The sequence below is a fragment of the Sinohyriopsis cumingii genome, chromosome 12 (genome assembly GCF_028554795.1).
Source record: "Sinohyriopsis cumingii isolate HCF-2022 chromosome 12, ASM2855479v2, whole genome shotgun sequence".
NCBI lineage: Eukaryota > Metazoa > Mollusca > Bivalvia > Unionida > Unionidae > Sinohyriopsis > Sinohyriopsis cumingii.
This window is the reverse complement of record NC_142972.1, coordinates 124,744,189-125,032,546: the sequence shown is the minus strand read 5'-3', so window position 1 is coordinate 125,032,546 and position 288,358 is coordinate 124,744,189. Positions and strand designations below refer to the sequence as shown.

The following is a 288,358-nucleotide window of genomic DNA, read 5'->3' as shown; positions in this document are numbered from 1 at the left end:
ACCATCGACGCGGTCGTGTACTCGGTGTCGGGTATAGTAGCCGGTACCGGTGTTATTTTATCCACGGTGACCACGATAGCCCCGATCGCTGTTCCAATCGCTGTCTCCGCGATGACAACAGTTGCTGGAGTCGCCAACGCAATCACTAAAAAGATATCATCGTGCTTTCAGAAAAAACTCGACGAGTATACAGTAAAACATCAAATAGTATCCGACGCGTACTCGAAATTATCCGGGTTGATCTCGTTGTCGATTGATAATTTGTTCATATCCGATATTGAATTCTCCACGATGGTCCAGTTGTACAGCTCCGCGATGTCAAAAATCGAGGATTTTCAACTGGAAGCCGGAACCACCTGGTTGTTGAAATTAGACACTAAAAACAACGAATAATAATAATGTCGCTGAACCCCGAAGGGTCTCAATTACTTCAGCGGATCGCGGAGAACACCACTCCGGTACAAACAAATATGATATCGATAACGTCAACGAAACCCGAATTCAGTGTGAACTTCCCATCGCCGGTTCCAGTGAAGGAAATAGCGCTGGCAAAATTGCGAATATATCACAGTTGGCCTAATATCCGAGCGGAAGCATTTAACGGACAACAACCTAATAACTCGCTGGTTTTTGCGTGGACAAATAAACCCGATGGGACCCCAGACTGGAATGAGGTTACAATACCAACTGGGTCATACCAAATAGAACAAATCAATGGAGAATTTCAGCGCAGGATAAAATCGATCACAGGAAAGGAATCAAAAATCGCTATTACGGTTCATGAACCGACGTTATCGTCGACGATTGAAATAAGCACACCGGGGTATATGGTTGATATTTATAACAGTTCAGTAAGAACCATACTAGGTTGGCCCGGGAATCCACCTCGTGAAACCCCCGAGGACTTGCACACGAATGCGAAATCGTATCATGAAATTACCCCCCGGTATCTAGATAAATTATCTATTATAAAAAGCACGTTATCACCCAGTTGGTATTTATTTCAAGACAGGAATATCATGCAGTGGTATTTTCAGCATAAGGAAACTCCTGAATCGGTCGCCATATCAACAGTTATTTTAAGTGATATCACTGATACTTTTGTCGAGATTAATCATTATTACCAATTGCAACTAGAACAACTACGGAAAACAAAAGCACGAAAACACGTTGAGGTGTTAAATCAACTTATATCAGACATGGAATATGTCAATGAACGAATCGTTAAAATGATATCCGATAACAGCGATGGTAGTAAACAAAAATTCCTAACCGAGTATAATATCACAGAAGCCGATTTACCCGATTTCAAGTTTCCAGGATACAACGCGACAGAACTAAGAAAGTCTCTTAATGATTTTCTCGGTCCATCAACTTATATCCTCAGACACGATAACGGAGATGGTGGTAGGCATATTGCTCCATACAACGTAAATATCGCATCGGTGATAGCGATTAATCTAGTGTGCGATGTTATCGAAGGGAGTTACCAGGTAGATACCAAGAAATCAAATCAGGCTCAACAGGGGTATATCCTTTATTCATTCTCACCAACAGCCCCTCCGGGATTTTTAATCGTTGAGAGTCCGATTAATCCGGTCTATATGCGATGCCATAATCGGTTTTTAACGAGAATTAATTTTAGAATTACCGATCAGTCAAATAACCTAATTGATCTGCAAGAGGGGGAGTTAGTGATCACTCTGTTTGTAAGATCATAAAGACTTTTATTGTAGATAACCACTTAGCAGCAGGGGGGGGCGATGACATCGACGCGGTCGTCGATGTGCTTACCGGACGCTGACGACGCTGGGATCGGCGCGCAGAAGGTGTTAATTAAACCAAATGACGATTGGACGATCCCCCGACGACGACGTCGTCTTTTTTTTTACCGGGCGCTGACGACACCGGATCCGCTGAGTGCAGAAAGTATTAATTAAGCCAAATGACGTTTGGACAAAATGTCGGATTCGCCCCCCCCCCCCCCCCCGCTGCTAATACAACGATATTTCGCCCGAAGAGTACAAGGTTTCCCTCAAAGATCGCCTATTGGATCTACGACATCGTGCTTGGGGATGATATCAATGGAAGCTCGCATAGATGAGCAAAAACTCGTATTCCTTGGTCGCATGTGTAGAACATCAGCAAATTTAACGGCTAAAAAGGTTTTCCTCTGGGCTGTTGGAAATTTTATTTTTGACCCCCAACATAGCCACGACTCTTTTATATATGATGTAAATACTGTACTAAAAACGTATGATTTAGAAGACTATCTCAACGACTTTATGTTCACTGGAAAATTTCCAGACAAAATAACATGGAAAAAATTAATTGGTACAAGAATACAGATATTAGAGGAGAGAAAACATGAAATGAGTATCATAAATCCATCAGAGGGATTTGGTAGATTTTTAAAAATTAATCCAGGATTAAAAATGCATCACCTATGGAAAATAGCTTACACTGAGTCAAGCAGAAAAATGGAATATGGGACATTAATTCGTATTGGAGGAATGCAAGCAAGACCTGGACTGTGTCCCCTATGTGGCAAAATGAGCCATGACCGTATTTTGCACATTTCGATGAATTGTACCTTAACCTCAGACGACAGAAACCACTTGATGGAGAGTCTATTTTCGTATATGCCTCCAGTGATTTACCGTGATTTCTGTGATCAGATCGATGATGTTATACTGATTATACTACTTGGTGGTTTAAATGATATATCAGAACGTTTAGAATTTGAGGCATGGATAAATATGATCAGACTATCTACCAAGCATTTCATTAAGATAAAGGATATTATATATTCGATTCAATAGAGAACTCACTCAAAATATAAGGAAAGAAATACTTGTACTGGATTGCAAAGCGAGTAGGAAACTATTTTTGTTGTGAGAATACATTTTCAAATGTTCTATCGTATATATATCTCTATCTAGATTAGTAATGATTTTAATTTATTTATTCGTTTGCTATTGGAAATAATTCAATAAGTGACGAATCTACTATTTTTGTGATTCTATGTATTTAAATGCATTTCTTTTTTGTCTTAAAATCTTCAGAAAATGGAGGAATAAAAGAATATCATCATCATCTCTCTCTCTCAGTAGTGAATGGGGCCACTCTAGCCTCAATGGGAATTAGCATTATAGACCCCCCTGGGCCACTCTAGCCTCAAGGGAAATTTAACATGGAGAAAAACCCTGGGCCACTCTAGCCTCAAGGGGAATTGAACATGGGAAATAGTCATGGGCCACTCTAGCCTCAAGGGGAATTGAACATGGGAAATAGTCATGGGCCACTCTAGCCTCAAGGGGAATTGAACATGGGAAATAGTCATGGGCCACTCTAGCCTCAAGGGGAATTGAACATGGGAAATAGTCATGGGCCACTCTAGCCTCAAGGTGAATTGAACATGGGAAATAGTCATGGGCCACTCTAGCCTCAAGGGGAATTGAACATGGGAAATAGTCATGGGCCACTCTAGCCTCAAGGGGAATTGAACATGGAGAAAAAGTCTTGGGCCACTCTAGCCTCAAGGGGAATTGAATATGGGGGAATAGAGTTTGGGCTTGTCTAGGGACAAGGGGAATTGAACACGGGAATAGAGTGTGGGTCTGTCTAGGGACTAGGGAAATTTAACATATGGAAATTGAACATGGTGGGTCTGTATAGCGTCAAGGGGAATTGAACATGGTGGAATTGTCTAGGGATAATGATGGTAGAGGGTCAAACACAACAGAGACAGAGACATACATACACTAGTACAAGCGTGAGATTTATATATAAAGCATTACCAAGACCTGAAATCTTGCTGGGGTGTTCAAAAATTTGCATAATTGTGATGATACTATAAATAGCTATAATCAAGGAAATGCTCAACGACAAAATGGATGTGACTAAAAGTAACGGTAAAATGACGAAATTGTCCCAGAATTTAAAGGAAAATAAACATATCCCCGAAAATTAAGTTACAATGGTTTAGAATAAAATGGATAAAATTAGTAACTACTTACAATATCAACTTGTGTGACGATCAAGGATAAGCACCCATGTATCTATTTATAGCTATAATCAGCTAAAATTCCTATGAAATTCCACTATCTATTTATAGCTCCAACTTGTGGGTTATTCCTTTGGAAAATCCCATTATCTTTTTATAGCCTCAGCTTGAGTGACGTTCCTGTTTATGAACTCTAGTATATATGTATAGCTACAACCTGTGGAAATCCCCAAGTCCATATTTATAGTCTCGAAATTTCCAGCGTCAGTGACGTCACTGCACTGAACACTAGGGGATAAATGTCAACAGTGTTGCAAGTGGCTGACCTGAATACACGCTACTGTAGGTAGATAGGTAGAATGTATTTGATAGGGATACAGGGAGTTTTATACGGACAAACAGAGACCAATAGACACACACAAACACACAAACACACACACACACACAACGTACGCGCGCAGACATACTCAAACACACACAAACACACAACGTACGCGCGCAGACATACTCACACACACACACACACACACACACACACACTATAAAATAGATAAAATTAGTAATTACTTACAAAATCAACTTGAGTGACGATGGTCGATAAACACCCATGTATCTATTTATAGCTATACTCAGCTAAAATTCCTATGAAATCTCACTATCTATTTATACTACAACTTGTGCGTTATTCCTTTGGAAAATCCCACTATCTTTTTATAGCCTCAGCTTGAGTGACGTTCCTGTTTATGAACTCTAGTATATATGTATAGCTACAACCTGTGGAAATCCCCAAGTCCATATTTATATTCTCGAAATTTCCAGCGTCAGTGACGTCACTGTACTGAACACTAGGGGATAAATGTCAACAGTGTTGCAAGTGGCTGACCTGAATACACGCTACTGTAGGTAGGTAGGTAGAATGTATTTGATAGGGATAAAGGGAGTTTTATACGGACAAACAGAGACCAATAGAAACACACACAAACACACAAACACACACACACAGACAACGTACGCGCGCAGACATACTCACACACACACACACACACAGACACACAACGTACGCGCGCAGACATACTCTCTCACACATACACACACATACACACACACAACGTACGAGCGCAGACATACTCACACACACACACAAACACACACACACACTATAAAATAGATAAAATTAGTAACTACTTACAAAATCAACTTGTGTGACGATGGTCGATAAACACCCATGTATCTATTTATAGCTATAATCAGCTAAAATTCCTATGAAATCTCACTATTTATTTATACTACAACTTGTGGGTTATTCCTTTGGAAAATCCCACTATCTTTTTATAGCCTTAGCTTGAGTGACGTTCCTGTTTATGAACTCTAGTATATATGTATAGCTACAACCTGTGGAAATCCCCTAGTCCATATTTATAGTCTCGACATTTCCAGCGTCAGTGACGTCACTGTACTGAACACTAGGGGATAAATGTCAACAGTGTTGCGAGTGGCTGACCTGAATACACGCTAATTCAGGTAGGTAGGTAGAGTGTATCTGATAGGGATAAAGTGAGTTTTATAGGGACAAACAGAGACCAATGCACACACACACACACCCACACACACAACGTACGGGCGCAGACATACGCACGCACACACACACACACACATACACACACACACAGAGGGAAGAGGAAAAAACAAACCCCAAATATACTATCAACACAGAAGGGAGATAATACAAACCCCAAATAAACTATCCACACAAACGTACGCGAACGCATACAAACCCCAAATATACTATCAACACAGAAGGGAGATGATACAAACCCCAAATAAACTATCCACACTCGGGAGGAAGAAGAAAAAAAAACAACCAAATATACGATCTACACAACGTACGCGAACACACACATAAACACACACACACACACACACAGAGGGAAGAGGAAAAAACAAACCCCAAATATACTATCAACACAGAAGGGAGATAATACAAACCCCAAATAAACTATCCCCAAAAACGTACGCGAACGCATACAAACCCCAAATATACTATCAACACAGAAGGGAGATGATACAAACCCCAAATAAACTATCCACACAAACGTACGCGAACGCATATAAACCCCAAATATACTATCCACACAACGTCGCTAACGCATACAAACCCCAAATATGCTATCCACACTCGGGAGGAAGAAGAAAAAAACAACCAAATATACGATCTACACAACGTACGCGAACACACACACACACACACACAGAGGGAAGAGGAAAAAACAAACCCCAAATAAACTATCCACACAAACGTACGCGAACGCATACAAACCCCAAATATACTATCAACACAGAGTGAAGAAGAAAACGTTTTTTGAAAGCACCTAAGCCCTCACCTGCAATGACCAACTCTGCCAAACACCTATACCCCACCTCACCCCACCCCCACTCCCCACTACAAAACCCGCTTAACCCGCTATTTTATGGCATCAGTGTGTGATTTAGGAAACATCAAGACACAAAATGATGGATGAATAGACTGACTATTGTTTACCGACTTGCATGCCTAAAGAGCGTGCGTGAAGGAAAACATCCTTCCATTTCAATTCTAACTAAAACATGATTCAGAGGGATAGAGAGAGGTGAAAGAGCACAATTTCATAAAGTGTGAGCAAAAACAAAACACGCCATCCTTATTATACAATGCCAAGACCAAGAGACACTTACGTTTTCTTTCTGGTATATTCTCTTTTAGAAGGTAGTATGAAATTTCACATCAGGGCCAACGTATCGGCTCACATTGTCAATTTTTCCATTTCCATGTCTTTACTGGCACAAGTTCTTCATCATCTTCAATTTCTTCTTCTTCTGAATCCCTCTTCTCTGTTTCGTCTTGTTTTTGGTTATTCTCTTTTCTCGTAGGGCACTCTGAATTCCAGTGTCCTTTCTCCTGACAACGATATTAGGTATCTTGACTTTTGTCTCTCTTTCTTAGACGAAGCAGGTATTCTGGAGACAAATACCCATTTACCTTTGCAGATAAAGCAAACTTCATTAGCACTTACACACTTTCGTATGACTCTCATCAAATCAACGACCAAAAGAGTAAGTTTTGTTGCCACTTTCGCATGTGAATTATGTTTTCGTATGACTTTTAGCAAATATTTGACCAGCAGGTCGATCTGTGCTGACTCTTCCATCTTCTTGATCGTTTGAGAGCGGAATGAATACTCTGACGCTAAGACACTCTCCTTATATACAGGGACCTGCTGCATATGAAACCTAGTCAAAGGTAATTTTGCAATAAGATGAAACGATTTCATTGAGGAGGTAAAAGGCAATGATGTACCGTATCGCCTCACACAAAACCTGAAGTGTTAGTTCAAATCCGTGTCAGCGATTTCGAATACGCCATAACTGGGTTTTAATCAATGCTCTCCAATTATGCCACAAAACCACGAGTCCTGATTCACGCCAAAAGAAATTTCGTTCGGTCCATAAAAAATAGTATCACATCTGAGAAACGCAAAAACGAACTTCCAGAAAACTGAGAACGACGGCTTACACCTACAACGTAAATGTATGAGTTCAAGTAGTGCGTAAAACGTAGTCAAATTAACTTTTTATAGTCAAGACGAAACGATCTCTTTTCGAAGAAGAAAGCAGACACCAAGCGACAATGGTGATCCGTGTCACACAACACTTTTCAAAATGTGTATTATCAGAGGTTTGTTCTAGTGATCTGCACGGTTAAATTAAATGTTGATGTATTTTGCAATAAGACGGACACAATTTCAATGGGATAGCCCATGGTACGAATGTTCGTGCATTAGTTTAATTTTTTAAAATATTTTTTTATATAAATCGCCTATAGGATAGACCCAGTAAAGCATGGCCATTCTCGTCACTGTCTGAATAGCTACTCAAGTCAATTCGAAGCGAACGCGGTAAGAAAATAAGTATAGCCAATGAAATGGCTTACAACGGGTGATGCATTGTTTTGTTCTAGGACTGTGTGGCATAATAATCCCTATGTTCTTGCGTTGTTACCATTACAGTGCAGACACTGAAATGTGAACTTACAAGCCCTCTTTGTGTGTGTATTGTACCATTTCCTCTTACCACATCAAAATACTGAGCGTCACAGTATTGGTTCGCGTTTTCAAGCTGACCATTTTTTTTATATCTCACTTAAACATTTCGACATAAACACTCACACTCACATCGGTAGAGTCAGAACAGACGTGTTACAGTATTGAGGGGCATACAATCTTTTTTTCAAACTAATAAATTTGGGGTTTGTATGAAGTAAAGAACCGAAAGTACAGTGAAACTCAAGGATGATGACCCAATCTGTCTGTCGATTGATGCGTGTATTTACTTAAGAAGAAATATGACCTCTAAAACACAAAGAGATACGGCAAGCATGATTAGATTAAACACAACGATGTTTTTCCTTCACGCCCGTGTAATTTAGAGTTTCAATCGTCTTTGAAGACAAACTTGGTCTCCTTTTGTAGGGCTTGAAATATTAAAAAAAGCTGAAAAATCTTAAGCACTTTGCTATAGATAATTTCATCAACAGACTAAACAACATAAATACCGTTACAACAATAGATTGCCTTAAATCTTCTATCAAAAAGAAATGCATGAAAAAAATTAAAGATTAACGATAACTAACCAATGAAACCGAATTTAACAAAGACAATGACATGTGAAGAAATGCCTCTTACTTTGGAAAGGTAGGCGAATGTACTCTGTCATGCACCATCAACTTGAAAAAAATTATAAACAGAGAGAAACCTGAATTCAAAATTCAGTTTTTTTTTTTTTTTTAAAAATTATTTCGTTTCTTTTTTCTTTTTTTTTGGAACAAATCTAAGGACTAATATAGAGTGGAAAAGGGAAAATGCACATACAAGCTTTGATATTTCTGAAAAAATGAAGGGATATTCCTAACGTTCATAACCACCTATATATGCTTGGACTTGTATGTGACTTATCCACAAAACAAGATGTACATATTTCTGGTCAAGCTGCAAGTGTGTGCGTGTTTTTGAAAATGGTAAAACTTGGATATACAATTTTCTCGTGACACTTATAAAGTGAAGAGTCTGTGCAAGTGTCAAAAGCCAAAGTCATATAAGTTTTGTATTTTGTACGGCTTGTAAAGAAGTGGAAAATAGGGGCTTGCAAGAAAGAAAATAACCCAGACAGTTGGTGTCATCAAGAGTGCTAGAGACGGTACCCGAACTTGCTTGCTTGCTTACTTGAATTAAAGTGATTTTCGCTCTAATGGAGCATGTATCACTGGTTTAATAACGCACCGCGTGATTTTTAATTACTCCTGGGGAAGGAAAGAGAGCCTCATCCCCCAGGCTTTTATGTACTCACAGACTATTTTTAAATTTAGCCACTCAGGTGTAGGACTAACTAGTACGTAACAACCTGTCTGAAAGGCTTTAAACATGAGTGGGAATTGTCTCACCACACACTCATTTTTCTGTCCGAGCGTGGTAAAGGAGGAAAAAGGTGCTCAGCAAGACAGCCATGGATGTTAAGTACTCACCAAAACGCTAGCCCGTACTTATTTCAAATCAAGTCCCGTTTTTTGCTAATCGACAATAATAAGTACCAATAATGTGTTAACAACCTGTGCACTTAGTTCAAATCTAACGAGTCTGTTAAATTTCCTAACATATCTGTCTAATATTAGTACTTAGTGTACATAAAAATAGCCATACTGATCTTATTTAAATTATTATGTCTAAGAGACATATACCAGTTTGGTCACTGTTAGGTTTAAAAAGTTAAGTTTGTTGCAGTGTTCCAATGGGTCAAGTTTGTTTCGAGAATAGTTTAGTCAAGGAGGGATACCAAGCCAAATATGGTTCCTATTTAATAAAAAGCAATCTTTTGGAGCCCTAAAAAAAGTCTGTTTTTCTGTTAGAAGGTAACACGTCTCTCTTTTGCAATCACGTTCTTTCCCGCACTCCTAGTCTCATGATTCTTGATATCAGGAAATGCGTAGCCATGATGGGCGGTAATGTAAGCAGAGGCTTCTACCAGTTGACTGAGGGGGTATCCAGTGTAGGTTTGTCTGTAGAATTGGGGAAGAACTCTGACCCCTAATCCCCATTGAGAAGGTCTTGGTTTAAAGGTGTCTAGAGATCTGTAGGCAACGTATTGTATGGCTCTAATAAACTGTCGTGCTATGTTGACGTCATACAATGCTTGATCTAGCCCCATTTCGGTGTACTTTTCAACGAGGGTCAGCGTCCCCCTCCTCCTCCTCAACCGCCTCAATTTCCTCTTCTGGTTCTGATACTAATTCTTCAGTTGAGGTACATAGTTTCAAATTCGCTGCTATGGTGTCTGTCACTGTTATTGTTGTTGTGGTTGTTATTTCAGCTGAGATTGCCTGTAGTATCGGAGTGAGAAAAGAACGTAGTGCCTCCGATAATTACATTTGAGTTTGCCATACCGTTTGTCTAACATAATTGGACCTTTGTTTTGCCACCATTTTTTCCGGGACGGGTTGTTTGTTAGGTATAGTCGGCTGTTGACTAGATGTTATTTGTGTTCTCGAGGTGGGTGGAGTGCTAACTGGCAGAAACCGTAAAGTGGGCAAACGACGTGTCAAAGAAGTCAAAGTACGTTGGAAAGGATATCCGACCAGTTATCATTCTTGGATCGACGCTTCGCACGTCATCGACTATAAAAAGAAGTGACCATCATTCCCTTTCACACAGATTCAGCTACTGCGATCACTCCTTCACCCAATTCTTCTCTGAGAACGTGTGCCTAAAAGGCAAATCGTCTTTTTTCTGCCAAATCTTCGTGGTGTATTGTGTCATCGGGGCAGCCATTGCCAATTTGAGTTTGCAACAAGGAGACAAACAATTGTGGACCATTGTATTGAGCAGATGCATCGGTTACCTGCTTCCTAATCCCTCCCTGAAATTCTCCTCGAACGGGAACCACGGGAACCTTGTGTCCAGTGTCAGTGCCAGCCACCACTCCAACAACAACTCCATTTTGGGCGGAGACACTCCTCTGACTTCCAATAACCCCTCGGAGAGCCACAGAACTCTGGAATTATGAGCAATAACAACCACTTTTACTTAACCTTACCCAGTGACAGTTCCATGGAGGTGTTTCCCAACAACACGTTGTGCTGTTACACGGTCAAATTACCTCAGACCATCCAGTTAGATCACGAAGCCCATTGGGATTGGTTTTAGTGGAAATCATTCACCCAACACAAATCAAAAACATCACCGAAAAGCAAAACACTTTCGAGGTGGAAATCCTGAATGCCCAATTGGAGGAAGAAATCAATAAAATCGGGTTTTTAGGGGACACAAGACCAGCCAGCAATCCAGCCTTCATTATCTACACCTTGAAAATTCCTTCAGGTTATTATTTTAGTGGTGAACATTTGGTGGACACTATTTCGGACAGGTTCAACTTAGCCTTTGGCAAAGCACTGAACAGAGCCAAAAAAAGTGTGAAGATTGAGTACCATAAAGTGGCTCATCGTCTCAGGATCAAATTTCAAGATACGGACACATTGTCCCTCAGGTTCAATGGTTGTTTGTTTGAAATTTTGGGTGGACATGCAGAAATGGTCGCAAACAATTCGAGCCCCAAGATCAAAAGTAATATGGATTTTTACAGAGCTTTTGGAAACCCGGTAGAACTGAACCAAGGACTTAATTTGATCTTTGTGTATTCCGATGTGGTGGAGTACAACGTGGTGGGACACACCTCTGTGCCGTTACTGCGTGTCATCCTTTAAAAGTGGATAGTACCACAAACAATGACCAGGAAGGTGCAAACACCTATCACGTACACCGTGAATTTGTACATCCTCACTATTTACCCGTTAGTAAGTCGTATTTAGACACTGTCAACATTGCTATAAAAGGAGATCTGGGACAAAATATTCCATTCTCCAAAGGGAAAGTTACAGTGAAACTCCATTTTCGAAAACGGTTCTCTAACGAATTGTAAGTCAAGACAGCGACGAGTGACATTTTCACCCTATAAAATCCGGCCAGATGCGTGTGGAATTTCAGTTTGCAGAAAATCTACGCGCAGATAATACGGTGAACGTCTTCCTGTATGCTGAATTTGACAATACGATAGAAACCAACAGTTTGAGAGAAGTCATTCTACACTATTAGAAGTCATGGAAGACTTTTATCACTGTTTATATAGTAGGGATTCTTTGGACATGGAATGTGAAGATCCCGAGGAAGGAGAACCCCAAGACAAAGACGAAGAAGTCATCATGATGAAGTCTAGATGGCCAGAACAAGAATCACATATAGTTTCCTGTAATGCTATAGTCTTGACAGAAAAAAATTAAGGAATTGATCAAGAAAGATTGCTATGGATGTCATAACGATCATCCCAGTCAAATTCAACACGATAAATGCCTAATGCTGAGTCAAGAAGAAAAATTGGACGAATATCTGGACGAAGCTTGGAGTCTCATCTCGGAAGAAGACGTGTTACAACAGTGGTATAAAGGCTTGCGTGAACATTATTGTCCTCCATTAACAACTCAAGAGATCCATCGCATCGAAGCTCTGTTGGATCAGAGTTGGGAGACAAGGCGAAGAAACGGTTACTTGTCAGACATTTTCAAGCAGAAAGTCAGGATCAAATTGATGACTTATCATTACTTGTGAAGAAGAAAAAACAAAAAATGGATACCTGAGAACTTTATTACCTTTTGAACCACAGTTCGTACACTGCTTCTTGGAATCCTCTCGTCTGTGCTAAAGATGAACTCCCTCATCGCAAACCTCAAAACCATCAAGCTTATGTCATTAACACGGACGACAGTCATCTCCCAGGAACCCACTGGGTAGCCGTTTACTTTCCTCAAGAAGGATGTGTGAAATATTTTGATTCGTACGGATTGCCCCTTTTGGAAGTCGATGTCATCGACTTTATGAGAAGAAATGCTCAGACCACCCGATTCAATAATGTGAAATTACAAGGCACAGATTCCTTGGTGTGCGGACAGTACTGTGTGTATTTTCTGCATCATCGCCGCCTGGGCTGTTCCTTAGAACATTTAGTGACTCATTTTGATCCTCGTTCTTCTTCTAGAAGCGATGTGAAAGTAGATCGATGGTTTTGTGACCATTATGCTTATCTTTTGTCTCAAGCTAGGAAACGTAGTGTCCATCAATGGCCTAATGACTTCCAACAGTGGAAATCACATTTTCATTCACAACGTTGCCAACCCTGTCCAAAATAATGTGTAAATTGAAAAAATGTTTGGTATTTGAAAAAAATGTTTGATGTTATATGGTTGGATTATTGTTAACAATGTTAGAGTTGTTGGTTAGTGTTAAGTGATTTTGAATAAAAAATGTTGTGTTTTGAAGAAATAAATGCCTTTGTGGTTTGTTTGGCTATAGGAATCCTGATTCATGCTCTTTGACTTCTCTCTATCCCTCCCATAACACTATTTGAACGGTTCGACTCGAAAACCGTGTAGTAATGTTTTCCTTCACGTCCGCGCTTTGACAATAAAAACGGGGCAGTCTCCAGTCTGCCCATCCATTGTTAACTTATCTTCCTACGAAGATGTGCTCAAGATTAGCCAAGTTGAACGAAGCCTATGTGAATTTGCATAGGGTCATGACAAGTCTGATACCGAGACCTGAAGAGATAGACAATATCATAATGTTGAAAGTCACTGAAGACCTGAAAGAAGAGCTCTTCAAGGAGGAATTCAAGAAGGAGAAAGAAGAATAGATGGAGAAGTACAGACTTCATAAACAGCAGAGAGATCAGCAAGAGCAGCAGCATGAACCTGACAGAGGCTTTGTCAACAGTTGTATCGACACCAAAGAGTTCTTCTTCTCTTTTCCGAAGAAGCAGACCTTATCCTGTGAGAAAGCCTGTCGTCAGAGGAGGCCGTCATCTTATAACCTAAGCGATCGCCATAGCTTCAAGTTCCCAAAAAAAATTTCAGGGCAACCCCATACTCTCGAAAAGAAATAACATTCCATTGCCTATGATATGTTAGTCAGTTAGAAGAAAAAATACAGAAGTGAGTCTATCAGCACATGATTTCTTTATCTTGGTTAGAAAGTGTCACTCTAAGTTGTTCGTTTCCGTCGCTTATCAAAATTTTAAAAATAGTAATGTTCTGTAAAAAGTGAGTGAGTGTTTCTTTTAGGTCTGTGCGTTTTTGTTTTTTTGTTGGTGATAATATGGCTAATGTAAGTTCGGGTACAACGAAATTTAAAGAATTAGGCCCAGAACTCGGTGTGGAGGGAACAAATAGACGCAACAGCAGCGGGAGCAAGAAATGCAGACCTAGCCAGTTAGCATTGAAGCATTCTGCGTTTGACAATGCCTTTGATGTCGTACACGTCGTCTTTTTTGGTGACACGACTTGATTTGAAATAAGTACGGGCTAGCGTTTTGGTGAGTACTTAACATCCATGGCTGTCTTGCTGAGCACCTTTTTCCTCCTTTACCACGCTCGGACAGAAAAATGAGTGTGTGGTGAGACAATTCCCACTCATGTTTAAAGCCTTTCAGTCAGGTTGTTAAGGACTAGTTAGTCCTACACCTGAGTGGCTAAATTTAAAAATAGTCTGTGAGTACATAAAAGCCTGGGGGATGAGGCTCTCTTTCCTTCCCCAGGAGTAATTAAAAATCACGCGGTGCGTTATTAAACCAGTGATACATGCTCCATTAGAGCGAAAATCACTTTAATTCAAGTAAGCAAGCAAGCAAGTTCGGATACCGTCTCTAGCACTCTTGATGACACCAACTGTCTGGGTTATTTTCTTTCTTGCAAGCCCCTATGTTCCACTTCTGTTTGTGATAATAACTTGTGATACTTCACATTTCCTAAAGTGGAAATCTTTACAAGCCGTACAAAATACAAAACTTATATGACTTTGGCTTTTGACACTTGCACAGACTCTTCACTTTATAAGTGTCACGAGAAAATTGTATATCCAAGTTTTACCATTTTCAAAAACACGCACACACTTGCAGCTTGACCAGAAATATGTACATCTTGTTTTGTGGATAAGTCACATACAAGTCCAAGCATATATAGGTGGTTATGAACGTTAGGAATATCCCCTCATTTTTTCAGAATATCAAAGCTTGTATGTGCATTTTCCCTTTTCCACTCTATATTAGTGCCTAGCTTTGTTCCAAAAAAAAGAAAAAAGAAACGAAATAATTTTGAAGAAAAAAAAACTGAATTTTGAATTCAGGTTTCTCTCTGTTTATAATTTTTTTCAAGTTGATGGTGCATGACAGAATACATTCGCCTACCATTCCAAAGTGAGAGGCATTTCTTCACGTGTCATTGCCTTTGTTAAATTCGGTTTCATAAGTTAGTTATCGTTAATCTTTAATTTTTTCATGCACTTCTTTTTGATAGAAGATTTAAGGCTTTCTAGTGTTGTAACGGTATTTATGTTGTTTAGTCTGTTGATGAAATTATCTATAGCAAAGTGCTTAAGATTTTTCAGCTTTTTTTTTATTATTTCAAGCCCTACAAAAGGAGACCAAGTTTGTCTTCAAAGACGATTGAAACTCTAAATTACACGGGCGTGAAGGAAAAACATCGTTGTGTTTAATCTAATCATGCTTGCCGTATCTCTTTGTGTTTTAGAGGTCATATTTCTTCTTAAGTAAATACACGCATCAATCGACAGACAGATTGGGTCATCATCCTTGAGTTTCACTGTACTTTCGGTTCTTTACTTCATACAAACCCCAAATTTATTAGTTTGAAAAAAAGATAACATGCCCCTCAATACTGTAACACGTCTGTTCTGACTCTACCGATGTGAGTGTGAGTGTTTATGTCGAAATGCTTAAGTGAGATATAAAAAAATGGTCAGCTTGAAAACGCGAACCAATAATGTGACGCTCAGTATTTGGATGTGGTAAGAGGAAATGGTACAACACACATACAAAGAGGGCTTGTAAGTTCACATTTCAGTGTCTGCACTGTAATGGTAACAACGCAAGAACATAGGGATTATTATGCCACACAGTCCTAGAACAAAACAATGCATCACCCATTGTAAGCCATTTCATTGGCTATACTTATTTTCTTACCGCGTTCGCTTCGAATTGACTTGAGTAGCTATTCAGACAGTGACGAGAATGACCATGCTTTACTGGGTCTATCCTATAGGCGATTTATATAAAAAAATATTTTAAAAAATTAAACTAATGCACGAACAATCGTACCATGGGCGATCCCATGGAAATTGTGTCCGTCTTATTGCAAAATACAGCAACATTTAATTTAACCGTGCAGATCGCTAGAACAAACCTCTGATAATACACATTTTGAAAAGTGTTGTGTGACACGGATCACCATTGTCGCTTGGTGTCTGCTTTCTTCTTCGAAAAGAGATCGTTTCGTCTTGATTATAAAAATTTAATTTGACTAAGTTTTACGCACTACTTGAACTCATACATTTACGTTGTAGGTGAAAGCCGTCGTTCTCAGTTTTCTGGAAGTTCGTTTTTGCGTTTCTCAGATGTGATGCTATTTTTTATGGACCGAACGAAATTTCTTTTGGCGTGAATCAGGACTCGTGGTTTTGTGGCATAATTGGAGAGCATTGATTAAAACCCAGTTATGGCGTATTCGAAATCGCTGACACGGATTTGAACTAACACTTCAGGTTTTGTGTGAGGCGATACGGTACATCATTGCCTTTTACCTCCTCAATGAAATCGTTTCATCTTATTGCAAAATTACATTTGACTAGGTTTCATACGCAGCAGGTCCCTGTATATAAGGAGAGTGTCTTAGCGTCAGAGTATTCATTCCGCTCTCAAACGATCAAGAAGATGGAAGAGTCAGCACAGATCGACCTGCTGGTCAAATATTTGCTAAAAGTCATACGAAAACATAATTTTATCTATTTTATAGTGTGTGTTTGTTTGTGTGTGTGTGTGTGAGTATGTCTGCGCGCGTACGTTGTATGTGTGTGTGTCTGCGCGCGTACGTTGTGTGTCTTTGTGTGTGTGTGTGTGGGTACGTCTCCGCGCGTTCGTTGTGTGTTTGTGTGTGTGTGTGTGAGTATGTCTGCGAGCGTACGTTGTGTGTGTGTCTGTCTGCGCGCGTACGTTGTGTGTTTGTGTATATGTGTGTGTGAGTATGTCTGCGCGCGTTCGTTGTGTGTTTGTGTGTGTGTGTGTGAGTATGTCTGCGCGCGTGCGTTGTGTGTGTGTGTGTGTGTTTGTGTGTGTGTGAGTATGTCTGCGCGCGTACGTTGTGTGTGTGTGTTTGTGTGTTTGTGTGTGTGCGTCTATTGGTCTGTTTGTCCGTATAAAACTCCCTTTATCCCTATCAAATACATTCTACCTACCTACCTACAGTAGCGTGTATTCAGGTCAGCCACTCGCAACACTGTTGACATTTATCCCCTAGTGTTCAGTACAGTGACGTCACTGACGCTGGAAATGTCGAGAATATAAATATGGACTTGGGGATTTCCACAGGTTGTAGCTATACATATATACTAGAGTTCATAAACAGGAACGTCACTCAAGCTGAGGCTGTAAAAAGATAGTGGGATTTTCCAAAGGAATAACGCACAAGTTGTAGTATAAATAGATAGTGAGATTTCATAGGAATTTTAGCTGAGTATAGCTATAAATAGATACATGGGTGTTTATCGACCATCGTCACTCAAGTTGATTTTGTAAGTAATTACTAATTTTATCTATTTTATAGTGTGTGTGTGTGTGTGTGTGAGTATGTCTGCGCGCGTACGTTGTGTGTTTGTGTGTGTGTGAGTATGTCTGCGCGCGTACGTTGTGTGTGTGTGTGTGTGTGTGTGTGTGTGAGTATGTCTGCGCGCGTACGTTGTTTGTGTGTGTGTGTGTTTGTGTGTTTGTGTGTGTCTATTGGTCTCTGTTTGTCCGTATAAAACTCCCTGTATCTCTATCAAACACATTCTACCTATCTACCTACAGTAGCGTGTATTCAGGTCAGCCACTTGCAACACTGTTGACATTTATCCCCTAGTGTTCAGTACAGTGACGTCACTGACGCTGGAAATTTCGAGACTATAAATATGGACTTGGGGATTTCCACAGGTTGTAGCTATACATATATACTAGAGTTCATAAACAGGAACATCACTCAAGCTGAGGCTATAAAAAGATAATGGGATTTTCCAAAGGAATAACCCACAAGTTGGAGCTATAAATAGATAGTGGAATTTCATAGGAATTTTAGCTGATTATAGCTATAAATAGATACATGAGTGTTTAACCTTGATCGTCACACAAGTTGATATTGTAAGTAGTTACTAATTTTATCCATTTTATTCTAAACCATTGTAACTTAATTTTCGGGGATATGTTTATTTTCCTTTAAATTCTGGGACAATTTCGTCATTTTACCGTTACTTTTAGTCACATCCATTTTGTCGCTGAGCATTTCCTTGATTATAGCTATTTATAGCATCATCACAATTATGCAAATTTTTGAACACCCCAGCAAGATTTCAGGTCTTGGTAATGCTTTATATATAAATCTCACGCTTGTACTAGTGTATATATGTCTCTGTCTCTGTTGTGTTTGACCCTCTACCATCATTGTCCCTAGACAATCCCACCATGTTCAATTCCCCTTGACGCTATACAGACCCACCATGTTCAATTTCCATATGTTAAATTTCCCTAGTCCCTAGACAGACCCACACTCTATTCCCATGTTCAATTCCCCTTGTTCCTAGACAAGCCCAAACTCTATTCCCCCATATTCAATTCCCCTTGAGGCTAGAGTGGCCCAAGACTTTTTCTCCATGTTCAATTCCCCTTGAGGCTAGAGTGGCCCATGACTATTTCCCATGTTCAATTCCCCTTGAGGCTAGAGTGGCCCATGACTATTTCCCATGTTCAATTCCCCTTGAGGCTAGAGTGGCCCATGACTATTTCCCATGTTCAATTCCCCTTGAGGCTAGAGTGGCCCATGACTATTTCCCATGTTCAATTCCCCTTGAGGCTAGAGTGGCCCAGGGTTTTTCTCCATGTTAAATTTCTCTTGAGGCTAGAGTGGCCTGGGGGGGAGGGGATCTGTAATGCTAATTCCCATTGAGGCTAGGGTGGCCCCATTCACTACTTCTCTCTCTCTCTCTCTCTCTCTCTCTCTCTCTCGTGCGCGCCCCCCTGCACATGCACACACACACATACACTCAAACAGTCATATTTCAACAAAACCAGTGGCGTTCTAAGGGTCAATTGCGCCCAGGTCGAAGATGAAGGCCCAAAGTGGTTTGGGGGACATAGACCTCTGGCGTCCGTTGTTTTTGGTGGAAAAAGACTCCCCTCCCGTTAGTACGCTACTGAGCAAAACTTACCAAAATACAATTGTGATAAGAAAACTAACCTTAGTATATCATCGAACTAGTAACAATAATTCGAATGCAGATAGTACTATTTACTTTAAATATAGTACAATTATTTGTAGAAGAATGATTGGGAGTCTACTTCGAAAATGTTTTAGTAGATGTTTATCAGCCTTTCATAATCATATATATTCTGTTCTTGCATGTTATCTACATACATATGCTGTCATTTCGTTTCCTTAGTTCATATCACACTCATCAATGCCTATATTTAGAATTGTCATCCACGTCCTACTTTACTCTAAACATCCTGCATAATTTAAATTGAGCTGAGTTTCCTTATATTATATCAGAACATGTTTTACATATTCTTGTACCACATTTGCTACGAGGGCTTCTCTTTCAGTGAAGTCAAATTTAGACCGTTAAGAAAAAATTTGTTTTAAAATTTTGTGTTTTCCTACTATCAATAATGTCTTTCCATCATGAAAGCTGTCATCTTATCACTAAGACGAAGAAAATATTCGTATCATCAGGAAGGTATTAGTGTTCAGTTGGACATAAGTGGTAATCGATGGAATTCCGTTTCATGATGGTTTTCATGTTTCAGTGTCATTTTCCTAGATCAATCGAATCCTTTTTGCTCTCGGTATTTTATTATTGATAATTAGCTCATGGAAGTTTTAACTGTAAAGATATTGTTTTCAATTTGCAAGTATCTATTCTTATTTGTGTTTCTCCTGTGTAACTAATATGACTCTTGATGTAAGGTTATGATGTAACATTCACTCTATATGTATTGACAAGAGTTTAATTTAGGACTGTTACGTACATTAGAAAGTTTTCTTTAAACATCGATATAAATATATGTTTCAGATAAGATGTGTTTGTCTTGCAAAGGTGTATTTATTTCACTCAGGGTTTTGTGAACTGTATTCCTGCATGTAATATACGACGTTCCTAGAAGATTTATTATTTAGGTCACACGAAAAACGAAATAGTGAAGAAGAATGCCAGTACCTATACAACATAGAAAATAGAAGCTCAGATTATTTTTAAAAAAATAATAAACAGCTACAGAACTGTTCAGCAGGAGGCTTCAAAGTCCTTGCTTTACATCAATTATATACTGAGAGTTAATATTGAAGGGAAGAAAAGGTCATTTAATGTACATGCACCCTACAACCAGACTTTAATAGTTCTAGCTGTTTATTCCAGATACATGAAAACGGGATATTATGGAAAGCCATCACTACCAAAAATATTAAAATTAAACCAAATAACTTTCAAATAAAAACCAAGAAAAACTGAAATAAAGCAATCACGCTTGTAAAATACAAATAATACAGTTTAGATAATAGGATCAATATTCGAATAAACCAAACGAGGCTAAAAAACGAAACAGACAAATGTCAAAACAAAGAAAATACATGCGAAACATGCAAAGGCCAAATGAAATAAACAGTATGTAAAACATTAAGATCAATGCTGAAATAAAACAAACTAGGCACAAACTAAGCAGACAATTACCAAAAGAAATAAATATAAGTACAAACGAAACAAGGAAACGACAAACGGTTTAAAACAATACAATCAAGCCTTAAATAAAACAAGCGAGCACAAACATAACATACAAATGTGTCGCGACCCATTGGTCTTAAAAAAAAGTAAGAGAAGAAGTGAAACCATTAGGTTTTTAAATTAAAGAAATATTTTAATTCTTAAATGAAACTTAAGAACAACTGATATTATTGTGAATTAAATCCCAAACAAAGGTTCTATCACAAGTCAAAATAAATTCTAAGTCCTGAAAGTGCTGATGGACCAACGATCGTGAATGTGCCTGCGTACCAATAATCTTGATGTATCAAAATGATATAATCCAGAATTTCTTTGAATCAATTGACAATAATCTCAAAACAGTGTTTTAGTCTAAACTTCAATGAGCACATGGTAATTCTAATGAAAAAAGTAAATAAATCCTCTCAAATTATAAATGAATATAACTTAATTTGATTTCACAAAGAATGGTGATAAGAAAGAAATGAATAATTTTTATAGAAAAAACATAGACACAATAAGATAACCAAGATGTGGGTCATTTTCCCATCAAATTCTTCAATAAATTAGATTTCTTGAACGTCAGATATTTTGTAAATAAGGCTAAAAAATACAATTCGCAAGGGAAAAACCAAAGTTCTGCTTTCAAATCAGAACAAACATGGTTACAAATAAATACTATCTTGGGGTATAATAAACAATCATGAACAAAAGTTAGCTATGTAATATGGTGTTTACAAATGACTCTTACAATTTACAATTATGGACAAAAGTTAGCTATGTAATATGGTGTTTACAAATGACGCTTACAATTTACAATTATGGACAAAAGTCACCAGATGACTCCGTTCACACAAGATCAGCGAAAAACAAAGGTTACGGCATGCCCAGCAACATATAGCCAAAGAGAAGCGTTTCAAAAATGTGAGCGAGCAAGGGTCAAAAGTTTAATGCTCTTTACCATGTTCTGGTATTGGTTGTCAACCAATATGTTCTTGCCCCCCCCCCCGAAAAAAAAACACCTAGCAAAAAAAGATTAATGGGAGAGGGTGGTTTCAGTAGGAGGGTATTTGCAAATAATAATAGACCCACCCCTTACCTCAAGATATGAATCCCGCTTAATCATCTAAATGTGTGTACATGCATTTATATATATATATATATATATATATATATATATATATATATATATATATATATGTGTGTGTGTGTGTGTGTGTGTGTGTGTGTGTGTGTGTGTGTGATTTTTTTCTTTGTTATCTCCCAAAATTATTGTTTGACTAAACACACGAAACGTTTCATGTGGATGCCCATTCTTGTTTATTGTCTATTACTATTTTCGATGACAATAATAATGACACAATAGTAGTTGTCTTCTCGTGCAAAACTGTTGTGAATTGCTGAGGTCTGTATTGTCTTTAGTTGTAAAGTCTAAATAGTGTTGATGCACTCGGGTAAATTACCTTCCTAGTGTTGAGGCACTGGTGTAAATTACCTTCCTTGCCTAGATATACACCATTGCGTCAGTGGATGCTGGTCTGGGTCGGATTTAAAATACTGTTTAATGTTGTCAATGTATAGATATTAACTTATAATGCTGCTCTACTTAAACAGATCTTCTTGTTAGGGATTGGTTGAGATTTTTAAGGACCCAGAATATAATATGCTAGTGACAACCCAAGAGTCACCAATCAAACAGTCAACAATGGATGATATGGCATATCCTGTTATACATTTTAATGTCATAGAGACATTTCCGTGCATTTCCAGTGTGCGCATGGTTCGTATAGCTACTACAGCCTCATACATAATATCATCATACCAGTCAATATATAAAGATATGCAATTATTTATTGCGGGAAAAAAAACAGTGTCGTGGAAATATGTCAAAATGTGTGATCAACCCGGGTTGTAAAAGTAATTAAAGAGGTTTGATGCATTTGGCAACTAATGTTCAGGCATTCATAAGACTAAATGTGTGACTACTATATCTTTTGCAAATTCATGCACTAGAATTTGCCAAAGATATTTTTCAAGTTACTCTTTTGTTACAGGGACTAGACGCACCATCATGCAGTATTGTTGCTCAATGCCAGACTGACAGGATGCTTAAGAGATTAAAGAGATTTCAAGCATTAGTGAGATGAAAACAAACTGATGTAGGTAATTATAATACATGTATAACTATTTCCACGAATGAATTCACACTCCATCGCCAGATATTTAAACTCATCAAGTTTACTAATATCTTTCATTGATGCATTGTATGTACACTGTTGTACTGCACTGATGTAAAGTGACTAATATTATCTCACCATTAAAATTAACAAGGAAACGTAATATGCAACAGTTTATTAACTAAGCTTAGTATGATCACGTAAGCATTTGACTCGGTAGACCCGTATACACGTCTGAAATTGCATTTATTTCACATGTTGACAGGTAAATGCCCAGCACGTAAAGAGAAGGAGCAAAGGCATTCAGTGTTCTTTAGACATGCCTACTGATAGAGAAATGTAGTACAACATAGACAACTTTGTTGAACTGGACACTGACCCTAATATTGATCTTTATTATATTTATGATGAATGTTCATGAAAAGGGAGTCGGACAATTCAAGCTACAAACCAAATGAGAGTAATCCTATGGATTCCAGCTTCGACTCAAATACCTCTAGAAAAAGGTACCGAAAATAGCACTTTAGCATGTATTAAATTATTACTGATTTAATGATGCTGTCAAATTCTTAATAGTACTATTAATGGCCTATATAATTCCTCAATTTTATCCAAATACATGTTTAACGGTTGTCGGCATGATACAAAAAATTATTACTAAATACTAAATTTCTTGCATGCTTCAAAAATGCTTTATTGCTAGAGTTCTTCAACTTGCCCCCATCGCATTTTCATATTCTTTTTCGTTCAGAGCAACCACCCACCACCTATATATCTGAGAGAACGTTTATTGTGTCCGAGGAACAGCTGATGTAATTATTCTAGACTTGTCGCTACTGTCATGGACCAGCGAAAGGGACAGTGACCCGCACATGTGATTCTTTAGTTATCGTTATACATGAGTGCCACCTGTGTGGTAAGTCGTACACTTGGAATAGCCAGCCCTACCTTAGGGACATGCCAGCCGGTACCATTACCTTGTCATCAGCCATCCTATTTGCAGGTGCAACTCCAGCAAAAGTTCTTCTGGTTATGCACCACATGTGCATCCCAGTAATACACCTTTCCCCATTTATGACCCACTAGCGAGCGCTGCTAACAACTGCCATCCAGAAAGTATGGAAGGCGCAGCAGGATGGAGTCTTTGGAGAGTCACTATGTGTTCGACAGCCGATTGCTATTTTAACTATGGAAAATGTGACAGTCCAGGCTACAGAGCAAAGTTTAGCCTATAGTTTGCTAGAGGTTGATCTGAGTCAAGTCCTGGATATTGAGCTGGTCCATGTAATTTGTGTGCTTATTTACCAGACAGGATTTCAAATATATATATATATATATATATATATATATATATATATATATATATATATATATTGCACCTTTCAGACGAAAGAAGACCCCTTTATTAGCAGATTTCTTTATTTCGGGAAACTATTCTTACTTTCTTTTTCTCAGGTGAAAAGGTTTGTGTGAAGAAGTTGTACTGAGTAAGAAGGTGCCGAAAGACATCCAAAAGTTGACACCATTCTACCAGGCTACTTCAATTTTAGAAGCATTCAACAGTGTTGTTGGTTTTTCTCCTGTTATCGAATGAGAAACGGGTAAATTGTGTACAAGGAATGAAAATTCATTAAAGTTGATCCTTTCATCTTAACAATGATTATTTTCATAGTTGGCAATTATTTTTTAAAACAAAATAAAAAGCAAGAGTTTAATAAAAAAAATTAATGTCGTCTTCGTTTACTTTAAACTGTTTAAACATAGACCTTGTCTTCTATGTCTTATATAAAGTACCACATATTTAGAAGGAAAAAAATAGTGAAAATTTTGTTATGTTAAGACCTGTTTTCTTTTTAACACAGACTCCAGTCAGCGGCACTCCATTTCAATCCAAATGCTAATTGACCACAGGCAAAGATTAGTATTGGAGCCAGCTGATGCCAGGTGTCATTCCCAATGAACAAAAGGAGAGTCCGTTGTAAAAGAAGACAAGAAAAGATTCACATACATTATATACTAATGTATATATTAATCAATGCAAAGCCAATGCAGATTCATGTTTGAAGCACATATTTTAAATCATATATCCAGAAAAAGTATTATTCATTCAACAATGATTTATATGCATGTAAAAATGAATACTATTTCAATCTAGTTTAAAGTTTCATTCATTGCGTTTGGTAACTTGTCAGTGTGAATATAGGTAGTGGAGGAAATTCTTCTGAGTTTCTTAAATTACTGGTGGAACATTTCTTCTTTCAGACTATGTTGAAGAGTTGATCGCATGAAGTGGTCAGGAAGCCATATCAGTTTATAGACAGCTACCGCCACCTGTAGCCAATTCCAGAGGCCAGACAAGGCGAGGGCTGTCGAAGTTCACACAACTCGATTTTTAAGGTAACTACAAGTGCTTGTAACATGTATAGTTACCACCTTCACTTGGGAACTTCCGCTTGTTTGCATACACTGCACAGGATGGCAAAGCTACTCGGATTTTATGGATTCAATTAAGTCAATGCAGATTCATATCCAAAGGTATGATCAAAATAACTATTCATTCAACTACGATATGTTAAAATGAACATTATTTAAATCGTGTTTCCAATTCCGTCAATTTTTTTTTTTTTTTTTTTTTTGGGGGGGGGGGATCGTTATTGCAATATAGGCAGTGGATGAAATTCTTCTGAGTTTCTTAGATTATGGAGCTACCTTTCTTCTCTTAGATTATGTTGAAGAGTTGATGCCAGCCACTGGAGAAAATTGTCAATAAGCGAGAGTCAGTTGATAGACAGTTACCGCCACGTCTGGGCAGCCCTTCCAGAGGTCAGTCAGGTCTAGGGCTGTCCAGGCTCACACATCCCGATTTGCAAGACAACTAAAAGTGCGTGAAATCTATATATTTACCACTTCGCTTGGGAGCTTGCACCTGATTACATACACTGCACGGGATGGCAAAGCGAAGCAATTCAGATTTCACGGCCAATATATCCCAGCACCATCTTCGCAGCTGCTTATATTCAGTGTATCTATTACGACTGAAATCGATTATACAACATATTTTTATACGTGTATAAAGTTATGTTACGTCACCTGTTCTGGTTTTCTGCTACTTTTTAAACGATTTTAGGAGTAGAGACCTTCAACATAAAATTAGATTTTACTACGACCAATGATGTGATGTGATTTTGATTTTTAACGTAGCTTTAACAATTTTTCAGTCATATCGCTAGGACGCTCTAACAACTAGGCAAACGGAGCAGTTACGACCAATGATAGGAAGCTAAATGAATCTAAAGTGAACAGGCGCAGACGAAATATATTTTTAATGTCATAGTGCAGTGTCTATTAAAGAAATGAAATTGTAGGTGGATTAAAGTTAAAGATTTTTTATAAACATTTCCAATATAATGAACAACTGATGCTAACAGAGTCTATTCCCATAATGAAAGGTTTGGGTGAAAATTCTACAGACAATAAAATGGTCTCAATAAAGGAGGGATTTTATGAATATTATGAATGAATTGCTTTTACATTCATGGCAATAACTTGTCTCAAAACAGACCCTGATAGTGGCACCGTAACAATTGAAAGAATATTTACCGACAAGTCTTTACATACTCTGACATAATTTCCTCGCAATCTCCATATTGCTGTCCACCTGGCATTGATGATTTTTCCAGAATGTATTAATCCATGCAGTCTGTAATCCAGGATGATCAATGATACAACCTTCTTTGAACTCTTCAGTCGTATCCAATATCTTTTATATCTCTTTACAGCATTTACACTCATCGACTGCAATATCCATATGTACACTTGAACAAATCAATATTCATGGTAAATGCACTATATCATTCACTGTGTGGTAAGATAGCAAACTTGTAGGTAAAGTGTACCTACTTTTGGAGGTTAGCAAACTTTTACACCCATTAGCAGAGCTGAAAAGTACATTCATGGTCTGCATATAATCGTTGTTTGATCGTGGTTGAAAAGAAGAAACTGGAGTACTTAAAGCATTTATTTAAATACCTCTCACAGTCTTAGTTTTAAGTGCCTAAATTGTAACACCTTAAGTTACTAATTAACCAACTCAAAATGAACATCTGCTCTGAAGACATCGAATCTTTTGCACAAATTCATGCCCTTCTCTTTTCATTATGAAATTGAAATAACATGAATGGAATAATAATAATAATTATAATAATGAGAATAGTCATTACAAGAATGTAGGGCTCATGAGCTGTTCAGCCTCATTATGGGCTATGTTCACTTGAGGGTGTTATGTATAGTTGATTTAATTATATCTGATTTAATATATATTTGTTCCCATTGAATTGTTTGTCAGTTTTTTAAAAAAAAATATTTTTATTACATGATATTTTAATGTAAATTTCTTCTCTAGAGATGATACTTTTTTTCAGAAAATAGTTTGACCTTGGCTGTTAGTTTATAAACACCAAATGTTGATCTAAATCCTGACCTTGTTTCAGAATTTGTAGCAACCTTCGTAAACAGCTACAAAATCGGCCTTCGAATTGACTAGGCACCATTATCGAACACAGTTATTTCGAAGAGTTCCCAGTGTAAGTAGGCTTAAATCGTTCTGAAAAGTGTATTGTCCATTTTCAAGAAATTACGTTTAATTTATCAGAACCTCATTCAACAACCAAAGAGTGTGTAGAGGGAATTTAAGGTATTTTAGGTGTCATTTCATTGAACCTAAACCACTTTTGAGAAAGATAGAGATGGGCTATCCCTGGATTCTGGTTTTGTCCCAAATACTAGCCGTAAGGATGACATTTTGACAACAAATTAAAATTTATTTATAGTAGCGAACATGTACCCTCTGAAACGGTGAAGATGTTATAGTAAGTCTTCCATCTGAAGAAATGTTATGTTTGGCTTGTATATATTCTACATTTTCTCTTTAGCTATAAGAAAATCTCAAGTGATGATAACTTTCCTCGAATTGTCAAATATGTTACACGGTTCTGAGAATCTGAACCTTTTAATTCATTTAGTTTGTAACCAGATTCCTCCAGCATCAGAGAGGATGAACAGACCAAAAATAAGCCTTCCTACGGACGATCAAAAAATAAAAAGCGTCGACATATTTTAAAAAAGCGTCGACACTTTACTGAGAAAATCTCTCCGGAATTTGTCCAATTAATATTACTCCATTGTCGTTGGTGATCTTTTCTGTTTTATTATGCACGCGTTTTACGCAAATTACGTCCTCACCGAGGTCCACCCACCCTCTCTGCTGCTATTCATCCAAATATTTTATCAAGACCTACACGATATCTTGTTCTAGGATCGTGCAAATTTATTGTTATAAATCCATGCGGAGTAGCTTGCGCCCGTGAAAAGAAATTTTTAAATTTAATTATATCCATGTCACCGTTGCACCAAGTTTGATGAATATTTCTCATCGTGTGTGTATCAATTCCATTAAACACAACTAAAATATTACAGTTATCTGTGATCACTTTTGGCATTTGTGTGTATCGTTGAGTAACATAAATGACATCAGTGTTTTTATGTCTACCTCGAGAAAATATTCTAGCTGGGTTTGTTTGTTTATCCAGCATTACATCGTCGTATACAACCAAATTATTAATAAATCCATCTATGGAATCTACTGATGGTGCTTCATCAATATCAGTAATAAACTTGATAACATCGTCATCCAGTAATCGCGCGTTTTCATTAAAATCCTTGAGCACATCATAACATCGTTGATCATCAACTGACGGTGCTACCAAATACAATTTATCCCACTTTAACCGTCTCATTATAAGATTAAGTAACAACTGTGTCTTTCCACTTCCAGATGGTCATATTATTATCATTCTGATGAATTCGGTAGCGCAGGATGATGCTTGACAGGTTCTCGTTTTCTTGTCGCTGAGAAATCAATTATATCCATGCTGTATAAAATATCTATGGATTTATATTGTGTGAAGTGCAGGAAGCGTACCCCGACGGATGCACTAACAACTATTACCACAAAAAATAATAGATCAGCAGTTACGGGTAAGTGTACGCGTTGTGGTACAAAGAAATTCAAATTTATCTCTACTGACAAGTCAGTGCAGTCAGGTGAAAAACCAAAATCAAAATCAAGTATAAAAAAAAGCAACGCGGAGGTGATATTGCAGCAAAATTAACAAAGTTACCGGGAACTCCATGGGCTAAATACCCAGGAGAAAAACATCTACCAGAATATAATTATTGCGGTCCTGGTACTCGACTCGATATCAGGCTTGATAATCAGGATCAACCAAAACCAAGCGAGGAACCAATAAACGCTATTGATAAAGCATGTCATGCTCATCATGTTGTGTATAAAAGCAATGATCTACAACATAGGTATATTGCAGATGTGAAATTAATTCATGCGCTAGATTCTATGAAAAAACAAATATCAAAGAAAAATTAGCTAATTGGTTAGTAAGATCCGCGATGAAAGGTAAATTAGCGCTTGGGGCTGGTAATATATAAAAATGGAATCGATTTATTATTCACCAACTGGATACTGGAAAGGTAAAGCAGCAATTAGTAAACTTGCTGATGCAGCAGCGGTTAAACATTCTACTGCTAAAGCGTCGTTATCCAAATAGGCAATATGGCAAATTTACCTACCACCACCTAAGCAAATTCGATTTGCACATTTCGATGTTAGTGTTCCTAATGAAGTTCATCAAGCTGATATTCTGTTTTTACCACATGATACTGTACGTAGAAAAACGCACAAATACGCGCTAACCGTTGTTGATGTTGCAAGTAGATATAAAGATGCAGAACCACTATCTACGAAGACAGCATCTGAAGTAGCCGATGCTTTTAAACAAATTTATCAACGAGGACCATTACGATGGCCACAGCTGCTACAGGTTGATCCTGGCAAGGAATTTCTTGGTCCAGTATCATGGTTGATGAAACAACGTAATACCAAAATACGACGAGGACATACTGAAATTCATCGTGATCAGGAAATTGTTGAACGATTTAATCGAACGCTCGCTGAGCGGTTATTTGGATATCAATACGCAAAGGAATTTATTCAGGATACGAGATCTCGTGAATGGGTTGCAAGATTACCAAGTGTGATAACTGCATTAAATAATGAGATCACTCGAACAACCAACATGAAACCCATTGATGCAATTACCAAAAAGATATACCTACACAACGACGTGGTCTTTCAGCACAGCCAGTATTAGGTAATATCACTGTCAGGTATTTATTCTAGCCCGGTGAACTCGAAGGTGATAAAAAAAAGAGCGCCTGATCCTATTTGGAGTGTTACCACACATGAGATATCCACCGTGACAAGATCCCCAGGTAGACCCGCAATCTACAGACTAGATTCAACTGCTCCTCAACGTGGATTTGTACGTGAACAATTACAAGTAATTCCCGAGGATACACAATTACCACCACGATCACTTAACTAGCACCTCTACGTCGATTACATTCAAGACAGGTCAACAAGATATTTTCTCGTGTATGACCGCGACTGTTATCTTTTCTGTCTACGGTAAATTGTCTTGGATCATTTTTTAGATACCGCCATAACATTATACAATTACAACTTGCACAATGATTATTCTGTTGTTGTTTCAACGTGCTAATAAATTCGACGTCGAGATCAAATTCTCGATTATTTTTTTTTATCAGATTATTTATAACCAGCTAATTTTTTCTTATTGCATCACTTTGACATTCGTCAATGTCATCACTAATCACTGACAAGTCCATGACGATTCCTCTCAATTGAGATATTTTTCTAACTCGAGACACTGCAAGATAAACTAAGTTTGACCATTCGATGTGATCATCGACGATCCAAACAACTGTATCAGTAATAGTTAATCCCTGAGATGAATGAATCGTCATTGCGTATCCAAGCGTCCACGGGGATTTATCAGCACGTAGAGCATCTTAAACAACATCAACATCAACTGTGACAATATAATTCAGTACAAGATTCTGTTTCCTTGACTCTCCTGGTATATCAACGTCAGTATTCTGCCGCCGTGTATCTGCTGGTCGATAACATAACGGAACTGGCAATGTTGGATATTTTTCTTTATGCAACTGAAACAACTCTCGTTGAAGTGTATCACGAACTATCTTTCTTCTTGCAACTATCAGATCATTTAGTCGCCACGTTTGTAGAAAGTCATTCATGGGTGTTTCTGAAATTATTCCACGCATTACTTCACACTGAATTTTATTCGGTTGTAGTCTGATTAATTTTTTAAACTGTTTCAACGTTGTATCAAGTGCTCTATGATCATCATTCATTTCTTCGTAATAATCGACAAAGTTCTTTAGCCATCCATGTGAAGATGGTCCTACAAACGGTGGTGGGTGACCGTGATCGCCACATATTATTACAGCAATATTTCTTGTTAACAACCAATCAAGAAATGTTTTTAATGTTTCTAACGGCACCGTGTATATTTCATCCCAAATGATGATCCTTGGAATGTATTTCTCACCCATCCTTAAAGATGTCCATCTATCACCCTTCCATCGGAAGAAGCTATGATAAGTACATGATTGTACTCCTAGTTGTTTCATTTCTCGCGCGAGTCTATGTGTTGGTGTCAGCATGATCATATCTGATTTCTGAAATAGTTCGATCGCTCGAGTGGTTTTACCAGAACCACCCGTTCCGTTTATGTATATCGTTTTATATCTAGCTATTGGATCACATACCGATGGTAACAACGAAGTTGTCGATGATATATTTGATCGTTGATTTTTATGATAATCATCTTTGATCGTAACATCTGCTGATTCTGAATAATCAAGTATATTTTCTTTCTTTATTCTCCATGAACCCCACGGTATATTATCATCCGTAAAATCATCCAACAACATTGCATATTTCTTATCGATATAGAACGAACCTGTTGCAACCCTAACTGCGGTATCAGAAAAATTATTTATGATAGATAGCAAGTTTATGCTGACGTAGGCCAACATCGATGATGTTAAATGTGTATACTGAGGCAATTCTCCATCCATATAGCTTACAATTGTACCTAATCGTGTTTCATTTGATAAATAAACATCCTCGCGGTTAATAAATATATTTCTCGCTGCTGCATCAGCAACTATAAAATCGTATTCGGTATCATCCAGTATTAATCGTGCATGACGTTGTTTATGATCATATGCACCACCTTGAGTAAACTTTCCTATTATTTTTCTTCCAAGATCCTTTGCTGTTTTATCGCTATTATTGAATTTAATCTCGAAGATTCTAGGAGCTTCTTTGATGATATCATCGGGGGAAGCGTCAGGACATTTTTCTTTAAATTCCTTAATGACCTCATCGAGACTGATATTTTCCCTCGGTGGTAACCAAACCTCGGTTGTTTCTTATATGATATAATTGCCTCACTAACCACCAACGATACCAATATCGCACAATCGAGCATATATCGTAATAAAACTATGCGTTTTTCTGAGAAATGTCTACCAAACCAAGCATAACATATCGTATGAAGATCCATAGCAAACTCGAATCATTCAACACAAGCAAATCCAGTTAGGTCAAAATCCGGCAATGGTCCATTTATCGATACTCGCGTCATTTCATGTGTTGGATGACCGAATCTTGCAAAATACTTAGAACAATCTCCGTATCCGAGAAAACTTCCTGGATAACACGCAACCATATCAACAGATATCATATCGTTGTAATTATATTTGGTATTCCACAATCCGCCGTGGCCATACTCGACACAACTTGATTGTATATCCGAAAGAAATTCATTTCGGGTTGGTTTCCACGAGTTTTTCTCTCTAGCAACATGAGATGCAACAGATGGAACAGTAAAACAGTTGCTGAGCAACTCATCAATGTTTTCTCAATATTTTTGAGCAAGATTTTTCATTTCTTCATGGAGGGATTCTTTACGATATATTTCACCGTTAGGTCGCACAAATTGATCATATTTTTCATCATCTGAGCTCTTAAATAACCACACTGACACAGGATCGTTTTTACTTATTTTGTTAATAAAATCAAACATGTTATCATCATAAAATTTAACAGTTCGATCTCGTGGAAATATTGTTACTGCGCTAGTCCATGCATGCGCGTTATGATGAATAATTTCGATCGAAGCTCCTTTTGATTTATATTTTGATTCATACAAAATCTCTCCTGTTATCGTCGCTACGGTTATTGGAAATTTTAATCTTTTTTCTAACTCAGTGACATCTTTGATAGACGCTCCGGTATCTTTAACTGTTTCGCCCCACTCGTCTATTATTTTACGTCTTTTATCTGTTAAACCGTTTCCACGGGCCGCGTTTGTAAAATGTTCTATTACTCGCTCGGCTACGCAGTTTATTTTTGAAAATTTCATTGGCGCCAGTTTATCAACGCTAGGTTTTTCATTTATCACGTAGATTCCATAAATAACTGCTGTTACAGGATACGCTCGCTCATAATACGGTTTGTCAATACCGGTCAATAGATCTGGTTTGGAATTTCTACTTAGTATGACAGTTTTTTCACCCTTGTGTACAGGATCATATTTGTCACGGATAATCCAGTTATCTGTTTCTGTAAATATGACAAATTTTATTCTGAAAAGATAACTTCTATCATCGAGCTGTTTAATAATAGCTGCTGCTCTTTTGTCATTCATCGTAGCATCGACATCTTTGGCCTTGACGTTGTCATTGCGGATAATCTTGAACGTTGACCAGACATGAGATGCACCATCTGCGTGAAATTCTTTCTTGGCGTCGTGAATTTTATTGATCAAACCTTTCTTTTTTTTGATCAACCAGATCTCGTATTGGCACGTCAGGAGATATCCTGTCGAGGTTGAATTTACTTGTTTTCCAAGGCTTTATTTGGGATAATCTTTTAAACTCATCCATATTATATTTCAGACAAGTATTTAAATAAAAATATTATATATACAATGTCTCAATGCAAATGGTTAATGATCGGATCATTAACTCGTTGTAATAAACCCTGCAGGAAGGAATTCTGCAGACAACACATGCAAAACGTTCACCGTGGAAGCTTAGGACCAAGACCATGTCTGCGATGTGGTGCTGGAGTACGAGGAAAAACACAGCTGTGTGCGTCTTGTGGTGGTAAACGATACAGAGAGCTTAAAAGATATTATGACAAAAAATAACGTCAATGTCAACGCTATAAAATCCGTGGAGGATTATCTAAGTTTTCAGACAAATTATGATTTAAACAAATTAAATTATTGTATAATGAAGCAAAATAAATTTGTCCCACATCCTACAAAAACAAACTACAAATCAAATATTGATGGTGTGATCAGAAATTGTCGATTAAAAAAACCAGTTGGTTATATTAATAATCATGGTTATATATTGTATGCTGTTGTCATCGATTTGTGTATGAATGTCACAAGGGGTTGATGAAAGATGGCTTGTGATCGATCATATTGACGGGAATCCTCAAAATAATAATTTATCCAATCTTCAAACTGTTACACAGAGCGAGAATAATACACGTGGTAATACTGGAAGATGTAGAACAACCGGAAAGAGGGCGGTAAAATCTATAAACACAGAAACTGGCGAAGAGATTATATTTCAATCAATGAATTCAGCTGGCAAATATTTTGATATTGCCGGCGTTCGGTACAATTTGTCGTGGAAAATATATATATATATATCCACTTTTTCCAGTAAATATAAACAAAGAATCATCTTCCAATATTGCTAATGAGATAAACTATCATCACTACCTCGAATTATATTTATTAACTAATTTTTTAACCATTATTATTTTGGGTCGCAGTATTTCCCCCATATGCTACTTATTTTTTGACTCATGCGAAAGGGAGATTACTTCTGTATGTATATATTTATCCGTAGATTTCTGATTTTCATGGTCGTAATTGGTCAATTAATTATCTACGTCGTAATTAATATCAATAATTATACTCGTAGAAGGATATTTATGTTTTTCAGCTTACAAAATAAATATATAAACGTATTTCCCATCATACAATGTAGCGAGTTATTTTTAGATCTGCTATGAGAAACCGAGGCAGAACGCGTAGTTTATATATTTACTTTCTATTTAGAAACCGCTGTTATAATGCATAAATATTTGATCCGATCTGCATAACAAACGATTGATAATGCAGTGGTAGCATATATATATATATATATATATATATATATATATATATATATATATATATATATATATATATATATATATATATAAAATCAGGGCAGAATACGCTGTTTATATATTCACAATCTGTTACGAAAAATCTTGGCAGAACACGCTGTTTATATATTTACAGTCTATTCAGAAACAACTGTTTTAATGCAGATATATTCAAAAACCGCTGTTTTAATGTAGAAATATTTACAATCTATTCAGAAACCGCTGTTTTAATGTAGAAATATGCATAACTTACAATCTATTCAGAAACCGTAGCTATATAATAATTTCTGGAACTTATATTGTCAGATGTTCGATAGCTCAGTTGATAACGTATCGGACCGTAATACTTGTGGTCCTGCGATCGAATCCCCATGGCTGACAACTGTCGGTGGTACGCATATTAGCGATTTTTATAATTAATTGGGGCACCGCCAGCCCCCCTCCGCTCAACAGAACCCCTCCAACCACGTCACTGGTGGTTGATACATGTTTTGTATAACCCACGGGCTGATAATTGGGGGGTTGTGTTCTGTTGAGCGTAGAAAATGGCCTCATATAAGTTTGTGCCGTCATTCATTCATTGTATATACTCATTCATTGTATGTTTGTGCCGTCATTCATTCATTGTATATACTCATTCATTGCATATATTATAAATACTACGTGTTGTGCTGTCCTTAATTAAGATTATATGTTCCTTGTATCCTCTAAACTTAGTAGAATTCGGTGGCAAGCTACAAGTTGTGGAGATGTAAATGTGTAAATACTACGTGTTGTGTTCCGTGTATCCTCTAAACTTAGTAGAATGCGGTGGCAAGGTATGAGTTTAATGGGATTACATGTTGTGCTGCCTTGACCAAACGCACCCTCTTGGGCCTCTAGACCATTGTTTGACGGGTTAGGGGCTCTCATAGGGGGTAGTGTTTCGTGTGCCCGTTGAACTTTGATAGAATGCGGTGGCAAGCTACGAGTTCTGGGATTTAAATATGTAAATACTATATGTTGTGCTGTGCCCCTTCCTGAACTGGCTGGAACACTCGACTAGGGGTTCATAGGGGATATTTTTTTTCTTTCATATATATATATACTAAATAATGAACTATAAAAATATCAATGATGTAACTGTTGCTATTAAAAGATTAGAAAATGACAGTATTAATATATCTGATGAACTGAATCCTGAAAAGATTATTTCTGATTTTGAAATCTTACAAGAACGTAAAAATTATGGTGGTTTTACACTGTCGTCTGAATACAAGTTCATTAAACGAATTCAGGCAGCGATGATCCGGTCACTAGCTGCAGTAAAAGATAACCAGGTCACCAGGTCAAGGACTTCGTTCCTCTCTCTGCCGCAGTAGAAAAAATTAGATCCGAGTTATCCCACGAAAATGAGGCAAATAAAACGATTAGTACTCGTATAAGACAATTAAAGAAGATCATGTTAGATCGTGAAATGACCTAACAAGTGTAACATTTTTATTTATTTTGAAATATTTTTATTTATTCTGAAATATTTTTATTTATTCTGATAGATTTTTATTTATTCTGAAATATTTTATTTTTTTATAAAATCTGATCGATTTTGTTAATTTTGAGTACCCATATACTATTCAAAAATAACAAACTGATGATTTGCATGATTTTGATTACCCATTTACTAGTGAAAATTAACAAACTGATTGATTTGCATGATTCTGAGTACTAAACTACCATACCAATTTAAGATATTTCTGATAAAACAAAATATTTCTGATAAAATAAAAAATATTTCAGAATAAATAAAAATATTTCAGAATGAATAAAAATATTTTTTTTGTAGTATTTTTTGCAAAACTGATTGATTTGCACGATTTTGAGTACCCATTTACTAGTCAAAATTAACAAACTGACTGATTTGCATGATTTTGAGCACCAATCACCATATCAATTTCTGATAACAAAATATTTCACAATAATAGGATATTTTTTGTAGTATTTTTTGCAAAACTGATCGATTTGCATGATTTTGAGTACTAAATACCCATCAGAATTAACAAACTGATCAATTTGCACGATTTTGAGTATCAACCACCTTATCAATTTCAGAATAAATACAATATTTTTGATAAAATAAAATATTTCTGATAAAATATTTCTGATAAAATAAAATATTTCAGAATAAATACAATATTTCTGATAAATCTACGATAAAAGTCTTACGACAGAAATTTTAAGATTTCACATGCTGATTGACAATCAATTCCTCCCCACGCAGGTCAATTGATCGTCCTATGTGGTAAGTTTGAAATTTATTCGTGACAAATACTGATTATGTGTACGTAGATAAACAGGATTGGTTGGTACTTGCACGCTCAAATCCGCAGGGGGAACTTGTGGTCTGAACGTGTATAAAATGTATCCTTCTTGAGCCTGATTTGATTTTCCGAGATCTATTTGATAGCTACCATCGATTACGTCACAAACTAGATTAACCGCGACCGTTGAAGTTATGTTAACGATTCCAGGAGAGTCGTGTCTACCGCCGCCGTGTGGATCATTATTATGTCTGAGAAAAAACGGAGGTAGGACTATTTTTCTCCATGTATCGAGTATTTTAGAAAAGTTCTCATCAATGACATCATTAAGGGATTTTCTTAATTTATCTGGATTATAATCAGGGAACTTAAACGTTGCAATATCAGCTTCGGGTATTTTGTATTTGGCTGCGAAGGATTTTTTATAATCGCTTGAAGACTTAAGAACCATATCTCTAATTCTATTATAGATAATTTCAGAAGAATCAACTATAAAATTTAAAACTTCAATGTACCTAATGATATTATCGCGCGCAGATGTCAAATCAAATAAATATTCCCGAAAACTATCACGTAAACTATTTAACTGTATTTTATGGTCTGAGTTTATTGAAGAAAATATAGAATCAATATTCAAAGCAATAACACGTCTATTAAGATTATAAAAAATAGATGCAGAATCATATAAAGTTCTCCCCTTATCACCTCTGGTTTTAGTTCTATGCAATCTAACCAATCTGAATTCATTTTAATATCGTGACGAAAACTATTCTTCGACGTAAAATCACCCCTCGTTGGTTGTGGTGGTCCTTCATGCACTAGTACGGATCTTATCGTGGACTGATAAATATCAACGACGTAATCAGGTGAACGTATTTCAACCGCAGAAGATAGCGTCAGCTCATGAACGTTAATCGATATTTTTGATTCTTTTCCTGTTATTGATTTTATTCTACGAGCAAATTCCTCATTGATTTGTTCGATCTCGTAACTGCCAGTTGGTATTCCAACAACAATCCAGTCAGGTGTTACATCGGGTTTATTCTTATTAGCAAATACAAGCGAATTATTTGCTGGTGTACCATTAAATGATTTAGATCTGATATTTGGCCAACTATGGTATACTCGTAATTGCGCTAGTGCAATTTCATTTGCGCGAATCGCAGTCGGAAAATTGATACTAAATTCAGGATTAATCGAGCTTACCGAAATCATCGTGGTCTTGTGCGGGGTTGTGTTTGTCACGATTTGCTGGAGTAATTCCGTCATTATTAATACTCGTACCTTTAACAGCACTGTTATATATTTTGATCATTTCTGAAAACTCAAAATCAGATATAATTCCATCACTGAGACTCGCTGATCACAACGACGATAACTTCGAGTATGCGACCGTCGCTGTATGTAATCTTATCATGTAATCGGATAATTTTTCATTCGTGCAAGTACATATTTTTTTGCAATGATATTGAGCACACCTGCAATCGTTGTTGTAGCTGAAATACAAATAGTTACAGCTACTGGTGTCATCATTGCCATTGTTGATAATATCACACCGGTTCCAGCAACAACAGCGGATGCTGAATAAACGATTACGTCGACGATAACTAGTCGTTGTCGATATTTTTTTACTTTTACCGTGTATTCTTCAACTCGATCTTTTAATGCTGCCTGCCATTCACGCGCTTGATTGTACCTGTATTGAGATGCATCGTCGAATGAGGTACTCATTATATTTTATGCAGTAAATAATTGAGGTGTTTCAGCTACAAATTCCAAACACCACCAGTCAGTTGAATGACACCATGGATCCGTTGTAAATATTTCAAATTTTGCAGCACTGAACACAGACAGCCTGTACACGCCAGTGACTGTTGCGGTATATTTGATAGTTTTATTTTTCTGCGACCAGGTTGCGAATCCCGATGATACTGTGCATACGATGTTTGTAATATGCCCGGGAGTTATTCCGGCTGGAATTTTAATCAAATTGATTTTTTAACAATCTCACGATGTCTTGCTGTATTTGTTTGATCGTGTCGATGTTCGTCTTCATATCAGAAAGTTTTATGTCAACGGCGTGCGGAGTGTCGAAGAAATTATCTATGGATTCATCGGTTTTTTGAGAATTTCTTCGAAATCTTCCAAAAGCGGGTACGTGCACATCATACTCGGCCCGCAACATGGATAATTTACCATTTACGGTGTTGTAGTTGACGTCAACGTACTTTTTTGTTGCTGCGTCTTCGTCGGATGTTGGATCTCTTAAAACTACTATCTTATTTCCGTTCATGCTGAGTTCATCCGTCATTGTGTCGCCGGTGGTTTTCACGCGATTAGCAACACTTTATGCAATTTCATCTCTGATGGTTGTAAACGATATACTTGAATCCCTGATTTTTCCGCTGTCACTAAACACAGGGATATTATCCGTAACTGCACCGAGTACTCGTCGAATTATATCATTCCATTTAATATTGCTGGTTTTTAGTTTACCATATCGATCCTGAAAAATAACAACCTCATCTGGGTCAACTCCAGCAAGATTCATGATATCAGCGAGTTCATCTTTAGTCGCGTACTTTGACAGATCAACGTCGCCGGACTTTTTCTTAACGCGTGAAGAAGATATTCTTCCGTAAATATCAACCATTATATTTTAAGATCTAAGATCTGTTTAAAACGAATCGGTTGCTTGTATAATCATGTACTACTTTATGTGGCGGTTTGGATGATTTTGATATAGCATTAAGTACATTAATTGCCTCACGGCCACATATTGGCGGATCTGTCATTGTTTGTGTGGGTAGCGTTGAATACCAAACTTGCGCGTGAAGTGGTGCAACATATTTCATAAATTCAACGGGTGGAGCTAACCCGTATGAATCAAAATAAACGATTCCACGTGGATCAACCGCGTATGATACCCAATGAGTAACGGGTCCTGAATTCGAGTCGAGATTAATAATACCTGTTTCAACACTGTTTGGTTGTTTTGGTAATTGATCTCGCATAAAAACACCTTTGAAGTTTTTTATTTTTAATCGTTTAGCACCATCAAGTAAATCAAAATTTGATGCTGGAGCATCTAACGAAGTGATCCTGGAAGCCTCAGACCTCTACCCCAACGAGATCTACTTGTGTCATGAACATGTAGTTCAATTCTTCCTCCACGTTGATCTAGTGTTCGTGCGTCATAAGAATAAAACTGATAATCACGTACCGATTCATCTTTAAGGACAGGTGCCTCCATATCAAATGCTTCGTCGGATACGCGCTTGAACATTTTATTATAATTATTTCCGTTTAACACGTTGATTACCGCGTTCGGGAAGTTCCACTTCGGGAAGTTCCACTTCCTGGTATCAAACTTGAAATATTATTCCTTGGTTTACCGAGTCCTTGATCTGCTACCGCTGCCAGTTTTTGATTTGCAGCTTGATTTATTATTTTACTTACGTCTGCGGGCATAATTTCAGTACTTGGTAATTTTACTGGTTGTGATCTTCGTCGCATTAATCGTGCTAGTCTATCTTCGATCGCCGAGAACGCCTTACCAGCAACATTGACAATTGCACCAGGAGTTTTTTCACGAACAATATCAATAGCTTTCATCGATAATTGTTTTGCAACAGGTGCTACTTTTGGAGCTATCCTTGTGAATAATCCCCGTACAATATCACCTAGTCCATCTCCGTAAATAGCTCTGTAGATTGGTAATCGTGAGTTTACCGCTCTGACCTGTACGGATTTACGATGATTATTGTGTACTATCATCTTATTTTCTTTACCATTTATCTAACAACTAGCCACTGTAATCATCAACAAGTTCATCGATAAGTTCTCGGTAAACGCCGATTTCCATGATACCACCTTGAAATAATCTCCGACAGATATCAGCTGCTTCATTGGTTATTTCTGGTGAATTATTCCCGGCACGTTTTCCTTCTATGAGGACTTCTAACCGTGACACATCATTGAGGATATTATCGGGACAAACAAAATTATTTCCCAGACCACTCCGTTGCTCTTTCGTTTGTTGTTTTCTTAAATAGTCTTAAGGGTGATCTTTCTTCTTTTGATTTTTTAAGTAGCTTTTCAGACCTTTTAAGTTCCGACTTCAACCTTTGCTGCGGTAAAGAAGATTGTTGTTGTTCTATTTTTTGCAGAGGTGGAGGAAGTTGATATGAAGGTTCCTGCTGGGAGAGTTGTTCTTGTTCTAGTTGTTCCTGTCTCTCTCTCTAAAGTCTTTTTACTTCTTCATCAAGATTTCTATATTCTAAATCATCATCTCTAGCTTGTCTTTTGTTTCTATATACGCGATATATCCATTTAATAAGATTATCATCACTTACTTTTTCATGACGGGGTTTTAAAATATAAGATTTATTAAATATACCAAATAATATTGTTTCGGGTAATTTTTCTCTTTTAGTATTTCTAATATCTTCGACAAACCCTTTCTTAAATCTTGCAATCAATTCTACGTTTTCTTTTATTGGTTGGGTTTAGGTGCAAGTTCTTTTCTTACGTCGGCGACTTCAGTATGAAGTTTTCCAATACCTTCAAGTATTTCTTCACCAACGGGTGGAGGTTGAGCCGCAGCTATATCAGTTGGAAGATCTCGTAAAATCTTCTTTGTCTGTTTAGTTCTTCTTGCTATTTTTTCAGTCTACGCTGCAGTTTGTTCTAATACTGGAAAAATACCCTTTTTCCTCTTCTCATCTTCCTCCGCAATATCTCCCCATATAGTTTTTTCAACAACCGCTGCAGCTTTCTTAGTAGCTGCAGTAACGGGTTTAAACAGTTTTGTAGTGTCCTCTTCGTACTCAACTTGTGATTGTTGCTGCGCTTGCAAGTTTTCTCTAATGAGTCTCTGACAGGAAGAAAATTTTTGATTGCTTCTAATCGTCCTCGAGCTATCCTTGCAGTATGAAATTCCGGATGTACCATTATTTTAATATAACATAATGATTTAATTATAGCAGCAGAGAGGGTGGGTGGACCTCGGCGAGGACGTAATTTGAGAAAAACGCGAGCATAATAAAATAGAAATGATCACCAACGACAATGGAATAATATTAATTGGACAAATTCCGGAGAAATTTTCTCAGTAAAGTGTCGACGCTTTTTTAAAATATGTCGACGCTTTTTATTTTTCGATTACCGTAGGAAGGCTTATTTTTGGGGGGAACCAGACAGATCCCCCATTGCCAAAAAAAAAGAAAAGGTTTCCTGTGATTATGAACCCCATAAAGTCTGAGGTGTTGCGCTATATATTTTATTATCATTTCGAAAATAAAAATTTATTTAGATACGTTTTTGATCCGAGGAAGTTCCTAATGTTGAGGTACCCAGGCTGGTTCCTCCTAATTTTGTGCTCTTTGCCAGGGATCTCCTGTTCTGTGTATGCTATATGTGCAAACTATATTGTATGCTATGTTGTATGCTATATGTGCAAACTATATTGTATGCTATATTGTATGCTATATGTACAAACTATATTGTATGCTATGTTGTATGCTATATGTGCAAACTATATTGTATGCTATGTTGTATGCTATATGTGCAAACTATATTGTATGCTATATTGTATGCTATATGTGCAAACTGTATTGTATGCTATGTTGTATGCTATATGTGCAAACTATATTGTGTGTTTGCTATAGATATAGATGTTAGGACTATGGTTTAAAATAAAATTCTCCCAACTTGTCTATAAAATAGTAATTTTTTGTAAAATATCTTTTGATAAATTTATTAATTTTAAATTTTTGAACTGAATTTCTTTCTATGGATTTTTTTTAATGCGAAACGAAAGGACGCTAAAAATTTAATTGAAATAGTTTTGTTTTATGTGTGTACATATGTCTGTAAACTTTTTCGCCTTAAGCATTATGTGGTAGCATCTTCACTAACCCTTGGCCTGATAATTTAGATGTCCAATCTCGTGGTTTTTCAGGAGCAACATCGTATTCTGCGGAATATCTTTCGTTGAGAGGGTTTGCCCGATGCCGTCTTCCTCCAGGTAGGTGAAAACGATCTTAGTACATATTCTCCCAGTGATGTTATTTGTTTATATGCAAATTAATATAAAACTCGAAAATAAAATTCCGGTGGTAAGAATTAGCTTTTTTTCCGGCCATATTTAGTTTCGATGCTTTCTATTCTCTCCAAAATTTGGTCTAAAGAGGCTCCAAAATCAAACAAAGAGTAAAAAATGTCTTGTATTATTGTTTGTCTGTCCCCATACTTCTTCAGACACGCAGGTTCCCTGTGCCTGTCTGTCATCTTTTTTGTACCTACATGGTGCGTCGAGTAAAAAAAAAACTAAACTCAAAAGAAATGAAAAAGGGGGAAAAAAAAGAAAGAAAAAAACAAAAAGCATTAGTTTCTTAGTTTAGCATTGAGGATTTCCCCTTCAAGTATGTGCCGTTAGTATGTGGTTATTTTTTAACTTGTAACGGGAAGGTATCAAATTTTTAAGCATAATATAATAACGTAGGATCTTAGAATGTGGTTGACAAATCGCACATCTGTCAGAGGCGGGGATAGTGGGAGGATCTCCAGCCCACGCATTGGCTCGTACCGCCCCTAAGTAGGTGATCAACCAGAGACACTCCTCATTGTGATCCACAGACGGACAGTCACCACATTCCAATAATTTTGTATTTGAGATAAAACACAACAGATTATTGGCATAGCTTATTTATAAATTTACAAATCATACATCTGTGGGAGGTGGCAAATGCGGGAAGAGCTCTAGCCCGAGCACCAGCTGGTACCGCATCCGTGTAGGCGATCACCCAGAGCCCATCCCCACTGCGGCCTCCCCTCCCTGGTGTGATATCTTGTGATGACACATTACATTTATGATAATCTGCCCACATGCTATCATAGTCTTTGATATGTAGTCTGTGATTTTCAACACAAAATTATTATCAAAATCTCCAAGTTTAGGACATTGTTTCTTTATTACCTCCCTCGTTTACATATTTCCATTATTAACTTTATTTTTTCATTTTTAGTTGCAGCACATTGCGTAATTACATGGTATTTCCTGAAAGTGGTATATATATATATATATATATATATATATATATATATATATATATATATATATATATATATAGACACACACACACACACACATCGGCTTTGCTTTATAAGGTGAAACCGAACCAATATAAATAAAGTGCTTCCCATGCCACACTGGATTCCGATTGTATTATTTTCATTCTATTAAGTATATTTATATATTTAAGTAGTAAGGGGCTTGGTAAACCTAGTTCAAACCTGTATTTGCCCTATATAGGGTTTCTTTTATTACATAATGAGTTTTATAATTCCATATAAAATCAATTTTTTCTGTATTCAACATATTTAGTTTATTTATTATCCATATCAGTACTAGTTAATATTAGAGTATAAATGTTTTGGCCACTTGGTCCCGCTCCATAATGCAAATTGGCGTTAGAGCCCAGGTCTTAGCGTTTTCCTTAATCTTTTTGATTAAATGCTTGTTGTTTTCTGCCTCATTGTCCTTTCCAAAGAAACCTCCAAGAGCTTTTACCTTCTCTTTAATTTAGTGTGCTGGAAACCCAGGGTGATTCCTTCTCTAGTTTCCTATTTTAAGATCTCGGTTTTGTCATTGTTAGTTTTTTATTTAGAGCCTTTTCTAAAATTTTCAAATTCTTTCTCTAGATAATTAGAAGAACTTGCATCTTTTATAACGTTTGTGAAATCATCTGCATGTAGGAGAATTTTAAAATCATATCTTCTATTACGAATTTGAATACCTTTTATTTCCCAGTTATTTTTTATCTTATGACTGAGAATTTCGATTGCTATTACTTATAATAGCATGGACAGTGGGCCTCCCTGCCTCACTGGCCGCTGTATATCTAATTCTTTTGTTATTGCCCCATTTACATGCAATCTCGAAGTTATTCCAGAGTCAGGACTGCTGTATGGACAAAAGTAATAAATATATGGAAGTATAAACTTTCGGGTGAGGATGGTGTATAAACAACGAGATGATTTCATTTTCTTCTTTCACAGAAAACGTAGATATTGACAATACAGATGTTGAATTAGCAACTCCGTACCCCGTATGGAAAGTTTGACTAGGCATTACTTATATTGATTGATTCGTCAAACAGTTATCTATATCTGCCGTCACAAAAGTAGGATCAGGTCTACAGAGTTTAATTTCTTGCTTGCTTGCGACAAATGTTGACATGCGATATCAAAGTTGCACACTGCCGTCCGCTGATCTGGTTGATCGGTTATAAAAAGCGTTTAGCCACCTGATATTTAAGGAACTAAGGAAATAAAAATGTGTGTGTGTGTGTGTGTGTGTATGTGTGTGATTTGGATTTATAACGTATATCTAACAATTTTTCAGTCATATCGCTAAGATGTCTGCAGTGTGGTAGTTTATAGTGATGTCTAGCACTGGGGCATCATGCCACAGCCATGTAGAATGTTGTCCGACCCAGTCACATTACTCTGACACTAGGCCAACCAATCCTAACATTAACCTCTTAATGCTGAGCGCCTAGCGAGGCAGTTGTAAATACCATTTTCATAAGTCTTCGGCCGAGGATCGAACCCGCGACCTCCCACATCGGAGGCGGACGCTCTAACTACTAGGACACCGGATCGGTCACGATAAAAAGGTAATAAGTTTCATAAAATATGATATTTTTCATAACTTCCTCAGCGAGGTTTAGTAGAAAAATGTAAAATGCTTTTTGGCACAATAGTTCACCAATAAGATTTGCTGCGAGTAAAGCTTATATTCGAGATTATTTGAAATTTCACTCTTTAGTAGTTAACCAGTATCAATCAAAATACGTGTTTGCTTAAAACAAGGAAATAAAACACATAGTTTGGTAACCAAGATGTGAGAAAAAGATCATTTCCTTGGCACAATTAGATCTACATTTTCATGCAACCGGTACAGTGGGGTTCTTTCAGACTAGTTAAACAAGTAAATGGCTAAGGGGGCGGAGATGCCATTATCAACTTTTAAACTTTCAGATCTGCTGATATGCAGCTAGCAAATTCCTCATTCGTAATAAATATTCAATACAAAAAACAGACACAACTCTATTCAGAGATTTTATCTTAAGTTTACAGGTCTGACAAAAACAGTAATACGCATGTTTTTACTTAGGCAAAATCCGAATAATAATAATAATAATAATATAAAATAGGCACATCCTAATTAGCCTACGCAGGTGGACTCGCTTTTCATGACTTCACAGTGTTATATTGTATGCAGAATGACTACATTTCTCTCTCTCTCTCTCTCTCTCTCTATACAGACAGAGTTTCATTTTGACGCCTGTGCATTTTCTTACCCTGTGCAAATATACCGAAACTATGTTGAGTAGAATATCTATTGGCCTTTCATAAGTCATGCCCATTTTTTGTGCGCGAAGATATTATTCATTAATTCTGCAGTGTTTGACTGGTTTACACAATTTCCGGCAATATTGCTTTGCTGGAGGGACAGCTGCTGGTATCAGTCTAATGCATTCGATTCCATACCTTTGTAGAAAACAGACTTAACGCGATCTATAGTCCGATTTCTCAACAATGTTCTCTTTTACGACATTTCTTTACAAGGCACGCTATACAAAAAGAACTATTATCTTGGCACAGGTTATGATGACAGCGTGTTTCAAGCACAATTAAAAACATATTTGTGAAAAATGACATAAGAGACGTTGAGGGAAACTAGATGAACGACTGTTTATTGTCACGCATGTGGGAGCGGACTCCTCTGCCTAACTACGCTTCTCTATAGTTTTGTCTATTTCTCTTTAGTCAATGTTTGAAAAAATTTAAATTGTCTAAAGTGTATGTTAAATCGTAAATATCAAGAATTGTATACAGAAGCATATATTTAAATGATACATCGTCACTCGTACGTTAACATTTTGTCCTAATGAGTAGAACTGGGCAAATAAATGTCCTTTAATTCAATCGAAGATGACCGTTGACTCATATAACGATACCACGAGGCTTACTTTGTACAAACGTTTGTCGCAATAGGAGAGAGGGTTTTAAGTTCGAAAACCCAGTATGCATACAGAAAACCGTAAAGGATTGTTATTCTTATTTTGGTGACTTGACAATGCAACTAAATTGAAATATCTACAAAATTTATATTTTAATAAGGGCAAAAATAAGGATATTTGAGTACCGCTGATGTTTACTAATGTTTGAGTGCTATTGACGTTGTGAAATTTTACAAATTCTTGATAAGATAAAAATCAGACTCAGTACTGGCTGTGCTACATTGATCCCTCAGTGAATAATTTCCAGATATACTCGTTAAAAAAATATACAGTTCTCTCCTAGCAATGACTCCTTCTTAGCTCATTATTTACATTAAGAGACATCGAAAATAGTTCTTTGTATATCAATCTGCTTTGAGAAAAGATTTTCATACTCTTTTTTAGGGTGAAATCTGTTGGGAATGTCAACATATTTATATCGTGAAATTAATCAATCTTAAAAATCCGTGTGACGAAAAAACGTTTTCCTGAAACAAGGGTATCTATCATGATATAACCCAAACTGTCATTTCAGTAGAAAGAAATTGCCATATAAATCAGTCTCTGAAAACAAACGATATCATTATAAGGTTTTATATACTGACTGAAATGGTGAAATAGAGCTAGTCTTACAAAACGGTAAATTTCATAAATGCATTGCAGAATATTTGTGTCTTGATAAGGACATATTGATGATACGTGCTATGACCTTTGCAAAATTATCTAAACATTTTACTTTGTGTTACTAATAATAACACACAGAAAGGGCATACTTAATAATAAGTACACTTATAAATTTCAATATATTTTTTCTACAATGAAAATAGCTTCAACTTTTTAAATAAACGCAAAATGTTTTCTAGACTCTTTGAAAGTCAATTCTAGTAGGTATATCAGTGGTTTGGTATGTTTCTTATATTTAGTTTTTGGAACCACATTTACGTGTAAAGAAATGCGACTATTTGATGATGAAGACACCACAAGTTAACGTCTGCCACCCAGACATCTGAAAGCAGTGTTAATAAGACAACCTATCTGCCACTTGGCTGCGTTGTGGTGATTCTTCAGCTTCATTGACTTGGAAAGAACTTTGTAGGCTTGCACTAGTAACCCCTCCTTCTTCAAACAGTAGGCCAGCAGGTTGAGGGCGGTGTCCTTGTACTTCAGCGTCTCGTATCGTATGACCCAGATCATGTTGTCCAAAGCAGCCATCTTCTGGGGGATTTTGTCCTGCTGGTGATAACACTGATGCTCTAGAAAATGAAGATAGAATTTAGGATCCACCACTGCCCACAACTGCCAGAAGCCACTTTCAGGATCTAGAGAACCTTGGTATGATCCTGTCGAGCGGAACATTTCTGGGATAAGTGCTCTGGGTGTGCAATGAATTTCTGAGGGTAGGTAAGGCACTGGAAAGGCAGAATAATGTCTTACTAACTCTGTGATTGAAAGAGTATCATTCTCAATTCCAAGCAAGATGACATCCTTGGTTTCTTCATTTTCTACATTGGAAACAAGAAATGTGTAGTTCTTTTCAATATTTTGAAGTACATTTTGAAGTATATTTTCTGCCAGTATGACTTTGTCCTGCATGAGGTAGAAAGCTGTAAGCTTTAGTTTACCGGAGGCAACATCCGAGGATGACCCCAACAGGAGAAACTTGTGAGCCAAGTCTAGACCCTCTTGGTCGATGACTTCCCCTTTGCAGCATTTAGAGGCCAGATAGGAACCAATACTGGAGCGACAAAATGAGACAAGAATGGTGCTAGTCTCTTGTCGTACCACATCGGATGAAAATGTCGATTTTAATATCCAGGAACATGGATCACCATAAGCCAAAAGACTAAACCAAGATATTAGAAGGCTCTTCAGTAGACAATTAACTGTAAAAAAAGTGAAATTAAAATGTTCTTGTTCATGGTAAATCTCTGTAACAGGAAACTGACAGACTCTGATCAGCTTTTGTCCGATTTTGTCACAGGGTATGCCAGTGAGATACTTTCCCTTTTGTCTAATTAGATAGCGTAAAACATTAACCAGGTAAATTTGAATGTGACCATACACTTTACCCAGAAACATATTTTCCTCCGGTATGAAATAATTCGGACAGTTGCCTTCCTCCACCCATGCACTCAACTTTCTCAAACAAAGCTCGAGGCAAGTCAGCACATTCTGAGGCTGCCACAAAGTTGCAGGTGTGCTCTCGATCAAATAGAACATACAAGTCTTACAGTGGTAACTAGTCAACACATTGTCTCCAACCTTCGCTTTGATGAAGTATTTGTTGATCATTTTTAGTAAGACGTAACATTTGTACTGAGACGAACTGAACTGCCAAACTAGTATTTTCTCCCCATACGATAAGGATATTCTAAATTCAAGATGTCTCTCAGGGCTTATTGTTTGCCCTACTGGCACAAGTAGTGCTCCAGACTTTTGAATGATGGCAACAGTTTCTTGTGATGGCCAGTTGCGATTTCTGTGTCGTATTATCCAATCCAAGGCCATATAAGGCATTGATACTACTCGATAAGCGAATACAATGTCGCTGGAAAAGCCTGCATCGAAATTGGTTCTATTGGCAGGTCCATGATGTGTGAGATCCCCTTCAAGTTTAAAATCTTTGCTCGCATTGTATAGTACTGATCGACCATCCGCATCTAACTTTAGTTTGTCTGTCTGTTGATTCCAAACAGTAATTGGTACAGTATCGTATAAACGTTGTAACTTCACATATCCTGGCGGCGTTGTTCTATCTGCAATCATAAGGTATATTTCAGAACCAGGTTTCCAGGACTCCAGATCCTTCAGCACTTTAATGGAGTAGTTTAAAGCAATAATATCAATATCTGAATCTAACCCAACAGTAGTCGCCTCCGCTTGGCTTCCGAAATAATGAATCCTAGAGTCAAAAGGTAAAGCAAAGACATTTTCAAGTTTCTCAATCTGTCTCCACATTTCAATTCTCTTCCACCGAGCTTTCTCTCTGTATCCTGATGTGTCCAGTACTTTCATTAGCCTTACAGACACCTCCTCATAATAATCCGGAACTTCCATGTTGATCGACAGCCTGAAATATGTTGAAAGCTACATTAACTTCAAACGTTGTATATACTTGCTAAAATATCCACATTTTTTAATCAGATTCACAAAAATGACTCACACGTTGTTCCTTTTCAGATTTTGGGCACCAGTATCTCATTGCAAACAAATAACTACCTAATACTAATTGATAATAATACCAAGAAGGAAGAGGACAGCGATAACTATAATTATGATGAAGATGGCTTACAAAGATTATATGTTATTGGGACATAATGATGTGTTACAAGAAAGTATCACTAAGTTTTAAATACGACGGAGTACTAAATTAAGCACAAACTAACTAACATATAAATGTATGCACAAAACGACTCCTATATAAAACTGTAAAGTCATTATCCTTAAAAGAAATTGTTCAAAAGATTACAAATGACTATTATGTCAGTTTTTCGTATTCGACTATGTCCGATGTTTAGGAAAATACATTACTAGGTGTTCTATGCGTATGCATATTGTCTGGGCATACAACTACATCTTGTTATGACTTCTCAAACACAAATTTTAATGAAGTAACTAAATGTTTTTGGGGGTTCGTAATTCGTTCAGCTATATAATTGTCTTCCTTTTTCATTTCTTTAGTCCTTTGTTTCTTTATCTCTTTTTATTCTTCTATCTTCTTCCGCAGTTTTTCTTTCTTTATTCATTTCATCACTTTCTTAATTGCAGCTATTGATCTTAATCACTAATTGGAGATCGCTTGATGAACAGCAGTGATCAACTTATTAGCCTTAAGTTATATCTGGTACTGACTACACCAACATAGATCTAGCTACTGACACAAAATATGTCAGCCATAGGAATTATCCATGATCATCATGCTCAAGAGCTCTCTTTTATTTTGATAGCTTTAGTAACTGCACAAGCAGGACATCAGTCAGAGATTTCAATCTCAATACCATCAACTTTGTGGTCCAAACAAGGCTTGTTAGTTACATGTTGATTAACCATACACTTATCTCCAGCTAGTTCATTGCCTAATAATAAACGAATACACTCAGTGGGTAAGGAAATCAATGCTCCGGCTTCTCAGGCAAAGACAAAGTACCGGATAATAAAGGACTGAGATACTGTTGTGTCCCTTAAAATTTTAACAGCGATTATTAAGGGGTAGGCCTGGCAGAATCACATAAAAATGATATAGGACATTTTAACAAGAATTGTTCATAATTATCGATAATAAAATCAGACTGTGGCTCCTTTGAGCAACCAACGTAGTGTTTCAAAACAACACGGTGACATTGACCTGTTAGAAATAAAAGATTTTAGAACAGATCCAAAATGACCATGCAGGGGATTTTCTAGTGCCTAAATTAGATGATAATTTCCGTGTGTTAAGTGACTGTAGGAATGTCTACAGTGTCGCCAAAATGGATTCATGTCCAATGACATAAGTTGATGAATATATTGAAAAAATTGGAAATGCAAAATAGGTTACCTAGTTTGACCGTCCGAAAGGATTTTGGCAAATTCCACTCATGAAAACAGGAAGAGAAATTTCGTCATTTCCAATCCTAGATGGACTTTATCAATATAAAGTTTGGTCGTCTGGTATGAAAAATATCCGTCAAAAGGCCATCCCTCGATAAATATAATAACAATTTGTCTAAATAAACTTGACACTTCAATCGATCACGTCATCATCTTCAACGACACTTAGAAAGATCACTTAGAAGCTGTGCGGTTACCGTTGGAAGTCACAGTAGCCCTTTAGATTTGTCTCCCTTTTTAAATCTTCTTCATAAATATCAGTTTCCTATTTTCGTTTGCAATATGTCCAGGCAGGAATGTGAACGTGACTTCACAGCTCTTTTCATTGAATCTGAGGCCCACCAGAGTGTGATTAAATTTGTGAATTATCGTTAATGACTCGTATATTTAATTTCCGACATGGGTGTTTACTGAAAATGACAATCAGTTCCGACATAGGGATGGATAACAATACGCAATGCCACGTGGCTTGCGGGTGCATATGATACCCTTTATATGTGTCAGATGTATCATAAACATTCCTTTTGTGTCATCATCTAAACCCTCTTAGTAACAATCTTCGTTAAGCCACGGTAGAGATGTCAACGGAAACGTACCTTATAGTGAATTTCAAAGTATGCAAGCACATAATGGACATTATTTCATTAGTGAATTTAAAAGGATGAAAAGACATAATAACCTTTCACTTTCGATATATGAGGATTGTTTCAGTACTACAGATACGTTTCTTTAATTTAATGTTGATATAGTAATTTCATATTTTGTAATGTTTGTATTTCCATTTATTACAGCTTTTACCCTAATTTGAAGAGAGTTCTCGCCTACGAATTAAAACAGTATTTAAGCACATTGTGATGTCTTGTGTCTTGGATACTAGGGAACTCAAAGGGTATGCTAACTCTAATTCCTCCAGTGGAAAGGCAGTATAGTAAAAAGACTGTGACCAGTAACTTCATGAAAAATTCTTTGCAGGGATAAAGCTACAGCTGCCTGGTTCATCAAGACCGCTGGATAGCTACGCCTTCCATTCTCACACATTTGGAGAATTACTACAGGCACAGGACAATCGCCAACAGTCACATGACACTGACATTTGGTCGCCGCCTATACAGTATATTCGTACGTGTTGAGAAAGCTAAGGGGGCGCTCACCAATTAATATGTACTTTAGAGAGAGTGGCGTATGTAGGGTGAAGTAGTTAGCATTTAAAACATGCACAATGGAGAGAATGTTGGCATACCTATATGCTACAGTAATGTAATGTGGATGATATTTCTTTGGATATTGTACTTTTGGAAATTTTACATGATTTAAGCACACTGCTAACTAAAATGACTGCTCCCTTGTGTTAAAAAATCAGCCTGAATTAGTCTAAAGTACACTATACATAGCAGCTATTAAAATAGGGAAAATAAATTTTGCCAGACTAGACAATACCAGCTTCTGAAAGTGCAATGAATGAATTACCAAATCTGTAAAATGTAAAAAAAGTTATCGGCACCATTTTATACAATTTACCTCTGAAGTTCAGGAAGTGAAAATGACCAAACAGAGCTAATACTTTTTTGAAAGGTTCACATTTGAAGTAAGGCCAAGCTGTATGCTCTATAACCCATAGCACACCCATCAATCATACATTAAAATAAAGGAAATTAAAGGTTCTTTTATACCTAAGATAGACAAGGTCTTTTTTAAGTAGCCAGTATAACCAGTGAGGAAAGGAAGGGAAATTCTTTTTCTTTAAAATCTTAACCCTATGGAAAATGCGAAACTGTATAGCGCCACCTTAAAGCAAATATAAAAATGTATGCAATTATTCTTTTTATTTTCATATAATTATGTATGATGTTCTGAATAACATGGTACATTCATATTGATGTTAAGCATGAAAATAAGCTAATTATCATCATTTTGCTCTTGCTTACATAATTTGCCATGAGGCATGTTTGTGTGAGTAGTGACCTTAATTATGGGGAAATTAGAAGTCTTAGAATATAGGAATGGAGTCAACTTAAATTTAAAACTGTTGCAATAAGTGACAGAAATGTATGGTGAAAATGTTTCTTTTCATTTATTTGGAATGAAAAGAAAAAATAAATGATGAGAAAGTAAATTCGCTTCTTCCATATTAAACAATAGGCAAATATTTTACACTTTGACCTTTGACCTTTATGAACCTGATGAGTTACCTCTCTTTTCAAATTGTAAAATTCATTGTCGATATCTCAGAAATAATTCTGGCTAGTTTCATGTTCCTGTCATTCAGCATAACATTGGTTGCTATGTTTACAAAATGTAATGTGCATTCTTAAAATAGCCCACTTTTTATCATGGGGGGGGGGGGGGCTGCACTTGTTAGAGACTCTGACATTCATAAATACTGTTCTGTGGGGGGAAAGGCAGGAGAAATATTCAAAAGGATTGTTTTGATGCTTGCGACTTAAATGTGTCAGCCATATAAACATAATTAAATCTTACAATAATAATATATATATTGTCCTTATGGGGGCGCTCACCAATTAATATGTACTTTAGAGAGAGTGACGTATGTAAGGTGGAGTAGTTAGCATTTAAAACATGCACAATGGAGAGAGATAGTTGGCATACCTATATGCTACAGTAATGAAATGTGGATGATATTTCTTTGGATATTGTATTTTTGGTAATTTTTCATGATTTATGAACACTGCTAACTAAAATGACTGTTCCCTTGTGTTAAAAAATCAACCTGAATTAGTCTAAAGTACATTATACATAGCAGCTATTATAATAGGGAATATAAATTTTGCCAGACTAGACAATACCAGGTTCTGAAAGTCAATGAATGAATTACCAAATATGTAATATGTAAAAAAAGTTATCGGCATGTTTTTATACAATTTATCTCTGAAGTTCAGGAAGCGAACATGACCAAGTAGAGCTAGCACTTTTTTGAAAGGTTCACATTTGAAGTAAGGCCAAGCTGAATACTCTATAACCCATAGTACACCCATCAATCATACATTAAAATAAAGGGAGTTAAAGGTTCTTTTAATTATACCTAAGATATACAAGGTCTTTTTTAAACAGCCAGTATAACCAGTGAGGAAATCCGGGGAAATTCTTTTTCTTTAAAATCTTAACCCTATGGAAAATGCGAAACTGTATAGCGCCACCTTAAAGAAATATAAAAATGTTTGCAATTATTTTTTTTTTATTTTCATATAATTATGTATGATGTTCTGAATAAAATGGTACACTCATATTGATGTTAAGCATGAAAATAAGCTAATTGTGATAATTTTGCTCTTGCTTACATAATTTGTCATGAGGCATGTTTGTGTGAGTAGTGACCTTAATTATGGGGAAATTAGAAGTCTTAGAATATAGGAATGGAGTCAACTTAAATTTAAAACTGTTGCAATAAGTGACAGAAACGTATGGTGAAAATGTTTCTTTTCATTTATTTGGAATGAAAAGAAAAAATAAATGATGAGAAAGTGAATTCGCTTCTTCCATATTAAACAATAGGCAAATATTTTACACTTTGACCTTTGACCTTTATGAACCTGATGAGTTACCTCTCTTTTCAAATTGTAAAATTCATTGTTGACATCTCAGAAATAATTCTGGCTAGTTTCATGTTCCTGTCATTCAGTATAACATTGGTTGCTATGTTTACAAAATGTAATGTGCATCCTTAAAATAGCTCACTTTTTATCATGGGGGGGGGGCTGCACTTGTTAGAGACTCTGACACTCATAAATACTGCTCTGTGGGGGGAAAGGCAGGAGAAATATTCAAAAGGATTTATGCACACTAACTAAAATGACTGTTTAATTAATATGTACTTTAGAGAGAGTGACGTATTTAAAGTGAAGTAGTTTGCATTTAAAACATGCACAATGGAGAGAATGTTGGCATACTTATATGCTACAGTAATGTAATGTGAATGATATTTCTTTGGATATTGTACTTTTGGAAATTTTACATGATTGAAACACACTGCTAACTAAAATAACTGCTCCCTTGTGTTAAAAAATCAGCCTGAATTAGTCTAAAGTACACTATACATAACAGCTATTAAAATAGGGATACAATTTACATCTGAAGTTCAGGAAATGAAAATGACCAAGTAGAGCTAGCATTTTTTTGAAAGGTTCACGTTTGAAAAATGTGAAACTGTATAGCGCCACCTAAATGAGCACACCTTCCTTTTACTCAAAGGGTAAAAATTCACTTACACTACTGAGCTAGGATCTAACGAGTACAACCATTTACCTATGGCCACCACGAATTTGAATTATGAGATGAACTAATTCAATTTTGCTAGTGTTTTAGTCTATTTAATGTGATTCAAAGCTACATAACACATTTACAACATATTCTACAGGACTCAGCCCGTTTGGAAACAACTGTCATTTGCTTCACTAACTTCTTGTCACATAGCTTTCTGACATCATACAGATTCCATTTTTCCCATTTAGTAAAGTTCTGTCATCTGTATAGATGGATCTAATTGATTCAAAATATGTGGTTCTTTAAGCAGTTTCATCACAGCATATTGAAAGGCGAATCAGAACATTAATTGTCAAAGGCATAGAAATGTACGAGACGACCCGAGGCGAGTATAATGTCAAATTAAAGAAAGCTTGGAAGAACATTGAAGATGTTTTGTCAATATTTGCTGATCGTCCCAGTGATATAAATTTTTTTACGCAAAAAAGAAAATGATCTAGTCAAACGCTACGACAAATATTGTACTCTGCCTGCAGAATACCTTGATTTTCTATATAAAAAAACAAGCACACAGGACAGCCTCAAAGAGTCGGAAACTCATGTTACGTCAGTGCAAACAAATAAAATGAGAGTCGAAAATACCTTAAGACGATTTCACACCTTCAAACAACATACGTTGGAATCTGGCCCACCTCATTCTAACTCATCTATTTACACAGCAAAATCTAAATCTAGTGGTTCGACTATATCCAACATCAGTTCCGTGCTTGCTAGAAAAACTGCTAAAGCTGACGTCGCACGTGCACGAGCGGAATTCGCCGAGAAAGAAGCGGGGATACGTAAACAGCAAACACTTCTTGATGAACAAGAAAAGTTGTCTAAAGCGATATTTGTACGTAAAAAAGCAGAACTGGAGGCTGACCTGGAGCTTCTAGCACATCAAAAGGAAGCTGCTGCAGCTGAAGCTGAAGTAGAGGCTTTGCAGTCCGTTGATGAAGACCGTGGTGAATCCAATCTAAGCATATTTGATGTCTGTCGTCCTCTGGAGCCCATGGAACGAGTTAGACACTATGTTAATCAACAAACAGAACTGCCAGAAAATACCAATATCAAGCCTGATTTCGATAAGAACAATATGAACATAAAGTGTGGTGTTAAACAAGGCGTATACCAGTGTCGGTTACACACCTACACTACTTATTTTCCCAAATTTCATACCAGCACCACAGCCTGTGATACAGACCTGTCGCCGTGTCAACCACTATGATCAAGGATGTGTATCTAGTGTAAGCTTAGACTTTGGACCAAGTACACGAATCAGGGATGCATAAGAACTCTTCTTTACCTGCACATCGATCCACTATATTGAATGATGATGCACCCACCTACCACCCCAAATAATGAACGAGTCGATTATGCTCCAGCAGTACTTCATCCACAGGAATGTAGTAGTCAGTCTATCAGTACGGAACTGACACGTTTTCTTCTAAAGAAAGATTTGCTCCTTTCAAGTCTTTCTAACTACTATGATCGACCAGAATTTTATGCCGTTGGGAAAGCTTGATTTTTCAGTGTTATGAGAGAGTTACAGGTTACCACTAATGAAGAAATAGACTTATTAGTAAAATGTTTAAGCCCTGAATCCTCAAAAAATGCACTTAGCATCAGAGCATCAAACGTGAACAACCCTTCTAGAGGACTACAAAGAATCTGGGAGCTTCTGGATGAGAGGTATGGTTGCCCAGAAATGTCTGAGGCGGCCTTAAAAACTAAATTAGCCAACTTTCCTAAGTTGACTAATAAGGACAATAACAAACTTTATGAGCTGTCAGATATTCTTTCTGAAATAGAGTCTGCCAAGGAAGATTAAAAAAATACCAGTCACTTTTGGGCTATTATGGCTCGTCTTTTGGTGTACTTCCCATTGTGAACAAACTTCCTTATGGTATACAAGAAAAGTGAACTACACAAACAGTGAATTACAAGACTCACCATGAGGTTTCTTTTCCCACCGTTTTCAATCTTTGCTGAATTTCTTCGTGATATTAGCAAAGTGACGAATGACTCCGGATTCGCATTTGAGGCCAGCACCAACACACAAACTAAAAAGGAGAAACCCCCTCTTAGGAACGCCAGTAATAGACCTATTATCTCGACGAAGAAAACACAGGTATTACAACATTCAGATGTGAGTGATGTTGAACCAGACAAGCGATGTCCATTACACAAAACGAACCACTCTCTTAGCAAGTGCATATGTTTTAAAGTCAAACCTTTAGAGAGAACTTAAGAATCTTCTAAAAGAGTACGGCATATGTTTTAGTTGTTGTGAATCAACAAGGCATATGTTTCGTGCATGCAAAGAAGTAATACATTACGCAGATTGTGGCAATGATCGTCATCCTACAGCAGTGCAAGTCAACGCTGCTGTAGCAGAGAAGCTTATAGCTTAATCTCCCGCAATAGGTCATGGCGGGGATGAAAAGGATATTTCAGATTCCTGATCCCTACGAGTAAGATCTAAGTGTACACAAATTTGTGGCGAAGGATTTATTGGTAAGTCTTGCGCTAAAACGATCCTTGTGAGAGTATATCCAGATGGTGACCCAACAAAAGTCACAAAGATGTATGCTATCCTTGATGACCAAATCAACAGGTCATTAGCCAAGTCAGACTTTTTAAAATCTTAATGACATACAAGATGAACAGGTGGAATACACGCTTTCTTCGTGCACCGGTTGTGTAGTGACTTACGGTAGAAGAGCAAATGGATATATTGTAAAGGCACTAGATGGAAGTTCAAGGTTAGAACTTCCGACGTTAATTGAATGTGACCAGATACCAGACATTAGAGAAGAAATTCCCACTCCAGAAATAGCGGAACACCACCCTCATTTCAAAGATATTGCGAGACATATCCAACCATTAGATGGTGACTCGTGAAGTTGGGATGTTAGTAGAGGACAAAGAATTTCTCAAGATAATGGACGATGAGTTCTACAAAGACCTACATGGAAACTGGGTTGCACACCTTCCTTTCCGTAAACCAAGACAAAGACTACCGAACAATATACCGCAAGCCATTAAACGTGCTAAGACATTAGACACCAATCTTCGTAAGGATCCGGTCAAACAACAACATTTTTTTACCTTCATGCAAAGAATCTTTGATAGTGGACATGTGGAGTTAGCCCCACATTTAAAAGAAAACGAGGAGTGCTGGTAGTTACCTATCTTCGGTGTCTACCATCCGAAGAAACCGGATCGGATAAGAGGCGTGTTTGACTCGACTGTCAAATACAACGGTGTTTCGTTGAACAATGTTTTACTGTCAGGGCCAGATATGACTAACAACCTCTTGGATATTCTTCTTCGTTTTCGGAAGGAACCGATTGCTATCACAGCTGATATTCAAAAGATGTTTCATTGTTTCTTAGTCAGAGAGGATCATAGAAATTTTCTAAGATTCTTTTGGTATCGTAACTTTAATCTGGACGAAGATCTGCTTGAGCATAGAATGTGTGTACACGTCTTTGGTAATAGTCCATCTCCTGCTGTTGCGACTTATGGACTAAGGAGAACGGCGCAGAACAGTGAAACAGTCATTGGTGTTGACGTTAAAGTGTTTGTTCAATGGAATTTCTATGTGGATGATGGACTTACATCACTCAATACAGGCGCATAAGCTATTGACCTAATCAAAAGAACCCAGCCAGCCCTTAATGCTGAAGGTAACCTACGTTTGCACAAGATTGCTTCAAACAGTAATGAAGTGATGAATGTCTTTCCTTCCGATGATCTGGCTAAGTATCTGAAGGATCTCGACTTAAGTGAAGAAACACTACCATTACAGCGCAGTCTAGGCCTGACCTGGGATCTTAAATCAGATTAATTCACATTTCAAGTGTCATCTGAGGAGAAACCTTATACACGGCGAGGAATTCTCTCTACAGTCAGCAGCCTGTTTGATCCTATGGGTTTTGTTGCCCCTCTTACAATTCAAGGGAAGGTTTTCCTTAGAAATCTGATATCAGGAACTACGGATTTGGATAAAGCTCTTCCTGTTAAACTTCGAGCAGAATAGGAGGATTGGAGAGATTCGTTACAACTCCTTGAACATGTAAAAATTCCACAAACATATATGTCTATGTCACTCAGTACTGCTGTCAGAAACGAGTTGCACACATTTTCTGATGCCTCGGAAAAAGCTATAGCCAGAGTAACTTACGTTAAGTCTACAGCCCCTAATGGTAGTCAACACGTTGGTTACGTTCTAGGCAAAGCTAAAGTTGCTCCTATGCATGGACACACTATTCCTCATCTTGCATTTCTGAGACTATATTGGATCAATTAGACGTTATAATAGACCCAGTCCGGTTTTACATCGATAGCAAAGTTGTTCTAGGATACATACACAACCAAACGAGAAGTGTCTACGTATATGTCAGCAACGGAGTGGAACGCATCAGAAAATCTACTAGACCAGAACAACTTTCCTACATTTCAACTGACTTACACCAGGCTGACTGTGCTATCAGGTCAATTCCAGCTGCACGTATACAGGATAGTCCTTGGGTGTTAGGCCCATCACATCTACTCCGTAAAGATAGAGAACCGTTTGATGATACATTTCCTTTCCTGAATGCTGACGAGGATAAAGAGTTGAGACCAAAGGTTTACGTACTCAAAACGATTGTGTCAGAGAAAAGCTCACTGGGGTCACATAGTCTTGAAAGATTTTCATCTTGGAAGAACTTAGTTAAAACTTTCGCCCGTCTGAGACACATTGTTCTAGCCTATTACAGCAATGGGGGCTGCAAAGGATGGCATATGTGCTCGGAATTTATGACTGAAAACCTATCGCAAAACTGAGCATTTTATAATCAGAGTGGTGCAGCATGAGAGATAGCAGAGAATTGGCCTGTCTCGAGAAAAAAAGCCATTACAAAGAGACAGTCCAATACTATCTCTCAGCCCAGTCATTGATACAGATGGCATACTTAGAGTGGAGGTCGCCTTAATAAGGCGGATCTTAGCATTAACGAAAAGAATCCACTTATCATCCCCGGACAACATCATATCGCGACGTTACTTGAACGTTATCACCATGACGGCACTTCACAGAAGGACGGCACTTCACAGAAGGGGCAATTAGGGCTGCCGGACTTTGGATTATAGGAGGCAAGTGGTTGATATCATCGCTGATCCACAAGTGTGAGATGTCGTAAATTGCGTGGAAAACAAGAGTACCAGAAGATGTCCGACCTACCTCCTGATCGCCTTGGACCAGTACCTTCTTTCACATTTGGTCCATGGTCAGTTATAGCACGACGGACTGGAAGAGGATTAGCTAGCAGTATGCGTTGGGCCATACTCTTTACATGTCTTACGATTAGAGTCATCCACATTGAGGTGATTGAAGATCTCATTACATCTTCATTCATCAATGCCCTTCGGAGGTTCCTTTCCATCAGAGGTAACGTGAGGAAGTTACGATCAGACCGTGGAACCAATTTTATGGGTTCGACTGATGACCTGAAGATTGATGCCATTAATGTGAAGGATGGTACCGTTAAGACATTTTTGTACAAGAAAGGAATTATATGGATATTTAATCTACTTCACTCTTTACATATGGGATGAGTGTGGGAACGCATGATTGAAATTACGCATCGAATTCTAGACTCTATGACATCTGAGGTGGAATCCAGAAACCTTACAAATGAAGTGCTCATCACCTTTATGACTGACGTTTGTGTTATTGTTAACGCCCGACCTATCGCGCTTGTTTCATCCGACCCAGTCTCAAGTGTTACTAAGTCCTTCGTTGCTACTTATTCAGAAAATAGACATCATTACAGAGCCCTTTGGACCGTTCGAAATGAAGGATTTATACAAGGCGCAAAGGAAACGTGTACAAACTTTGGCTGATATATTCTAGAACCGTTGTAGGCGTGAATATCTCCAAACATTGCAAAAAAGGCGCAAGTGGCAGATCGATTGGACTAGCATTAAACAAGGAGATACTGTACTCTTAAAGGACAAAAGACCGTTTGTATGAATGAATGGCCTGTGAATCGTGAATTTGATTCCAGGTGGATATGACAGAGATCGTAAAGCTGATGTTCGTGTTATAAGGGAAAGCAAACCGATAATCTACACGAGACCGATTACCGAGATGATTATGTTATTAACGGATGAGTATACTGTAAAATTCTCTACGCCTTCCTGTTTTATGCGATATGAAATGACCTTAAGCCATCACATGGATTTTGCTTCATCTAACAATGATGTTGAGACTAAAGAGGAACTTTACACGTATAGTGCACATTTGTCTATTTCTTTGTAGTGATATCTGGTAAATATCAGGCGGGGAGTGTGCTGTTACCGTTGGAACAGTCACAGTAGCCCTTTAGATTTGTCTCCCTTTTTAAATCTTCTTCATAAATATCAGTTTCCTATTTTCGTTTGTAATACGTCCAGGCAGGAATGTGAACGTGACTTCACAGCTCTTTTCGTTGAATGTGAAGCCCACCACAGTATGAGTAAATTTGTGAATTATCGTTAATGACTCGTATATTTAATTTCCGACATGGGTGTTTACTGAAAATGACAATCAGTTCCGACATAGGAATGGATAACAATACGCAACGCCACGTGGCTTGCGAGTGCATATGATACCCTTTATATGTGTCAGATTTATCATAAACATTCCTTTTGTGTCATTATCTAAATCCTCTTAGTAACAATCTTCGTTAAGCCACGGTAGAGATGTTAACAGAAACGTACCTTATAGTGAATTTCAAAGCATGCAAGCACATAATGGACATTATTTCATTAGTGAATTTAAAAGGATGGAAAAATATAAGGAACCTTTTACTTTCGATATATGTGGGTTGTTTCAGTACTACAGATGCGTTTCTTTAATTTAATGTTGATGTAGTAATTTCATATTTTATAATATTTGTATCTTTCTATTTCCATTTATTACAGCTTATTACCCTGATTTGAAGAGAGTTCTCGCCTACGAATTAAAATATTATTCAAACACATTGTGATGTCTTGTGTCTTGGATACTAGAGAACCCAAGGGTTATGTAACTGTAATTCCTCCAGTGGAAAGGCAGTATAGAAGCCATTTCGAAATTCTTTCATCGATTCAGTGATGCGAATTTGAGAATTGATTTACGTAAAACTGGGTTTGGCCGTTTTTTGTTATATTTTTTAGAACATGTTGTAAGACACGGTCACGTGAAACCTGTTGAACTTAAAGTCAAGGGTATCTCTGAATATCCAGTGCATACCAGTAAGATGATGCAATGTTTGGATATGGTCAGATATAATCGGGAAGTTAGTTCAAACTGTTTTATAATTGCCAAACCTCAGAAGCATTTGTTTGGCAAGAAACGCATGTTTTAATGGTCTCATAAATGTTAAGAGGTTTTTGATAACGTAAAGGTCATATAGTGCAGGAATTCTTTCAGCTCCAAATTTCAATCAATCACTTAAAGTGTATGTTGATGCAAGTCATGCTGAGGTATTGATTCAAAATGACAAAATGGTGTGGATCATTGCGCCATTTTTCTAAAAATATAAAATAAGCATCAGATAAAATATTCCACGGTCCAGAAGGAATGTTTTACTTTTATAGTGATCTGTCGCAAAGTGAAACACAGTCAGTGATTGTTCAGACGGAGTGTGTAGGAATACGCTGTTGAATTTGAGAAGCTTGTACTGTCTGGCCAAATAACTTTTCAATAATGTAATAATTGCTAAAGATAGTGTACTTACAATAATTAAGGGGATTTGAGCACAAGGAAGCAGTCGTTTTACTTACCGGTATCCTTAGATCGTGTAAAATTACCATAGGTGCAATATCCAAAGTAATGCCATCCACAGTACATGAAATTTATATAAAGGTTTAACAATATTCTCTCATGTTGCAAATATAAGCAGCTACACGTTACTCTCTCTCTCTCTCTCTCTCTCTCTCTCTCTCTCTCTCTCTCTCTCTCTCTCCATATATATATATATATATATATATATATATATATATATATATATATATATAATACAACAGCGCATTACACGTTGATTTTGTACGATACCATTTAAAGCACTTTATGGAAGCGTTTGCATTGTCTGCTTGACCTTTATCTGTAATTGATTTTTGTAATGCTGATTGCTAAAAGTTAGGTTACATGCCTAACAGTGTTTACAACGTAGAATGTTCTGGAGTTAAACATGGACTAATAAAACTATTTTGGAATTATTTGAATTCATTTTCAGGAGTTCGTGGATTATATCATTGTGATACATCAAGACTGTTTGATAATCATCCTATTCAAGGTTATTGGTAAGTCATCACATCGAATATTTAAATTACTTTGGAACACTCGATAGTTTTGGACTTGTGAAAGAACTTTTAGTCAAACAGCAGCAAATGAACAACATCATCCCAATCATTTTTTGTATCAAAGCAATAAGACAGAATCATATTCTTCAACGTCTGATGAAATCTTTCTAAATACCCTTGACTTTCAGGGTTATTAGCTGATGATTTAAACCTATTCATGTATAACTTGCTGGAAATTTCTACTCTTCATCAGACTGGACAGATTTGGAAAGGCTGAAGAGTTTTTAAAAAATGATTAAAAAAATTACCAAATCTTTCATTATGGTTTTACCTTTAACATTTGTCATAAAAATTGATTTAAAAAACGTGCTGACTTGAACACAAAAGCAAACGGTTAAGAAAAGTTTATGTGGTAATGTAACCATAATTAAATGAGAGCCTCGATAGCTCAGTTGGTAGAGTGTCTATTTCGTAATTCAGTGTTCCCGGGTTCGATATGAAACAGGAGCACCCGAGACAGCTGCATTAATGTGTCCTTCGACAGGCACTTAGCTCCCATTTTCTCGGCATGAGATAGCTAAAACTGTGTTCAAAATGAGGTTTCCCTCCGCTCACCACCACCCCCACTCCGCAAAAAACAAAATAAAATAAAATAAACAGAATAATTCAACCGCAAACTTCATTAATAACTCTATAGTCATGGATTTTGTACCAGATTGTAAAATATCTCACACCTATAAAATGGATATATGTGTAGATAAAAACATGTATTATGTTTAACACATCCTATTGAAACGACGAAATGAAAAAGCTTCCCCACGTATATGAGTGATGTGAAAACCTTTTTTGTTTGTTTCCAAACACATATATGTACATCTAATGTCCACTGAACATCACTGACGAGCTTGTCGTAAAGATTTACATCTCAGCCGTGGCACTAAAACTAACTTTTCTTTAAACTGCAGTGCACGTGCATCATTAACAATGAATTGAAAACATTTGTAATGAACTTACCTTAATAAATAATTCTCACTTACTTTTATACGAAAATCATCTTGTGAAACGTTTACGAACATTATAGAAACTGGATGGGACATAGTGATACCTATCTGCGGCATGATGCCCCGGTGCCGGACATTATTTTTAAACCACCACACTGCAGACATTGTAGCGATATGACTAAAACTGTTAAAGGTACATTGAAAATTCAAAACACACGTTAATAGTATTAGTAGTAGTAGTAGTGGCAGTGCTGGTAGTAGTAATAGTAGTATTTATAAACTTTTTTTAATATATGTGTGTGTTATTTGGATTTTTAAAGTAGCTTTAACAATTTTTCGCTTTTCGTGGGTCGGTGGTTCTTTCTGGGGTTTTTCCGGGTTCTTCCTCCACCATTAATACTGGCCGCCATGTATAGCCTATCGTGTGCTGAAAAATGGCGTTAAACCCTACAACAACAACAACAACAATTTCTCAGTCATATCGCTACAATGTCTGCAAAATATGATTTTGCGAAATGTAGCATTAACAGATCCGTTTGAATTTAAGGTACCGCCTTTAAAAAAGCTTAATTTTTTTACACATTGCAAGTCTCTTTAAGCCGTTGAGAAACATATTTGGATGATCTACAAGGGCAGTTATCTTTTCAATTTACTTATCTTCATATTTTCTCTAATTTCCTTATTTGAACTTATTTGATGAGAAAGCTCTGAAGAGGAAGTTCGCTTAACCTCTAGTCATATAAATTGTCAGGGTAGTAATAGGATCAAAAAGAAAAATAGTTGTTTAATTCAACTCATGCAATGTGCACATGTACTACAATAGTAATGAAAGATATTCTTATCAAGTAAGAAATGTTACATTGCTGCTGAACAAATTCAGGGTACCCGTCAATCCTCTCTTGAATTGTAAAAGATTTACTAGAGTATACGACTCAATAGTACATCTATACTACATATATGCATGGCAATGAAACAGTCTCTAGAAACAGCAGTTTTTATCATTCAGTAACAACAGTATTTTTTAAACAATAAATGCTTTTGAACAAATATAATTAAATTGTGCTCACATGAGATCCATCACAGTTATATAATCCAATTTTGAAAGCAAGTCCGTGTTTCGTTTTTAGCAAATAGGTTAGTATTATGTGTTTCACATAGCAGCAGAGAGGGCAAACAGCCTCTAATTGACTCACCCTTCAATCGTAAAGATAAGCCTTCCTGAAAATCGCAAAAAAAAATCGAAAAAAGAGTCGCGGTGACTTTGCGCCGAATATGAAACTTCACCCTCTCTGCTGCTATTAATTAAAATTTTTATCAAGACCAATTCGATATCGTGGCCGTGGATCATACAAGTTTATTGTCATAAATCCATGCGGGGTTGACACTATTGAACACAGCAATAATATTACAGTTATCCCTGATCACTTTAGGTATTTATGTACACCGTTGAGTAACATAAATCAAATCTGTGTTTTGTATGTCTTCCCCGCGATAATAACCGAGCTGGATTTGATCTTTTGTCTAGCATCACATCATCGTACACGACTAAATTGTTAATAGACCCATCAAGGTCATCCACGGACGGTGCTTCATCAATATCAGTAATAAAATCAATAATATCCTCGCCGTTTATCATCCTCGCGCTTTCGTTAAAGTTTTTAAGTACATTGTAACATCGTTGATCATCAACGGACGGAGCTATCAAATACAACTTATCTCATTTCATCCACTTTATTATCAAATTAAGTAGCAGTTGTGTCTTACCAGACCCGGACGGCCCAATTATATTCATTCGGCAAGAATTTGGTAACGCTGGATGATGCTTGACCGGTTCGTGCTTTTTGTTGCCGAGAAATCAGTGACCTCCATGTTATAGAAATTTAATAAATGAAATGGATTTATATTGTATGAAATGCAGAACACGTACTCCCACAGATGTACTAACAACTATTACAACAAAGAACAAATGACAAGCAGTTATAGATAAGTGTGAACAATGTGGTACTAAAAAATATATATTTATTCCTGGTCCAAACAGTATTTTTGAAAAAGGTAGTTGATATTGCCGCGCAGTTAACAAAATTACTTGGAACACAATGGGCGAAATATCCAGGAGAAAAACATCTTTCAGGATATAACTAATGCGGTCCTGGTATTCGACTTGATATCAGGTTTGATAACCATGATCAACCATAACCCGGTATCCAATAAATACTATTGATAAAGCATGTAACGCTCATGATGTAGCTTATAAAAGTAAAAACCTTCAAGGTAGACATATTGCAGATGTAAAATTAATTCATGCGCGAAATTCTATAAAAAAGAAATATTTCAAAGAATCATTAGCTAATTGGTAAATGAGATCGGCGATGAAGGGTAAGCTTGTATTGGGAAACGGAGTTTCCTGAGCCTGTAATTAAACAACCGATTGTTATTATAATGGAATCGATTTATTATAGCCCAAGAGGATATTGGTGGGGTAGAGCAGCGATTAGCAAGCTCGCTGAAGCAGCAAATATTACACGTGTTGCTGCTGAAGAATGGTTAGCACGACAGGCAATATGAAAAATTTAGCAACCACCGCCTAGACAAATCGAGTACGTACATTTTTATGTCAGCGTTCCTAATAGTTCATCAAGCATATATTTTGTTTTTACCACATGATACTATCAAAATTGGAAGATGTCGATCAACATACAAACATGTGTTAACTGTCGTTAATGTTTCAAGTAGATGTAAAGACAGTAACTGAAGTAGCTTCTGTGTTTGAACGAATTTATCGACGTGGTGGTCTACGATGGCCATAGATGCTACAAGTTGATCTTGGCAAAGAATTTCAGGGCGCAGTATCATCGTTGACGAAGCTACATAACGTCAAAATACGACAAGGACATACTGCAATTCATCGTGATCAGGCAATTGTTAAACGATTTGATTGAACACTTGCTGAGCGGTTATTTGGATATCAATACGGGAAGGAAATGATTCAAATCAAAAGATCTCGCGAATAGGTTGCAAGATTACCAAGTGTAATACCTGCATTAAATAATAAAATTTCTGAATCAACCAACATGAAACCTATTAGCGCGATGACAAAAGCGTATTTTCCCGTACAAAGAACTGATTTTTCAGCGCAGCCAGTGCTGGGTTATGTGAATGTCAGGTATTGATATGAACTTGGTGAAACTGAAGGTGGTTAAAAGAGAGCAAATGATCCTATCTGGAGTATTACGACACATAAAATTTCCAGCGCGGTAAGATCCGCGGATAGACCCGCATTCTACAAATTAGATTCAACTGCTCCTCAACGTAGCTTTACACGCGAACAATTACAAGTAATTCCTGAAGACACACAGTCACCACAGCGATCACTAAACTAGCGTCGTTTCGTCGAGTACGTTGAAGACAGATCACATTTTCGTGTGTATGACCAAGACTACTATCTTTTATATGTACTGTAAATTGTCTTGGATAGTTATTAGAATATCGCCACAACATTGTACAATTACAAGTTGCACAATATTTTTTTTTTGTTGCTGTTTCAGCGCTATGACAAATTCAACATCTATATCAAAGTCGCGTTTTTTTTTTCACTTTGTTTATAACCAGCTAATTTTTTTCTTACAATATCGCCGTCAATAACATCATTGGTGGTTTCTGTAGTGTCTATGACAATTCTCCGCAGCTGAGATATTTTTCTGACTCGAGACACTGCGAGATAAACTATGTTTGACCATTCGACACGATCGTCAACAATACAAGCTCGAGTATCGGAGATGGTTAACCCTTGAGATGAGTTAATTGTCATTGCGTATCCTAACGTTCATGGAGATTTTTCAATAGATAACGCGTTCTCAACAACACTGACAGGAACCAAAACAACAACATTTAATACGAGATTCTTTTTCTCAGTCTTTCCTGGTATATCAGCGTCGATATTATGTCGTCGTGTATCAGCTGGTCTATAACACAATGGTACACGTAGATCTGAAACTTTTCCTTATGCAAGTGAAACAACCGCTGTTGAAGTGTGTCACGAACTATCTTTCTACTTGTCACTATTAAATCCTTTGGTCTCTACACTTGGAGAAAATCGGTCATAAACGTTTATGAAATTATTATACGCATTATTTCACATTGAATTTGTGTCGGTTGTAGTCTGATTAATTTCTTAAATTCCCTTAATTCATCATCAAGAGATATATCATCATCAGTTATCTCCTTGCAATAATCCACAAAATTCTTTAGCCATTCGTGCGGAGATAACCCAGCAAACGGCGGTATTTTACCATGACTGCCGCACATTATCACATCTGTATTTCTAAATAACATCCAGTCGAAAAACATTTTTAATGTACCTTTAGATACTGTGCACACTTCACCCCAAATAATATTTTTCGGAATATATTTCTCGCCTATCCGGTCTGGAATCCATGTGTATCCCGTGCATCTAAGAAAGCTATGATAAGTACATGATCGCACTCCTCGTTGTTTCGTTTCTCTTGCGAGTCTGTGTGTAGGTGCTAAAACAACCATATCATCCGAACTTTGCCGAAATAATTCGATAACTCGCATTGTTTTACAAGAACTCTCGGTCAGTTTAGATAGACCGTCTTATGTCTGGATAGAGGTTTATAGACATATGCCGCAGACATAAATTATGATAGCTCATTATTGTTGTAATAAATATCTTTGATTTTAACATCTGCTGATTCAGAATAATTATATAACGTGTCTTACTGTATTCTCCATTTACCCCACGATACATCATGAGCGGTAAATTGATTCAGTAATTTTGAATATTTTTTTCGATATAGGATTAATTCGTTGAAACTCTGACCGCGGTGGAAGGAAATCTATTTATCATCGATAATAAATTTATAGACACATAAGCGAGCATTGGTGATCTTAAATGACTAAACTCGGTTTTCTAAATCAATTACTTCATTGTCTGTCTTTACCATTATTTCAAATTTAGAATCTGATATCGTCGTATCGTCAATGCTTGATGATATCAGCGACGACAATTTAGAGTACGCGTTCGATACCGTGTGTATCCGCATAGCATAACCGTGCAATTTTGTGTTTGTTCACATGGATATTTTTTTCGTTATAATATCAGAAACCACAGCAATGTTGCTATGATGAAACACATATCGTTGCTACTGCTACCGTTAATGGTGTTAGCGCTGATAACACTACGCCGGTGGACGCAACGAGTGTAGATACCGAGTATATATGACATCAATGGCAACTACACGTCTTCGGTATTTTTTTCACTTTTGCTGAATACTTGTCAACGACGGGTTTTATCGCTGTTTGACATTCACGTACTTGATCATATCTGAATTTTTGAACGTCCATTATACTTCACACAGTAACCAATTGAGGCGTTTCAGCAACACATTCCAGACACCACCAGTAAGATGTTGCGGTTAATTTCTTATCAGCCTCTAACAGTATGAATGTTTCGTCGTCGTTGCTATTTAACACAACAGACACAACGCCTGAAAACTTATCGGTTGAATTACGTCAGGGCTATGTAGTGTATATACTAACTTTTGCGGCGCTGAACACAGACAAGCTGTACACACTAGTGACTTCCGCGGTATGTTTGATAGTATTATTTTGCTGTGACCATGTTGAGAATCCGATGATACCTGAAAACAACCACCTCATCTCGGTCAACCCCAGAGAGGTTCGTGATATCAGCGAGTTCGTCTTTAGTCGCGTAATTTGACAAATCTATTTCGTTGAACTTTTTTTTACTCTTAGTAGTATCACTGCGGGATCTTCCGTAAATATCTACTATTATTCACAAACGACGCACTTGTATAATTTGGTACAACTTTGTGAGGTAGTTACGATTGTGTCCTTGAAATTGCGTCAAGCAAAGCAATTGCTTCTTCCCCGCATATCGGTGGATCGGTTAGTGTTTGTGTTGATAGCGTTGAATACCAAGCAAGGTTTTTGTACGGCATGACAAAGCTGAAGATTCCTGTAGTGGAGCTAGCCCATACGAGTCAAAATAAATAATTCCACGGGAATCAATCGCGTATGCTACCCAATGAGTCCTAGGACCGGTACTATTATCGAGATTAATAATACCCTTCTCAGTGTTGTTTGGTGGCTGCGACAACTTATCGCGCATTAAAACACGTCTGAATCTTTATTTAGTTGCTTAGCATCATCAAATAGGTCAAAATTTGACATCGGCTAAATTAACGCAGTGTCCCTGTAAGTCTCATATCCTTTCCTCGATGAGTTCCTGGAGGTCTTAAGCCCTTTCCCGTTGATATTTTTAATGCCATTCCAGCGACGGTTCCAACAGCACCTAACGCAGCTGCTTTCGCAACGGCTGCGGCTGCAAAGCCTATCAGCGCTGGTATTGCCGCGATAAGTGGAAATATACCTCTGGTTTTAGCGGCGTCGCTGTTTAAGTCGTATTCGAGTTTTGGATTGTTTGTCTTTTTTAAGATGTTTAAGCTGACGTTCCGTCAACAACAGTTTATTTTCACCGCCTGTGATTTGATTGTTTTTGACACTATTGTGGTTCCTGTCTTTTTTATTGGTGCGGATTGTAGTTTTTTAGTCTGAGCAGGTGCCATACTGACACTAACATGATGATATGATGACATTTATGATAAGACTCATGTTTTTAAATCGTTACATATGTTCGACTGTTGAATCAACGACTTTCATGCTACCATTAACACCTTCGAGTAACATTGTTTTGTCGATGAGTATGACCGCGATTGCTCCAGCATCAGCAGGATTAACGGTGGACCAGCTGCTCCTGGTGGTACACGAGCTATGCGAGCTCGAAAGTGTATATCAACGACAGATTGCCTGAATAAATCCAAGTGTTCCAACGAGATGTAATAGATTGGACATAGTGTTGTAAAATCGCGCTGAGATATCTATAAACCAGTATCGATGTTTTGTATATGCCCCATGTATGATACTAATCGATGATATGCACGTGCAACATGATTATGCTCAAAATCCAGCAGTATTTCTTCAGATGAATCTTGATGTCCGTTTATACTTAGAAGCTTAGAAACTCCAAATGAGTCAAATACCATTGGATTTCCTTCTTGTCTGTTTACTCTGTGGTTTGCCTGAAGCGCAACAGATATATGTCGTGTTGCTGACACTTCCTGTTGTGATACTATTTGCCACCTAAACAAACCAGCGGCGTTAGCGGGAACACTATCTGTGGATATTGTAAGCCATGATAGCATCGATTTACCACCTATGTTCATAAAAGAAAGTATCGCTGTTCTTCAGCAAGCGATGAAGTCATTACTGACATCCAAAGTGACAATTTTGTTAGTGTTAATTTACCATCATCAACTGCAGCAGAATGTCATATTGCATCATTTTCACTGTGTTTTCTAACAAGTACTAAGGTGTGTTTAGGGCCGAATATAACCTTTCTAACATCTTTGCAAAATTCAAAAATGTGAGACAGTGGAATTGTGCATGAAAACTCTTCATTGTCGTTTAACATTCCTCGGCGTGTAGCGAAACCCAGGTTATAATCTTGGTGCACCTTCGGTTCCAGCTGCGTTCATTCTTACGTTTCGGTTTTCAGGGTGATCAGATGTGTCTTTTGCAAACATCACTGTTTGTCCATCCGATCTTGTATATTCGTCTGAGTATCTTGCAAGACCATGTAGCGTCGTGGCAACTTCGACATTTTCAAGGCACGATTCAATATCCTTTCCATCAATCGTGTATGTGGCTCTGTTAAATAACGCCATTGTGCAATAATTAACAAAATCAACTCAATTTCTAATTCCATATGCATCATTATTTGCTTTTGTACGTCTACCTTCAACTTCGATAAATGCTTCAGAAGGTAGGAAATATCTGCTTGTATCTGAACTTGTAATTCAATTCTTCTACGTGCGTCTGGTGTTCATGCATCATAAGAATATTACTGATAATCACGCACAGACTCATCTTTGGGAACTGGTGAATCTATGTCAAATGCTGTGTCGGATAAGCGCTTGAACATTTTTATTATAGTTGTTATCGTCTAACCACTTCCTGCTATCAGACTTGCGGTTATATTTTTTTCTATTTCTTTGGCGGAAGGTACACCAGCCAACCCTACTAGCTTTTGATTTGCAGCCAGATTTATTATTTTACTGACATTCGCGGGCATAACCTCAGTGCTCGGTCATTTTTCTGATTGTTGCTGAACTACCTTTCGTCTGCGTATTAATCGCGCAATTCTGTCTTTGATTGCCGTGAACGCTTTACCAGCAACGTCGTTGATTGCACCAGGAACTTTTTCAGAACTAACGTCAATGGCTTTCGTTGATAATTGTTTTGCGAGTGGTGCTGCTTTTAGAGCTATCCTTGTAAATATTCCCTGAACAACATCGCCAAGCCCATCCCCGTAATACGCGCTGTAAACGGGTAATCGTGAGTTTACTACCCTGACCATCTTGGGTCTGCGGTGACAGTCATGAATGATTATCTAATTTGTTAGTTATTCGTTTAATCGCTGTAGTAGCCGTCCGCAATTTCATCAATAAGACCACAGTAAACCATAATATCCATGATATAACCTTGAAATAATCGCCGACAAATATCAGCTGCTTCGTTAATTATTTCCGGAGAATTATTACCGGCTCGTTTTCCTCCTATGAGAACTTCTAGTCGTTGTACGTCATTGATGATGTTGTTAGGACAAGTAAAGGCTGTACCAAGTGCATCGTAAAATATGTCTGGAGATTGTGGGCGAGAATGTTGTTGTTTTACATCTTTTCTTTTGTTTTCTACTTGACGTTTAAATTCAAGGTATCCTAGATCTTGTAGATTAATTGGAAAATCTTTAGCAGCAAAATATGCCACAGGAATCAATTTACCAGGTGCTATGGTACGATTACTTTTTCAATAATTTTGACGTGTTTTGTATCCACTTGCACCAACATTGATTTAATTATTCGGATTTTTAAATTCATCAAAAGCGTTGTCAGTAAATATACATCTAGGTCGGCTACCTTCTATGCTTGCTGTGGGTTTTTGTTTTGGTCGTTCTATCTGTTGCTGCTGTGGAGGAAGTTGATAGGAAGGCTCTCGTTCAGGAGGTTGTGACGGTGGTGAATGAGGAGGTGGTGGCTCTTGAGGTTGCGATTTATATTGTTTTGCTTCTTTATCATAAATTCTTCGTATTTCTTCAACAAATCCTATAAAGTTTGGATCAGTATTTCTGGCTTTTTTGGGGGGTTGAAATATACACGATATATCAACCTGATGAAAGTATCATCGGTTACGGTAGCATACTTTGGTTTTAAAATTTTGAAGGAGGTTGAGCTGCAACTATATCATTTGGAAATTCTCATAAAATCTGTTTTGTTTTTCTAGTTTTATCTGCTATTTTTGTAGTTTGCTCAGCAGTTTATTTTGATACTGGAAGAAGATCCTCCCTAATGACCGTTGTGACTTTTTCAGTAACTTTTGTAACAGGTCTAAACAATTGTTCTGCATTTGCAGCGAATTAAATTGAGATTCTTGACATTCTTTTGGTTTATGTCTAACAGAATCACAAAGAAGAAGAAATTTCTTAATTGCCTCTATTCGTTCTCGAGTTAATCTAGCTGTATCAGACTCCAACCCTGATGCCATTATTTGATATAATTTTATTAAATTATAGCAGCAGATCCTTTTTTGCGATTTTTTTTTTTGTGATTTTCAGGAAGGCTTATTTTTATGATTCAAGGGTGAGTCAGTTAGAGACTGTTCGCCCTCTCTGCTGCTCACATAAATGAAAAAAATCGCCATAAACACATCCATCCTCTTAAAAAAAGTTATTTTTGAAAGGACCCAGTTTTATGTTTCTAGTTTAACGAACTGCTACGTTCGCATCATGAAGGAAGTGGAAGAGGCGAAAACAGTTCATGTTTTTGACGAGGAGAGAAATCAAACGAATCGCCAAATGGAACATAGTAAGCCACACATTTTGTGTTTGTTTTGCATACACTAATTTACTAAGTTCTTAATGAAGAGAGAGTGAGGAAATATTGTTTCTCATCCAGGCTCCAGAGAAATCTACCTTTTTTGCTAACGTTACCTTTCTTATCTCAGTCTGGTTATCTTAGATCTGTCGTCTCAGTCATGGTGTCCACGCTGTAGGAAATACTTTTAAAAAGAAACTCTTGATATCTTCTTGGAAGTTTCATACAATTTAACAACAAAAAAGGACATATTATAAAAAGAAATTTACTCATAAAGCAACTTAAGGTATCTCCAATTTTGATAACATCATACAAAATATTTTGACCCACACACACAAGTCGTATTGGTTTGATAGAGCTCTAGACACACGGGCAATACGCATCACCGGCTACACAAAACCAAACTCTCTCAAGTACAACTGTACAGCCGGCAAAATCCATGTGTTATGTCAAACTGATTTTTTCCAAGTTTATCAAACAGCCACAATCCGCTCCAGTTTGATCAAATATAATAATGTAATTGCAAATGAAAAGTCTTTCGCTTACCAACTATTGGTTCAATCATCCGTCCACCTGTTATGCCATAAATTTATTTATATGTTACGTATCACTGCATTAGTGATACCAACACTTGCCATGTTTCCAAGACAGAATATATAAATTTCCAAGAAAGTCATAAATTAATTTACTGATGTCACTACACACTTCGTTAGAACTGTACACAGTATGCATATTGTACTGAACACTATAGTACTGTTGACTACCATATAACTGAACACTATAGTACTGTTGACTACCATATAACGTTTTCCAAGTTAGAACTGATGAAACGTAACCGTATAAAAGATATTAATTATTTATTGTCAATTTCATATGTCGTCAATCGATTAAATGTGATAATACTGTAATAATATCAAATGCTTTTATATTTCTATTTTCCCATGCGTGGAATGTATGTATTTAGGGTAAACAGGTCACTCAATTACCCTCATTAACATATTCGTCTTATTTCGCAGTATAAACAAAAGCACGTGGCTGGATGCGCTCTTTGTACAATAGTTCCAACGCATAGAAATTGTAAAAAAAAAAAAAAAAATTATTTTGTTTTTTCTTTTCTAAGAGTGGCAAATATAGCTAAATTCTACTTAGATAATCCTTCAGATTTTCCTGATAGAGTACAAAAACCTGACCTATATAAGACAGAGAAGCAATAATAGTACCTGATGAATACTGCGTTTTGAACCTGCATACTAAATTGCGAGGGTGAAAGTTTTTTTTTTAAATTAGTTGGAAAAAATAGGGTGAGAAATATACTCTGTCAGTGTTTTTACCAAGAAAAGGAAATCCCAGTCGCAGAGTTACATTATTTGTCTGCCAACACGGAATAGCTTCATGGGGAGATGAATAATATCACCCTTTATCTCGGTCCAAACCCCTACATAGATTCTATTAATCTTGATCGATGTATAGACTGCATTTTATTTCAAAAAGATGCTATAATACTGAAATAATACATAAATTATTGACATGAAACAGTATGCAGCTAAGAATTTTGCATAAGTGGTTTTCTTGCTCGACTATTTGATCACACGTTTTCTTCAAATGAATCTTGCCAAGTTACATATAATGGAATTGAGTTATGAACACTGCAAGTGAAATACAGGTAAGTTGTTTAACATTCACATCGATATTTTTATTGTTACTTCTGTCAGTGAACGCCATTTTAATCAAGTACAAAAACATTTTAAATATTACAATTAACACATGTTACGTTCAACATGAAGCATAACTTATCTGATGATTTGTTTTAGTTACATATACAGTAAGCGAGAAAAAAGCAGTGGGATTGCCAGATCTGTTATTTCTACAAATGACAAATAAATGACTGTACAGCAACGCCAAGTTATCAGCTTATGTTCATATAATTGTTCAAATGTCATTAAGTACGATATTTAGAGCAGACCATAAAACAGTTACACCCGTCATTTAAATTCAGCCATCTACCTATGTAGCAGTTTATTCAGTTTAAGCTATTAAAGATTTGATTACATTAGATCTTCTACCTGGCCGACACCTTATGGTCAGCGTTTGCAGAATAACAGAACAGTGTTTCATTACTAACAAAAATATATATAATATCCTTTGCTGTACGGTAAAAATACCTTTACTAATGTTTACGTCATATTCATTTATTGTTGTTAAAAGTGAGGACATCAAAGTAACGACGGTACAGTGCCACCAAAGCAAGCCAGTGCAGTAGGGGCGCCAAGAATTAACTCTACCGCCAAAGCAAACTACAAGACTGAATCACACCAAAGCCTTAATGGATGCAAAACCAAATCGTAATGGATATATAACTTTGTGAATACTTTACATAAAGGAAAGGCAAACATTATTTCCAAAATATCACAAGAACTTGAATCATCAAAACGTCTGTGCTTAAAACCACTTCAAATATAACTAATGTACATCCTATAGTAAGTCTGTATCATAGAATCACTGCCGACCAGTCGTAGTGGGAGTCACATACTGCTTGGTTTGACACCTGGGGCATTTCAATCCAACTAAGAAACACGAGTGTGTGGTGTGACTATTCCCAAACATGTTTATTAGCCTTTCAGTCAGGTTGTTAAGGACTAGTTAGTCCTACACCTGAGTGGCTAAATTAAAAAGTACTCTTTGAGTACATAAAAGCCTGGGGGATGAGGCTCCTATCCTTCCCCCAGGAGTAATTAAAAATCACGCAGTGCGTGAATAAACAAGTGTTCAAAAGAACGAAAACCACTATAATCCAACTAACTAATTGTTATAAAAAAATGCATCTTAACTTCTCATCCATGTGCTCCAACAGGTCACAGCGACTTAATTTCCTATAGATAGATTGTACCATAACATCAGCATCCCATATTTATGTTTCATACAACAAAATCTATTTAGACCAATACAAAATTATCTAATCCTTCTTCGTATTCAAAATTTAAAAATCATCAACATAACTCATAATTTAAAAAGCATAAATGCACGCACCAAATAAAGATACCAACACATACACACCATATTTCTTTATTTCCTTATTTATTTATTTTAATCCAGAAAAACTTTCAAAATTGCCGAAAATTTCTTCACAATTGTCAAAGTTTTCTGTTTGGTGTAAAATTTACAAATTTCTAATATACTTTCATAAAGATCATCATCCCGACCTTTTGGATTTAATTTAAGCATATACAAAATGAATATCTAAAACATATGTAGATAGCAGCTATATATCTGATCTAGCCAGTCCCGGTCCTCATACCAAAGAGGGGCGCACAATCAACATGTGCAAACACAAACTCACTACATGAGAACAAACAAACTGTCTGTCGAAAATCACTGCTCTAAACATAGTACTAACTTGGGACATGGGCAAGAAAACAGCTCACTGGATTCTTACTCAAAGAGAGGGGAGTACAATCCCAAGCAAGCAAGCAAGAGTCAAGGTAAGGAAACCGACTCATTCACTGGCCGCTGTGAGAAGGGAATACTAGCCCAGGCCCAAGCAAGCAATGGATAAAGAAACTATTTTAATATGACCGTGCAGAGTAAATAACAAGCCAATACACTAACAAAACTTATTATACATTATTAATTTTTATACACAGGAAAACATGAAAAAAGGGAGGACAGGGAAAAACGCAAAACCCAACTATTATGATAATGATTTTACCTTTTCTAGGGAGAAAACAAAACTCTCCAATGCAGGAACTCTTTTTGCTGGAGGTTTGAAAGATATAGTTGTAGATCTTTTGAAATCATCTAGAAAAGAAAAAAAACTATGATTCTGATGATACCAAACAACGTTTATTGCAAGAAAGATAAGTAACAAGTCTAAGAAAGGAAAAAAAATGGCACAGGATTATGGTTGAGGTTACGTCATCGGTATAATTTCAAACTGATTGTCGCTAATAAAATTTAAATCCAGAGTTTATCCTCTAAACCAGTAGATCTGCTCAGTTTAGCAAAGTTCTAAATTTAAAGTCATTCAAATTAGAATTTTTTTCTTCAGATTATTTGGACTCCAAAAGATTAATTTGTTTCTCTGGAAATATTATTGTATTCATACAGAATTCTTGAACAAGAACATTTCTTGAAACTTTTATTTGGATTTTCAAGACCGGATGATTAATTGTGTTACTACAAGAAACTGTAGACTTCATCATACGTCATCTCCTTCCATCTTGGATTCTTCGTCGGGACTCGAACTTGAAATCATTAGAACATTTCAATATTAGGACTTCGAAAACTTTATTCGTGGAATATTTTTGGATTATTTTTGGATTTGATTCTGGAATCAGTAAGTTCATATACTTTAATTTTTTTCCAGGGAAATAAATTATTTGTTCTATTTTTCAAAGCTTGTTGTTTTCACTCTTTCTTGTGTTACTGTTCATTCGAATCTAAATACGTAATATAAGAGTATTTATGAAGTTACTCTTCTCAAATCTTAAACTACAAACAGTACGGAGACAGTCAGTTTAAAATTCGTATGGAAGAAAGTCTCTAGTTGGTAATTGTTATTGATATTGGAATGTATTTGACAGGACTCGGGTCACAATTATTACTTCCGGCTCAGTACCCACGAACGAAGTCTCTGCCTATTGTTAGCGCATTTATTCGTTTCTAATTTTGGTGCTGATACAATAGTTAGATTTAGACATTCTTGGTATAGATTTAAAGGTAATTATTTGTTATTTGGAACTGGAGCATTTTGATGTGGTGGTCTATGTAAATTTCGTTGAATAATAAAGCATTGATGATGATCCGGAAGGGAAATATGTGACCCATTGCACGTTGCTTTGTATACGGTCCAGTCTCTCAAAATACTGCCGGGTAACCTATGACCTAAGGACTTCACGCTGAATTCGCCTTTGAGGCTGTTTTATAATAAGATAAGATTTATCATGATTTGGACACAGTGGAAAGTACAGTACTGTGAAACAAATGTAGAGACTAGACTATATAGGAAAAATAATTGTGATCTGAGTCGATTAAGAACTGCTGAGTAGATTATGATATGCATTAGATAACGCCAGATGCAATATAAATACTTTTGGACACAACTTGGTAAAACCAAGTTACTACCACGGCACTTTTAAATATCTTCCTAATTAATTTATAACTGATCTTGGTAGCAACTTTTTTATTATTTACGTTTGTATTTAAACATTGTAAAAATTAAATAAACAAATGGCGGCACCCTTACACCAATTCATTGTTCTAACTTCCTGTCTAATTTCGACAACCAAGGATACCTAAGAATGGCACAGAATTATTTCTTACACGGAGACTTTACAGTCGCATAATTTGAATACAACAGCTTATCGAAACTAAACATACTTGTGATAATTCTCACAAGTGTACTATTTAGTCATGTTAATTTTATCACGGGTTCTTTAGGAAAGGTCCTTGTTTTTGGAGTGATACCCGGCTGAATCTGCCTGAGGACTGGCGCTCCTGATTGCAATAGATTCTGCCCCATCATGATGCCGTCTTATTCCTGCCTTCTTGTGGATGACTGAGTCGCTAACTGACTCGCTGAGTCGTTGATTGGGTGTCTTGTGGTCGCCAACTGTGTCATCGACTGAGTCGCTGAGTCGTTGATTGGATCGTTGAGTCGCTGACTGGACCGCTAAGTAGCCGACTGGGCTCTAACTTGGTCGCAGATTCGCCGACTTGGTCACATAGTCATCGACTGTGTCGCTGACTGGTCACAGAGTCGCTGACTGGGTCGCAGTAGCCGACTGTTATAGACTTGGTATCAGAGTCGCTAACTGGGTCGCAGAGTCGTCGGCGAACTGCGGCCAAATGTGCTTGCTTCTGCAGGTGGTTATGCTGCTTCACGTGAAAGTGGACGCCTACACACAATATCTCTTTTTAACACACCACCACTGCAGCCACAGTTGACGAGTATATACAGCCTGGCGGAAGCAAGTGACCCAAAAACTAAGACGCTAGACGGTGGTATAAAGCCCGTTAACATTTAAAATCAATATAAACTTTAACGAGACGATACTATTTATTACGAAACGAAAATTACTGTCCGTGGGTTTTCTTAATTACACAACCCAGGAAAACACAATATCACATAGTCACAATAGAAATAACGTTCAGTTAGAATGACAGTCATTATTTCACTGTACTTTCCTTCAGCCATCATGGCACTTGTTCACTAGTCCGGATTGGAAAAGTTCAACATAGAAATCATCCAGTTTCTTGGGTAGTTTCCTGTGTCTCTTGGGTCGCTCATCACCAGCTGTTCTTCACTCGGCGTTGTCACTGTCGTTCACTGGGAGAATCGCTGTCATGGAGTTGATGGGGTATAGCGCAACAAGACTGGTATCATCGCGGTTGTCGTTCCCTTGATTTTTATCAATATTTTCCGAAGTCTATGTGTCTAATTTTCTCGGCCATTCAGTGACTTCATTACGTCCGTGATACCTTTTCAAGCGATCCACTTGCACTAAGAGAGGTTTCCCATATCTACTGCATTTAAGTCTATAACTGACGACACTCAACTTATCAAGGACTTCGTAGAGATCATACTACAATATCTGAAATTTCGGCGAAAGATCCCTTCTTCTTTTTGGCGAAAATAGCCAGACAAGATCGCCTGTCTGAAATTGCTCTGATCTGGTCCTGCTATCATTATAGCGTATTTGTCGCCGCATGTCGCACTGCAAGTTCTCTCTGGCGAAACGTTGATTGGGTGGTTTTCCAAACGCAACGTCTAACGGTAAGTCTGTCTTCCTCACCATCATCATGGTACGGAGGTGCTCATACCAGTATCTTTGCCGTTCTTCGACGAAAGCTGTTAGCATGCTCGCTAGCGTTGGGTTCATCCTTTTCACCGTGCCGTCGCCCCGCGTATGGCACGGACTGGTCCTAGTTTTTCGATTCCGAGGAGTCGACACATTTGATGAGAGTTCACTCTCGAATTGTCGGCCATGCTCCATGTGAATCTGTCTTGGCACACCAAAACACGTGACGACTTCCTCTACTATCAGTTTCGCGACGTTTGTAAATTTCCGGCAAGGCCTTGGGAATGTCTCGTTTCATTTCGTAAAGCAGTTGGTAATCACAAGAATGTAAACGTTTCCATTTTTGGTCTTCGGAAGTGACCCTAAGATGTCAGCAGCTATAAGTTCCATCGGAACCTATGACACATGAGCTGCATTGGAGCGCGACTTTTATCTCATGGTGACTATCGTTCCCACAGGCCTCACGTCTCTGGCGTCAAAATCGCACATCCTTCTGAAGTCCGACCCAGAGTGTTTTTCTGATGCCAAGATGTCCTCCACTTCGCCAATCGTGTGCCATGTGTAGAACATCATTTCTCTTTTCTCGTGGAACAATAGCTTGACTGTGAATTTATCCACCATCGTGCGACTCACATCTTCTACAGAGTATGGCGTTCTTTACCCCTAGCCGCCCCACTGACACCAGAACACTTTCACCATTACGCCATATCTGACATCTTCTGTCCACGGTGGTTGTTGATTGATTTCAACACAGATCATTACAGTTGCGACATCCTGGTCGGATTTCTGTAACTCGTCGAATTAGCAGGGCATTCTTTCTTAACAAGTTCGTCATGGTTTCTGTTTCTACGTTGCTCTCGTCTTGTCTCGATTGCTTGGTACTCCTTACTTCAGTCCTAAGTTCAGCTACCAGTCTTGACAGCTCCATGATTTGCTCTCTCAGTTCTCTGACTGCCCTTGTTCTTCTTCCTGTGCCGACACGCCACGGACATGTCTTTCCATCCCTGTTGTTGTAGCTTAGCTCTAGCGAACGGCTTTAGCTCGACAGCTCTCTGTACCCCATTGTTAAGCGCAAGTCAGAATCGTCTGGGGCATCATTTAACGGTTTTTTAGCAAACTTATCGACCAAACAAAACTCGCCTCTGGGTATGCTAAAGTCACAAGCTGCCGTATAGCGTCCGCTAAACTTGATATAAATCGGTCTAGTACGGTGGTGCAAAATTCTGTTTCAGAGTTTCAAACAATTCATCGTAAGATTTTTGCTTAGGTACTGTCAACAATTGCTGTGCTTGACCTCTCAGTGCAACACCTAAATACAGTCTCTTTTCTTCTTCTGTCCAAGAATTGAGGAATGAACATATCTGGAAGTGAACGATGAAATCCATCAAGGGTGTCCTTCAGTCGTACAACATTGGAGTAACGACCGGCCTTTTCAAAGTTCTTCGCGGAAGATAAGTTCCCGCACCACATCCTTCTGAAACGAGTCGTTTGCTTTCAGACTTCGATCTGTCTGTAAGAGTTGCCTGTCCTGCATTCCTTGTGGATGTAGTATCAGCTATCTTGACATTTGGCGACTCCGAGGGTGTCGACATCGCCTGTCCACTAAATTGAATCTGTAGTCTGGAAGAGATTGTTTCTCTCGACGACACCCCTGTCTTCCTGGTTGAGTCCGCATTCCTATTCATAGCCCCCTTCCTCGAAGTTAATCTTTTCTCCAAATCTTCGCATTCCGTCGATAAGCGTTGAAACTCATCTTCGAAAGGAATTGCTGTCTTTACTTTTGTTTTGAGATTAAGAATCCATTCGCCGAATTTCGACCATTTGTAAGCCATCTTGATTATGTTTCCACTCCACGATTTATACCACCGCTGCTCATAAATTTGTAGCAGAGGCTCCCTCGGCTACATTACCCCAAGTCTCGCTGTCTCGTGTGTTTAGGATAGTCCTTGTATTTGGAGTGATATGCCGCTGAATCTGCCTGAGGACTGGCACTCCAGAGTGGAGAAGATTTCTAGCTCAGCGGGATACCGTCTTATTCCTGGCTTCTTGTTGTCGATTGAGTCGCTGGGTCGCTGAGTCACTGACTGAGTGTATTGTGGTCGCCGACTGTGTAGTTGACTGAGTCGTTGAGTCGTCGACTAGGTCGATAAGTTTCTGACTGGGTAGCTGAGTCGCCGACTGCGTTGTAGACTTGGTCGCTGTGTCGCCGATTGGGTAGCTGACTGTGTCGCGCGTCTTTACTCAAGAGAGAGAGAAAGAGAGAGACAGACAGACAGAGAGATACAGAGAGACAGGCAGAGAGAGAGAGAGAGAGAGAGAGAGAGACAGAGAGACAGAGACAGAGAGAGAGGGGGGAACAGCGCGAAATGATGAGAGAAGAGATATCATCAATTAAAATGTGTATTGTTGCAAGATTTCCGCGTTTCTTGGACTTGTCTTTGTAGCGCATGTATCCTGGTCGACGAAAGACCTTGTCGCTACACTTTATAAATTCCATGACCTTGCGAACTACGAACAAATGTGCTTGCTCCAGGGTTTGGTTATACAGCTTCACTTGCAAAGGAACGTCTTCACATAACACTGATTCATAACACACCACCGTTGCAGCCACAGTTGGATATATATATATATATATATATATATATATATATATATATATATATATATATATATATATATAAAGCAATGGTGGGGAATTGTTCTACTTAGATTCTATACTACCCTGCTTTTATCTTTCACTCTTTCAAACTGCTCCAGTTTATCGCCTTGTGTAAGTTTTTAAAAATGTAGAATATGACTTGATGTAGTCAATAATTTTCCTTCTTCACTAACAAATTCAAGTACCTGTGGCTGGAGCAGTCTTTTGCATCTGCAGGAAGTAAAATGTGAAAGACTTTTTTATTTAACCTTATTCCCATGCCCGGATTTGTTCTAGATGAGATTTTCTTTGCACGAAGAAATTTAATTATTTCTTTTGTTTCGAACATTACATCGTAGTGTCTTCCAAGTTTAAATGAGACACGAAATTGGTAGTAAGATGTTTTCAAATCATTCATGTTGGGAGCTAAATAGAGCCACCATTAACTGGCCTAAAACGTTGGATAAAACTCGCTGCAACCAACAAGTAGACTGTTAGAAAGTATTCTAGTTATATTCTCATCAGTGAGAATTGCATATAAATATATGATAACTATATTTATATCTGTAGTCTGCATAATAGGACCAAAATGTCAATATACATGAAAGGGCACCGCCTACCTTCCAAATATGGAAAGACCATCACGTTCATATGTGTATCGATGTGTATCGTATCGCAGGCTGCGTGTCGTTAGTCGTATCGATACTTGGCACAGGTGTATCGTTTCACCCCTAGTTAATATACACAATAAAGTCCACTGAACATATCGGTCAAGCTTGTCGTAAAAAATTTACCTCCCAGCCATGCTAATCGATAAGGTTTACGTCTCAGCCATACTGCTTTTACAGTTCAAGTCTGAGCTATACAAGTCCTTATTTAAATGTATGTTTATCGGAATGAAACTTTACTTTACACTGCACTGTATGTGTACTTGTTAATGATTAGCTGAAAACATTTGTAATCAACCTACCTTAATAAATGCTGTTGAATTATACCATGAGAAGACTCCAAGAAGTAATTATTTCTTTGATAATCATATATTACCAACAAGGACATTGGTCTTCAGATTGCCCTAAGAATCAAAATGAGCGAGAAGAAGATCGGGGTTCAAAACAGGAAGAAGAAGCGGTACCCTCCCCCAAAGGAAGAACCCAGATACGTGCAGAAACAGAAACATGAGAAGAAAAGAAGACGAAGAGAAAATGACGAACAGGTGGAGGAAAAACCTGTGAAAGTGAAGAAAATTAAAAAACAGACAGAGTGAACACAGACACAGGAGAAGCTTATGAACTTGTTGTCTACACAACCGGTGCACCCCAATTCATCGTCTTCTTAGTTTCCGTCATGATTGAAAACAGTGTCGCTTGGATTGACTGCGCACAGACGCTAGCTCATCTATATAAGGAATGTGACACCACAGACTGCTCTCTTCAGATTGGAAGACTGACTCCGTGTTGTGACTGAATTTTGTAACGAGTGTTTGGATTGGTGAATTAACTCAATCCGTTTCAGTCCTCCCTTCCCTTATAAATAACTGCATTCCCTTCACCTGTTCTCGTCACAAGATGTGGACCAACGTAAAATCCTCTACTCTCGTTTCGTCAATGCTGTTCCGTACGGACTTACCTATGTATTTGAAATCATCATGGACAATTATCAGGATCACAGATACAAGCGTTTGGAAAAGAAGAATTTATGTGGAGAGACAAGACTGTTTGAAGAGGGTCCTGATTTACGGACCAGAAGTCAGAAAAAGTTTGAGGAAAAGAAGAAGTCCTGTGCGATGCCCACTATGTTAACGGAATAATGTTAACATAAACCCAAAGGCCCTTTTCAGGACCACTAATATGCCTCTAAAAGAATTGCTTTCTTGCCTCAAATTTTTTTCTTTATGTGTTTGTCTACTGTCTGTGTTCTATCTGTACACCCGCTCTTTGCTCAGTACTGTGACGTCACCCCATGGTTGCAACATTGTTACCAATCACCCATACCGTGACGTCAGACGCTATACAAACTCCACTTTCCCTTGTCCAACAACAGGCCCAATATTCCCCAGGTTAAATTCCCCTTGTCCGTAGAGTTGCCGGGGGGAAATCCGTAATGTATTTTTCCATTGTCTGTAGGTGCCCCACTTCACTACTAATGATGAGAGAAGAGATATCATCAGTTAAAATGTGTATTGTTGCGAGATTTCCACGTTTTGTGGACTAGTCTTGTAGTGCCTGCATCCTGGTCGACGAAAGACCTTGTCGCTACACATTTTAAATTCCCCGGATTTGCGAACTAAACTAAATGTGCTTGTTCCAGAGAGCGGTTATACAGCTTCACTTGCAACGGGACGTCTTCACATAATGCTGATTCATAACACACCACCATTGCAGCCACAGTTGGCATATATATATATATATATATATATATATATATATATATATATATATATATATATATATATATCCAGGCGGAATCACGTTACCCAAAAACACTACAAAGCTAGACGATACTACAAAGCCCGATAACATTTGAAATCAAACACAACCTTTAACGAAACGAAAATCATTTTATACGAAACGAAAATTGCTGTCCGTTGGTTTATCTCATTATTATAGCAATGTTGGGGAATTGTTATACTTAGATTATATACTACCTTGCTTTAATCTTTTACTCTTTCAAACTGCTCCAGTTTTTCACCTTGTGTAAGTTTTTAAACAATGTAGAATAGGACCTGATGTAGTCAATAGTTTTCCTTCTTCACTAACAAATACAAGTACCAGTGGATGGAGCAGTCTTTTGCATCTGCATGAAGTAAAATGTGAAACACTTTATTTGGTATTTAACAGTATTCTCATGCCCGGATTTGTTCTAGATGAGATTTTCTGTACACGAGGAAATTGAATTATTTCTTTCGTTTCAAAGATTACATCGTAATTTCTTCCAAGTTTAAATGAGACACGAAACTGGTAATAAGATGTTTTCAAATCATTCATGTTGGACAACACAAAGGGAGCTAAATAGAGCCACCATTAACTGGCCTAAAACGTTGGATAAAACTCACGGCAACCAACAAGTAGGCTGTTAGAAAGTATTCTTGTTATATTCTCATCAGTGAGAATTGCATATAAATATATGATAAGTGTATTTATATCTGTAGTCTGCATAAAACGACCAGAATGTCAATATACATGAAAGGGCACCACCTACCTTCCAAATATGGAAAGATCGTCAAGTTCATATGTGCATCCATGTGTATCGTATCGCAGGCTGCGTGTCGTGAATCGTGTCGATACGCGGCACAGGAGTATCGTTACACCCCTAGTCAGTATACATAATAAAGTCCACTGAACATATCGGTCAAGCTTGTCGTAAAAGGTTTACCTCTCAGACATGCTAATCGATAAGGTTTACGTTTGAGCCATACTGCTTTATACGAGTCAAGTCTCAGCTATACAACTCCTTATTTAAATTTCTGTGTATCGGAATGAAACTTTACTTTAGACTGCACTGTCCGTGCATTGTTAATGATTAACTGAAAACATTTGTAGTCAACCTACCTTAATAAATAATTTTGACTTGCTCCTCTCAAAAAATTATCTGGTGGAACCTTTCTGAACAAAATTGAGGCATACTATCAACCCGGATGTTTAAAATGACTTGGATATATTTATATGCAAGATTCGACATCATGTACAACTACGTCAGCCAATCAAACCAAGTAGGTCAGGTTAGATATTTACTGGAGTATTTGTGAATTAAATTGTGTAAGACAGATAGTCAGGGCAAAAATAAGAACACTGTCATTATTATTATTATTATTAGTAGTAGTAGTATTAGTATTGACTATTTCTAATGTTTGAATAAGATTTTAAAAATCATAAAAATTATTGTATATATTAGCCAAAGCAGAAGAAAGAGAAAAATCGGTATGATATTAATGCAAGTCTCTCTCTCTCTCTCCGGGTGATTCCAATTTAAATAGGTCACGACCCTCGTATCTGTGATGCCGATTTACTAAGGATGATAAATTTGACTGTTACTAATTATCTGATACATTCCTGGATTTTTAATAGTAATTATGGGTATATTCTTGATTCTTTTTCACCAATTAAGAAAAATGTTCATAATAAACATATATGGAATGTATGTATCTTACTCAGGACCACGTGCCGTGGTATAATATGAATCTGTGTATTATCCAAACAAACACTATGATATAAGCTTTAAAAAAAAAACATTATAAAGCTAAAATTATTACGTGTAGATTGTTTTAAATAAAAACATAGAGTAAGGAATAAAGCTTTGCTTGTATTGAAGTCTGCTTCTTAACTCAAAATGATTTGTGGCACTGCTGGACGATGTTAAAAATTATTTTGAATGTGATTTTTGCTTCAATTAATATTTTCAAGCAGCCAGCATGGAACCCATGGAGAATGACAATAGACTCTAAAGAAGAATGTTGTCAGCAAAGTGATTGACAACATCACGACGTTCCGCCTTGAAAAAATCTCTGGTGGTGCACACTTCGCTACAACTCACGCATTAAATCTAGAATGGACCAATAACCACCCCGTACATTTACACAAAGAATTATAACAATCTAACACTGTCCTTATATAGAATCCTGTCTAGTTCTTCCATGTATTAGATTTATATGATTGGACACTAAATGAAGGAACCTGAGGTATAAAAATGGAGATACAAAATGAGTTGTTATCGTTATAAAAGTATCTGAAGAAAAAAGATCTGGCTACGTCGTATATGGGGTGGGGGTGGTGGTGGTGTAGTAAATAGTGTCTATCAAACACAAGTATTGTCAACACATTTACAGGACGAGTTAATGCCTGTCAAAAATGAAATGTAATATCGCAACATGCGTGTAAGAAGCTGTTTTAGCTAATATTGGAATTTTTTCGCTCCATGAACCATTCCCGTGCTTCTCTTTAATTCTAAGTACAAATGATTTTGAGGCGTTTGTTTCAACATCGAAGCGAAGCATATTTTAGTGTCCAGATATATATCTGTCATGGAAACAGACTGGTTACGATAATTTAACCAAGTTGTTCAATGATTAATCAACTTAACCGTTGTTTATTATATATTTGTATTCGTCGTAGCATTCGGTTGCACAAGGATAAAGTGCTTCATTTTCACAGGATTGAAAGTACATATGTGAGCTGTAGACTTTTTCAGAAAATAGTATAAATAATTACATTTCTATGTAGAGTCGCCAATTCTTATCACAAAGAGCCATTGTACTATACCTGCTCAGTTAAATCAAAATCTACAACATGAAGAAGACATAATGTTCCCATGTAGTGGTATTTCAATAAAAAAAAAAAATTCCCCGTGTAGTGATATTTCAATAAAAAAAAAATTCCCCGTGTAGTGGCATTTCAATAAACAGAATATCCAAATGTAGTGGTAGTTTAGTAAACAGAATGTAGCAGCAGGAAGAGCAAGCAGACTCTTCTGTTCTTATAACAGTTGTGAATAGTTTTTAACTTTTCTAACGTCTCTAAAACGGGCAGTATTTACCACGTTGGCATCGACTGCAATCCGATTGAAATATGGATCTACTTATAATATGTAGATCAAATAGATAGACAAAGGTTCATGTTGTGGTTTCCTTTATAGTTCCCAGCCCACTAAGTTTTATTAGACTAATGCATTGTACTTCTCATTAGTCATCTTCGCTGGCCAAGATTCCGATATGTAAATCCTATCTACATCTTGGCGACTTGATCAGATAATTCGGTGCTTCGGATCTGTGTATTTCAGATTTGAACACTGCTCGTACATGACCAATACAAAGCTGGAATGGACTGATAAATAAGCAGTTTTCCACTACTAGTCCGTGTTTGTACAAATGCACACTTTCCCTCAAATACACCTATAATGGTTTCTCTCTGGCGCGTCGTCATCCTTTTGATGTTAAACTTACAAAGTATCATTTGAAGTCAATCGCCTAAACCATTTTCGGCCGATGTAAAAAGTAACAATGCACCGCTGTTACATGCTATCAGTTACTTGGCATTACATACTATGGGAGACAACTCATGAAATCCTATATATGTCGCTATGACAAAGCATTCAGATATCTAAATGATCCGCCGAGGTGTAGATAGGGTTAACACATCGGAGCCTTGGCTAGCGAAGATACGTGTTAATGAGCATTGTTAGATAACGCTCTATTACGAATAACCATTAACACTTATGTGTGTAAGCCGTAGTTTAATTTTTGAATCGAAAGGTCAACATAACATTAACTCTTATCCGTGCCCGTGACATTAGGTGGGTATTGAACTTGAGACCTTTAGATTACAAGTCAGACGTTACATCAACCCATCTACCGCGTCTCCCTCATTAGTAAGTTCATTGTTTTCCTGACTGCAAACGCAGCCTGCTAGTTGTTCCTGGGGAAGGGAATGGTGCCACCTCCCCCAGGCTTTTATGGGTTCAAGGAACCCTGATAGTTTGACCTCAATATGTGGGTCCATAATGGTCCGTTACAGTTGAATGGTTGGCTGTCATTAGTGGGAAGGAGAGCTCGGGAACGGTCCTGCTTGCTTTACATCGCTGGTTTCTTGTTGCATTTGCCTGGTGTTTCTATTTCTTTTGTTAAAATGTTCTAAAAGGGGGTGTGTGTTCTATGCTGTTTATAGAGGTTGTTAGTAGAAATCATGTATGAAGAGAGATTTTCAAGGTTATTATGGTATTACTAGTCGAGGTGTTTAGGGTGTGCTTCCTACGTTATGTTATATATAAGTTTTTAGATATTGCCTCTTTAAGTTGTTTATTTATTAATGTTTTTAGAGATTGAATGTTATTTATACTTTATTTAGCAGGAGACCGGAATCCTAGCCGATTACACGGTTCGTTACGGACATATAGGACCGGAGTCTTAGCTGATTACTCGGTTCGTTAAGGACATCTAGGACATCCGATTTTGCGGTTTCCTTAGTTTGTCATAGGTGCTTCGTAAGTGAATTATTTATTAATATTTTTATAAAATTGAATGACATATTATGGGTTTTTATGTAGGGGCTTCTAAATTTATTTAGCTAGTTACTGGGTCTTTTGGTGTTGTGGGGATAGTAATTATAGTTTGTTCCTAAGTCCTGCTGAGTCTATGAATTTATTTATATTTGTATATGCTGGTTGTTTATTTTTATTAGAGTCCATAAGTAACTCATTAGTAAGGTCATTGTTCCCGAAGATGTGCATGGTTCTACTCTAGTTTATTAATTGTTTGCATCCAACTACCATGTTACTACACTGAGTAGAGCATCGATCTCAAAACGTAACGGTCCAAGGTTCAATATCAGTGACACTGGCTGTTTAGTGCGTTCTTTTGGAAAGAACATAGATCCCACTTCATCAGCACAATATGGACAGTGTGCTGAAATTAAAGTGAAAACGGCAAACAATCTACCAACATATAGCTTTGTGTTGGCCTTTCTTGATTGAAAAGACGCATACAGAACATATATTAGGCTGTACTGCACTTTTCAATATGGAAATGTGATATTCGTGTAAACTGTATACTGATATGTCGTGAAGAACTCGTCCATATTTAGCACAATAACATATTGCACACTGCTGTCGGTTAGATTGTTTCTGAGACAGAGACAGAAGTATAGGAAATCTTAATGACTGACAAATCAAAATTGTGGGTGGAGTCCGAGTCTGCGAACGTTTTGTAATCTTTGGAGCTGGTCCTTGCTCTTTACAAAAGTAATGATACGTTGCGAAGGGTTCCGCGTGATGGATATTATTCTCATCAACAGGAGTTTTGGATGATCTCTAGTGCATATGATACGCTGGATAAACTTGTGTATTTATATAATATGTTCCGTTGTAAAAGGTAAATAAATATATATAATCCTTAGGATGCTATAGTGTTTAAAAGGAATGACAAACGTAAGAAGTAAACTTTTAGACCACGGATAAGAAAGTTTTTAAAGAGAAAATCCCAAACCTTCATTACATTGTTCACACAATTTGCATGTCAAATAGCATCAAAGTATGGTACATGGATAAAGAGCTGTACAATAAAAAATGAAATGACAGACTGGAGTGTGATGCTGTTATTATACTGCGGCAAACGTCTCTAGTCGTTTTGACGCATATTTGTTGGTCTGTTTGCATTCCAAAGGCCTTTACAGACTACTGAAGGCTTAGTGACTTAAGCTGGTTAAAAGGAACTGCAGTCATGAGGTTCCGAATGAATCGAAAAGGGACACAATTCAAAATATATTACAAAGTCAGTATGTCATGCCAGTCACAAATTGTGGATGAAGTGAGAGCAGGGACGGAAAGATGACGGGGGATTACTTTAAGACCTCCAAGTTCAAAAGTTGGACATACACCCAAAAAAGGAAGACATCAGTCGTTCAAATGTGTAGTAACATTTATTAAGAACACCACACGTATTCTGTATTGCAATTATGTATCAAAAGTATAAAAAAAAATGTTAATTGATATAGATGACAAGTTTATAAAATACAGGAAAGAACTTTAATTTCTGATTTCGAATCACAATAAATTCCCCAATAGTCATCCTGTACAAATGGTCATCACGCCATTAATTGTACACGAAAACAAAAAGAGTCTACTACATAAAAATTTAGTATTACTTTCCTGACCTTCATAAAACAAAGACCCTAATCGGCCGCTGCATTAAGCGCCTGCAGGTAAGAGTCCATGACATTGTCTCTACTGTTTCGGCCTAACAAACAATATAGACCTGCAGCATGATCCGCCGACAGGTCTTGGTTTCTGTTGTTTGTTCTACTGATTAGGCCTAGCGAACTGCATACACGCAGACCTGCCAGCGCATTACCGAAAGACACAGAATTCTGCACAGTGTCAATTAGATTTTCACTGTATAAAAGGTACCTACGAATCCACTTGAGTAATACTGCAACGTATGCGTCATATAATACTGCTGGTAAAAAAATAATGCAAAATTGAAAAATAAGATTGAAAAATATAAATATTTAGATATACAAATTCAAAAATAAACTATCACAGATAAAAATGTGCACAAATGTAATAATCTTGATGTGAAAGTTTGATAACAAAACTGTTTATGACTTGATTGGCTGGATTTTTCCTAACCTTTACAACAAAAACAAAGCACAAAAACACAATTTAGGTGACTATACAGAGCAAACCAAGGTTTACAAACCTTCTCGTAATACTGTTTGTGAGAAGAAATAACGTTTTCATACATCTATGATATATACATTAAAAAGGTCATTTGTGTGACCGAATAAGGACCTTATCCAGCGTGCTTAGTAAGTCAGCATTGTGACTGTTGCTATGTTACCGCCAAGCCTCCATAGCTATGTTACGGCTGTATTGAGGATAGGTATCCCGATACCGAGCGCTGAAAAAAAATAATGTTATGCAATTAAAATTCATTTATTGTCGATTTTTTTTTTTTAAAATATAATACATGTCTTTATCAGCTATCTGGACACTTAAAGAAGAGTATGTTTTCATAAAGCTACTTTCCTATGGATAATTCATATTTTACCTTATAAAGACGGAATTACAAAGGCTGGAATAACTGATCAAAAAATAAGAATTTCCTTATATCTTATACGGTATGATACTTGTAAAGAAGTAGAAATGTAGAAATATTTGCAATCTTTTGGTAACCTTTCACCTTTGGCTGATACATGTAAATCATTCTGAGTTTCTCTCAGATAAAATAACATTACTTTTGCAACGCTTGGATAATGATAAAAAGATATGGAACAATTGATCCTCCAATGCAAAGTAACTCAAATGTAACTTGTCCAAGAAGAGAAGTTCCCAACAAGGGCACCTCCTTAAAAAGACATTTCAGAACACCTTTTTATTTCACTCACGCATGTAACCTGTATACAACGCATGAGTGTCCACAGAATTCAAAATCTGATGACCCCTTTGCTCCACGATATACTACGTCTACTCACAAAACATTAGCCGGCATAGGACGCTGTCCGTGCTGGTCTAACGTAGGCTCTTGTCTCAAGGTGTACTGCAACGAAAAACAAACAGGAACATGAGTAGTGAAGGGGGGCACTTTACGTACAATGGGAATTAGCATTAAAAACACCCTTGGGGCACTTTACGTACAATGGAAATTTAACATGGAGAAAAATCGTGGGGCACTTTACGTACAATGGGAATTTAACATGGAGAAAAATCGTGGGGCACTTTACCGACAAGGGGAATTTAACATGGGAATAGAGTTTGGGCTTGTTTAGGGACAAGGGGAATTTAACATGGGATTTTTCTAAAAAAAAATTTTAAAAAAGGGGTAGGCAATTCAAAAGACTATCTCTTTTCGAGAAATATGGCTGGCCCTGAAAAGGGCCTTTGGGTTTTCTTCTTCTAATTTCTTCTTTTCCTCCACCAACTTCTTATTTTATCTCCAACACTCTTTCTCTTCTTTTTTTCTCCTTCTCTTCCTCCTCTTCTTCTTTCTTCCTCTTCTCATTTTCCTCTTCTTTTTCAATTTTTTCGTTCCATGTTCTTATTCTTATCTTTTCCTCTTCATCCTCCTTCTCCTCCTTGATCTCTTTCATGACACCACTAATCTTGTCCTTTGCTTTCCTTAAATTGTTAATTTCCATCTTTACACGATGGGGACTATAGGAATAATGGTCTTCAACGAGTCTTATTAGCATCTGTTCCATTATTCCTAAGTTGTCTAAAACGTCTTGCAAGGTTTGTAATTTGTCCATTTGGTTTGACGCCATCTTCTTTTTATTCTTTGCAGAATGGTTTGAACGACGAATACTGTGGGTTCTTATACGAAAAGCGCGTACGTGAAGGAAAACATCCCCCTAAAACATAAAATGGATCTTACCTAGATGATGACCGAACATCGCGCGGACGTGAAGGAAAACATCCCCCTACTTTCTCATTTCATATAATATAACCCTAACTATACTCTCCACATTTGCTAAGAAACCCATAATCTACTATTCACACAAACATACCTGAGCTCTTACCAACACACAAACACATACACTTCCACTATTAATAAAGAGTTAGTGTTTATATACACACTACTCTACCTACACACATTGGCAAATTGATCGTTATTTCTTTTCTAGAGTATTGGGTAGCCCTGAAAAGGGCTGTTTTGTTTGGAACTTCATGGGCACCTGGTTAATGGTGGCACCTTCCAGGCCTGGCGCCACATACGCATCTTATCCCCCAGTTACTTTTTACCTTTTGGGGGGAGAGAGCAGAGGCAGGATATGTCGCTTCAGAATCCCAATTTTCGCTCTCTGGGATTTTGAAATTTTTTCTCTCCTTTTCCTCCTCCTCTTCTTTCTTTCTTCTTTCCTCCTCTCTTATCCTTCCCTCCTCGACAATGGCTTCCGCGGCCAGTTCATTTAATATGCGCCTGGCATATTCCAGATGCACATGAAGCTCCAACAGTTTCTCAAGTCTCGTGTTCATTTTTTGGTGTTGATCAATCAACAAGGGTAGCTGGACTGCCGAACGACTTTCAATTTATACTGAAAGCGCGGACGTGAAGGAAAACATCCACTAATAACATAAAATTCATCTTACCTAGATCATGAACCAAAAAAAACAACAACGCGCTGACCTAAAAGAAACACTCACTCACTTTTTATTCTACCCATCACTATTGTAAAATTTTTTTATAAATCACTTCAATAGACTATCCACATACTCAAAGCAATCCAATCTAATCCCAAATATACACCTCAAACACTAAGATAAGATATCATTTTAATCTACTATCCACACCAACTTACTTTTAGCTCTTACTAACACTAACACACAAACACACAAACACATACCCTCACATTTTTTAAGAGAGAGTTAGTGTTTATTTTCACACTACTCTACTTACACACATTGGCAAATTGATCGTTATTTCTTTTCTAGAGTATTGGGTAGCCCTGAAAAGGGCTGTTTTTTTGTTTTGCTATGGCATTCTTTTTTTAGTTTCTAAGAATGCGATGTCCTCTGAGGATAGACTTTCTGGCGATAGGTCTGCTTCTTCGGAAAGAGAAGAAGAACTCTTTGGTGTCGATACGGCAATCGACAAAGCCTCTGTCAGCTTCAGGTTGCTGCTGCTCTTGTTGTTGTTGTTGCTGCTGTTGCTGCTGTCTCTGAAGTCTGTACTTCTCTGTCCATTCTTCTTTTTCCCTGTTCACTTCTTCTCTGAAGAGCTCTTCTATTAGGTCTTCAGTGATTTTTAACATTCTCACATTCTCTGTTTCTTCTGGCTTCGGTATCAGACTGTGTCTGACCCTATGCAAATTCACGTAGGCTTCGTTGAGCTTAGCTAGTTTGGAGCACATCTTCGTAGGAGGATGAGTCGACAATGGATGGTTAGACTGGGAACAAACCGGTTCTTAAAGTTAAAGCGCGGACGTGAAGGAAAACATCCCCCACACGGTTTTCGAGCCGCAACGTTCATGAGAGGGATAGTAAGAAATGAAAGAGCATCAATCCAACATTCTTATAGCTAAACAAAAGACAAAGGCATTTTTTTTCAAAACACAACATTTTTTATTTAAAAATCACTTAACACTAAACAACAACATTTTTAACAATAATCCAACACTATAACATCAAACAATTGTCTTCAAATCACAAACATTTTTTCTTCAAATACTAACTACTTTGAACAAGGCTGACAACGTTGTGAATGAAATTGTGATTTCCACTGTTGGAAATCATTAGGCCATTGATGGACACTACGTTTCCTAGCTTGAGACAAAAGATAAGCATAATGGTCACAAAACCATCGGTCTACTTTCACATCGTTTCTAGCAGAAGAACGAGGATCGAAATGAGTCACTAAATGTTCTAAGGAATAGCCCAGGCTGCGATGATGCAGAAAATACACACAATATTGTCCACACACCAAGGAATCTGTGCCGTGTAATTTCACATTATTGAATCGGGTGGTTTGAGCATTTCTTCTCATAAAGTCAATGATATCGTCTTCCAAAGGGGGCAATCCGTACGAATCGAAATATTCCACACATCCTTCTTGAGGAAAGTAGATGGCTACCCAGTGGGTTCCTGGGAGATGACTGTCGTCCGTGTTGATCACGTAAGCTTGATGGTCTTTAGGTTTGCGATGAGGGAGTTCATCTTTAACACAGACGACAGGATTCCAAGAAGCCGTATACGAACTGTGGTTCAAAAGGTAATAAAGTTCCCAGGTATCCATTGTTTTCTGTGTTGTTTTTTTCTTCTTCACAGGTAATAATAAGTTGTCAATTCGATCCTGACTTTTTGCTTGAAAATGTCTGACGAATAAACGGTTATTCGTTCTGTTTCCTCACTCTGATTCAGGAGAGCTTCGATACGATGGATCTCTTGAGTGGTTAATGCTGGACAAGAATGTTCACGCAAGTCTTTATACCACTGGTGCAACACGTCTTTGTTCGAGATGAGACTCCAAGCTTCGTCCAGATACTCGTCCAATTTTTCTTCTTGACTTAACATTAGGCATTTATCGTGTTGAATTTGACTGGGATGATCGTTTTGACATCCATAACAATTTTTCTTGATCAATTCCGTCATTTTGTCGACCAAGTGTTTGGCAAAACAGGAGACTAAATGGGCTTCTTGTTCTGGCCATCTCGACTTCATCATGACAATTTCTTCGTCTTTGTCTTGGGATTCTCCTTCCACGGTCTCCTCACATTCCATGTCCAAAGTTTCTTCACTAGGTAAAGAGGGATAACAGTCTTCCATGGCTTCTAGTAATCTAGAATGACTTCTCTCAAACTGTTGATTTCTATGGTATTATCGAATTCTGCATACAGGATGACGTTCAACGTTGGATTATCATCAGCACCGGGGTCTTTGATTGCAAACTGAATTTCCACACGAATCTGGCCGGATTTTATAGGGTGGAAATGTCCCTCGTCGCTGCCTTGGTCTGGAGTGAAATCGAAAGCCCACAAAGCGTAGCCTCCTGCATAATCCTCGTACGTAATGCCGTGACTGGTGTTGGTTCCTAACTGTCCGGTGGCTTCGTACAGGGACAAGTACGACCTCAAGTAATTCTTCTTTTTAAAGTCAGGTTCGAAAGGTCGGGTACACAAGGTCTTGCCATCGCGACTGACTTCAATCTTAGACACGTCAAAGTGTTTAAAGTAGAAAGGATTTTTAGTGATAGTTCCGTTGAAGGCTTCATTCTCGACGATACCAACGATCAAACGTTTGGGTAGCTGTCCTTGGAACAAATGATCTTCGATCATGGATCGCTGTCCCTTGGGAATGGTGAAGGTTTTCACTTCCACACGTCGGATCGGATACTTGGCGGTCGTTCTGCTCAACGTCTGACTGATGTCGTTACCTACTTTAGGTAGCACTTCCACACGTCGCACGTAGAGTCTGGCTTCTTGGATTTTGGTTTTGTACTCGTCAGCATTAGCCAATAAATGGAAAGCGGTACTGCTCCGATTCAGTCTCAGGCGAACATTCACCCCGTTCAGCAAATATTTCTCTTGCAACCACATGTCCAAATGCAAACGATCCATCAGTTCTAAACTTTTGTTATCTCCTTTGATTCTGTCTCTTCGTTCTACAAATCCCGCATTGTGTTCTTTGGTTGTATCAATTTCAAATAATTCAAACTGATCTTCATCGTCAGCTTCCCATACCACACAGGCATTGAGATGAGTGTTCTTGGCATCTATTCCGTACGTCAAGAGATTTTCCAGGTAGGCTCGATAAGGGTAAGTATCCATGCTGCTGCTGACCAGTTTGTTGTTCAAGTACAAGTCCACTCCACTGAACAAGGAATGCATGAAATTGTTGACGGGAGCTACTGCTTCAGTGTCTATATCACCTCCTGTCTTATCTACAACTTTGACTTTCAGGTACAAGTAACTGCTATTCAGATCGATGTAATCTTCGGGCTGTCCTTTGATTTCAAACTCGATGGGAGCGGAATCGGTCAATGAGGAGACGGGGTGAAATTCCACCCACTGAGATTCTTGCATGGTCATCATGGTGGGGGGCATGGCAAACAGATCCAGTTCCGTCTTGGAACAAGCGCAAGACTCTCGGTGCATCATTTTTTTTGTTCTGTGTCTCAATAATCGAAAACGTCTAAGTCTCGAACGGTTCTTCTTTTCTTGGCCTTTCTCGCTTGAAGTCTGGTGAAAGGGTGTTTTCTTCGTCGTCTCTTTCTGCCTTGTCCTTGCTGAATGCCTGACTCAGTAGCGTGCAGGGCATTTATAGGTGTGTCTCGTCGGCCTAAAATGTCTTTGCCCGTTTGCAGCAAGACATTTTTGCCTGCCCTCATGAAGGCTTCTTTAGGGTTTTGTTTGTCGATGATGACATTTTGGAGAAATTCTTTGCCTTGCGTCAGTGCCGCATCTTTCAAGGCGTGCAATCCGCGTGTCACCATCGGTTTCAACACCGGGGCCACCGAACGAAAGGCTGATTTTAACATGTCTCCTAAACCGTGTCCTCGCTGTCGTGCAACCCCTCGGTACACTGGATACATGACTTACTTACGAGTCGTGAGAAAACCGTTTTCGAAAATGGAGTTTCACCGTGACTTTTCCTTTGGTGAATGGAATATTTTGTCCCAAATCTCCTTTTATAGTAATGTTGACTGTGTCCAAATACGACTTGCTGACAGGTAAATAGTGAGGATGGACAAATTCGCGGTGGACGTGGTAAGTGTTTCCACCTTCCTCGTCAGCCTTTGCGGCAGAATCCACTTTGAAAGGAATGACACGCAGTAACGGCACGGAGGTGTGTCCCACCACGTTGTACTCCACCACATCGGAGTACACAAACATCAAATTCAGTCCTTGGTTCAGTTCTACCGGGGTACGAAAATACTTGGCAAAGGTCTCGTTGTCGGCAATGATTGGTAATTCGGGTTTTTGTTCTACTTTCTTCCTCAGTTCCATGTCTCCGCCCAACATGTCAAACAATTCAGAACAAAATAAGAAAGACATCATTTTACGCCCCTCAGGAAATTTTATCAGGAAGCGACGAGCTGTTTTGTGGTACTCCAGGGTGACGATACCTTTATTGACACTTTCCAAAGCTTTCAGAAACACGCCATTAAACCTGGTGGCTATGGTGCTGACCAAATGTTGACCACTAAAATAATAGCCTGGGGGAATGAACAAGTGATAGGTGGTGTACTTTTGATTTTGTAAACGGGTTTTCTTGTCATATTTGCTATGGTCATCCATCCACTTTTGCACTTGCTCGTCATAAACTTCCACATCAAATTTATTTTGATTGGGAAGGACATTGAGGACTTGGGTCGGGTGAATCATTTCTACTAAAGCCACTTCCCAATGGGCTTCGTGATCTAAGGGGATGGCTTGAGGTAATTTGGCCGTGTAACAGCACAACGTGTTGTGGGGAAACACCTCCATGGAACTGTCACTGGGTAAGGTTAAGTAAAATTGGTTTTGGTGACTCATAATTCCAGAGTTCTGTGGCTGTCCGAGGGGATATTACTGGACGTCAGAGGCGTGTCTCCGCCCAAAATGGGGTTCTGATTGTGGTTGGAGTGGTGACTGGCACTGGCACTGGACACAACGTTCCCGTTCGAGGAGAATTTCAGGGAGGGATTGGGAAGCAGGTAACCGATGCAACTGCTCAATAAAATGGTCCACAATTGTTTGTCTCCTTGTTGCAAACTCAAATTGGCGATGGCTGCCCCGATGACACAATACACCACGAAGATTTGGCAGAAAAAGACGATTTGCGTTTTAGGCACACGTTCTCCACACCACACCCACAAGGGTTGTTTTTGTAAATCTTGCACAGAAGAACTAGGGGAAGAAGGAGTGGTCGATGTAGCTGCGTCTGATGTGTGAAAGGGCATGATGGTCACTTCTTCTTTTTATAGTCGATGACTTGCGAAGCGTCGATCCAAGAATCGAAACTGGGTGGATATCCTTTCCAACGTACTTTGACTTCTTTGACACGTCGTTTGCCCACTTTACGGGTTCTGCGTTCGAGAATGCTTTCGATGTCGTACACGTCGTCTTCTTTTTTGGTGACACGTTGTAACTCGGGCAAATAAAACGTTCCTTTGAGCACTTCACCGTTCATGTCTTCCAATTTATAGACGGCAGGATGACGGCCATGCACTCGTCCAGTGACGCGAAACAATTCGGTCGTCCAGTTAGGTAAGTAACCTTTGTCGAAAGTGCGTTTGGTTTTGCCAATGCGCACCCAATCTCCTACGGTCAACTCTCCACTTTTCTCGGGGACAGCCCTCGTCGGGGACGTACCAAACAGGCGCTCAAACACCAGCACTTCGTTGTCGGGAGTCACGTCTTGCGGGGCACGTCCGATGCTTCGATGGTAAGATTGGTTGTACGCTTGCACCAGGTGCGGTAAGATGTCGATGTACTTCAGAGTGTGGTGATGCGTAAAATATTTCCACATGCGTTCTTTCAAAGTACGTTGAAAACGTTCCACGATGCTGGCTTTGGTTTCGGGATTCTCGGTGGTAAAAAAATGAATGTCACGTTTCTTTAATTCTTTTTGGAAAGCTTGGTTCAGAAATTCGGTGCCTTTGTCCGTTTGCCATCGAAGAGGGTGACGACCGCTTTGTTTCAACACCCGTTGCAGGGCTCGCAGTAACTCGCTGCTCGATTTGGAAGTCAAGGGCACGACCCAGGCAAATTTGGAAAAGACGTCGATGACACAAAACAAATATTTGTAGCCACGATTGTAGCTGGCCAAATGAGAGACATCGGCTAAATCGGCTTGCCATTGATGATCGATGCCTTCCACTCGGGTGCGACTTCTGGAAAACTTGCGTCGAATGGGTTTGTGTAAAGTGTAGGTAGCTTGTTCTTGTAACCATTGTTGCACTTGAGGTAAACGGAGACTTTTCAGTCGAGTTTTGGCAGCACGATACAATTTTTGAACTCCTGCGTAACCTGCAGGATGCGAGGGATCGTAGTAAATGCTGGCTAAGACTTTTTCCATTTTTTGTGTTGATTGGTGTGTTAATAAGGCACCCACTCTTGGAAGAGGCTACTCTTTTTCTCTTGGGGTATTTTCTTGGATTGCAAGGCTTTGCGTGTGCGACCGGCAATAGGTGTCGAAGAGGAGGAGGATGTCTGAGCGGGGGATATCGGTTCTTGTTTCACTTCTGTCTTCACTTTCTTTTTCTCTTGTGAGGAAGAAGGGGTGGCCATCATCTTTTTAATCCATCCAATTCTGGAGGTAGGTGGTGTTGTTAACTTGCGTACTTTTTCTGGTGGAGTTTGAAACCCTTCTTCTTCTTCTCCTTTTTCTGTCTTGGTCACGGGTACTGGTGGTACTGGTACTGGTACTGGTACTGGTGATGGTGTTGGACTTTTCATCAAGGTCTTAAAATCTTTTAGAGTGGGTAAAACTGTTTCGTCTAAAGCTTTCTGGTGAAAGAGTTGCAGTCTTTGCAAGAGTTGACCGTACTTTTGCGATTTTTCTGTTTCGGACAAATCTTGGCGATCCATCAAGGACTGCAATTCGTGTTGTAACTGGGACATCTCGCTCAAATTGGGATTGGGAGGTAAATGCGGGGTGCGTTGTTCTTGCCACCGATGGTATTCCATCCATCGTTTGTAAGCACTAAAGCTAGTTTTCGTCCTTCCATGGGGTTGTCAGGGGTCGATTCTGAGATCTTGGGACTTTCGAAGGCCTTTTTATCTTGCTCCCATCAGTCCTCCCAACATGGTTCCCAAGACTCCTTTCAGTATGGGGCCTAGCAAGAGAGGCAAAATGCATCCACGTTGAACCAACATCTTCTTTTTTTGACGAATGGGAATTTTCTTTTGAACCATTTGGCGAAGAACGTGACGATGTTTGCCTAAGCATTGTTTCTGGTGTTTGGACAAAGGGATCGTGCCTTTCAAAACGTTCAAACAACATTCGCACACGGTATCGATGACCTCTTTGGAGGCCGTTTGAATGAGTTTTTTTCGTAGGGGTGGAGAAGCTTTGGACAGGACAGATAACAGGTCCCCATGTTTGGCTAAACGTTGTGGCAGTCCTTTCCTTTTCTTTCCTTGGGGTTTTCTGGAGGGTGACATCTTTGAGTCTTTAGGAGCACCAAAAGAACACTGATACCCGACTTGGTCACAGGCCTTTTTTATACTGGAACGCGTCGCCACTGCTTGTCTTTACGGCGTATCAACTTCATGACAGGCATGACACGTCGTGCAGGGGTACGTAACGGACTAAATCGAGTCAGTTCTTGCTTGGACAAATCCAGTAAACTTTGTAACATGCCCGATCTTTCATGGACTTTGATTTTGGGAGAAGGTAATTTGTGAGCAGCAGCCACTGCCGCTAAATGGGAAGGTCCTGCCACTGGGGAAGTTCTTTTGGGGGTCATCAATGGAGAAGTTCTTGGTGTAATCAACGTCTCCAAGAACTCTTCAGTTCCTGGTGACATCAACGGAGAAGTGGACAAACGTGAGGCTGCCGGAGACGCTGTGGCAGGTCGTGGTTTGCGAGTGTAAGGCTGCGTCCTGGCCGCAGTGCCTCTCTTGCGACTAGTTTTCTTCTGTGGACTTTTCTTTTTCTGAGGACTTTTTCTCTGTTTCTTTTTCTGGGGGCTTCTTTTCTTTTTTCGGGGTGGTGTCTGGTAAGAGGAGGGTCCCGCCACTGGAGAAGTTCTTCTCTTTGGGGACCTGGTCTTTTTCTTCTTGGGGCTTCGTTGAACTTTTGTCTTAGGGATAACTTTGGGGGCATTAGGATCCCATCTTAAGAGTGAGCGAATGATGACCCCTCCTAGAGTACCGCTCCCTCCAGGTTTCAAAATGATTTGTTTTTTGGTTTGAGTGTCGATGCGGGGATCGGCCAGTTGGACCAAAGCGACTTTGTTTGATGAGGAATCTGAATGATTCCTTGGAGTAATTGACGTGCCGTCACCGTGAACCATCGTAAGACTTCTTTGAGACTAGCTTCTAAGACACGAGCTCGTGTTTGTGGATCTTTTTCTCGACTGATGCCATACAAGGCACGAATCAATTTGACGGGAAGATGCGACTGAAGTGACGTCATGTTCACACTGTGTGAGACAGACGAAAAAGGGTCTGAGGTTTTTATAGATTTTTTGATGGGGAGTGAAATGAAGTCGAGGACGGAGACGTGTACAGGACAGGCCCTCCGTCTTGGCACCAGTGGTGAAACAAGTGGGTACGAAATCGCAAATCCTCGGGGGTCGTAGGTTTCAAATCGACGAGTAAATAGGCGTGTGGCGTTTGAGTGGCATCGTCGTACGCCTGAGTCAGCCAAGGCGTTCCTAACTGTTTGGCTAAGACTTGCACTTGCGATTTATCTCGAGGGCTTTTAAACAAGACCACGTAATGCGCATTGAGACTGATGGTGCGATGGGCTTTACTTTGTTGAAACAAATTTTGGGTGATGTAAACGACACTGGCATTACGGTGATGCCCTTTGCGCGTGAACCACAATTTAATTTCTTCTTCGTCTTCTCCTAACATGTCGTCGAAAATGACCAAATGGGTTAGACGGGAGTCAGAGACGATGCCGTCGTCTTCTTTAGGAATGCCTTCCACAAACACGATGGAATCGCCTTGACTTTCTCGCAAAAGGCTGTACGCCGATTGCCACTCTTTGTAACACCACACGATCCGTTGAGGGGGCCGATCGATCAAATGATGTTTATGTTCGATCAAACGTTTGACGAATTCGGTTTTGCCAGAACCGCTAGGTCCAGCAATGAGCATGTTAAAGGGATGGCGAAGATACAAAGCCTCCCAACTGGCACGATCTAAGTGTTCGTCGATGACTTTGACAGTAGAGGAAGAGGGAGCAGAGACAGCAGAGGTAGCCATGGTGTGAGAAATGTCACTTGTGACACGAAAAACAAACAAGACAAGAGTTTATATACTTTTTTCAGAACACGTTTATTGAATGTTTCAAATATGAACACGAAAGACAAAAATACATACAACCCAAATAGTGATGTACAGGAATATAAAACACAGCAAAGCGATCAAAGTGGAATATAAACAAGTGTCTGTACAACATGTTTTGGGTAACGAAGATGTCCTAGGGACAGTGTGTAATGTTCTTACAGTCTCTACATGAGGTATTGTCACACAAGTGTCCTCCCGGAATGACCTTTCAGGCCTGTCCATGACAGTCCTGTCCTGAAGCGAGTGGTTGTTCTCGGTGACGGGTTCTTCTGGCACCGTCACTAACACAGGTTGAAAAGTAACTTTTTTCCTTGAACAACTCTTGTGCATACTGGGCCACTTCTTGGGTCCAAACCTCAAAACCCCCCTTTTTCCAGTCACGAACATCTGTCCAATGAGGGTGTAAGTCACAAGCTACACACACATCGTCATACACGTCTTGGGTAGCTAAAAGTTGACGAATCTTTTTTTCCTGTTGAGGTCGAGAAGTATCCAGATGAAACCGCAAGGCTTTGAGCAAAAGGAGTTTTTCGTGACCATTTAAGGCCATGGAGGTGGTAAGTACTGATCGTAAAGAGTCCACAAAGAATCGGCTGGTAAACGAAATCCCAGAAAACAAGTCACTAAGACACACACCACTTGTCGTCCCAAATTGAATGGATACAGTTCTTGCAATAATTGATGGTAATGATCCACGGTTTGAATATGGTCATTGAGTTCCTTCCACGGAATCTGTTGAATGATATGTGACATAATCCGTGGCATGGCAACTTGATTTTATAGTGTCTTTGTTTCGGAAGCAATAAAGGTAATTTCTAACCAAACACGTTCGTTCTCCAGTAGGGAATTTAAATGTTACATACTGTAACTGAAACGTCAGAGTTTGTCTAGATGTTTCGTCTTTTTCTAAGCAGATTCCATGTAACAAATGTTGGTAATCCTTTAACTCGTCTTCCTCAATACGTTGCAGTAAGTGAATCTCCAAGTAACCAAAATTACGAACGTCTAGCCCATCATCATTCATATACTGAAAGTATTCAACAAGGTCTGACCAGTGAAAAAATTTCTGACGAATCAGTCCTCTTATACCATTCAGGTACCAGTGGTTAAAGATCTGGTGACGTAACGGATGCAATTGTTCTTTACGTTTCACTTGTATTTTCACCAGCTCTCGGTAAATCCTTTCTCTCAACTCCTCAGGCAAGCCCAAAATGTACTCTTGTAAAGTATCCATAATTATATACACTGTTTTTGGAATCGTTGGGTGGCGACCAATAGCCTCGTTTAACTTTGTGTCTAATGTAATATCCACTCATAATCAGTCTTCTTGTACTTTGGAACATAGCATAATTTAAAAACGGACGAATCACTTTGAGTTTGCGTTTCACTTGTATTTTGATCATTTCTCGGTAAATGCGTTCTCTCAACTCCACAGGCAAAGCACGAATGTTCTCTAGCAAAGTATCCATGAATAGGTCATACTAAATCCTCTTTGGTCTGACACAAGAAATGTACTCTTTGCACAAACATGGTTTCACTTCAGTGTCGAATTTAAATCGTTGAGTCACTAATCTACACATTACAATTCGTTCAGAAGTTTCCTCTTTCACCAAGTTGACATTGTGTTCAAGATGTTGGTAATTCGTTAACTCTTCCTCTGGAATTCGATGCAGTACGTTTACAATGTAGTAGATAAAATCGTCCATACCAAACCATTCCTTTTTATAACCAGGAGGTCGTTGATCAATGTCTGTCCAATGGAACACTTTCAATTGAATCAGTCCTTGTATAGCCTTCAGGTACCAGTGGTTCAAACACCGGTGACGTATCGGATGCAATTGTTCTTTACGTTTCACTTGTATTTTGACCAGTTCTCGATAAATGCGTTCTCTCAACTCCACAGGCAAAGCACGAATGTTCTCTTGTAAAGTATCCATGAACAGATTATTATGGTAAAAAAGTTACTTCAATGTCTCGGTCCCACTAAGGGTAAGTAATGACAATTCGGTGACCATCGAGCATGTTCTACGCAGGCCGAATCTTGCGGTTCCCAGTGGTGAAGTGACACACCGCAACTGAAGCACTTGACTTTATCTCCTTCGCCCAAGTAGAAAAATCCGGCTCTGGCTAATTCTTCAGGGGTCGGTCCTCCCAGATACTTTGGCCATTTTCCTTTGAACGATTGAAGACGATTTTCAAAGTCGCAGTATTCCGACAAACGCACAGGAAACGAATATTCGTCTTTCACAGGTTCGTTTCGATGAGGGTTGGGTGACATGAACAGGAGTTTGCTCAGGGCTGGATGACATCCGTAGGGAGGTAAACGTGAAGGTCGACATTCCCCTTTAAACCCGGTAAAATGTCTAAGAGGACGAGCGGCATCGCTTTCGCATCCCTCAGGTTTGACACGCACAGCATCACTTTCCATGATAGGGGCAGTGAGAACAAAGTTCCCATGATGCTTTACGGCATCGCTCAGGTCACAAGGTACAGCATCGTATCCATCGCAAGGCTCACAATCGCACTCGTCTGCAAACTCCGTTACGCAATTACAATGGTAACCACATGGACAATCGCAGTTTCCTTCCGGACATTTTCCGTCGCAATGCATGGGTCTTATCCATCCAATATTAGTCACACTAGAGGAAGATACAACTTTTTTACAATCCCCAAACTGGAACGATGCCTCTTTCAAAGTATTCATCTTGTTCGCTCGGTCTTGGTAGTCACAATGAACTATCGATCTTGCCTAGGGTTCCTTTTTTATATACAGACCAATACCGACGTGACCGTACGGTAAGGTGAAATGATTGGGAAGTCGAACTCGCTTCTGGTATACAATTTGATAGACTTTTTCCAAGGGTCGACTGACGATGTGGTGAGTGGGTAAACGTACAATCTTGTTCGGTTGATAGGTGGTCACTTTAAAGTTTCCATCCTCTCCCGATTGCAAGGCTTCTTTCAATACCCCAAAGTTGACCACTCGACTGGTACGATAATTCAGAGTCAGTCCTTTCACTTTGCACGTCGTGTGCACTTCTCCTTGTTTGTCCCGGTATTCGTAGCCGTAATTTTTGGGACCGCCACTGACGAAACTTAGAATCTTGTCGTCGGGATGCTCGTCTGTCCAGGCTCCTAAACGGTCTCCTTCGATGTTAGGGTGATGTTGAATCGGGTGATGGATGTAAATGCAGCTGTCCGTGTCAAAGTACAGGACGCGTTCCCCTAACAGTTCTAAAGCTTCGTACAATTTTAAGCGAGCATGGGCTGTCACGTAAGCCGCAATGATGACATTTCCAAAAGGGTCGTCTTGTACAAAGTCCAGATCTTCTTCGTAATTGACCAAGATCAAATTCTCTCGAACGACGTCCACGTGTTTCATGTATTTGGTTTTGTCGTGAATCATCTGGAAGTAGCGGGAAGGTTCTGTCAAATATTCCGTCTTGGGTAAACACGGTCGTTGTGCCATTTTACCCCACAAGCAATTTAACATCACTTTGGCAAACGATCGCCTGCCTTCGTTTTTCTCGATGTGGTCTAAAGTGATGCCTTCTTGTTCGTAGTATTTCTCTTTGAATTTTATTTGGTCTTCGGGAGTGTGACACCAGGAAGGATAGCCGCTGGCTTCTTGTTTCAGTTTCAAAAAGGCATCCACGTAGTCGGCGAAAATGCCTTTCTGAGTAGGGTCACCCTTGCAGTATTGTTGTGTCTTGGGAAAGTGGCAAATTTCGTACACTTCTAACAGTTGATATCCCATGTCCAAAGCTTTGAACAATTCTACGCTGACCCAGGTTCCCGTCAAGGCCCGTTCTTCCTGGGTGTGCTGACAAGCTTGGTCTTGGTTGCACGTTTCGGCACAAGTACGGCACAAGGGAAACATCAGTTTGCCTTGACAATGGTGAGGTAAGACGGGATGGTAGAGGTTCGTGGGAGGCAAAACTTTACACTTGATCAAGCCTTCGTATTGTCGAATGTTGACCAGGTCAATGTGTTCCGTCAGCAATTGTGGGTGCCCTACGGGAAAACGACAATATTTGCACACGTAGGGATACAGCGAACACACGTCCAAGTATTTGATTTCTTCTCCTTTCTCTTCGTCGGCTTGGTACAGCAAACAGGTGGCATTGGTCCTTCCTCCGTACAAACTATCCCTCGGGTTCAGCGGGTCCACGAACTGGTAACTTTCCACGAGGCGTTTAAACTCGGGATCGGTTTTCATACGGTGATCGTACTCGTGTTCCCACATTTCCACCACTTGGTATCCTTGCTGTTCCAACTTTAGGCGCCGCTGACAAGTGTCCTGGTACAAGTCTTCCATGGTTCGTTGCAAAAACTGATTTTTAGTGCCACGGTCAGGGTAACAGACGGGACATCCGTGAAATAAGCAACCGTTAAACTCGTACACGATCTTGGGGTTTTCTAAGTCCCAGCCATCGACCGAATACGTTCCGATGGTCTTTTCGCCCCCTCCGTTGCGGGCATGCTGAATCCACTTGTCTTCCTTGTCGCACAAGTAATGTAACCAACGTAGGGCTTTGACCGAGTATTGACGTTTGACAAAGTGGGTCGTTTGAGGACTGATGACAGCCACGGTCTTTTCAGGCATGAATCGTTGTCGATACACTAAGGAACACGCTTTGGCAATGGTGCAAGCTTCTTTCAAAGGATCGACCCCTCCGTGTTCCATGAACAGTTCTCGAAATTTTCCACAGCAACGCCGTAAAATGTCCACGTCGGAACGACAATACTTTAGCATTTCTTCCTGAAAGTCGAAAGGGTCCGAGGCGTGAGCCTGGTACCAAGCGTAGAAAGCTTTTCGTTGTTCGGTACGCATGTTGTCGGGGTCGTAATAGTGAGCCTCAGGTAAATGGGGTAGAACGGCGTGTTGATTGGCTTCCGTATTGAAAAAGTGTGGAAAGTACCCTTTAGCCATTTCTGTCATTCCAAACGTTTTAGGCATTCGACTCAAAGGCATGGCCAAATAGCTCATCGAATCTTTAAACTGCACTTGTCCCACTTGCATGAAAATGATTTTGGCTCCGTTCAAAGTCACTTTAGGACGTTCGGTGCCTTGTTCCGTATAGTACCTCAAAAGAAACTGTCCATCGTATCCGGAGAAATTGTGAGCCATCACCGTGGCATGACGATGACAATCTCCGTAACGTTCGATGTCCTCTTGGCTCCACGTCTTGTCGACGGGGTCTAAGACCCATTGGGCAAAATCGGCTAACGTGTTTGGTCCCCGAAAGATTTTTTCACGCCCTCCGGGTATCTTGCTGCAGTGAGGGCAATGACTGAAGATAGGTTCTTGAATGCACTTCTCGCACGCTCGATAAGCCACGCAGAAATTAGGAATGTGAATGCCGGTCTCTTGCATGCATTCGAAATCGAAAAAGATGAAATTGCCTTTTTTCTTGTGACCGTCCTCTTTCTCTGGTGGGGGTTGGTATTTTTGCACGTAACATTGGTGTTCCAAGTCCACGATGTGGTGACAAATGTGACATTTTTTCTTTCCTGAACATACGTGTGCCTTGGTATTATTGGTACGTATGACTTGTTCACACGTAGAGCACAATCTCAGCAGTTGACAAGCGCATTTCTTCTGTGAACCTTGCGTTTTCAGATGTTGTTGGTAACAGGTAGGGCTGACAAACGTGCGCAGACAAGTTGAACAAGGCACTGGTTCTTCGCTCAGACAGGGTGAAGAGGCCAAACATCCTGTGCATTTCGATCCACAATGCTTGTGTTGCTCTCGATTGTTATAACCATGGTCACATTTCTCACAGTAATAACTGTATTTCAGGAATCCGGTGATACTGGTAATGGTATCGAAATGTTCATCGTGATGATAAAGGTGAATGTATTTTCCGTCCTTAAAGTCTTGGCCTCGAAACAACAGAGGTCCGCGCACTTCTTGAGGGTGCACTTTCAAGGTGTATCGTGGAGCTAGGGCATCTTGCAATTTTTGCATCTCAGGAATGCCACAGGGTGTGTCTTTGGACAGGCCAGCTTGTTGTAACAGGAGTTCTGCTTCGCTTCGTTGTTTGGCTCGATCGGATCGTTGAATAGTGTTCCAGGTTCTTTTCCATTCTACCGTGTCGTTCTTGTTGGCATAGGTTCGTCCCACCACGATGGCACGGGCTAAACACATCTGGTCATGAGGGTTGTTAATTAGGACGAGACTCTTTTTGGTGTTGCGAAGGTCGTCCACCAATAACATCTTTTTGCGTCCGGTCCCTTGAGGAGGAGAGACGTGGGTCATGTCCAATGTGGCTTTTCCATCGGTGATGTCAAACTGGTCATTAGATTGTTGTACGTGTTGAATCTTGTCCATGATTTTGGAAGCGGTCAATTCTGCAAGGGTGCTAAACTCGATCCAAACAGGGGATTTCAAACCGTCGTGTTGTATGGAAAGTCTCAAGCGATCGTCTTCTTTGGGTTGACATTGTTGCTTGAGTGCAGTGAGCAAAGAATCCCACACCTCAGTGATGAACACTTCTGCTTTCTCTAACGGTACTTCAGCCTTGAAATCTTTAAACTTCACCGTGTATTTGTAAGCCGTGGTTCTAAATTTTCTAGAGGAGCGCTTTTCCGTCTCTCGAATGGAATAGTACTTTTCAGGGTTGACTAAGGGTGGTAAACTTGGTTTAGAGGTTTCAAATTCTGGTTCACTCATGTCCTCTTCAAAATCACTGGCATGAATTTGTGCCAAGATTTCAGCCCTGGTTCGAGGCGATAGATCACGTTTCTGCCTCTTACTTTCTTCTTCTTTCTTCTCGAATGAATGGGATCGTTTCATCTTGAAAGCAAAAAGTCAAATGACTCAAGTTCAAACACCATAAACTACTTTATAGTCATAGCAGACCAGCGTATATAAAAGGGTGTGTGTCTTGTCCTTTCACTATTCATTTCACTCTCAAGCCGAGCACAACGATGGAAGAGACTGACCAGATGGAACGTTTCGTTAGAGCTTTGCGAGGGGTCATTAGAAAATTCTCTTCAGACCAGCCGACAGACTACTCTCCTTCCTTTCGAGATAAAAGTCAAGATACTTGCTATATCTGTCAGAAGAAAGGGCATTGGTCTTCAGAGTGTCCAGACCGTCAAAAAAGAACAAAAACAGGGACTAAAAAAGACAAAAGTCAAGATACCTGTTATTATTGTAAAGAAAAAGGACATTGGTCTCCAGATTGCCCAAAAAAGAAACAAGAGGAGTCAGAAGAAAAGAGGAATTCTTCAGAAGAAGAGAGGGATTCTTCGAAAGAAGAGAGGGATTCTTTAGAGGAAGAAAAAAGACAATTCTATTTACAAGAGGCAAAGAAAGAGGAGAAGAAGAAAAGAAGAAGGGAAGAAAATGAGGAAAAGACAGTGAAGAAATTCAAGAAACAGAGAGACTAAACAAGGAGAAAGAAGAAGTCAATGAACTTTTCATTAAAGTGTTGTGTTGTGAATTGTGAATTGGATTGTAAAAAATGGAGAAAAGAATAAATGAATGATATAAGGTAAGTGTCGTTGAGTTGTGATTTTAAAATAAGAACGTACACTCACGCACTCATACACAGACACGTACTAAAAGGGTAAAATGGGTGGGGTTTTTTTTGAGTTATTGGCAAATTGAAATTGTATTTCTTTTCGAGAAATGTGGGTGGCCCTGAAAAGGGCCTTTTTTCTTCATGGTGAAAGGGTGAGTTTAACCAATCAACTTTAACTGCCTTATGCCTTTGCCACGGCCAAGGCCTACTTCTTAACTGCGTAATGCTGATGATGATTGGGTTGAAATCACTAAGGGTGGTACGGTAGGCTTAGTCACAGGGTTGACGTGTTTAGCTCGGGAAGGTCGTATTCTCTTCGGTCGTGATAATGAAGTCTGATACATTTGTTTCAGACTTCTTAACTCCGCTAAAATGTCCAACAGTACCGTGACCGTTTGATTTTCACCCTCTTGTTTCTTTGCTGCTACTACTTCTTCTTGCTGTTGCTGCTGTTGTTTTTTTCTTACCTCTTCTTCTTGTTGCTGTTGCTGTAGGAGAAAAGCCTGTTCCGCTTCCTTTTGTCGTTGTATAAATTTCTCCAATTCTTCTTTTTGTCTCTGTCTAAAATTTTCCACTTGCGGTAATGAAGAAGGTAACGCAGGTTCCGGAACAAATTCTTGCGAGGAGAGAAAATCCACAAAATCCCAGTTCACTTCTTCTGAAAGTAAGTCCGAGTTCCCTTGGGCAGTCTCTCCTGCTGGTGCACCCCAATGGATCGTTTTCTGAGTTTCCGTCATGTTGAATCACTGTCGCATAGATTGACTGCACACAAGCGCTAGCGAATCTATATAGACTACGTGACGTCACATACTGCACTCTTACGATTGGATGCGGGCTGACTGAATTCTGTAACGCGTGTTTGGATTGGTGAATGAACTCAATCCGTTTCAATCCTTCCTGTCCCTATAAATAAGCGCCGTTCACTCAATTGATTCACCTATTCTCGGAGCCTCAACATGTGGACAGACGTTGAATCTTCAACCCTTGTGTCAACAATGATGTTCAGGACGGACATGCTCATGTATGTCCGAGCCAAGTGGACCGTTGTCCACAGGACCAACAGCAGCCTGTGGATAAGAAGAGTCTATATAGAGAGACAAGGTTGCCTCAAGAGGACTCTGATGTATGGCCCTGCTGTAAGACGAAGTTTGAGGAAAAGAAGATGTCGCAAATGCCCTCTATGTTAAGGGTATATTAACATAAACCAAAGGCCCTTTTCAGGGCCAGCCATATTTCTCGAAAAGAGATAGTCTTTTGAATTGCCTACCCCTTTTTTAAAAATTTTTTTTAAAAAAATCCCATGTTAAATTCCCCTTGTCCCTAAACAAGCCCAAACTCTATTCCCATGTTAAATTCCCCTTGTCGGTAAAGTGCCCCACGATTTTTCTCCATGTTAAATTCCCATTGTACGTAAAGTGCCCCACGATTTTTCTCCATGTTAAATTTCCATTGTACGTAAAGTGCCCCAAGGGTGTTTTTAATGCTAATTCCCATTGTACGTAAAGTGCCCCCCTTCACTACTAACATGTTATAGACAAGTGTTGAATTTAATTAGGAAGATCAAGTTGATGCTTTTTAGAAAATAATGGAAAATAATGGATGCCCTTTACTCCTCTCTGTAACCAGAATTCAAAATAAAATATTCTCATACAGATTTTCTTTCAAATCATTTAAAAAAGTTCCATATCGTCTTTCTATGATCATACTAGAGTAGACAGATATACTGTTGCTTTGTGCATATTGCTTTACCATTAATTCAAAACAGTATTTTCAAAGTAAATCCATGAATATTACTGAATAATTGCTGACGATTAGGCAGACAGAAAGCTGATTAAACACTGTACACCTCCTGCCACGCCTACGTCAGAACAAATTTAGATCCAAGCACACTAAGCAGCAGGGAAGTTCTACAGACCAGACTGTACAGACCAAATAAAGCCTCCTACGAGAACTTTCTCCGTAGAAGCCTCAGATTTCAAAAATAAGCCTTCCTACGAAAATTAATTTGCGTAAATTCAACCCCGATTGCAATTTTTGTGTGCAAAATCAATGATTCCGGACAACGATTTTTTTTGGGGGGGGGAATTTATTCTGGTGTCGACGAAGTTTGCAAAGTTTGGCTGCAAGTCTCATGAATAAATTGATCAAGACCGATTCGATATCTACTACGCGGATCATGAAGATTAATCGTGATGAAACCATGCGGTATTGCCTGGGCGCGGCTGAAGAAAATTTTGAATTTGTTTATGTCCATATCGCCGTTGCACCAAGTCTGATGAATATTTCTTAGCGTGTGAGTATCAACGCCATTGAAAACTGATAAGATATTGCAATTGTCCCTAATGACTTTAGGAATTTGCGTATATCGCTGCGTCACGTAAATAACATCGGTGTTCTTGTGTCGGCCACGCGAGAATATCCTAGCCGGATTAGTTTGCTTATCCAGCATAACATCATCGAATACGACAAGATTATTAACATCGCCATCTAAATTTTCCACTGATGGAGCTTCATTGATGTCTGTGATGAATTCGATTGTGCCTTCGTCGGTATTGTCGCTGAATTCCTTTAGCACTTGATAACAACGCTGATCATCAACTGACGGTGCAACCAAATACAACTTATCCCATTTTAGCCATCGCATTATCAAATTTAGCAACAACTGCGTCTTTCCAGAACCGGACGGGCCAATGATTATCATCCTTATCGAATTCGGTAACACCGCGTTGTGTTTCACCTGCTCGCGTCGCTTCGTGGCCGAAAAATCAATTACATTCATGTTACTAGAATACATGGATCTATATTGTGTTAAGTGTCGCACTCACACAGCTACGATAAATCCAATCGAAATTGTCACACGCAATAACAGGAACGCAATTGCAGGAGAATGCGAAGTTTGTAAGACACGCAAGTTCAGATTTGTAAAAAAAAAAATAGAAGAACCGGAGGAGACATTACCGCCTCCATGAAAAATCTACCTGGGCTGCCTTGGGCGAAATATCCCGGAGAAAAGCATCTGCCAGGGTACAATTACTGCGGACCCGGCACAAGGCTCGATATAAGACTCAACGATAATAATCAACCAAATCCCGGCGAAGATCCAGTAAACGCCATCGATAACGCGTGTTACTATCACGATCTTGCGTATCGTAGCGGGGATTTACAACAAAGACATCTCGCTGATATTAGGCTAATTCATGCAATAGACGCGATTCCTGACAAAAGTTTCAAAGAAAAATTGGCAACTTGGTTGATAAAAGGCGCAATGAAAGGTAAATTAGTATTCGGCGCTGGTAAATAATAATGGAGCAAATATATTATTCTCCGCGAGGTTTTTGGCGAGGAAAATCAGCAATAGCCAAACTCGCTAAAGCCGCTAAAGTAAAACAATCCACCGCTGAATCGTGGTTATCGAAACAGGCAGTCTGGCAAATATATCTTCCTCCGCCTAAGAAAATACCATATGCAAGTTTCACCGTCAGTGTCCCTAATGAAGTCCATCAGGCTGATTTAATGTTTCTTCCTTACGATACCGTCGACGGAGTCACATATAAATATGTCTTGACAGTCGTTGATATCGCCAGCAGGTATAAAGAAGCCGAGTCGTTATCGAATAAAACAGCAACGGAGATCGCTAAGGCGTTTAGCGAAATTTATTCACGATCTCCATTAACATGGCCGAAGCTTCTCCAGGTTGATCCAGGTCGAGAATTTCTTGGCGCGGTTACTTCACTGATGAAAAAGAATAATGTTAAAATCCGTCGCGGTATTGTAGGTGTTCATCACAATCAAGCTATCGTTGAGAGATTCAACAAAACTCTTGCAGAACGATTATTCGGATATCAGTACGCGCGAGAATTCATCCAAGATAATCGATCTCATGATTGGGTATCAAGATTACCTCATGTGATTAACGCGCTAAATAACGAGACAACTCGAACAATAGCAATGAAACCCGCAATTGCAATTACAAAATCGAATATACCTCTAAAGCGAGATTCCACAATTCCGCCTGTGCTAGGTAGCGTCACTGTCAGGTATTTATATAAAGAAGGCGAGGCCGAAGGAGGAAGAAAAAGAGCAACCGATCCAAATTGGAGCGTTACAACACATAAAATATCAGCCGTAACAAGATCGTCAGGAAGACCAGCAATTTATTTCCTAGATTCGCTAGCGCCACAACGCGGATTTACCAAGGAAGAATTACAAATAATACCGAAAGATACTCAACTACCGCCAGCGTCATTAATATGAAACCGAATTCTACCTAACTGAGATAATTTTCTTACTCTTGACACGGCCAGATACACTAAATTTGACCAGGAAATTCTATCATCGACAATCCAAACTTGGCCATCCACGGTTAATCCCTGCGATGAATGTATCGTTGTTGCATATCCTAGTTTCCATGGCGATCTTTCTGCGTTTATCGCGTCATTAACAAGATTAATATCAACAAGAATAATATCATTCAGTACCAAGATCTTTTCCTCTCCGCAGGGTAAAGTAACACTGATATTTTGTTTCCTGGTATCAGCGGGCCTGTAACATAACGGTACCTGTAATGTTGGAAATTTCTCGCAATGCAACTTGAATAACATATCCTGAATAACATCGCGAACAATTTTTCTGCTAGCAACAATCAGATGATCGGGACGCCACAAATTTAGAAAAATATCCATCGGAGTCTCGTCGATTATTCTTCTCATCACATCGCATTGAAACTTATTCGGTTGTAATCGAATTATTTTCTTAAATTCAGTCAGTAAAATATCATCGGATCTATAATCGGCGTCGATTTCCTCATAATAGTCAACGAAATTCCTGAGCCATTCGTGAGGAGATTCACCATCAATCGGATCAGGCTGGCCATGATCTCTGCACATTATTACGGCGGTATTTTTCTCCTCCAACCAGGTCAGGAACGATTTTAATACAACTAAATTTACTGTGCAAATTTCATCAAATATTATAATTCTGTTGATATATTTATTTCCCATACGAGCCGAATCCCATAATCCACCGCTGTATTTGAAATAACTGTGATATGTGCAAGAATCAACGTTGCGTTGCCTTATTTCTCGCGCTAATCTGTGAGTTGGAGTCAACACTATCATATCAGATTTCGCAAATAAATTTATCGCTCGCGTTGTTTTACCGCTACCACCAGGACCATTCATGTAAACGAATTTGTTACGTGAAATCGGGTCAAATGCAGATGCAGCCGTCGATATTTTCTCAAATTTATCTCGATGAAATTTATCGCAATCTTCGACATCAGCGTCTTCGCAATAATCTAGGATATCCTCGTTTTTTATCCTCCAAGTGCCCCAAGAGCCATCGGCGATTAAATTATCCAGCCTATACTGGTATTTCTTATCGATATAAAACGAATCCGTTGCGACCCTTACCGCGATATCAGAAAATTTATTTATCATCGACAGTAAATTTATACTCACATAAGCGAGCATCGATGATCTCAAATGCGTATACTGCGCTGATTCTCCATCGAGATAGCTAATTACGGTACCTAATTTTTCTCCGTCAATGATAATATTCTCTCTGTTGCAGAATATCCCTCGCGATACCGTATCGGCAATAATAAAATCCATCTCGGCATCGTTGATAAATAACCTAGCGTGTCGGTGTTTATGATCAACGGATCCTCCTTGAGTAAATTTGCCAATTATTTTTCTTCCGATATCCTTCGCGTTTTCACAATCCGTCGGTAGCCACACTTCAGTTTGTTTCCTGTATGATATAATCGCCTCGCTCACTGTCAACGATATTAACATTGACGAATCCAGCATATATCTCAACAACACCGTGGGAACCCATCTGCGTTGAGATAAATGCCGACCAAACCAAATATAACAAATTTTATGTAAATTTTCAGCAAACTCGAATGAAGTAACATAAGCGAATCCGGTCATGACAAAATCAGGCAACGGTCCGTTAATTACTACCCTTGTCATTTCGTTGGTGGGATGGCCAAATTTAGCAAAATAATCCGCACAATCACCGTATCCGAGGAAACTTCCAGGATAGCACGCGCTCATATCAACGGAGATCATATCTTCGAAATAATACTTGGTATTCCACAATCCGCCATGGCCGTATTCGATACAACTAAGTTGAATATCAGCGAGAAATTCATTCCTTGTAGGTTTCCACGAATTTCTCTCTCTGGCAGCGTGAGCAGCAACAGACGGAACAGTAAAGCAGTTCGTTAATAACTGATCGGGATTTGACGAATATTTCACCGCGATATTTTTCATAGATTCATGTAATTTTTCATCACGGTAAATATCTCCTCGCGGCAATATAAACTGATCATATCTTTCTTCGCTCGAGAATAACCAAACCGATATCGGATCAGACGCGGCTAATATTTTGATATATCGGAACATAGCATCGGAATTATCCTTTGCGCCATCCGCAGATTTACTATCTGTGGGATAAAATTTAACAACCCGATCTCGCGGAAATATCATTACCGATTGCGACCACGCATGTGAATTATGATCAACAATTTCGATTGGTACTCCTCGTGATCTATACGGCGACGAATATAATATTTCTCCCGATAGCGTTTTCACGGTAATAGGAAATTTAAGTTTCTTACTCAACACAGCAACATCATCAATCGATGCGCCATCAACAACTGTCTTCGCCCACGCGTTAATTTTATCCAACCTCAACTGTGTCAGACCAGATCCACGACGAGCGTTTTTCATGTGCTCGATAACACGCTCAGCCACGCAGTTTATCATCGGAGATTCTTTCATCGCAGGTAGATTTTTCATGTCAGGATTATTATTTAGTCGATAAATTCCATAAACAACAGCGCTAGATGGGTACGCCCTAGCATGATAAGGACCATCGATTCCCAATAATAATCCTGGCTTCGAATTTTTATCAAGAACGACGTTTTTCTTACCGCCACGCACGGGATCTCGTTTATCGCGAATAATCCAAGTGTCGTCAGGCATTTGTGCAATAAATTTTATTCCGAAGATAAATCGTTCTTCTTTGTGTTCGAATTTTATGTGCTCGATTATCTTCTTGGCCCGTTCCAGATTCATCGTAGCATCAACAGAGTTAGTTTTCCATGTCGACCAAGTGTGAACCGCTCCATCATCGAAGAATTCCTTCTTGGCACGATCAACCTCAGGTATAATATATTCTGCCTCATCAAGATCAAATGCATCCATTATTATATTTTAGACAAATGTTTAAATTATATAATGCAATGCAAATGGATACCAATCGGATCAACAAAATCATGCAACAAATCCTGCAGAGGCGATTATTGTGGCGCTCACATATATGCGATTCGACGAGGCAGTAAAGGACCACAGCGGTGCTTAGTTTGTCAAGTTGGCACGCGAGGGAAAACTCGATTGTGTTTATCCTGTGGAGGGAAAAATTATCGAGAATTACGGAGATATTACGAAAAGAGATCCTCGTCGGTGATAACATGCGAAGAAGATTATATTAATCGATTCAAGGCAAATTTAGACAGATAGAATATCATATATGGATCTGAAATCAACGATTCCTGCAGCAACAATCACATACGAGTTTAAATCTCATCCAACCATCGAGGGTTACGAGGCGTCATCGGATGGTACCGTCAGACATATCAGAACGAGGAAAAATGTTGGTAGAGTTAGCAATTCGGGTTATCTGTTATTTACTTTCGGTCCAGCAAAGAGAAGAATTGCGTATTACAACCATAAGTTTGTATTCGAATGTCACAAAGGACCTATCAAGATAGGTCTTGTTATCGACCACATTGACGGAAATAAACTTAACAACAAAATATCTAACCTTCGCGCAGTGACGCAGAGCGAAAACTGTAGATCCGGCAATACTGGTGGTACAAGATCAGCTAAGGCCGTCAAATCGATAAATAAAGAGACAAATGAAGAAATTGTATTCACGTCGATGACCGCCGCCGCAAAATATTTCAGTATTAACCCACGATCGGTGCAATGTGCGGCAGAAAAAATAACTAGCGCAGCATTTTCCTACAAATTTGGCGAGTGGATTGAGTTTTACTATATACCAATAATATTCGATTCGGAGGCGACGAAGAATAATTGAATATTACAAAATTAATATAACATGGATGAACAAACCATAAGCAATATTATCGAAGCCATCGATGATCTGAGAAAGAAAAAAATAAATCTTCCATCGGATCTAGACACGAATAAAATTCGATCCGAATTCGAGACGATTGTTCAGGGAAAACTCGAATACAAATACACGCTACCATCCGAATACAAATTAATAAAAAAGATCCAAATTGCCATGTATCAATCACTTGCGACTGTCAGCGATGATCAAATCGAGGATTTTGTTAAATTATCGACGCTGGTAGAAAAAGCTAGGTTGATTTTATCGGATGCATATGAATCAAAAAAAATTACAAGCTCGCGTGTCAGACAACTGAAAAAACTTGTCGATGAGAGCAAGGCCAAGGAAATTTCTGATCCTTGAATTTTCCTGAAGATTTCCGCAAACAAAAAAAAACAAAAATTAAAAAAATCTTCCAATTTTGAAAATTTCCCCGGTTTTTATTTATTTTTTTGGCCCATTTTTCCCTGGTGTACAGATTCAAAAAATCTGCGATTCTCACGATTTTACCAGCAGATTGATACTTATCGTTTCCCCGCGTATATCAAGCAAATTTCCTTTCTGATCTGTTAGTTTGAAATTTATCCTTGACAACAACCGATTGTGGCATCGCAGGTAAAACGGATTTACTGGTTCTTTTATTATCAAATAACCAGGAGATGCGCTAGGTGAAAACGAATACAAGATGAATCCCTGCTGTGCTTGATTTGACTCTGACGAATCAACATTGTAGCTGCCCTCGACAACATCCGCGTTAAGATAAATCGCGATAACTTCCGTTATGTTAACGATACCTGGCGAGATATGCCGCCCCTGCCCGGCGGGATCGTTATTATGCCTGAGAATTAATTCCGATTGTATTTTTTTAGTCCACGCGGCATGTAACTTCGGAAATAAATCATCGATGGTATCAGTAACAGATTTTCTCATTTTATCAACATCATAATCGGGGAATTTGAAATTTGGTAGCGTTTCCTCGGTTAATCCAAATAATGTCATAAATTTTTGTTTTTCTCCTGAATTTTTGATCAACTCGAATTTGCTAATAGGAAGAACATAATCGGCAATTGATATATCGTCGACTATCGCCTGAATAAACATACCATGATAATATTCAACATCATTCGCGAATTGATTTAAAATTTTCACGCGTCCGATAATTTCGCTACATGAGCCTGATTTATTTAAGATGCATTCATGAAAGGATTCCCGCAATAAATTTAATTGTAATTTATGTTCTTGAATAAATTCGTCGAGGGTTCTTCTTACCAAGATGCCTTCTATGGGGGCTATTATCCTGTTAATGTGGGTAGCGTCGAAGATTTCCACGCCGGGGGGAATTTTAGGAAGAGGCAACCACGAGAGAATTTTTTCGTCCCTAAAATTAAAAGCGAACACCATCAGGTTAAATTTGTGGTTGTTCATGTAGCTGATGGCGCTATCGATCAGAAATTTGTGTTTGATATCTCCGTACAATCCTTCGTCGGTGGTAAAATCTTCTTTTTTTGGTTCCGGTTGCTCTGGAGGAGCTTCCTCGTGCCAACCTGGAATAATAAAATCTGGTTTTTCTGGTTTTGCCAGTGGTGCGATTTCAGGCCAACCTAATATGGTCCTAATCGATGATTGGTAAATATCTACCATGTACGGTGATTTCACTTCTATCATCGATGACAGTGTTGGATCGTGCGAGGATATCTTTATTCCCGGAGTAGCATCGCCGGTTATATTTGATATTCTGGTGGTAAATTCCTTACCTAGTTGCTCAATTTCGTAACTGCCTGTTGGTATGCCAACGACGATCCAATCAGGTGTTCCATCGGGTTTGCTTTTGTTGGCAAAAACAAGTGAATTGTTTGATAATAATTTGCCAAATGATTTCGATCTAACATTGGGCCAGCTATTGTAGACACGCAATTGTGTTAACGCAATTTCTTTGACGCTGATTGGTGTTGAAAAATTGATGCTAAATTCTGGCTTGGTTGAGCTTAACGATATTAGTGTTGTTGTCGGCGGTGTCGTGTTTGTCACGATCTGGGCTAGTTCGGACATTATTAATATTCATTTGTTCAATCTTCGAGTAAATACTGATCATTGCCGAAAATTCTGGATCGGAGATAACGCCATCATTGAGACTCTCCGAAAGCAGCGATGATAATCTCGAATACGCGTCGTTGACCTGGGATAATTTGTTTTTGTACAATGATTACTTTTCACTCGTGCACGAGGATATCTTTTTCGCTACGATATTGAGAACACCAGCGATTGTCGTTGTTGACGAGATTATTATCGTTGCAACGATTGGCGCGATTGTTGTTACCGCGGATAAAATTATTCCAGCACCAGCGACTACCGCGGATACCGCGTACACAGCGACGTCAATGATAACTAATCTACGCTGGTATTTCTTTATTTTTGTTTGATATTCGTCTAGGAGCTTTTTTAGCGAATCCTGCCATGATCGCGCCTGATTATAACGGTAATCCGATGCGGTCATTTATTAATCTACGATAACAATTACGGATTCTGCGTATATTCGGATAAAAATTCGAAAAATATAGTATAATACACTGGTCCCATGTTGGTTCTATCTGGTGGTTCTAGCACAAATGTGACCTCGTAACCTGCGGCCATAATGTAATTAAAATTTTCATCGAAAGTGCCACGTGAGACTTTTATTTTAAATTTTATCGGAGCTTGAAGAAATATTCGATATACTCCAGTAATTGGCGGGGTAAATTTAAATATGTTATTCTCGGGTGTCCATGCGCCCTTTTGTGTCTCTACCATAAATGGCACACGGCATTGTAGATTTTTTGTTTCTACCTCCGCTGGTATCGAAATACGCGATAATCTTCCAAGGTTCATTGACGATATTTTTGTGTTAATATCGCTAATTTTTGTAGTTGCGTCGAGAAGTTTCGTGTTTAAATCTCGAATTTCTCCACCGTACACTGATGTATCAAATTTTTGACGCGCTAATTCACGTACCACGTTAATTTCATCGTTAATTTTAGTAATATCCTCGTTGACTTTTTTTATTTTCTCATCTGTCGATTCACGCGCCGCTTTAAACCCCTTGGTAAATTCGGGAACAACAACATCGCTGAGTTTATTAATTTCCTCGCTGATTTTTTTGTTGAGATCGTCGATTGTTGTTCTCTGACCCAACGAGATATTTATTTCGTTAATTTCGGCAAGAATATTAGTAATTTCCTCGTTGATTTTTTTTATTTTCTCGATGAGATCGCTGTGTGTAGTTGAGGAGGTATCGATGAATTTTTTTATATCCTCGTCGAGTTTTTTACTGAGATTTTTTGATACCTCCTCGAGTTTTTTAAGATCACTATTTAGCTTGTTAAATCTTTTTGTTATTTTTTCCTGGAAATCATCCTGTGATGCCTTATCGGACTTTAGAAGCATCGCCGCTGATAACTCGCTATTTTTTTGTTTTATATCCACGAGATCGGCCTTTGGTGGGAACTTCGCGATAATATCGGCGATATCAGCGATAGATTTTAATACCATCTCAGATTGGCGAGTAAATTGACTGATATGATCGTTATATTCTTCTCGCTTGATTATATCAGTTATTTTGACATTGCTGGTGTGTAATCTTCCCTCGGTATTTTGAAAAACAGCAACTTCACCAGGATCTACTTCTGACAGCGATAGGAGATTGTTAATATCGCTCTTGGTTGCAAATTTTGATGTATCGATGTCGCCTGTTTCTGTTTTTTCCTTCCTGTAGAGGGATCTACCATAAATGTCAACCATGATATTTATCTACGGCGTATTCAAATACAATTTTGTGATACGGACCGGATGATTTTGAAATTGCGTCAAGAATATTAATTGACTCTGGACCGCATATTGGTGGATCCGCTAATGTTTGTGTTGGAAGAGTCGAATACCAAATCGGAAGTCTCAGCGAAGACACGTATTTGATAAATTCGTTTGGTGGTGCTAATCCATACGAGTCAAAATAAACGACTTCGCGAGGATTAATCGCGTAGGCAATCCAATGCGTGCCAGGGCCGGTATTTTTATCGAGATTTATTATTCCTGTCTCGGTAGGGTTTGGTTTTTCTGGTAGTTGATCCCGCATAAATACGCCTCTAAATCTTAGGCCGGATCCGTACGGGGGGCGTCTTAGATAAAGGCCGTTTCCCTTTTTTTACCGTATCTCCCTCCGGTAATTTTACTTGTTAATGCGGAACCTAATTGGGAACCTATCCCTCCGAGCGCGCCTAATCCGAATGCCTTTCCAATCGCCGGAAGAGCCATTTTCACTAGCCCCAATAGAGGAAGAAATCCGCCTGTTTTGACCATGTCTCTGATGGCGCCTATGGAGAGACTCACATGAACACCGGAATTTAATGATTTGGCCTTGGAAAATCGTTCACGTTGACCTCTAGTTAGTGATAGTTTGTTAGGCCCACCGTGAATCTGATCGTTTTTCAGTGTTAATTTCATACCGCATCGCTTTGATATCGCTGATTGGAGCTTTTTCATCTGACCCGGGGTCAGAGTTACACTGACGTGTTCGTATGGCATATTAATAATCGCTTAGTCTAAATTTGGAATTTGTCACATGTTCTCGACAGGAGCATCGATGACTCTCATTCTGCCGCTGATGCCTTCCAAGATCATTGTTCTATCGCTGAGAATTACCGCGATCACTTTGTGATTAAGTCCAGCTGTGTTAATTCTGGCTTTGAAATGGATATCAACAACAGATTGTTTTACCAAATCGAGATGCTCCAGGGAAAAGTAATAGATAGGATAATGAGTATTAAAATCTAGCTGCGATATTTGCAATCCCGTATCGATATTTTGATCGCGACCCATGAAACTTAACAAGCGATGATACGCACGAGCCGTCGAATGATTTTCAAAATCAATTGATATTTCCTCGGATGGTTCTTGTTGGCCATTTACTCTCAACGACACATTTGTCGCTCCAATGTGATCAAATATCATATGACTGTATAATTGATGATACCTATTGGCACGCAAAAACGCGATAAAGATATGCCTAGGTGCAGAGGTACCCTGCTGCGATGCAATACGCCAGGTAAAATCACCATTAATATTGGTAGTTGTGGAATCTGTTGTTGTTGTCAGCCATGACATGACAGATTTACCGCCTTGGTTCATAAATGACAATAATTTTTCTTCTTCGATTATTGACGGGGTTATCGCTGGCATCCACAAGGTAAATTTTAGTAATCTTACTATGCCGTTATTATTCGCGGCATCATTGGGACCTATCACGCCAGTAGCGTAATCGACGGCACCTTCTCGCCAGATAGCATCGTTGCTATTTTCCTTTCTGACAAATGTTACGGTGTGTTTTGCTCCGTAGATAATTTTCCTGAAATGTCTGCAAAATCCGAATATATGGGATAACGGGATAGCACAAGCGAATCTTCTGTTACCTGGTGATAGCATGGACTTTCGCGTGGTAAATCCGAGATTATAGTCAGGATAAGGTTTAATGATCATATCTTCGATACCAGCGGGAACAGCAGGATTGGCGCGATCGTTGGGTTGTCTGATAAGGAACGGCCTACTTTCGGGACGATCAGTATTATCCTTGGCAAACATCATACTAGGGCCAGCTGATCTAGTAAAATCATCCGAGTATCTAGCTAGGCCTATTATCGTTGTTGCTAAGTCAATATCGTTGGTAATTGACTCAGTCTCTCTTCCGTCGATCATGTAAGTGGCGCTCTTGAATAATGATATAATACCGTTATTGACGAATCCTACTCTAAAATCTGCCCCATAATTGGTACCATCCGTTTTAACAACTTCCCCAATAACTTCGATATATGCCTCAGATGGAAGAAAATATCTTGTTGTATCGTGAACTTGAATTTCCAAGCGATTAGGTGTATTTGGTTCAACTGCAATATACGAAAAATACTGGAAATCTCGTACAGATATATCTCTACCTACAGGCTCGTCCATGTCAAACACTTCATTTGACACTTGTGCGAACATTTATTATTAAGAATATCATCTAAAACGAAGACCACTGCCTGAAATGAAGCTTGTATTTGCAACTTCATTTGCGAGATTTGTCTTAGCAACTTCCTGCGCTATATTTGTCTTAGCAACTTCCTGTGCTAGATCGTTTATTTTTTTATTTGCCGCGTCGTTTATGGCTTTGCTGATTTCGGGTGGCATTTCTCTGGTGCTAGGTAATTTGACGGGTTGTTTTTTGCGCATTAAATTTAATATTTTACTTTTGACAACATTGAAACCCTTGCTGGCCAAATTACCGATACCAGAAATGGCAGTCTCGCCAATCTTTCCTATTGCTTTTAACCCGAGCTGTTTGACCACGGGTCCGATTTTAGGTATTATTCGCGTAACGAGACTTCCAATGATATCGCCGAATCCATTGCCGTGTATATATTTGTACACGGGTAATCTAGAGTTTACTATGCGGACCTGTTTGGGTCTGCGCTGATGTTTGTGAACAATCATGTTATTTCAATTGTGTTGTTTTAATCGATGAGCTCATCGACAAGTTCCTTGTAAATGTGAGAATTAATGATGCCACCACGGAATAATCGCTGACAAATATCTGAGGCTTCGTTAATTACTTCGCGAGAGTTATTTCCGGCTCGTTTTCCTCCGATTAATACCTCGAGGCGAGATACATCGTTGACAACACTGTCAGGGCAAACGGTATATCCGCTTCCTGTTTTTGGTTTTGGAAATTGCGATGGCGATAACGCTTCCTCGAATACTTGTCCTGACGATTTCCCTGATGACGACGTTAGTGGCGAATATATTTCTGGTGAAGATGAAGGGGTACCCTTAAAAAACCAACCCTCTGTTGGATCAATACCCCATCTTATTTTGGGGAGAGGTAAGGGACCCTTCCAGTTTGTCGGGTTGGGGTCGGAGGGGGGTAATGGTTCTGAAGGGAGTTGAAAGGAAGGGGAGGAGAACTGGGGGATTAACGTGTCACTCGCCACTTTAGGTGACGGAATTTTCCTTATACTCGTAAATCTGTATTTAATAACATCTGATGAAAATTTTGCAAAATTTTCATCATCATATTTTACTGGTTTTCCTAAACCACCAAAATAAATTATCGCTAGCCAATCAATTTCTTCAATTTTATCGGCAATATCCTTATTATTCAAAAAAAATCTTTTATTTTCCGGAGAATTATCCGCAGCCATCTGAATTCTTGAACCATCGTTACTGAGTAAATGCAACAAATTCTTGTTCAAATAATTATCAGCTGATATTTTAGGATCAATTGTAAACGAACCATTACCCGCAGATGGTTTATATTCGCTTGGTTGAGTTACTTGTTCTTGATCACTCTGATCTTTTTTCTTTTTTGATTTTCTCTCTTTTTTCTGAGGTGTAATTTTTTCTTTTGGTCTAGCTCCTAATTCCTGTGGTTGAATATCTTCTTCCTGTAGTTGAATTATTGGTTCCTGTGGTATTACTTTTCTTTTTCGTGTTTTAGCTTTTTCTTCCTTCTCCTGTTGTTTTCTTTCCTTCGTATGCTGTTTTATATCTTCCGCTAGTTGCTTATTACGATTATATCTATCATCTGCTGCTTCTAAAAATCTTCTAAAAAATGGATCCCTTTCACTCGCCTGTGTTTTTTCCGCATAAACTTTATATAACATACCATACCAACTATTACGGGTTTTATATTTTCCCTTTCCTATTTCAGTCAAATATTCATTTCGAACACTAAACATATCTTCCGCAAATTGACCAATTCGATCTATGGTATACAGTGTCGAGAGCGGTCGTGATATTATTTCCCATCCCTCATCGGTGAAATTTTCTCTTAAATTCTCGATATTAAACTTCCCTTTTTTTACTCCCGGTTTTCCTACTACGGTTTTTCCCTTACTACCTATTTTATAAGCAATTGCAGGTTGTCGCCCTTGTGCTGCTGCTGCTATTGCTAATCGACCGGGTAATGTTCGTGATTGCTCCTCAATACCTTTCAACATGGGAAAAATTCCCTTTTTCCTGGTATCTGGATCTTTTTCGTCGCCAAATACAACTTGCTCGATTGTTCCGGTAACTGGCTTCAACCATTTCGATGATACCTCGGCAATTCCATGTTGTACATCTTCGTAACCACGAACATTTCTCTTGAATAATTGTTTTGTCGGGATAAGCTTCTTTAATGCCGCTAATTGCTCTCGCGCTAATCTGGCAGAATGAGGCTCTCCAACCGTACTAGCTTTCGGACTCATATTATTTTCAACTATATTGTTTTAATGCGAGGTAAAATTAGGATCAGCAGCCAAATCTTCGCAAACTTCGTCGACGGAATAAATTCCCCCCCCCCCCTAAAATCTTCGTTTTTTACTTGTCCAGAATCATTGATTTTGCACACAAAAATTGCAATCGGGAACGAATTTACGCAAATTAATTTTCGTAGGAAGGCTTATTTTTGAAATCTGAGGCTTCTACGGAGAAAGTTCTCGTAGGAAGCTTTATTTGGTCTGTACAGTCTGGTCTGTAGAACTTCCCTGCTGCTCACACTATTTGCACGTTTAATATACTTTTTCTCTACCCAACGCTCTAGTCAGCTCATTGTCTGCATAAAGGAACCAAAGTTTTCCCTATACTGAAACTACCTTTAAATACGTAAAATAACGCATGTTGAAATAATGCAGGCTCCAGGGACCAATAAAATATACTAATTACATTTAATATCACCTGCAGTGGGATCATTTAAACACCTTTATTGTGCATGTTGTTTTGATGCCGCTTCCATCTAAAATGTAAAAATCTCAAATGTTATTTGGGTCATATTTTTCGAAATTTATTATATCTCACAATAATTTCTTTTTATTCATAGTATTTTACAACTATCTTTTCTTTTTCCTATTGATATAGAGAAGACATTCAACTCACCCTCCAAGAACGGGTAACTTCCGGTCTGAGATAGCGAACACTATATCCAACGAAATGCTGATCTAAAATAATTGAGAAGACATGAATGGTAAGTTTAAACTTCAACAATTTGATATTCCTGAGCTAGACTCGACTGATTCATGGACAGATGTACTTAGACATAACAATAATCAGGATGCCACGAGTAGATTGAGGGTAAAAATAACCATGCAAGCGGATAATATGGTGTAATTTTATACCAACAGAGTGACCAATTCTAACAATGTCAGCCTTTTTATTTCAAACTTCAAAATGTCTTGAATGTATAAGGCAGATGGACGTCTCCCTTCGTATTGGAGAAAGAAATTTAAAGGAGACTAGAAATCAAAATTTTCCTTTTACGTATGTAATTCTCTACAGATTTTAATTCGACTGCAATGTTTATAAATGAAATATCGTAAGCGGGTAGTGATTATACTGCGTGGAAGATACCACGATTCCGTAAATTGCCGAGTTTTTCCGAGTTTTAATGAGACGACAGATCACGTGGTACCGTGACGTTATACTAGCGAGTCCTCGAATACAAACATAAACATTGGCGAGCGAGGCAGACAGGAGACCACATTTGGGTTGCACATTCAAAAGTTGAATCTGCAGTCTGATATAATAGTTTATGTACTGTACTGATAAGTACTAAAAGAAATTTGTTAGGCACAGGCCCCGGGCTGGTGACTTAAATAAACTAAAGTCCTGAATGAAATTCCACAAGCCCGGACAGTTCATACCTGTCAACTCTCAAGCCGGGAGAAAAACCTCCCGATTTGGGGGGTATTTCCTCATCTACATCCCGATCTCGTAATATCTCTCAATTTTGTGCAGCGAAGTCCCGATTATTACATTATGTCTGTCAATTTTCATTTGTCAGAAGAAAAAACCCAACCCCAAACCATTTTTAAATATAACGTATACCATCCACAGTCTAAACTGCCACACTGCTGACATCGTAGCGATATGACTGAAAAATTGTTAAAGCTACGTTAAAAATTTAAATCACACGCACACACGTCTAAACCCGGCACTGGACGAAATAATTAATATCATACAACAGTTTTTTCTTTTTTTTTTCTTCTTCAGTAAATAGAACATGAAGATTAAACATTATTCAAGTAAATTTCAGATTTTTTAAACAACTACAACAGTACTATAGTAAAAAAAAAATAATTAAAAGAATAAAATTGTCACCAATTAGCTTAAATGAATGATCACGTTGAAATTTTCTCTGCAAACAGAATCTCATCTCCATTTCCGCCAAAGAAACTCGGCCAGTTAACACCTGACATTCCTCTACCGTATATGAAAAGTTTAATTACCATGAATAAATTACAAGGAATAAAACAAAATATACCATGCAGTATATGTGGCCCTAAAGAACTAATTCTGAATAAATATTTTAATGAGCAAACAGTGTTACATGCATTAAGACTTAAACCTAAGAAAATAAGGTGGGGCATAAAACTTGAGAAAAACAGTTGCCAGATGTACGGTAACTTGTGACTGCAGATTTGAACTGTTAAAATGAAGTCCATGGCATCGTAAGTAACAACAAAATAGGCATCGTTTATTTGGTAATCAATTGCTGGTGCTTATACATACACACACTGTCGAACATGGTTTCTTTGAAGTATGTCCGAAGGGCAGTCCTTTTCACAAGATCAATGTAAGGATAAGGATTCTGTTCATTAGTCACACAGGCTTTATTGTTTGCGTACTTAAATCAAAACTTTAGCTATTTTGCAATTTAGCCAGAACTGACCAGAGTATGCAAAAGGGGCTTGTCATGGGGGAATAATAATGCGTATCACAGCGAGAAAAGGCACGTCAAATGGGCGGTCGCACATTGGGGCAAGGGGGGGGGGGGGGTCAATAGTCCCTCCCCCGTTCTATTGTCAGACAGTTAATGTGAAACTTTGACCTTTTTTTTTAATCGCTCCTTTTAAAACTGCCCAAGGAATAGTTTTATATCAGTTCCAATTAATACAGATTACCGTTTATGCATACTACATGTATACAATGCATTTTTTTTTAAAATTAAATTTTTATAAGATTACTGAAAATTGTGTTTTCTTGAAACACGACAGGTTTAGAATCTTATTTTTAGCAAAGCTTCGATTTGATTAAAATCAAATCTAAATTTCACCTACGACAGTGGTGATTTGATTTAGATTGTGCCGTGTTAAGGCATGTATGTCAACATCTTGAAAATACATTTACTCATTTCACCAGCGCGATCAAAGTTTCCTCAGGCAAACACTTTTTGTTTCGACAAGCCTGACGGGCACCTCACTTTGAATACAGGATGGGCCGGAACTAAAACCAGAAGGGGCCCAGGGTGTCGGGCTATCAGATTTGTTTTTAGCACTGCTGTTTTAGATAAAAGATATGTGGATTGATTGTTGCATTTTGTGGTCACTTACTCGTCCTTCTGCCCATTTTCGTAACTCACACGTTTAACGCTTTTCCCAGGATTTAAAATGTTCAAAGGTATGTCTGGAACAGCGCCAACTTTTAGTCTAGGCCTAGCATTTGCGTATCTTTGAGCTGCTATTTTTTCATGATCCCTCTCGTAACATTCCTTTGAGAAATGTAACGTGCACATAGTGCTGTATGGTGTTGCTTTGAAATCGACTCGTTTGTAATAATGTACCCATTCTTTCATGATGCCTTTATCTTTCGGAAAAGAAAAAAAAATATGTTCACAGGCTTTTCTTAATGTTCTATTACACCCGTAAGCAACGCAAAACGGTATTGTCTTTTACTCTGGCAACTCCCACTTGGGTTGCTGGAGTCGCTACTATGACGTCACATCCCGAAAGTAACCGAATAGGCGCGGAAATTTTGCATACGAGGTCACGGAAATTCAGCTCCTAGAAGATAGGCTAATATTTAAATATTGGCATTACGGTCGCAGATGATACTTCAGAATAAGGTTTTCTGCTATAGTACTTTTATTATTATTCTATATTTCCATTGGTTTCTGGTCTCCTTTAAATTAAAAAAATCAAACTGCATAAAATTCTTTGGCAATAAAGCATGCGCAGTCTGACATCTGTTTACTTAAAGAAAATAGAATAAACAGCAAATCGTTTAAATATATCCTAAAAAAAAGAAATATATTGCTAACTGATAGTAGAGTTTGAATATTATTTGTCAACGAATCAAATCAGTACTTCAAGTTTATATCCACACCCCTAATATAATATTTCCAGGTTTTCGCATCCACCCTTCCCACATCCACCATTACCAGCATCCACCCCTTTCCTACATCCATATATATATATATATATATATATATATATATATATATATATATATATATATATATATATATATATATATATATGTATACAGACACACGATATACAGACTTTTTACCCTTTTCAGTTGACAGCCTGACTGTAGTGTATGACAGAAATTTGTGAAAGCAACTAATCTCACAGATTTCATCCTGAAGTTTGGGTACTGTTGTAATCAACATCTTAACATGCGAATATGCACAAATCACTTTGCTGATGCAGTTTATATACTTTTAAGTGTTCTGATCCGATTTTTTTACTTGGAGCTTGATATTAAATTTTACAGGATCATGTTCATTTGAGCACATTTCAGTATACATTTTAGAATCTTGTCCATCGTTTATTGACCAATCATCGTAAAGGATAACAAAAAGCATGAATTTCATTTCAGATTAATACTCCTGTACATTACCTGAAATGAGGATCTCGCGGGCACGTGGACCTTTTTATTAAAGCATCAGCAATCATCATCATAAATATTATCAGTGTTTATCTGTATGCACATCTGTGTGTATGCATGCATTATACACACACAGACAAATATATATATATATATATAGAGAGAGAGAGAGAGAGAGAGAGAGAGAGAGAGAGTCTGTGTGAGGTATATAGGGGAGAGGAGAGATAGGTAAAAACTTGAAGAGTCTGATTGATCCTGACTTTTTCCTTTACACTTAACAATTTTAATTTACCGTTCTCCTTGAAAATAGTTAGAACTAGATCTAGGAACACGGAACACAGCCCTGACTCTTCATAAATCGTACTCCTTTATAGACATAAGTACCAGAACACTGAATACAACCCTGACTCTTCATAAATTCGTACTCTTTGCTAGACTTAAGTACTTGAACACTGAACACAACCCTGATTCTTCATAAATTCGTACCTTTGCTAGACATAAGTAACAGAGCAATAAAATACATAATGGAAATGATAATGTCTCCGAAACCAAATTTAGAATGCTTCGAAATTCCGTCTTGATTAATTTATTTTATCATTTCAAAACAAAACATGTCAGCGATGCATCAATATTTTCACTATTTCTAGCTGTGAGATAATTAAATACACTGATATTTGCAACAATTAAATATATTGATATTTGTGATAATTAAATACATTGATATTTTTAATTCTTAGATACACTGGTATTTGTTATACTTAAAAACATTGATATTTGTGATAATTAATACATTGATATTTGTAATACTTGTATGCACTGATATTCGTAATACTTAGATATATTGATATTTGTAATAATTAAATACATTGATATTTGTGATAATTAAATACATTGATATTTGTAATAATTAAATACATTGATATTTGTGATAATTAAATACATTGATATTTGTAATAATTAAATACATTGATATTTGTAATAATTAAATACATTGATATTTGTGATAATTAAATACATTGATATTTGTAATAATTAAATACATTGATATTTGTGATAATTAAATACATTGATATTTGTAATAATTAAATATGTTAATATTTGTTCTTTAGAAAAATAAATTATAACATTTTCGTGTCTTTTATAGTTTGTCAATAAGTTTAAATACTGAAAGAAACAATCAGTGGAATGGTTGAAGGGTTTAACTCATCGATTACACCTGACTGTCGTAGTAGGTATACATGCAAATTACATCATTTTCATTCCACTTCATTTTACGCATGATGTTTTCCGAATTTCCAATAAGGTCCATTAAAGAAAGAGAGTTACAATAATCTGAATTTGTACATGTTGCATAGTGAAACCTTAATAGATGTCTCACCATCAGTGAGTCTGCTGTCCATCAAAATTTGAAACAAACAAGGACTGACTATGTAAGCGTATCATGGACATTCGTAAATTAACATACCTTTCTGTCCCAGAAGTTCGGGGATTTTGATTTGGAATCTCTCTGGGGATCTGTTCAGGAAATCAGACCACTGTTCTCTTGCTTTCCTATGATGAATAAAAGAACTTATATTGAAATGCATATTTTCAAAAGGACTGACTACATGGCCGCTGGCCGCCAGTATGAAGGGCTGGGCCATATGCTACTCCCCCCGCTGGTTGGACACGTCTGCTTTATATGCTATTAGATTTAGGGCGACAAACTATTTTCTGTCGATCAGGATATTTTTAAATTCATTGCCTACCATACATATCGATTTTTATTATAACTACCTCATCAAGCCAGTTGTTACGCAAGTGAACGATGACTGTATTTCTCTGTATATTAAACTTTTTGGACTGAAATTGAGACATTCCATGAGCATTTCATATTAGCTATTAAAAAGATAATAGTCCTGTGCTTGAATCTACTAGGATGCTACTGTTGTTTTACTCACGTAAAGTTAGTTTTACCCTCTACGTACCAATGAAGCCGTTTTAATAGTTACAGGCTACAGCAAATCCACCACTGCAATTTTGCAGCATTTCATAAAATTTCATCGAGAACACTTTGTGAATATTGCACGATGTTACATGAAAAGTCTAATCAGAGCTGAATAGTGTATGTTACTGCTGAAATATATGACGTTAAATAGTTTGGAATACACGCTACATTTAGATAAATACTTACTCGAGTTTTGGCGTTGTATAATACATGTGCAATTGTTTTCCAGTTTCTGTAATTGTCTGAAACATAAAATACGTCGTTAGTAGTATCTTTCGCATTGTGTATTTTCCGTCGACCACCAGCATTTATTATTTTCGACATCTGTTAAATCCTTTGCTCATCTTTAACGATTTATACAATGAAAATCAGGGCCTTTCATGTTTATACAAATGAAATGTATCCGTCATCAAATAAGTTTCTGATAACATACTCATTTTTAACGAGAATTCTATAAAGAAAGCCGAAATTAGCACAAATTTAGCTTATCAGGAATATAGCATGCCGCTATAATGGCCTTTTGAATATCTACACTGGGTTTTGATTTACACCAGCTACGGTCGCCGAAACCAACAACAAGAACAACATTCCAACAGTTTCTGGAAAACTGCATATTAGAATGAAACAAAATATGACCGATAATATCATGGATTAGGTTTTACCAATCATATGTCAAAAATTCCACCACTACTAAATATAGCGAAAATTTAAGACCTGCATTTTTTGTATAAATTCTAAATATCTTCCATCAACTATGGTCGCCATTACTACTGGAAAAAACCTTAACACATCTTATAAACCAGGTAAGATCGTTTTTTCCAGACACTTTATAATGTTTATTGCCATTTTCAGTTTTTTCAAATGACTTTGATAAATTGTTGTTGTTGTGGTAGGGTTTAACGCCATTTTTCAGCATACGATAGGCTATACATGGCGGCCAGTATTAATGGTGGAGGAAGAACCCGGGAAAACCCTGGAAAGAACCACCGACCCACGACAGACTACTGGCAAGCTTTCTCACATACCCACATTAGACGAATCCGAGACTCGAACCCACGCAGACAGAGGTGAGATGGCAGTGATCCGTAACGGAGAGCGCTTTAGACCACTCGGCCACTCGGGGCCCCTGACTTTGATTAATCGAATTTGACCTATAGCTCTATAGACGAAAGTCAATTCAATCTCATGCCAATATCATCGATCAGCGATCAAACGTGACAGTGTTACGATAATAGAAAGAACTGTGTACTATTTAACATTCTGAATTATTTAGGTACAATGTTTAAAAGCACTTTTGTTATTTTACTTTTAAAATATATGAAAACGATGTCAAGCTGTCATCTCATATTACTACCTGTGATATATATATTACAAAAGGTGCTTGACTACTTTAAACCACGTTTGAACATGAAATCTTTTAACCCAGACCCATAATCTCCTGCATCCTAGCGGACGCTCTAATCACTCAGGCCACCGTAGCTGTATGTATGTATGTATGTATGTATGTATGCATGTATGTATTGGTTCTTGTTTGGAATATTGGGGTCATGTATATACACTGCATTTCTAAATGGAACTCCAGTTAATTTGTATATGGAGCTAAGCGTTCATTTCCGTTTGCCGCCTGGGTTGGTTGCCGCCCACCCCAAACACAGTGTTGTAGATGTTTATCGACTTTTGATAATCTGAGATAATCTTTTCTGGTTCGCTGTCTATGTATTGTCATTCACTTTCCTCAATTTTCTTGTGACCTATTAACAAGAGTTTATGTTTTACACATATTAATCCATAAACCCCATGTCTTGTTTAATTTAAGCATCTTGCCAATTTTAAATTTAATCGAGTTTTCTTTTATTATATTAGTTCATGTTTTACACCTATTTGTACCACATTTGGTTACTCAGACTTCTCGACATAATCAAATTTAGACTTGATAAGAATTTATTTTCATTTTTTTGTGTTCTCATCTTATTATTTTTTTTTATTTCCAAACGAAAATCTCATTTGATCATTGCGAAGAAGTAAATATCCATACCATGGGGAAGATATTAATGTTTCGTGGGTTGTAATTTGCTAGTAATGGAATTATATTTGATGATCTGTCAATGTTTTTATGGTTATATTTCTTGATCGGTCCATTCCTTTCCGCTTAAAATATTCCATGATAATTTCCAAATGGTAGTTTTGTCCGTGGCTATACTGATGTAATTCTGCCAGCCTATGTTCTTGTGTATAGTCGTTATTTACGATTGTTATCACTCTCGATGCAATCTTAAAATGACTATTTAATTTTATATGTATTTGATAACTTTTGGGTAACAAATTTTTGAAGTTAAGATAATTACATGTATAATTTATTATTGATATCATTAGAAATATGGGTGCCAGATGATTTGATGTGTATGTCAAGGAATGAAATATTTATTTAAATCCCATTTTTGTTTGAATATTAAAGCTGGATGTCAATTGTTAAGTTCCTGAAATACTTTTTTTAGGTCAGACGAAAAATAAACTTAGAAAGTGATGGACAAAACATACACAGCTAACAAGGATAGAAGATATTAGATTAATAAAAGTTAATAAGATCTACAAAACCGTTTAGGAGGAAACTTCAAAGTCATACTCTAATATAAATCATTTACTGATAATTGATATTTAAGAAAGAAAATGAAATTCAGTTCATATACTAACAGTCCTTAATATAGTCCCAACTATTCCAGATTCGTGCAAAGTTAAAACGGAATACTTTATGCAATGTATCAAAATAGACTGACACACTTAGATATTTTTTTAAAAGTAAAAATATGCATTGTTTTAATTGTACTGAACACTTCATGCATGGTATGAATATACTGATGCGCTTTTATAACATACGCAAATTCAAATACTGGTATTTGTAAGATACTGAATAGGGTAGTGTGTGGTACTCATAAACTGTGATAAACTGTGTAACATAGTACTCTGGTATTTGTAAGATACTGATTATGGTACTGTACGATACTGATAAACTGAGATAAACTTTGTAACAGAGTATACTGTTATTTGTATGCAATGGTTCTTTTAAGGTGTTGAAAAGAATATATGTTTAAATGGGTTGGGGTATGCATTTTCCATAAGTTGCCACTTAAAGACGTAATGTTTTCACTTCCTGAATACTACCCTAAGTAACCAGAAGGCAAGTTTAAATTTTCTAAATTAATATTCTACTACTCACGTTTAGATCCAATCTATACACTAACAACTTGGCTGTGTTATTCAATACAAAAATCTTGAGGTGCGAACTGTTTGAAACGTATGAACAAGATGCGAATTACGTGTTACACCTTAAAGGACTCACGGTACTTATTCAGTTTCCATAGTAAACCCATGCAAACACCATGATATTCAAAATTCAATAACTGTAAATTTCTGAGTGCTCATGATCAAGCCTATATTTATCAGTATTGATGCATCCTGGATGACAGCTTCTGTGCAGAGAAAATAACATGAGCCGCGGAATTTTCTGGATCTACTTATGTTTTAAACACGTGCTTCCAATTTCGCAAGTGAGACTCAGGTGCTAATTTTAGTAACGAGTGTTCCAAACTCAAGTCTGTTAAAGGACTGAATTTCCATCAATAAAATAATGTTTCTTTTTCAGTTACAACTAATTTAAGCTCTCAAGAGATTCTTTTGACCAAAATCTGACTTTCATTATTAACCAATCCCGGTCAGCCAGACCCATATATACTCTATTTTATCTTCACCCATTTCCAGACTGGTTCACATTTTTCCTTATACCGTGTGTCCTAAAGCTCCAGTGCCTTCGTTATGTGCAAAACGTCGTATATGCCAATTCATCTTAATCATACTGAATTTTGAAAGATATTGGTGTTAAACATTGGTGGGGTCCATTAAAACCAGATACCATCGAAGTTTCATCACATTATGAGCCAAGTAATTTCTCCCTCGAACTTAGAAACTCTGCCATTTTTCACATACTGATTGCAGTCGAAAGCTGGAACACAAGATTTGATGACGTCACTGTTATAAGAAGTCAGAACTAATCTATGTCGGATTGTATTCAGTCCAAGTTCGTCATTTAAGGTATTCTAGCGCCCAGCTGATCGTCAATATAAACTCGAGTCTTATTTTTATCCAATACACGCTTTTTCTTCTCACGTTCACTTTAAAAATGCGGGTTTGCCTCTTTTCATTTCAATCAATTTATGCGCCACGTGCTAATGATGTTATTAGATTTCTCGGACTCGTAATCCAACTGTCTCATGACCAATGCACGCCCAAGCGAGCCAGTATCGGCTGCCACAGTGTGATCCTCTGAAAGGAAATTAGCTCTAATTTCTTCTGCATGATACAGCCAATACTATGTTACAAGTGCCGTAACTACCCACCAACCCACCACTTAAATATCAGAAATCAAACCCAAACGACCTCATGAACTAAATAACCTTAAAGTTTCAACCTGGATGCAAAACAACTGATAAATATTAAATTGACATATAACTAGATAATGAGGAAACGACATTTTGCTTGAAACATATAGTCAGCCTGTAGATTTAGCGAACGAAAACAAAATCCCTACATATACTACATTTCTAGGTTAATGGTTACTCGATGTGATGTGAAAGCCTGACGTCAGCATACGTTTCTATACCGATGTCTGAAATATAAAGACGTCCACTGAACAGCACTACTAGGCTTGTCATAAATGTTTAGGTCTCAGCTATACGACTCGCTAATTTATTTCTTGTTTTAATCAAACTTTACTTTAGACTGCAGTGCCTATGTACTATCAACAATATAATGAAAACAACTGTAAACATCGCGCCTTAATAAATAATTTAGACTCGTTTCGATATGAAAATCATACAGTAAAAGAATTAGGAACAAAATGGATGCATAGTCTAAGCCTGGATGATTCAAATAAATTGGATATATGTAAATCAAAAAGAGAGAGAGAGAGAGAGAGAAATATTCATATTCCTACTAGTATTATTGCGATTATTATTATTATTATTATTATTATTATTATTATTATTATTATTTCTAATGATTTGCAATACGAAAAAACAAAACATAAATGGTGAGACAGATCCAAGTGAAAGATGGAGAACGAAAAAGACTAGATAAAATATCAATTCAGTTAATGAGAGTAGTGAAGTGGGGCACTTTAGCCTCAATGGGAATTAGCATTAAAAACACCCCTGGGTCACTTTAGCCTCAATGGGAAATTTAACATTACGAAAACACCTGGGTCACTTTAGCCTCAAGGGGAATTTAACATGGGAAAAAGTTTTGGGTCTATTGAGCCTCAAGAGGCATTTAACATGGAACATTTGTTTGGGTCTGTTGAGCCTCAAGGGGAATTGAACATGGAAAATAATCTTGGGTCTGTTGAGCCTCAAAGGGAATTGAACATAGAGAATAAATCGTGGGACTGTCTAGGGACAAGGGGAATTGAACAGGGGATTTTTTTTTAAAAATAAAAAAAAATGGGGTAGGCAATTGAAAGTCTATCTCTTTTCGAAAGATGTGGATGGCCCTGAAAAGGGCCTTTGGGTTTCTTCTTCTTCTTCTAACTCCTCCACTTATTCCACCATCCCCTTATTTTTCCTAAAATTCCTTTCTTCTTCTCCTTCGTCTCTGGCATCCAGTCAGGATGGCCTAGCGCTCTGAATTTCTCCTGTATTCGTATCCAGTTATGGTTGAGTTTGTCTAAGTTTTCTGTTCTCTTTCTAATTTCTTCTTCTTTTCTTTCCTTAGACCACTTTTCTTTGATGTTCTTGACCTCTTCTGTCAGCACTTTCCTCGTTACTTCTTCCGCTTTCTTAAGCTTGTCTAAGCCCCACTTCACAAAAGACCAATCTGTCCATTCTACAATGTCTTCTAATAAACACCTTACACTCGTCACATAAACTATGGCTTCTTTCAACTTGCCCACTTTCACATACGGTGGGTTAATGAAACCTCTGATTCTCTTCTCCTCATCCTCTATCATTTCTTTTACAATATCGATGGCTAAGTGGAGGCTGGTTACTTGTCTTGAGACGAAGTCTTTTGTCAGTGCATGCCTCCATTCCTGTTCAAGCCTTTCTGCTACATTCAATCCATCATCAATCCAATACCAACTTCCCATAAGGTTGTTATACAAAGCTGAAGCTGCTGGCATCTTCTTGTTTGCTTATTCCGTGGAATGGACTCCAACGGCAAACACTGTTAGTTTTATAGTTAAAGCGCGGACGTGAAGGAAAACATCCCCTACTTTTCTCATTTCATATTATCTACTATCCAGATACGTGAAGCAACAATAATCTAACCCCAAATCTACTATCCACACACGCAAAGCATTAAAATGAAATCCTAATCTACTATCACACAAACCAACTTAAGCTCTTACATAACCCAATAATCTACTATCCACACAAACGTACGTGATCGCTTACAAACAAACACACACACACACACACACACACACACACACACACACACACAAATAAAAAAGAGTCAGTGTTTATATTCACACTACGCTACATATACACACATTGGCATATCGATTACTATTTCTTTTCTAAAGGTTTGGGTAGCCCTGAAAAGGGCTGTTTGTTTTTGAACTCCATGGCACCTGGTTAATGATGGCACCTTCCAGGCCTGGCACCACACACACACATCTTCTTCCCCAGTCACTTTTCACTCTTTTTTGGGGAAGAGCAGAGGCGGGATAAGTGGCTTCAGAATCCCAATTTTCTGTCTCTGGGATTCTGAAATTTCCTCTCTCCTTTTGCTCCTCTTCTTTTTCTCTTCTTTCCTCCTCCTCTTTCCTCCTTCCCTCTTCGACAATGGCCTCCGCGGCCAGTTCATTTAGTATGCGCCTGGCATATTCCAGGTGCATCTGGAGTTCTAGAAGCTTTACAATTCTGGTATTCATTGTCTTGTTAACGAATGAACAGGGTAGCTAGACTGCCCAGCGATTTTTAATGTATACTAAAAGCGCGGACGTGAAGGAAAACATCCCCTAAAACAAAATTGATATTACCTAGATCATGACCAAACAACGCGCCGACCTAAAAGAAACACTCACTCACTATTTTATACTACCCATTACTAATTTAAAAATTTTCATTAATCACTTCAATATACTATCCACATACGCAAAGCAATCAAACCCCAAATCTACTCTCCCCACACGTCAAACAGCAAAAAAAAAAACAACAACACATGATCATGATCTACTATCCACACAAACTTACGTGAGGACTTACAAACACACAATCATATACACAAACACATACACTCACACTATAAAAAAGAGTCAGTGTTTATATTCACACTACTCTACATACACACATTGGCAAATTGCTATGGCAATCTTTTAGTTTCTAAGAATGCGATGTCCTCTGACGATAGACTTTCTAACGATAGGTCTGCTTCTTCGGAAAGAGAAGAAGAACTCTTTGGTGTCGATACGACAATCGACAAAGCCTCTGTCAGGTTCAGGTTGCTGCTGCTGCTGTTGCTGCTGTTGCTGCTCTCTCTGCTGTTTCTGAAGTCTGTACTTCTCTGTCCATTCTTCTTTCTCCCTGTTCACTTCTTCTCTGAAGAGCTCTTCTATCAGGTCTTCAGTGACTTTTAGCATTCTCACATTCTCTATCTCTTCTGGCTTCGGTATCAGACTGTGTCTGACCCTATGCAAATTCACGTAGGCTTCGTTTAGCTTAGCTAGTTTGGAGCACATCTTCGTAGGAGGATGAGTCGACAATGGATGGTTAGACTGAAGGCTACCCCGGCTTTAAAGTCAAAGCGCGGACGTGAAGGAAAACATCTCTACACGGTTTTCGAGCCGGAACGTTCAATGAGTGCCATGAGAGGGATAGTAAGAAGTCAAAGAGCATGAAACAAAATTCTTATAGCCAAACAAAAGACAAAGGCATTTTTTTAAAAACACAACATTTTTTATTCAAAATCACTTAATACTAACAAACAACTATAACATTTTAAATAATAATAATTCAACAATATAACATCAAACATTTTTTCAAATAACAAACATTTTTTTCCAACTTACACATTATTTTGGACAAGGCTGACAACGTTGTGAATGAAATTGTGATTTCCACTGCGGGAAGTCATTAGGCCATTGATGGACACTACGTTTCCAAACTTGAGACAAAGGATAAGCATGATGGTCACAAAACCATTGATCTACTTTCACATCGTTTCTAGAAGAAGAACGAGGATCAAAATGAGTCACTAAATGTTCTAAGGAATAACCCAGGCTGCGATGATGCAGAAAATACACACAATATTGTCCACACACCAAGGAATATGTGCCTTGTAATTTCACATTATTGAATCGGGTGGTCTGAGCATTTCTTCTCATAAAGTCGATGATATCGTCTTCCAAAGGAGGCAATCCATACGAATCGAAATATTCCACACATCCTTCTTGAGGAAAGTAGACGGCTACCCAGTGGGTTCCTGGGAGATGACTGTCGTCCGTGTTGATCACGTAAGCTTGATGGTCTTGAGGTTTGCGATGAGGGAGTTCATCTTTAGCACAGACGACAGGATTCCAAGAAGCAGTATACGAACTGTGGTTCAAAAGGTAATAAAGTTCCCAGGTATCCATTGATTTGTGTGGTTTTCTTCTTCACAGGTAATGATAAGTGATCAATTCGATCCTGACTTTTTGCTTGAAAATGTCTGACAAGTAAAAGGCGTTTAGATCCGACTTCTTACTCTGGTCAAAGAGAGATTCGATGCGACGGCACTCCAGAGACGTTAATGGAGGAGAAGAATGTTTATCCAGGCCTTTATACCACTCGTTCAACATGAATTTAATCTTGATGTGATCCCAAGCTTTGTCCAGATATTCGTCCAATTTTTCTTCTTGACTCAACATCAGACATTTGTCGTGTTGAATTTGACTGGGATGATCGTTGTGACATCCATAGCACTCTTCCTTGATCAATTCTTTCATTATATCTGCCAGGACTGTAGCAAAACAGGAGACAAAATGGGCTTCTTGTTCTGGCCATCTTGACTTCATCATGATAACTTCTTCCTCTTGGGATTCTTCTTCTTCTTCTTCCACGGTCTCCTCACATTCCATCTTCAAAGTTTCTCCACTAGGTAAAGAGGGGTAACAGTCTTCCATGGCCTCTAATAATCTAGAATGACTTCTCTCAAACTGTGATTTCTATGTTATTGTCAAATTCTGCATACAGGAGAATGTTCACTGTGTCATCTGGAGGTGGATTTGCAAACTGAAGTTCCACACGAATCTGACCCGATTTTATAGGGTGGAAATGTCCCTCGTCGCTGCCTTGGTCTGGAGTGAAATCAAAACCCCACAAAGCATAGCCTCCTGCATAATTGTCGTACGAAATACCGTCACTGGTGTTGGTTCCTAACTGTCCCGTGGCTTCGTACAGAAACAAGTACGATCTCAAATAATTCTTCGCGACACCAAAGTTAGGCTCAAAGGGTCGGGTACACAAGGTCTTGCCGTCGCGACTGACTTCGATCTTGGACACATTGTAATGTTGAAACTCAAAAAGATTTTGATCGTGGGTTCCGTTGAAGGCTGAATTCCTGACGATACCAACAATCAAACGCTTGGGTAACTGTCCTTGGAACAGATTATCTTCGATGATAGATCGCTGTCCAGCGGGAATGGTGAACGTTTTCACTTCCACGCGTCTTATCGGATACTTGGCGGTCGTTCTGCTCAACGTCTGACTGACGTCGTTTCCCACTTTAGGTAACACTTCCACACGACGCACGTAAAGTCGGGCTTCTTGAATGATAGTTTTGTATTCATTGGCATGGCCCATCAAATGGAAAGCGGCACTGCTACGATTCAGTCTCAGACGGATATCCACCCCGTTGAGCAAATACTTTTTTTGTAACCACATGTCCAAATGCAAACGATCCATCAGTTCTAAACTTCGCCCTTGCAGAATTTTCTTACGACGGTCGTTAAACCCCACATTGTGAGGATTGTCATCTTCTGTCAGGACTGTGTCGCTAAACGTGGCTACACCTGCCGTGTCAGGTTTCCATACCACGCAAGCATCCAGATGAGCATTCTTGGCTTCTTTTCCGTACGTCAAGAGATTTTCCAGGTAGGCACGATATGGGTAAGTATCCATGCTGCTGCTGACCAGTTTGTTATTCAAGTACAAGTCCACTTCGCTGAACAAGGAATGCATGAAATTGTTGACAGGAGCTGCTCTAGCATCGCCTCCTGGATTGGTATTGTCCGTTTTGATCACATTCACTTTCAAGTTCAGGTAACTGCTATTCAGATCGATGTAATCTTCGGGCTGTCCTTTGATTTCAAACTCTATGGGAGCGGAATCCGTCAAAGAGGAGACGGGGTGAAATTCCACCCATTGGGATTCTTGCATGGTCATCATGGTGGGTGGCATGGCAAACAGATCCAGTTCCGACTTGGAACAAGCGCAAGACTCTCGGTGCATCATTTTTTTCTCTTTCTCAATAATCGGAAACGTCTAAGTCTCGAACGGTTCTTCTTTTCTTTGCCTTTCTAGCTTTAGACGTGTGACGTCCGGTGAAAGGGTGTTTTCTCGTCTCTTTCTGCCTTGTCCATGCTGAAAGCCTGACTCGGTAGCGTGCAGGGCATTTATAGGTGTGTCTCGTCGACCCAAAAGTTATTTGCCCGTTTGCAGCAAGATATTTTTGCCTGCTCTCATGAAGGCTTCTTTAGGATTTTGTTTGTCATGATGACATTTTGGAGAAATTCTTTGCCTTGTGTCAGTGCCGCATCTTTCAAGGCGTGCAATCCGCGTGTCACCATCGGTTTCAACACCGAGCCACCGAACGAAAGGCCGATTTCAGCATATCTCCTAAACCGTGTCCTCGCTGTCGAGCAACCCCTCGGTACACTGGATACATGACTTACGAGTCGTGAGAGAACCGTTTTCGAAAATGGAGTTTCACCGTGACTTTTCCTTTGGTGAATGGAATATTTTGTCCCAGATATCCTTTTATAGCAATGTTGACCGTGTCCAAATAAGACTTGCTGACAGGCAAATAGTGAGGATGTACAAATTCGCGGTGGACGTGGTAAGTGTTTCCACCTTCCTCGTCAGCGGTCGTGGCAGAATCCACTTTGAAAGGAATGACACGCAGTAACGGCACAGAGGTGTGTCCCACCACGTTGTACTCCATCACATCGGAGTACACAAACATCAAATTCAGTCCTTGCTTCAATTCTACCGGGTACGAAATAACTTGCTAAAAGACTCGTTGTCGTAAATGATTGGTAATTCGTTTTTCTTGAGCATGGCCATTCTCATGTCCATGTATCCGCCCAACATGTCAAACAATTCAGGACAAAATAAAATGGACACGATTTTACTCCCGTCAAATTTCATCAAGAAGAGACGAGCTGCTTTGTGGTATTCCATGGTGACACTTTTTTTGGCACTTTCCAAAGCTTTCAGAAACACGACATTAAACCTGGAGGCTATGGTGCTCACCAAATGTTGACCACTAAAATAATAGCCTGGGGGAACGAACAAGTGATAGGTGGTGTACTTTTGATTTTGTGTGCCAGGCGTTTTGATGTTATATTTGCCACGGATATCCAAGTACAGTTGCATTTGCTCGTCATAAACTTCCACATCAAAAGAATTTTGATTGGGAAGGACATTGAGGACTTGGGTCGGGTGAATGATTTCTACTAAAGCCACTTCCCAATGGGCTTCGTGATCTAATGGGATGGTCTGAGGTAATTTGGCCGTGTACCAGCACAACGTGTCCTTGGGAAACACCTCCATGGAACTGTCACTGGGTAAGGTTAAGTAAAATTGGTTTTCGTGACTCATAATTCCAGAGTTCTGTGGCTGTCCGAGGGGTTACTGGACGTCAGAGTCGTGTCTCCGCCCAAAATAGGGTTGTTGTTGTTATTGGAGTGGTGACTGACACTGGCACTGGACACAAGGTTCCCGTGGTTCCCGTTGGAAGAGAATTTCAAGGAGGGATTGTGAAGCAGGTAACCGACGCAACTGCTCAATAAAATGGTCCACAATTGTTTGTCTCCTTGTTGCAAACTCAAATTGGGAATGGCTGCACCGATGACACAATACACCACGAAGATTTGGCAGAAAAAGACGATTTGCGTTTTAGGCACACGTTCTCCACACCACACCCACAAGGGTTGTTTCTGTAAATCTTGTAGAGAAGAACTGGGTGAAGGAGTGGTCGACGTAGCTGCGTCTGTGTGAAAGGGCATGATGGTCACTTCTTTTTATAGTAGATGACTTGCGAAGCGTCGATCCAAGAATCAAAACTGGGTGGATATCCTTTCCAACGTACTTTGACTTCTTTGACACGTCGTTTACCCACTTTACGGGTTCTGCGTTCGAGAATGCTTTCGATCTCGTACACGTCGTCTTCTTTTTTGGTGACACGTTGTAATTCGGATAAGTAAAACGTTCCTTTGAGCACTTCTCTGTTCATGTCTTCCAATTTATAGACGGCAGGATGACGACCATGCACTCGTCCAGTGACACCAAACAATTCGGTCGTCCAGTTAGGTATGTAACCTTTGCCGAAAGTGCGTTTGGTTTTCCCAATGCGTACCCAATCTCCTACGGTCAACACTCCACTTTTCTTGGGGGCAGTGCTCGTCGGAGACGTACCAAACAGGCGCTCAAACACCAGCACTTCGTTGTCGGGAGTCACTTCTTGCGGTGCACGTCCGATGCTTCAATGGTAAGATTGGTTAAACGCTTGCACCAGGTGCGGTAAGATGTCGATGTACTTCAGAGTGTGGTGATGAGTAAAATATTTCCACATACGTTCTTTCAATGTGCGTTGAAAACGTTCCACGATGGTTGCTTTGGTTTCGGGTTTCTCGGTGGTAAAAAAATGAATGTCACGTTTCTTTAATTCTTTTTGGAAAGCTTGGTTCAGAAATTAGGTGCCTTTGTCCGTTTGCCATCGAAGAGAGTGACGACCGCTTTGTTTCAACACTCGTTGCAGGGCTCGCTCTAACTCGCTGCTCGATTTGGAAGTCAAGGGTACGACCCAGGCAAATTTGGAAAAGACGTCGATGACACGAAACAAATATTTGTAGCCACGATTGTAGCTGGCCAAATGAGAGACATCGGCTAAATCGGCTTGCCATTGATGATCGATGCCTTCCACTTGCGTGCGACTTCTGGACAACTTGCGTCGAATGGGTTTGTGTAAAGTGTAGGTAGCTTGTTCTTGTAACCATCGTTGTACTTGAGGTAAAAGGAGACTTTTCAGTCGCATTTTGGCAGCACGATACAATTTTTGAACTCCTGTGTAACCTGCAGGATGCGACGGATCGTAGTAAATGCTGGCTAACACTTTTTCCATTTTGTGTTTGTGTCTTAATAAGGCACACACTCTTGGAAGATGCTACTCTTTTTCTCTTGGGGTACTTTCTTGGATTGCAATGCTTTGCGTGTGCGACCAGCAATAGGTGTCGCAGAGGAGGATGTCGGAACAGGGGATATCGGTTCTTGTTTCACTTCTGTCTTCACTTCTGTCTTCACTTTCTTTTTCTCTTATGATGAAGAAAGGGTGGTCATCATCTTTTTAATCCATCCAATTCTGGAGGTAGGTGGTGTTGTTAACTTGCGTACTTTTTCTGGTGGAATTTGAACCCTTCTTCTTCTTCTTCTTCTTTTTCTGTCTTGGTCACTGGTAGTGGTGGTGGTGGTACTGGTGATGGTGCTGGACTTTTCATCAAGGTCTTAAAATCTTTCAGAGTGGGTAGAGCTGTTTCGTCTAAAGCTTTCTGGTGAAAGAGTTGTAGTCGTTGCAATAGTTGACCGTACTTTTGCAATTTTTCTGTTTCGGACAAATCTTGGCGATCCATCAAGGACTGCAATTCGTGTTGTAACTGGGACATTTCGTTCAAATGGGGATTGGGAGGTAAATGCTGGGTGTGTTGTTCTTGCCAACGATGGTATTCCATCCATCGTTTGTAAGGCACTAAAGCTAGTTTTCGTCCTTCCATGGGGTTGTCAAGGGTCGATTCTGAGATCTTGGAACTTCAGAGGGCTTTTTTATCTTGCTCCCACCAGTCCTCCCAACATGGTTCCCAAGACTCCTTTCAACAATGGGCCTAACAAGAGGATTAAAATTCTTCCACGTTGGACCAACATCTTCTTCTTTTGACGAATGGGGATTTTCTTTTGAACCATTTGGCGAAGAATGTGACGATGTTTGCCTAAGCATTGTTTTTGGTATTTGGACAAAGGGATCGTACCTTTCAAGACATTCAAACAACATTTGCACACGGTATCGATGACCTCTTTGGAGGCTGTTCGAATGAGTTTTTTTCGTAGGGGCGGAGAAGCTTTGGACAGGACAGATAACATGTCCCCATGTTTGACTAAACGTGGAGCCACTCCTTTCCTTTTCTTTCCTTGGGGTTGTTTAGAAGAGGGATGTTTTCTGGAGGGTGACATCTTCAGGAGCACCAAAAACACTGATACCCCTACTTGGTCACAGACCTTTTTTATTCTGGAACGCGTTGCCACTGATTGTCTTTACGTCGTATCAACTTCAGGACAGGCATGACACGTCGTGCAGGGGTACGCAACGGACTAAATCGAGCCAGTTCTTATTTGGACAAATCCTGTAAACTTCGTAACATGCCCGATCTTTCTTGGACTTTGATTTTGGGAGAAGGTACTTTGTGAGCAGCAGCAACTGCCACTAAATTGGAGGGTCCTGCCACTGGGGAAGTTCTTGGGGTCATGAACGGAGAAGTTCTTGGTGTGATCAACGTCTCCAAGTACTCTTCAGTTCTTGGTGTCATCAACGGAGAAGTGGGTGAACTTGAGGCTGCCGGAGACGCAGTCACCGCCGTGGCAGGTCGTGGTTTGCGAGTGTAAGGTTGCGTCCTGGCCGAAGTGCCTCTCTTGCGACTAGTTTTCTTCTGTGAACTTTTCTTTTTCTGGGGACTTTTTCTCTGTTTCTTTTTCTGGGGGCTTCTTTTCTTTTTCCGGGGTGGTGTGTGGTAAGAGGAGAGTCCAGTCACTGGAGAAGTTCTCCTTGGGGACCTGGTCTTTTTCTTCTTCTTGGAGCTTCGTTTGACATTTTCTTGGGGAGAACTTTGGGGGCATTAGGATCTCATCTTAAGAGAGAGCGAATGATGACCCCTCCTAGAGTACCGCTCCGTCCAGGTTTCAAAATGATTTGTTTTTTGGTTTGAGTGTCGATGCGACGATCGGGTAGTTGGGTCAAAGCGACTTTGTTTCGATCAAAAAAGCCTTTGGTTTGATGAGGAATCTGAATGATCCCTTGGAGTAATTGACGTGCTGTCGCCGTGAACCATCGTAAGACTTCTTTGAGACTAGCTTCTAAGACAAGAGCTCGTGTTTGTGGATTTTTTTCTCGACTGATGCCATACAAGGCACGAATCAATTTGACGGGAAGATGCGACTGAAGGGACGTCATGTTGACATTGTGTGAGACAGCCGAAAAGTGTCTGAGGTTTTTATAGATTTTTTTGTGCAATGAAGTTAAGTCGAGGACGGAGACGTATACAGGACAGGCCCTCCGTCTTGGCACCAGTGGTGAAACAAGTGGGTACGAAATCGCAAATCATCGGGGGTCGTAGGTTTCAAATCGACGAGTAAATAGGCGTGTGGAGATTGAGTGGCATCGTCGTACGCCTGAGTCGGCCAAGGCGTTCCTAACTGTTTGGCTAAGACTTGCACTTGCGATTTATCTCGAGGGCTTTTAAACAAGACCACGTAATGCGCATTGAGACTGATGGTGCGATGGGCTTTACTTTGTTGAAACAAATTTTGGGTGATGTAAACGACACTGGCATTACGACGATGCCCTTTACGCGTGAACCACAGTTTAATTTCTTCTTCGTCTTCTCCTAACATGTCGTCAAAAATGACCAAATGGGTTTGACGAGAATCAGAGACGATGCCGTCGTCTTCTTTACGAATGCGTTCCACAAACACGATGGAATCGCCTTGACTTTCTCGCAAGAGGCTGTACGCCGATTGCCACTCTTTGTAACACCACACGATGCGCTGAGGTGGTCGATCGATCAAATGATGTTTATGTTCGATCAAGCGTTTGACGAATTCGGTTTTGCCTGAACCGCTAGGTCCAGTAATGAGCATGTTAAAGGGATGGCGAAGATACAAAGCCTTCCAACTGGCACGATCTAAGTGTTCGTCGATGACTTTGACAGTGGAGGAAGAGGGAGCAGAGACAGCAGAAGTAGCCATAGTGTCAGCAATGTCACTTGTGACACGAAAACAGACAAGACGAGAGTTAATATACTTTTTTCAGGACACGTTTATTCAATGTTTTAAGCATGAACACGAAAGACAAAAATACATAAAAGCCAAAGGCTTAAGTACAACGATAAAAGGCACATGCTAACCATCAACGTGGAATAAACACAAGTGTCCGTACAACATGTTTTTGGTAATGTTCTGACCAGTTCTATAGGGGTTAAGGTCACACAAGTGTCCTCCCGAAAGGGTCTTTCAGGCCTGTCCACGACAGTCCTGTCCTGGGTGACGGGTTCTTCTGGTACTGTCACTAACACAGGTTAAAAAGTAACTTTTTTCCTTGAACAACTCTCGTGCATACTGAGCCACTCAAAACACCCTTTTCTCCAGTCACGGACATCTGTCCAGTGGGGGTGTAAGTCACAAGCTACACACACATCGTCATACACGTCTTCGGTAGCTAAAAGTTGACGAATCTTCTTTTCCCGTAGAGGTCGAGAGGTATCCAGATGAAAACATAAGGCTTTGAGCAAAAGGAGTCTTTCGTGACCATTTAAGGCCATTGGGGTGGTAAGTACTGTTCGTAAAGAGTCCACAAGGAATCGGCTGGTAAACGAAATCCCAGAAAACAAGTCACTAAGACACACACCATTTGTCGACCCAAATTGAATGGATACAGTTCTTGTAATAATTGATGGTAATGATCCACGGTTTGAATATGGTCATTGAGTTCCTTCCACGGAATCTGTTCAATTACATGTGATAAACGTCGTGACATGGCAGCCTGTTTTTATACTCTCTTTGTTTCGGAAACAATGCTTTCTAGCCAGAGATCTTCGTTCTCCAGTTGGGAATCTAAATCTTGCACACTGTAACCGAAACGTCAGAGTTTGTTTAGAAGTTTCCTCTTCCGCTAAGTAGATTCCACGTAAAATATGTTGGTAATCCTTTAACTTGTCTTCCTCAATGCGTTGCACTAGGTGAATCTCGAAGTAACCAAAATGATGAACACGTGGATCATCGGGGCCCTGGAAGTATTGAACAAGGTCTGACCACTGAAACAATTTCTGACGAATCAGTTCTCTTATACCATTCAGGTACCAGTGGTTAAAGATCTGGTGACGTAACGGATGCAACTGTTCTTTACGTTTGACTTGTATTTTGACCAGCTCTCGGTAAATGCGTTCTCTCAACTCCACAGGCAAAGCACGAATGTTCTCTAGCAAAGTATCCATGAATAGGTCATACTAAATCCTCTTTCTAACACAAGAAATGTACCGTTTGCACAGACATGGTTTTACTTCAGTGCCAAATTTAAATCGTTTAGTCACTAATTTACACATTACAATTCGTTTAGAAGTTTCCTGTTTCACTAAGTTGACATTGTGTAAAAGATGTCGGTAATTCGTTAACTCTTTCTCTGGAATTCGATGCAGTAAGTGTACATTGTAGTAGATAGAATCATCAATAGCAAACCAATCCTTTTTAAAAACAGGGGGTTGTTGATCAATGTCTGTCCAATTTAACACTTTCAACTGAATCAGTCCTTTTATAGCATTCAGGTACTAGTGATTAAACATCTGGTGACGTAACGGATGCAATTGTTCTTTACGTTTCACTTGTATTTTGACCAGCTCTCGGTAAATCCTTTCAACTCCACAGGCAAAGTGCGAATGATCTCTTGTAAAGTATCCATAAACAGATTATGGTAAGTTACTTCAATGTCTCGGTCCCACTAAGGGTAAGTAATGACAATTCGGTGACCATCGAGCATGTTCTACGTAGGCCGAATCTTGTGGTTCCCAGTGGTGAAGTGACACACCGCAACTGAAGCACTTGACTTTATCTCCTTCGCCCAAGTAGAACAATCCGGCTCTGGCTAATTCTTCGGGGGTCGGTCCTCCCAGATACTTAGGCCATTTTCCTTTGAACGATTGAAGGCGATTTTCAAAGTCGCAGTATTCCGACAAACGTACAGGGAACGAATATTCGTCTTTCACAGGTTCGTTTCGATGAGGGTTGGGTGACATGGACAGAAGTGTGCTCAGGGCTGGATGACATCCGTAGGGGGGTAAACGTGAAGGTGAACATCCACCTTTAAAACGAAACCCAGTAAAGTGTCCAAGAGAACGAGCGGCATCGCTTTCGCATCCCTGAGGTTTGACACGCACAGCATCACTTTCCATGATAGGGGTAGTGAGAACAAAGTTCCCATGATGCTTTACGGCATCACTAAGGTCACAGCGTACAGCATCGTTCCCATCGCAAGGCTCACAATCGCATTCCACTTCAGAAGCCCCAAACTTGAATTGTGCCTTTCTAAACTTGTTTTGTGTTTCTCTGAAAGTATTCATCTCGTTCAATTGGTCTTGGTAGTCACAATGAACTATCGATCTTGCCTAGGGTTCCTTTTTATATACAGACCAATATCGGCGTGTCCACACGGCAAGGTGAAATGATTGAGAAGTCGCACTCGCTTCTGGTACACAATTTGAAAGACTTTTTCCAAGGGTCGACTGACGATGTGGTGAGTGGGTAAACGTACAATCTTGTTGGGTTGATAGGTGGTCACTTTAAAGTGTTTATCCTCTCCCGATTGCAAGGCTTCTTTCAATACCCCAAAGTTGACCACACGACTGGTACGATAATTCAGAGTCAATCCTTTCACTTTACACTTCGTGTGCGCTTCTCCTTGTGGGTCCCGGTATTCGTAGCCGTAATTTTTGGGACCGCCACTGACGAAACTTAGAATCTTGTCGTCGGGATGCTCGTCTGTCCAGGCTCCTAAACGGTCTCCTTCGATGTCAGGGTACTGTTGACTCGGGTGATGGATGTAAATGCAACTGTCCGCGTCAAAGTACAGGACGCGTTCCCCTAACAGTTCTAAAGCTTCGTACAATTTTAAGCGAGCATGAGCTGTCACGTAAGCCGCAATGATGACATTTCCAAAAGGGTCGTCTTGTACAAAGTCCAGATCTTCTTCGTAATTGACCAAGATCAAATCCTCGCGAACGACGTCCACGTGTTTCATGAATTTGGTTTTGTCGTGAAACATCTGAAAGTAGCGGGAAGGTTCTGTCAAATACTCCGTCTTGGGTAAACACGGACGTTGTGCCATTTTACCCCACAAGCAATTTAACATCACTTTGGCAAACGATCGTCTGCCTTCATTTTTCTCGATGTGATCTAAAGTAATGCCTTCTTGTGCCCAGTAATTCTCTTTGAATGTCTTTTGGTCTTCGGGAGTGTGACACCAGGAAGGATAGCCACTGGCTTCTTGTTTCAGTTTCAAAAAGGCATCCACGTAGCCGGCGAAAATGCCTTTCTGCGTGGGGTCACCCTTGTGGTATTGTTGTGTCTTGGGAAAGTGACAAATTTCGTACACTTATAACAGTTGATATCCCATGTCCAGAGATTTGAACAATTCTACGCTAACCCAGGTTCCCGTCAAAGCCCGTTCTTCCTGGGTGTGCTGACAAGGCTGTTCTTGGTTGCACGTTTCGGCACAAGTACGACACAAAGGAAACATCAGTTTGCCTTGGCAATGGTGAGGTAAGACGGGATGGTACAAGTCCTTGGGAGGCAAAACTTTGCACTTGATCAAGCCTTCGTATTGTCGAATGTTTTTCAGGTCGATGTGTTCCGTGAACAATTGTGGGTGCCCTGCAGGAAAGCGACAATATTTGCATACGTAGGGATACAGCGAACACACGTCCAAATATTTGATTTCTTCTCCTTTCTCTTCGTCGGCTTGGTACAGCAAACAGGTGGCATTGGTTCTTCCTCCGTACAAACTATCCCTCGGGTTCAGCGGGTCCATGAACTGGTAACTTTCCACGAAGGATTTAAATTCGGGATCAGTTTTCAAACGGTGATCGTATTTGTGTTCCCACATTTCCACCACTTGGTATCCTTCCTCTTCTAACTTTAGGCGTCGCTGACAAGTGGCCTGGTACAAGTCTTCCATGGTTCTTTGTAAAAACTGATTTCTGGGGCCACGGTCAGTGTAACAGACGGGACATCTGTGAAATAAGCAACCGTGAAACTCGTACACGATCTTGTGGTTTTCTAAGTCCCAGCTTTCGACCGAATGCGTTCCAATGGTCTTTTCGCCCCCTCCGTTGCGGGCATGCTGAATCCATTTGTCTTCCTTGTCGCACAAGTAATGTAACCAGTGTAGGACTTTGACCGAGTATTGACGTTTGACATAGTTGGTCGTTTGAGGACTGATGACAGCCACGGTGTTTTCAGGCATGAATCGTTGCCGGTACACTAAGGAACACGCTTTGGCAATGGTGCAAACTTCTTTCAAAGGATCGACCCCTCCGTGTTGCATGAACAGTTCTCGAAATTTTCCACAGCAACGTCGTAAAATGTCCACGTCGGAACGACAATACTTTAACATTTATTCCTGAAAGTCGAAAGGGTCCGAGGCGTGAGCCTGGTACCAAGCGTTGAACGCTTCTCGTTGTTCGGTATGCATGTTGTCGGGGTCGTAATAGTGAGCCTCGGGTAAATGGGGTAGAACGGCGTGTTGATTGGCTTCCGTATTGAAAAAGTGTGGAAAGTACCCTTTAGCCATTTCTGTCATTCCAAATGTTTTAGGCATTCGGCTCAAAGGCATGGCCAAGTAACCCATCGAATCTTTAAACTGTACTTGTCCCACTTGCATGAAAATGATTTTGGCTCCGTTCAAAGTGACTTTAGGACGCTCGGTGCCTTGTTCCGTATAGTATCTCAAAAGAAACTGTCCATCGTATCCGGAGAAATTGTGAGCCATCACTGTGGCATGACGATGACAATTTCTGTAACGTTCGATGTCCTCTTGGCTCCACGTCTTGTCGATGGGGTCTAAGACATATTGTGCAAAATCGGCTAACGTGTTCGGTCCCCGAAAGATTTTTTCACGCCCTCCGGGAATGTTATTGCAGTGAGGACAATGACTGAAGATAGGTTCCTGAATGCACTTCTCGCACGCTCGATGAGCCACGCAGAAATTAGGAATGTGAATACCGGTCTCTTGCATGCATTCGAAATCGAAAAAGATGACATTGCCTTTCTTCTTGTGTCCATCCTCTTTCTCTGGTTGGGATTGGTATTTTTGCACGTAGCATTGGTGTTCCAAGTCCACGATGTGGTGACAAATGTGACATTTTTTCTTTCCTGAACATACGTGTGCCTTGGCATTACTGGTACGTATGCCTTGTCCACACGTATGGCACAATCTCAGCAGCTGACGAGCATATTTCTGCTGTGAACCTTGCGTCATCCAAATGTTGATGGTAACAGGCAGGGCTGACAAACGTGCGCAGACAAGCAGAACAATGCACTGGTTCTTGCCCTTCGTTCAGACAGGGTGGAGAGACCAAACATCCTGAGCATCTCGATCCACAATGTTTGTGTTGTTCTCGATTGTTATAGCCATAGTCACATTTCTCACAGTAATAAACATACCCCAGGAATCCGGTGATACTGGTAATGGTATCGAAATGGCTATCGTGATAATAGACATGAATGTATTTTCCATCCTTAAAGTCTTTCCCTCGAAACAACAGAGGCCCACGCATTTCTTGAGGGTGCACTTTCAAGGTGTAGCGTGGAGCTAGGACATCTTGCAATGTTTGCATTTCAGGAATCCCACAGGGTGTGTCTTTGGACAGGCCGGCTTGTTGCAACAGGAGTTCTGCTTCACTTCGTTGTTTGGCTCGGTCCGATTGTCGAATAGTTTTCCAGGCTCTTTTCCATTCTGCCGTGTCATTCTTGTTAGCATAGGTTCGTCCCACCACGATAGCCCTGGCTAAACACATCTGGTCTTGAGGGTTGTGAATTCGGACAAGGCTCTTTTTGGTGTTGCGAAGGTCGTTCACCAATAAGATCTTTCTGCGGCCAGTCCCTTGAGGAGGAGAGACGTGGGTCATGTCCAATGTGGCTTTTCCATCGGTGATGTCAAACTGGTCATTGGATTGTTGCACGTGTTGAATCTTGTGCACGACTTTGGAAGCTGTCAATTCTGCAGGGGTGCTAAACTCGATCCAAACAGGGGATTTCAAACCGTCGTGTTGTATGGAAAGTCTCAAGCGATCGTCTTCTTTGAGGTGACATTGTCGCTTGAGTGTGGTGAGTAAAGAATCCCACACCCCGGTGATGAACCCTTCTGCTTTCTCTAACGGTACTTCGGACTTGAAATCTTTAAACTTCAGCGTGTATTTGTAAGCCGTGGTTCTAAATTTTCTAGAGAAGCGCTTTTCTGTCTCTCGAATGCAATAGTACTTTTCAGGGTTAACTAAGGGTGGTGAACTTTGTTTAGAGGGTTTGGATTCTGGTTCACTCATGTCCTCTTCAAAATCACTGGCATGAATTTGTGCCAAGACTTCAGCTCTGGTACGAGGCGATAGATCACGTTTCTACCTCTTACTTTCTTCTTTCTTCTCAAATGAATTGGATCGTTTCATCTTGAGTGAAAAACGTCAAATGACTAAAATTTAAACAGCATTGACTAATTTATAGTCATCAGAGACCAGCGTATATAAAAGGGTGTGTGTCTTGTCCTTTCACTATTCATTTCACTCTCTAACCGAGCACAACGGTGGAAGAGACTAGCCAAATCGAACGTTTCATCAGAGCTTTGCGAGGGGTCATCCGAAAATTTTCTTCAGACCAGCCTTCGGACTACTCTCCTTCTTTTCGAGATAAAAGTGAAGATACTTGCTATATCTGTCAGGAGAAAGGGCATTGGTCTTCAGAGTGTCCAGACCGTCAAAAAAGAAAAACAGGGGTTAAAAGAGACAAAAGTAAAGATACCTGTTATTATTGTCAAGAAAAAGGACATTGGTCTCCAGATTGCCCAAAAAAGAAACAAGAGGAGTCAGAAGAAGAGAGGGATTCTTCAGAGGAAGAAGAAGAGGAGGAAGATAGCAGACAGGTGAAGAAAAAGAAACAGAAGAAGAAAAGAAGAAGGGAAGAAAGTGAGGAGGAAGAGGAGGAAAAGACTGGGACGGTGAAGAAATTTAAAAAACAGAGAGACTAAACAGTGAGACAGAAGAAGTGAATGTACTTTTTAAAGTGCTCTGTTGTGAATTGTGAATTGGATTGTAACTATTTATAAAAGAATAAATTAGGAATAGAAAGGTAAGTGTCTTTGAGTTTTGATTTTAAATAAGAAGCTACACTCACGCACTCATATACACGTACTATAGGGGTAAAATGGGGGTTTTTTTGTTGAGTTATTGGCAATTGAAAGTCTATCTCTTTTCGAGAGATGTGGGTGGCCCTGAAAAGGGCCTTTGGGTTTTGGTGTAGGGGTGAGTTTAAGCAATCAACTTTAACTGCCTTAAGCCTTTGCCACCGCCGAGGCCTACTTCTGATGATGATGATTGGGTTGAAATCACTAAGGGTGGTACGGTAGGCTTAGTCACAGGGTTGGCGTTTAGCTCGGGAACGTCGTATTCTCTTCGGTCGTAATAAAGAAGTCTGATACATTTGTTTCAGACTTCTTAACTCCGCTAAAATGTCCAACAGTACCGTGACCGTTTGATTTTCACCCTCTTGTTTCTTTGCTGCTGCTTTTTCTTGTTTTTTTTTTCCTCTTCTTGTTGTTGTTGCTGTGAAAGAAAAGCTTGTTCCGCTTCCTTTTGTCGTTGTATAAATTTCTCCAATTCTTCTTTCTGTCTCTGTCTAAAATTCTCCACGTGTGGTAATGAAGGTGACGAAGGTTCCGGAACAAATTCTTGCGAGGTAAGAAAATCCACAAAATCCCAGTTCACCTCTTCTGAAAGTAAGTCCGGGTTCCCTTGTGTAGTCTCGACTGCTGGTGCACCCCAATTGACCGTTTTATGAGTTTCCGTCATGTTGAATAACTGTCGCATGGATTGACAGCGCACAGGCGCTAGCGAATTTATATAGACCACGTGACGTCACAGACTGTTCTCTTCGGATTGGATGCGAGCTGACTGAATTTTGTAACGCGTGTTTGGATTGGTCAATGAACTCAATCCGTTTCAATCCTTCCTCTACCTATAAATAAGCGCAGTTCACTGCATTGATTTACCTGTTCTGGTCGCCTCAGCATGTGGACTGACGTTGAATCTTCCACCCTTGTGTCAACAATGATGTTCAGGACGGACATACCGATGTATGTCCGATCCGAATGGACAGTTGTCCATAGGACCGCCAGCAACCTATGGATACGTAGGATTTACGTGGAGAGGCAAGGATGCCTCAAAAGAGTCCTGATTTACGGTCCTACAGTGAGACGAAGCCTAAGGACAAGAAGTCACAGATGCCCTTTATGTTAAGGGCATATATAAACCCAAAGGCCCTTTTCAGGGCCACCCACATCTCTCGAAAAGAGATAGACTTTCAATTGCCTACCCCATTTTTTTTTATTTTCAAAAACAAATCCCCTGTTCAATTCCCTTTGTCCCTAGACAGTCCCACGATTTATTCCCTATGTTCAATTCCCCTTGAGGCTCAACAGACCCAAGATTATTTTCCATGTTCAATTCCCCTTGAGGCTCAACAGACCCAAAATTTTTTCCCATGTTAAATTTCCCTTGAGGCTAAAGTGACCCAGGTGTTTTCGTAATGTTAAATTTCCCATTGAGGCTAAAGTGACCCAGGGGTGTTTTTAATGCTAATTCCCATTGAGGCTAAAGTGCCCCACTTCACTACTAATGAGAAACATTGCTGTCAAAGCAATTCTGTCCAATCAGTTATTTCTTGTATTATTCGCACCTGAAATAAATAACACACATTATGCAAAAAATATACGATGAGTTTGGGTTTTGGGTTGGAAGCTTTAAAAATAAACTCCTCTTTTCCATGCTAGGCAGGGGTCCTTAAGCCATTCGATGATGTGATAGAGAAACACATCCAGACGATCTACGATGGAAGATATCTTGTAAGCTATTTTTAGATGTACACTTTATTTAGCTTCCTTATTTCAGATTATTTCATGAAAAGACTCTAGCAGGTAGATTTCGCATAGATAATTAAATATAAAGTACATGGATCTTAAACGAGTTTATACACACCTGGGATTTTCCCTGTTTAAATTCTAGTAAAATTTAATGTTAATAAAAGTAGGAAATGATATAAAAAATATTTATAAGATTAATTATTGTAATCAGCAAATATTCATAACTATACCACATTGCTTTTATCTTAATTATAATACTTTTAATCGAGTAAGTTTTCTTTAAATTAGATTTATATTGATAAAAGTAGTAAAATATTTTGAAACAAATTGTTCGATGAAATTTGTGCGATTTGTACATATTTGAAAACAAATGCAATGATTCTTTTCAATAATAATTATTTGAAAATTTTTATCAAGTAAGTTTGTTAAAGTGATGCCGAAAAAAAAATTCATGGTATATTTTACACTTAAGAGATAAACGCCTTGATGACTGAAATTTACATTAGTTCAATAAGTTTTGAATCGTCTATTACTAATCAGAAATATGTTGTTGAAGATGCAGTGAAGCTGTCGAAGAAAGAACAAAAAGGAAAAGGAGTAAATACTAATTTCTTAATCTGCCATATCTACACGATTATAAGATTATTCCTGGTCTGTCAGTCTTTGCACATGTTTCAAACTGTGCTAAACGACAATTGTAAGATCCACCATAACGAAGAAGGATACCCAGTTAAGTTTTATATTGAAGCAAAGTTACTCGAGTTAGCCATGAAAGTCATCACAACTCTCTAATATATTTAGTCCACACCTGGCCATGAGAGTCATCACAATTCTCTAACATATTTAGTCCACACAAGGCCATGAGAGTCATCACAACTGTCTAACATGTTTAGTCCACACCTAGCCATGAAAGTCATCACAATTTCTCTAATATATTTAGTCCACACCTGGCCATGAGAGTCATAACAACTCTCTACCATATTTAGTCCACAAAGAGCCATGAGAGTCATCACAATTCTCTAACATATTTAGTCCACACCTGGCCATGAGAGTCATCACAATTATCTAACATATTTAGTCCACACAAGGCCATTAGAGTCATCACAACTCTCTAACATATTTAGTCCACACCTGGCCGTGAGAGTCATCAAAATTCTTTAACATATTTAGTCCACGCATGGCCATGCGAGTCATCACAGTTCTCTAACATATTTAGTCCACACCTGGCCATGAGAGTCATCGCAACTCTCTAACATATTTAGTCCACACCTGGCCGTGAGAGTCATCAAAATTCTTTAACATATTTAGTCCACGCATGGCCATGAGAGTCATCACAGTTCTCTAACATATTTAGTCCACACCTGGCTATGAGAGTCATCGCAACTCTCTAACATATTTAATCCACACCTGACCATAAGAGTCATCACAATTCTTTAACATATTTAGTCCACACCTGGCCATGAGGGTCATCACAATTCTCTAACATATTTAGTCCACACCTGGCCATGAGAGTCATCACAACCCTCTAACATATTTAGTCCACACCTGGCCATGAGAGTCATCACAGTTCTCTAACATATTTAGTCCACACCAGGCCATGAGAGTCATCACAACCCTTTAACATATTTAGTCCGCACCTGGCCACGAGAGTCATCACAACCCTCTAAAATATTTAGTCCACACAAGGCCATGAGAGTCATCACAACACTCTAACATATTTAGTCCACACGTGGCTATGAGAGTCATCACAACTCTCTAACATACTTAGTCCAGACCTGGCTATGAGAGTCATAACAACTCTCTAACATATTTAGTCCACACCTGGCCATGAGAGTCATCACAACCCTCTAACATATTTAGTCCGCACCTGGCCACGAGAGTCATCACAACCCTCTAACATATTTAGTCCACACAAGGCCATGAGAGTCATCACAACACTCTAACATATTTAGTCCACACGTGGCTATGAGAGTCATCACAACTCTCTAACATATTTAGTCCACACCTGGCCATGAGAGTCATCACAGTTCTCTAAGATATTTAGTCCACATGTGGCCACGAGAGTCATCACAATTCTCCAACATATTTAGTTCACACCTGGCCATGAGAATCATAACAACTCTCTAACAAATTTAGTCCACACCTGGCCACGGGAGTCATCACAACTCTCTAACATATTTAGTCCACACCTGGCCATGAGAGTCATCACAACTGTCTAACATAGTTCTGAAAATATTTTCATATTTCTTTTGAGCAATTTGGCTAGAGTTATATATTTTCCATACACGATGAAAAATATGTATTATAAACACATCGATCATTTTAAAAACGTTTTTGCCAGCTTAGCAAATTACTACGTTCACATACTGAAGGAAATTGAGGCAGCGAAGACAGCTGACTCCCTTGACGAGGAAAGAAATCGAATGAATCGCCAAATGGAAAATGGTAAGGTAACACCTATATCGTATGATGGAGAAATGAGATCGAAACATATACTAAATTATTAAGATTTTATTGTTGAAATAAATGCTGTTGTAATGTAAATATATTCACTAGATATATACTTTTTACAGGAAATATTTTGACCTTGACTGTTCATTTTGTAAACAACCAGGTGTTGATCTAGATCCTGACCTTGATTAAAAATTAGTAGCAACCACGTAAACATGTTCTCTTTTTATTTTAAAATGATTGATTGCTGTCCAGGTCATGATGGGACTACGTGTTTAAGATGTAATCAATTTTTTTATTTTTTTATTTCTTAGAGTAAAATGATATGTTTTCGTCAGGGCCACACTGTGTGTACGTGATCTTTAACAAGTACCTAATTTCTACGAGCTTCTAGAACATGATCGCATGATCCCTCCTATTATGTTTTAGAATACGATATAACCTTTGCTTTGGAGAGTTATTCTCAGTAGAAGCTGGGCTTTTTCTTACACTGGAAGTTGTATGTTGTGCCTGTTTGGAGTTATTTCAAATTACTTGGACTGGATTTATTTCAAGTTACTTGGATTCAAAAAGATTAATTATTTTTTTCCGGGAAAATACGTGTACTTATGTGAAATTAATAAATAAGGACAGCTTTTATAAAAATGGATTAAACTTTCCAAAACCGGAGTGATAATTATTGTTTCTACAAGGAACTTGTTGTGCCTGTTTGGAGTTATTTCAAATTACTTGGATTGGAGTTATTTCAAATTACTTGGATTATAAAAGATTAATTATTTTTTCCCCAGAAAATACGTGTAATCATGTGAAATTGCTGAATAAGGACAGCATTTATATAAATTTATTCAGCTTTCCAATTCGTCGGGATTCGAACTTGATATCATAAAAACATGTTGTTATTAGGACTTCAAAAATTCTTTCTTGAATTATTCTTGGATTATTTTGGATTTGATTATAAAAACCGTAAGTTCAAATTTATTTTCTTCATTTTTACAGAATTTTTGCAGGAAAATAAATTATTATATTTTTAAAGCTTGTTATTTTCACTCTTTCTTGTGTTACTGTTTATTCGAGCCATAACACGTGACATAAGAGATATATAGAAGTTGTTACCGGCAAACCGATTTACCAGAGTTATTTTTTCCGGTGGTACATACAACAGTATGTTTTCACTCTACCGACATTTTGGTAGTTTCCATCAGTTAGGAATTAAGGAAAATCCCGATTAATCCTGTAACGAAGTGAATGATATTAACAACAAAAAAATTGAAAAAAAATATTACTGTCTTTGTTTTACAAAACAATTGTGTTTGGCACAAACATTTTTTAATATTAGTTATAATTATATTTATGATCCTTTATTCACATGTTCGACACGTGTCAGGTATGCCAACGTGGTGGCCAAATTGGATGTTGCGAAAGATATTAGGGCCAAATGCAAATTTTGGAAAATTAAGGATAATAATATTATTCTGGAACTGCTGTAACTTATTCGGAAGAATTCTGGACAACGTCATCTTGACAACGTCACGGTTCTTGGAGGACCAGTACATTTCCGGTTTTGAAATCTATAATTGACTTTCCATTCATTTAGGAATTTCGTAGACCTTTATAAGGATTAATTTGGATTAAGTTCATGATATTATAAGTTTCTCTCACATTTTCGTGTATGACTTTGATTAAATTGTTTGTTAAGTTTTACAGAACATGCTGATTTTGTTTTTTCTGTTACTTAGTTTGTGAAAATTAGAGCCTTAATACTGCACATAATCGGAAGGCAGATGTTTAGAGAAAAGATACCTGTGATTCTATTCCAGTAATTATTATGTGCACATAATTTTATATAAAATAAAAAACGAGTAATAAAAACAATTATGACATATTGAAGTTAGCTTCAAAATAAGTGGATGAGTTTGAAGCAGTGTCTCGTCAGTATTATGTGGTATGCAAATGTGCCATTCTCGACGAGGAAGAGAAATATTTTGAGTTTTATTATTATTTCAATTAATATTTTTCTGCAGCCAACGTGGGGCCGATTGCGAAGGAGAGGCTAACACTGAAGAAGAACATTGTCAACAAAGTGATTGACAGCATCGGTATGTATCTGATTGCAAAGATCTCCGATGGGGGACAGTTCGCTGCAACTCAAGCCTTTGATCTGCAAGGGGCCGATAACCAGCCCGAACATTTACATGAAGAGTTAAAACAATGTCTAACTCTAATTTGATTCGGTCCTGTCCAGTTGTACCAGCTTGTAATGTATTACATATGTATGATTAGGCACTGAATGAAGGAATCGGAGATATCAGAACAGAGATATAATGATTTGGTATTACAGTAAATGATCATGAGAAATGAGAACTGGATACGTTTGGGTAGGGCAGGGGTGAGCAAGGACAGTCAAATATGAGTTGCGGAATTGTCACCTTTGCAGAGCGAGTTAATTCCTGATTCCTGTCGCAAATAAAATATCTTATTTCAGTGTGCCAATTGGAAATAGTTTTAACTTTTGTAGTAATCTCTTATGTTTAATTTATATTTGTTAAGTTAGCATTCTAATTACAAATTATTTGAAGGCGTTTGTTTAATGTACTGGATAAATATATGCTGATGTCCTAGAAAATTCTCACTGAACTAAAATTGATGAACAATAAGTAGGATGCTGTGTGATTATTCCACTAAGTTACTTTTCACAAATTTGAATGTGCACTTGTTTGTTGTATTCTATTTCATATGCTAGCTGAATTTTTTTGTTTTTGTTTGTTTTTTTTTTGTTTTTTTGTAGAAATGTCCTTGTGTGCCGCTGTCATTCATAGTTGTTAGTAAGTGTATTATTCCGAATGACATGTACTACTATCATTCGTCGCCTCTTCATTTCGCCTCTATTTTATTTAGTGTTTAATGTTTTTATTTAATGTCAGCACAGTTAGAGTGTCTGACTCGAAATGCAAGGGCCGAGGATCTAATAGCAGCGGGTTTGGCACTTAGCTCCAATTTCCTAAACTGTGATATAGCATTAATGTATTGAAAGTGCCGATACAAACCAAAATAAGAGTCATCCAATTATTGGTGATGACATTCTTTTCCTAACAACACGTATTTAGCACAGCGAGACCTACACATCGCTCTCGGTTTGATTGATTCAGAGAAAGGGAGAGACAGAAGGTTCGAATGACTAACCAATCATAATTTAGGACAGAGTCTGAGTCTGCGAACCTTTGGTAATCTATGTGAGTGATATTTCAAGCATTATAAGTTCCGGTGTTTACAAAACGGATCTCGTCTATTTAGGCATTATGGGATTGCGGACTACGAGCAAAAACTGATGGCTATCCCGTATAATGCGATTATTTGCACATAACAGCATAATCCTCTTGCAGATCCGTGTCACTCCTGTTTGTTCCACCGATTAGACCTTTAAAAAAACATACATGGAACCTGATCAGCCGGTGCTTTAAGAAACGGCAAAGAATTATGCACATTGTAAATTGGGTTTATACTATATAAAATGTAGCTACCTACGAATCCCATTAAATAATACTACATGTTTGCTTCATGTTATAATACTGCTGGTAATTGATAATACGAAATTGAATAATAAGTTTGAAAAATACAAATATTTAGATATAAAAATTTCAAAACATACTGTCAGAGATAAAATGTGCAAAATTGTAAAATGTGCAAAGATGTAAAATGTACACAAATGTAATAATTTTTTGTGTACGTTTGGCTGATACCAATACTGTTTATGATTCGATTTGATTGGACTTTTCTAGCCGCCTACATCCCACTCCACACCACAACACCACCGCATACAAAATTTAGGTCACAATACAGTGCAAAGTAAAGTTTAGAAACTTGCTCAAAATATGATGAGAATAAATAACTTTCTCATACATTTATCAAATGTACATGAAAAGGATAATATGTGCGACTGGATAGTAACCATATTCAGCGTGCTTGGCAAGTTAGCATTATGACTATTGCTGTTTCCACCACGCACCCACCCACCTCCAGCTCTGTTGCGGCTGTATTGATGATAGGTGTCACGTTACTGAGCGCAAAAAATATTATAGGATTAAAAGTAGTGTATTTTTAAATTCTCCCAAAACAAATCAATCTCTTTATCAGCTATCTGGAAACTTCAGGAAATTATGCTTTCATTATTGAAAGTAATAATTTGTTCCTTTTCACACAAAGAGAACATATGTAACTCACCATCCAAGAATGGGTAACTTTCAGTCTGAGATAGCGGACACTATTTTGATTAAACATGCTAATCTAAAATCATTTTGAAGACGCACATTGCAGCTTTGAAGTACAACAGTTCTCTATTCATCAGCTTGACTTGATTTGTGTGGGTTAGATATGGACACATATATGAAGAGTCGTCTGCCACGAGACGTTTGTGCGAGAGGATAACCCATGTAAGCGAAGTAAGAACCCGGGAAAACCCTGGTATGAACCACTGAACCACGGTAAGACACTGGCAGCTCTCTCACGCAGCCGAGACTCGAAAGAGGTGAGATGGCAGTGGTCGTTAAAGGCGAGCGGTTTAGACCACTCGGCCACCTGAGAACCCATGTTTCAGACTGGAAACGTAATAGATGTCTCACATTAGTGAACCAGTGTGCATCACGGGTTAAAAGATAAGTTTTAAAAACTATGATTCAGAATGATTTAATATCAGTCGAAATATGAAAAGAACAACGACTGAATAAAACCTGGTGGTCGATAGGCCGATCTTTTCTCGAGATCTTAAATTGTGTAACAGAAGGAAGCGAGTTTAGCAAAACCAACACACAATTTATTTCTCTACAATATCAAGTGACAATTTAAGATACACTTTCTGTATTGTGAATTAAATCCCAAATAATCGTAAATGTCTAAACAAAAGTCCAAAAGTATAGAATGAATTCCAATAGTCATGAATGTTCTGATGTATCGAAATGATGCAATCCAGAATGTATAAACACAAGTCTAAAAGTATAGAATAAATTCCAATAGTCATGAATGCTCTGATGTATCGAAATGGTGCAATCCAGAATGTCTAAACACAAGTAAAAAAGTATAGAATAAATTCCAATAGTCATGAATGTTCTGATGTATCGAAATGGTGCAATCCACAATGTCTAAACACAAGTCCAACACTATAGAATAAATTCCTATAGTCATGAATGTTCTGATGTATCGAAATGGTGCAATCCACAATGTCTAAACACAAGCCCAAAAGTATAGAATAAATTCCAGTAGTCATGAATGTTCTGATGTATCGCAATGATGCAATTCAGAATGTCTAAACACAAGCCCAAACGTAAAGAATAAATTCCAATAGTCATGAATGTTCTGATGCATCGAAATGGTGCAATCCACAATGTCTAAACACAAGCTCAAAAGTATGGAATAAATTCCAGTAGTCATGAATGTTCTGATGTATCGCAATGATGCAATCCAGAATGTCTAAACACAAGCCCAAACGTAAAGAATAAATTCCAATAGTCATGAATGTTCTGATGCATCGAAATGGTGCAATCCAGAATGTCTAAACACAAGCTCAAAAGTATAGAATGAATTCCAATAGTCATGAATGTTCCGATGTATCGAAATGGTGCAAACCAGAATGTCTAAACACAAGCTCAAAAGTATGGAATGAATTCCAGTAGTCATGAATGTTCTGATGTATCGAAATGGTGCAATCCAGCATGTCCAAACACAAGCCCAAAAGTATAGAATGAATTCCAATAGTCATGAATGTTCTGATGTATCGAAATGGTGCAATCCAGAATGTCTAAACACAAGCCCAAAAGTATAGCATGAATTCCAATAATCATGAATGTTCTGATGTATCGAAATGGTGCAATCCAGAATGTCTTAACACAAGTCCAAAAGTATAGAATGAATTCCAATAGTCATGAATGTTCTGATGTATCAAAATGATGCAATCCAGAATGTCTGTGAATGTGTTAAAAAATTAAGGAGAAATTAGAAATTCGAATGAACAATTTAAATAGTTCTTCTCAAATTATATCTGAAAATGTCTGTAAAGTACTCAAACACACTGACCTTAAAACAAGAAGGAATCCTTTGTTTATCAAATCCCTATTTATACACATTTTGACTTGACCTATGACGTAAACGAATGTGAAGATCTCCGACGGTAAAACCTAGTCTAACTGTAAACAAGACTGACTTTAAACTCTAGCTAAGTATTAAGGCTCTTTTTAGAATCTGTCTGAACTAAAACGTTATTTTAACTTACAGCTTAGGATCATGGACAAAATCTAGTCATGTCAACATATAATTTAAACAATTTAGATAAACACAACAATTATACATTTCCGGAAGGTACAGAGATTGTGCACTTGAATTACACCTCATACTAAAGTATGCTACCAGGTTTGATGATATCCAGGTCCCAGTTTCACAAAACAGCTGAATTTCCACTGCTTAATCATTAATTATATAAGAAAAAAACGAAAAAATTAGCAACAACCCTCAATTTCTAAACGATTGAAATTTGGTTCAAAATGTTATCGAAATCCTTTCTGCTTTCTCTCTCTCTCTCTCTCTCTCTCTCTCTCTCTCTCTCTCTCACACACATTCATAAGGGACATAATACGTGGACATCTGTTGAGTGAGAGAGAAACTGAACTTACACCATGTAACCGACAGGAACATGGGTCGTCGCAACGGTATGTGTACTCTACTATGTTATTTATCTTCAGTGTTCTCATTACCATCGGTAATATTATGTCGAGACTGTAAGCTAAATTTCTTGGTTAGGAGGCAGACAACATATTGTAATACATTTAATACTTTCTTGTTGTTTTCTTTGTTTTCTTGTTTTTTTTTTAGTAAAACCTATAGAAATGTTCTAAAGCTTTATTTTTAAATATTAAAATGTCAGAAGGTCCCCCCACCCCTTTCTTTGCGTTTATTGGTCAGGCAGCTGGCTAGTAGAGCAACGGAGAAGCGTAGAGATTGACAGATGGTAAGTCTCCACAAACCCCAACGCTACGTCGCTCTCTCTCTCTCTCTCTCTCTCTCTCTCTCTCTGGATTATTACAGTAGCATACTGGCGAAAATTGGTGGGAAAATGAGTGTTGGGGATTTTTGCCTGTGTCATGTAACGAATTTTCTAACCTATTAATGCTGGTAAAAGTTAAAGCGAAATCTAGCAATGTTAATTAAAGTATACTAATTGCTTAGATTAACTGAAAATGAGTTTATAGTTTTGAATGACCTCTTGTTGCTTCCTTAGTTTGTGTCCCATGTACGTGAATAGCTGCACGTTCAGTGTTTGTAGTGCTCTACTTTCTTACTTTAAACCGTCTTTCATCTGTAATTTATAAGTGTGTCATATGTTCTTTTAATCAACATGAATGAAGATAGAAGCTCAAACATGAAAAAGCAACTTATTAATTTGCAAAGAAGATTCTGAATAGCCACAAAAGGTAGATAACTACATTTTGGTAGCCAATACATCTGGCAGGGATGCGAAGAGTTTATTCCCCATCATTAGACATTTGCCTGTAGTCGATCCTAACTCATTTGGAAATGCAAGGATCTTTATTTGCATGTGGTATAAATAAAATATATGTATAGTATATACCAGAGTAAGGCGACCAAGTTTCACTAGTCAGACAAATATCAGATGAACTATAATAACTTACAGGCCGTGCTCAAAAGTGCGCCAGTTCTTTCAGCTCCACATTTATAAAGTCATTCACAATGTCTGTAGATATGAGTGACGTTGCTGTTGGTGGTGTGCTGGTACAGGAAGAGAGTGATGGTGTGGATCATCGAGTGTGCTGCTTTTTAAGAAAAGGGAATAAGCACCAGAAAAATTATTTCCCCATAGAGAATGTGTATTTGGCTTTGACGTTGACCTTCCATCACATTAAAGTGTATGTTATTGCAGCTCCTTCTACATTCGTAGTCTTCAGCGATAGCAAAAACATCGCGTTTTCATTAATAAACTAAAGAATAAGAATCAACGAAGTCTGATGTTACAACCATAAAACGTCGAAGTCAAACAAATCAAGGGAAAAGAAAAGAGTATTGCACCGCTGTAAACATTAATGTTCATTCAATCGGACAGCACATCATAGCAAGTTAGAAAAATACTTACTTGAGCTCTTCAGACATTGTACAACACCTGTGTACATCTTTTCCAATGTCAATGATTCTCTGAAAAACAAAATATAAACATGTATTTCTGATCAAATTTTGACAATGTGTTCATCGTGTCCTTAATACATTTAGTAATGTGTATTGTCCGTCGTCCATCAACGTTTACTATTTTAAACATTTTTACCGAACCCTTTCACCAACTTGACCAATTTCTACAAGGAACTATGTAATATCTGGGCCTTTCATGTTTCTGTAAATGACGTGTATCCGCCAACAAATATTATTGTCAGAACAGAAACATTTACACGCCGTCTAAAAATTACACGAAACTAGAACGAATTTAACCAGTTCAGAACGTAACATCCTGCTTTAGGGTATATCATGTTTCTACACACGATACGGATTTTACATCACCTATGATTGCCAAAAACGAACAACTAGAACAAGATTAAAACAGTTACTCTACAAGCTTTGTTATATTTAAACATAATACTGATAGAAAGAATCGCCATCTTTCAACTTATCATTAATGTCGATCAGTCATGAAATATGGCCGCCACTTCTAAACTAGAACAAAATGTAAATGTCATATCAGATTTAACATTGTAGCCTATATTCCTTTCATTTTCACACGAGTTCTACACATCCGGCATTGGTCTCCATTAGCAATGCAAAACCTTAACGTAAATTCTCAAATACACGGCAACATAGTGCATACAAGATATGACATAAAGTTCATTGCTATAAATGCTTTTAAATCTACTAATGTTACTTAAACTAGACCTAGTTTAATCGACTTGTTCTCAACAAACTAATTTTGGTATCATTCAACCTTTAGCTTACAAGAACGATTACCTCAGAAGAGTATAATCAATTAGGGCTAAATTTGTACAAGCTCTTTCGCTTTTAAAAGGTTTTAAAATAATTTCAATTTGTCATCGCTTACCACTGCTAATATAAAAGCTATTACAAAATTTATTTTGACAACAAACAAATCTTGACAACTGTTAAAGAAATATGAAATTGGGACTTTTCAACCCTGACACATTGACATCATATTTGATAGCAGTCAGTAATGAGACATGAAGTCAACACTAGTATATATATCTGTCTCTCTGTCTCTGTCTCTCTCTTACTGTGTGTTTCATGTAATACGACTGAGTTATGAACACTGCAAATTATATATATAACTGAGCTTAAATATTTGTCAGATTCGTGATACCAACTCAACGGAAAACGAAAATGAAATCCTCAAGTTGTGCTGTTGATAATTTTATATCAACGGTAGTTGGGAAAAACGCAATCAGTCAAACAAATACTGAGTGAAATGTAAAATATTCACGCATCCTGGTAGTTTGTACTTTGAATGTATGATTTATTTAAATATGAATTCATTTTATTTAGCTGTGTCATTGCATCCTAGTGTTATAGAACTTTGTGGTACTGTATTATCTCTTAATCTTAATCGTAAATGAGCGATCGAACATGTGGCTTTGGAAGAATTCAAATTCATACAACCGAGCTGCGGAGATACTCGTTTCCTATTACCACATGGCCTGTACAGAAAACATCTTATGAAATCGAACCAAATCTGGAGTGCCTTAGTTTCGTTTCCTTGGTTAATGTATTAACTGCTAAGTCACTTAAGGGCAGTAACTGGGCAAAATATGTCAAAATCATAAGCATATTATTATAATCAAAGACGGTGCTGCACGAACACTTTTTCGGTAATCCCGTTAAACGTCAATCATAAGCTTACATTGCCTTATTGATACGACACCGTTTGAATCACTATTTTTAGAGAAATGCAGCCTTTAACTTGAAAAGTGCGGTCACGATTTACTGATTATTGAATTCATCTAAATATAAAGCTTTACGTGGATTTGGGTGGAATAAAAGAACAAAAAGGTCAATATTTTTCAAAGAGTCACAAAACATTTGTTGATTTTATGCTAACGAAGTGCCATAACTGTAGAAAATGGAATGTCAGTGTGATATCGATTTCCTTCCTTGGGCTGCAGCAATGTATTGAAAATATTTCATTATAAAAAATGATGAACTTGGCTTATCCAAGCATGGTGCATATTTAGTTTCCTTGACAAAACTAGCATTTGATATATTCAGTTCCAAAGGAAAGTTTTTATTATCTCTACGACTCCTTGTGTTCATGTGCCTACCTGTCTATATGCGTATGTCTCTATTGAACATTAATCTCTAAGTTAGGTGTGTTTCTGAGATCTGGGTAAAACATTTGTAAATATTTACATGTATCCTTTAGAAAGATTGTCTTGTTGAGAGGTGTGACAGTTTCGATAACCCATAGCTAAAAGTATAAGACCTCATTGAAAAACGGTTATAAGAATTCAAGACTCAGTTAGTACGAAGACTCTTATCCAATTTAATTGCGGGAAAATTAATACTGATGTATGTTTCAGAATTATAGCTAATTGTGTTCAAAAGAATCAATTATATCTGCAGTGGTTGAAGCTGAATGCAGCTTAAACCTTTTATCTCTTTACTCCTCGTGCCGATCATTTGGCACACTGTACTGCTTGCATATTTGAGGTTTAATATCACGTGGCCTTGAGAAATTGTGATCTTTAACAATACTTAAGTGTATTCACAAGCTGGGAACTACCTGATCAACAAAATATAATTCGCACCTAAGAGACGAAAATTATATTCTGAGTGATGGCGAGGCGCTTGAATTCCCTTTCTGTTTAATGACACTGATATTGCAGAGTGATGGCGAGGCGCTTGAGTTTCCTTTCTGTTAAATGATATTCATACAACAGAGTGATGGCGAGGCGCTTGAGTTACTTTTCTGTTAAATGACATTGATACAACAGAGTGATGGCGAGGCGCTTGAATTTCCTTTCTGTTTAATGACACTGATACAACAGAGTGATGGCGAGGCGCTTGAGTTCCCTTTCTGTTTAATGACATTGATACAACAGAGTGATGGCGAGGCGCTTGAGTTATCTTTCTGTTTAATGACTTTGATACAACAGAGTTATGGCGAGGCGCTTGAGTTCCCTTTCTGTTTAATGACATTGATACAACAGAGTGATGGCAAGGCGCTTGAATTCCCTTTCTGTTTAATGACATTGATATAACAGAGCAAAAAAAAAAAATAATGAAGGGATATTGCTTCCTATTATAGTTTTCTGGCGTATCTTGTAACATAAGTGCCAAAAAGACCGGTTTTCTGTAAGAATGCTTTAAATATGAGCTTCCTTGTTTGCCCAAGAATGTGCAAAGGTAACACAAAGGTACAACAAATTACTAACGTTTTTCCACTTCAGTCCTGTCATTGTTAATGTACCCAGCTTTAATTGATGCCGGTTTCGCTTCTCAACGTCATTTGCGGAGCAGTTAGTAGTTAAGTGGGCCACTTTACCGTCAATGGGAATTAGCATTACAAGACCCCTTGGGCAACTCTAGCGTCAAGGGAAATTTAACATGGAGAAAAATCGTGGGCAACTCTAGGGACAATGGGAATTTAACATAGAGTTTGGGTCTGTCTAGGGACAAGGGAAATTAACATGGGGAATAGAGTTTGGGCTTTTGGGATTTTTTTTTTTTTTTTTTTAAAAAGTTTTTTTAAATTTAAATTTAAATTTAAATTTAAAAAAAGGGGTAGGCAATGGAAAGGCTATCTCTTTTCGAGAAATATGGCTGGCCCTGAAAAGGGCCTTTGGGTTTATGTTAATGTATTCATTAACATAAATGGTACCGCATTGGTCTTCTTCTTGTCCTTAGGCTACGTCTCACTGTTGGTCCGTAAATCAGCACTCTTTTCAGGCATCCTTGTCTTTCTACGTAGATCCTACGTATCCACAGGCTGGTGTTTGTCCTGTGGGCAACGGCCCAGTTGGATCGGACATACATGGGTATGTCCGTCCGGAACATCATGGAAGACACAAGCGTAGAAGATTGCACATCGGTCCACATCTTGAAGCGACGAGAACAGGTGAATCAATGCAGTGAACTGTGCTTATTTATAGGTAGAGGCAGGATTGAAAAGAATTGAGTTCATTCACCAATCCAAACACGCGTTACAAAATTCAGTCAGCCCACATCCAATCGGAAGAGAGTAGTCTGTGACGTCAGTTGGTCTATATAGATTCGCTAGCGCTTGTGTGCAGTCAATCTATGCGACAGTGATTCAACATGACGGAAACTCAGAAAACGATCCATTGGGGTGCACCAGCAGGGGAGACTGCCCAAGGGAACCCGGACTTACTTTCAGAAGAGGTACATTGGGATTTTGTGGATTTTCTTACCTCGCAAGAATTTGTTCCGGAACCTTCGTTACCTTCTTCATTACCGCAAGTGGAGAATTTTAGACAGAGACAGAAAGAAGAATTGGAGAAATTTATGCAACGACAAAAGGAAGCGGAACAAGCTTTTCTCCTACAGCAACAGCAACAGCAACAAGAAGAGGTAAGAAAAAAACAACAGCAACAACAGCAAGAAGAAGTAGCAGCAAAGAAACAAGAGGGTGAAAATCAAACGGCTACGGTACTGTTGGACATTTTAGCGGAGTTAAGAAGTCTGAAACAAATGTATCAGACTTCTTTATCACGACCGAAGAGAATACGACCTTCCCGAGCTAAACACGCCAACCCTGTGACTAAGCCTGTCCTACCACCCTTAGTGATTTCAACCCAATCATCAGAAGTAGGCCTTGGCCGTGGCAAAGGCTTAAGGCAGTTAAAGTTGATTGGTTAAACTCACTCCTACACCATAAAGAAAAAGGCCCTTTTCAGGGCCAGCCATATTTCTCGATAAGAAATACAATTTCAATTTGCCAATAACTCAAAAATAAACCCACCCATTTTACCCTTATAGTACGTGTCTGTGTATGAGTGCGTGAGTGTAGCTTCTTATTTTAAAATCAAAACTCAAAGACACTTACCTTATATCATTCATGTATTCTTTTATCCATTTTTTTACAATCCAATTCACAATTCACCACAGAACAGTTTAAAAAGTTCGTACACTTCTTCTTTTTCATTATTTAGTCTCTCTGTTTTTTGAATTTCTTCGCCGTTTTTTCCTCATTTTCTTCCCTTCTTCTTTTCTTCTCCTGTTTCTTTGCCTCTTTTAAATAGAATTGTCTTCTTTCTTCCTCTTCTTCCTCTGAAGAATCCCTCTCTTCTTCCGAAGAATCCCTCTCTTCTTTTGAAGAATCCTTCTTTTCTTCTGACTCCTCTTGTTTCTTTTTTGGACAATCTGGAGACCAATGTCCTTTTTCTTTACAATAATAACAGGTATCTTGACTTTTGTCTTTTTTAGCCCCTGTTTTTGTTCTTTTTTGACGGTCTGGACACTCTGAAGACCAATGCCCTTTCGTCTGACACATATAGCAAGTATCTTGACTTTTATCTCGAAAGGAAGGAGAGTAGTCTGTCGGCTGGTCTGAAGAGAATTTTCTAATGACCCCTCGCAAAGCTCTGACGAAACGTTCCATCTGGGTAGTCTCTTCCATCGTTGTGCTCAGCTTGAGAGTGAAATGAATAGTGAAAGGACAAGACACACACCCTTTTTATATACGCTGGTTTGCCAAGACTATAAATTAGTCTATGGTGTTTAAACTTGAGTCATTTGACGTTTTGCACTCAAGATGAAACGATCCCATTCATTCGAGAAGAAAGAAGAAGAAGAAAGTAAGAGGCAGAAACGTGATCTATCGCCTCGTACCAGGGCTGAAATCTTGGCACAAATTCATGCCAGTGATTTTGAAGAGGACATGAGTGAACCAGAATCCGAACCCTCTAAACCAAGTTAACCACCCTTAGTCAACCCTGAAAAGTACTATTCCATTCGAGAGACGGAAAAGCGCTCCTCTAGAAAATTTAGAACCACGGCTTACACCTACACGGTGAAGTTTAAAGATTTCAAGGCCGACGTACCCTTGGAGAAAGCAGAAGGGTTTATCACCGAGATGTGGGATTCTTTGCTCACCGCACTCAAGCGACAATGTCAAGCCAAAGAAGACGATCGCTTGACACTATCCATAGATCACGACGGTTTGAAATCCCCTGTTTGGATCGAGTTTAGCAGACCCGCAGAACTGACCCCTTCCAAAGTCATGGACAAGATACAACACGTACAACAATCTAATGACCAGTTTGACATCACCGATGGTAAAGCCACACTGAAAAGGGCCCACGTCTCTCCTCCTCAAGGGACAGGACGCAAAAAGATGTTATTGGTGGACGACCTTCGCAACACCAAAAAGAGTCTCGTACGAATTAACAACCCTCAAGACCAGATGTGTTTAGCCAGGGCCATCGTGGTGGGACGAACCTATGCCAACAAGAACGACACGGTATAATGGAAAAGAACCTGGAACACTATTCAACAATCCGAGCGAGCCAAACAACGAAATGAAGCAGAACTCCTGTTGCAACAAGCTGGCCTGTCCAAAGACACACCCTGTGGCATTCCTGAGATGCAAAAATTGCAAGATGCCCTAGCTCCACGCTACACGTTGAAAGTGCACCCTCAAGAAATGCGCGGGTCTCTGTTGTTTCGACGGCAAGACTTTAAGGACGGAAAATACATTCACCTTTATCATCACGATGACCATTTCGATACCATTACCAGTATCACCGGATTCCTGGGATACAGATGTTACTGTGAGAAATGTGACTATGGTTATAAAAATCGAGAGCAACACAAGCATTGTGGATGGAAATGCCCAGGATGTTTGGCCTCTCCACCCTGTCTGAGCGAAGAACCAGTGCCTTGTTCGACTTGTCTGCGCACGTTTGTCAGCCCTACCTGTTACCAACAACATTTGAAAACACAAGGTTCACAGAAGAAATGTGCTTGTCAACTCCAGAGAGTGTGCCCTACGTGTAGACAAGGCATACGTACCAACAATGCCAAGGCACACGTATGTCGAGGAAAGAAAAAATGTCACATTTGTCACCACATCGTGGACTTGGAACACCAATGCTACGTGCAAAAATACCAACCCCCACCAGAGAAAGAGGACGGTCACAAGAAGAAAGGCAATTTCATCTTTTTCGATTTCGAATGCATGCAAGAGACTGGCATTCACATTCCTAATTTCTGCGTGGCTCATCGAGCGTGCGAGAAGTGCATTCAAGAACCTATCTTCAGTCATTGCCCTCACTGCAGCAAGATTCCTGGAGGGGGTGAAAAAATCTTTCGGGGACCAAACACGTTAGCCGATTTTGCCCAATGGGTCTTAGACCCCATCGACAAGACATGGAGCCAAGAGGACATCGAACGTTATGGAGATTGTCATCGTCATGCCACGGTGATGGCTCACAATTTCTCCGGATACGATGGACAGTTTCTTTTGAGGTACTATACGGAACATGGCACCGAACGTCCTAAAGTGATTTTGAACGGAGCCAAAATCATTTTCATGCAAGTGGGACAAGTACAGTTTAAAGATTCGATGAGTTACTTGGTGATGCCTTTGAGCCGAATGCCTAAAACGTTTGGAATGACAGAAATGGCTAAAGGGTACTTTCCACACTTTTTCAATACGGAAGCTAATCAACATGCTGTTCTACCCCATTTGCCTGAGGCTCACTATTACGACCCCGACAACATGCGTACCGAACAACGAGAAGCTTTCTACGCTTGGCACCAAGCTCACGCCTCGGACCCTTTCGACTTTCAGGAAGAAATGTTAAGGTATTGTCGTTCCGACGTGGACATTTTACGGCGTTGCTGAGGAAAATTTCGAGAACTGTTCATGCAACACGGAGGGGTCGATCCTTTGAAAGAAGCTTGCACCATTGCCAAAGCGTGTTCCTTAGTGTACCGCCAACGATTCATGCCTGAAAACACCGTGGCTGTCATCAGTCCTCAAACGACCCACTATGTCAAGCGTCAATACTCGGTCAAAGCCCTACGTTGGTTACATTACTTGTGCGACAAGGAAGACAAATGGATTCAGCATGCCCGCAACGGAGGAGGCGAAAAGACCATCGGAACGTATTCGGTAGATGGCTGGGACTTAGAAAACCCCAAGATCGTGTACGAGTTTAACGGTTGCTTATTTCACGGATGTCCCGTCTGTTAAACTGACCGTGACACTAAAAATCAGTTTTTGCAACGAACCATGGAAGACTTGTACCAGGACACTTGTCAGCGACGCCTAAAGTTAGAAGAGGAAGGATACCAAGTGGTGGAAATGTGGGAACACGAGTACGATCACCGTTTGAAAACCGATCCCGAGTTTAAACGCCTCGTGGAAAGTTACCAGTTCATGGACCCGCTGAACCCGAGGGATAGTTTGTACGGAGGAAGGACCAATGCCACCTGTTTGCTGTACCAAGCCGACGAAGAGAAAGGAGAAGAAATCAAATACTTGGACGTGTGTTCGCTGTATCCCTACGTGTGCAAATATTGTCGCTTTCCTGTAGGGCACCCGCAATTGTTCACGGAACACATCGACCTGAAAAACATTCGACAATACGAAGGCTTGATCAAGTGTAAAGTTTTGCCTCCCACGAACCTATACCATCCCGTCTTACCTCACCATTGTCAAGGCAAACTGATGTTTCCCTTGTGCCGTACTTGTGCCGAAACGTGCAACCAGGACCAACCTTGCCATCACAGCCAGGAAGAACGGACCTTGACGGGAACCTGGGTCAGCGTGGAATTGTTCAAAGCTCTGGACATGGGATACCAACTGTTAGAAGTGTACGAAATTTGCCACTTTCCCAAGACACAACAGTACCACAAGGGTGACCCTACTCAGAAAGGCATTTTCGCCGACTACGTGGATGCCTTTTTGAAACTGAAACAAGAAGCCAGCGGCTATCCTTCCTGGTGTCACACTCCCGAAGACCAAATACAATTCAAAGAGAAATACTGGGCACAAGAAGGCATCTCTTTAGACCACATCGAAAAAAGCGAAGGCAGGCGATCGTTTGCCAAAGTGATGTTAAATTGCTTGTGGGGTAAAATGGCACAACGACCGTGTTTACCCAAGACGGAATATTTGACAGAACCTTCCCGCTACTTCCAGATGATTCACGACAAAACCAAATACATGAAACACGTGGACGTCGTTCGAGAGGATTTGATCTTGGTCAATTACGAAGAAGATCTGGACTTTGTACAAGACGACCCTTTTGGAAATGTCATCATTGCGGCTTACGTGACAGCTCATGCTCGTTTAAAATTGTACGAAGCTTTAGAACTGTTAGAAGAACGCGTCCTGTACTTTGACACGGACAGTTGCATTTACATCCATCACCCGATTCAACAGCACCCTGACATCGAAGGAGACCGTTTAGGAGCCTGGACAGACGAGCATCCCGACGACAAGATTCTAAGTTTCGTCAGTGGTGGTCCCAAAAATTACGGCTACGAATATCGGGACAAACAAGGAGAAGTGCACACGACGTGCAAAGTGAAACGACTGACTCTGAATCATCGTACCAGTCGAGTGGTCAACTTTGGGATATTGAAAGAAGCCTTGCAATCGGGAGAGGATGGAAACTTTAAAGTGACCACTTATCAACCGAGCAAGATTGTACGTTTACCCACTCACCACATCGTCAGTCGGCCCCTGGAAAAAATCTATCAAATCGTGTACCAGAAGCGAGTGAGACTTTCCAATCACTTTACGTTGCCGTACGGTCACATCGATATTGGTCAGCATATAAAAAGGGACAACGTCCAAGACCAATAGTTCATTGTTCATTGAAGTAACTTACCATGTCGTTGACGAAGAAGAAACCAGATTGGTTAGGAGTCAAATGTTGGACATCACCGAGACCAGGGTTTTGAGGCTTGGACACAAGAGTTGGCCCAGTATGCACCAGAGTTATTCAAGGAAAAAAGTTACTTTTCAACCTGTGTTAGTGACGGTGCCAGAAGAACCCGACACCCAGGACAGGACTGTCGTGGACAGGCCTGAAAGACCCTTTCGGGAGGACACTTGTGTGACCTTACCCCCTACTATAGAACTGGTTAGAACTTTACCCAAAACATGTGGTTGTTGTACAGACACTTGTTTTTTATTCCACGTTCATGTGCCTTTTATTCTTGTACTTAAGCCTTTGGCTTTTATGTATTTTTGTCTTTCGTATTCATGTTTGAAAAAAACATTCAATAAACGTGTTCTGAAAAAGTATATAAACTCTTGTCTTGTTTGTTTTTTCGTGTCACAAGTGACATTCCTCACACCATGGCTACCTCTACTGTCTCTGCTCCCTCTTCCTCTACTCTCAAAGTCATCGACGAACACTTAGATCGTGCCAGTTGGGAGGCTTTGTATCTTCGCCATCCCTTTAACATGCTCATTGCTGGACCTAGCGGTTCTGGCAAAACCGAATTCGTCAAACGTTTGATCGAACATAAACATCATTTGATCGATCGACCCCCTCAACGGATCGTGTGGTGTTACAAAGAGTGGCAATCGGCGTACAGCCTCTTGCGAGAAAGTCAAGGCGATTCCATCGTGTTTGTGGAAGGCATTCCTAAAGAAGACGACGGCATCGTCTCTGACTCCCGTCAAACCCATTTGGTCATTTTCGACGACATGTTAGGAGAAGACGAAGAAGAAATTAAACTGTGGTTCACGCGCAAAGGGCATGACCGTAATGCCAGTGTCGTTTACATCACCCAAAATTTGTTTCAACAAAGTAAAGCCCATCGCACCATCAGTCTCAATGCGCATTACGTGGTCTTGTTTAAAAGCCCTCGAGATAAATCGCAAGTGCAAGTCTTAGCCAAACAGTTAGGAACGCCTTGGCTGACTAAGGCGTACGACGATGCCACTCAAACGCCACACGCCTATTTACTCGTCGATTTGAAACCTACGACTCCTGAGGATTTGCGATTTCGTACCCACTTGTTTCACCACTAGTGCCAAGACGGAGGGCCTGTCCTGTACACGTCTCCGTCCTCGACTTCATTTCACTCCCCATAAAAAAATCTATAAAAACCTCAGACCCTTTTTCGTCTGTCTCACACAGTGCGAACATGACGTCCCTTCAGTCGCATCTTCCCGTCAAATTGATTCGTGCCTTGTATGGCATCAGTCGAGAAAAAAATCCACAAACACGAGCTCGTGTCTTAGAAGCTAGTCTCAAAGCAGTCTTACGATGGTTCACGGTGACGGCACGTCAATTACTCCAAGGAATTATTCAGATTCCTCATCAAACCAAACGCTTTTTTGATCGAAACAAAGTCGCTTTGGTCCAACTGGCCGATGCCCGCATCGACACTCAAACCAAAAAACAAATCATTTTGAAACCTGGAGGGAGCGGTACTCTAGGAGGGGTCATCATTCGCTCACTCTTAAGATGGGATCCTAATGCCCTAAAAGTTATACTCAAGACAAAAGTCCAACGAAGCCCCAAGAAGAAAAAGACCAGGTCCCCAAGGAGAACTTCTCCAGTGGCAGGACCCTCCTCTGACCAGACACCACCACCACCCCGGAAAAAGAAAAGAAGCCCCCAGAAAAAGAAAAGTCCACAGAAAACTAGTCGCAAGAGAGGCACTTCGGCCAGGACGCAACCTTACACTCGCAAACCACGACCTGCCACGGCGGTGACTGCGTCTCCGGCAGCTTCACGTTTGTCCACTTCTCCGTTAATGACACCCAGAACTGAAGAGTACTTGGAGACGTTGATCACACCAAGAACTTCTCCGTTGATGACCCCCAAAAGAACTTCCTCAGTGGCAGGACCTTCCAATTTAGTGGCAGTGGCTGCTGCTCACAAAGTACCTTCTCCCAAAATCAAAGTTCAAGAAAGATCGGGCATGTTACAAAGTTTACTGGATTTGTCCAAGCAAGAACTGGCTCGATTTAGTCCGTTACGTACCCCTGCACGACGTGTCATGCCTGTCCTCAAACTAATACGACGTAAAGACAATCAGTGGCGACGCGTTCCAGTATAAAAAAGGCCTGTGACCAAGTCGGGTATCAGTGTATTTTGGTGCTCCTGAAGACTCAAAGATGTCACCCTCCAGAAAACCCCAAGGAAAGAAAAGGAAAGGACTGCCACCACGTTTAGCCAAACATGGGGACATGTTATCTGTCCTGTCCAAAGCTTCTCCACCCCTACGAAAAAAACTCATTCAAACGGCCTCCAAAGAGGTCATCGATACCGTGTGCGAATGTTGTTTGAACGTTTTGAAAGGCACGATCCCTTTGTCCAAACACCAGAAACAATGCTTAGGCAAACATCGTCACGTTCTTCGCCAAATGGTTCAAAAGAAAATTCCCATTCGTCAAAAAAAGATGTTAGTGCAACGTGGAGGTATTTTACCTCTCTTGTTAGGCCCCATACTGAAAGGAGTCTTGGGAACCATGTTGGGAGGACTGGTGGGAGCAAGATAAAAAGGCCTCGGAAGTTCCAAGATCTCAGAATCGACCCCTGACAACCCCATGGAAGGACGAAAACTAGCTTTAGTGCCTTACAAACGATGGATGGAATACCATCGGTGGCAAGAACAACACACCCCGCATTTACCTCCCAATCCGCATTTGAGCGAGATGTCCCAGTTACAACACGAATTGCAGTCCTTGATGGATCGCCAAGATTTGTCCGAAACAGAAAAATCGCAAAAGTACGGTCAACTCTTGCAACGACTGCAACTCTTTCACCAGAAAGCTTTAGACGAAACAGCTCTACCCACTCTGAAAGATTTTAAGACCTTGATGAAAAGTCCAGCACCATCACCAGTACCAGTACCAGTACCACCAGTACCCGTGACCAAGACAGAAAAAGGAGAAGAAGAGGAAGGGTTTCAAACTCCACCAGAAAAAGTACGCAAGTTAACAACACCACCTACCTCCAGAATTGGATGGATTAAAAAGATGATGGCCACCCCTTCTTCCTCACAAGAGAAAAAGAAAGTGAAGACAGAAGTGAAGACAGAAGTGAAACAAGAACCGATATCCCCCGCTCAGACATCCTTCTCCTCTTCGACACCTATTGCTGGCCGCACACGCAAAGCATTGCAATCCAAGAAAATACCCCAAGAGAAAAAGAGTAGCATCCTAAAAGAGTAGGTGTCTTATTAACACACCAACCAACACAAAAAAATGGAAAAAGTCCTAGCCAGCATTTACTACGATCCCTCCCATCCTGCAGGTTACGCAGGAGTTCAAAAATTGTATCGTGCTGCCAAAACTCGACTGAAAAGTCTGTTTACCTCAAGTGCAACGATGGTTACAAGAACAAGCTACCTACACTTTACACAAACCCATTCGACGCAAGTTTGCCAGAAGTCGCACCCGAGTGGAAGGCATCGATCATCAATGGCAAGCCGATTTAGCCGATGTCTCTCATTTGGCCATCTACAATCGTGGCTACAAATATTTGTTTTGTGTCATCGACGTCTTCTCCAAATTTGCCTGGGTCGTGCCCTTGACTTCGAAATCGAGCAGCGAGTTAGTGCGAGCCCTGCAACGGGTGTTGAAACAAAGCGGTCGTCACCCTCTTCGATGGCAAACGGACAAAGGCACCGAATTTCTGAACCAAGCTTTCCAAAAAGAATTAAAGAAACGTGACATTCATTTTTTTACCACCGAGAATCCAGAAACCAAAGCCAGCATCGTGGAACGTTTTCAACGCACTTTGAAAGAACGCATGTGGAAATATTTTACGCATCACCACACTCTGAAGTACATCGACATCTTACCGCACCTGGTGCAAGCGTACAACCAATCTTACCATCGAAGCATCGGACGTGCCCCGCAAGACGTGACTCCCGACAACGAAGTGTTGGTGTTTGAGCGCCTGTTTGGTACGTCCCCGACGAGGGCTGTCCCCAAGAAAAGTGGAATGTTGGCCGTAGGAGATTGGGTGCGCATTGGCAAAACCAAACGCACTTTCGACAAAGGTTACTTACCTATCTGGACGACCGAATTGTTTCGTGTCACTGGACGAGTGCATGGCCGTCATCCTGCCGTCTATAAATTGGAAGACATGAACGGATAAGTGCTCAAAGGAACGTTTTTTTTTCCCCTAGTTACAACGTGTCACCAAAATAGAAGACGACGTGTACGACATCGAAAGCATTCTCGAACGAAGAACCCGTAAAGTGGGCAAACGACGTGTCGAAGAAGTCAAAGTACGTTGGAAAGGATATCCGCCCAGTTTTGGTTCTTGGATCGACGCTTCGCAAGTCATCGACTATAAAAAGAAGTGACCATCATGCCCTTTCACACAGCAGACGCAGCTACGTCGACCACTCCTCCTTCACCTAGTTCTTCTGTGCAAGATTTACAAAAACAACCCTTGTGGGTGTGGTGTGGAGAACGTGTGCCTAAAACGCAAATCGTCTTTTTCTGCCAAATCTTCGTGGTGTATTGCGTCATCGGGGCAGCCATCGCCAATTTGAGTTTGCAACAAGGAGACAAACAATTGTGGACCATTTTATTGAGCAGTTGCATCGGTTACCTGCTTCCTGATCCCTCCCTGAAATTCACCTCGAACAGGAACCCCGGGAACCTTGTGTCCAGTGCCAGTGACAGTCACCACTTCAATCACAACCAGAACCCCATTTTAGACGGAGACACGCCTCTGACGTCCAGTAACCCCTCGGACAGCCACAGAACTCTGGAATTATGAGTCACCAAAACCAATTTTACTTAACTTTACCCAGTGACAGTTCCATGGAGGTGTTTCCCAAGAACACGTTGTGGTGTTACACGGCCAAATTACCTCAGGCCATCCAGTTAGATCACGAAGCCCATTGGGAAGTGGCTTTAGTAGAAATGATTCACCCGACCCAAGTCCTCAATGTCCTTCCCAATCAAAATTTTTTTGATGTGGAAGTTCATGACAAGCAAATGCAACAGTGGATGGATAGCAATGTCAAATATGACAAGAAAACCCGTACACAAAAGTACACCACCTATCACTTGTTCATTCCCCCAGGCTATTATTTTAGTGGTCAACATTTGGTCAGCACCATAAGCTCCAGGTTTAATGTCGTGTTTCTGAAAGCTTTGGAGCATGTCAACAAAAATGTCACCATGGAGTACCACAAAACAGCTCGTCGCTTCTTGATGAAATTTGAACGGAGTAAAATCCTGTCCATTTTATTTTGTCCTGAATTGTATGACATCTTGGGCGGAGACATGGACATGAGAAAGACCATGATAAAGAAAAACGAATTACCCATCGTTTACGACAACGAGTCTTTTAGCAAGTTATTTCGTGCCCCGGTAGAACTGAACCAAGGACTGAATTTGATGTTCGTGTATTCCGATGTGGTGGAGTACAACGTGGTGGGACACACCTCCGTACCGTTACTGCGTGTCATTCCTTTCAAAGTGGATTCTGCCACGAACACTGACGAGGAAGGTGGAAACACTTACCACGTCCACCGCGAATTTGTCCATCCTCGCTATTTGCCGGTCAGTAAGTCGTATTTGGACACGGTCAACATTGCTATAAAAGGAGATCTGGGACAAAATATTCCATTCACCAAAGGAAAAGTCACGGTGAAACTCCATTTTCGAAAACGGTTCTCTCACGACTCTTAAGTCATGTATCCAGTGTACCGAGGGGTTGCTCGACAGCGAGGACACGGCTTAGGAGATATGTTAAAATCGGCCTTTCGTTCGGTGGCCCCGGTGTTGAAACCGATGGTGACACGCGGATTGCACGCCTTGAAAGATGCGGCACTGACGCAAGGCAAAGAATTTCTCCAAAATGTCATCATCGACAAACAAAACCCTAAAGAAGCCTTCATGAGGGCAGGCAAAAATGTCTTGCTGCAAACGGGCAAAGACATTTTAGGCCAACGAGAAACACCTATAAATCCCCTGCACGCTACCGAGTCAGGCATTCAGCAAGGACAAGGCAGAAAGAGACGACAAAGAAAACACCCTTTCACCAGACTTCAAGCGAGAAAGGCCAAGAAAAGAAGAACCGTTCGAGACTTAGACGTTTTCGATTATTGAGAAAAGAGACAAAAAAATGATGCACCGAGAATCTTGCGCTTGTTCCAAGACGGAACTGGATCTGTTTGCCATGCCCCCCACGATGATGACGATGTAAGAATCCCAGTGGGTGGAATTTCACCCCGTCTCCTCACTGACCGATTCCGCTCCCATCGAGTTTGAAATCAAAGGACAGCCCGAAGATTATATCGATCTGAATAGCAGTTACTTGTACCTGAAAGTCAAAATTCTAGATAAGACTGGAGGTGCTATAGACGATGAAGCAGTAGCTCCCGTCAACAATTTCATGCATTCCTTGTTCAGTGGAGTGGACTTGTATTTGAATAACAAACTGGTCAGTAGCAGCATGGATACTTACCCTTATCGTGCCTACCTGGAAAATCTCTTGACGTACGGAATAGATGCCAAGAACACTCATCTCAATGCCTGTGTGGTATGGGAAGCTGACGAACCTACCAAGTTTGAAATATTGGAAACTGATGAAAAGAAAGACAACAATGATGGATTTGTGGAACGAAGAAAGAGAATCACGGGAGCCGACAAAAGTTTAGAACTGATGGATCGTTTGCATTTGGACATGTGGTTGCAAGAAAAGTATTTGCTGAACGGGGTGGATGTCCGCCTGAGACTGAATCGTAGCAGTGCCGCTTTCCATTTGATGGCTTATAGTGACAGTTACAAAACCAAAATCCTAGAAGCCAGACTCTACGTACGCCGTGTGGAAGTGTTACCTAAAGTGGGAAACGACATCAGTCAGACATTGAGCAGAACGATCGCCAAGTATCCCATACGACGCGTGGAAGTGAAAACCTTCACCATTCCCAAGGGACAGCGATCCATGATCGAAGATCATCTGTTCCAAGGACAGTTACCCAAACGTTTGATCGTTGGTATCGTCGAGAATACAGCCTTCAACGGAGCTGCCGGAAAAAAAATCCTTTCTACTTTCAACACTTTGGCGTGTCCAAAATCGAAGTCAGTCGCGATGGCAAGACCTTGTGTACCCGACCTTTCGAACCTGACTTTAAAAAGAAGAATTACTTGAGATCGTACTTGTCCTTGTACGAAGCCACCGGACAGTTAGGAACCAATACCAGTCACGGTATTACGTACGAGGATTATGCAGGAGGCTACGCTTTGTGGGCTTTCGATTTCACTCCAGACCAAGGCAGCGACGAGGGACTTTTCCACCCTATAAAATCCGGCCAGATTCGTGTGGAAATTCAGTTTAAAGACCGAGACCCTGATGAAACGGTGAACGTCATCCTGTATGCAGAATTCGATAATACCATAGAAATCAACAGTTTGAGAGAAGTCATCCTAGATTACTAGAAACCATGGAAGACTGTTATCCCTCTTTACCTAGTGGAGAAACTTTTAGTGTTGCATTGTTGTTAAAAAATGTTAGAGTTGTTGTTGTTTAGTGGGGTAAGTGATTTTTGAATAAAAAATGTTGTGTTTTGAAAAAATTGTTTGATGTTATATTGTTGGATTATTGTTAAAAATGTTAGAGTTGTTGTTTAGTGTTAAGTGATTTTTGAATAAAAAATGTTGTGTTTTGAAAAAAATGCCTTTGTCTTTTGTTTAGCTATAAGAATGTTGGATTGATGCTCTTTCATTTCTTACTATCCCTCTCATGACACTCACTGAACGTTGCGACTCAAAAACCGTGTGGGGGATGTTTTCCTTCACGTCCGCGCTTTGACTTTAAGAACCGGGTTGTTTCCAGTCTAACCATCCATTGTCGACTCATCCTCCTAAGAAGATGTGCTCCAAACTAGCTAAACTCAACGAAGCCTACGTGAATTTGCATAGGGTCAGACACAGTCTGATACCGAAGCCAGAAGAAATAGAGAATGTGAGAATGTTAAAAATCACTGAAGACCTGATAGAAGAGCTCTTCAGAGAAGAAATGAACAGGGAAAAAGAAGAATGGACAGAGAAGTACAGACTTCAGAGACAGCAGCAACAGCAGCAACAACAACAACAGCAGCAGCAACCTGAAGCTGACAGAGGCTTTGTCGATTGTCGTATCGACACCAAAGAGTTCTTCTTCTCTTTCCGAAGAAGCAGACCTATCGCCAGAAAGTCTATCCTCAGAGGACATCGCATTCTTAGAAACTAAAAAGAATGCCATAGCAAACAAAAAACAGCCCTTTTCAGGGCTACCCAATACTCTAGAAAAGAAATAACAATCGATTTGCCAATGTGTGTAGGTAGAGTAGTGTGAAAATAAACACTAACTCTTTTTTAAAAAAAAATGTGAGGGTATGTGTTTGTGTGTTTGTGTTTGTAAGTGGTTAAGTAAGTTGGTATGGATAGTAGATTAAAATGATGTCTTGTTTTGGTGTTTGAGGTGTAAATTTGGGGTTAGATTGGATTGCTTTGCGTATGTGGATAGTCTATTGAAGTGATTTATAAAAAATTTTAAAATAGTGATGGGTAGCATAAAAAGTGAGTGAGTGTTTCTTTTAGGTCCGCGCGTTGTTGTTTTTTTGGTCATGATGTAGGTAAGATCAATTTTATGTTTTTAGGGGATGTTTTCCTTCACGTCCGCGCTTTCACTATAAATTGAAACTCGTTCGGCAGTCCAGCTACCCTTGTTGATTGATCAACACCAAAAATGAACACGAGACTGGAGAAACTGTTGGAACTTCATGTGCATCTGGAATATGCCAGGCGCATATTAAATGAACTGGCCGCGGAAGCCATTGTGGAGGTGGGAAGGATAAGAGAGGAGGAGGAAAGAAGAAACAAAGAAGAGGAGGAGAGAAGATATAAAGAAGAAGAGGAAAGAAGATACAAAGAGGAGAAGAGAAGATACAAAGAAGAGGAGGAGGAGGAAAAGGAGAGAAGAAGAAGAAATTTCAGAATGCCATAGAGCGAAAATTGGGATTCTGAAGCGACATATCCTGCCTCTGCTCTCTCCCCCAAAAAGATAAAAAGTAACTGGGGGACAAGATGTGTATGTGGCGCTAGGCCTGGAAGGTGCCACCATTAACCAGGTGTCCATGAAGTTCCAAAAAAAAAAACAGCCCTTTTCAGGGCTACCCAATACTCTAGAAAAGAAATAACGATCGATTTGCCAATGTGTGTAGGTAGAGTAGTGTGATTATAAACACTAACTCCTTTTTAAGATAGTGTGAGGGTATGTGTTTGTGTGTTGGTGCTTGTAAGAGCTAAGGTATGTTTGTGTGAATAGTAGATTATGGGTTTCTTTATTGTTTCTTAGCGTAGGTGAAGAGTATAGTTTGGGTTTTGTAAGCGCTCACGTACGATTGTGTGGATATTAATTATGGATTTTGTTTATTGTTTCTTAGCGTATGTGTTTGTGTGTTTGTGTTTGTGTGTTTGTGTTTGTACCCGCTCACGTACGATTGTGTGGATAGTAGATTATGGGTTTGTTTATTGTTTCTTAGCGTATGTGGAGAGTATAGTTTGGGTTTTGTAACCGCTCACGTACGATTGTGTGGATAGTAGCTTATGGATTTGTTTATTGCTTCTTAGCGTATGTGTTTGTGTGTTTGTGTTTGTGTGTTTGTGTTTGTGTGTTTGTGTTTGTACCCGCTCACGTACGATTGTGTGGATAGTAGATTATGGGTTTGTTTATTGTTTCTTAGCGTATGTGGAGAGTATAGTTTGGGTTTTTTTAGCGCTCACGTACGATTGTGTGGATATTAGATTATGGATTTTGTTTATTGTTTCTTAGCGTATGTGTTTGTGTGTTTGTGTTTGTACCCGCTTACGTACGATTGTGTGGATAGTAGATTATGGGTTTGTTTATTGTTTCTTAGCGTATGTGGAGAGTATAGTTTGGGTTTTGTAACCGCTCACGTACGATTGTGTGGATAGTAGATTATGGATTTGTTTATTGTTTCTTAGCGTATGTGTTTGTGTGTTTATGTTTGTGTGTTTGTGTTTGTACCCGCTCACGTACAATTGTGTGGATAGTAGATTATGGGTTTGTTTATTGTTTCTTAGCGTATGTGGAGAGTATAGTTTGGGTTTTGTAATCGCTCACGTACGATTGTGTGGATAGTAGATTATGGATTTGTTTATTGCTTCTTAGCGTATGTGTTTGTGTGTTTGTGTTTGTGTGTTTGTGTTTGTACCCGCTCACGTACGATTGTGTGGATAGTAGATTATGGGTTTGTTTATTGTTTCTTAGCGTATGTGGAGAGTATAGTTTGGGTTTTGTAATCGCTCACGTACGATTGTGTGGATAGTAGATTATGGATTTGTTTATTGCTTCTTAGCGTATGTGTTTGTGTGTTTGTCTTTGTGTGTTTGTGTTTGTACCCGCTCACGTATTATTGTGTGGATAGTAGATTATGGGTTTGTTTATTGTTTCTTAGCGTATGTGGAGAGTATAGTTTGGGTTTTGTAATCGCTCACGTACGATTGTGTGGATAGTAGATTATGGATTTGTTTATTGCTTCTTAGCGTATGTGTTTGTGTGTTTGTCTTTGTGTGTTTGTGTTTGTACCCGCTCACGTATTATTGTGTGGATAGTAGATTATGGGTTTGTTTATTGTTTCTTAGCGTATGTGGAGAGTATAGTTTGGGTTTTGTAAGCGCTCACGTACGATTGTGTGGATATTAGATTATGGATTTTGTTTATTGTTTCTTAGCGTATGTGTTTGTGTGTTTGTGTTTGTGTGTTTGTGTTTGTACCCGCTCACGTACGATTGTGTGGATAGTAGATTATGGGTTTGTTTATTGTTTCTTAGCGTATGTGGAGAGTATAGTTTGGGTTTTGTAATCGCTCACGTACGATTGTGTGGATAGTAGATTATGGATTTGTTTATTGTTTCTTAGCGTATGTGTTTGTGTGTTTGTGTTTGTGTGTTTGTGTTTGTGTGTTTGTGTTTGTATTTCATTATATTATATTAAAACTTGTTTTATTTCATTGTATCATATTAAAACTTGTTTTACATCTACTTGTATCACATTCGATAACACGCGAATCTTTTTCAATTAAGTTAAACTTGTTTTATTTCATTGTATTATATTAGAACTTGTTTATTTCATTATATTGTATTAAACTTGTTTTATTTCATTGTATTATACTAAAACTTGTTTTATTTCATTATATTGTATTAAAACTTGTTTTATTTCATTGTAATATATTTAAACTTGTTTTATTTCATTATATTATATTAAAACTTGTTTTATTTCATTGTATCATATTAAAACTTGTTTTACATCTACTTGTATCACATTCGATAACACGCGAATCTTTTTCAATTAAGTTAAATTTAGGACTGATTAGAATTTCTTTTAAAATTTAGTATTTTCTTACTATCAATAATGTTATTGTTCCCCATCCCACCCCCACCCCCACCCCCCAAAATAGTTCCAGCTAATTATTCCAGATGAATGAAAAAGGAATACAATGAAAACCATTTGCCGACAAAGATATGAAATTTAAACAAATTAAGTAACTTTCGAATCAACCAAGCGAAACTGAAATAAAAGAAGCTTGTAATAATCCTTGAATAACATTACCGAATCCGTGTCTGTAAAACAATTTGTAAACGGGTAATCGTGAGTTTGCAATTCTGACCATCACTGGTCTACGTTGATAATCGTGTATGATCATCTTAACTCGTGTTTCTAATCACTGTGATAACCATCAATGAGTTCATCGATAAGTTCCCGATACACGTCTATGTCCATGATACCGCCTTGAAATAATCGTTGACAAATATCAGCTGCTTCATTAATAATTTCTGGAGAATTATTTCCAGCACGTTTCCCTCCTATGAGATGCACGTCATCAAGAATGTTGCTAGGACATGGAGTAACAAGACCACTTCCGGTTTTTGAAGGTTCTCTAATCAGTTCAGTAGGTACATCGTGAAATTCTTCTGGAGATTGTGGTCGAAAAGGTTGTGATTTTTTTCTGTTGTTCACGTAGTTCAAGTTCTTTTTCTTAAATATTTTTAAGTTCTTTGACAACATCTTCATTCAATTTGTCAATCAGTTCGATATTTTCACATTTAGGTTTAGGTTCAAGTTCTTTATTGACGTCGGCAATTTCAGTACGAAGTTGACCAATACATTCAAGTATTTCTCCATCGACGGGTGGAGGTTGTATGGCAGCTATATCAGTTGGAAGTTCTCTTAAAATCTTTTTTGTTTGTTTAGGTCTTTCTACAATTTTTCCAGTTTGCTCAGCAGTTTGTTTTAATATTAGAAGAATATCCTCCTCAGTAGCCTCTTTTCGACTCTTTCAGTAACTTTTGTAACGGGTTTAAAGAGCTGTTCTGCAATTTATACAAGTTCAACTTGGTATTCTTGACGTTCTTGTAGCTTTTTTCTGACAGAATCTCTCAAGGGAAGATGTTTTTTAATTGCGTCTAGTTGCTCTCGAGCTAATCTAGCTGTATGAGACTCCAACGTTGGGGCGATCATTTGTTATAATTTTATTTAATTAACAGCAGCAGAGAGGGTGCAGCCACGGATATCAGTAGTTAATGGGGGCAATATAGCCTCACGTAGACTTTTATGCTAAAAAAGGGTCCCGGCACTATAGCCTCAAAATTTATAGCCTCACGTAGACTTTGATGTTAAATTTGGTCGTTTGTACTATAGCCTCAAAATTTATAGCCTCACATAGACTTCGATGTTAAATTTGGTCATTTACACTATTGTCTCAAGATTAATAGCCTCACTTAGACTTCCATGATAAAAGAGGTAGTTTTCACTTTGGCGTCAATGGGAATTTAACATGAGAATGTGACCTGGAGACCAATGGGAATTGAACATTGGGTGGTGTTACGGGGTTAATAGGGTCAACACTTTTTATAGGGTGAAATGTATTTGTAGGGACAAAGGGTTGGTAAGGAAAAACATAGACATACAGAAACAAACAAAGACATATCCAAACACACAGAAAATAGGACAGAAATGTTCTATAGAAAGACTCGGAGAGAGAATAGAGACTCGAAAAAGAAATATATATTGCATCGATACAAAACATTTATTCAAGTATATACATGGGATCTCTTGCCTGTGCTTTGGTCTAAGCACTATCCATTTAATTCATTAACATTTCTACATGAAACAAACCGATATACTAGTTATTTAGTTCTTGGTTCTATTAAACTACTTTTTAAAATTGAAGTTTACACCTTTCTAAAAATCACTTCATATACAATTTATTTACATAAAATGTTCATTTATAAGAAAAAGCAAAAAGAAAACAAGTAACAAACAATCAAATCTGACAAAGTTCATGTTTCTCTCTATATCCGTCACACACGTCGTTTCAAATCTGTTCAGCTACCACTTGTGTCCCAGCATAGATGTTTCGCATCACGTAGTCCCTTTCATTCGTAAATCTGCCGTTATGTCCATTTTGCTAGGTACACTTATCGGCATGCAGATCAAGTGCAGTCATCTTCTTCTTCCCATGGAGGTACAACATATGCCATATGAATAGTCACTTTTCCATCGGTGATGTCAAAGTTTTCTCTCATCAACTGCACGCCTTCAATAGACCTCAAAGGTTTGGAGGAAGTTATTTCTGCAGGTGTTAAATCCGAGACATACAGGCGAGTTCATACTGTCGTGATATATAGATAGGCTCAAACGACCTCGATCTTTGACTTGGCAAAGACATTTAAGTTCCTCTAACAGTGAGTCAAGTAGGTTCGTAATGAAACCTGCTACTTCCTCGGCTGGAACGTCAGATGCGAAGTTTTTGAATTTAACCGTGTAGGTGTAAGTTGTCGTTCTAAATTTTCTCAAGGTCGCTGTCTGAGTCTTTTGGATGCACAAATACTCCTTTACGTCTACAGAATCGTTTCCCTTCTTGAACGCACTTTGCTGTGACGGTATAGTGGTGAAAGTGGTCAATGATGTTTGTTCCCTCTCTTTTTTCTTCTAAGTAGAGTTATTCATCTTTCTCGTCGCTTGTCCTCGCAATGAAGTGTAGTTCTTGAAGTCGTCCCTTTTTACACTGGGTGATATCAGCATGTCAATAAGGTAAAGTTTTGTGGTTTGGAATTTTCACTGGTTGCACGTGGTTTGTCATGGTGTTAGTAAATAAACAACTAACATGTGGTACTACATTGGTGATTTGATCGTGATCCATTGAATCACACCCAAGTTTCTCGTTGGACTTGAGTCTTACGTTCGATACTTGCTGTTTGAAGGGATTCAATTGTCTCGATTGACGTTGGTAGTGACAATGAACTATCGGTCTTTGTCCTTTTTATATGCTGACCAATATCGACGTGACCGTACGGCAAAGTTTAGTGGTTGGGAAGCCGCACTCTCTTCTGGTACACGATTTGATATAACTTTTCCAAGGTCGACTGACGATTTGGTGAGTGGGTAAACGTACAATCTTTTTCGGTTGGTAGGTGGTCATTTTAAAGTGACCATCCTCTCCAGACTGCAAGGGTTCTTTCAGGACCCCAAAGTTCACCACTTGATTGGTGCGATAATTGAGAGCCCATCATTTCACTTTACGCTCGGTGTGCACTTCTCCTTGTTTGTCTGGGTCCATGTGACGGCAATTTTTAGGACCGCCACTAGCGATACTGAGAATCTTCTCGTCGGGGTGCTCGTCTGTCCAGGCTAATAAACGGTCTCCTTCGATGTCAGGGTGACGCTGAACCGGGCGTTCGATGTAAATGCAACAGTCCGTGTCAAAGTACAAGACGCGATCTCCTAACAGTTTTAAAGCTTCGTACAAATTTAAGCGAGCATGAGCTGTCCCGTAGGCTGCAATGATGACATATCCAAATTCGTCGGCTTGTACAAAGTCCAGATCTTCTTCGTAATTGACTAAGATCACGAACGACGTCCACATGTTTCTTGTATTTGGTTTTGTCGTGAACCATCTGAAAGTAACGGAATCTTCTGTCTTTGGGATTTTGAAATTTACCTGTCCTCTGTGCCACAACCGTGGATGGAGAATTGGTTCTAGCATTGTTGCCTCCTGTTGTACTTGTTGTAGCTGTGGTGCAGCCATTGCCTGTAAAGGTTCCATCTCCACAGGCTTCACCTGACACACAACTCTCATCATAGAGTTACACCTGATGGCTCTCTTCTTTTCCTCCTCTTCTTTTTTTTCTTCTCTGCTTCTCCTCCTCTTTCATTCTTCCTTCTTCTACTATAGAATCCGCGGCCAGCTCATTCAGTATGCGCCTGGCGTATTCAAGGTGCATCTGAAGTTCCAAAATCTTCGCTAGTCTGCTGTTACTTTTTTAAGTTGTTAAAGAATCAACAGGGGTAGCCAGACTGCCGAGCGTTTTCCAATGTATACTTGAAGCACCTACGTGAAGGAACATGATGATAGCCATAGCAAAACAAGCCACAAAGGCATTTTTTGGTATTCAAATCAATTAACACTAATAATTCCCAATTTTATTTCAACAATAACCATATAATTCAACTAACACATTTTTTAACATTAAACATTCAATTTCACAATAAATATTTTTTTTTCAACTAACACTCTATTTTAGACAGGGCTGACAACGTTGTGAATGAAATTGAGATTTCCACTGTTGTAAGTCATTGGGACATAGATGGACACTACGTTTCCTAGCTAAAGACAAGAGATAAGTATAATGGTCACAAAACCAACGATGTACTTTCACATCGTTTCTTGAAAAAGAATGACGATCAAAATTAGCCACTAAATGTTCTAAAGAATAGCCCAGACTGCGATGATGTAGAAAATACAAACAATATTGTCCACTCACTAATGAACCTGTGCCTTGTTATTTCACATTACTGAATCGTGTGGTCTGAGCATTTCTTCTCATAAAGTTAATGATATCGTCTTCCACACATCCTTCTTGTGGAAAGTACAAGGCTACCCGGTGGGTTCCTGGGTGATGACTGTCGTCCGTGTTGATCACATAAGCTTGATGGTCTTGAGGTTTGCGATGAGGGAGTTCAGCTTTAGCACACACAACAGGATTCCAAGAAGCAGTGTACGAACTGTGGTTCAAAAGGTAATAAAGTTCCCAGGTATCCATTTTTTTCTTGCATTTTTCTTCACAGGTAACGATAAATCACCAATTCGATCCTATCTTTTTGTTGAAAATGCCTGACAAGCAAAAAGGTATTAGCTCCACTTCGGTCCCTTGTCCAAGAGAGTTTTGATGCGACGGATCTCCAGAGGCGTTAATGGAGGACAAGAATATTTAAGCAAGCATTTATTCCACTCATCCAACACCAATTCTTCCGAGATGAGACTCCAAGCTTCGTCCAGATATTCGTCAAATTGTTCTTCTTGACTCAACATCAGACATTTATCGTGTTGAATTTGACTGGGATGATCGTTATAACATCCATAGCACTCTTTCTTGATCAATTCCGTAATATTTTCGGCCAAGTGTTTGGCAAAACAGGAGACTAAATGTGCTTCTTGTTCTGGCCATCTTGACTTCATCATAATGACTTCTTCGTCTTTGTCTTGGGATTCTTATTCCATGGTCTCATCACATTCCATGTCCAAAGTTTCTTCACTTTGTAAAGAGGGATAACAGTCTTCCATAGCTTATTATAGTCTATATGACTTCTCTTAAACTGTTGATTTCTATCGTATTATCGAATTCGGCATACAGGATGACGTCTGCAGGTGGGTGAGCAAACTGAAGTTCCACTCGAGTCTGGCAGGATTTTATAGGGTGGAAATTTCCCTCTTCGCTGCCTTGGTCTGGAGTGAAATCAAAAGCCCACAAAGCATAGCCTCCTGCATAATCCTTGTATGATATGCCGTGACCGGTGTTGGTTCCTAACTGGCCGGTGGCTTTCGAACAGGGACAAATATGATCACAAATAATTCCTGTCACCAAACTTAGGCTCAAAGGGTCGGGAACACAAGGTCTTGCCATCGATTTTGGCTACGTTGTAATGTTGAAACTGGAAAAGTTTTTTCTTCTGGGCTCCGTTGAAGGCTGAATTTTTGACGATACCGATAATCAAACGTTTGGATAACTGTCCTTGGAACAGATGATCTACGATCATGGATCACTGGCCAGCAGGAATAGTGAACGTTTTCACTTCCACACGACGTATCGGATACTTGGAGGTCTTTCTGCTCAAAGTGTGACCGATGTCGTTTCCCATTTTAGGCAACTCTTCCACACGACGCATGTAGAGTCTGGCTGTTTGGATGATGGTTTGTACTCGTTAGCATGGGCCATCAAATGGAAAGCGGCACTGTTACGATTCAAACTTAAGCGGACATTCAGCAAATGCTTTTCTAGTAATCATATGTCCAAATGCAAACGATCCATCAATTCTAAACTACGTCCTTGCAGAATTGTATTTCTACGTGTGTTACACCCAAACTTGTGAACATTGTCATCTTCTGTCAGGGCTGTGTCTTTAAACGTGTTTTCACCCGCTTTTTCAGCTTTCCATACCACGCAAGCATCCAGATGAGTATTCTTGGCTTCTTTTCCGTACGTCAAGAGATTTTCCAGGTATGCTCGATAAGGGTAAGTATCCATGTTGCTGCTGACAAGTTTGTTATTCAAATACAAGTCCACTTCTCTGAACAAGGAATGCATGAAATTGTTGACAGGAGCTACTCTAGCATCGGCTCCTGGATTAGTGTTGTCCGTTTTGATCACTTTGACTTTCAGGTACAAGTAACTGCTGTTCAGATGGATGTAATATTCGGGCTGACCTTTGATATCAAACTCGATGGGAGCTGAATACGTCAAACAGGAGATGGGGTGAAATTCGACCCATTGGGATTCTTGCATCGTCATCATTATGGGTGGCATGGCAAACAGATCCATTTCCGACTTGGAACAGGCGCAAGATTCTCGGTGCATCACTTTTCAGTACCTATTATTTAATAATCAAAAACGTCTCTAGCAGTTCTTCTTTTCTTAGTCTTTAGAAGTTTGAAGTCTTGTGAAGAGGTGTTTTCTTCTTCGTCTATTTCTGCCTTGTCCTTGCTGTAGCCTCAGGGAATTGGGAATGCCTGACTCAGTAGCGTTCTGGGCATTTATAGGTGTTTCTCGTCGACCCAAACTGTCTTTGCCCGTTTGCAGCAAGATATTTTTGCCCGCTCACAAGTAGGCTTTCTTAGGGTTTTGTTTGTCGATGATGACATTTTGGAGAAATTCTTTGCCTTGCGTCAGTGCCGCATCTTTCAAGGCGTGCAATCCTCGTGTAACCATCGGTTTCAACACCGGAGCAACCGAACGAAAGGCTGATTTTAACATATCTCCTAAACCGTGTCCTCGCTGTCGAGCAACGCCTCGGTACACTGGATACATGACTTAAGAGTCGTTTGAGAACCGTTTTCGAAAATGGAGTTTCACCGTGACTTTACCTTTGGTGAATGGAATGTTTTGTCCCAGATCTCCTTTTATAGCAATGTTGACAGTGTCCAAATAAGACTTCCTGACGGGCAAATAGTGAGGATATACCAATTCGCGGTAAACGTGATAAGTGTTTTCACCTTCCTCGTCAGCGTTCGTGGCAGAATCCACTTTGAAAAGAATGACACGCAGTAACGGTACGGAGGTGTGTTCCACCACGTTTAACTCCACCACATCGGAGTACACAAAGATCAAATTCAGTCCATGGTTCAGTTCTACTGCGGAACGAAAACACTTGGTAAAAAAATCGTTGTCAGAAATGACTGGTAACTCTTTTTTATTTTTCTTTCTTCTGCATGGCCATCCTCATCTCTATATCCCCGCCCATCAATTCAAACAATTCAGGACAAAATAAAAAGGACAGCACTTTTCTCCTCTCAGGAAATTTCATTAGGAGGCGACGAGCTACTTTGTGGTACTTCAGGGTGACACTTTTTCTGACACTCTCCAAACCTTTCAGAAACCCGACATTAAACCTGGATGCATTGGTGCTCACCAAATGTTGACCACTAAAATAATAGCCTGGGGGAATGATCAAGTCGATAGGTCGTCTTTTGAGTTTCTGAGTGATGTGTTTTCTTATCATACTTTGCATGGGTATTCAAGCACTGTTGCATTTGCTCGTCATGAACTTCCACCTTAAAAAAATTTTGATTGGGAAGGACATTGAGGACTTGGGTCGGGTGAATGATTTCTACGAAAGCCACTTCCCAATGTGCTTTGGGATTTAATTGGATGGCCTGAGGTAATTTGGCCGTGTAACATCACAAAGTGTTATTGGGAAACACCTCCATGGAACTGTCACTGGGTAAGGTTAAGTAAAATTGGTTAGGGTGGCTCATAATTCCAGAGGTCTGTGACTGTCCGAGGGGTTACTGTACGTCAGAGGCGTGTCTCCGCCTAAAATGGGGTTGTTGTTGTTGGAGTGGTGACTGGTACTGGTGCTGGACACAAGATTCCCGTTGTTCCCGTTCGAGGAGAATTTTAGGGAGGGATTGGAAAGCAGGTAACCGATGCAACTGCTCAATAAAATGGTCCACAATTGTATTTCTCCTTGTTGCAAACTCAAATTGGCAATGGATGCACCGATGACACAATACACCACAAAGATTTGGCAGAAAAGACGATCTGCGTTTTAGGCACATGTTCTCCACATCACACCCACAAGGGTTGTTTTTGTAAATGTTGCAGAGAAGAACTGGGTGAAGGAGTGGTCGCTGAAGTGGTAGCAGTAGCTGAAGCTTTGTGAAAGGGCATGATGGCCATTTCATTTTATAGTCGATGACTTGCGAAGCGTCGATCAAAGAATCAAAACTTGGTGGATATCCTTTCCAACGTACTTTGACTTATTTGACACGTCGTTGGCCCACTTTACGGGTTCTGCGATCGATTATGCTTTCGATGTCGTACACGTCGTCTTTTTTTTGGTGACACGTTGTAACACGGGCAAATAAAACATTCCTTTGAGCACTTCTCCGTTCATGTCTTCCAATTTATAGGTGACGCCCATGGACTCGTCCAGTGACACGAAACAATTCGGTGGTCCAGTTCGGTAAGTAACCGCTGTCAAAAGTGCGTTTGGTTTTGCCAATGCGCACCCAATTTCCCACGGTCAGCACTTCACCTTTTTTGGGGACAGTGACCGTCGGGGACTTACCAAAGTGGTGATTAGAAACCAGCACTTCGTTGTCGGGAGTCACCTCTTGCTTCGATGGTAAGATTGGTTGTACGCTTGCACCAGGTGCGGTAAGATGTCGATGTACTTCAGAGTATGGTGATGCGTAAAATATTTCCACATGCGTTCCTTCAAAGTGCGTTGAAAACGTTCCACGATTCTGGCTTTTGTTTCAGGTTTCTCGGCGGTGAAAATATGAATGTCATGTTTCTTTACTTCGTTTTGGAAAGCTTGGTTCAGAAATGCGGTGCCTTTGTCCGTTTGCCATCGGAGAGGGTGACGACCACTTTATTTCAACACTTGTTGCAGGGCTCGCCGTAACTCGCTGCTCGATTTGGAAGTCTATGGCACGACCCAGGCAAATTTGGAAAAGACGTCGATGACACAAAACAAATATTTGAAGCCACAGTTGTAGCTGGCTAAATGAGAGACATCGGCTAAATCGGCTTGCCATTGATGATCGATGATTTGACTTGGGTGCGACTTCTGGAACACTTGCGTCGAATGGGTTTGTGCAAAGTGTAGATAGCTTGTTCTTGTAATCATCGTTGCACTCGAGGTAAACGGAGACGTTTCAGTCGAGTTTTGCGGCACGATGCAATGTTTGAACTCCTCCGTAACCTGCAGGATGGGATGGATCGTAGTAAATGCTGGCTAACACCTTCTCCATTTGTTTGTTTGTTAATAAGGTACCCACTCTTGGAGGATGCTACTCTTTGTTTCGTGTGGTATTTTCTTGGTTTGTAATGCTTTGCGTGTCCGTCCAGTTGTCGAGGAGAATGTCTGAACAGGGGTCATCGGTTCTTGTTTCACTTGTGTCTTCACCTTCTTGTTCTTTTCTGATGAAGAAGGGGTGGCCATCATCTTTCCAATACATCCATTTATGGAGGTAGGTGTTGTTGTTAACTTGCCTACTTTTTCTGGCGGAGTTTAAAACCCTTCTTCTTCTTCTTCTCCTTTTTCTGTCTTGGTCACTGGCAGTAGTAATGGTGCTGCTAGTGGTGTGGGGGATGGACTTTTCATTAAGGTCGTAAAATCTTTCAGAGTGGTTAGAGCTGTTTGGTCTAAAGTTTTCTGGTGAATGAGTTGCAGTTGTTGCAAGAGTTGACCGTACTTTTGCGATTTTTCTGTTTTGGACAAATCGTGACGATCCATTAGTGACTGCAATTCGTGTTGTAACTGGGACATCTCGGTCAAATTGGGATTGGGAGGCAAATGCGCGGTCCGCTGTTCTTGCCAAGGATAGTATTCCATCGTTTGTAAGGTACTAAAGCTAGTTTTCGTCCTTTCATTCGATGTCAAGGGTCAATTCTGAGATCTTAGGACTTCAGAGGGTCTTTTTATCTTCCTCCCACCAGTCCTCCCAACATGGTTCCCAAGACTCCTTTCAGCAATGGGCCTAACAAGAGTGGCAAAATTCCTCCACGTTGGTCCAACATCTTCTTTTGACGAATGGGGACTTTTCAACCTGTGTTGGTGACAGTACCAGAAGAACCCGTCACCCAGAACAGGACTGTCATGACATTCCTGAAAGACCCTTTCGCGAGGACACTTGTGTGACCTTACCCCCTGTAAACTTGTCAGAATATTACCCAAAACATGTTGTACAGAGATTTGTTTCTATTCCACGTTGATCGTTTTCATGTGCATTTTATCATTGTACTTAAGCCTTTGTCTTTTATGTATTTTAGTAATTCGTGTTCATTTTTAAAACATCAATAAACGTGTCTTGAAAAAAGGACGAATACTCTTGTCTTGTCTATTTTCGTGTCACATGTGACACTATGGCTTCCTGACACTGTTGCTACCTCTACTGTCTCTGCTCCCTCTTCCTCCACTTTCAAAGTCATCGACGAACACTTAGATCGCCATTTGGGAGGCTTTGTATCTTCGCCATCCCTTTAACATGCTCATTGCTGGATCTAGCGGTTCAGGCAAAACCGAATTTGTCAAACGTTTGATCGAACATAAACATCATTGGATCGATCATCTACCTCAACGAATCGTGTGGTGTTACAAAGAGTGGCAATCGACGTACAGTCTCCTGCGAGAAAGTCAATTCCTAACGATGATGACGGAATCGTGTCTGACCCCCGTCAAACGCATTTGGTCATTTTCGACGACATGTAATGCCAGTGTCATTTGCATCACTCATAATTTGTTTCAACAAAGTAAAGCCCACATAAAACTCGCAAAAGAGACACTTCGGCCAGAACGCATCGTTACATTCGCAACGACGGTGACCACGTCTCATTGCGACCTCGAAGTTTTTCACAAGGTCTGACCACTGGAACACTTTCTCGTGAATCAGTCCTTTTTAAGCATTCAGGTACCACCGGTGATGTAACGGATGCAATTGTTCTTTGCGTTTGACTTGAAGTTTGACCAGTTCTCAGTAAATGCGTTCTCTTAACTCCACAGGCAAGCCACGAATGTTCTCTTGTAAAGTATCCATGATCAGGTCATACCAAATTATCTTTTGTCTGACACAATAAATATACTGTCTACTCCAGTGTCGAATCGTAATCGTTTAGTCACTAATTTTCACATCACAAATCGTTCAGACGTTTCCTCTTTAACTCAGTTGACGTTGAGTAAAAGAGTTTGGTAATCCACTAACCCTTTCTCTGCAATTCGATGCAATAAATTAACATGTAAGAAATAGAATCATCAATCACAAAAAAATCCTTTTTTAAACCAAGAGGTAGTTCATGAACGTCTGACCAATGGAACCCTTTCAACTGAATCAGTATTGCATTCAGGTACCAGTGATTTAAATATCGGTGAGGTAACGGATGCAATTGTTCTTTACGTTTCACTTGAATTTTGACCACTTCTCGGTAAATCCTTTCTCTCAATTCCATAGGGAAGCCACGAATGTTCTCTTGTAAAGTATCCATTCAGGGATTACTGATATCGTCCCACTAAAGGTAACTAGTGACAATTGGAAGACCATCGATCATGTTCCAGGTAGGCCGAATCTTGTGGTTCCCAGTGGTGAAGTGACACACAGCAACTGAAGCACGTGACTTTACCCCCTTCGAAAAATCCGGCTCTGGCTAATTCTTCGGGGGTTGGAACTCCCAGATACTTAGACCATTTTCCTTTGAACGTTTGAAAACAATTTTCAAAGTTGCAGTATTCAGGCAAACGCACACGGAACGAATATTCGTCTTTCACAGGTTCGTTTCGATGAGGGTAGGGCGACATGGACAGGAGTTTGCTTAGGGCTGAATGACATCCGTATGGTGGTGGACGTGAAGGTTGACATCCATCTTGACAATAAAACCCAGTAAAGTGCTCACGATAAAGAGCAGCATCGCTTTCGCATCCCCCAGGTTTGACACGTACAGCATCTCTTTAAATGATAGGGGTAGTGTAAGTAGTGATACTAAAGTTCCCATGATGCTTTACTGCATCACTGATGTCACAATGTACAGCATTGCTCACATCGCAAGGGTGAGCATCGCATTCTACTTCAGAGTCCACAAACTTGAATTGTATCTGTCTGAACATGTTCTGTGTTCGCTTGGTCTTGGTAGTCACAATGAACTATCGATCTTGCCCATTGTTCCTTTTTATTCTAGTTACTCGATTCTTGCTGTGACGAAGTCATGCTTGTGGTGGGTGGCTATCCTCTTACAACCAATTTTTTATACCGACATATCCATACGGCCAAGTGAAGTGATTGGGAAGTCCCACTCGCTTCTGGCACACAATTTGATAGACGTTTTCCAAGCGTCGACTGACGATTTGGTGAGTGGGTAAACGTACACTCTTGTTCGGTTGGTAGGTGGTCACTTTAAAGTTTTCATCCTCTCCAGATTGCAAGGCTTCTTTCAATACTCCAAAGTTCACCACTCGGCTGGTACGATAATTCAGAGTCACTCCTTTCACTTTAAACTCGGTGTACACTTCTCCTTGTTTGTTCCGGTATTCGTAGCCGTAATTTTTGGGACCGCCACTGGCGAAACTTAGAATCTTTTCGTCGGGTTACTCGTCTTTCCAGGCTCCTAAACGGTCTCCTTCGATGTTAAAGTGATGATGACCCGGACACGTGATGTAAATACAACTGTCCGTGTCAAAGTACAGGACGCGTTCCCCTAACAGTTCTAAAGCTTCGTACACATTTATTCGAGCATGAGCTGTCACATAAGCCGCAATGATGATATTTCCAAATTCGTCGGCTTGTACAAAGTCCAGATCTTCTTCGTAATTGACTAAGATCAAATCCTCGCGAACGACGTCCACGTGTTTCATGTATTTCGTTTTGTCGTGAATCATCTGTAAGTACCAAGGTTCTGTCAAATACTCCGTCTTGGGTAAACACGGTCGTTGTGCCATTTTACCCCACAAGCAATTTAACATCACTTTGGCAAACGATCGCCTGCATTCGATTTTCTTGATGTGGTCTAAAGTGATGCCTTCTTGTGCCCAGTATTTCTCTTTGAATGTCTTCTCGTCTTCGGGAGTGTGACACCAGGAAGGATAGCCACTGGCCTCCTGCTTCAGTTTCAAAATGGCACCCACGTAGTCTGCGAAAATGCCTTTCTGAGTTTAGTCACCCTTGTGGTATTGTTGTGTCTTGGGAAAGTAGTAAATTTCGTACACTTCTAACAAGTCTACGCTGACCCACGTTCCCGTCAAGGCGCATTCTACCTGGGTGTGCTGACAAGGTTGGTCTTGGTTACACGTTTCGGCACAAGTACGGCACAAAGGAAACATCAGTTTTCCTTGGCACTGGTGAGGTAACACGGGATGGTACAAGTCAGTGCGAGGCAAAACTTTACACTTGATCAAGCCTTCGTACTGTCGAATGTTATCCAGGTCGATGTGTTTCGTCAGCAATTGCGGGTGCCCTGCAGGCAAGCGACAATATTTGCACACGTAGGGATACAGTGAGCACACGTCCAATTATTTGATTTCTCATCTCCTTTCTATTCGTAGGTTTGGTACAGCAAACAGGTGGCATTTGTCCGTCCTCCGTATAAACTGTCCCTCTTGTTCAAGGGGTCCACCCACTGTTAACTTTCTATCATACGTTTAAACTCGGGATCGGTTTTCAAACGGTGATCGTACTCGTGTTCCCACATTTCCACCACTTGTTATCATTGCTCTTCCAACTTCAAATGTCGCTGACAAGTAGCCTGGTACAAGTCTTCCATGGTTCGTTGTAAAAACTGATTTTTAGTGTCACGTTCAAGGTAACAGACGGGACAAGCAACCGTTAATCTCTTACTCGATCTTTGGGTCTTCTAAGTCCCAACCATATACTGAATACGTTCCGATGGTCTTTTCGCCCCCTCCGTTTCGGGCATGCTGAATCCTTTTGTCTTCCTTTGATTGAGTATTGACGTTTGACATAGTTGGTCGTTTGAGGGCTGATGACGGCCAGGGTGTTTTCGGGCATGAATCTTTGGCGGTACACTAAGGAACACGCTTTGGCAATGGTGCAAGCTTTTTTCAAATGATAAAACTCTCCGTATTCCATGAACAGGTCTCGAAATTTTCCACAGCAACCCCGTAAAATGTCCACGTCGGAACGACAATACTTTAACATTTCTTCCTGAAAGTCGAAAGGGTCTGAGGCATGGGTCTGGTACCAAGCGTAGAAAGCTTCTCCTTGTTCGGTAGGCATGTTGTCTGGGTCGTAATTTTTAGCCTCAAGCAAATTGGGTAGAACGGCGTGTTGATTGGCTTCGGTATTGAAAACGTTAAGAAAATAACCTTAAGCTATTTCTGTCATTCCAAACGTTTTAGGCATTCGACTCAAATGCATGGCCAAGTAGCTCATCGAATCTTTAAACCGTACTTGTCCCACTTGCATGGAAATGATTTTGGCTCCGTTCAAAGTCTCTTTAGTACGTTCGGTGCCTTGTTCCGTATAGCACCCCAAAAGAAACTGTCCATCGTATCCGGAGAAATTGTGGGCCATCACCGTGGCATCGCGATGACAATCTCCGTAACGTTCGATGTCCTCTTGGCTCCTCGTCTCGTTGATGGGGTCTAAGACCTATGGGGCAAAATCGGCCAGTGTGTTCGATCCCCGAAAGATTTTTTCACGTGCTCCAGGAATCTTGCTGCAGTGAGGACAATGACTAAAGATATGTTCTTGAATGCACTTTTCACACGCTCGATGAGCCACACAGAAATTAGGAATGTGAATGCCAGTGTCTTGCATGCATTCGAAATCGAAAAAGTTGAAATTGCCTTTCTTCTTGTAGTCATCTTCCTCCTCTTGGTGGGATTGGTATTTATGCATGCAGCATTGATGTTCCAAGTCTACGATTTGGTGATAAAAGTGACATTTTTTCTTTCCTCGACATATGTGATCCTTGGTATTATTGCTACGTATGCTTGTCCACATGTAGGGCACAATCTCAGGAGTTGACAAGCACATTTCTGCTTGAACCTTGTGTCTTCAAATGTTGTTGGTCACATGTAGGGCTGACAAAAGTGCGCTGACAAGCTGGACAATAAACTCGTGGTTGTCCTTCGTCCAGCCATAGTTGAGAGGCCAAACATCCTGAGCATTTCGTTCCACAAAGCTTGTGTTGCTCTCGAGTGTTATAGCCATAGTCATATTTCTCACAATAATAACTGAATCCCATGAATCCAGTGGTACTGGTAATGGCGTCGAAATGTTCATCGTGATGACAGACGTGAATGTATTTTCCGTCTTGGAAATCTTGGTCTCTGAACAACAGAGGCCCACGCACTTCTTGAGGGTACACTTTCAAGGTGTAGTGTGGAGCTAGGACATCTTGGAATGTTTGCGTTTCAGGAATGCCACAAGGTGTGTCTTTGAACAGGCTATCTTGTTGTAACAGGAGTTCTGCTTCATTTCCTTGTTTGGCGCGGTCCGATCGTTGAATAGTTTTCCAGGTTCTTTTCCATTTTGCCGTGTCGTTCTTGTTGGCATAGGTTCGTCTTACCACGATAGCTCGGGCTAAACACATCTGCTCTTGAGGGTTATTAATTTGGACGAGGCTACGCTTAATGCAGCAAAGGTCGTCCACCAATAACACTTTTCTGCGGTGTCCGGTCCCTTGAGGAGGAGAGACGTCAGTCATGGACAGTGTGGCTTTTCCATCGGTGATGTCAAACTGGTCTTTGGATTATTGCACCTGTTGAATCTTGTCCATGACTTTGGAAAGTGTCAATTCTACTGGTCTGCTAAACTCGATCCAAACGGGTGATTTCAAGCTGTCGTGATGTATGGATAGTCTCAAGCGATCGTCTTCTTTGGCTTGACATTGGTGTTTAAATGTGGTTAGCAAAGAATCCCACATTTCGGTGATGAACCTTTCTGCTTTATCCAACGGTACGTTGGACTTGAAATCTTTAAACTTCACCCTGTAAGTGTAAGCCGTGGTTCTAAATTTTCTAGAGGAGCGCGTTTCCGTCTCTCGACTGGTGAACTTGAACTGGGTGTAGAATCGCTGGGTTTTGATTCTGGTTCACTAATGTCATCTTCAAAATCACTGGCATGAATTTGTGCCAAGCCTTCAGCTATGGTTCAAGGCGATAGATCACGTTTCTGCCTCTTACTTTCTTTTTCTTTCTTCTCAAATGGATTCGATCGTTTCATCTTGACAGCAAAAAGTCAAATGACTACATGTTAAACACCATGGGTCACTTTATATCCATGACAGACCAGCGTATATATAAAGGGTGTATGACTTGCCTTCCACTATTCATTTCACTCTCAAACCGAGCAGAACGATGGAAGAGCCTACACTGATAGAACTATTCATCAGAGCTTTGCGAGGGTCATCAGAAAATTTTCTTCAGACAAGCCGACGGACTACTCACCCTCCTTTCGAGATAAAAGTCAACATACTTGCTATATCCGTAAGAAGAAAAGGCATTGGTCTTCAGAGTGTCCAGACCGTCAAAAAATAGGGACTAGAAGAGACAAAATTCAAGATACCTATTATCATTGTCAAGAAAAAGGACATTGTTCTTCAGTATTCCCTACGAAAGAAGAGGACCAAGAAGAAGAAGAGAGGGATTATGAAGAGGAAGAAGAAGAGGCAGTCTCCCCCAAAGAAGAACCAGACACGTGCTGAAAAAGGAGAAGAAAAGAAGAAGGGGAGAAAGTGAGGAAGCAGTGGAAGAAAAAGATGCGAGAGTGAAGAAGTTTGCTATATCCGTAAGAAGAAAATAACACCTTTCTGCATTGTCCGGTCCCTTGAGGAGGAGAGACGTCAGTCATGGACAGTGTGGCTTTTCCATCGGTGATGTCACACTGGTCGTTAGATTGTTGCACCTGTTGAATCTTGTCCATGACTTTGGAAAGTGTCAATTCTGCTGGTCTGCTAAACTTGATGCAAACGGGTGATTTCAAACTGTCGTGATGTATGGATAGTCTCAAGCGATCGTCTTCTTTGGTTTGACATTGGTGTTTAAATGCAGGCTTGACATTGGTTTTCCGTGCAGAAAGAGAAAAAGGAGAAGAAAAGAAGAAGGGGTGAAAGTGAGGAAGAAGTGGAAGAAAAAGCTGTGAGAGTGAAGAAATTTAAAAAACAGAGAAAATGAAGACAGACACAGAAGAAGGCTTTGAACTTTTTAAAGTGTTATGTTGTGAATTGAATTGTAAAACTTTGTAAAAGAATAAATTAGGTATAAAAGGTAAGTGTCTCTTGCTTTCGATTTTTCGAATAAGAACCTACACTCACGCACTCACACATACACACATACCATAGGAGTAGAAAAGGGCTTTTAGTGAGTTTTAATTGATGTTGGCAATTGAAAGACTATCTCTTTTCGAGAGAAATGGGTGGCCCTGAAAAGGGCCTTTGGGTAATTTGTTGGTTTAAACAATCAACTTGAACTGCCTTACGCCTTTGCCACGGCCAAGGCCTACTTCTGGACTGCGTACTGTTGATGATTTGGTGGAAATCAATAAGGGTGGTACGGTAGGCGTAGTCAAAGGGTTAGGTTGTTTAGCTCGGGAAGGTCTTTTTCTCTTCGGTCGTAATAAAGAAATCTGATATATTTGTTTCAGACTTCTTAACTCCACTAAAATGTCTAACAGTACCGTGACCGTTTGACTTTCACACCCTTGTTTCTTTGCTGCTTCTTCTTGTTGTTGTTTTTTTTTACCTTTTCTTCTTGCTGTTGTAGGAAAAAAGCTTGTTCCGCTTCCTTTTGCTGTTGTATAAATTTCTCCAATTCTTCTTTCTGTCTCTGTTTAAAATTATCCACGTGTGGTAAAGAAGGAGAAGGTGGCGAAGGTATTGGTTCCGGAACAAATTCTTGAGTGGTAAGAAAATCTACAAAATCCCAATTTAAATTCACCTCTTCTGGAAGTAAGTCCGGGTTCATTTGGGTAGTCAATGCTATACCATCGCTTTTCGTTTCCACCGCCGGTGCACCCCTGTTCATCGTCTTCTGAGTTTGCGTCATGTTTGAAAACTGTCGCATGGATTGACTGCGCACAGACGCAAGCGCCTCTATACAGGGATTGTGGCGTCACAGACTGCTCTGTTCGATTTTGGATGTGGGTTGACTGAATTTTGTACCGCGTGTTTGGATTAGTCAACCAACTCAATCCGTTTCGATCCTCCCTTCCCCTATAAATAACCGCAGTTAGCTGCTTTCTTTCACCTGTTCTTGTCACCAAGATGTGGACCAACGTGGAATCCTCTACTCTAGTCTCTTCAATGCCGTTCCGTACGGACTTACCCATGTATGACAGATCATCGTAGACCATTGTCAAGATAATGGATACAAGCGTGTGGAAAAGAAAATTCTACGTAGAAAGACAAGGCTGTTTAAAGAGGGTTTTGATTTACGGACCAGAAGTGAGACATAGTTTTAGGAAAAGAAGAAGACCTATACGATGCTGTCTATGTTAACATGGAATAAGGTTAATATAAACCCAAAGGCCCTTTTCAGGGCCATTCATAGGTCTCGAAAATAAATTGATTTTCATGCCTAACCCCTTCAAATATTTTTTTTAAAATAGGGTATATGCATAATGTAAGTCTTGTCTCTATTCTCTCTGTACAACCCGCTCTTTGCTCAGTCCTGTGACGTCACCTCCCCCCCCCCAGTTGCAACAGTGTTACCAATCTCCCCTACCATGACGTCAGAAGCTATCTTTCCCTTGTCGTTATACTGACCCAGGGTGTACATGAAAGTCTTGTCGCTATACAGACCAAACGGGGTCTTGTAATGTTAATTCCCGTTGTCCCTAGACAGTCCCACCATGTTCGATTTCCATTGTCGCCAAAATGGATATCCTGTGTCCCCATGTTAAATTTCCATTGTCGCCATAGTCGATATTCTGTGCTCTCATGTTAAATTTACATAGTCGCTATATTTGATATCCTGTGCTCCAATGTTAAATTTACATAGTCGCTATATTCGATATGGGGGTTCTGTTATGCTAATTCCCATTGTCGCTATACCGCCCCACTATACTACTAATATCATATTTGTACAATGTGCAGATGCCCAGTGTGTAATATCATAGTGGTATATTGTGCAGATGCCCAATGGGTAACATCATATTGATACAGTGTGCAGATGCCCAGTGTGGAATATGGCACGGATCTAAAGGTTCAGTGGTACGTGGGTTAGTTAATAGAGTGTACAGGTTTCGTGCATACTTACCCATCAGAATGATTTCTCTATCAATTTTAGATGTCAATACCATTGATAAATTATATAAAACGAATAGAACCAGCATCAACCCACCGTAAATTAACATCATCTGCTAAATGTTTTAAGTTTATTGCAGTAGTGACTGGATATATTGTAGACTTAGAGATACATATCTGATCGATGATATTAATGAAGAATCAAAGACTGTAGCTCACATACCATCTAGATTAATAATCAGTTTCTGTATGGACACATATGTTCATATTTACATTACAAATTTTTACCATGTTTTATCCGTTCAAAAAGACACTCGGCTAATGTGGATATCTGAGAAAGCTTGCCAGTAGCTTCTCTTGGGTCGGTGGTTCTTTCCCGGGTTTTTCCGGGTTCTTCCTCCACCATTTTTGCTGGCCACCATGTATAGCCTATCGTGTGCTGAAAAATGGCGTTAAACCTACAACACCAACACCATCAAAAAGACACCTACATTTTTCATGACGCAACATATCTATTTCCTGACTATCAACACATATTTATCTCAATCTCGATTTCGATTTATCTTATCTAATATGTGAGACATCTAATATGTGAGACATAGACATTCCATTAGGGATGTTTTTGAATTCAGTCATGATATTGATCCCAACACATTATCTGTGTACACCGTCATGGTCTACCTTCACGACCACCACAACCATCACCATCATCGTTATCGTTAACAGCACGAGCATAAAAACATAGCTGACACACAACTGTGGCAACATGATGGTCAGCACACATTATGCAGTACCTTAGGCGCATTTCTCTTCAGCTACAACGGGATGTATTGACCGAAGGGTAAACGATTCAGCTGATACGGTGACTGGCAATAATCTCTGCCATCTGTTTAGTTCCGAGTTTATTCAAATGAGATTTACAGTGCCTGCGTATATTAAACCATTTATTGTTCGCGAACGTTTACATATCCAACATGCAAACATATTTATGTGAGATTAATGTATAAAATAATTACTGCTAACACTTGTATATGAATACGGTTTGTGTCGGTCGTCTCAATTTTTCGTATTAACTAAGCGACTATTAAATTGACGTCTTAAAAAATAGCAGATTATGACATCAAAAGTTTAATAACCTTGTAGACGAGTAGCAGTATTTTTCAGGCTCGTAACTATAGGAAACATTAAATATGAGACGTATAACCTACTTTAAGTGATGAAACGCGCGGATTTAAAATTTATTTTCAGGACGGGAGCGTACAACATTTCTTCCTGTGGATGATAATTTACTTTCAAATTTTGTTTATGCAAACACATTTAAACTAGAGATTAATGTATATTAAACAGTATAATTTAAACATAAAATATTAAATTGAACATGACACCTTGTAACATGTTGCTAATTATCTTAGGGCAAATTGAAAATATTTTGAAAAAAATGTTAGTAGTGAATAGGGACGATCTGGCGACAATGGGACTTACCATTAAAAACACCCCTGGGACTGTCTAGCGACTATGTAAATTTAACATGGAGAAAAATCGTGGGACTGTCTAGCAACAATGGGAAATTAACATGGGAAATAGATTTTGGGACTGTTGAGCGACAAGGGGAAATTAATATGGGAAATAGATTTTGGGACTGTTGAGCGACAAGGGGAAATTAACATGGGAAATAGATTTTGGGACTGTTGAGCGACAAGGGAAAATTAACATGGGAATAGATTTTGGGACTGTTGAGCGACAAGGGGAATTGAACATGGGAATATGGGACTGTATAGCGTCAAGGGAATTTAAACAGGGTGGGACTGTATAGCGTCAAGGGAAATTGAATATGGGAAAAATTGCTGGGTCACTCAAGGGACAAGAGGAATTGAATATGGGAATAGAGTGTGGGTCTGTCTAGGGACTAGGGGAATTTAACATATGGAAATTGAACATGGTGGGTCTGTATAGCGTCAAGGGGAATTGAACATGGTGGGATTGTCTAGGGACAATGATGGCAGAGGGTCAAACACAACAGAGACAGAAACATACATACACTAGTACAAGCGTGAGATTTATTATATAAAGCATTACCAAGACCTGAAATCTTGCTGGGGTGTTCAAAAATTTGCATAATTGTAATGATGCTATAAATAGCTATAATCAAGGAAATGCTCAACGACAAAATGGATGTGACTAAAAGTAACGCTAAAATGACGAAATTGTCCCAGAATTTAAAGGAAAATAAACATATCCCCGAAAATTAAGTTACAATGGTTTAGACTAAAATGGATAAAATTAGTAACTACTTACAATATCAACTTGTGTGACGATCGTGGATAAACACCCATGTATCTATTTATAGCTATAATCAGCTGAAATTCATATGAAATCCCACTATCTATTTATACTACAACTTGGTGGGTTATTCCTTTGGAAAACCCTACTATCTTTTTATAGCCTCAGCTTGAGTGACGTTCCTGTTTATGAACTCTAGTACATATGTATAGCTACAACCTGTGGAAAACCCCAAGTCCATATTTATAGCATCAAAATTTCCAGCGTCAGTGACGTCACTGTACTGGAAGCTAGGGATAAATGGCAACAGTGTTGCAAGTGGCTGACCTGAATACGCACTACTGTAGGTAGGTAGGTAGAATGTATTTGATAGGGATAAAGGGAGTTTTATAGGGACAAACAGAGACCAATACACACACACACACACACACAACGTACGCGGGCAGACATACACACACACACACACACACACACACACACAAATACGCACACACAGAGGGAAGGGAAAAAACAAACCCAAAATATACTATTCACACAGGGAAGAGGAAAAAACCAACAAATATACTATCCAGACACACACACACACACACACACACACACACACACACACAACGTACGCGCGCAGACATACGCACACACACACACACACAGGGAAGAGGAAAAAACAAACCCCAAATATACTATCAACACAGAAGGGAGATACTACAAACCCCAAATAAACTATCCACACAAACGTACGCGAACGCATAAAAGCCCCAAATATACTAACCATACAAACGTACCCGAACGCATACAATTCCCAAATATACTATCCACACAACGTCGCTAACACGGACAAACCCCATATACACCATCTACACTCGGGAGGAAGAAGAAAAAAACAACCAAATATACGATTTACATAACGAACACGAATACACACACACACACACACACACACACACACAGGGAAGAGGAAAAAAACAAACCCCAAATATACTATCCACACAGAAGGGAGATAATACTAACCCCAAAATATACTATCTACACATGGAAGAGGAAGAATACAAATCCCATACCTACTATCCACACGGAGGTGAGATGTAAAAGAAATAAACCCCATATCTACAATCTACGCAGAGGGAAGAAGAAATAAATAACCCAATATACGCTATCCTCAAAGATCGAAGAGGAAAAAAGCCATAATATACTAACCACACAGAGGGAAGAAGAAAAGCATTATACACTATCCACACGGAGTGAAGAAATAACCCTTTATATATACTATCAACATAGAATGAAGAAAATAACCCATTATATTCCATTAACACAGAGTGAAGAAGAAAAAGTTTTTTGAAAACACATCTCAACCCTCACCTGCAATGACCAACTCTGCCAAGCACCTACACCCCACCCCACCCCCAACACTACAAAACCCATTTAACCCGTTATTTTATGGCATCAGTGTGTGATTTAGGAAACATCAAGACACAAAATGATGGATGAATAGACTGACTATTGTTTACCGACTTGCATGCCTAAAGACCGTGCGTGAAGGAAAACATCCTTTCATTTCAATTCTAACTAAAACATGTTCCAAGGGGATAGAGATAGGTGAAAGAGCACAATATCATAAAGTGTGAGTAAAAAACAAAACACGTCATCCTTATTATAGAATGTCAAGACTAAGAGACACTTACGTTTTCTTTCTGGTCTATTCTCTTTTAGAAGGTAGTGTGAAATTTTACATCAGGACCAACGCATCGGATCACATTGTCAATTTTTCCATTTCCATGTCTTTACTGGCACAAGTTCTTCATCATCTTCAATTACTTCTTCTTCTGAATCCCTCTTCTCTGTTTCGTTTTGTTTCTGTTTCTTCTCTTTACTCGTAGGGCACTCTGAATCCCAGTGTCCTTTCTCCCTACAGCGATATTAGGCACATTGACTTTTGTCTCTCTTTCTTAGACGAAGCAGGTATTCTGGAGACAAATACCCATTTACCTTTGCAGATATAACAAACTTCATCAGCACTTGCACACTTTCGTATGACTCTCATCAAATCAACGACCAAAAGAGTAAGTTTTGTTGCCACTTTCGCCTGTGAATTATGCTTTCGTATGACTTTTAGCAAATATTTGACCAGCAGGTCGATCTGTGCTGACTCTTCCATCTTCTTGATCGTTTGAGAGTGGAATGAATACTCTGACGCTAAGACACTCTCCCTATGTACAGGGAACTGCTGCGTATGAAGCCTAGTCAAATGTAATTTTGCAATAAGATGAAACGATTTCATTGATAAAGTAAAAGGCAATGACGTGCCGTGTCGCCTCACACAAGAGCTGAAGTGTTAGCTCAAATCCGTGTCAGCGATTTCGAAGACGACATAACTGAGCTTTCATCAATGTTCTCCACATATGCCACAAAACCACGAGTCCTGCTTCACGCCAAAAGAAATTTCGTTCAGTCCGTAAAATATAGTATCACATCTGAGAAACGCATAAACGAACTTCCAGAATATTGAGAACGACGACTTACACCTACAACGTAAATGTATGAGTTCAAGTAGTGCGTAAAACTTAGTCAAATTAAATTTTTATAGTCAAGACGAAACGATCTCTTTTCGAACAAGAAAGCAGACACCAAGCGACAATGGCGATCCGTGTCACACAACACTTTTCAAAATGTATATTATCAGAGGTTTCTTCTAGCGATCTGCACGGTTAAATTAAATGTTGATGTATTTTGCAATAAGACGGACACAATTTCCATGGGATCGCCCATGGTACGATTGTTCGTGCATTAGTTTAATTTTTAAAATATTTATTTTTGTATAAATCGCCTATAGGATAGACTCAGTAAAGCATGGCCATTCTCGTCACTGTCTGAATAGCTACTCACGCCAATTCGAAGCGAACGCGGTAAGAAAATAAGTATAGCCAATGAAATGGCTTACAATGGGTGATGCATTGTTTTGTTCTAGGACTGTGTGGCATAATAATCCCTATGTTCTTGCGTTATTACCATTACAGTGCAGACAGACTGAAATGTGAACTTAACAAGACCTCTTTGTGTGTGTTGTACCATTTCTTCTTACCACATCAAAATACTGAGCGTCACAGTATTGGTTCGCGTTTTCAAGCTGACCATTTTTTTTATATCTCACTTAAACATTTTAACATAAACACTCACACTCACATCGGTAGAGTCAGAACAGACGTGTTACAGTACTGAGGGGCATGTTATCTTTTTTTTTTTTTCTTCAAACTAATAAATTTGGGGTTTGTATGAAGTAAAGAACCGAAAGTACAGTGAAACTCAAGGATGATGACCCAATCTGTCTGTCTATTGATGCGTGTATTTACTTAAGAAGAAATATGACCTCTAAAATACAAAGAGATACGGCAAGCATGATTAGATTAAACACAACGATGTTTTCCTTCACGTCCGTGTAATTTAGAGTTTCCATCGTCTTTGAAGACAAACTTGGTCTCCTTTTGTAGGGCTTGAAATAATAAAAAACCTGAAAAGATCTTAAGCACTTTGCTATAGATAATTTCATCAACAGACTAAACAACATAAATACCGTTACAACAATAGAAAGCCTTAAATCTTCTATCAAAGAGAAATGCATCAAAAAAATTAAAGACTAACGATAACTAACCAATGAAACCGAATTTAACAAAGGCAATGACATGTGAAGAAATGCCTCTCACTTTGGAAAGGTAGGCGAATGTAATCTGTCATGCACCATCAACTTGAAAAAAATTATAAACAGAGAGAAACCTGAATTCAAAATTCAGTTGTTTTTTTCTTCAAAATTGTTTCGTTTCTTTTTTCTTTTTTTGGAAAAAATCTAAGCACTAATATAGAGTGGAAAAGGGAAAATGCACATACAAGCTTTGATATTTCTGAAAAAATGAGGGGATATTCCTAACGTTCATAACCACCTATATATGCTTGGACTTGTCTGTGACTTATCCACAAAACAAGATGTACATATTTCTGGTCAAGCTGCAAGTGTGTGCGTGTTTTTGAAAATGGTAAAAATTGGATATACAATTTTCTCGTGACACTTATAAAGTTAAGAGTCTGTGCAAGTGTCAAAAGCCAAAGTCATATAAGTTTTGTATTTTGTACGGCTTGTAAAGATTTCCACTTTAGAAAATGTGAAGTATCACAAGTTATTATCACAAACAGAAGTGGAACATAGGGGCTTGCAAGAAAGAAAATAACCACACAGTTGGTGTCATCAAGAGTGCTAGAGACGGTACCCGAACTTGCTTGCTTGCTTACTTGAATTAAAGTGATTTTCGCTCTAATGGAGCATGTATCACTGGTTTAATAACGCACCGCGTGATTTTTAATTACTCCTGGGGAAGGAAAGAGATCCTCATCCCCCAGGCTTTTATGTACTCACAAACTATTTTTAAATTTAGCCACTTAGGTGTAGGACTAACTAGTCCTTAACAACCTGGCTGAAAGGCTTTAAACATGAGCGGGAATTGTCTCACCACACACTCATTTTTCTGTCCGAGCGTGGTAAAGGAGGAAAAAGGTGCTCAGCAAGACAGCCGTGGATGTTAAGTACTCACCAAAACGCTAGCCCGTATTTATTTCAAATCAAGACCCGTTTATGCTAATAGACAATAAAAAGTACCAATAATGTGTTAACCACCTGTGCAATTAGTTCAAATCTAACGAGTCTGTTAAACTTCCTACTTCCTAACATATCTGTCTAATATTAGTACTTAGTGTACATAAAAATAGCCATACTGATCTTATTTAAATTATTATGTCTAAGAGACATATACCAGTTTGGTCACTGTTAGGTTTAAAAAGTTAAGTTTGTTGCGGTGTTCCAATGGGTCAAGTTTGTTTCGAGAATAGTTTAACCAAGGAGGGATACCAAGCCAAATATGGTTCCCTATTTAATAATAAGCAATCTTTTGGAGTCCTAAAGAAAAATCTGTTTTTTCTGTTAGAAGGTAACACGTCTCTCTTTTGCTTTCACGTTCTTTCCCGCACTCCTAGTCTCATGATTCTTGATATCAGGAAATACGTAGCCATGATGGGCGGTAATGTAAGCAGCGGCTTCTACCAGTTGACTGAGGGGGTATCCAGTGTAGGTTTGTCTGTAGAATTGGGGAAGAACTCTGACCCCTAATCCCCATTGAGAAGGTCTTGGTTTAAAGGTGTCTAGAGATTTGTAGGCAACGTATTGTATGGCTCTAATAAACTGCCCTGCTTTGGTGACGTCATACAATGCTTGATCTAGCCCCATTTCGGTGTACTTCTCAACGAGGTTCAGCGTCCCCCTCCTCCTCCTCAACCGCCTCAATTTCCTCTTCTGGTTCTGATACTAATTCTTCACTTGAGGTAGATAGTTTCAAATCCGCTGCTATGGTGTCTGTCGCTGCTATTGTTGTCGTGGTTGTTCTTTCAGCTGAGATTGCCTGTAGTATCGGAGTGAGAAAAGAACGTAGTGCCTCCGATAATTACATTTGAGTTTGCCATACCGTTTGTCTAACATAATTGGCCCTTTGTTTTGCCACCACTTTTTCCGGGGCGGGTTGTTTGTTAGGTATAGTCGGCTGTTGACTAGATGTTATTTGTGTTCTCGAGGTGGGTGGAGTGCTAACTGGCTAGGTCTGCATTTCTTGCTCCCGCTGCTGTTGCGTATATTTCTTCCCTCCACACCGAGTTCTGGGCCTAATTCTTTTAATTTCCTTGTACCCGAACTTACATTATCCATATTATCACCTACAAAAAAAAACGCACAGACCTAAAAGAAACACTCACTCACTTTTTACAGAACATTACTATTTTTAAAATTTTGATAAGCGACGGAAACGGACAACTTAGAGTCACACTTTCTAACCAAGATAAAGAAATCATGTGCTGATAGACTCACTTCTGTATTTTTTCTTTCAACTGACTAACATATCATAGGTAATGGAATGTTATTTCTTTTCGAGAGCATGGGGTAGCCCTGAATTTTTTTTGGGGGGGGAACTTGAAGCTATGGCGATCGCTTAGGTTATAAGATGGCGGCCTCCTCTGACGACAGGCTTTCTCACAGGATAAGGTCTGCTTCTTCGGAAAGAGAAGAAGAACTCTTGGTGTCGATACATTTGTTGACAAAGCCTCTGTCAGGTTCATGCTGCTGCTGCTGTTGCTGCTCTCTCTGCTGTTTATGAAGTCTGTACTTCTCCGTCCATTCTTCTTTCTCCTTCTTGAATTCCTCCTTGAAGAGCTCTTCTTTCAGGTCTTCAGTGACTTTCAACATTATGATATTGTCTATCTCTTCAGGTCTCGGTATCAGACTTGTCGTGACCCTATGGAAATTCACATAGGCTTCGTTCAACTTGGCTAATCTTGAGCACATCTTCGTAGGAAGATGAGTCGACAATGGATGGGCAGACTGGAGACTAACCCGTTTTTATGGTCAAAGCGTGGACGTGAAGGAAAACATTACTACACGATTTTCGAGTCGAACCGTTAAAATAGTGTTATGGGAGGGATAGAGAGAAGTCAAAGGGCATGAATCAGGATACCTATAGTAAAACAAACCACAAAGGCATTGTTTTCTTCAAAACACAACATCTTTTATTCAAAATCACTTAACACTAGTAGTGAAAGGGGTCACCCTAGCGACAATGGGAATTAGCATTACAGAGACCCCTGGGTCACTCTAGCGACAATGGAAATTTAACATGGAGAAAAATCGTGGGTCACTCTAGCGACAAGGGGAATTAACATGGGAAAAAACCCTGGGTCACTCTAGCGACAAGGGGAATTAACATGGGAAAAAAACCCTGGGTCACTCTAGCGACAAGGGAAATTGAACATGGGATTTTTTTTTTTTTTAAATTTTTTTTAAAAAAATTTTTTAAAAAAGGGGTAGGCAATTCAAAGACTATCTCTTTTCGAGAAATATGGCTGGCCCTGAAAAGGGCCTTTGGGTTTTCTTCTTCTTCTAATTTCTTCTTTTCCTCCACCAACTTCTTATTTTATCTCCAACACTCTTTCTCTTCTTTTTTTTCTCCTTCTCTTCTTTCTTCTCTTCCTCCTCTTCTTTCTTCCTCTTCTCATTTTCCTCTTCTTTTTCAATTTTTTCGTTCCATGTTCTTATTCTTATCTTTTCCTCTTCATCCTCCTTCTCCTCCTTGATCTCTTTCATAACACCACTAATCTTGTCCTTTGCTTTCCTTAAATTGTTAATTTCCATCTTTACACGATGGGGACTATAGGAATAATGGTCTTCAACGAGTCTTATTAGCATCTGTTCCATTATTCCTAAGTTGTCTAAAACGTCTTGCAAGGTTTGTAATTTGTCCATTTGGTTTGACGCCATCTTCTTTGTATTCTTTGCAGAATGGTTTGAACGACGAATACTGTGGGTTCTTATACGAAAAGCGCGAACGTGAAGGAAAACATCCCCCTGAAACATAAAATGGATCTTACCTAGATCATGACCCAACATCGCGCGGACGTGAAGGAAAACATCCCCCTACTTTCTCATTTCATATAATAAAACCCTAACTATACTCTTCACATACGCTAAGAAACCCATAATTTACTATTCACACAAACTTACTTCACCATTTACAATCACTAACACACAAACACACACTTCCACTATTAATAAAGAGTTAGTGTTTATATTCACACTACTCTACCTACACACATTGGCAAATTAATAGTTATTTCTTTTCTAGAGTATTGGGTAGCCCTGAAAAGGGCTGTTTTGTTTGGAACTTCATGGACACCTGGTTAATGGTGGCACCTTCCAGGCCTGGCGCCACATACACATCTTATCCCCCAGTTACTTTTTACCTTTTGGGGGGAGAGAGCAGAGGCAGGATATGTCGCTTCAGAATCCCAATTTTCACTCTCTGGGATTCTGAAATTTTTTCTTCTCTCCTTTTCCTCCTCTTCTTCTTTATATCTTCTCTCCTCCTCTTCTTTTTTTCTTCTTTCTTCCTCTCTTATCCTTCCCTCTTCGACAATGGCTTCAGCGGCCAGTTCATTTAATATGCGCCTGGCATATTCCAGATGCACATGAAGCTCCAACAGTTTCTCGAGTCTCGTGTTCATTTTTGGTGTTGATCAATCAACAAGGGTAGCTGGACTGAAGAACGAGTTTCAATTTATACTGAAAGCGCGGACGTGAAGGAAAACATCCCCCTAAAAACATAAAATTCATCTTACCTTGATCATGGCCAAAAAAAAAACAACAACAATGCGCGGACCTAAAAGAAACACTCACTCACTTTTTTTATGCTACCCATCACTTCAATAGACTATCCACATACGCAAAGCAATCCAATCTAACCCCAAATATACACCTGAAACAGCCCAAAAAACTAACATCATTTTAATCTACTATTCACACCAACCTACTTTATCACTTACAAACACAATCACACAAACACATACCCTCATATTTTAAATAAAGAGTTAGTGTTTATTTTCACACTACTCTACCTATACAAATTGGCAAATCGATCGTTATTTCTTTTCTAGAGTATTGGGTAGCCCTGAAAAGGGCTGTTTTTTGTTTTTTTTGCTATGGCATTCTTTTTTAGTTTCTAAGAATGCGATGTCCTCTGAGGATAGACTTTCTGGCGATTGGTCTGCTTCTTCGGAAAGAGAAGAAGAATTCTTTGGTGTCGATACGACAATCCACAAAGCCTCTGTCAGCTTCAGGTTGCTGCTGCTGTTGCTGTTGTTGCTGCTGCTGTTGCTGCTGTTGCTGCTGTCTCTGAAGTCTGTACTTCTCTGTCCATTCTTCTTTCTCCCTGTTCATTTCTTCTCTGAAGAGCTCTTCTATCAGGTCTTCAGTAATTTTTAACATTCTCACATTCTCTATTTCTTCTGGCTTCGGTATCAGACTGTGTCTGACCCTATGCAAATTCACGTAGGCTTCGTTGAGCTTAGCTAGTTTGGAGCACATCTTCTTAGGAGGACGAGTCGACAATGGATGGCTAGACTGGGAACAACCCGGTTCTTAAAGTGAAAGCGCGGACGTGAAGGAAAACATCCCCACGGTTTTCGAGCCGCAACGTTCATGAGAGGGATAGTAAGAAATGAAAGAGCATCAATCCAACATTCTTATAGCTAAACAAACCACAAAGGCATTTTTTTTCAAAACACAACATTTTTTTATTCAAAAATCACTTAACACTAACTAACAACAACATTTTTAACAATAAACCAACACTATAACATCAAAAAATTTTTTTCAAATCACAAACAATTTTTTTCTTTAAATTCAATCTACTTTAAACAAGGCTGACAACGTTGTGAATGAAATTGTGATTTCCACTGTTGGAAATCATTAGGCCATTGATGGACACTACGTTTCCTAGCTTGAGACAAAAGATAAGCATAATGGTCACAGAACCATCGATCTACTTTCACATCGTTTCTAGCAGAAGAACGAGGATCGAAATGAGTCACTAAATGTTCTAAGGAATAGCCCAGGCTGCGATGATGCAGAAAATACACACAATATTGTCCACACACCAAGGAATCTGTGCCTTGTAATTTCACGTTATTGAATCGGGTGGTTTGAGCATTTCTTCTCATAAAGTCAATGATATCGTCTTCCAAAGGGGGCAATCCGTACGAATCGAAATATTCCACACATCCTTCTTGAGGAAAGTAAACGGCTACCCAGTGGGTTCCTGGGAGATGACTATCGTCCGTGTTGATCACGTAAGCTTGATGGTCTTTAGGTTTGCGATGAGGGAGTTCATCTTTAGCACAGACGACGGGATTCCAAGAAGACGTATACGAACTGTGGTTCAAAAGGTAATAAAGTTCCCAGGTATCCATTGTTTTGTGTTGTTTGTTTTCTTCTTCACAGGTAATAATAAGTCGTCAATTCGATCCTGACTTTTTGCTTGAAAATGTCTGACGAATAAACGGTTATTCGTTCTGTTTCCTCACTCTGATTCAGGAGAGCTTCGATACGATGGATCTCTTGAGTGGTTAATGGTGGACAAGAATGTTCACGCAAGTCTTTATACCACTGGTGCAACACGTCTTCGTTCGAGATGAGACTCCAAGCTTCGTCCAGATACTCGTCCAATTTTTCTTCTTGACTCAACATCAGGCATTTATCGTGTTGAATTTGACTGGGATGATCGTTTTGACATCCATAACAATTTTTCTTGATCAATTCCGTCATTTTGTCGACCAAGTGTTTGGCAAAACAGGAGACTAAATGGGCTTCTTGTTCTGGCCATCTCGACTTCATCATGATATCTTCTTCGTCTTTGTCTTGAGATTCTTCTCCTTCCACGGTCTCCTTACATTCCATCTCCAAAGTTTCTCCACTAGGTAAAGAGGGATAACAGTCTTCCATGGCTTTCTAATAATCTAGAATGACTTCTCTCAAACTGTTGATTTCTATGGTATTATCGAATTCTGCATACAGGATGACGTTCACTGTCGCTGGTAGTTTATCTGCAAACTGAAGTTCCACACGAATCTGGCCAGATTTTATAGGGTGGAAATGTCCCTCGTCGCTGCCTTGGTCTGGAGTGAAATCGAAAGCCCACAAAGCGTAGCCTCCGTCATAATCGTCGTACGTAATGCCGTGACTGGTGTTGGTTCCTAACTGTCCCGTGGCTTCGTACAGGGACAAGTACGACCTCAAGTAATTCTTCTTCTCAAAGTTAGGTTCGAAAGGTCGGGTACACAAGGTCTTGCCATCGCGACTGACTTCGATCTTGGACACTTTGAAGTGATGAAAGTTGAAAGGATTTTGATCGAAGGCTCCGTTGAAGGCTGAATTCGAGACCATACCAAGGATTAAACGCTTGGGTAACTGTCCTTGGAACAGATGATCTTCGGTTATGGATTGAAGGTTAGCGGGAATGGTGAACGTTTTCACTTCCACGCGTCGGATGGGATACTTGGCGGTCGTTCTGCTCAACGTTTGACTGATGTCGTTACCTACTTTAGGTAACACTTCCACGCGTCGTACGTAGAGTCTGGCCTCCTCGATTTTGCTTTTAGGATTGCCACCAGTAGTAGCATCACCATCAGCCAACAAATGGAAAGCAGCACTGCTACGATTCAGTCTCAGGCGAATATTTACTCCGTTTAGCAAATATTTCTCTTGCAACCACATGTCCAAATGCAAACGATCCATCAGTTCTAAACTCTCTCCATCTAATATTTTCTTTCTTCGTTCTACAAATCCCTCATTGGTGGTTGTTTTTAATTTGGGGTCAGCTTCAAGACCTGTTTTATCAAATTCGCCCGCTTCGTCAGGTTGCCACACCACACAGGCATCGAGATGAGTATCCTTGGCATCTATTCCGTACGTCAAGAGATTTTCCAGGTAGGCACGGTAAGGGTAAGTATCCATGCTGCTGCTAACCAGTTTGTTGTTCAAGTACAAGTCCACTGAGCTGAACAAGGAATGCATGAAATTGTTGATCGGAGCTACTTTCTCTTCGCCGCTTATAATATCTCCTCCCTTATCTAGAACTTTGACTTTCAAGTACAAGTAACTGCTATTCAAATCGATGTAATCTTCGGGCTGTCCTTTGATGTCAAACTCGATGGGAGCGGAATCGATCAGTGAGGAGACGGGGTAAAATTCCACCCACTGGGATTCTTGCATGGTCATCATGGTGGGGGGCATGGCAAACAGATCCAGTTCCGTCTTGGAACAAGCGCAAGACTCTCGGTGCATCATTTTTTGTTGTTGCTGTGTCTCAATAATCGAAAACGTCTAAGTCTCGAACGGTTCTTCTTTTCTTGGCCTTTCTCGCTTGAAGTCTGGTGAAAGGGTGTTTTCTTCTTCGTCGTCTCTTTCTGCCTTGTCCTTGCTGAATGCCTGACTCGGTAGCGTGCAGGGCATTTATAGGTGTGTCTCGTCGGCCCAAAATGTCTTTGCCCGTTTGCAGCAAGACATTTTTGCCTGCCCTCATGAAGGCTTCTTTAGGGTTTTGTTTGTCGATGATGACATTTTGGAGAAATTCTTTGCCTTGTGTCAGTGCCGCATCTTTCAAGGCGTGCAATCCTCGTGTCACCATCGGTTTCAACACCGGGGCTACCGAACGAAAGGCCGATTTTAACATGTCTCCTAAACCGTGTCCTCGCTGTCGAGCCACCCCTTGGTACACTGGATACATGACTTACTTACGAATCGTGAGAGAACCGTTTTCGAAAATGGAGTTTCACCGTGACTTTTCCTTTGGTGAATGGAATATTTTGTCCCAAATCTCCTTTTATAGTAATGTTGACCGTGTCCAAATACGACTTGCTGACCGGTAAATAGTGAGGATGGACAAATTCGCGGTGGACGTGATAAGTGTTTCCACCTTCCTCGTCAGCGTTCGTGGCAGAATCCACTTTGAAAGGAATGACACGCAGTAACGGCACGGAGGTGTGTCCCACCACGTTGTATTCCACCACATCGGAATACACAAAGATCAAATTCAGTCCTTGGTTCAGTTCTACCGGGGTACGAAAATACTGGCCAAAAGTCTCGTTGTCGTAAATGACTGGTAATTCACTTTTTTCTTTTTCTACTTTCTTCCTCAGCTCCATGTCACCGCCCAACATGTCAAACAATTCAGGACAAAATTTAATGGACACGATTTTAGACCGTTCAAATTTCATCAAGAAGCGACGAGCTACTTTGTGGTACTCCATGGTGACACTTTTGTTCTTGACAATCTTAAAAGCTTCCCCAAACACGCCATTAAACTTGGAGGCTATGGCGCTGACCAAATGATGACCACTGAAATAATAGCCTGGGTTAATCAGAAAGTTGTAGGTGGTCGTTTTAGTGATTTGATTATAGGTTTTATTGGTATATGTGCTACTAGTCTTATCCAACTCCTCTTGCAATTGTTTGTCATGAACTTCCACCGTAAAAGTATTTTGATTGGGAATGACATTGTGGACTTGGGTCGGGTGAATCATTTCCACTAAAGCCACTTCCCAATGGGCTTCGTGATCTAAGGGGATGGCCTGAGGTAATTTGGCCGTGTAACAGCACAACGTGTTGTTGGGAAACACCTCCATGGAACTGTCACTGGGTAAGGTTAAGTAAAATTGGTTTTGGTGACTCATAATTCCAGAGTTCTGTGGCTGTCCGAGGGGTTAGTGGATGTCAGAGGCGTGTCTCCGCCCAAAATGGGGTTCTGGTTGTGGATGTTGGAGTGGTGACTGGCACTGGCACTGGACACAACGTTCCCGTTCGAGGAGAATTTCAGGGAGGGATTGGGAAGCAGGTAACCGATGCAACTGCTCAATAAAATGGTCCACAATTGTTTGTCTCCTTGTTGCAAACTCAAATTGGCGATGGCTGCCCCGATGACACAATACACCACGAAGATTTGGCAGAAAAAGACGATTTGCGTTTTAGGCACACGTTCTCCACACCACACCCACAAGGGTTGTTTTTGTAAATCTTGCACAGAAGAACTAGGGGAAGAAGGACTGGTCGACGTAGCTGCGTCTGATGTGTGAAAGGGCATGATGGTCACTTCTTCTTTTTATAGTCGATGACTTGCGAAGCGTCGATCCAAGAATCGAAACTGGGTGGATATCCTTTCCAACGTACTTTGACTTCTTTGACACGTCGTTTGCCCACTTTACGGGTTCTGCGTTCGAGAATGCTTTCGATGTCGTACACGTCGTCTTCTTTTTTGGTGACACGTTGTAACTCGGGCAAATAAAACGTTCCTTTGAGTACTTCTCCGTTCATGTCTTCCAATTTATAGACGGCAGGATGACGGCCATGCACTCGTCCAGTGACGCGAAACAATTCGGTCGTCCAGTTAGGTAAGTAACCTTTGTCGAAAGTGCGTTTGGTTTTGCCAATGCGCACCCAATCTCCTACGGTCAACTCTCCACTTTTCTTGGGGACAGCCCTCGTCGGGGACGTACCGAACAGGCGCTCGAACACCAGCACTTCGTTGTCGGGAGTCACGTCTTGCGGGGCACGTCCGATGCTTCGATGGTAAGATTGGTTGTACGCTTGCACCAGGTACGGTAAGATGTCGATGTACTTCAGAGTGTGGTGATGCGTAAAATATTTCCACATGCGTTCTTTCAAAGTGCGTTGAAAACGTTCCACGATGCTGGCTTTGGTTTCGGGATTCTCGGTGGTAAAAAAATGAATGTCACGTTTCTTTAATTCTTTTTGGAAAGCTTGGTTCAGAAATTCGGTGCCTTTGTCCGTTTGCCATCGAAGAGGGCGACGACCGCTTTGTTTCAACACCCGTTGCAGGGCTCGCACTAACTCGCTGCTGGATTTGGAAGTCAAGGGTACGACCCAGGCAAATTTGGAAAAGACGTCGATGACACAAAACAAATATTTGTAACCACGATTGTAGCTGGCCAAATGAGAGACATCGGCTAAATCGGCTTGCCATTGGTGATCGATGCCTTCCACTCGGGTGCGACTTCTGGCAAACTTGCGTCGAATGGGTTTGTGTAAAGTGTAGGTAGCTTGTTCTTGTAACCATCGTTGCACTTGAGGTAAACGGAGACTTTTCAGTCGCGTTTTGGCAGCACGATACAATTTTTGAACTCCTGCGTAACCTGCAGGATGGGAGGGATCGTAGTAAATGCTAGCTAAGACTTTTTCCATTTTTTTGCTGTGTTAATAAGTCACCCACTCTTCGGTGATGCTACTTTGGGTGGGTCGAAAGGGTGGTTTGGAAACGGATTTACGTGTCCGATGGGCTACGGGAGTAGAAGTCGAAGGTAGTGGTGGTGGTGGAGGTGGCAATGGAATGGCTTTGGTTTTCTTTTCTTTTTTCGCTTCTGGTTTCCCTTCTTTCTTTTTCACTTCTGTCGAAGGAGGCGTGGACATCATCTTTTTAACCCAAGCTTTCATTTCTTCTCGTTGGGGTGTGGGGGACGGGGTCAACAAGGATGCTGCAATCTTACTCGAAATGGGAGCTGCTGACGGTGTTTGAAACACTTCGCGCATCTCTTCTTCCTCAGGTCTTTGTGGGGTAGCATCTCTGGTGACCCTTGGGGATGGTAATGGTGGTGGTGGTGGGGGTAATGATGATGATGGTGCTGGACTTTTCATCAAGGTCTTAAAATCTTTCAGAGTGGGTAAAGCTGTTTCGTCTAAAGCTTTCTGGTGAAAGAGTTGCAGTCGTTGCAAGAGTTGACCGTACTTTTGCGATTTTTCTGTTTCGGACAAATCTTGGCGATCCAGCAAGGATTGCAATTCGTGTTGTAACTGGGACATCTCGCTCAAATGGGGATTGGGAGGTAAATGCGGGGTGCGTTGTTCTTGCCACCGATGGTATTCCATCCATCGTTTGTAAGGCACTAAAGCTAGTTTTCGTCCTTCCATGGGGTTGTCAGGGGTGAATTCTGAGATCTTGGGACTTCCGAAGGCCTTTTTATCTTGCTCCCACCAGTCCTCCCAACATGGTTCCCAAGACTCCTTTCAGTATGGGGCCTAACAAGAGAGGTAAAATGCCTCCACGTTGGACCAACATCTTCTTTTTTTGACGAATGGGAATTTTCTTTTGAACCATTTTCCGAAGAACGTGACGATGTTTGCCTAAGCATTGTTTCTGGTGTTTGGACAAAGGGATCGTACCTTTCAAAACGTTCAAACAACATTCGCACACGGTATCGATGACCTCTTTGGAGGCCGTTTGAATGAGTTTTTTTCGTAGGGGTGGAGAAGCTTTGGACAGGACAGATAACATGTCCCCATGTTTGGCTAAACGTGGTGGTAGTCCTTTCCTTTTTTTTCCTTGGGGTTTTCTGGAGGGTGACATTTTTGCTTGTGGGTTCCGGGACATTCACCGAACAGACACTAACGTCGATGATTTAACGCACACCCTTTTATCTTTTTCTGGGACTATCGCTTTGTCATAAAGGTGACAATGTTTTTCCGAAAATCGCCAATTAATCCTCCCCTTTGTTGGCGCCTCTTTTTCTTGGAACAACTGTGTCTTTTTTTAGGGTAACGTCGATGCTTGGCTAAGCGCTTTGTCGGATGACGCGTCTGCCTTTGTCTCTTTCTTTTGTGGCTTCTTGGAGGTGACATCTTTTACAAGTTCACTGATACCCCCGACTTGGTCACAGGTCTTTTTATACTGGAACGCGTCGCCACTGATTGTCTTTACGTTTTATCAGTTTGAGGACAGGCATGACACGTCGTGCAGGGGTACGTAACGGACTAAATCGAGCCAGTTCTTGTTTGGACAAATCCAGTAAACTTTGTAACATGCCCGATCTTTCTTGGACTTTGATTTTGGGAGAAGGTACTTTGTGAGCAGCAGCCACTGCCGCTAAATGGGAAGGTCCTGCCACTGGGGAAGTTCTTTTGGGGGTCATCAACGGAGAAGTTCTTGGTGTAATCAACGTCTCCAAGTACTCTTCAGTTCCTGGTGACATCAACGGAGAAGTGGACAAACGTGAGGCTGCCGGAGACGTTGTGGCAGGTCGTGGCTTGCGAGTGTAAGGTTGCGTCCTGGCCGAAGTGCCTCTCTTGCGACTAGTTTTCTTCTTCTGTGGACTTTTCTTTTTCTGGGGACTTTTTCTCTGTTTCTTTTTCTGGGGGCTTCTTTTCTTTTTCCGGGGTGATGGTGGTGGTGTCTGGTAAGAGGAGGGTCCCGCCACTGGAGAAGTTATTCTTCTTGGGGACTTGGTCTTTTTCTTTTTCTTCTTGGGGCTTCGTTGAACTTTTGTCTTGGGGATAACTTTGGGGGCATTAGGATCCCATCTTAAGAGTGAGCGAATGATGACCCCTCCTAGAGTACCGCTCCCTCCAGGTTTCAAAATGATTTGTTTTTTGGTTTGAGTGTCGATGCGGGGATCGGCCAGTTGGACCAAAGCGACTTTGTTTCGATCGAAAAAGCGTTGGGTTTGATGAGGAATCTGAATGATTCCTTGGAGTAATTGACGTGCCGTCACCGTGAACCATCGTAAGACTTCCTTGAGACTAGCTTCTAAGACACGGGCTCGTGTTTGTGGATCTTTTTCTCGGCTGATGCCATACAAGGCACGAATCAATTTGACGGGAAGATGTGACTGAAGGGACGTCATGTTCACACTGTGTGAGACAGACGAAAAAGGGTCTGAGGTTTTTATAGATTTTTTTCATGGGAGGAGTGAAATGAAGTCGAGGACGGAGACGTGTACAGGACAGGTCCTCCGTCTTGGCACCAGTGGTGAAACAAGTGGGTACGAAATCGCAAATCCTCGGGGGTCGTAGGTTTCAAATCGACGAGTAAATAGGCGTGTGGCGTTTGAGTGGCATCGTCGTACGCCTGAGTCAGCCAAGGCGTTCCTAACTGTTTGGCTAAGACTTGCACTTGCGATTTATCTCGAGGGCTTTTAAACAAGACCACGTAATGCGCATTGAGACTGATGGTGCGATGGGCTTTACTTTGTTGAAACAAATTTTGGGTGATGTAAACGACACTGGCATTACGGTGATGCCCTTTGCGCGTAAACCACAATTTAATTTCTTCTTCGTCTTCTCCTAACATGTCGTCGAAAATGACCAAATGGGTTAGACGGGAGTCAGAGACGATGCCGTCGTCTTCTTTAGGAATGCCTTCCACAAACACGATGGAATCGCCTTGACTTTCTCGCAAGAGGCTGTACGCCGATTGCCACTCTTTGTAACACCACACGATCCGTTGAGGGGGCCGATCGATCAAATGATGTTTATGTTCGATCAAACGTTTGACGAATTCGGTTTTGCCTGAACCGCTAGGTCCAGCAATGAGCATGTTAAAGGGATGGCGAAGATACAAAGCCTCCCAACTGGCACGATCTAAGTGTTCGTCGATGACTTTGACAGTAGAGGAAGAGGGAGCAGAGACAGCAGAGGTAGCCATGGTATGAGAAATGTCACTTGTGACACGAAAAAACAAACAAGACAAGAGTTTATATACTTTTTCAGAACACGTTTATTGAATGTTTCAAATATGAACACGAAAGACAAAAATACATACAACCCAAATAGTGATGTACAGGAATATAAAACACAGCAAAGCGATCAAAGTGGAATATAAACAAGTGTCTGTACAACATGTTTTGGTTAACCAAGATGTCCTAGGGACAGTGTGTCATGTTCTTACAGTCTCTACATGAGGTATTGTCACACAAGTGTCCTCCCGGAATGACCTTTCAGGCATGTCCATGACAGTCCTGTCCTGAAGCGAGTGGTTGTTCTCGGTGACGGGTTCTTCTGGCACCGTCACTAACACAGGTTGAAAAGTAACTTTTTTCCTTGAACAACTCTTGTGCATACTGGGCCACTTCTTGGGTCCAAGCCTCAAAACCCCCCTTTTTCCAATCACGAACATCTGTCCAATGAGGGTGTAAGTCACAAGCTACACACACATCGTCATACACGTCTTGGGTCGCTAAAAGTTGACGAATCTTTTTTTCCTGTTGAGGTCGAGAAGTATCCAGATGAAAACGCAAGGCTTTGAGCAAAAGGAGTTTTTCGTGACCATTTAAAGCCATGGAGGTGGTAAGTACTGATCGTAAAGAGTCCACAAAGAATCGGCTGGTAAACGAAATCCCAGAAAACAAGTCACTAAGACACACACCACTTGTCGTCCAAAATTGAATGGATACAGTTCTTGTAATAATTGATGGTAATGATCCACGGTTTGAATATGGTCATTGAGTTCCTTCCACGGAATCTGTTGGATGACATGTGACATAAACCGTGGCATGGCAGCCTCTTTTTATATTCTCTTTTTTTCGGATGCAATAGACGTACTTTCTAGCCAGAGATCTTCGTTCTCCAGTAGGGAATCTAAATCTTGCATACTGTAACCGAAACGTCAGAGTTCGTTTAGGTGTTTCCTCTTCCTCTAAGTAGATTCCACGTAAAATATGTTGGTAATCCTTTAACTTGTCTTCCTCAATGTATTGCTGTAGGTGAATCTCGAAGTAACCATAATCATGAACATGTCGATCATTAGCGACCTCAAAGTTTTGAACAATGTCTGACCATTGAAAGAATTTCTGACGAATCAGTTCTTTTATACCATTCAAGTACCAGTGGTTAAAGATCTGGTGACGTATCGGATGCAATTGTTCTTTACGTTTCACTTGTATTTTCACCAGCTCTCGGTAAATGCGTTCTCTCAACTCCACAGGCAAAGCACGAATGTTCTCTTGTAAAGTATCCATGAATAGGTCATACTAAATCCTCTTCGGTCTGACACAAGAAATGTACTCTTTGCACAAACATGGTTTCACTTCAGTGTCGAATTTAAATCGTTGAGTCACTAATCTACACATTACAATTCGTTCAGAAGTTTCCTCTTTCACCAAGTTGACATTGTGTGAAAGATGTTGGTAATTCGTTAACTCTTCCTCTGGAATTCGATGCAATACGTTTACAATGTAGTAGATAGAATCGTCAATACCAAACCATTCCTTTTTATAACCAGGAGGTCGTTGATCAATGTCTGTCCAATGGAACACTTTCAATTGAATCAGTCCTTGTATAGCCTTCAGGTACCAGTGGTTCAAACACCGGTGACGTATCGGATGCAATTGTTCTTTACGTTTCACTTGTATTTTGACCAGCTCTCGGTAAATGCGTTCTCTCAACTCCACAGGCAAAGCACAAATGTTCTCTTGTAAAGTATCCATGAACAGATGATTATGGTAAGAAGTTACTTCAATGTCTCGGTCCCACTAAAGGTAAGTAATGACAATTCGGTGACCATCGAGCATGTTCTACGTAGGCCGAATCTTGCGGTTCCCAGTGGTGAAGTGACACACCGCAACTGAAGCACTTGACTTTATCTCCTTCGCCCAAGTAGAAAAATCCGGCTCTGGCTAATTCTTCGGGGGTCGGTCCTCCCAGATACTTTGGCCATTTTCCTTTGAACGATTGAAGACGATTTTCAAAGTCGCAGTATTCCGACAAACGCACAGGAAACGAATATTCGTTTTTCACAGGTTCGTTTCGATGAGGGTTGAGTGAAATGGGTAGGAGTTTGCTCAGGGCTGGATGACATCCGTAGGGAGGTAAACGTGAAGGTCGACATTCCCCTTTAAAACGAAACCCAGTAAAATGTCCAAGAGGACGAGCAGCATCGCTTTCGCATCCCACAGGTTTGACACGCACAGCATCACTTTCCATGACAGGGGTAGGGGCACTAAAGTTCCCATGATGCTTTACGGCATCGCTCAGGTCACAAGGTACAGCATCGGTCCCATCGCAAGGCTCACAATCGCACTCGTCTGCAAACTCCGTTACGCAATTACAATGGTAACCACATGGACAATCGCAGTTTCCTTCCGGACATTTTCCGTCGCAATGCATGGGTCTTATCCATCCAATCTTTTTCAAAGTATTCATCTTGTTCGCTCGGTCTTGGTAGTCACAATGAACTATCGATCTTGCCTAGGGTTCCTTTTTTATATACAGACCAATACCGACGTGACCGTACGGTAAGGTGAAATGATTGGGAAGTCGAACTCGCTTCTGGTATACAATTTGATAGACTTTTTCCAAGGGCCGACTGACGATGTGGTGAGTGGGTAAACGTACAATTTTGTTCGGTTGGTAGGTGGTCACTTTAAAGTTTCCATCCTCTCCCGATTGCAAGGCTTCTTTCAATACCCCAAAGTTGACCACTCGACTGGTACGATAATTCAGAGTCAGTCCTTTCACTTTGCACGTCGTGTGCACTTCTCCTTGTTTGTCACGGTATTCGTAGCCGTAATTTTTGGGACCGCCACTGACGAAACTTAGAATCTTGTCGTCGGGATGTTCGTCTGTCCAGGCTCCTAAACGGTCTCCTTCGATGTTAGGGTGATGTTGAATAGGGTGATGGATGTAAATGCAACTGTCCGTGTCAAAGTACAGGACGCGTTCCCCTAACAGTTCTAAAGCTTCGTACAATTTTAAGCGAGCATGGGCTGTCACGTAAGCCGCAATGATGACATTTCCAAAAGGGTCGTCTTGTACAAAGTCCAGATCTTCTTCGTAATTGACCAAGATTAAATTCTCTCGAACGACGTCCACGTGTTTCATGTATTTGGTTTTGTCGTGAATCATCTGGAAGTAGCGGGAAGGTTCTGTCAAATATTCCGTCTTGGGTAAACACGGTCGTTGTGCCATTTTACCCCACAAGCAATTTAACATCACTTTGGCAAACGATCGCCTGCCTTCGTTTTTCTCGATGTGGTCTAAAGTGATGCCTTCTTGTTCCCGGTATTTCTCTTTGAATTGTATTTGGTCTTCGGGAGTGTGACACCAGGAAGGATAGCCGCTGGCTTCTTGCTTCAGTTTCAAAAAGGCATCCACGTAGTCGGCGAAAATGCCTTTCTGAGTAGGGTCACCCTTGTGGTATTGTTGTGTCTTGGGAAAGTGGCAAATTTCGTACACTTCTAACAGTTGGTATCCCATGTCCAGAGCTTTGAACAATTCTACGCTGACCCAGGTTCCCGTCAAGGCACGTTCTTCCTGGGTGTGCTGACAAGGTTGGTCTTGGTTGCACGTTTCGGCACAAGTACGGCACAAGGGAAACATCAGTTTGCCTTGACAATGGTGAGGTAAGACGGGATGGTATAGGTTCGTGGGAGGCAAAACTTTACACTTGATCAAGCCTTCGTATTGTCGAATGTTTTTCAGGTCGATGTGTTCCGTTAACAATTGCGGGTGCCCTACAGGAAAGCGACAATATTTGCACACGTAGGGATACAGTGAACACACGTCCAAGTATTTGATTTCTTCTCCTTTCTCTTCGTCGGCTTGGTACAGCAAACAGGTGGCATTGGTCCTTCCTCCGTACAAACTATCCCTCGGGTTCAGCGGGTCCATGAACTGGTAACTTTCCACGAGGCGTTTAAACTCGGGATCGGTTTTCATACGGTGATCGTACTCGTGTTCCCACATTTCCACCACTTGGTATCCTTCCTGTTCCAACTTTAGGCGTCGCTGACAAGTGTCCTGGTACAAGTCTTCCATGGTTCGTTGTAAAAACTGATTTTTAGTGCTACGATCAGGGTAACAGACGGGACATCCGTGAAATAAGCAACCGTTAAACTCGTACACGATCTTGGGGTTTTCTAAGTCCCAGCCATCGACCGAATACGTTCCGATGGTCTTTTCGCCTCCTCCGTTGCGGGCATGCTGAATCCACTTGTCTTCCTTGTCGCACAAGTAATGTAACCAACGTAGGGCTTTGACCGAGTATTGACGTTTGACAAAGTGGGTCGTTTGAGGACTGATGACAGCCACGGTCTTTTCAGGCATGAATCGTTGGCGGTACACTAAGGAACACGCTTTGGCAATGGTGCAAGCTTCTTTCAAAGGATCGACCCCTCCGTGTTCCATGAACAGTTCTCGAAATTTTCCACAGCAACGCCGTAAAATGTCCACGTCGGAACGACAATACTTCAGCATTTCTTCCTGAAAGTCGAAAGGGTCCGAGGCGTGAATCTGGTACCAAGCGTAGAAAGCTTCTCGTTGTTCGGTACGCATGTTGTCGGGGTCGTAATAGTGAGCCTCGGGCAAATGGGGTAGAACGGCGTGTTGATTGGCTTCCGTATTGAAAAAGTGTGGAAAGTACCCTTTAGCCATTTCTGTCATTCCAAACGTTTTAGGCATTCGACTCAAAGGCATGGCCAAATAGCTCATCGAATCTTTAAACTGCACTTGTCCCACTTGCATGAAAATGATTTTGGCTCCGTTCAAAGTCACTTTAGGACGCTCGGTGCCTTGTTCCGTATAGTACCTCAAAAGAAACTGTCCATCGTATCCGGAGAAATTGTGAGCCATCACCGTGGCATGGCGATGACAATCTCCGTAACGTTCGATGTCCTCTTGGCTCCACGTCTTGTCGACGGGGTCTAAGACCCATTGGGCAAAATCGGCTAACGTGTTTGGTCCCCGAAAGATTTTTTCACGCCCTCCGGGAATCTTGCTGCAGTGAGGGCAATGACTGAAGATAGGTTCTTGAATGCACTTCTCGCACGCTCGATGAGCCACGCAGAAATTAGGAATGTGAATGCCGGTTTCTTGCATGCATTCGAAATCGAAAAAGATGAAATTGCCTTTCTTCTTGTGACCGTCCTCTTTCTCTGGTGGGGGTTGGTATTTCTGCACGTAACATTCGTGTTCCAAGTCCACGATGTGGTGACAAATGTGACATTTTTTCTTTCCTGAACATACGTGTGCCTTGGTATTATTGGTACGTATGCCTTGTCCACACGTAGGGCACAATCTCAGCAGTTGACAAGCGCATTTCTTCTGTGAACCTTGCGTCTTCAAATGTTGTTGGTAACAGGTAGGGCTGACAAACGTGCGCAGACAAGTGGAACAAGGCACTGGTTCTTCGCTCAGACAGGGTGGAGAGGCCAAACATCCTGAGCATTTCCATCCACAATGTTTGTGTTGCTCTCGATTATTATAACCATAGTCACATTTCTCACAATAATAAACATATCGCAGGAATCCAGTGATACTGGTAATGGTATCGAAATGTTCATCGTGATAATAGACATGAATGTATTTTCCGTCCTTAAAGTCTTGGCCTCGAAACAACAGAGGTCCGCGCACTTCTTGAGGGTGCACTTTCAAGGTGTAGCGTGGAGCTAGGGCATCTTGCAATTTTTGCATCTCGGGAATGCCGCAGGGTGTGTCTTTGGACAGTCCGACTTGTTGTAACAGGAGTTCTGCTTCATTTCGTTGTTTGGCTCGGTCGGAACGTTGAATAGTTTTCCAGGTTCTTTTCCATTCTACCGTGTCGTTCTTGTTGGCATAGGTTCGTCCCACCACGATGGCACGGGCTAAACACATCTGGTCATGAGGGTTGTGAATTTGGACGAGACTTGTTTTGGTGTTGCGAAGGTCGTCCACCAATAACATCTTTTTGCGTCCTGTCCCTTGAGGAGGAGAGACGTGGGTCATGTCCAGTGTGGCTTTACCATCGGTGATGTCAAACTGATCATTAGATTGTTGTACGTGTTGAACCTTGTCCATAACTTTGGAAGCAGTCAATTCTGCAGGGGTGCTAAACTCGATCCAAACAGGGGATTTCAAACCGTCGTGTTGTATGGAAAGTCTCAAGCGATCGTCTTCTTTGGGTTGACATTGTCGCTTGAGTGCAGTGAGCAAAGAATCCCACACCTCAGTGATGAACACTTCTGCTTTCTCTAACGGCACTTCAGCCTTGAAATCTTTAAACTTCACCGTGTATTTGTAAGCCGTAGTTCTAAATTTTCTAGAGGAGCGCTTTTCCGTCTCTCGAATGGAATAGTAATTTTCAGGGTTAACTAAGGGTGATGAACTTGGTTTAGAGGGTTCGGATTCTGGTTCACTCATGTCCTCTTCAAAATCACTGGCATGAATTTGTGCCAAGATTTCAGCCCTGGTACGAGGCGATAGATCACGTTTCTGCCTCTTACTTTCTTCTTCTTCTTTCTTCTCGAATGAATGGGATCGTTTCATCTTGAAAGCAAAAAGTCAAATGACTCAAGTTCAAACACCATAAACTACTTTATAGTCATGGCAGACCAGCGTATATAAAAAGGGTGTGTGTCTTGTCCTTTCACTATTCATTTCACTCTCAAGCCGAGCACAACGATGGAAGAGACTAACCAGATGGAACGTTTCGTCAGAGCTTTGCGAGGGGTCATTAGAAAATTCTCTTCAGACCAGCCTACGGACTACTCTCCTTCCTTTAGAGATAAAAGTCAAGATACTTGCTATATCTGTCAGAAGAAAGGGCATTGGTCTTCAGAGTGTCCAGACCGTCAAAAAAGAAAAAAAACAGGGGATAAAAGTCAAGATACCTGTTATTATTGTAAAGAAAAAGGACATTGGTCTCCAGATTGCCCCAAAAAGAAACAAGAGGAGTCAGAAGAAAAGAGGAATTCTTCAGAAGAAGAGAGGGATTCTTCAGAGGAAGAGAGGGATTATTCTGAGGAAGAAAGAAGACAGGTGAAGAAAAAGAAACAGGAGAAAAAAAGAAGAAGGGAAGAAAGCGAGGAGGAAGAAGAGGAAAAGAGTGTAACGGTGAAGAAATTCAAAAAACCGAGAGACTAAACAAGGAGAAAAGAAGAAATTAATGAACTTTTCTTTATTAAAGTGTTGTGTTATAAATTGTGAATTGGATTGTAAAAAATGGAGAAAAGAATAAATGAATGATACAAGGTAAGTGTCTTTGAGTTGTGATTTTAAAATAAGAAGCTACACTCACGCACTCATACACAGACACGTACTAAAAGGGTAACATGGGTGAGTTTTTTTTTTTGAGTTATTGGCAAATTGAAATTGTATTTCTTTTCGAGAAATGTGGGTGGCCCTGAAAAGGGCCTTTTTTCTTCATGGTGTAGGGGTGAGTTTAAGCAATCAATTTTAACTGCCTTAAGCCTTTGCCACGGCCAAGGCCTACTTCTGGACTGCGTAATGTTGATGATGATAATGATTGGGTTGAAATCACTAAGGGTGGTACGGTAGGCTTAGTCACAGGGTTGACATGTTTGGCTCGGGAAGGTCGTATTCTCTTCGGTCGTGATAAAGAAGTCTGATACATTTGTTTCAGACTTCTTAACTCCGCTAAAATGTCCAACAGTACCGTGACCGTTTGATTTTCACCCTCTTGTTTCTTTGCTGCTACTTCTTCTTGCTGTTGCTGCTGTTGTTTTTTTCTTACCTCTTCTTCTTGTTGCTGTTGCTGTAGGAGAAAAGCTTGTTCCGCTTCCTTTTGTCGTTGTATAAATTTCTCCAATTCTTCTTTCTGTCTCTGTCTAAAATTTTCCACTTGCGGTAATGAAGAAGGTAACGCAGGTTCCGGAACAAATTCTTGCGAAGAGAGAAAATCCACAAAATCCCAATTCACCTCTTCTGAAAGTAAGTCCGAGTTCCCTTGGGCAGTCTCCCCTGCTGGTGCACCCCAATGGATCGTTTTCTGAGTTTCCGTCATGTTGAATGACTGTCGCATAGATTGACTGCACACAAGCGCTAGCAGATCTATATTGACTACGTGACGTCACAGACTGCTCTCTTCGGATTGGATGAGGCTGGCTGAATTTTGTAACGCGTGTTTGGATTGGTGAATGAACTCAATCCGTTTCAATCCTACCTGTACCTATAAATAAGCGCCGTTGACTGCATTGATTCACCTGTTCTCGTCGCTTCAAGATGTGGACCACAGTTGAGTCATCCACCCTTGTGTCTTCCATGATGTTTCGGACAGACTTGCTCATGTATGTCCGATCGAAGTGGACCGTTGTCCACAGGACAAACACCAGCCTGTGGATACGTAGGATCTACGTTGAAAGACAAGGATGCCTAAAAAGAGTGCTGATGTACGGACCAACAGTGAGACGTAGCCTAAGAACAAGAAGAAGACCAATGCGGTGCCATTTATGTTAATGAATACATTAACATAAAACCCAAAGGCCCTTTTCAGGGCCAGCCATATTTCTCGAAAAGAGATAGTCTTTGAATTGCCTACCCCTTTTTTAAAAAATTTTTTTAAAAAAAATTTAAAAAAAAAAAAAATCCCATGTTCAATTTCCCTTGTCGCTAGAGTGACCCAGGGTTTTTTTCCCATGTTAATTCCCCTTGTCGCTAGAGTGACCCAGGGTTTTTTCCCATGTTAATTCCCCTTGTCGCTAGAGTGACCCACGATTTTTCTCCATGTTAAATTTCCATTGTCGCTAGAGTGACCCAAGGGTCTCTGTAATGCTAATTCCCATTGTCGCTAGGGTGACCCAGGGGTCTCTGTAATGCTAATTCCCATTGTCGCTAGGGTGACCCCTTTCACTACTAACACTAACAAACAACTCTAACATTTTTAACAATAATCCAACAATACAACATCAAACATTTTTTTTCTAATCACAAACATTTTTTTTCAACTAACACTCTACTTTAAACAGGGTTGACAACGTTGTGAATTAAATTGTGATTTCCACTGTTGGAAGTCATTAGGCCATTGATGGACACTACGTTTCCTAGCTTGAGACAAAAGATAAGCATAATGGTCACAAAACCATTGATCTACTTTCACATCGTTTCTTGAAGAAGAACGATGATCAAAATGAGTCACTAAATGTTCTAAGGAATAGCCCAGGCTGCGATGATGCAGAAAATACACACAGTACTGTCCACACACCAAGGAATCTGTGCCTTGTAATTTCACATTATTGAATTGGATGGTCTGAGCATTTCTTCTCATAAAGTCAATGATATCGTCTTCCAAAGGAGGCAATCGGTACGAATCAAAATATTCCACACATCCTTCTTGAGGAAAGTAGACGGCTACCCAGCGAGTTCCTGGGAGATGACTGTCGTCCGTGTTGAACACGTAAGCTAGATGGTCTTGAGGTTTGCGATGAGGGAGTTCATCTTTAGCACAGACGACAGGATTCCAAGAAGCAGTGTACGAACTGTGGTTCAAAAGGTAACAAAGTTCCCAGGTATCCATTTCTGTGTTGTTTTTTTCTTCACAGGTAATAATAAGTCGTCAATTCGATCCTGACTTTTTGCTTGAAAATGTCTGAAAAGTAACCGTTCCTTCGCCTTGTCTCCCAACTCTGATCCACGAGAGCTTCGATGCGATGGATCTCTTGAGTTGTTAATGGAGGACAATAATGTTCACGCAAGCCTTTATACCACTGTTGTAACACGTCTTCTTCCGAGATGAGACTCCAAGCTTCGTCCAGATATTCGTCCAAGTTTTCTTCTTGACTCAGCATCAGGCATTTATCGTGTTGAATTTGACTGGGATGATCGTTATGACATCCATAGCAATCTTTCTTGATCAATTCCTTCATTTTGTTTCTGTCAAGACTATAGCATAACAGGAAACTACATGTGATTCTTGTTCTGGCCATCTAAACTTCATCATGATGACTTCTTCGTCTTTGTCTTGGGGTTCTCCTTCCTCGGGATCTTCACATTCCATGTCCAAAGAATCCCTACTATATAAACATTGATAAAAGTCTTCCATGACTTCTAATGGTGTAGAATGACTTCTCTCAAACTGTTGGTTTATATCGTATTGTCAAATTCAGCATACAGGATGAAGTTCATCGTATTATCTGCGCGTAGATTTTCTGCAAACTGAAATTCCACACGCATCTGGCCGGATTTTATAGGGTGAAAATGTCACTCGTCGCTGTCTTGACTTACAATTCGTTAGAGAACCGTTTTCGAAATGGAGTTTCACTGTAACTTTCCCTTTGGAGAATGGAATATTTTGTCCCAGATCTCCTTTTATAGCAATGTTGACAGTGTCTAAATACGACTTACTGACGGACAAATAGTGAGGATGCACAAATTCACGGTGTACGTGATAGGTGTTTGCACCTTCCTGGGCATTGTTTGTGGTACTATCCACTTTGAAAGGAATGACACGCAGTAACGGCACAGAGGTGTGTCCCACCACGTTGTACTCCACCACATCGGAATACACAAAGATCAAATTAAGTCCTTGGTTCAGTTCTACCGGGTTTCCAAAAGCTCTGTAAAAATCCATATTACTGTTGATCTTGGGGCTCAAATTGTTTGCGACCATTTCTGCATGTCCACCCAAAATTTCAAACAAACTACCATTGAACCTGAGAGACAATGTGTCCGTATCTTGAAATTTGATCATGAGACGATAAGCCACTTTATGGTACTCAATCTTCACACTTTTGTTTGGCTCTGTTCAGTGCTTTGACAAAGGCTAAGTTGAACCTGTCCGCAATAGTGTCCACCAAATGTTCACCACTAAAATAATAACCTGAAGGAATCTTCAAGGTGTAAATAATGAAGGCAGGATTGCTGGCTGGTCTTGTGTCCCTTAAAAACCCGATTTTATTGATTTCTTCCTCCAATTGGGCATTCAGGATTTCCACCTCGAAAGTGTTTTGCTTTTCGGTGATGTTTTTGATTTGTGTTGGGTGAATGATTTCCACTAAAGCCACTTCCCAATGGTCTTCGTGATCTAACTGGATGGTCTGAGGTAATTTGACCGTGTAACAGCACAACGTGTTCTTGGGAAACACCTCCATGGAACTGTCACTGGGTAAGGTTAAGTAAAATTGGTTGTTATTGCTCATAATTCCAGAGTTTTGTGGCTCTCCGAGGTGTTACTGGAAGTCAGAGGAGTGTCTCCGCCCAAAATGGGGTTGTTGTTGTTCGAGTGGTGACTGGCACTGACACTGGACACAAGGTTCCCGTGGTTCCCGTTCGAGGAGAATTTCAGGGAGGGATTCGGAAGCAGGTAACCGATGCAACTGCTCAATACAATGCTCCACAATTGTTTGTCTCCTTGTTGCAAACTCAGATTGGCAATGGCTGTCCCGATGACACAATACACCACGAAGGTTTGGCAGAAAAAGACGATTTGCGTTTTAGGCACACGTTCTCCACACCACACCCACAAGGGTTGTTTTTGTAAATCTTGCAGAGAAGAATTGGGTGAAGGAGTGATTGCAGTAGCTGAATCTGTGTGAAAGGAAATGATGGTCACTTCTTTTTATAGTCGATGACGTGCGAAGCGTCGATCCATGAATGAAAACTGGGCGGATATCCTTTCCAACGTACTTTGACTTCTTTGACATGTCGTTTGCCCACTTTACTGTCTCTGCGTTTGACAATGCCTTTGATGTCGTACACGTCGTCTTTTTTGGTGACACGACTTGATTTGAAATGAGTACGGGCTAGCGTTTTAGTGAGTACTTAACATCCACGGCTGTCTTGCTGAGCACCTTTTTCCTCCTTTACCACGCTCGGACAGAAAAATGAGTGTGTGGTGAGACAATTCCCACTCATGTTTAAAGCCTTTCAGCCAGGTTGTTAAGGACTAGTTAGTCCTACACCTAAGTGGCTAAATTTAAAAATAGTCTGTGAGTACATAAAAGCCTGCGGGATGAGGATCTCTTTCCTTCCCCCAGGAGTAATTAAAAATCACGCGGTGCGTTATTAAACCAGTGATACATGCTCCATTAGAGCGAAAATCACTTTAATTCAAGTAAGCAAGCAGGCAAGTTCGGGTACCGTCTCTAGCACTCTTGACGACACCAACTGTCTGGGTTATTTCTTTCTTGCAAGCCCCTATGTTCCACTTCTGTTTGTGATAATAACTTGTGATACTTCACATTTTCTAAAGTGGAAATCTTTACAAGCCGTACAAAATACAAAACTTATATGACTTTGGCTTTTGACACTTGCACAGACTCTTCATTTTATAAGTGTCACGAGAAAATTGTATATCCAATTTTTACCATTTTCAAAAACACGCACACACTTGCAGCTTGACCAGAAATATGTACATCTTGTTTTGTGGATAAGTCACAGACAAGTCCAAGCATATATATAGGTGGTTATGAACGTTAGGAATATCCCCTCATTTTTTCAGAAATATCAAAGCTTGTATGTGCATTTTCCCTTTTCCACTCTATATTAGTGCTTAGATTTTTTCCAAAAAAAGAAAAAAGAAACGAAACAATTTTGAAGAAAAAAACAACTGAATTTTGAATTCAGGTTTCTCTCTGTTTATAATTTTTTTCAAGTTGATGGTGCATGACAGATTACATTCGCCTACCTTTCCAAAGTGAGAGGCATTTCTTCACATGTCATTGCCTTTGTTAAATTCGGTTTCATTGGTTAGTTATCGTTAGTCTTTAATTTTTTTGATGCATTTCTCTTTGATAGAAGATTTAAGGCTTTCTATTGTTGTAACGGTATGTATGTTGTTTAGTCTGTTGATGAAATTATCTATAGCAAAGTGCTTAAGATCTTTTCAGGTTTTTTATTATTTCAAGCCCTACAAAAGGAGACCAAGTTTGTCTTCAAAGACGATGGAAACTCTAAATTACACGGACGTGAAGGAAAACATCGTTGTGTTTAATCTAATCATGCTTGCCGTATCTCTTTGTATTTTAGAGGTCATATTTCTTCTTAAGTAAATACACGCATCAATAGACAGACAGATTGGGTCATCATCCTTGAGTTTCACTGTACTTTCGGTTCTTTACTTCATACAAACCCCAAATTTATTAGTTTGAAGAAAAAAAAAAAAAGATAACATGCCCCTCAGTACTGTAACACGTCTGTTCTGACTCTACCGATGTGAGTGTGAGTGTTTATGTTAAAATGTTTAAGTGAGATATAAAAAAAATGGTCAGCTTGAAAACGCGAACCAATACTGTGACGCTCAGTATTTTGATGTGGTAAGAAGAAATGGTACAACACACACAAAGAGGGCTTGTTAAGTTCACATTTCAGTCTGTCTGCACTGTAATGGTAATAACGCAAGAACATAGGGATTATTATGCCACACAGTCCTAGAACAAAACAATGCATCACCCATTGTAAGCCATTTCATTGGCTATACTTATTTTCTTACCGCGTTCGCTTCGAATTGGCGTGAGTAGCTATTCAGACAGTGACGAGAATGGCCATGCTTTACTGAGTCTACCCTATAAGCGATTTATACAAAAATAAATATTTTTAAAAATTAAACTAATGCACGAACAATCGTACCATGGGCGATCCCATGGAAATTGTGTCCGTCTTATTGCAAAATACATCAACATTTAATTTAACCGTGCAGATCGCTAGAAGAAACCTCTGATAATATACATTTTGAAAAGTGTTGTGTGACACGGATCGCCATTGTCGCTTGGTGTCTGCTTTCTTGTTCGAAAAGAGATCGTTTCGTCTTGACTATAAAAATTTAATTTGACTAAGTTTTACGCACTACTTGAACTCATACATTTACGTTGTAGGTGTAAGTCGTCGTTCTCAATATTCTGGAAGTTCGTTTATGCGTTTCTCAGATGTGATACTATATTTTACGGACTGAACGAAATTTCTTTTGGCGTGAAGCAGGACTCGTGGTTTTGTGGCATATGTGGAGAACATTGATGAAAGCTCAGTTATGTCGTCTTCGAAATCGCTGACACGGATTTGAGCTAACACTTCAGCTCTTGTGTGAGGCGACACGGCACGTCATTGCCTTTTACTTTATCAATGAAATCGTTTCATCTTATTGCAAAATTACATTTGACTAGGCTTCATACGCAGCAGGTCCCTGTACATAGGGAGAGTGTCTTAGCGTCAGAGTATTCATTCCATTCTCAAACGATCATTAAGATGGAAGAGTCAGCACAGATCGACCTGCTGGTCAAATATTTGCTAAAAGTCATACGAAAGCATAATTCACAGGCGAAAGTGGCAACAAAACTTACTCTTTTTGTCGTTGATTTGATGAGAGTCATACGAAAGTGTGTAAGTGCTGATGAAGTTTGTTATATCTGCAAAGGTAAATGGGTATTTGTCTCCAGAATACCTGCTTCGTCTAAGAAAGAGAGACAAAAGTCAATATGCCTAATATCGCTGTAGGGAGAAAGGACACTGGGATTCAGAGTGCCCTACGAGTAAAGAGAAGAAACAGAAACAAAACGAAACAGAGAAGAGGGATTCAGAAGAAGTAATTGAAGATGATGAAGAACTTGTGCCAGTAAAGACAAGGAAATGGAAAAATTGACAATGTGAGCCGATGCGTTGGCCCTGGTGTGAAATTTCACACTACCTTCTAAAAGAGAATAGACCAGAAAGAAAACGTAAGTGTCTCTTAGTCTTGACATTCTATAATAAGGATGACGTGTTTTGTTTTTTACTCACACTTTATGAAATTGTGCTCTTTCACCTATCTCTATCCCCCTGGAACATGTTTTAGTTAGAATTGAAATGAAAGGATGTTTTCTTTCACGCACGGTCTTTAGGCATGCAAGTCGGTAAACAATAGTCAGTCTATTCATCCATCATTTTGTGTCTTGATGTTTCCTAAATCACACACTGATGCCATAAAATAACGGGTTAAATGGGTTTTGTAGTGTTGGGGGTGGGATGGGGTGTAGGTGCTTGGCAGAGTTGGTCATTGCAGGTGAGGGTTGAGATGTGTTTTCAAAAAACGTTTTCTTCTTCACTCTGTGTTAATGGAATATAATGGGTTATTTTCTTCATTCTATGTTGATAGTATATATAAAGGGTTATTTCTTCACTCCGTGTGGATAGTGTATAATGCTTTTCTTCTTCCCTCTGTGTGGTTAGTATATTATGGCTTTTTTCCTCTTCGATCTTTGAGGATAGCGTATATTGGGTTATTTCTTTCTTGTTCCCTTCTGTGTGGATAGTATATTTGGGGTTTGTTTCTTTCTTCTTCCCTGTCTGTGTGTGTGTGTGTGTGTGTGTGTGTGTGTATTCGCATACGTTATGTAAATCGTATATTTGGTTGTTTTTTTATTCTTCCTCCCGAGTGTAGATGGTATATTTGGGGTTTGTCCGCGTTAGCGACGTTGTGTGGATAGTATGTTTGGGAATTGTATGCGTTCGGGTACGTTTGATATGGATAGTATATTTGTGGTTTTTATGCGTTCGCGTACGTTTGTGTGGATAGTTTACTTGGGGATTGTATTATCTCCCTTCTGTGTTGACAGTATATTTGGTTTTTTTTCCCTCTTCCCTGTGTGTGTGTGTGTGTGTGTGTGTGTGTGTGTGTGTGTGTATGTCTGCGCGCGTACGTTGTGTGTGTGTGTGTGTGTGTGTGTGTAAGAACGTCTGGATAGTATATTTGTTGGGTTTTTCCTCTTCCCTGTGTGAATAGTATATTTTTGGTTTGTTGTTTCCTCTTCCCTCTGTGTGTGTGTGTGTGTGTGTGTGTGTGTGTGTGTGTGTGCGCATGTCTGCGCGCGTACGTTGTGTGTGTGTGTGTGTGTATTGGTCTCTGTCCCTATAAAACTCTCTTTATCCCTATCAAATACATTCTACCTACCTACCTACAGTAGCGCGTATTCAGGTCAGCCACTTGCAACACTGTTGCCATTTATCCCTAGTTTCCAGTACATTGACGTCACTGACGCTGGAAATTTTGATGCTATAAATATGGACTTGGGGTTTTCCACAGGTTGTAGCTATACATATGTACTAGAGTTCATAAACAGGAACGTCACTCAAGCTGAGGCTATAAAAAGATAGTAGGGTTTTCCAAAGGAATAACCCACAAGTTGTAGTATAAATAGATAGTGGGATTTCATATGAATTTTAGCTGATTATAGCTATAAATAGATACATGGGTGTTTATCCACGATCGTCACACAAGTTGATATTGTAAGTAGTTACTAATTTTATCCATTTTAGTCTAAACCATTGTAACTTAATTTTGGAGGATATGTTTATTTTCCTTTAAATTCTGGGACAATTTCGTCATTTTAGCGTTACTTTTAGTCACATCCATTTTGTCGTTGAGCATTTCCTTGATTATAGCTATTTATAGCATCATTAAATTATGCAAATTTTTGAACACCCCAGCAAGATTTCAGGTCTTGGTAATGCTTTATATATAAATCTCACGCTTGTACTAGTGTATGTATGTTTCTGTCTCTGTTGTGTTTGACCCTCTGCCATCATTGTCCCTAGACAATCCCACCATGTTCAATTCCCCTTGACGCTATACAGACCCACCATGTTCAATTTCCATATGTTAAATTCCCCTAGTCCCTAGACAGACCCACACTCTATTCCCATATTCAATTCCCCTTGTCCCTTGAGTGACCCAGCAATTTTTCCCATGTTCAATTTCCCTTGACGCTATACAGTCCCACCCTGTTTAAATTCCCTTGACGCTATACAGTCCCATATTCCCATGTTCAATTCCCCTTGTCGCTCAACAGTCCCAAAATCTATTCCCATGTTAATTTCCCCTTGTCGCTCAACAGTCCCAAAATCTATTTCCCATGTTAATTTCCCCTTGTCGCTCAACAGTCCCAAAATCTATTTCCCATGTAAATTTCCCATTGTCGCTAGACAGTCCCACGATTTTTCTCCATGTTAAATTTACATAGTCGCTAGACAGTCCCAGGGGTGTTTTTAATGGTAAGTCCCATTGTCGCCAGATCGTCCCTATTCACTACTAATGTTCATGGTAACAAAATTTCCATTTCTGCATTCTTTTGTTCGTTTGATTTTGTGGGTCTAATGCCTTTTTCCGCACATGACGGTCAATTTATTTGGAGGAGGATGAAACCGGACAAATTCAGGGAAGAACCGCCGATCCACGGGAAGACTATGACAAGCTTTCTCACATACCCACATTTACTCGAGCCGATCCTCGAAACCAAGTGGACAGAGGTGATAGCTATGCTCTGTTAAGGCTAGCGCCAACCTGAACCCTATTGGCAATATACCACAACATATCATATCGATATAAACCCTATTACATTTCACCTAAAATCGATCCGATTGATGAAACCAAATTCATTATTAGGTTGAAATGTCATTTGGACTGACATTAGTAAAAGATGACGAAGATTAGGCTAAGAACACATTATAAAAACGTGCCTAAAACGTCAACTGTAGAGAAGTGTTGTTTTGCAATCGTCAAAATTCATTATGGATCTTTATATGCATTCGTTGTGTTGGAATATCGTGCGGGCATTAATCTGACATCAATTTAGTGTCATATTGCAACGATATAATATAACTTTCAATAATTTGCTGTGTTTGTCATATCTTTGTAAACGTTTAACGTATTGTGCAAGCATTGATGGAAGGCGAAAATTACTTGCTTCATGGTAGTGCATAATAATCGTCGTTAAAGTCTGAAATGGTATCTTTTGTTTAATGCCAAAAAATAAAATTTTCGGTAAGAATTTGCTGTCGGCTCAGAAATTGTATACGAAATTATTTATTAATTTGCTGCAAGAATATAACAGTGTCAGCTTTGTTGTGTTTTCGGCATAATCATCGATTTTCTCTCTACCATGGGTAATACAATATTGTAGTGATAAATAATAAACGAATGAAGCAATGCGTGGCAAATTGTATCAACCAAGCTGGAAATGTCGTTCGACATATCTTCACACATGTGTACATATGACATATATTAATCAGTTATTATATATAATGCAAATGCATTAACATCAATTTAGTGTCATATTGCAACAATATAATATAACATTTAATAATCACAGTGTCAACGAAATCAGATATTGTACTTTATTAAGGTGCGATGCGCAATCCCGTTGGTGCAGTGCGTCTAACTCATCCAATAATCTACCTCGACTAATAAACTATTAATGCAATATTTGTCAAATCATTTTGTATTGTGTTTACTCTAGATTAGAGCACGTCGATGCATACAGTCATTTAAAATGACTCCACTAATGGCGTGGAGGTTGTATGTTGTCATCCTATTGGCAGTAGACGGAAAAAAAATGCTTTAGACGATGTGTCTTGTTTTAAGTTATTGACACACTTAAAACTGCATAGATGAACGATCATAATAGAACCAACGACGTAAACGTTCCTCGTGAATAATAATTCGTTTAGAATTCAGGTCAGCTTTTTTTCTAAACATTATATGTGTGTGGGTTATTTTTTTTTAACGTAGCTTTAAAAATGTTTCAGTCCTATCACTACGATGTCTGAAGTGTGGCAGTTAATGATGATGTCTAGCACTGGGGCCGCAGATATAACATCATGTCCCACCCAGTCACATTCCACTGACACCAGTCTTACCAGTCCTAACACTAACCTCTTAATGCTGAGCGCCTAGCGAGGCAGATGCTAGTACTATTTTTTACAAGTCTTTGGTAAGACTTGGCCTGGGTTCGAACCCGCGACCTCCTGCATCCGAGGCGGACACTCTAATAACTAGGCGACGTGAGCGGTCTCTAAACTATATAACATTCGATGCGAATATCTTATTGTAAATATTACACTGAAGAAAGTAGACTTATTTAAACAAGTATAGCTATTCAATCTTTAGAATTTCAGCAAAATTTCTTAGCTGCTATATGTGTATCAAAAATCTGTACAAAAAACCAACAACCTATCAATTCAAAGTTCGACAACACGAGAATAATCAGCTCAGTCTTAAACTAAGTCCATACAGCCATATGTATCCTGAAAACCCACAACCGCCAGTTCAGCTGCACATATAATTTATTAATTTATAAGTTTAGTATTTGCAGTTCTGCCATAAATCACCGCATTGTTAACGAAGGGTCAACACTTTTTGTGGGGATGGGGTAAATTAATCGAGTTGGCGAGTGACTGTACATCTGATGTGTTTGCAGGGCATACTGTTAACTATCCAACTATGTTCAGTTGAATTTCGTTTATGGGAGTGAGGGATGCAGATGGGACACTAGCGTTATGTCCCTCCTTCCGGTGTATGTTCTGAGGTGTGTCTCGTAGTCTCAGAAGTAGGAAGTACGAAATGTTAAAGCGTAAACCGAACTTCGGTCTCACAGTTGGCATTTTGTATGGTGAGTGCTCTTAGATAAAAAAAAATTAAATGCGGTGTAGATATCAAAGTTAGCACTTTGTTTTGCTCTTTTCTTTTACAAAATTATGACACCGCTCCAGTGGCCTATTGGTTAGAGAGTCCGCCTCGGATGCGAGGGTTCGAGGGGTCGAACCCCAGCCGAGACATGCCAAAAATGGTACTAACATCCGCTTCTCTATGCGCCAAGCATTAGGAAATTAGTGTCAGGACTAGTCGGCCTGGTGTTGTTGTTATTTGTTGTTATTATTGGGTTTAACGCCATTTTTCAGCAGTATTAATGGTGGAGGAAGAACCCTGGAAAACCCCAGATAGAACCACCGACCCACGAGAAGCTACTGGCAAGCGTTCTCACATGTTCACAGGCTCGAACCCACGCTCTGCAACGGAGAGCGCTTTAGACCACTCGGCCACTCGGGGCCACTATATACACACACTATGAAACAGTTAGCTTATAAAAAAAAACACGTTCAATTAGGATTTAATCAATGAAAGACATATTACAGTACATATCCCAAAGCTTCCAAGGGAATCGGATAAATCGGCAAATCATTCATCATGAGCTCTTTAGCCGGTGTATGCCGAAGTGAGTCTTTACAACGGTTTCTTCTCTAATACTAATTTTCTTTTTTTCTTGTACGCGGATCACTTTTTTCATTTCTGTTAATTGGGAAAAGGATAAATGAGTACAGTTAGCCTAACATAAAATCAGGTATACCAAAATATACTCAATTTTCTCTCCTTTGGCTCCGAATTGCAATAGGTTTTGAGCTTGTACAGTTAATCATATATTATTTATCTACATCAGGGCAACGGAAAATCCAAATTGCTTTTCTTGCTCATTGCAAGTTTTCTCTACTTGATGCATGGACACACGTGGACATGATGGACAACATAATTTACGAAATTAATTAGTTGACATAACTTTATCACCTAATGACGTGAGTGTGATACTAAATTTCTAGTCTGGTTTTTGTTTCCGAGTAACATTTCCGAAATCGGGATCTCAGAAGGTCGAAATTGTACAGATGTTATCAATGAATAATGTACACTGAATTCCATCAAGCAGAGAAGACAATAAATCACTTAATCTATATATTCATATAATCTGTCTTCAACGGGTCATACACATCAGACATGTGCCTGTAGTTAAGATCTTTCACATTTCTGTATTAATGAATGGGGCCCCGGTGGCTCCATTTGCAGAGCACTCACACATTTCACAACTATCTCGGTTCGACCAATATGAGTATGTTAGAAAGCTCTGCAGTAGCTACCCGTATATTGGTTCACTTCCAGGTGTCTTCCTGGGTTCTTCTCCACCGAATATCCTCACAGCCATGTATGGCCTATAATGTTCCTAAATGGCGTTAAACCCCACAAAACCAAATCAGACATTTATATAATAATTTCAACTATGATCAGCAAATCAGCAAATAGTAGATGTAATGTAGAAGTATTCAGCAATTAAGAAAATGAATCTATGAAGCCTATGTCACGGAATTGTGTATGAGTTATATCAATATGTATATGTTGTCAAAAATGTACTACGGTTTCGTTGCCGCGTACAGCGTCACCCGAGGGTGGTATACTTTTTTGGCTCTAGTTATTTCGAAATCCTGAGCGAAACTCAGACCCCTGCACGTGCAAATTGCCTGCAGCGGGAAACCTAAGTACCTAGCTGCGCATATCTGACACAGCTAGTTTACATATAGAGCAAATTCTCTATAACCAAATTACATTACACCGAGTCTTGTCAGGAAGCTTACCCCTTTACGGAAGCAAATCTGCAGCTGTAGAGCTGCCTTATGCCTTGCCTTGAATATGGTTTGAAGTGGAGTCACCAGCTGTAGAGCTGTTTTATACATGCCTACCATGCCTTATACATCGTTTCATGTAGTCACAGAGCTCTGTGGGGTTGAAACTCCGGTCCCTCTTAAAGGTTCTAGCATTTCCTCGTCATTCGGGTGAAAATGCTGGGTGCATTCTGGACACCGAACGGCATGACTACCTATTGTTATGTCCCATCTGGTGTTGCAAAGGAACGTTTAGGACGGTCCCTTGGACAAGTCTGTCTAAGATGAATATTTGGCGTTGGTTACTCCGGCAAATATGGACTTAGGATTCGGTAATAATTTGACCTGAAATTCTGATTCTGTTTAATTTTGGACCTAAACAAACGGTGAACTATATGTAGATTCGGCTGGTTCAATGACCCCTAAGTCTAATTTCGTCCCGTACAGTTTCTAACTTCGCATGAGGTAGCGGATAAGGTGATAAGGTTTCAGTTTCACAGGCGTTTTATCCAGCAACTTAAAGGTGAACTCTTCCAATCCGTCATTCCTGAACTTTTCCAATCTGTCATTCATAGTCTTTCTGTCAAGACACTTAAACAGTCTAGGAGTATCTCCTTCACCTCTTCGCGTTGTTCTGACGTTAGCCTTACGTCAAGAACAACGTCGTCGTAGGTTTCTTCCCTCGTCAAAGAACAACTAGGAAGTACTTCCGCTACTCCTCCGTTGTCGTCGGGTTCTTCAGTCACAACTGTAGTAACCACGAATCCAGCGGTGTCTCCCTTTCACGATAGCGATTAAGAATGTTAACATGGTAGAACATTTCTTTATCTCCTACCTGGACCCGATCGATCCCTACCACGCCAGGTGGTTGGACGAGAGTGTGCAATCTCATATCACTCAGCCAACACACTTGGTCGCGAAATCACGCACCGCTAAATATAAGATCAGGTATTTCCGACATGTACTGAGGACATGTTCTTTAAGATCTCCTCCCGTATGCCTTCATAAATGAACGTGGTGCCTGTCATTTTAATCCATTTATCGAAAAACGCGCGAACGCGAGTATGAAATTGCGCATGTGTCTCCGTTGTTCGCTTAGATGACTCTCTGAAAAGTTTGCGAAAACTTTCAGCCGACGGCTCGTAATGCATTAACAGGGCTTTCTTGAGAGCGTCGTAATCATCTAGTTCAGTCGGTGCCATATTATAACAGACTTCCCTACAAGCAACTCGCAAAAATGCAGATATCAATGGCCCACTGGTCTTTGGGTTTATGATAGATTAAAGCTAACTTTTCAAACTGATAGGTATCGATGATTTCGTCTCTGTCGTTAAATATCGTCATTGTTGTCTGGATAGTACGTCTATCCTCTGATCTTTTGCTTGTGGGTGCTGAATGTTCATTCAGTTCTTGGCCCCTCCTAAAATTGATCCTTAATCTCTCTATTTTTAACGTATATTCTCTCTCCCTGGCTCTTTCTTCAGCCTGCAATCTGGCTAACTCGATTTCTCTTTCGTTTTCCTCGGCTCGTCTTATTCTTTCTTTTTCCTCGGCTTGTCTGATTCATTCTTTTACCTCGGCTTGTCGAACTCTTTCTCTTTCCTCGGCTTGTCTAAATCTCTTTCTCTGCCGCCTGCTGTTTGCTGTATTCACTGTGACTCCGCCCTACAAATTCCGCTGATAGCGTCCCTTTGTTACCTAATTCGTCTTTACCAATTGACTTAAACTGTTGAACCAACTGCCTATCGGCTGGCATTCTAGTCTACTCGAATGTATCACCAACCGATTTACTTATCTTAAGTATTTACTAACTCTCAATGCCTTACACGAAAGAGCTTCCTTAAAAACACTTTCCCGTATTCTATTCCAATAAAGTTTTAATCTACGGACTTACTTAAATAACTCTAATGCAACCTAATAGCGTTTTGGAAGAACAAAATTCTGAATTTCTCTCCAAATTCAGCTTGCTTGCACCAACAATATGCAAATAGTCCCTCCGGACTCCCTTAAGTATCTATTCTAGCAAGATAAACTATAGCCAAAATTTCTTCCTGAATTACTTTAATTCAGACAACGACCACGGTATCAAAGCAGTTCAGGTAGGGAATGTAAATTTCTTACAATGTCATAACATACATTAAAACAATATCAAAGAATGACATGCACTAACTATCGAATGCATGCGTATATATATATATATATATATATATATATATATATATATATATATATATATATATATATATATATATATATATATATATATATATATGGTACTCTAATTGCTGTTAATATCCTACTCAGCCTCTGTCTGACGAAACCCCACTTTGTAACGTCGCCCTCTTAGCAAGAGGGGTGGTAATTGGATTTGGCTGGCGTTATCTAAAGGATGACCTCCCTCGATGATACAGCCCAGTAGGAGTGAATGTCAACGTCTTCCTATAATCTTTTTTCTCTCTGACATCCGTCTTTGTACTGTCCTATCTATCTCCCAGAAAGCCATTCATTAATGCGGTTCTTTTTCAAACCGTGTGCGTCTTAGCACTAAACTCTGTCGTTTCTCACAAGACATCTACCTGGTCCCTTTTTTTTTAAGAGGAAACCATTATTCTCTTTAGGGTTCCACCGGATTCAAAACTTCTCCTCTAAGGAAATTAAGACTAAAGAATTCCGACAAAGGTCGTCACTTTAAATTCAACTTGCTTCTAAAACGGACGTCTAAATTTATTCTGCCCAGTCGTAGGCAGCGGTTCCTAAATTTTCCCCAAGATAAAAATTTATTCCGTCAGATTTAGACAGCACAGAATCTGTGAATTACGGGGTATATCAATTTCCCTTTGAAAATGATAATTTGACATGAGTGCCTATCAAGCTGTTATGGTTGCTAGCTCAAATGTTTACATTCTTAGGAGAGCGTATCAATGCCATTGGACTAATTTCACTCAGTCATAAATTCTAGCTTTTCAAGTTTTCACATTGGCCAAGCGGGGTGGGGTGGGGGGACAAACGACGAAAGGTGGAAGTGACCCTTCACAAAGACTTTTCTGGCTTAAATACGATAAATTTGTCATGTTTAATGCATTCAGCTGTAAGGTTCAATACAATTGAAAATTCGACACTTCACAGCGTCCTAGCACTAAAGCCTGTCTTTGCTTACAAGACAGCTACTTTGGCCACTCTTCTTGTCTTAACGATGTAAAACTACATTTTAGTTTACCTCGGAGTCAAATGAGTCTCGCTTCTCCTGCAGGAAAATCTCGGAATAAGGAAATTCGCCCAAAGTCGTTACTTTAAATTCAAAATTCCTTCAAGGGGGTACGCCTTAAATTACGCTGACCAAAGGTAATCAGTCGTTCCTAATTTTTCTTCCCCAAGATAATTGTTTCTTCGGTCAGACTTTGATAGCATATAATCTGAGAAATACAACACATACCAACTTCCTTTTGTTGAATATTCGACATGGCATTCCCATGAATAAGTTATGATCGGCATCGTAATGTTTACTTTCCTTGGACGACATTGCGATGTCCTGGTCAATTCTAAATTATCCATAGATGCTGGCCTCTACCTCACCCATGAAAGTTAACAACTGACATGGGAAAAGGTCGAAGCAACCCTTCAGGTGAAAACCTTGCTGGCTTGACTGTACTAAAATGTTGTTGCACAATGTATTCAATTTTAAAGTTCAGTACTTAAGTGCGTATTCAAATTTCAAGACATTATATAGCCCTCCCCAAGAGTAAATTCTCCATACTATTAATATCATTTGTTTATTAATTTCAAGCCTTTGAGTTTCTGTATGACAATAATGAACACCAATGCTACCCTATGGATATCATTGTTGTTTATTTTTAATTGTAGGCCTTGGTGTCCAGACGACGACAATAAACACCAACATTATACCCTAGTCTCATTTGTGTATTAATTTCAGGCCTTAGAGTGCCTCTACGACAGTAATAAACACCGCCGCTATAGTCTTCGTCTAATGCGTTCATGTTTTTCAGGCTTTACAATGTCAGACGACAGCCGCTATAGTCTTAGTCTAATGCGTTCATGTTTTTCAGGCTTTACAATGTCCAGACGATAGTAATAAACACCGCCGCTATAGTCTTCGTCTAATGCGTTCATGTTTTTCAGGCTTTACAATGTCAGACGACAGCCGCTATAGTCTTAGTCTAATGCGTTCATGTTTTTCAGGCTTTACAATGTCCAGACGATAGTAATAAACACCGCCGCTATAGTCTTCGTCTAATGTGTTCATGTTTTTCAGACTTTACAATGTCCAGACGACAGTAATAAACACCGCCGCTATAGTCTTAGTCTAATGCGTTTATGTTTTTCAGGCTTTACAATGTCCAGACGACAGTAATAAACACCGCCGCTATAGTCTTCGTCTAATGTGTTCATGTCTTTCAGGCTTTACAATGTCCAGACGATAGTAATAAACACCGCCGCTATAGTCTTCGTCTAATGTGTTCATGTCTTTCAGGCTTTACAATGTCCAGACGACAATAATAAACACCGCCGTTATAGTCTTCGTCTAATGTGTTCATGTTTTTCAGGCTTTACAATGTCCAGACGACAGTAATAAACACCGCCGCTATAGTCTTCGTCTAATGTGTTCATGTTTTTCAGTCTTTACAATGTCCAGACGATAGTAATAAACACCGCCGCTATAGTCTTAGTCTAATGCGTTTATGTTTTTCAGGCTTTACAATGTCCAGACGATAGTAATAAACACCGCCGCTATAGTCATAGTCTAATGTGTTCATGTTTTTCAGACTTTACAATGTCCAGACGACAGTAATAAACACCGCCGCTATAGTCTTCGTCTAATGTGTTCATGTCTTTCAGGCTTTACAATGTCCAGACGACAGCCGCTATAGTCATAGTCTAATGCGTTCATGTTTTTCAGGCTTTACAATGTCCAGACGACAGTAATAAACACCGCCGCTATAGTCTTCGTCTAATGTGTTCATGTTTTTCAGGCTTTACAATGTCCAGACGACAGTAATAAACACCGCCGCTATAGTCTTCGTCTAATGCGTTCATGTTTTTCAGGCTTTACAATGCCCAGACGATAGTAATAAACACCGCCGTTATAGTCTTCGTCTAATGCGTTCATGTTTTTCAGACTTTACAATGTCCAGACGACAGTAATAAACACCGCCGCTATAGTCTTCGTCTAATGTGTTCATGTTTTTCAGGCTTTACAATGTCCAGACGACAGTAATAAACACCGCCGCTATAGTCTTCGTCTAATGCGTTCATGTTTTTCAGGCTTTACAATGTCCAGACGATAGTAATAAACACCGCCGCTATAGTCATAGTCTAATGTGTTCATGTTTTTCAGACTTTACAATGTCCAGACGACAGTAATAAACACCGCCGCTATAGTCTTCGTCTAATGTGTTCATGTTTTTCAGGCTTTACAATGTCCAGACGACAGTAATAAACACCGCCGCTATAGTCTTCGTCTAATGTGTTCATGTTTTTCAGACTTTACAATGTCCAGACGACAGTAATAAACACCGCCGCTATAGTCCTCGTCTAATGTGTTCATGTTTTTCAGACTTTACAATGTCCAGACGACAGTAATAAACACCGCCGCTATAGTCTTCGTCTAATGTGTTCATGTCTTTCAGGCTTTACAATGTCCAGACGACAGCCGCTATAGTCATAGCCTAATGTGTTCATGTCTTTCAGGCTTTACAATGTCCAGACGACAGTAATAAACACCGCCGCTATAGTCTTCGTCTAATGTGTTCATGTTTTTCAGACTTTGCAATGTCCAGACGACAGTAATAAACACCGCCGCTATAGTCTTCGTCTAATGTGTTCATGTTTTTCAGACTTTACAATGTCCAGACGACAGTAATAAACACCGCCGCTATAGTCTTCGTCTAATGTGTTCATGTTTTTCAGACTTTACAATGTCCAGACGACAGTAATAAACACCGCCGCTATAGTCTTCGTCTAATGTGTTCATGTTTTTCAGGCTTTACAATGTCCAGACGACAGTAATAAACACCGCCGCTATAGTCTTCGTCTAATGTGTTCATGTTTTTCAGGCTTTACAATGTCCAGACGACAGTAATAAACACCGCCGCTATAGTCTTAGTCTAATGTGTTCATGTTTTTCAGGCTTTACAATGTCCAGACGACAGTAATAAACACCCCCGCTATAGTCTTCGTCTAATGTGTTCATGTCTTTCAGGCTTTACAATGTCCAGACGACAGCCGCTATAGTCATAGTCTAATGTGTTCATGTCTTTCAGGCTTTACAATGTCCAGACGACAGTAATAAACACCGCCGCTATAGTCTTCGTCTAATGTGTTCATGTTTTTCAGACTTTACAATGTCCAGACGATAGTAATAAACACCAAAAATACAACATAGGTATCATGTTTTGTTTTAATAACTTCAGACCTTTGAATTTGCAGACGACCATTTAATTCTCAGAAGCTCATCTTTTCCTTTGTTCTGTACAACATAACATGTTCTTTGATCAATTAGGACGCATGACAAACATCATTCACAAAACCTTCACATGTATCGGAGATAACGGCTACTTATAATTATCTTTGTGATTCCGTCGCATAATTTGACTGAATAATATACATGATAAAATCAATAAATATATGTTGATAGAATATGCACACCATTTATTAGATCATAAACATTGTGAGTGGAAGTTAAAGACAAACACATGCCGCTTTCTTTATGTTGTTTATAACAACGAATATTCAGCAGATGTAATACCATATTTGTATTCGTTAACTTCTTTGTAACGTCGTAGATGATACATTGCCACGTGTTGTCAGTGTAAAGAACACGCCAAGTATTTTAGGGATGGGTTTAAAGATGTCTGCTGGTGATACATGTATATGGATATTACACTGAGTGTTGTTAATATGTTCACCATTCTAAGGGAATTCATTTTGCATGATTGACATCCACATACTGAGACCGTAATTTGTCTTAATGTCCGATCGGAAAACAGAAATTAACAGAGATTCAATGAGTTATTTTTGTTCCAAGGTCTAAACTTTTCATTTGGAGACGAGTTTAAAGTGGTGCTGGACGTTCATAAAATTAAAGGCATACAAACATTACACATTGGAGACGAGTTTAAAGTGGTGCTGGACGTTCGTAAAATTAAAGACATACAAACATTACACATTGGAGACGAGTTTAAAGTGGTGCTGGACGTTCATAAAATTAAAGACATAAAAACATTACACAAATATACCATGTACTGACTTCAAATATAAACCATGCATTTTCATTACTGAATTTCAGGATATCATTTTGCAATCTTATGGAATTGAACTTCATTACTTTTCCATTATCTTGTGAAGACTACTATTGCTACTTCCGCTACTACTTCTACTGCTACAAAAAATAATAAAACCGCTCCTGTGGCCTGGTTAGAGCGTCCGCCTAGGAAGCGGGAGGTCGAGGGTTAGAACCCCGGCCGAGTCATACCAAAGACTTACAAAAATGGTTCTAACAGCTGCCTCACTTGGCTCTCACAGTGGCGTCGCTATAGGGGTGCGGGGGGTGCGGACCGCACCGGGTGACACCATCTCAGAGGGGTGACACCAAAATGAAAAATTGCAAATTTTACAGAGCACACACTGCTCGGTCTAGTCGGATTTCATAAGCGGATAACCGATCATAGTTAAATACATGACTAGCAGACACAGCAGTGGCGTCGCTAGGGGGATGCGGTGGGTGCGGACTGCACCGGGTGACACCATCAGAGGGGGTGACACCAAAATGACATTACTAAGGATTCTGTATGGTCTGTTACGGAAGGAGGACCATGGGGGTGACACCATGAGCTACCGTACTGGGTAACACCAACCCGAGTGACGCCACTGGCTCTCAGCATTAAGAGGTTAATGTTAGGACTAGTCATCCTGTTGTCAGGATAATGTGACTGGATGGGACATCATGCTACATGTCTGCGGCATGATGCCCCAGTGCTAGGCATAACTATAAACAGCCACATTGCACACTGTTAACTATACTCTATGGTGGCAGAATAATAGTCAATGCATCCAGTGTAAACATCAAACTCTGCTGGTTGATGCGCAGCTAGTTCGCTTCAGCTCAACACATCTTACTTCAAGGACTGGCACATCCTGTATGTTAAGCATTATCTTTCAGAAGAAGTCCGAGTATGTGTAAATTGCACGCATTAGTATAACCGAAAATAATATTTATTGTATCACTATCGTCTCACAGATGCTACCAGATGTAAACAAGCGATGTCACAGAACTACACTTATATTATACGCATCTAAACGGTTTTATGGGAACTGAATTAGATGTCTGCGCCCTGTATCAACAGGTGCAATGGAAGAGGACCTGGATTAAACATAATGCCATTGGGCTTCACAGTTTCACGGATACAGTATTATTAGAGAGGAAAAAAGTTAGAAATAACAAAATTTCGACAACAAAAATGAATGGCGCAACCCAAACATCTTTCACTTTTGCACATACCAATTGGAGCTGACATCAGCTGGAATAGGTCCTACATTTTTTTCTAGGAACAAAACGTCGGTTGGAGAAGTGTTGTACTACTGAATACCGATACACGGTCTTAAATATAACCAGAGCAAAACGTTTTACAGATGCTCTAGACTCTTCGCGCAATCATTTTCTTGCAAATATTATGCTTTGAAGATTTTATTTCTATGGTGGGATGCGGTTTTCGCGCCTGATGTAGCACCTGAAGGAGGGTAAGATTGGAGGCCGCCTACAGTCTTGTGATGTCCACTACACTTGTTGTCCAATTCACGAGGATGCGTCCCTTCCCTATGTTGAACGGCACCTCCCTAGCCTGTACGCCTACCTATCCATCGATGTAACCATGAATCGAACCTATTCTTGAGAAACATCACATATCCCGTGTCTCGACATGTCCAAGTTTGGACAATGATGTTTGGGCACTTGTGAACTGCGCCTATAAGAATATACCTGCCTACGATATAATTGATCGCCGCCACCGAAACATGAAATTTTCCATTGTCCCCTGCTACCCAACCGCAAACATATTCCTCTTACGGTGTGAAAGAAAACGTTGCTGGTCGTTGTGCATCGGGTTTGTCTGGAGAGGTATTCTGTGTGTGTGTGTGTGTGATTTGGATTTTTAACGTAGCTTTAACAATTTTTCAGTCATATCGCTACGATGTGTGCAGTGTGGCAGTTTATAGTGATGTCTAGCACTGGGGCATCATGCCGCAGACATGTAGCATGATGTCCCACCCAGTCACATTATCCTGACACCAGGCCGACCAGTCCTAACACTAACCTCTTAATGCTGAGCGCCAAGCGAGGCAGCTGTTAGTACCGTTTTTGTAAGTCTTTGGTATGACTCGGCCGGGGATCGAACCCACGACCTCCCGCATCCGAGGCGGACGCTCTAACCACTAGGCGGAGAGGTATTCTACAATACCCCAGGACATATACACCAGCCGCAGGAACCGTTGGACCCTGTGTACCTCGTGTATGCTGCCCATCGGCAATATCAAAGACCCACATCCGAAAAGATATACAAAATCATACAGTAAATGTTCGTGAGACCTGATATATGTTGATGGTTTTGTGATATAGCTATAAACTAAGAAATGTATAGGTTGTCCCAAAGCAGCAGAGAGGGTGAACAGACCATAGAATTCCGACAAAACAAATAAAACAAACAAAATAAAATCATCTCGTAGAAAGGTCCAGATTTTTACAAATTAACGTTTCCTTGAAATGTTTTATTTCTGTAATGACCGATTATACTAATGAAAACCCCAGTTCGAAATAGTAGCTGAAAAAATAAAGTACTCTACGTGTTTATTTATTCTTGTTTATTTTTTTGACGACCAACGTTGGTAGGCACCCTCTCTGCTGCTATTAATTTACCACCATACCAAGTTTGATGAATATTTCTCAACGCGTTCTCGCTGTCGTTTCTCCTCATCTGTTTCATCTTTATTTGTTCTATGTTTCAAGTAATATTCAAGTTCTGATGGTGGTTTTTCTATTTTTGGATTTATGTTCTTTCTGTGTTTATAATATATCATCAAACTTCTGTATCGATCTCCACCGCAATTTTTGCAAATCTGATATAATCCTCTAACGCCGTTGTTACATCCAACACAACTTCGTGGACCAGCATGAGGATTTTTCTTTATAAGATAATTATGTTTCTTGCAATATTCTCCACGACATTTTTTATTACATTTGTTAGTGGTTCCTTGACGCAGCCACGCACAGTTGTTCATTATATGAATGATATCTTTTTAATTAAATTTACACCCCTTCTGCTGATATCAATTAAAAGATTGATATGTTAAAAAAATAATGGTACATTCGGAATCTCATACTGCAAGAATAGCTCGAGAACGATTAGAAGCAATTAAAAAATTTCTTCCTGTCAGAGACTCATTCAGAAAAAATCTACAAGCGCAGCAAGAAGCACAAGTTGAGTATGAAGAAGAAACTAAAAAACTGTTTAAGCCCGTCACTGCAGCTACTAAGAAAGTTACAACTGTCATCAAAGAGGATCTTCTTCCGGTATCAAGACAAACTGCAGCGCAGACTGAGGAGATAGCAAGAGGAACTAGACAGACAATGGATATTTTACGAGATCTTCCAACTAATATAGCTGCGGCTCAGCCCAAACCTGTTGGCGAAATAGGTGAGATGAAAGATCACGTACCAGAAACAGAAAAAGAACAATTCAAGGAAAAGGTTTATATAAAAGATAAATTTAATGAACAACATCTTAATTACATAAAGGAAATTAAAAATATAGATAAATTAGCTGATTATGCCGCACGGAGTTATGATCATCGAAAAGAAGTTTTAAAAACCGAGTATGCCGATGATACTATAAGTCGTGAAAATTGGTACAAGTGGATATTTCGTATATATTATGATGCTGACCAGGCTAGAAGCGGTGATACTAGATATATTGCATTTATTAATGCAATAGATTCATTTTTTGATCGGCAACAGAAAAAACAACTTTTATCACCACAGCAACAACCTCCATCATCGCAGCAACAGAAAAAACAACTTCCATCATCGCAGCAACAACTTCCACCACCGCAGCAACAACCTCCTCGACCGCAATCTCCAGAAGAAGAATTTTACGATGTACCGGGTGCTACTGGCAGTGGTCTGGGGGATGATTTTGTTTGTCCTGATAATATCATCAATGACGTGTCACGGTTACAAGTTCTCATAGGAGGAAAACGTGCCGGAAATAATTCACCAGAAATAATTAATGAAGCAGCTGATATTTGCCAGCGATTATTTCGCGGCGGTATCATGGATATCGGCGTTTACCGAGAACTTATCGATGAACTTGTTGATGACTAGTTGTTAGATAAATGGTAAATAAAAATAAGATGATAATACATAATAATCATCGCAAACCTGTACAGGTCAGAGCGGTAAACTCACGATTACCAATCTATAGAGCTACTTACGGAGATGGACTTGGTGATGTTATTCAGGGATTATTTACAAGGATAGCTCCAAAAGTAGCACCTGTTGCAAAACAATTATCGATGAAGGCTATTGATATTGTTCGTGATAAAGCTCCTGGTGCAATTGTCAATGTTGCTGGTAAGGCGTTCTCGGCGATCAAAGAAAGACTAGCACGATTATTGCGACGAAAACGAGAACCACCAGTAAAATTACCAAGTACTGAGGTGATGCCTGCAGATGTCAGTAAAATAATAAATCAAGCTGCAAATCAAAAACTAGCGGAATTATCTGAAGAAGCGGAAAAAAATATAACAGCAAATTTAATAGCAGGAAGCGGTCTTCGTCGACGATGATCATCATTTGGAAAAATGGTAATTATAATAAAATGTTTAAACGCATATCCGACCCAGCATTTGATATGGAGGCACCTGTCCTTAAGTATGAATCTGTACGTGATTATCAATTTTATTCCTATGACGCAAAACAACCATATCAGCGGGGGAGAATCGAATTACAGGTTCATGATACAAGTAGATATTTCTTGCCCGCTGAAGCGTTTATTGAAGTAGAAGGTGAACTTGTAAAGGGGGATGATACGGCATATGATCTTAATTTGCGTGTTGGTTTTGCCAACAACGGGATTATGGCGTTGTTTGATAGCGCCACATACATGATTGATGGAAAAAATATTGAATCAATTCAGAAGGATATTGATGTTGCTACAACAATAATTGGTCTAGCGAGATATTCTGACGACTTTACAAGATCGGCCGGTCCAACAATGATGTTTGCTAAGGATATCACCGACAACGCCAACCATAATCAGCATATCAAGTTACTTACACCGCGGGATACTTCTGTTGCTAATCAGGCAGAAGCTGCCAACCCCGATCGTGAAACTAGACCAGCAGGTGAACTTGAAATCATAAAAGATATTGCCCCGACTTACAACTTAGGGTTTGCAACACGCCGAGCAGCGATGTCGGGAAATAATAGAAATTTTTCGTGTGCAATTCCATTATCTCACATCTTTGGATTTTGCAGAAATGTTAGAAAGGTAATCTTTGGAGCTAAACACACAATTGTGCTCGTAAGAAAAAATGATGATAATGATGCAATATGGCGAGGTGCTGGTGTTGCTGATGCTGGTAAAGTAAATATAACAAAACGTTCATTGTGGATGCCAGTAATGACACCATCAATTACTGAGGAACAAAAATTACTCTCTTTTATGGATCAGGGCGGTAAATCATTGCTATCATGGTTAACAGTAACCACAGATGCTATTCAAAGCAATGTTAATGGTTTATTTACATGGCATATAGCATCACAACAGGGTGTTTCTGCACCACGACATATTTTTATTGCGCTGCAAAATAATAACCGGATAAATAATCAAGAACGTTCACATATGATATTTGATAACCTTGGAGTTAATGAAGTTTCCTTGAGGATAAATGGATATCAAGAACCGGCTGAGGATATATTGTTAAATTTTAATCAAAATCATGTAGCGCGTGCATATCATCGTTTGATGTCATTTATGGGACGTGATCAAAATATAGATACCGGTTTGCAAATATCACAACTAGATTTTACAGGTTTATATCCGATTTATTATTTTTCGCTGGAGCATCTTGATTTATCCAAGCAATCTGTCGTTGATATACACTTTCGAGCTCATGTTACCAACCCGCCAGGTGGTGGTGCCTTCTACAGAGCAATCGCGGTCATACTTAGCGATAAAGCCATGTTACTTGAAGGTGGTAGTGGTCGAATGAGAGTCGTTGATACACCAGTGGAAAATCTTTAATTATTCAGAAAAAGATTATTTATATAAAAATGTCGTATAGTCATGTTAATGTTACTCTGACTCCTGGTCAGGTCAAAAAGCTTCAATCAAAAACCGCCAACAAATGCGGAACTAAAATATCACTAAAACGAGATCAGATTAGTGGTGGTCCAAACAAATTATCGTTGACAAATAATCAGATTAAACATTTCAATAAAGCCCTAGAATCAAAAACTGGAGTTCAATTTCATCTTTCTCCGAGCGCCATCAAAGACATGGTTAAAATAGGTGGTATATTTCCACTTCTTCCGGCTATTCCAGCGTTAATAGCTGCTGCTGCTCCAGCCGTAGCAAAAGCAGCCGCGTTAGGTGCTGTTGGAACAGCTGCTGGAATGGCACTAAAGAAAGCAACAGGAAATGGATACAAAAAAAAGGGACGCGGCTTAAGATTGCCAGGATCTCGTTAGGGGAGAGGTCTAAGGCTTCCACGTTAGACGTTCCAGCATCAAATTTTGATTTACTTGATGCTGCTAAAAAATTAAAAATAAAAGCCTTTAGAGGTGCTTTTATGCGAGATCAATTACCGAAACAACCAAACAAACTCGAAACAGGTATTATTAATCTAGACTCGAATTCAGGACCCGGTACTCATTGGGTATCATACGCGGTTGATCCACGTGGAATCGTTTATTTTGATTCGTATGGGTTAGCTCCACCCGTTGAATTTATCAAGTATGTCGCACCACTTCATAAAAAAGTTTGGTATTCAACGCTACCCACACAAACAATGACAGATCCGCCAATATGTGGCCGTGAAGTAATTAATGTACTCGACGCTATATCAAAATCTTCCAAACCACCGCATAAAGTTGTGCATGATTATACAAGTAACCGATTCGTTGCGCGTAAAGCGTTTTAAACAACAGGTCTTATTATAATGGTTGATATTTACGGAAGATCTTCTACCAGCAAGAAAATAAAATCCGATGTTGATCTGTCGAAGTATGCGACTAAAGATGAACTCGCTGATATTATGAACCTGGCTGGAGTTGACCCAGATGAGGTTGTTATTTTTCAAGATCGATATGGTAAACTAAAAACGAGCAATATCAGATGGAATGATATAGTTCGACGAGTACTTGGTGCAGTTACGGATAATATTCCCGCGTTTACTGACAGCGGCAAAATCAGAGATTCAAGTGTATCATTTGCAACAATTAGAAATGAAATTGCAAGAAGCGTTGCTAATCGTATGAAAAACACCGGCGACACAATGGCGGGTGAACTTAGCATGAACGGAAATAAAATAGTAGTTTTAAGAGATCCAACATCTGACGAAGACGCAGCAACAAAAAAATACGTCGACAACGTGGATGGAAAACTATCCACGCTGCGGGCCGAGTATGATGGTCACGTGGGCGCTTTTGCAAGATTTCGAAGAAATTTTCAAAAAACCGACGAATCCATTGATAAATTCTTTGGCACTCCGCACGCCATTGATATAAAACTCGTTGATATCAAAACTAACCTAGACACGATCAAACAAACACAGCAAAACATCGTAGCGGGAATTCCTGAGATTGTCAACAAAACCAGTCTGATTAAAATTTCAGCTGGAATAACTCCCAGACATATCACAAACATCGTATACACGGTATCATCGGGTTTTGCAACATGGTCGCAGCAAAATAAAACTATCAAATATACCGCAACAGTAACTGGCGTGTACAGGCTGTCTGTGTTTAGTGCTGCAAAATTTGAAATATTTACAACGTTTCCATGGCGTCATTCCACCGACAGGTTTTCCGGGGTTGTATCTGTTATATTAAATAGCGGAAACGAGGAAATATTTATCCTGGAAGCAGCTGATGAGAAATTAACCGCAACATCTTACTGGTGGTGTTTGGAATTTGTTGCTGAAACACTTCAATTGGTTACTGCATAAAAATATATGGACGGTGCACAATACAGGTACAATCAAGCGCGTGAATGGCAGGCGGCGCTAAAAGATCAAGTCGATCAATATACAGTAAAAGTAAAAAAATATCGACGACGATTAGTTATCGTTGATGTGATTGTTTATTCAGTATCCGCTGTTGTTGCTGGAACCGGTGTCATATTATCAGCGGTGACAATGATGGCACCAGCATCTGTAACTATTTGTATTTCAGCAGCAACAACTATTGCAGGTGTGCTTAATATCATCGCAAAAACAATATGTACTTGCACGAACGAAAAATTATCCGATTACATAATAAAATTACACACAACGACGGTAGCATACTCGATATTATCCTCGTTGTTATCAGCGAGTCTTAGTGATGGAATTATATCTGATTTCGAGTTATCAATGATGACTAAAATATACGACGAGGGTATCGGTATTAAAGATACAAGTATTAATAATGACAGAATTACTCCAGCAGATCGTGACCAACAAAACTCCGCCAAAGATAACGATGATCTCGGTAAGTTCGTTTAATCCTGAATTTAGTGTTAATTTTTCTACTGCAATTCCAGTAAAAGAAATAGCACTAGCGCAATTACGAGTATATTACAGCTGGCCAAATATCAAATCAAAATCATTTCATGGTACACCAGCAAATAATTCGCTTGTATTTGCTAGTAAAAATAAACCCGATGGAACACCTGACTGGGTTGTTGTTGGAATACCAACTGGCAGTTATGAGATCGAACAAATCAATGAGGAATTTCAACGTAGAATAAAATCAATAACCGGAAAAGAAGCAAAAATATCAATTAATGTTTATGAACCGACCCTGTCCTCGACGGTTGAAATACATTCTCCCGATTACGTGGTTGATATTTATAAATCTTCAATCAGATCCGTACTAGGTTGGCCTGAAATCCCCCGGTGTATGAAGGACTACCAGAACCAACTCGGGATGATTTTACATCATCGAAAAGTTTTCATCATAATATTAAAATGAATTATACAAGTTTCTGGTGGAACATAGAAAAACGTGTATGGGATAAACGGGATCAATTTCGTGTCGAGAAAACTGGTGAGTACTACTGGCTCTTACACAACGTTGATGGCGGTAATTCATCTTACGATATAAATATCAGTAATGTCATTCATATCATAAATTCAGATCATGAAGAACAACTGGTTAATTTACGTATCCTTTTTCATGAATATTTGTCCGATTTGACATCTACGCGTGAAGACATTATTAAACGAGTAGAAATTTTAAATAATATAGCTGATACTATTGAATATTTTCATAATAGAATCATAAACCTGGTTTTTGAATCATCGGGTTATAATAGAAGGTTTTTCGTAGCCAAGTACAAAATATCCGAAGCTGACATTGTAACATTTAAGTTTCCTGATTATAATCCAGATAAATTAAGAAAATCTGTCAATGATGTCATTGATGAATATTTTCCTAAAATACTCGATGCATGGAAAAAACTAGCACCGCATCCAACCGTTCTTAGATATGATAATGATCCACATGGCGGCGGAAGACACGTATCTCCAGGAATCGTTAATATAACATCGACATTCGCGGTCAATCTGGTTTGTGATGTAATCGATGGCAGCTATCAAATAGATCTCGGAAGATCAAATCAGGCTCAACAAGGATACATCCTATACACATTTACACCACAAGTTCCCCCGGAAGTTTAATCGTGCAAGAACCAACTAATTCTGTGTATCTGCGGTGTCACAATAATATGTTAACACGAATAAATTTTAAGCTCACAGACCACCTTAATCGCTTAATTCACATACGTGGAGAAGAACTTGTGATAAATCTGTATGTGAAATCTTAAATATTATGTAATGGAGTGTTTTTATACACTAAACACGGACACGAGGATTTCAGACTCAAATTCGACCAACTTAAAAAAAAAAAAAAAAAATATTTTTTTATTACTGATACAAATTAATCAGCCTTGCAAAAAAAAATTATTCAGAAATATGTTTATATTTTTTTTTCTGAAAATTTAATTCTAGCCCACACGTGGTCAGCGTTGACAGGGACCCCAGTTACCAAAACTTTCATTTTCATTATTACTTTGGATCGTTTCATCAGTAACGAAGTTACTCGCTGACATAATTTTTCTTAATTGTCTTATACGAGTACTAATCGTTTTCTTTGCCTCGTACTCGTGGGATAATAGCGATTTAATTCTTTCTACGGCGGCAGAGAGAGGAACGAATTCCTTCACCTGATTATCTTCTACGGTAGCTAGCGACTGAAACATTGCCGCCTGAATCCGTTTCATGAGCTTGTATTCAGATGATAGTGTGTGTGTTCCCTGGTTTTTACGTTCTTGTAAAATCTCAAAATCAGAAACTATTTTTTCAGGATTTAGTTCATCGGATATATTAATTCCATCTTTTTTCAATTTTTTAATAGCAACAATTACATCATTGATATTTTCATGGTTCATTATGTAATATATAAATCTTTAAAATAAAAAAAATTATCCCCACAGAACCCCTATCGAGTCTTTAGCGAGTTCAAGGGGGGGGGACAGTACAAACATATACGCTCAGCAAAATCCCACCCACAATAATCAATCCCGTGGGTGATACGAAAATATGTATCAACCACCGGTCAATATTGTGGTTGAATTTTGCTGAGCGGGGGGTTTTGCGGTTCCCCCATTATTATAAAAATCGCAATTATGCGCACCACCGACAAATTGTCAGCCATGGGGATTCGATCCTGGACCGCGAGCGTCACAGTCCAATACCATACTGATTGAGCTAATGAACCTTGTTACGAACATATGTTTCGGAAGTTAATATATAGCTAAGGAACCAACAGTTACACTAAAACAGCGGTTTCTGAATAATAACTACTTCCGCATTAAAATAACGGTTTCTGTATTATAACAACAGTTTCTGAATATAAAACAGCGTTTTTCCTAAGCAGACTGCAAATACAACCTGCGAATCAATAAGCGGCATGAACACACCTGCAGATCGATTTATACCATAACAACCGTTTCTGTTCTGTGTCTATATTACAGCTTCCTTGCGGATCAATAACATTATCCTGATTTCTCGTAATGTTGTATGATGGGAAATATTTAAAAACCATAAATAATACTTCTACGAGTAATTAATTACGTCGTAATTAGTTAAACTGACTAATTACAATCATAAAAAATCAAAAATCTACGAAGAAAACTATATATTAAAAAGTAATCTCCCCTATATAATCAAAAATTCAGTAGCATACGATCAGACAGTACTGGGTCCCAATGGTTTTGATAGTTTATCTCGTTAACAATATTGAAAGGTGATTTTCTGTTTATATTTTTTCGAGAAAGCGGTTTTATATATATTTTCTGCTACTTTTTATACTGAATGCGGGTGAATATCAAAATATTTCGCAGCAGAACATATTGAACGAAATATAATTACTTCGCCAGTTTCTGTGTTTGTAGAATTTACCGCCCTCTTTCCGATTGTCTTACATCTTCCAGTATTACCACATGCAGAGTTCACGCTTTGTGTGACAACTCGAAGGTTGGATAAATTATTGTTTTGAGGATTCCCATCAATATGATCAATAACAAGACAGTCATTGATCACTCCGAAGAAACATTCATACGTGAATCTATGACAGAAATAATGTTTCTTTCCTCCCTCGTATGCGAACCTTAGATAACCATGATTATTAACAACACCAATTGGTCTCTTCAACCTGCAGTGTCTGATGACACCATTAATATCTGATTCGTAATTCTTAATGACAGGATGTGGGACAAATTTATTTTGCTCCATTATAATAATATTATTTGTTTAAATCATTGTTTGTCTGAAATCTTGATATATAATCCTCCACGGATTTTATAGCGTTTTCACCGTTATTATTTTTTTTTTTGTCATAATATCTTTTAAGTTCTCTGAACCGTTTTCCACCGCACTTTCCACATAATCCTGTTTTTCCTCGCACTCCAATACCACACGGCAAACATGGTATTGGTCCTAGACTTCCTCGTCGTATGTTTTGTGAGTGCATCCAACAAAATTCCTTTCTGCAGGATTTGTTGCATCGATTTACTGAGCCGATCATCAACCATCTGCATTGAGACATTGTATATATAATATTTTTTGTTTTAAATATTTGTTTTAATTATATGAACGAGTTTGAGAGATTATCCCAAACTAGGCCTGTTAAATATAAATTCAACCTCGACAGATTATCTCACCTGCCAGTGCGAGATTTGGTTGATCCGAAAAATAAAAGTTTGATCTCGAAAATTCACGACGCCAAGAAAGAATTTTACACGAATGGTGCATCTCATACATGGTCAACGTTCAAGATTATACGCAACACTGACAAAGTCAGTGTCGACTCTGTCACGGACGCCACAATGAACGACAAGCGAGCGGCAACTATCATTAACTACATCGCTGAATACGAGGGCAATCAAAAATATTTCTTCAGAGTAAAATTTATTGTATTAACAGAAACAGGTAGTTGGATTATCCGTGACAAATATGATCCTGTCCTTGGCAATAATAAAACTATCATATTAAGTAAAAATTCCAGACCGGGTCTATTGACGGGTATTGACAAACCATATTATGAGCGAGCGTATCCTGTAAGAGCGGTTATTTATGGAATCTATGAGATAAATAAAAAACCCAACGTTGATAAACTAGCGCCGATGAAATTTTCAAGGTTAAATTGTGTAGCCGAACGAGTAATAGAACACTTTACAAACGCGATGCGTGGAAATGGATTAACTGATTTAAGGCGTGAAAAAATAAACTCGTGGGCTGATTCAGTTAAGGATACCGGTGCTACAATAAAAGATGTTGCTGAACTAGGAAAACTATTAAAATTTCCAATAACCGTAGCGACAATAACGGGAGAGGTACTGTACGAATAGAAATATAAATCGAAAGGAGCTCCAATAAATATTATTGATCATAACGCGCATGCATGGACTAGCGCAGTAACAATATTTCCACGTGATCGAACTGTTAGATTTTACCCCTCAGATATGAGTATGTTTGATTTTATTAACGAAATAAGTAAAAACGATCCTGTATCGGTATGGATATTTAAAAGTAATGAGGAAGGTGGATTTGATCAGTTTGTTAGACCAAACGGTGAAATATATCGAACAGAATATCTCCACGACGAGATGAAAAATCTTGCGGAGAAGTTTTTAGAGTGCAAGCACGCGGAGAATACTGACAAATTACTAACTAATTGCTTTACCGTTCCATCTGTTGCGGCTCATTTCGCTAGAGAAAGAAATTCATGGAAACCAACACGATTTGATTTACTCGAGGACGTACGCGCAAGTTGCGTCGAATACGGACACGGCGGATTATGGAATACCAAATATAATTACAATGATGTCATTTCGGTTGATATGGTTGCATATTATCCAGGAAGTTTTCTAGGATACGGAGATTGTTCTGTATACTTTAAAAGATTTGGTCACCCTACAAACGAGATGACGCGAGTGGCAATTAATGGACCATTACCTGATTTTGATCTGACTGGATTCGCCTGTATTGAATCATTCGAGCTTAACGAAAATCTTCACAAGATTTGTTATGTTTGGTTTGGTAGACATTTTTGTGAAAAACGTTGGGCACCTATAGTTTTATTACGATATATGCTAGATTGTGCGATACTGACATCGTTGGTGGTCAGTGAGGCGATTATATCATATCATGCACAGACGAAAGTTTGGTTGCCCATGTCAGATTCTGAAGTTATTAGCGAGTTTAAGGAAAAATATCCTGATGATATTCCTAAAATTCTCGAGAATAAACTCAAAATCGCAAAAGATCTCGGTAGAAAAATTATGGGTAAATTTACTCAAGGTGGTGCATATGATCATAAAAGACATCACACACGATTAATTCTAGATGATGCCGAGTACGATTTTATAATCGCTGATACAACAGCGAGAAATATATTTGTAAATCGAGAAAGTGTTTATTTATCCGACGGAACAAAATTGGGTACGATCGTTAGTTACATAAATGATGTCTCCTCACAGTATACTCATCTAAGATCTTCCATGTTGGCTTACGTTTCCATAAATTTATTATCGACGATTAATAGATTTCCTGAGACCGCAGTCAGAGTCGCAACAGATTCGTTTTATATTTCAAGTAAATATTTAGAATCTGTTATGAAATTTACAAGTAATGATGAACGATGGGGTTCGTGGAGAATAAAAAAGGAACTCTTACACAATTATACAGAACCAGCAGATGTTCCAATGAGAGATTTTTATCGTAAGGGTAATAAAATATCAGAAATGTCGAAAGCGCCATCGCTGAGTGATCCAATAACTATATATAAGAGAGTATATCTCAATGGACCTGGTGGATGCGGCAAAACGACTCGAGCAATTAATGTTTTTAGAAATTCAGATATTATCGTGCTGACACCCACACATAGACTTGCACGCGAGATGAAACAGCGGCAAGTACAATCGTGTACGTATCATAGTTTCTTTCGGTGGCGCGGGGATACATGGACTCCTGAACGAATGGGAGAAAAATATATACCTAAAATAATTATTTGGGACGAGATATGTACGGTGTCATTGGATACATTAAAAACGTTTCTTGATTGGTTGCTGACGAAAAATACCGCTATAATAATGTGTGGCGATCATGGTCAACCGCCGCCTTTTGTTGGACCATCTCCACATGATTGATTAAAAAATTTCGTTGATTACTACGAAGAAATAGACGATGATCATAGAGCTCTCGATGCAAATTTGAAGGAGTTTAAAAAATTAATCAGATTACAATCAAACAAAATTCAGTGTGAAATAATACGTGGAGTGATCTCAGAGACCTCAGCGAGTGATCTTTTAAATTTATGGAGACCCAACGATTTGATCGTAACAAGTAGAAAAATAATCAGAGACGATTTACAACAACAGTTATTTCAACTACATAAAGAAAAATACTCAGAATTACCCGTACCGTTGTGTTAAAGACCATCAGATACACGAAAACAGAATATTAATGTTGATACTCCAGGACAGACTGAAAAACAGAATCTCGTATTAAATGATATTGTTGCCGTTGATATCAGTGTGGTCGAAGATGCATTACGCGCTGACAAATCTCCATGGGTGTTGGCATAGGCTATGACGATCCACTCGTCTCAGGGATTAACTATTTCTGATACACGAGTCTGGATTATAGACGATCGTATCGAGTGGTCAAATTTAGTTTATTTAGCGGTATCGAGGGTCAGATAAATATCTCAATTACGTAGAATTATAATTCCTGAAATCGTTGATAAATTTAACATCATCGATGATGATATAATAAGAAAAAAATTAATCGGATACAAACAATCTGATAAAAAAAATAAACGCGACTTTGATCTTGATGTTGAATTTATTACTGAGTTAAAACAGCAGCAGAATAATCATTGCGCCAGTTGTAATTGTGTAATGCTGTGGAGGTATTCGAGTAATGATTCAAGACAATTTACCGTAGATAGAAAAGATAATAGTCGCGGTCACACACGAGAAAATACCATGTTGACCTGTCTTGAGTGTAATCGACGTCGCGGCGCTAGTGCTAGTTAAGTGATCGCGGTGGTAGTTGTGTATCCGCGGAGATTATTTGTAGTTGTTCACGTACAAATCCACGCTGAGGAGCAGCCGAATCTAATCTGTAGATTGCAGGTCTACCTGAGGATCTTGTCACGGTGGATATTTTGTGTGTGGTAACACTCCAAATAGGATCAGTCGCTCTCGCGCTACCACCTTCAAGTTCACCAGGCTCATATAAATATCTAACTGTAACATCACCCAATATTTTTTGTTTTTCAACATCTTTTCGTTGTGTTGGTATATTTTTTTTTGTAATTGCATTAATGGGTTTCATGTTGGTTGTTCGTGTAATCTCATTATTTAATGCAGCTATCACGCTTGGTAATCTTGCAACCCACTCGCGAGATCTTTTATCCTGAATAAATACCCTCGCGTATTGATATCCAAATAACCGCTCAGCGAGTGTTCGATTAAATCGCTCAACAATTGCTTGATCACGGTGAATTGCAGTATGACATCGTCGTATTTTGGTATTATGTTGTTTCATCAACGATGATACTGGACCAAGAAATTCCTTACCAGGATCAACCTGTAGTAGATGTGGCCATCGCAGACCATCTTGTGGTCCGAGTCCTCGTTGATAAATTCGTTCAGACGCATCGGCTACTTCAGATGATGTTTTCGCTGATAGCGGCTCTGCTTCTTTATATCTACTTGCAACATCAACTACGGTTAACGTGTATTTGTATGTTTTTCTACGCACAGTATCATGCGGTAAAAACAGAATATCAGCTTGATGAACTTCATTAGGAACACTGACATCGAAATACGCGTACTGAATTCGTTTCGGTGGTGGTAGATAAATTTGCCATATTGCTTGTTTGGATAACCACGTTTTAGCAGTAGAATGTTTAACCGCTGCTGCATCAGCAAGTTTACCAATTGCTGCTTTGCCTCTCCTGTATCCTCTTGGTGAATAATAAATCGATTCCATTATTAATTACCAGCCCCAATCGCTAATTTACCTTTCATCGCGGATCTTACTAACCAATTAGCTAATGATTCTCTAATATTTTTATTTTTTATGGAATTTAATGCATGAATTAATTTCACATCTGCAATATGTCTATCTTGTAGATTTTGACTTTTATAAGCTACATCATGAGCGTGACAAGCTCGATCAATAGCGTTTATTGGTTCCTCGCCTGGTTTTGGTTGATCTTGATTATCGAGCCTGATATCAAGTCTGGTACCAGGACCGCAATAATTATATCTTGGTAGATGTTTTTTCCGCTGTATTTAGCCCATGGAGTACCTGGAAACTTTGACATCAAATTAGCAATATCACCACCGCGCTTATTCGGTAAAAACGAAAATTTCTTTCTACCGCATACAGAACATTTTCCACCATACGCTATTTTTTTATTTTTTGTTGTAACCGTAGCTAAATCAGTAGTTGGAGTTTTAACTCTACAACGTAAGCAATATAAATTCATGACATAATATATATATGGATATAATTGATTTCTCAGCAACAAGAAAACGAGAGCCAGTTAAACACCACCCTGCGTTACCAAATTCCATCAGAATGATTATCATAGGACCATCTGGATCGGGTAAGACGCAGTTATTACTTAATCTGATAATGAGATGGTTGAAATAGGATAAATTGTATTTAGTAGCACCATCCGCTGATGATCAACGATGTTATGATGTACTTAAAGATTTCAATGAAAACGCGCGATTACTGGATGAAGGTAATGATGTTATAGAGTTTATAACCGATATTGATGAAGCACCATCCGTAGATTCCAAGGACGGATTTATTAATAATTTAGTTGTATACGACGATGTGATGCTAGATAAACAATCAAATCCAGCCAGAATATTTTCCCGAGGGAGACATAACAATACAGAAGTGATCTATGTTACTCAACGATACACACAAATTCCGAAGGTGATTAGAGACAACTGCAACATTTTAGTTGTGTTTAATGGCGTAGACACACACACACTTAGAAATATTCATCAAACTTGGTGTGGTGGTGACATGGATATAATTAATTTCAAAAATTTCTTCTCACGAGCGCAAGCTACTCCACATGGATTTATAACAATAAATTTATATGATCCAAGAACAAGATATCGTGTGGGTCTTGATAAAATCTTTTAACGTTTTTGATTTTTAAAATTAATAGCAGCAGAGAGGGTGCCTACCAACGTTGGTCGTCAAAAAAATAAACAAGAATAAATAAACACGTAGAGTACTTTATTTTTTCAGCTACTATTTTGAACTGGGGTTTTCATTAGTATAATCGGTCATTACAGAAATGAAACATCTCAAGGAAACGTTAATTTGTAAAAATCTGGACCTTTCTACGAGATGATTTTATTTTGTTTGTTTTATTTGTTTTGTCGGAATTCTATGGTCTGTTCACCCTCTCTGCTGCTCCCAACTTGACTTCGTTCGTGACCGTGACCGTATCTAACATATGTGAAATGTGTTGTATCTTTCTTCTAGGAGAAAAATATTTACAATCTAAGCAATTACCAGGTGTGCCAGTGATCACTGAGATTTTACCAATACTGATATCAGGGTTGAATATTTCTCTTTGTGGTGATTTAATTTTAGAATTCCATGCAGTTAGCAGTGATAACAAGATCTAAAATGCTTTAACTTAAGGCTCTCAATACATGCGTGGAGTAACTACACGACACGCACAACTGCTCAGACTCGGGAGCAATAAAGTAGATTCATTATTGTAAAGTTAATTTCACACCACGAAAGAGAGTAAATATCAGTGTGTTTCTTTTGAAATTAATGTAGACATTTTTTAAAACTTTAACAATATAATTAATGTAGACATTTTTTTACAACTTTAACAATGTAATGCAAAGAAATTGGAAAATATCCAAAGACAGGAATGAACGGGTTAACGGGTTAACATTATATATATATATATATCGATTCTATTGTCATACACTAAGTGCAGTAAAAGCAAGACAGACGAGTCGCTTTTTAAATTAGGAACGAATTTAACTATCAAAGTTATAAATGAAAATGTTAAAGGCATTACAGTATTATAAAGTGAAAATTAATTTAACCTTTTAAACGTCTATGAAAGTCATAAATGAATGAAAAGTTCCTTATAATTTTCACTTCTCATTTTGCGTCAAATTTGCCTATTCATGTGACCTAGCCTAACTAATAGGAAGTTATTGAATTCTTAAAGAAACCTCAAACCCCATCAATCAACGAGAAATGAATCCATTGGCAGTAGTTAAGTGGGACACTCTAGGGACTAGGGGACTTCCATGTTAAAAAGGGTATATCCACTCTGGGGACTATGTAAAATTTAACATAGGAGAAACAAATATACACTCTGGGGACTATGTAATTTAACATGGGAGAAAGAAATATCCATTCTAGGGAATGCATACAAACCCCAAATATACTATCCACACAACGTCGCTAACGCGTACAAAGCCCAAATATACTATCCACACAAGCGTACGCAAACGCATACAAACCCAAAATATACTATCCACACGAAAGGGAGGGAAACCAAACCCAAAATATGCTATCCACACGGAAGGGAGGGAAAACAAAACCAAATATACTATCCATACAAGCGTACGCGAACGCATACAAGCCCCAAATATACTATCCACACAACGTCGCTAACGCGAACTAACCCCAAATATACTATCCACACAACGTCGCTAACGCATAAAAAAACCAAATATACTATCCACATGGAAGGGAGGGAAACCAAACCCAAAATATGCTATCCACACGGAAGGGAGGGAAAACAAAACCAAATATACTATCCATACAAGCGTACGCGAACGCATACAAACCCCAAAAATACTATCCACACAACGTCGCTAACGCGTACTAACCCCAATATACTATCCACACAACGTCGCTAACGCATAAAAACCCCAAATATACTATCCACTCTCGGGAGGAAGAAGAGAAAAAACAACCAAATATACGATCTACACAACGTAAGCGAACACACACACACACACAAACAAACACACACACACACACACACACAGACAGGGACTATTATCTATTCCCGTTATCTCCCTTCTGTGTTGATAGTATATTTGGGGTTTGTTTTTTCCTCTTCCCTGCGTGTGTGTGTGTGTATGTGTGTGTGTGTGTGTGTGTGTGTTCGCTTACGTTGTATAGATCGTATATTTGGTTGTTTTTTTTCTTCTTCCTCCCGAGTGTTGATAGTATATTTGGGGTTTTTATGCGTTAGCGACGTTGTGTGGATAGTATATTGGGGGTTAGTACGCGTTAGCGAATTTGTGTGGATAGTATATTTGGGATTTGTATGCGTTCGCGTACGCTTGTATGGATAGTATATTTGGTTTTGTTTTCATTCCCTTCCGTGTGGATAGCATATTTGGGTTTGTTTTCTCTCCCTTCCGTGTGAATAGTATATTTGGGGTTTTTATGCGTTAGCGACGTTGTGTGGATAGTATATGTGGGGTTTGTATGCGTTCGCGTACGCTTGTATGGATAGTATATTTGGGGTTTGTACGCGTTAGCGACGTTGTGTGGATAGTATATTTGGGGTTTGTAAGCGTTAGCGACGTTGTGTGGATAGTATATTTGGGGTTTGTAGGCATTCCCGTACATATGTATGGAGAGTATATTTTAATTTTGGTTTTATTCTTCGATCTGTTTGTGGGGGGGTATTGGTCTCTGTTTGTCCCTATAAAACTCACTTTATCCCTATCAAATACACTCTACCTACCTACCTACAGTAGCGCGTATTCAGGTCAGCCACTTGCAACACTGTTGACATTTATCCCCTAGTGTTCAGTACAGTGACGTCACTGACGCTGGAAATTTTAAGACCATAAATATGGACTTGGGGATTTCCACAGGTTGTAGCTATACATATGTATTAGAGTTCATAAACAGGAACGTCACTCAAGCTGAGGCTATAAAAAGATAGTGGGATTTTCCAAAGGAATAACCCACAAGTTGTAGTATAAATAGATAGTGAGATTTCATAGGAATTTAAGCTGATTATAGATACATGGGTGTTTATCCACGATCGTCACACAAGTTGATATTGTAAGTAGTTACTAATTTTATCCATTTTAGTCTAAACCATTGTAACTTAATTTTCGGGGATATGTTTTAAATTATGGGACAATTTCGTCATTATAGCCTTACTTTTAGTCAAATCCATTTTGTCGTTGAGCTTTTCCTTGATTATAGCTATTTATAGCATCATTATAATTATGCAAATTTTTGAACACCCCAGCAAAATTTCAGGTCTCACTAATGCTTTATATATAAATCTCAGGCTTTTACTAGTATATGTCTGTCTCTGTCTCTGTTGTGTTTGGCCCTCTACCATCATTGTCCCTAGACAGGCCCACCATGTTAAATTCCTCTGTGTGTGTGTGTTTTATCCCTCTCCCCTGTTCCCTTTCCATAGACCTATCATATCAGGTCGAGACCGTATTAAAATAGGGTCCCGACCCTGTTCCATGTCCCCTTGTCCCTAGATAGGCCCACACAGTATTCCCATGTTCCATTCCCCTTGTCCCTAGACAGGCCCAAACTCTATTCCCATGTTAAATTCTCCTTGTCCCTAGAATGGATATTTTTTTCTCCCATGTTAAATTACATAGTCCCCAGAGTGTATATTTGTTTCTCCTATGTTAAATTTTACATAGTCCCCAGAGTGGATATCCCCTTTTTAACATGGAAGTCCCCTAGTCCCTAGAGTGTCCCACTAAACTACTATTGGTGCCATTAAATCTTATTTGGATAGTATTATTAATTGTCAATACATGCGAATGCATCTATGTATAGTTCCTATATATTACTGAATTCTTATGATACTCTGGTGACGAATGCAAAATTCAGCTATTTACGGCCATGATTATAAATTAGAAAAGTTAGATAAAGTCATGTACAAGGATTTACAACAAAAAAAAAATATCGCTCATCGCCTTGCCTGCACGCTCCAGCCCATTCTCCGACACCACCAGCACACACGACCAAACAAAATGGTGCTACTGAGTCAGTTTTTATTTGCACACTCAAGTAGCAGACACACTCGCAGGGCGACCTAGTAATTAATTGTCATCTATCTACACAGTCATTCCGGATTCATATGAAAGAAATCAAGTTATGTCGGATTAATTTTAGACAATTACAAATTCTGGCTGGTGCTTTCGCTCAAGGCGATGTGTGTCATTTACTCGCGAACTTGAGCTCGAAACTCCGTTGAATACGAATTACAAATCTCTAACCTGCATGAATGTATTATTTTTATTAAATATTAATTCTCCCTAGTATTATCGGTTATCTTCTCTAGAATCCAGGGATACAATATTTCGTTTTATTTGGTGTATATTTGCCTCTCTCTCTCTCTCTCTCTCTCTCTCTCTCTCTCTCTCTCTCTCTTTGCTATATGGTAATTAGACTGTTAGGAGTATCTGGTTTATGATGTAAACTATACCGTTTCATTAAACTAACCAGGTAGGCGCCAACTAATGTGTCTATTTAAACATCAGGGTAAAGTTTTCTCTGAACGTAATGTAACTCTGCTTTTCAATCTGGACATGAATCCCTGGTTCCTTCCTTTTCTAACTTACAATACAAGATTTCAGCGGCAAATCTCTCTCTATGTTCGTCTTTCTCTCTATCTTTTTCTCTGTCGCTCGGTCTAGCTCTCTTTTCTCTGCTGTCTGGTGTCACTCTGCACATCAGCATCATCAGAGAACTCATTGCAGACTTACTATTCATAATTTTGTTGTCGACCAAAATTCTAATTTCTTGGCTGGAGATTATGTGGTATGCTGTACTTTGCTTTTTACAGTACTTGTTTTAAAACCCAGCAGCAAAAGCGGATATTTATCACTTATTAAGACTGCATTTCTTAGAATTACAAGCATTATTTATCACTATGGAATAAATTTAAAATGTATAGCAATGAATCATTATCAATTTTTTAAAACCAGATTATTATTGAATATTGTAAGTTGTAAAAGTAGTTCCAGAGTGGGTGTACTATTCGAAAATTTTAGGTGTGCGTTACAGAATCACATACTGAATATTCAAATCGAACACCGGATATGCCATGAAAGATTAGATATTTATGTTAATAAATTTAGCTTTAACAATTTGAGTCATATCTCTACGATGTCTCCAATGCGGCAGTTTATAGTGATGTCTAGCACTGGGGCATCATGCCGCAGATATGTGGCATCATATATCACCCATCACATTATCATGCGCCAATCGTGGCAGTTGCTAGTACCATTTATATGTCTTTGATATGACTCTACCTTGATTCGAACCGGCGACCTCCCGCATTCGAGGCCGGCGTTCTAACTGTACAGGCCAGCACAGCGGTCTGTAAATAAATAAATTTTATAACTAGGCTTGTTAAGTGTTCGTAGGAAGCTGTTAGACATTCAAGTGGTTTGGTATCTATAATTGTGATCCACACATGGCGCAATGCTACACATATATAAGCATTATTGCAACACTCTGCTGGCAATTCTAGTCCTATAGATCAATGATCCATTTCCACTGACGTATGAAAATGACTATAAAAAGGAACAAAAATCACCGTTTTCTTAATGAATTTAGTATGGTACACAATTTCATCGCAATCCATTCTGCTTCCTTTCCCTCCCGTCTCATACATAAGGGACAATATACGTAGAAATCTGGAGTGAGAGAGAAAAAGAAGTTTTGCTGGTGAAAACCTTGAAACTGAACTTACTCCATGAAACCTACAAGAATATAGTTTGACCTAACGGTATTTGTTGACTTTCCTTGGAATTTCTCCTCATATTTATATAATCAATGATGAAATGTTGCTATGACAACCTGTCGACACTATACGGTAAATTTCTGTTACGAAGCGCACATAATATAAGTTAATGCTTTGGTGGTGGTGGTGGTGGTATTTTTGTTTCTTAAACATATTAAAATGTTTTAAAAATCGAATATTACGAAAATGCCCGAAGACAGCCTCACTCTATTTGCCTCTGTCTGTCTGTCTCGTTCTCTGTCTGGACCATTGTAGCAACAACAACAACAACAAAAAAAAACAAACAAAAAAAAAAAAAAAAAAAAAAAAAAATATACGAGCGTTGGGGATTTTAGCTTGTAACAAGCGACGATGTGTCTGGACCTATGAATGATGTCAAGTTGAGAGAGAGAGAGAGAGAGAAAGAGAGAGAGAGAGAGAGAGAATTGAGATAGAGAGTTTTATGGTCGGTAGTAATGTTAATTAAAGCTGGATAGTGGCTTAAATCAAATGTACATATATTAAAATATTTTAATTACCTCTTATCGTTTCGTCATTTAGCTTAGTTTATATTCCTCGCTAATCTCCATGCTGCGGTATATGATGGCCGAGCGTTCATTGTTCAAGAAGCAAACCATGAAGGTGCAGTGTTGTGCTCTGCTTTCTTCATTAAGTCCATCGTTCTTGTTTAAATCATAAGTGTGTTTTATATTGATTTAATATACGTTTAAAAAAAAAAAAAAGCTCAGAAAAGAAAATAATCAACTTGTCCATCTGCAAAGGTTATTGCGAATAGTCACTGAAAGCACTGAACTACATTTTGTAGCGGATAAACTTGGCAGGGATCTGAGGAGTTCATTCACAAGGTCAATACACAGTTGCCTGTAGGCAATCTTAACTCATTTCAAAGGACAAATATATTTGTATTTGTATGTGTTATGAATAAAATATATGTGTAGTATGTACACTGTATCATTGATGTACCACTCGTTGTATAAAGTTTTTCAGTAAAGAAAACTAGGCAAGTCTTGTTTCCTGTTAATGAAAAATGCATTCATCTCGTGGTATAACATTGATAGAGCGTACATACCTACCTACCTACCTAAGTAGTGAAGTGGGGCTGTTTAGCCTCAAGGGGAAATAGCATTAAAAACACCCCTGGGCCTGTTTAGCCTCAATGGAAATTTAACATGGGAGAAACACCTGGGCCTGTTTAGCCTCAAGGGGAATTTAACATAGGAAAAAACCTTGGGCCTGTTTAGCCTCAAGGGGAATTAAACATGGGGGGAAAAAATAAAAAAAATTTGGGTCTGTTGAGCGTCAAGGGAAATGGAACAGGGTCGGGACCCTATTTTAATACGGTCCCGACCTGATGTTTCGAGATATTGGAGTGGCCCTGAAAAGGGCCTTTGGTTTCATCATCATCATCTTCTTTTATTTCGTCCACTTCTGTAGCCATCTTCTAACTTTTGCCATTATTCCTGTCTTCTTCTTCTTTATTTCTGACTCAGGCATCCAGTCAGGATGACCTATCGCTCGGAATTTCTCCTGTATTCGTATCCAGTTATTGTTGAGTTTCTCAAAGCTTTCTTTTCTCTTTATTTTCTTCTTTTCTTTCCTTAGTCCACTTTTCTTTGATGTTCTTTACCTCTTCCATCATCACTTTCATCATTACTTCTTCCGTTTTTGTCAGCTGGTCCAACCCCCATTTTACGTATCGCCACTCCGTCCAATTCAATATCTTTTCTAAGAAGCACCTGACTTCGATGACATTTTCAAGTGCTTCCTTTAAACTTCCCACTCTTACATAAGGCGGGTCAATCAATCCTCTCAATCTCTTTTCCTCTTCTTCCATCATTCCTTTTACTATCTCTTTTGCTTCCTTCAGAGTATTAAAACAGTCAAGACACTTTTCTAACTTGAATTCTTTCTCTATCTTTTTCATGACAAACGTAACATCTACTATCCAATAATAAATACCTATCAAATGATTCAATAACGCTGTTGCTGCCACCATTTTCTTTGTCTTTATTCCGTGGAATGGGTTCTAATGGCTATCACTGTTAATTTTATAGTTAAAGCGCGGGCGTGAAGGAAAACATCCCCCAAAACCCAAAACTTATATAACCTAGAGCATCACTTAAAATGCGCGGATGTGAAGGAAAACATACCCTACTTTTCTCATCTCATATTATCTAATATCAACAATAAATAAATCCATAATCTACTATCCACACAAACGTACGTGAGCGCTTACAAAACCCAAACTATACTGTCCACACACGCTAAGCAGCAAAATTAAACCCAAAATCTACCATCCACACAAACGTACGTGAGCTCTTATATACACAAACACATACACTCACACTAGGAAAAAGAGTCAGTGTTTATATTCACACTACTCTACTTACACACATTGGCAAATCGATTACTATTTCTTTTCTAGAGATTGGGGTAGCCCTGAAAAGAGCTGTTTGTTTTGAACTCCAGGGCACCTGGTTAATGATGGCACCTTCCAGGCCTGGCACCACACACACATCTTCTACTTCAATCTCCTTTCACTCTTTTGACTGGGAGCGCAGAGGGAGGATGATTGGCTTCAGCATCCCTATCCTCTGTCTCTGGTATCTTGTAAGTCATCCTCTCACCTATTTTCTTTTCCTCCTCTTCCATCTGTCTTCTCTCCTCCTCTTCTTTCTTTATCCTTGCCTCTTCGACTATGCCCTCTGCAACCAGCTCATTCACTATATACCTGGCATATTCCAGGTGCATCTGGAGTTCTAGAAGTTTCACAATCCTTGTATTCATTGTCTTGCTGTTAACAGGTCGACGATAGGTAGCCCAACTGACAATTAGTTTTCAAGTTATACTAAACGCGCGGACGTGAAGGAAAACATCCCCTAAAACAAAGTTTATATTACCTAGGTCATAACCAAACAATGCGCGGACCTAAAAGAAACACTCACTGACTTTTTTATACTACCTATCACTATTCTAAAAAAATTTCATTAAACAAATACTATACTATCCACATACGCAAAGCAGTCAAATCAAACCCCAAATCTACTATTCCCACACTTCAAACAACAAAAAACAGTATCATAATCTACTATCCACACACACGTACGTGAGCGCTTACAATCACACACACACACACACACACACACACGCACACACGCACATAAACATATACAATCACACCAGTAAAGACTGAGTGTTTATATTCACACTACTCTACATACACACATTGGCAAATCGATTGTTATTTCTTTTCTAGAGATTGGGGTAGCCCTGAAAAATGCTGTGTTTTTGCTTGCATGAAGTTGAAGCTAGAGCGATCTTTTATATTCTAAGAATGCGACGTCCTCTGACAATAGGCTTTCTGACGATAGGTCTGCTTCTTCGGAAAGAGAAGAAGAACTCTTTGGTGTCGATACGACAATCGACAAAGCCTCTGTCAGGTTCAGGTTGCTGCTGCTGCTGCTGTTGTTGTTGTTGTTGTTGCTGTTGCTGCTCTTTCTGC

General features: G+C 39.4%; 2 protein-coding genes across 3 annotated transcripts; both read right to left on the bottom strand.

The window, feature by feature from the left end:
• Nucleotides 1-46,723: 46,723 nt before the first annotated feature.
• On the bottom strand, nucleotides 46,724-88,924 carry LOC149787398 (uncharacterized). 2 transcript variants are annotated; one of them, XM_089977991.1, is made up of 3 exons: nucleotides 88,799-88,924; nucleotides 79,522-79,610; nucleotides 46,724-50,750 (listed from the first exon to the last, which is right to left on the bottom strand). In XM_089977991.1, the coding sequence occupies exon 3, from the start codon at nucleotides 50,735-50,737 to the stop codon at nucleotides 48,665-48,667; it is 2,073 nt and encodes a 690-aa protein (XP_089834117.1). In that variant the 5' UTR covers nucleotides 50,738-50,750; nucleotides 79,522-79,610; nucleotides 88,799-88,924; the 3' UTR covers nucleotides 46,724-48,664. The 2 variants fall into 2 exon arrangements, with proteins under 2 accessions (XP_089834117.1, XP_089834118.1); XM_089977992.1 differs by lacking the exon at nucleotides 88,799-88,924 and adding an exon at nucleotides 88,449-88,728.
• Nucleotides 88,925-93,703: 4,779 nt separating this feature from the next.
• On the bottom strand, nucleotides 93,704-197,226 carry LOC149787397 (sperm microtubule inner protein 8-like). Its single transcript, XM_089976097.1, has 6 exons — nucleotides 197,089-197,226; nucleotides 172,257-172,315; nucleotides 135,965-136,068; nucleotides 130,768-130,829; nucleotides 95,210-95,274; nucleotides 93,704-94,635 (listed from the first exon to the last, which is right to left on the bottom strand). Exons 1-6 carry the CDS (start codon nucleotides 197,224-197,226, stop codon nucleotides 94,572-94,574), a joined length of 492 nt encoding a protein of 163 aa, XP_089832223.1. The 3' UTR covers nucleotides 93,704-94,571.
• Between the last annotated feature and the right edge of the window lie 91,132 nt (nucleotides 197,227-288,358).

Coding starts and splice junctions, on each gene's coding strand:
- LOC149787398 (XM_089977991.1), bottom strand. CDS start 50,737: ATGGAAGTTCCGGATTATTATGAGGAGGTGTCTGTAAGGCTAATGAAA.
- LOC149787397 (XM_089976097.1), bottom strand. CDS start 197,226: ATGAGAGTTGTGTGTCAGGTGAAGCCTGTGGAGATGGAACCTTTACAG. Junction 136,069..172,256: donor ACAATGTCTGAAGAGCTCAA/GTAAGTATTTTT, acceptor TTTCAATATAAG/TTCTTTTATTCATCATAGGA. Junction 94,636..95,209: donor CCTATGCCGGCTAATGTTTT/GTGAGTAGACGT, acceptor ATTTTTTTTCAG/CGCTCGGTATCGGGATACCT.